We start from the raw sequence: 255,535 nt of genomic DNA on the forward strand, positions 1-255,535 counted from the left end.
AGAGAAGGGGAAGCGACGCCACCTCTCCGCCGGTGTAAGGAGAATGAGGATAAAACGAATCCACAGTTTTTTTTTTACCGGCCTGGGGCTCCTGGCTTTCATGACTCTCCCCTGCAAGTAGCCTCACGTGCCCTGAACAACCCTGAGTATCATGATCACCATTTCATCAAAAAGAAGAGAGGCCCCAGGCCGCACCGCTAATTAGTGGGCAGAAACCAGTCTACAAGTCATTTGACACTTTTCTATCAAGTGCATGAGGCGGTGGCGAGAGAGAGAGCAGGACACACATAGTGAAATTCCACACCTGCCCTGTAGATGATTCATTAGACCGGAATTAGTTCAGCACAGGGTCTGAAATACCCAAGTAGGGATCACAGAGAAATAATATATTTCAAGGCCATCTTTGTGAGGGCTTCTTAGAGAAAGTAAGTCTGGAAAAAAAATCCTAGAGACAGAGAAGGGAGGTGGAAAGGAGAAGGCAGGGCCATGAGCAGCCACCCAGCCTAGGTCTTGAGGATGGAAGTAGTTAATGTGTTCAGAAAGGATGCAGGAGGCTTGGTGGGCATTGCCAGTGCCGCGCTGGGCGAGTCTGGACTCAGGAAAGCTTTGCCTGCCAGGGGTAGAGTTGGCAGGGGGGTTGCTGCTGAGTATATTGATTCTTCTGAAAACTCAGGAGGTATGAAGAAGCTTTTGGGGGGAATAGGGAAAACAGTGAGGTCACAGGGTAGTGTCCTTCCCCAGACACACTAGCAACATCACCCTAAGGTGATGTTTCTCCCTTTCTCCAGCACTTTTCCAGAAAACCCAGAGTCATTATTGCAACTATAATACCTTGATTCAGATGACTCATCACAAGGACACCTGGACAAGCCCCCAAATGACAAACCCTCCAAAGAAGCAAATGCACCAAAGAAAGTCCACAAAGGCTCTAGAAAAGTAGCAAGGAGGCTGGGAATGTGGCTTAGTGGTACAGTGCTTGCCTGGCATGCATGAAGCCTTGGGTTCGATTCCTCAGTACCACATAAACAGAAAAAGCCAGAAGTGGCTCTGTGGCTTAAATGGTAGAGTGCTAACCTTGAGCAAAAGAAGTTCAGGGCTAGATGCCTTGGTGGCTCAAATCTGTAATTCTACTGAGGGACAGCACCCACAACAACAATAAGCAGCTCAGGGAGAGTGCCTAGGCCCTGAGTTCCAGAATTGGGAAAGAAAGGAAGGAGAGAGAGACAGAAGAGAGAGAGAGAAAGAGAGAGGACCGAATAACTGAATTCAAATGCTGATGTGTCAACTATTAGAACAGCTTGAGCAAATTCTCTTGAGCAAATTGTTTCCTCAACTGTATGTACAGCCCTTCACTTGCAGCATTGTTAGTATAGCTGGGATTAAGACATGTGAGATCTACTATCTGGTAAACACCCTGGTCCCCTGCAGTGCCCTTCCTGCAGGTATGCTAATGGATGTTAGAGGGAACTCCAGAAAGGCCTGCCTTGAACACATGCAGGAGAGACTGCTGCCACTCTTTCCAAGGCCAGACCCAGGCAGGTCTCCAGCCACTCATAAGGTCCAATCAGATTGTTCTGCTCCATGCCAGGTCACAGCCTCTCCCAGAGCCTCTGCTGAACAGCTGGAGGTGAGGTAGGAGAGAGAAGTAGGTAAGACCCCAACCTCTCTCTGCCATTACCCTTGAGACGCTAGGCCAGTTCAGGAGCCTCTACCCGTCTGCTGAGCAGCAAAGGTATCGGAGATGACCTGGTTTGAAGCCTCCTTCCCATCCCCATCCCATGTGTCTTCTATAAGCAGGGAAGGAGGCTGTGGTGGTGAACAGAACATACATTAGCAGGTAACTTGCACTGTGCTGATACACAGTCCTAGAACTCTGGCAGCTCCGATGAGGCTGATGTCAACATTCAGTGGGGCATGCGATACCCACTGCCCACTGCTCACACCTAATGCACCTGAGGAAAAGATTTAAGTTTCTATAAAGCATTATGGCTGTAGGGGAGGACCTAGCTCTTTGAAAGAGCTTCCAATCTTGGGGGGGGGGTCCGGTTGTGGAGCCTGAAATCTGGGCCTGGGCACTGTCGCTCAGCTCTTCAGCTCAAGGCTAGCGCTCTACCACTTGAGCCACAGCACCACTTCTGGATTTTTTCTTTTTGCTTATGTGGTGCTGAGGAATCGAACCCAGGGCCTCAGGCATGCAAGGCCAGCTCTCTACCACTGAGCCACCTTCCCAACCCCGAGCTTCCAGTCTTATTATCAATCTTTTGTTCCTCCTGTTTGAGAAGACTAATTTTTTTTCTTTTTTCTTTTTTCTTTTTTTTAACTGGAGTGTAAACTCCATAAGGGTAAAGGAGGGCAGAAGCCATATCCCTGGCTCTCAAAAATTCTTAAGTTTTTGTTTTTGTGTACTGGTCCACAAGCTTGAACTCAGGGCCTGGGTGCTGTCCCTAGACTTTTATGCTCAAGACTAGCACTCTACCACTTGAGCCACAGCTCCACCTCCAGCTCTTAGGTTGTTCATGGGAGATAAGAATTTAAAGGAGGAAGGGATGGTAGGGGAAAAACAAAGGAGGAGGCAACAATGCTTGATAAGAAGTGTACTCATTACCTTGCTCATGTAACTGTAACCTCTCTGTACAGTATTTTCACAATAAAAAACATTAAAAAAATAAGTTAGAGGAGGCCTATTGCCAATGGTTCATGCCTATAATCCTAGCTACTCAGGCAACTGAGATCTGAGGATTGTGGTTTGAAGCCAGTCCAAGCAAGAAAGTCTATGAGATTCTTATCTGCAAAAATTACTACCCTTCCCCGCCGCCTCCAAAAAAAGCCAAAAGTAGAGCTGTGGTTCAAGTAGTACAGTACTTGACTTGATCAAAAAAGTTCAGGGACAGCACCCAGGCCCTGAGTTCAAGCCCCAGGACAGACAGACAGAAAGACAGACAGACAGACAGACAGACAGACAGACACACACACACACACACACACACACACACACACACAGAGTCTCAAGGACTTTCCTGTCCAGGTAGGCTCCAACTATGATCCTCAGATCTCAGCCTCAAGAGTAGTTAGGATTACAGACATGAGCCACTGAATTCTTAAGTTTTGTTCATCACTTTCCCCAGGACACAGAACAGTGTTTACAGTGTTTATGGTACACAGTATGTGTTCACTAGATATGTGTTAATGGAAGAGAGAAAAGGAGAGGAGGAGGAAAGAAAAGGACCTCTGTAACTTGCCCACTTCTAAATGCAGCCCCTGAGGGGACAGGTGCAGGACTAGAGTCCAGGGAAAAGGACAATTCATCTATGATCAGGATGAGCTTGGGTAGTGAGTTCCCTAACTGTTCTTTTGGCTGATAGTCCCCTGATGAGGCCAGATGCCAAACCCTGCTCCCCCAGGATTAGGGAGTAAGAAAGTCTTTTGGGGTCCATTAGAATTCAGAAAGTGATGACCTGAATTCTGGGGGACAGCTGCAGGAAGTACAGACGTTACTGCCGATCATGAAGTGAACCCAGCTGTTGCATTTGGGAATAATAGGACTGCAGAGGCTTTGAGCCAATTAATAATGTGTCTGATGTTCTTTATTAACAGCAAGGAATTCATTAAAAAATAGAAATGCATAAGTAAAACCAACTGATCAGCAGAGTTGGTCCCAGGGGCAGAGTCTGTCCTGGGGACCCTGATCCTCCCATCTCATACACCTTCTCTGCCTCTTCCCCTTCTCCGTAGCCTCTGTTGGGACTGAGAGGCTAAAATCTTCACAGCAGACCAGAATGCCCACCAAGATGCCAGGCTAGACCTCTCCCCTGTGAGCAGGGTTGGGTTTCTTTTTTTTTCTTTTTTTTTTTTTGGGTCTGGTCGTGGGGCCTGAACTCTGGGCCTGGGTGCTGTCCCTTAGCTCTTCAGCTCAAGGCTAGCGCTCTACCACTTGAGCCACAGCGCCACTTCCGGCTTTTTTCTTTTTGCTTATGTGGTGCTGAGGAATCGAACCCAGGGCCTCGAGCATGCAAGGCAAGCGCTCTACCACTGAGCCACCTTCCCAGCCCCAGGGTTGGGTTTCTTTAGTGCATCATGAATGTCCAGCACAGTGCTACCTGTTTGAGTGAGTGAATGAATGAATGAATGAATGAATGAATGAATGAATGAATGCCTAGGGTTCCAGGCTATGACAGTCACCATTCTATCCCATAAAGTATCAGATAGTCTTTTAAGTAGAGACAGTGCTTGTTTGTCTATTGAGATGACATGTCAAGTCTTTGTCTTTTTTGGGCATCTACTATGGCAGCTATTTCTAGGGATGGGATATAAAAATGAATAGTCTAGTCCTAACCTCTGAGGGTCTAGAATTGGCATTGAGGAAAGACATGTAAATACGGTATAACAGGGCTCTAGGGAAGCAGAGAAAGAGAGAGAGGTCTTCACAAGTCAGAAGTCATTTGAGAACTGAGCCTTAGAGGGTAAGCCAAGTGGGCAACACCTGGAAAGAAATTCTGAGAATAGCATTCACAAAAGTGAATGCGTGTCTGGTAGCATGGGGAAATGGTGGTACGGAAGATAGGACGGTGATGGTAATGAGGCTGCAGGGGTAGCCATGGACCACAGATGTTAACAGATGTCTTTTATGTCTTTACTAGATACTCATCCTTCATTGTTCAGGTAAGTCAAGAATAACCATCCAAATTTTTTAAAAGTGTGATATGAGCCGGGCACTGGTAGCTCACGCCTATAATCCTAGCTACTCAGGAGGCTGAGATTTTAGGATCACGGTTCAAAGCCAGCCTGGGCAGGAAAGTTTGTGAGACTCTTATCTCCAATAAAAAACACTAGAAAACCGGAAGTGGCATTGTAGTTCAAGCAGTAGAGGGCTCGGCTTGAGCTGAAGAGCTGAGGGACAGCGCCCAGGCCCAGAGTTCAAGCCCCACAACCGACAAAAAAAAAAAAAAAGTGTGATATGATCATTATAAAGGTTAGTGAAGCTGGGCTGTGGTGGCTCACACCTGTAATCCTATCTACTAAGGAGGCTGAGATTTGAAAATCTCAATTCAAAGCCAGACCAGGCAGGAAAGTCCATGAGACTTTTTTTTTTTTTTGGGGGGGGGGTCCGGTCATGGGGCCTGAACTCTGGGCCTGGGCGCTGTCCCTCAGCTCTTCAGCTCAAGGCTAGTGCCCTACCACTTGAGCCACAGCACCACTCCCAGCTTTTTTCTGCTTATGTGGTGCTGAGGAATCAAACCCAGTACATGCGAGGAAAGCACTCTACCACTGAGCCAACTTCTCAGCCTCTTTTCTGATTTTTTTTAGGTCTGAGATTGGAATTCAAACTCAGACCTTCACTTTCACTCATTGGCTAGCGCTCTACCAACTGAGCCACACCTCTAACCCTGACCCCTTCATTTTTTTCTTTTTTGTCAATGGTCCTGGGCCTTGACCCCAGGACCTGGGCGCTGTCCTTGAGTGCTTTTGCTCAAGGATAGCACCTGGGGTTGGGTCAAGCCACAATCCTTAGATCTCAGCCTCCCTGAGTAGCTAGGATTACAGGTGTGAGCCACTGGTACCTGGCTGATCCCTCTATTTTCTGTGAAATTAGGAAGTGGAAATTAAGGGACCATTCCAAGAAATGGTATATAGTTTGGAGCACTCAGCCAGGCTGAGAATATCCATCTATAAATTTTGAAATGTAATTTGTACTCCCTTACCAGTCAAAATAATTGAACAGGAAGAAAAAGCTGTTAATGCAGGAGGCGTGTAACACCAGATCCACATTGCCTGGAAATTTACCATTTCAAAGCAATTGAGGGTTTTACAGCCAGCATTTACAGTTGTACATGTCCCTTCTCACTGAAGCCACCCTCTGAAGCCATCAAAAGGCCCATCAATCTGCCTTGGACACAAATTGTTCAGTGTCTGGAGCTGATGCCAGAGCAGAAAGGATTTTTAAAAAGCACCCTGCCATTTTATCAGTGTATAAATCTCGAAGCATTTTTGCCTCATAGGTGATGGTAAATAGATGGGCTGTCACAGTGCTCCTGAGCCAGTGGTGGCAGTGCTCTGAGGGGAGTCAGACACCTCCCCATGTCCTCCCCCTCTCTGCATCTCTGCCCTGTGTCCACACAGGTTGTCTTCTTAGCCTAAGTTGACATGTCTCTCTTCTGCCTGTCTCTGCTTCCCACCATGACAGTAGCTCAGAGGGCCACGGTCCTTCAGTCCTTCGCAGATATCACTGTGCTGTCACACCTCTGCATGGTCCCTCATCTCAGCCTGGGGTCCAGTAAAAGAGCCAGACAATAGATTTTTGCCCACTGATTGTCATAGCTGTTCTCTCCCAGTACCTCTGTGTGTGTGTGTGTGTGTGTGTGTGTGTGTGTGTGTGTGTGTGTGTGTGTGTGTGTGTGTGTGTTTATGCTGTGTGAGGTCTATACTTCAACTGGAATTTGATTTCAGGTTTTTCCTGGTATTACTCACTTCTAATGGACACATATTTATCCACTAGAGAACATTTCTCAACTGATGGCTAGTAATTTGTCTTTTCTTCCACTTCTGAGTAACATCCCTCTACCAAGGCTAATACTGAAAAATGGAAGGCTATGGAGGCAGGAAACCTGAGTTGTACTCCCAGCTGTGTCATCCCAAGCTGGTGACCCTGGAAAAGCCATCTATCTGAACCTCAGATTTTGGTGTAAACATTCTTGGAAGACTTTTACTAAGGTTAACATTTTAGGAATCTATTTACTTGTTTTATTATTATTATTTGTCAATCCTGAGGCTTGAACTCAGGGCCTGGGCACTGTCCCTGAGCTTTTTTTTTTTTTTTTTGCTCAAGGCCAGTCCTCTACCACTTGAGCCATAGCACCATTTCTGGCTTTTTCTGCTTATGTGGTATTGAGAAATCGAATCCAGGCTTTAGGCATGCTAGGCAAGCACTCTACCACTAAACTACATTCCCAGCCCTTCTTTTAATATTTTAAACCATTCTCTATCCAAGCAAGAATTACTGATAATAAACTAGAATATAATTTTATTGTTTTTCTGTCTCAGCACATTACTCATATACACAGATTTCCAAACAATTTAAGATGTTCTACCTGATGTAGAATCTGAAGCCAGGCACCAGTGGCTCACACCTAGAATCCTAGCTAATCAGAAAGCTGAGATCTAAGGATCATTGCTCAAAGCCAGCCTGGGCAGGAAGATTCATGAGACACTTATCTCTAGTGAATTACTTAGAAAAAGCTGAAAGTGGCACTGTGCTCAAGTGGTAGAGCATTAGCCTGTGCACAAAAAGGCACAGGGACAGTACCAAGACCCTCAATTCAAGCCCAGTACCAGAAAAAAATTAATCTGAGACCTTCCAGATTACAGCAACCTAAAAAGGAGAAGCTGGAAGAAAGTACTAGAAATTGGTATATCCAGGGATGACTCCCAGGAGGGCATGAGAACTGGAGCAACAGAGATATTGTCGTTGTTTATTCTTTTGAACCATTTGAATTCTAAGTCATTTATTACCTCATCTCATAAAAATAAATTATGAAGGCTGAAAAGGTAGCTCAGTGGTAGAATGCTTGCCTTGCATGCAAGAGGCCCTGGGTTCAATTCCTCAGCATCACATAAACAGAAAAAAACCAGAAGTGGCGCTGTGGCCCAAGTGGTAGAGCATTAGCCTTGAGCTGAAGAGCTGAGGGACAGTGTCAGGCCCCACAACAGACGATAGATAGATAGATAGATAGATAGATAGATAGATAGATAGATAGATAGATAGTTAGATAGATAGATGGATAGATAGATAGATAGATAGATAGATAGATAGATGATAGATAGATAGATAAAGAAAAAAGTTGCCGGGCGCCAGTGGCTCGCGCCTGTAATCCTAGCTATGCAGGAGGCTGAGATCTCAGTTCAGAGCTAGTCCGGGCAGGAAAGTCTATGAGACTCTTATCTCCAAAAAACACTCAGAAAAACCAGAAGTGTTGCTGTGGCTCAAGTGGTAGAGGACTAACCTTGAGCAAAAGAACTCAGGAATAGCACCCAGGTCCTGAGTTCAAGCCCCATGAGTGACCAAAAAATAAAAAAGGTTAGCTAAGCACTAGTGGCTCATGCCTGTAATGCTAGCTATGCAGGAGGCTGAGTTCTGAAGATCAAAGTTTAAAGCCAGCTGAGGTATGAAAGTCCATGAGACTTTTATCTCCAATTAACTACAAAAAGCCAGAAATGACCCTGTGACTCCAAGTGGCAGAGCACTAGCCTTGAGCACAAAAGCTTAAGGGACAGTGCACAAGCCCCAAGGTTCAAGCCCAGGAACAGCACGCGCGCACGCGCGCGCGCGCACACACACACACACACACACACACACGAAAAAAGATCTCTTTTTCTTCTCTCATGGATTTCTGTGCAGCTCAGTATGGGAGAGAAGCCCAGTGATGGAGCTGGGGTCACACTGAGGCTGCCTCTACCATTCCAGGCCCTGCCTAAGACAAACGCCACTCTCCACCTACGTTAGCCAACAGCCTTGCACTCCTGGCTGACAGAGGTCTGCCGTGGCTGGCTACCCATCTCCAGAAACTCTGCAGGCTGTCAAGTACACAGGGACTCCACCCAGGGTGCTCCAATAGAAGGCTCCCTTTCCTACCTCCAATAACTGGCTGGGCAGAGGCCAGAGGCCAGCAAAGGCGGAAGTACATCCAGTCTCACATTTTCCAGCCCTTGCCACTCCTTTTCAGAAACAGATGGCCCCTTTCGGATGTGTTTGTGCTGCAATGTAACACAGGTCAGGCGTGTGTGTATATATATATAAAGGAGATGAGTGGGAAAGAAGGGCCACCAAGATTCCCTTTTATCTCTTATTCCTCTCTGCAGAGCCTGGCTGCATCTCCAGCCAGGTCCCACTCCCCTTGCTTCCCTCTCTCCCCTGTAACTATTCCCCATCAGCTGTTCTCTATCACATCAAGCACCTATCTGACCACACCCCCCCCTCTCTTTGGTCAGTCATGGGCCTGGGCCCTGTCCCTGCACTCTTCAGTTCAAGGTGAGTGAGCGCTCTACCACTTGGGCCACAGTGCCACTTCTGGCTTTCTTTCCTGGTGGTTTATTGGAGAGAAGAGTCTCACAGACTTTCTTGCCTAGGCTGGCTTTGAATCATGATCCTCAGACCTCAGCCTGAGTAGCTAGGATTACAGCCTAGCTACTGACCTTTCTCTTCTGCCTCACCTCTTTTCCAACTGTAATCTTGGCTGGCACCATCACTTTCATGCCCCTTGCCACCACCACTCAGTGATTTCTGACTCCCTTTCCTTGGCTTAGTCGCTGTTTGCTGCCACCATGGATGTCTGTGTCCAGGCTGGAGCTGTTGCAGGCCCATAGCTGACCCTGTTCAAGGTAGACTGCTTCACCTTGTTCACATCCCCACACCCTGCTGCTTTCCAGAATCAACACAGCCGACTGCCCACTAGGAAATTAAAAAACATTAGCTTCCTTCCTTCACATTACTTCTTGCCAGGGACCAAAGTTAAAATATTCTGAAAATTACTTAGGTCTTATCAGTGGTCTGTGTGGCAGGGTGGGGAAAAGCCACACTGGTCTTCTGCAGTCCTAAGGCTTTATCTACTAAAAGGAACCTTTTGAACAGGGTTTGGCATGCTGCCCATGTCATCTTGGGAACCCTGGAAGTACTGGAGCACTGTGTGTGATCTCAGATTGCTGGCTCCAATGTCCCAACACTGCAGTGGGCAGTCTCGCCTACCTCCCCAACTGCACACAAGCCCAGGAGTGTCTGAGCTGTTCCCCAAAAGGCTGTGGGAGTGTGAGCCAAGAGCGCAGTTGTGAAGCCATGATAGAGTCAGACTGGCAGCAACAGACAGAGATGTGTACTTAGTAGCGTAGACAACTCCAAGAGATGAGAAGATAAAAAGCACAAGGAAAGACAGCTAGCTTCAGGGAAAGAAAAAGCAGAGAGTAAAAACCAATAAAAAGTATAACCAACACTACAGCCAGAAAGGCCTTTAAGATAAACCATGCAGAGAGCAGCAACAGACAGTTAACATTAGTGGAGTTAGGTCAGAGAGGAGGGCAGGAGGCTTTGAGGTGGCCAGCATTCAAGGCACTGAAGGCAAAAGCACTGGCGCAACATAAATCTCTCTGGAAGGGTCACTCACCTTCCAAGCTGTTGGGATCATTGGCTGCAGCAAGCAGAATCTATTTAAAACATACCAGGCATTTTGCCTCATTCTGTTTTCCTGCCCAGAAAAGACTAGAGCCAAAGGCAGAGGGAACCAGTCCAGCATTCGGACCCTGTACAGATCACAGGCTGAGATGATGAGAGATCCCTCCTCTCTTCCTGAAGGACCCCTCCTTCCATTCAACTCCAGGCCACCAGACCACCAATCTGCTAGCATACTGAACAGTCCCCAAACTCAGACTATCTTCATCTTGTCTTCAAGCTTGTCAGAAAGCAGATGCTGCTCAAGCATGGCAGCTGTTCTAAGAGGATGCTCAGAGAGGCTGCCCAACCACCAATTAGACCTCAGCAGGACAAAGGGGAAAGCAGGAAAGGGCGTCCAGGGTAAAAGGAACCCTATGGGTTTTAAAACACCACAATCCTTTCCCTGGACTGTGTATCTTTGGGAAGTTCTTCTTTTGGGGGGAGGAGGGCAGTCAGTCATGGGGCTTGAACTCTGGGCCTGGGCCCTGTCCCTGAGCTCTTCACCTCAAGGCTAGCACTCTACCACTTGAGCCACAGTGCCACTTCCTGTTTTTTTGGTTGTTTATTTTTTTGTTTTTGTTTTTGTTTTCTGGGGGTTAATTGGGGATAAAGAGTTTCACAGACTTTCCTGCCCAGGCTGGCTTTTAACAGTGATCCTCAGATCTCAGCCTCCTGAGTAGCAAGGATTATAGGTGTAAGCCACCAGCACCCAGCTTACCTCTGGGAAGTTCTAAGGACCTGATTCCTAGCTACCTGGCACAGAGCTAGAAGTAGTCACAGAAAGCCACATGTGAAAAGCTTGTTTCCCCTCCTATGTCAAGGGTTGGGATGTCAGAACCTTCTTTCCTGGGCTCTTGAGCCCATAATTTGTGTAAATACCATTCAATAAGACTAAATAAAAGTTCTCTGTCCTGCAAGAGATTTATATGCTTAAAAACATAGATTACAGCCTGGCACCAGTATCTTATGCTTGTAATCTTAGCTACTCAGGAGGCTGAGATCTGAGGATCACAGTCCAAAACCAGCCGGGGCAGGAAAGTCCATGAGACTCTTATCTCCTCCAGTTAATCACAGGAAAAGCTGGAAGTGGCACTGTGGCTCAAGTGGTAGAGCACTAGCCTTGAGCTGAAGAGCTGAGGGACAGCACCCAGACCCAGAATTCAAGCCCCACAACCGACAAAAAAAAAAGTTAATAATTGTCCCAGTTCATGTTTGTAAATATGGAATTCCAAATGTGAAGTTTGAATGGCAAGGAGGGAGTTTCTGTCTAGAGATGCACCTATAATTTGCTTTTGGATTGCAATTAAGCATCACTTCAACAACAACAAAAAAGCAGATGGTTGGGTTGCAGAAGCTACTGATAATAAGTATGAATAACCTAGCTTCAACCCATTATGAATTTGTAGCCAATCCTATGAGACATGGACTGTTTTATCTTTTTCTTTTTTGCGCAGGCCTGGGGCACTCTCTGTGCTTTTTTGCTCAAGGCTAGTGCTACCACTTAAGCCACAGCTCTACTTCTGGCTTTTTGATGGTTAATTGGAGGTAAGGGTCTCAAGGACTTTCCTGGCTCGGTTGGCTCTGATCCACAATCCTCAGATCTTAGTCTCTTAAGGAGCTATGATTACAGGCATGAGCCACCGTTCCCTGGGTAAGACATGGACTTTTAAGCCAGCTGACAGAGACAGAGGCGAACTGCTGTGTGGAATCTGAGACTGTGTGATCCAAAAAAGTTCTGCATACTGCTATAAAGTAGAGCCTAGTAAGGGTATGCAACATAGTACTGGTTAATAACCAGAGAAGAAATTTGGAATTTAAAAATCAAACCACATACAAGTTTTCTTTGAAAGATGTACAATATGCAAATAATAATTACACTGATTACTTTCAAGGAAGGAGATTTCATTATATATATATATTAATGATTCTGTAAGTATGTACACATCCAACCTCTTTTTAAAAAATCAGCTTATTAAAATCAAACTTTATGAAGCTTTACAATAAGTAACCAGGTCAGTTAGATGTGGGTCTGCCTGGTCTCAGGCCACCAAACTTACTATTTTAGAGTAATTTGCCCAGCTAAATATTCAGTCTTCCAATCCCCAGAAATCCATCATAAGAATAGGTATTTCATTTAATATAAAACCCTCATCCTTTTCTTTCTTCAGTACTTGGAATGGAACCTTAGACCTTAAGCATGTTACACAAGTTCTTTACTACTAAGCTACCAACCTATTTATATATTTTGTGCCAGTCCTAAGGTTAGAACTCAGGGCCTGGGTGCTGTTCCTGAGCTTTTTTGCAACTTGAAGCATACCTCTGCTACTTTTTGGTAGTTAATTAGTGATAAAAGTTTCATGGATCTTCCTGCCCGGGCTGGCTTTGAACCGTGATCCTCAGATCTCAGCCTCCTGAGTAGCCAGTATTATCGGCGTGAGCCACCAGTGCCAAGTGGATCTTTTTTAAAATTATTATTATTTTAAAGTTAGGGCCTTACTAAGTTGCTCAAGTTGTCATCAGTGTTGCAATCCTCCTGTCTCAGCCTCCTGAGCTGGGATTATAGGTATGAACCACCAACTCTTAGTGGCTATACAGGTGTATACATTTATCAAAATTTACCTAGCTGCCAGGTGCTGGTGGCTCATGCACTCTACCTCTTGAGCCACAGCACCAGTCCCAGCTTTTTCTGTTTATGAAGTACTGAGGAGTCAAACCCATGCATACTAAGCAAGCACTCTACCACTAAGCCACATTCCCAGCCCCTCTAGCTATCTTCTTATGCATACATGTACAATGCATTAACTATTCTGCACTTCAATAAAGGTTTTGTTTTTTTTTGTTGGTAGTGGGGCTTGAACTCTGGGCCTTGGTGCTATCCTTCAACTCTTCAAATCAAGGCTAGCGCTCTACCACTTGAGCCACAGTGCTGACATATCCGGCTTTTTCTGTTTATGTGGTGCTGAGTAATCGCACCCAGGGCCTCATGCACGTGAGGCAAGCACTCTACCACTGAGCCACCTTCCCAGCCCCTTTTTTTTGTTTGTTTGTTTGTTTTTGTTTTTCTTTTCCTTTCTCTTTTGTTGGTTGTGGGGCTTAAACTCAGGACCTGGGTACTGTCCCTGAGCTTTTTTGCTCAAGGATAGTGCTCTACCACTTTGAGCTGTAGCGCCACATTTGTTTTTTTCTGGTGATTAATTGGCAACAAGTCTCTCTTTTCTGCTCAGGATGGCTTTGAACATTGATCCTCAGATCTCAGTAGCCACCATTGGTGGCGTGAGCCACCATTGTCCAGCTTCAATTTTTTAAAAGCCCACAAATAAGCTAAAGGATTACTGTTTAAAGGTGCGCTGGGTTGGTGGTTCAGAGACAGTTATTGCTTTGAGAAAACACCATGCACACTTTTTGCAAAAACTTGCTGTTTGGAGAACACCACGACAGCATGTGCTTTCGGTTAAGCATTCCATGGCAGAAACGCAACTCTATTCTGAAATGCCGAGGAGATGAGGCAAAACCTTGGCCAAGGTCAGGCTTGGCTGATCATTTCAAGGGGGACGGCAGCCAACTCTATGCTTGTATAAAGTTTTAAAAAGAAAAACTAACCCCAAGTCATTTTCTGTCCCTTTTCCGAGCCAACTTTAGTTGTGCTCATTGTTATCCAAGAACTCAAAGGAATCCATATGTGCTAAAGCTCAAGCCTACCAGACCTCCAGGGCCAAACATTCCCACCTTGACTTCAAGGGAACTGAGTCAGTTGACTGCTCTATAGTATGTATGTCAGAACTCTAGATACAGTTACAGATGATCTAGAGACAGGGGAGAAGTGTACTTGAGCCTTTTTTTTGTTTAGCTGGCCGCGTTTTCTAGGATAAGGAAAACATCCAAAAATTAGAAGAAACTTGGAGCTGTGTCTACATCTAGGTGATTATGAAGAGCTCCAATCTTATCACATTGATACAAATCTATGTTACACAAAGAAAAGCCAGCATTTTCTCTTTGGAACTGAAAGTACACATGGACAGACAGAAGATGTATTTTCTACCAGATCACAGGGGATAGATGTTTTTTCTGTAGTTACTAAAAGGCCCCAGTCCTTACATTTTGCACGTCTGTCTAGGCGATGGCCAGGAAAGGCAAAGGTGAATAGGAAAAGTCCAAGGCTAAGCAAGGTGATACCAGACAGACTCCAGAGACTTCTCAGGCTCCCTGTAAGTTACATATAGGATTTGAAAATATAGAACAATGAAGTAAACTCTCTGGATGCCTCACATGTTCTCAGCAGTTTTAACTTTTTCTTTTTCTTGTTTTTTTTTTTTTTTGGGGGGGGGGTCAGTCCTGGGTTTGAACTCAGGGCACTGTCCTAGAGCCTCTTTATGATCAAGGCTAGCGCTCTACCACTTGAGCCACAGCGCCACTTCCAGCTTTTTTTGAGTAGTTTATTGAAGATAAGAGTCCCAAAGACTTCTGCCCAGGCTGGCTTCAAACCACAATCCTCAGATCTCAGGCTCCTGAGTAGCTAGGATCCCAGCTTGTGACAATAATAATAATAATATTTTACTTACTGGTTTTGGGTTTTTTTGGTCAGTCTTGGGACTTCAATTCAGAGCTTCTTTTGCTCAAGGTTAGCACTCTAGGGCTGGGAAGGTGGCTCAGTGGTAGAGTGCTTGCCTTGCATGCATGAGGCCCTGGGTTCGATTCCCCAGCACCACATGAGCAAAAAGAAAAAAAGCCGGAAGTGGCACTGTGGCTCAAGTGGTAGAGTGGTAGGCTTGAGCTGAAAAGCTGAGGGACAGTGCCCCGGCCCAGAGTTCAGGCCCCACAACCGGAACCAAAAAACAAAACAAAACAAAAAGGTTAGCACTCTACCATTTGAGCCATAGCGCCACTTCTGGCTTTTCCTGTTTATGTGGTACTAAGGAATTGAACCCAGGGCTTCATACATACATACCACTAAGCCACATTCCCAGCCCATGGTTTAATTTTTTAAAAAGCACCTAATTCTATGCTGGCTGTCAGTGGCTCATGTCTACAATCCTAGGTACTCAAGAAGTGTGGCTAGGTGCTGGTGGCTCGTGCCTATAATCCTAGCTACTCTGGAGGCTGAGATCTGAGGATTGAGATTCAAAGCCAGCCTGGACAGAAAAGTCTGTAAGACTTCATCTCCAATTAACCACCAGAAAAATTGGAGTTGTGGCTCAAAGTTGGAGAGTTCTAGCCTTGAGTGAAAAAAATCAGGGACAGTGGCCAGGCCCTAAGTTCAAGCCAACTACCACCACCACCAACAAAAGATAGAAGGGGAAGAGTAGCTCAAGTGGAAGAGTGCTAGCCCTAAGAGAGAGAGAGAGAGAGAGAGAGAAACAATGGTTGGGAATGTGGCTTAGTGGTAGAGTTCTTGCCTAGCCTGCATGAAGCCCTGGGTTCGATTCCTCAGTACCACATAAACAGAAAAATCTGGAAGTGGTGCCATGGCTCAAGTGATAGAGTGCTGGGGGATTTGAGCAAAAGAAACTCAGGGACAGTGCCCAGGTTCTGAGTTCAAGCCCCAGGACTGGAAAAAAGAAAAAAAAACAACAACAAAGGACAACATCTAGGTCCTGAATTCAAGGCCCATAATTCAAGCTTGCATAATAAACAAGCAAATAAAGTACCCAATTCTGTTCAATTCTCCATACACTTGATTTCTCTTATCCTTCAAATGAGAAAATCTGCCCCCTGCCCCCCGCCCCAACCCTTTCTATCTACAATGCTCAGCATGCTTGCTTCATTTCCATTCAACAATCAACACTGGCAATATGCTTTATAGCACTGGCAATATGGCTAAAGCTTTCTTTTCTCTCTTGTCTGAGCAAGGCATTTTGACCTCAGGGGTCTCCTTAGTCAAGGAGCCCAGGAGGACATGATGAGATATCTGCTTCCTTCCTTCCTTCCTCTGCCTTCCATGCAGTGTCCATTCCCAGGGTTGGAGGTGTGTGTGGGCGGGGATGAGGGGGGTTGGGGGGCAGGGGGGAGGGGAGTGGCACAGTACTCTAGGGAAAGTACAACATAAAGAAGTGCTGGGGGGCTGGGAATGTGACTTAGTGGTACAGTGCTTGCCTAGCATGCACAAAGGCTTGGGTTCAATTCCTCGGTACCATACAAACAGAAAAAGCTGGAAGTGATGCTGTGGCTCAAGTGGTAAGCAAAAGAAGCTCAGGCCCTGAGGTTCAAGCCCCAGGACTGGCAAAAAAAAAAAAAAAAAGAAGTGCTGGCTGCATGTCTGTGGTGGCACACATATATTATCCTAGAACTCAGGAACCTTAAGCAGAAGGGCAGAGTTCAAAGCCAGCCTAGGCTACAAAGCAAGCCCTTATCTAAGACCTAAGACATAAGAAATGTAATGGTATGTATTGAAGAATACTAGGCTCAGAGGGCCCCTGCAACACATCTAATTCAAATGTCCACTCTAATGGGTTTTATAGAAGAAAAAAAAAAAGTATGTGACTAGTCCAAAGACATATAGATGGTGAATAGAAGCAGAGCTGAGGTCATCAACCCCCTCCTCTCTGAACCTCCTAGACACGGTAAACTAGATACAAAAAAAAAAGTCAAATATATCTCCTTAAAAGTACCCATGCTCCACTCTCTCGTTATTCTCAGTCCTTTTATCTTATTACTAAGTTCAAATTTCTGATTCTCATCAGGACTTAGATACTTGGATGGCCTCAATAGTCAGAATCTCAACCCTGCCCTGGTGTGTTGCAACCTGAGAAGGGCTTTGAGAAGCAGAATGTAAGTAATGATACCAACTCAAGAATATTCTGGCTCTCTGGCCCTCGCTTCCAAGATGACGAAAAAAAGAAGGAACAACGGTCAAGCCAAAAAGAGCCACGGCCATGTGCAGCCTATTTGTTGCACAAACTGCACCCCATGCATGCCCAAGGACAAGGCCATTAAGAAGTTTGTCATTCAGAACATAGCATGGCCATCAGAGACATTTCTGAAGCAAGTGTCTTTGACGCTTATGTGCTTCCCAAGTGCTATGTAAAGCTCCATTACTGCCTGAGTTGTGCCATTTACAGCAGGGTGGTCAGGAATCGATCTCGTGAAGCCCAGAAAGACCAAATACCCTCACCCTGATTTAGACCTGTTGGTGCTGCTCCACGACCTCCACCAAACCCAGTGTAAGGAGCTGGATACTTCCAGACTTCAGAAAAGCTGTCTTCTAGGAAAAACAAAAATGAATAAAATAGAAATTATACTTAAAAAAAAAGAATATTCTGCACCCTGCATTCCCACAGTGCAACAACAACAACAAAACAACAACAACAAAAATAAGTTTGATTGGAAAAAGAAAGAATATTCTGAAGTCAGGTGCTGATGGCTTATGCCTATAATTCTAGCGACCTAGGAGTCTGAGATCTCAGAACTGTGATTCAGAGCCTGCCTGGGCTAAGCAGGAATACATTCCCTGTAAGAAAGTCAGCTGTTAACTCCTGAATGATGATCTATTTGGAATACAATGTCTAGAAAACTCCAACCAAAGATGGCCACTGATGAAGCTGGTTAGAAGGGACCATGGTCTAGAGGTTCCCAAAATACCCACTGGCATTTAAGGAGTGTGGTATATCCTAAGAGAGTGAGCAGAGAGAGTGAACAGCAGGTGAGTGTGGCCCATGTCAGAACAGTGGGATGCTGTCAGCATTGCTCCAGCACCAGATGCAAAATTGTCCCAGGACGGAGAAGGCAAAACCTCTGGGCTCCAACATGATGTGAAACTCGGTGGCTACCTAAAAAGTATAGGTTCATTCTGAAATGAAAGTATTTGAGAGTCTATATATTATTTTTATGTTATTCAGATCAAGAGTTAGTCAGCAGGGATCACTCTTATGACCTCCTTTTAGCTCATCCTTCCAGAGAAAACTTGATATTCACTGAATTCCTGAAGGGATTACATTCTGTAAAATGATCATCTTATAATAGAAAAGTCATTATCAGAAAAGCAGGATTTAGTTCAACTACATCACAGTTAATTACATACTTCTTTTAGAAAAAATTACCTTTCATAAGGATAAGACATAAGAAAAAAAAAGGAAAACAAATGAAAGAAAACTCTAGACATAGCAGTCAAATCTGGGATCCCAACTAAGAATGGAATAGGAAGCTGAACCAAAGCTCTTTTTGCCTACTGGGTTTCTAAGAAGTCAAGAACAAGGGATTAAAATGGCTTTATTTCAACAGAACACATTTTGTCATTTCATCTGTCCGTGACATGGATAAGAATAAGTAACTTATGGCTGCACATTTGTTGCTGCTCACAAATCCCTGAATATGTGCCTCATTCACTTTAGGATGGCACACCACTAATTGCTTATCTATTTTTTTTCCAAAGCTATGTATAGCTGGGCACCAGTGGCTCATGCCTGTAATTCTAGCTATTCAGGAGGCTGAGATCTGAGAATCATGGTTCAAAGCCAGTCAGGCAGGAAAGTCTGTGAGACTCTTTGTCTCTAGTTCGGAAATGGAGCTATGGCTCAAGTGGTAGAATGCTAGCCTTGAACAAAAGAAGCTCAGGGACAGAGCTCAGGTCCTGAGTTGAAGTCCCAGGACTAGAATAAAAAAACAAAAGAAAAAAGCTATCTGTAGCCTTTATTTTAGAAGAAAAATCTACAAATAAAAGTATTTTCTAAGCAAGGTGCCAGTGGCTTATACCTGTAATCCTAGCTACTCAGGAGGCTGAGATCTGAGGATTATGGTTCAAAGCCAGCCTGGACAGGAGAGTCTGTGAAGCTCTTATCTCCAATTAACTACCAGAAAGAAGAAGAAGAAAAAAAGCCAGAAGTGGCCCTGTGGCTCAAGTGATAGAGCTCTCACCCTGAGCTGAAGAGCTAAAGGACAGCACCCAGGCCGAGTTCAAGCCCCATGACTGATAAAAAAAAAAGTTTCCAGAAAAACATTGCAGGAAGGAACTTGGGGGAGACATGACAATAAAGAATAGATAACAGAATGTCAATAATACTAGTGACTCAGGAGCTGAGCTCCAAGGATTTTTTGCTGGTGGCAGTGGTTGTAGGGCATGAACCCAGTCCCTGGGTGGTATCCCTGAGCTTCTGTGTGCTCAAGGCTAGTGGTCTACCATTTAAGCCACAGCGCCACTTCCAGTTTTTGAATGGTTAATTGGAGATAAGAGTCTCACAGGGACTTTTTTTCCCTTCAAACCATGATCCTCACATCTCAGCCTTCTGAGTAGCTAGGATTATAGGTGGGAGTCAAGGTTTAAAGCTAGCCTAGGCAGAAAAATCTGAGACCCTTGACTATATAATCAGCAAAAACCTGGAAGTGGAGGTATGCTTCAAGTGTTATAGTGCCAATTGTGAGTGGAAAAGCTGAGAAAGAACACAAGGCCCTGAGTTAAAGCCATAGTACCACCACCACCACCACCACCAACAACAACAAAGGATGTAAGAAAGGAAGTAGAGAAGAAACTCAGAGGCCCTGCCATGATAATGTCTCACAGTGATACATATGGAAGCTTAGTCAATGCTTATGACCAAAGAGAGATATCCCTAACATGCACTCTTCTTTTTTTGGGGGGGGAGGGGGCAGTCCTGAGGCTTGAACTCAGGACCTGGGCACTGTCCCTGAGCTTCTCTGTGCTCAAGGCTAGCACTCTACCTCTTGAGCCACAGAGCCACTTCCAGCTTTTTCTGTTTATGTGGTACTGAGGAATCAAACCCAGGGCTTCATGCATGCTAGGCAAGAATTCTACCAGTAAGCCACATCCCCAGCCCCCTTAACATGTACTCTTAAAGGTGATATATCATTTGTACTCACAGTGAGAACCTCTCCTCACAGTCCAGTTGTTGGGATTTTGCCCTAAAAATTACCAGGATATAATCAAAGAGGTATACACAGAAAGTTCAACACAGTATTACTGGTAACAACAAAAGATCCAAAACAATCAAAATTCTCAAGAGTGGGAATGGATAACTAAAGGAAGGCAGAGGTACTAGAAATTATTTTCAAAATTTTAAGGACGTATTAAATTACTTATGACACTGTGAGGAAGAAAAATTAAAATATCAATCTATATATGCTTTCCCTTCAATTTTGTTTAAATTATATATACACATATATATTATACTATATATTATTTTACTATATAATAGTATAATATTCTAATTATACAGTATATCATATAACATATATGTATAATTTATATCATATAGATATATATTATATTTTTTTGGGGGGGGTCCGCTCGTGGGGCCTGAACTCTGGGCCTGGGCACTGTCCCTCAGTTCAGCTCAAGGCTAGCCCTCTACCACTTGAGCCACAGTGCCACTTCCGGCTTTTTTTCTTTTTGCTTATGGGTGCTGGGGAATCGAACCCAGGGCCTCAGGCATGCAAGGCAAGTGCTCTACCACTGAGCCACCTTCCCAGCCCCAGATTTATATTATTTAGAGAGAGAGAAAATTATTAGCTGGATGCTGGTGGCTTATACCTGTAATCCAAGATATTCAGGAGATTGAGATCTGAGAATCACAGTTCAAAATTAGAAAAGTCCATGAGACCCTTTTCTCCAGTTAACCACCAGAAAACTGGTAGTAGAGCTGTGGCTCAAATGGTAGAGAGCTAGCCTTGAGCAAAAGAGCTCAGGGGCAGCACCCAGGCTCTGAATTCAAGCTCCATGACTGACTAAAAAAAAAAAAAAAAAATGAGAAAGACAGATAAGAAAATTATCAAGCATATTAGCAAGTTTATCTCTGTTCTAGATATAAGGAAGATGATTTTTATTCTTTTTGCCTAATTCTCAAAAATGAATGTAAAAATTAATCTCTGAGTGCCATCTTGTGGCACGTCTGACAAGTACCATGCCCAAGCACTTTGCTTCCTTCTGTCTCCATGGTTCCATAGGCCCATGATAACTTCCTACATTGAGCACATTTCCTACATTTCTGAGTGGCTCGTATTGTTCTCAAGGATTTCTACTTTAAGTCTCTGAAATGCCTGTTTAAGGACAAATACAGGGTGGGTAAGGAGCAGAGGAAGTCTAGGCAATTTTTGTATGTGGTTACCAAACACAACTTGTGACCTGTTTCAAAATTTGTATGGCTGATTCTGAATCGCTTTCAGAGGCAGATTTTTCTCATCCCTCAGTCCTCATACGAAGACATGAAAAATATCTACAAGGACAACTGAAGTGTACTCGTTATTGTGCCAACCGGAAACCAGTAAAGTTCCTGCAAGGCTCAGTGAAACAGAGCAGCAGCAGAGTAGAAAAATCTAGACCGTCACCTAGGATCTCATCCTTTTCAGCAGAGAATTGCTATGTAGATTTGAATCTTGAGCAGATTTTTTCTCCCCAAGAAGGCAGGATGTGCAGATGGGTTGGGTGGCTGCAGAATCAGCAGCATACCATGTGTGTGTAGCCAGGCACACATACCGTGGCTCTGTCGCAAGGCAGGGACCTGTTGGACTAATAGCTCCTTACCTAAGAATACTTACTGCTTTTATAAAGTTACAAAGAAAGTTTCACATTTTCAATCAATGAGCCTTGTGCTTACAAGTAGTTTTATTTATTAATGTTAAATTATCACGAACTTGTGCACAATTCCAAAATAGAGTTCTTGTTGGATTCTGACCATAAAATTCATTTTTTAACTTGTTAAGATCCTGCAAAAGAAGAAAGTCTTCCTAATAGTTTAGAAAATACTAGTCACTAGTAAATTGATTTCATTGTCGAAGTAGTCGCCTAACATTTTAAAAGATAAAACATTAGCCTTTAAATGCTTAATATTAATCTTGATGTCCCAGGCTTCAGATGAAGTGACAGCCTCATACTACAACCTGTCCAACAGGCTCTGGGAGTAAATTAAGTGCTGAGAATAGTGAAAGTCTAATAGTGAAAATCTAATGGAGCATAGAACACTAAGGAGAGCTGATACTAAGTCTGAGAAAAGATAATCTTCCTCTCAGAAAATGATTATTCTGAAAAGCTTATGGTCTGGGCAGAAGTGTAATAAACAGGCAACAAATAGTATGAGAAAAAGCATGCAATGTATCAATGCTCTCCTGAGAGAGGGTGTGTGCTTCTGTCTGCCCCCTACCCCCTACACAAGGCTGAACGCTTATTTTTATAAAAGGATTTCCTCAGTGTTAGAGTGGAAGCACAATGTAGAAAGTCACTGCTTTGGTCCCATATGTGCAAAGGGGAGTATTTTCAATTACATGAAACAAATGGAAACAATCAAGGTGGGATGGAGCCAAACTAGATAAGTTATGGGAAATGAGAACTATGAGGTTGAACTGGGAAAATGAATTTGACTCCTTGGTCACTTTTTCAATATCAAGAAGAACATTTTCTCCTTCCTAACCTGACTGGACTGATAATACTGGACAGCCCCCATCAGAGATAAACCAACACAGTGAGATAAATCAACAGAAAACAATAACAAATATCTTCTCATAGTCCCAACAAGTCATTTTAAGTCTTCATTTTCCTTTTTCAGAGAGAAAACCAAAAAAGGAGAATAAAAACAAAGGCCAAGCCTTATCATCTACAAAAATAAATGAGGAAAGAGGAAAAAAAAAAAAGAATACTGATACTTCCCAGTTAAAATTCAAAACCACAAGCTGCTCTAAAATGACAGCCCTGCTCCATCAGAAGTACCCTGGGATTTGTGTAGGTTAGAACTTTTGTGTGTTACCCAGGCTTTGACCACTGATGATATGTTAAAACAGGAAGAGATGACTTTTCCACCTTGACTCCACCTTCCCTGACCTAGGCAGAAAGCCAAAATCACGACAGCTTGATGGGAAGATCCTCTCCATATTTACGGAGCAGCTTCTGATGGTTGTGGTCCACTGACCACTGCTGGGGTAGATGCTTGGGCTGCATGGAGTCCAGGAAATGCTGTCGCCAGCGGCTCTCCAATTGCATGAGGGAGCGCAGCCCACCCTGGCTGTGCTTCTGCACCACCTTCAGCCCATGAGGAACATAATTTTCATTGGAAATCCTGCCAAGACACGAAGTGCAAAGGGTCTGAGGGAGATAAATACACAGAGTCTCACAGACAGCTTCAAATACTACAGGCCACACAGAAATGGGAAGAGATGGGCTGGTAACTTTGAGGGTCTCATAACATCTTTCTTTTCTCTCTCCTTCTCCTTCGCTCTAGTTTAGACATATGGTTCACAAGCCAGCAGAAGGGGGGGAGGGCGCAATGAGTTCTGCTTATAGAAAGGCTGTGCATAATGCTCAGCCCCAGTAGCGATGCCCTACTGTCTGGCAGATGGTGGGTGAAGAATGTTGGTCATGTTGTTGTTGTTGGTTGTGGGGTTGAACGCTGGGCCCGGGCACTGTCCCTGAGCTCTTCAGCTAAAGATAGTGCTGTACCACTTAAGCCACAGCACCACTTAGGGTTTTCTGGTGGTTAATTCTAGGTAAGAGTCTCATGGACTTTCCTGCTCGGGCTGGCTTTGAACCTCAATCCTCAGAGATCTCAGCCTCTTGAGTAGCTAGGATTACAGGCATGAGCCTCGGGCGCCTGGCTAGAATGTTGATCTTGTACTTATCAAAAGTTATTCAGGAACCCTCAGGACAAAGCAACTCTGCTTATTCCATTCAATGGGCCAAGACCCTGGAGTGCAGGTGAGATAGGAAATGTGACTGCATTAGACAAAAATCTCACAAACCTGTGTACAGGGTTAGAAACACAATATGATTTGTACTCTACTTCATAAGGATCTTCAAAGGTATTGGAGTATTACTGAACTAATGATTTTTAGCTTCTGTATGGCCTTCAGGACTTTCCTCTGCATAACACACACAGGCGCAATTCCACTGCACTGAACTCTCAAGCCATGAAAAAGACTAGACCAAAAGGGTCAATAACAGATAACATACTTCACACAAGACAATTCTCTATGATAAGGAAATTCTCAAAGAGACTATTTTGTTCCACCCCTGTGGTATCTAAACTACTAGACACTGTGCTAGTAAGCAGTACATAAGTGGCAAGTGCTTGTCCCTGGCAGGCATTGTCACAAAGGGTTATTCCTCAATCCCTTCTGTGACCAGAACAGTAGGTTGTACCTTGTCTCCAAGCTGGCAGCCTCTTGAAGCATCTCCTCTGTGATGGTGTCTGTGCTATAAAATTCTCTGAGTGCTTGTAGCAGCTCTTCCTTCCGATGTGCAGGCAGGCTCTCAGCATTGAGCAGAGCCCTGGCCCCAGAACGCACCTGCCGGCGCTCAGAATCCTCCAGCAAACGTAAGCCCTCCTCAGAACCAATGGGGGCCTGGAACTCCTTGGCCAGCTGCTGCTTCAGATGGTTGTCATAGTAGTTGGAGATAGCATGGCAGGAGGTACAGAGCAGCAGCACATCATGGGAATTGTGGTCTTTCATCTCAATGGGGAAGTGCTTCCGGTACTCATGTGGAATAACATTCTTCCTGGAAGAAGCAGTGCTTATTAGCATATGGCATGCAGCACATGTGGAGCCAGAAGGCTCCTGGGAGACAGAGCTGAGCCTAAACATGACTGAAAAGCTTTGGGCACCACAATCCAAAAGAGATTCCATTAAAGTAATAGTACATATTTTTCTCTCAGCCTTAACTATGCCCTTAGATTCCTACCTATTGCTTTATTACTTGCCTGTGCTTTAGGCTCTCCTCTCCTTTAAAGTAAGTACAGACTGTCTGCTGTCAGGCTTCAATTGAGGAGGGCTGGGCATATACAGGTTAACAACAACCTTTGAAAGAAGCTGTGATTCCAGAAAGCCCCAGAAAAATGATAATACTCTCTACTGGCCTTTGAAAAACAATTCTCTTAAAAAAAAAAAAAAAAAGGCTAAGGGGCCTGAGCAAGCCAACTTTCTTCATCTGAGGAATAGCGTGTTCTGACACCATTTCCCTGCTTTACCAAGGCCTATCATTATTTTCTAGAGAGAACTAAGCTCTCAGCAAAATATTTTTGGCAGCAAGAACTATTTGTCTTGCTTTGAACGAGGAGAAAGGAAGAGAGTGAATTACTAGAGCCAAGGGTGGAAGCAGTCCTTGGACTGTGAGTATGAGGCCATTCCAGGCAACATAATGAGACACAATCTCAAAAATAAATAAAAAAAAGAAAAAGAGGGAGTAAAGGAGGAAGGGAAGGAGATAGGGAAGGAGAGAAGGAAGAAGGGAAAGGAAAGAGGGAAGAAGAACGAACTCGTGCCCAATAGGCAGCCTCACCTTCACTATATGAAGACCCTGATGTAAAAGAGAAGCCTCTGAGAAAGTTTGAAGCCTTAGGGAAGATTATAAGGACATCGTTTCTGAAGGAAGTGGTCTTCAGTTCTTATGAGCAGGAGAAAATCACTTTCTCAGTGGCTAATGGTTACTGAAAATAGTACTGTATTCCAGTGACTAAGAACTGGTCATTGGTCATTAGGGATAGAAGCTGCTGGAGAAGCTCCTGGAGAATCTAGGACACCCTAGGGTTAAGCCTTTTAGCCACAGTGTGCAGATCCAAGCAAGGCCTTTGAGGGGCTCTTGACTTGGTTACACCGGCAACTTCCACCTAAGGCAGAAAACAAGGGCAGCCACACTCACCGAATGTAGGAGTCTGTCTTGCCGCACACTACACAGAGGTTCTCCTTAACCATCAAGTAATAGTCTCCTGGGGATTCAGGTCTTCCTGCAGGTTCAAACTGTAGCCTGACCACAAAAGGGTCTTCACTCACCAGCTCTTAGGGAAAAGATAAGGCATCAGTGTTGGGCTGTTCTTCCGCCCACCAAGAAGCATCATCTTTACTACTGTCTGTGGTGTTCTAGCACAGACTAACAGAGTGGGACTGTGACTACTCAGACCCACACACTTCAGGGTCTTTCTGCCTGCTTCCTGTCTACCCACCCTCTACCTAGTCCCACTCCCACCAGTACCCATATGCACCTAATTAGAGCTAAATTATGACAGCTGAATCTCACACCTCCAATCCCTTTGTCCAGGTACCACTGAGCTTTTCTTCTATCACAAGTGCAGAGGGGCTGTCCATCAGGAGCATGAAGAAAGCAGTTATCATAAAGAGGTGATTTTCTGCAGGGAAGAGAAAGAAAAATCTCACATTGAAAATCAGATTTCTTGTGTGTCTAGAATGATACTAGTTCTAAGCCAATGTTTTTCTCTAGCCAATGAGAGTTTTCCTGTGTGACTTACTCCTCTGTCAGTACTTGGGATGGAAACCTGGACCCTGTAGCAAAATGCCTTTAGGAATTGAGCACTTTAGGACTTGACTACTGGTCAAGATACCTGTTGCCTTCTCATTCTTTCTTCTGAATGACTTGAACTATTCTCAGTGCTAGAGACAGACATACCAGATTAGAAAAATCCATGAAATAGCCAGGCGCTGGTGGCTCACGCCTGTAATCCTAGCTACTCAGGAGGCTGAGATCTGAGGATCGCGGTTCAAAGCCAGCCTGGGCAGGAGAGACCGTGAGACTCCTATCTCCAATAAACCACCAGAAAACCGGAAGTGGCGCTGTAGCTCAAGTGGTAGAGCGCTCGCCTTGAGCTGAAGAGCTGAGGGAGGGATAGCGCCCAGGCCCAGAGTTCAAGCCCCACGACCCACCAAAAAAAAAAATCCATGAAATCTTTGTCTCCAATTAGTTTACCAGAAAACTGTGGCTCAAAGTGGTAGAGCATTAGCTGAAAGTGAAAAAGAGTTCAAGCCCCTCAACTCTCTCTCTCTCTCTCTCTCTCTCTCTCTCTCACACACACACACACACACACACACACACACACACACACAAAACAAGAAAAAGAAAAAGAAAAGAAAAACCAAACAGGGTAACAAACAGCTAGGAAGCATAGAAATGAACTAGTTGATGCTGCCAATTTTTATACTTATGAACTAGAACATTAAGGAATGAGTTGGGTAGTATTTATATAACTCTGCGGTAGACACAAATAGGAACAGAGCAACAAAATAAACTTGTATCACTAGATTAAATAAAGCAAACTAAAACTTTTAAAGTTCAAGATAATGTACTGATAATGTATGGATTTACTTCTGGCTTACAAGCAATACTTCTTTCAATTTAATTATGCACTTTCTAAAGGCACCTTGCTAAAAGGATCAAACTTCCACTCCCAAGTACTTACTAGTCAGCCTCCTATAACAAACATGTAAGTTGTACAAGAAAATCCTCATTGGCTAGAGAAAAACATTGGCTTAGAGCTGAGTAGCATTCTGAATAAAAAAGAAATCTGATTTCTTCTGAAAAACATAAGGTACTTCATGTTGTTTTCATGCTATTCTGAAGCAACCAAGGAATAATAATTATACCTCTGTTTGTAAGTGAAAAAATTACAGGTCAAGAAGCAGGTGACAAAGCTAGGCTAAGCTCTCCTCACTTCCATTTCAATTGTCAAAGAGAAAAGTTAAACTGAGAAAGAAGAAAAATAGACAAAATAAAGGAGATTTCAAATGTCCCTAAAGAGCCAGGCGCTGGTGGCTCATGCCTGTAATCATAGCTACTCAGGAGACTGAGATCTGGGGATCATGGTTGAAAGCCAGGCCAGGAAGGAAAGTCCATGAGACTCTTATCTCCAATAAACCATCAGAAAACCGAAAGTGGTGCTGTGGCTCAAGTAGTAAAACACTCACCTAGAGCGGAAGAGCTCAGGGAACACACACAGGCCCAGAGTTCAAGCCCTTCCACCACCAACAAAACAAAACAAAACAAAAAATCAAATGATCTTGAAGGCAGGGAGGGGCTGGGAAGGTGGCTGAGTGATAGAGTGCTTCCTTGCATGCCTGAGGCCCTGGGTTCCTCAGCAGCACATAAAAAAAGCCGGAAGTGGCGCTGTGGCTCAAGTGGTAGAGCGCTAGCCTTGAGCTGAAGAGCTGAGGGACAGCGCCCAGGCCCAGAGTTAGGTCCCATGTCCAAAAAATCTCCCCAAACCCAAACCCAAAAAACAGATCCTAAAGGCAAGGAAAGTAAGGATAACTCCTGAGGATCTCCACTATCCAACTCAAACTGTCTCCATGAGCCATTGTAGAGCTGGGCCCCTGACTCTTCATTATCAGAGAACAAGTCAGTTACCTGGCAGAATAGCCCACTCCCAGGGGCTTTCTTTTGTGCTTTCTGGGGTCTCTCCCCTGGTGGTTTCCTGACACCATTTCATCAGTCTTAGACTTTTTATTTCTTGGCTTCTGCTGAAACTCTGTTGTTTCCCCATTAACTTCTTCTCCTAATCTGCTAAATGCTTTGCTTCGAAATGGGACGTCTACCATATTCTGGCATTTCTCCAAGACATTTTTCCAACTGATACAGTCACTGTTTCCTTCTACTGGTGAATTCCTGGAGAAAGGGTATCCAAGAAGATGGAGAAAGAGAGCCACTGAGATCTGGGCATCTCTGGCAGCATAAGTTACCTAAAAAGAAAAGTCAGAGATCAGAGGGATATGAAAGAAAAGCCAGAGATAGCAACTTCAAAAGTCAATCATAAAAATATACACAATGTTTAGGAGCATAACTAAAAATACATAATAACTGAGGTACTATGTAATTCTTTAAAAATTCCTTTTTCTCCCACAGTTTTTATTATCATCAATTGTAATTGTACAAGGGGGTTTCAGTGTGACACGTCCATATATGCATACAACATACCCTGATCAGATTAGGACTGGAAGGAACACAACTAGCAGGGTACCAGTGGCTCATGCCTATAATACCTTTCAGGAAATGAGATCTGAGAAGCTTGGTTCAGAGCCAGTCTGGACAGACAAATAGGCAAGACTCCTATCTCCAAATAACCAGAAGAAAATGAGAAGTTGAGGTATAAAAAAAAGTGCCAGCTGTAAGTGAAAAAGCTGAGCAAGCAAGCATGCAAGGCCCTGAGTTCTAGCTCTAGTACCAGCATAAAAAAGAAAAGGAGAGGGAGGAAGAAGAGGAACATACCTGAACTTAAACTGAAATAATTTCCCCTAAGGTCAGGAATATCCACTCTCTCCACTCTTGTTTAATATGGTACTAGAATTCCTAGCCTGAGCAATAAGACAGAAGAAATAAAAGGAATTCAAATAGGGAAAGACATCAAGTTATCCCTATTTGCAGATATAGACTTTTGCCAAATAACTTCTAAAACTGATCATTTCCTTTAGAAATGTAGCAGGATACAAAAATCAATACTCAAAAATTAGTAGCCTTTCTATCTACCAACAATAAACAGGTTGAGAAAGAAATCTGGGAAATAGCCGGGCGCTGGTGGCTCACGCCTGTAATCCTAGCTACTCAGGAGGCTGAGATCTGAGGATCGCGGTTCAAAGCCAGCCCGGGCAGGAGAGACCGTGAGACTCCTATCTCCAATAAACCACCAGAAAACCGGAAGTGGCGCTGTAGCTCAAGTGGTAGAGCGCTCGCCTTGAGCTGAAGAGCTGAGGGACAGCGCCCAGGCCCAGAGTTCAAGCCCCACGACCGACAAAAAAAAAAAAAAAAAAAAAAAAAAAAAAAAAAAAAAAAAAAAAAAAAAAAAAAAAAAGAAATCTGGGAAATAATCTCGTTTACAATAGCCTCAGAAACAATAAAATACCTACATATTAACTAAGAAACTGACAGACATCTACAAGAAAAACTGCAAAATCTTGAAAGAAATTGAAGAAGATAGCAGAAGATGGAAAGAATTTCCGTGTTCATGGATTGGCAGAAATGACATTGTAAAACTGAGCATACTGTCCAAGGCAATCTACAGATTCAACGCAATACCTTATCAAAATCCCATTATCATTCCTCACAGAATTAGAAAAAAATCAATCAAAAAATTCTTATGTAGGCACAAAAGATCCCAAACAGAAAAAGCAACTCTAAGTAAAAAGAGCACTGCTGAAGGGACCATAACACCACAGCCCAGAGAAACAAAAACAGCTCGGTATTTGAAGAAAAATGTAACCTAGGCAGAAAGCAACCCCAAAGAAAGTAACCCAAAAGACCACGCGGACTTAAGTCAAGTAGAAGAAAAAGATTTATTGCCAGCAGAGCTGACAAGGAAGGGAGAAAACGACGCCGTGGGGCGCCTTGGAGGGCCCTTTTATATAGTTGGGGGCCGGAAGTGGGCGGTGCCTGCCTCACCTACTGCGCAGGTGCTACCGTGGAGGATGGAGAATAGGTCTGCGAGGTGGGCGTTTCCTTACAGTACTGGCACAAAAACAAACCCGAAGGCCAATGGAACAGAGTAGAAGAACAAAACTACACAGCTACAGCCAGCTAATATTTGACAAAGGAGCCCTAAACAACCAGTGTCTAAAACAAAAGACAGCCTCTTCCACAAATGATGATAAGAAAACTGGCTATCCGCACCGCATGCAGGGCGCTGGTGACTCACGCCTGTACCTAGCTACTCAGGAGGCTAAGATCTGAGGATCATAGTTCAAAACCAGCCAGGGCTCTCCGGAAAACCACTAGAAAATCGGAAGTGGTGTTGTGGTAGAGAGCTAGCCTTGAACTGAAGAGCTGAGGGACAGACCGTGCCCAGGCCCAGAGTTCAAGCCCCACGACCGACAAAAAGAAAAGAAAATGAGGAAAAGAAAAAGAAAACTGGTTATCCACATGCAGGGGACTAAAACTGGATCCCTATCTCTCAACTCAATACAAATATCAACTCCAAATGGATCAATGAACTCAAAATAAAATCTGAAACTTTAAACCTGCTCCAGGAAAACATAGGGAAACTCTGGAAGCTATAGTCTCAGGTAAACATTTTTTTGTTTTTTTGGTCAGTTGTGGGTGCTGTCCCTGAGCTTTTTCACTCAAGGCTAGTGCTCTACCACTGTGAAGCCACAGTGCCACTTCTGGTTTTCTGATGTTTAGTTGGAGATAAGAGTCTCACAGACTTTCATGACTGGGCTGGCACTGAACTATGATCCTCAGATCTCAGTCTCCTGAGGAGCTAGGATTACAGGCATGAGCCATCAGCAGCAGGTGGCACACAAGTAAGTATTTCTGAACAGAACTACAGTTGCTCAGAGCACAGGAGCAGGAAATGGCAAGAAGGACTGTAACAAATTACAGAATTTTTGCAGGGCAAAATAAACAGTTGCCAGCCAGTGGCCCACATCTATAATCATAGCTACTCAGGAGGCTGAGATCTGAAGATCAAGATTAAAATCCACCCTTGACAGGAAAATCTGTGAGACTCTTATATATCCAATTAACCACCAGAAAACAGGAAGCAGTGCTACAGCTGGAAGTGCTCAGGTAGAACTCGAGGCTTGAGTGACAAAGCTTAGGGACAGTGCTCAGGCAAAGTTCAAGTCCCACAACCAAGTTCAAGTCCCACGACTGACCAAAAAAAAAAAAAAGAAGAAGAAGAAAAGAAAAACAGTTGCCAGAACCAAGAGACAACCTACAGAGTGTAAGAAAATCTTTGTCAGCTATTCAACAGATAAAGGATTAATATTCTGAACATACAAAGAACTCAAAAAATTAAACAGCAAGAAAATAAAAAACACAATAAGTGGGAAGCAAACTAAACAGTTATTACAAGAAGAAACACAAATGTCTAATAGATAAAAGCTGTTTATATTGTTGCTTAGCTATAAATAATGTCAATATAGTTCTGGACGCTGTCCTGATAAAAAATGATTTACCTCTATTGGGAAGATGGAGTAAAGGTACTTTAAAGAATACTAAGTCATATCTTCCAGAGTTAGAAGTCAAAAGATCTAAGAAAATCAAGGATTAGAGAATAAGCCAGAAAAATGATTACTTCTCATAAGGGTGTGTGTGTATGTGTGCACTGCCTCTGAGCTTTTTTGTTCAAAGCTATCATTCTACCACTTATAGCTTTTTTTTTTTTTTTTTTGGTGGTTAAACGGATATTAGAAGCTCACACCTGTAATCCTAGCTACTCAGGAGGCTGAAATCTGAGGATTGTGGTTCAAAGCCAGCCAGGGCAGAAAAGACCCCATGAGACTTTTAACTCCAATTAACCACTTAAAAACTGGGAGTGGAGCTATGGCTCAAAGTGACAGAGGGCTAGCCTTGAGCAAAAGAGCTCAGGGACAGCACCCAGGCCCCGAGTTCAAGCCCCACAATGAATAACAACAACAACAAAAAAGTCTCAAGGACTTTCCTGCTCAGGCTAGCTTTGAACTGTGATCCTCAGATGTCAGCCTCCTGATTAGCTAGGATTATAGGCACGAGCCACCGGTGTTTGGCTTATAATTTTTTTTTTTTTTTTTGTCAATCGTGAACTTGGCTTGAACTCTGGGCCTGAGTGCTGTCCCTCAGCTCTTCAGCTCAAGGCTAGTGCTCTACCACTTGAGCTATAGCACCACTTCCGGTTTTCTGGTCGTTTATTGGAGATGAGTTTCACGGACTTTCCTGCCGGGGCTAGCTTTAAATCTCAATTCTCAGATCTCAGCTTCCTGAGTGGCTAAGATTACAGGCGTGAGCCACCGGTGCCAAGCTTATAATAAGTTTTATAACACTATAAGGTGTTTATTTGTTTGATGGGAAGGTACCTTTTAGGTTATTTACTTGTTATCTTTAAGTAGTTGTACAAATAAGTTTCCATTTAATAAAGCAGTTTAGTAATATAATACATCTTGATCAATGTCATCCTTTTCTGGATTCTCATTCATCCTTCCCCTTCCCTCATTCTTCTTAATTTTGTAGGATGTACATTGAATTCTTGACTGCATTCTCGCCCTCTTCTCCTCATTTGGCTACCCCTTTCCTCTAGAGCCATTTTTGAGTCAGGGTCACACTATGTGGACTAAGTTAGCTTTGAACTCAAGATTCTCTTCTCCACCTCCCAAGTGCTGGGATTACAAGTGTGAAGTACCATACCCAACACTGTTTGTTTTTAACTTAAGCGTTAGTATTCATAAATAAATTCTATTTTCTGAAATGCCTGAATTGATAAATGCTCAAAATATGAAATATAAGACTCTAATCTTTATTTAAATAACATAAGCATTTTCTTGAGTATCATTAGTAAGTCTAAAGTATTTCCACCTAATACTTATATTTTAAGATCAGAATTGTTTTCTGTTCTTGTGTGGTTTTTGGCCAGTCCTGGGGCTTGAACTCAGGGCCTAGACACTGTCCCTGAGCTTCTTTTTGCTTAAGGCTAGCACTCTACTACCCTAAGCCACAGCACCACTTCCATCTTTTTCTGTTTATGTGGTACTGAGGAATTGAACCCAGGGCTTCATGCATGCTAGGCAAGCACTCTACCACTAAGCCACACTCCCAGTCCTGAAGATTAGAATTTAAAAAAAAACAATTATACTTCAGAGGCAACAACTCAATTCTTCAGCTGGTCAAATAAGAAGTACCTGCTCTTCTGTAAGACTCTCAGCATCCCAGTTGCTACAACGAAGTAGAAGGGACTTGTCAAGAGGAAAGTTCAAAATAGTCTCAGCAAGTGATTTCAGGCTAAGCCCATTACAGAGGAAATTGTTTCTACAATAAACAAAACCATGTATCAAAAATAGGCAAATGACACACACAGGAAAAAATCTGTAAATAGCCAATAAATAGAGGACAACCATAGACATCAAGGAAAATAATTTATTATCTATCAGGTTTCAAAGTTGTTTTTGTGTGTGCTGGTAATGAGGTTTGAACTCTGTGCCTCTTGATCTGAGTCTTTCACTCGCACCTGAACTCATCTGTTTGAGCCATGCCTCCAGTTCTAGCTTTTTGCTAGTTAACTGGAGATAAAGTCTCTTGGATTTGTCTGCCTGAACTGACTTCAAAACATGATTCTTGGATCTCAGCCTCCTGAAAGGTTAGGATTATAGGCATAAGCAACTGGTGTCCAGATGCAAAAGTTTTTAACAGTATCTATTGTCAATGGAACAAGAAGAATCAGCCAGTCTCATCTAAAATGTGTGAGCTGTATATTTTTATAATCTTTATAAAAAACCAGTAATAAAAAGCAAGCAAAAGCTTGAATATGAAATTTCTCTAATTCAGCAATTCTGCTCCTAGGAAGTTTATTCTAAGCACATAGGTCCATAAAAAGACCTTCAGTGGGGCTGGGAAGGTGGCTCAGTGGTAGAGCGCTTGCCTTGCTTGCATGAGGCCCTGGGTTTGATTCCTCAGCACCACATAAGCAAAAAGAAAAAAGCTGGAAGTGGCACTGTGGCTCAAGTGGTAGAGTGCTAGCCTTGAGCTGAAGAGCTGAGGGACAGTGCCCAGGCCCAGAGTTCAGGCCCTACGACCGGACCCAAAAAACAAAACAAAACAAAACAAAAGATCTTCACTGCATCACTATTTATAGTAGGAAAGACTTGTAAGCAACCTAACCATTCTTCAATAGCTCTCATGTCTTTTTAAATTTGGAAAACATTAAAGACTATTTTTGTTGTGGAGGCTAAAATACAAAAATATATGTCTTTCTGGTCTTCAAAACTTCTAATTAAAATTACTATTGGGTTGCAAAAAAGTTAGTATGTCCTGATTGGAGTCTCCAATCAAGATATAGACATGACATGAAGAATACATGAGTATGGGAAAGCAGCACCAACTTCTCACTTACCAAGGGAATCAGGAGTCACAGAGCTACAACCCTGGAGGTCCTCCTTGTCAGTGTTATAACAGTAATCCCTCAAGAAATGCAGGAACCCAAATCACTTTGATGATGAAGGAAAGGAAGTCTTGCTGGGTATCAGTGGCTCATGCTTATAATCCTAGTTACACAGGAGGCTAAGATCTGAAGAACATGGTTCAAAGCCAGCCTGGCAGGAAAGGCTATGGGACTTTTATATCTCCAATTAACTACCAGAAAGCCTGAAGTGGTGCTTCAAAGAGGTAGTATGTTAGCTTTGAGCAAAAGAGCTCAGAGATAACGTCCAAGCCCCAAGTTCAAGACTCAAGACTAAAAGAAGAAAAGACAAATTATAACTAAAATGCCTTCACAACTTGAAATATCTACTAACAAACTGAATATGCCTTTTCTCAAGCTTCTGGGTTTCTAAAGAATTTTAGGTATTTCAGTATTGATTCCCAGAAATCTACAGATTTTTTTTTTTTTTGGGTCCGCTCATGGGGCCTGAACTCTGGGCCTGGGCACTGTCCCTCAGCTCTTCAGCTCAAGGCTAGTGCTCTACCACTTGAGCCACAGCGCCACTTCCGGCTTTTTTTTTTCTTTTTGCTTATGTGGTGCTGAGGAATCGAACCCAGGGCCTCATGCATGCAAGGCAAGCGCTCTACCACTAAGCTACCTTCCCAGCCCAATCTACAGATCTTGTGAAGATGTTTACCCCACAGCTACGGGAATCCCAGCATTTATACAAACCATACCCCTGCCGTATGGCTAGATACCGGAGGTCCAGGCACCCCCTAGCCATGAGACCATAATCCTGCAGAAGTTTGCTGGCATCTTCTGAACATCCCACTCCAACTTTTAAAATGGTGCTATCTGCCAAAAGGTCCAGTAACGTTCTTGGTAGTGGTTTGCCTCCACAGATCAGTTTGGGCAAGCGAACCAGGACACAAAGGCCACTTGGGGAGGCCATTTGTAGGAGAGAGAGAGGATTGGCTTTGCCTTCCAGGTTCACCTGCAACAGAACAAGATAAATCACAATTCACAACTTTGCCTGGCAACAAGTGTAAGAGGAAACTGTGGCAAAAAAAAAAGTAGTAGTCCATCCAGCACATCCTTAGCATCCCAAAGGAAACAGCAGACTAGATTTTGAGTACTGTAACAGGATAGTGAGCCTGGACAAACCTTCCCAAGGGCCCAACTCCAGAGCTGGCAAATGTGAGCATTCCATAAATAGAGGCCAGCTGACACAGAGGAGCTCTGAGCCACACATTAGCAGTCAGATGAGATGCGCTAGTTTTTAAAGGCTAAGGAAAAAAAAGAGCTAAACAAAGTGCCAAATGGCAACACATTCTTGATTATCCAGACTGTCAAACATACATGCCAATAATTCTACTCATTTACCTCATCGGCACTGCCTCAGGAGCTGAGTGTTTTAAAGAGCTGGGAAACCCAGACCTGTAAGTAAGAAGTAGCCGCCAATACAACAAATCATGGCAGCACAATGTGCTTTCTCAGCATTTTCTAGTCACAAATAGTGCTCACAGAAGAAAATTAAGGGAGGGAAAAAAAAAGGATGTTGAACATAAGTGGGGATCTTTATATCTAAAGAGAGAAAATAATAGGCTGGGAAGGTGGCTCAGTGGTAGAGCGCTTGCCTTGCATGCATGAGGTCCTGGGTTTGATTCCTCAGCACTACATAAGCAAAAAAGAAAAAAGCCAGAAGTGGGCTGTGGCTCAAGTGGTAGAGCGCTAGCCTTGAGCTGAAGAGTTGAGGGACAGCGCCCAGGCCCAGAGTTCAGGCCCCATGACCAGACCCCCCCCCCAAAAAAGATATAAAATAACTTTATACATTAAATATATATTTAGTTCTAGGTTTACATTTTGAGTGTCATATGGGAAGAAATGCTGAAAGCTAAGGTTATCGTCCTTAAAAAAACTGACATTCAAAATTCACATACAAGTTTTAGAGATTAAAGATTCCTTAAAGCTATCCACTAATCCAGATGAAGTATCCAATAAATTCTTCCAGTCCTTCGTGAAAGGAAACTTACGGACTGTAAGGTGAAGCCATTTGATTAAGTATTGAGAGACAATGGCAAAGCTAGGACTAGGGCTACATTTTTCTCAGTCTCTACCATAGTAGTTTTCTCAACAGAGAATGATTTTGCCCCCAAGGGAAATTAGTCAATGTCTACAGAAATTTGGGGCTTGTGACAACTGAAGGAAGAAAGTACATGGGTGATAGCTAACAGGCAGAGAGGAGGATATTGATAAACATCCCACAATGTAAAAAATAGCCTCTCACAACAGACTCATCTCCCCAAAAACCTGGCTCCAGGGCAAGGTGGCTCTTGCTACTACACTACCTGTGTGCAAAACATGGTACAGGGGTCCAGCTGTGTCTCCCTGGTCTAAAAACACTAATCCTGTAGCTCCAATTAACCACCAGAAAAACAAAAGCGGTTGGGCTGGGAAGGTGGCTCAGTGGTAGAACACTTGCCTTGCGGGCATGAGACCCTGGGTTCCATTCCTCAGCACCACATAAGCAAAAAGAAAAAAGCCGGAAGTGGCGCTGTGGCTCAAGTGGTAGAGCGCTAGCCTTGAGCTGAAGAGCTGAGGGACAGCGCCCAGGCCCAGAGTTCAGGCCCCACAACTGGACCCAAAGAAAAAAACAAAACAAAAAAAAACCAGAAGTGGTGAGAAGTGGTAGAGCACTAGCCTTGAGTGAAAAAGCTCAGGGACACAGGGCTGGGAATGTGGCTTAGTGGTAGAGTGCTTGCCTAGCATGCATGAAGCCCTGGGTTCAATTCCTCAGTGCCACATAAACAGAAAAAGCCAGCAATGATGCTATGGCTCAAGTGCTAGCCTTGAGCAAAAGAAGCTCAGGGACAGTGCTCAGGCCCTGACAAGCCCCAGAACTGGCAAAAAAATAAAATAAAATAAAAAATTACACACAGTGGAAGGTAATTTTATATAATTTTTTAATACAACTGCATTTTAACTGCAGCTCATCATGTGGAATCAGGTGTGGAATTTTCTACTTGTGGCATCATGTCAGCACTGAACAAAACTCGAATTTTGGAGCATTTCACTTTTTGGATTATCAGACCAAGGGTATTCAATCTATAAATCTATAACTCTCTACTTCTACTTTTATATAGATTGTATCAACATATACTAATTTTTCAGAGGCATTTCGTGACATTTTTATATTTGCATACAAAGTACCCCACTCAAACTCATCCCTTACATGACTCTCCCTCATCCTCTTCTCCTTCTTAAATTCCAATTTCAGCAGGTTTCACCATTTTGTTTTCATACATGCATATGCAGTACTTCATCCTTCCTCTTGGACCTTCTGTCTCATACCAGTACCCACTCCCAAAAAGCCTATTAGGTTTGTTGTTGTTGTTGTTGCTTGTTTCTTTTTGTTTTGTTTTGTTTGTTGTTTCTAGTAATGGGGCTTGAACTCAGGACCTGGGAGCTGTCCCTAAGATTTTTCACTCAAGGTTAGCACTCTACCATTTTGAGCTATAGCTCCACTTCCAGTTTTTTGGTGACTAATTAGAAATGAGTCTCATAGACTTTTTTTTTTTTGCCAGAGCTGGCTTTAAACCGCCATCCTAAGATCTCAGCCTCATGAGTAGCTAAGATTACAGGCATGAGCCACCAAAGCCTGGCTCAAAAAGCCTGTATTACACTTCTGCCATTTAGTTTTTCCTTAATGTATACTAATTCCAAATGGGTTTTACCATGGTATTTCACACATTCATATATTATATTAGTCAATGTCCTCAATTGCTCTCTTTCTTTGTCCCCATACCTTCCACTGTACATCAGTTTTTAGTGAGATTCCTTATGCTATCTGTATATATAGATACAATGTGTTTTGACATTATTCATCTTCCATCATTCTCTTTCCCTATTCCCCCTAAATGGTCCAAGTTTTTATCAAACATATAAATACATACATATATGTGTGTGTTTAAGTATTGTATGTCCATGTAGATGTATATATTTTAGGTCTAGATTCCACAAATGGGTAAAAACATGGTATTTGGCTTTTTGAGTTTAGCTTTTTATCACTAAACATGATGGTCCTCCAGTTCTATCTATGTTCCTACAAATTATATAATTTCATTTTTATTTACAGCTAAGTAATATTCTTTCCTTATCCACTCATCAGCTGTCAGGTATCGTAGCTAACTCTAGTTAGGCTACTGTGACCAGTGTTGTGATGAACACAGGTGTGTAGGTATTGCTCTTGGATACTGGTTTACACTGTTATGGGTATATGCCCACAAGTGTAACTTCTAATATGCAGCACCCCTAATTTGGCACAGTACTTACTTGTAAACTCTTTTGTTGTTGTTGTTATTGTTGTTTTGGGGGGTTGTTTTGTTTTTTTGTCGGTCATGGGCTTGAACTCTAGGCTTGGGTGCTGTCCCTCAGCTCTTCAGCTCAAGGTGAGCACTCTACCACTTGAGCCACAGTACCACTTCTGGTTTTCTGGTGGTTAATTGGATATGACTTGGACTTTCTTGCCTGGGCTGGCTTTGAACCACAATCCTCAGATCTCAGCCTCCTGAGTAGCTAGGATTATAGGCATGAGCCACCAGTGCCCAGTTTTGTAAACTCTTAAGGGTGGATCCTTCTGAACATCTTTACAGTCAGGCTCTAAAATGCATTAAATAAACATACAGATAAAATGAGTTCTCCCCACTTCTAGCCTAGGGCCTCAAACATGCTATGCAAGCACCCTACCACTAAGCTATATCCCCCAGCCCATACATTGCACTTAAGATTTTTTTATTAACATATATTTGTTGTACAAGGCAGGTTTCATTGTAACATTTCTACACACACATACAGGTACCCCATCAACCTCACTCCTTCTATAGTGACTTACATCACCTAGGATTAGGTAACTATACTCATTCCATGATGCTCACACAACAACAAAATTGTCTAATGAACCATTTCTTAGAATACAGCCTGTGCTGGGAAGGTGACTCAGTAGTAGAATGCTTGTCTTGCAAGCATGAGACCCTAGGTTCAATTCCTCAGCACCACATAAGCAGAAAAAAGGTACAAGTGGTGCTGTGGATCAAGTGGTAGAGTGCTAGCCTTGAGCTAAAGAGCTGAGGGACAGTGTCCAGGCCCAGAGTTTAGGCCCCACAACCCACCAAAAAAAAAAAGAATAAAACCTCATTGCTAAGTGATACATGACTGTGTTTATGTATATTTATAAATCACATATATGCATACCTTTTGGTACTAGGAATTGAACCCAGAACACTTTACCATTGCTTCCTGCACACAAAAGTAACAATTTTAAGCGAATGATATAATCAACAATTATAGATAAAACTGCTAAGCCGGACGCCAGTGGCTCACGCCTGTAATCCTAGCTACTCAGGAGGCTGAGATCAGAGGATCATGGTTCAAAGCCAGCCCGGGCAGGAAAGTCTGTGAGACTCTTATCTCCAATAAAAACCACTAGAAAACTGGAAGTGGCATTGTAGCTCAAGTGGTAGAGCGCTCGCCTTGAGCTGAAGAGCAGAGAGACAGTGCTCAGGCCCAGAGTTCAAGCCCCACAACTGACAAAAACAAAACAAAACAAAACTTCCAACACTATTCTGCTTCAGTGATTAATTTCAAGAACACTGGGTAGGGGGCTGGGAAGGTGGCTCAGTGGTAGAGCGCTTGCCTTGCATGCCTGAGGCCCTGAGTTTGATTCCTCAGCACCACATAAGCAAAAAGAAAAAAGCCAGAAGTGGCGCTGTGGCTCAAGTGGTAGAGCACTAGCCTTGAGCTGAAGAGCTGATGGACAGCGCCCAGGCCCAGAGTTCAGACCCCACGACTGGGCCCCCAAAAAAAAAAAAAGAACACTGGGTAGTAGCCAATGGATCATTCATTTTAATTTAAGTATTCTTAAAAATTGAGAGCTGAGGGCTAAGAATGTGGCTTGGTGGTAGTGTGCTTGCCAAGTATGCATGAAGCACTGGGTTCGATTCCTCAGTACCAAATAAACAGAGAAGGCTGGAAGTGGTGCTGTAGCTCAAATGGTGGAGTGTTAACCTTGAGCAAAAGAAGTTCAGAGCATTGGAATCCAATACAGTGACAACAGGGGTTATACCATGGGGGAAGAACAAAAGAAACAAACAACAAAATCACATAGTACATTATAAGTACATGTCCTGCATCATGTATATACATTTTTCTAATTTGAGGAGGGGAAGGGAAATAATAAAATGCTAAAATAAGGATACAGGATGACCCATTGTAACAATGAGATATACAAGACACAATGTTGAAAACGAACTTTACAACTTTGCATTGGGGGGGGGGGAGAGGAGTTGGGAAGGTGGGAAGGAAAGGGATGGTAGGGGAAAAACAAAGGAGCAGGTAATAATGCTCCATAGGAAATGGACTCATTACCTTACTCCTGTAACTGTAACCCCTCTGTACAGTATCTTTACAATAAAAAATATGTATTAAAAAAAAAAAAAGCTCAGGGACAGTATCCAGGCTCTCAGCTCAAGCCCCAGGACTGGCAAAAAATAAAATAAAATTGAGAGCTGAGGACAAGATGGGTAGTGGCTTAGACCTATAATACTAGCTACCTAGGAGGATCATGGTTTGAGATCAGCCGGGGCAAAAAGTTCTCAAAACTCCATCTCAACCAATACCTGGGTGTCCTGTCATCCTATCTACATCAAAAGTGTAAATAGGAAGATTGAGGTCCAGGCTTGTCTGGGTAAAAATATAAGATCCAATTTGAAAAATAACTACAGCACAAAGGGCTAAAAGCATGGCTCAAGTGGTATAAGTGTCTGCCTAACAAGCATGAGGCCCAGAGTCAAACCCCAGTTACCAACAAGAAAACTCAAACTGGGCTGGGAAGGTGGCTCAGTGGTAGAGCACTTGCCTTGCATGCCTGAGGCCCTGGGTTCGATTCCTCAGCACTACATAAGCAAAAAGAAAAAAGCCGGAAGTGGCACTGTGGCTCAGGTGGTAGAGTGCTAGCCTTGAGCTGAAGAGCTGAGGGACAGCGCCCAGGCCCAGAGTTCAGGCCCCACAACTGGACCCCCCCCCCCCCCAAAAAAAAAAAAAAGAAAAGAAAAGAAAAATCAAACTGATACCTGATCTCTGGCATGGCCCATGATTCCTTGAACAACCCCACGATGGCAGCAGAGAGTAAAGACATGAGACCATCTTCCGGGCTGAAACAGGTTAACTAATGAACATCCTTATTCTCAGTCTGTGAAGTTTACAAATTTAACTTTTTTTTTTTTTTGCCAAGAATGAGATTTCCTGGTCAAGTGACAGAATGTATGTCCAGTGTGGTTGTAGAAATAATAAGATGGGAAAAGAATAAAGGGGACATAATCAGGGACTTAGAGAGATGTCAGTCCAAGTGTTAAGTCCTTCAGAACATATAATTATGATATCTGGATTTTATTCCAACAGTGGGAACTTTTTCTCTACCACGGGCCATTTTGATATTTTTTTCCCCCCAGGATTTTTTTTTTTTTTTTTTGTGAACATACTGTACAGAGGGGTTACAATTACATGGGCAAGATAATGAGTACATTTCTTATCAAGCATTGCAGCCTCTTCCTTTGTTTACCCTTCACATACCTTTCCAGCCTCCCCCCTACCCCCTCACCTAATCCCCCCCCATTTTGATATTTATAACATCATTCCAAGGCCATATGAAATTATCAATATAGGTAGATAGGCCACAGGCAACCAACAAAAAACATAGTTGAGCCAGGCTCTGTAATTCTAGCTTACTCAAGAGGCTGAGGTGTGAGGACTGAGGTTCAAAGCCAGCCTGAGCAGAAAAATTCGTGAAACTTATTTTCAATTAACCACCAGAAAACTAGAAGTAGAGATGTGGCTCAAAGTTGTAGAGTGCTAGCCTTGAGTGAAAGAGCTCAGGGACAGTGGTCAGGCCCTGAATTCAAGCCCCATGATGGACCAAAAACAAAGAAAGAAAAAGAAAAAACACATGTGTATCAGGCATGGGTGGCTCACACCTGTAATCCTAGCTACTCAGGATGCTGAGATCTGAGAACTGAAATTTAAAACTAGCCCAGGCAGGATATCAGGTCTACAATTTGGGGGGGGGAAGAGGAGGGCTGGTAGGAAGGAGGGGCATGACCTTCACTTAACTCAATCTTAGCCCAGGCTTATCTTGAACTCATCACCTTGTTGATTAGCAACATGTATCACTAAGACTGTTCTACTTCAATCATTATTACACCAATTATCTGTACCTGACAATAAGCATGTAGTTATGCAGATAGCCTACTAAAAAAACCACACAGGAGTCAGGCAAGTCCATAGACACTTTTTTCTTTTCAGACAGGGTCTCATTAGGGAGCCTAGGATGGTCTGGAACCCAAAATTCTCATCTCAGTCTCTTAAATACTAGAGTTACAGGTATATACCACTATGCCCAGTATCAAAAAAGTACTTAACATCTCCATCTGTGCTTCCAGAAGAGAGACAATAATGGCTCCTAAAACATGTCAGGATTCCCATTTTGTAGATGTTATTTGTCCATCACTATAATCATCACGGGTAACTCAGCGGAGACTGGAAACTCATACCTTTATCTGGCAGTATGCTATGTTATAACTACTTCTTTGAATTTATATATAGTGGACCATAAGAGAAATTTAACATAACTTCTTATGTCCTTCTGCAAAATCATTTGATACATGATGGGACACATATGCTTCTCCTTGGACACCTTTGGCTTCTCTGCCTATATTGATAATTTTGTATGGCCTGGGAACCATCTAAACCTGCTGGTTAGAAACACTAGCTTCGTTGTTTAGCAAATGACTAAAGTTTTTTTTTTTTTTTCTCTTAATGCAGGTACTGGGGCTTGAACTCAGGGTCTCTCACTCAGTTGCTAGGCTTTTTAACTCAAGGCTGACATTCTACCAATTGATCCACACCTCCATTTCCAGCTTTTTGCTGGTTAATTACAGATAAGAATCTCACACTTTTCTGCCTGACCTGGCTTTGAACCTCAACCCTCAGCCTCCTAAAAAGCTAGGATTACAGGCATGATCCACCAGCACTCAGCTTAAAACTTTTATTTTTATTTTTTTCCTATCTGTAAATCGTATTTCCCTACCAAGATATTGGGAAATTGAATGGGATGACGCAAGCAAAACAGCAGTGTCAAGTACCTTAAATAACACTTCAACTATTTGCTGTTACCTTTTACATTCTAATTTGAATAATTCCCATTTAACTAGCTTCTCCATGGCATCTTTATGAAAGGCTACGTATTTTTCTTTTGTTTTATTTTTTTGTCGGTCCTGGGGCCTGAACTCTGGGCCTGGGTTCTGTCCCTCAGCTAGCTCTTCAGCTCAAGGCCAGTGCTCTACCATTTGAGCCGCTTGTCTGGCTTTTTCTGCTTACGTGGTGCTGAGAAATCAAACCCAGGGCCTCATGCATGCAAGTCAAGCATTCTACCACTGAGCCACCTTTCCAGCCCCAAAAGGCTATTTATTTTAAGTATTAATAGGAACTCTTGTTTAGTGAGTGCTTGCTACATGTAAAATTGTGCCAAAGCCTTTATAGAGAGTCATGTGCTTGAATCCTTAGAAAGTCACTGTAGATTAGCACCATTACATTCCTATCACAAACACCCAAACTGAGACACAGAGGCTAAAAGCTGTCCAAGTTCACAGAATGAGGGGTGAAGTTGGAACTCAGTGAAGTCTAGCTGACTCCAATATGCATGGCTGTTAAGTGTTCTCTGCCCTGAAAATGGCTATGGCTTTGTCTGCTAAAATTAATTTTAAAAAGCAGAAAAGAACAAGCTAATTCTACTTGCATTTCCTTCTCTACTTGATGATCCATGGCCCCTACTCAGGAATTCTTTTTTAATCTTTACTTTTTAACTTACCCACTCACAGTCGAATCCAAGTACTGGAAAATCTTCTAATTCACTCCTAAGCAAGGGTTCAACTTGATCCCACTCTGCCTCCTGAGACACAGTCACCACCTTTGCCTGGAGGATCTTTTCCTCCCACGAGGCTCTGGAGGGTCTCTGGACACCAGGAGATAGCTGGTTCTCTCTGGGAGGGGAGTGCTCACTCCCTCCTGCCACTGGCTGTGGCTGTGGCTGTGGCTGCGGCTGTGGCTGTGGCTGGGCCACCAGGTTCACCTTACTCCTCCTGCGCTGGAGTCCTTTCCACAGGACAAACCCCCCCACTGCTATTCCCAGAAGGGTGGTCGCTGTCAAGGCTACCAAGTTCTGTCTAGACATCTTCAATTTCTGACTGCTTCAGAAAGCATTTCACTAATCCTTGGAGCTGAAAAACAAATGGCAAAAATATATTAAGGTACAGAATATAAAGCTATGTGTAAATAAGCTTTCCCTAAATACTTTCATTTATAATCTCTGAGCTCACAAACTAAAACAATTGCTGCAAATTTCCACATGAAACAAATATTTTATTGTTTTCATGTCTGTACTTTCAAATTCCATCTTCATCCCTGCCTCCCTGCCATCTAGCAGCTGTCCAGGTCTCTTAATGATATATACCCTATCAATCAAAACTGAATATGCAATCAAATCCCCAATAGATACAAAAGAGACAAACTACACATTATTCAGTAGCACCAATATTCATTTTCAACATTCAGTGTGTGTGTGTGTGTGTGTGTGTGTGTGTGTGTGTGTGTGTGTGTGTGTGTGTGTGTGTGTGAATCCTGGGGCTTGAACTCAGGGTCTGGGCGCTATCCTTAAGTTTTTGCACTCAAGTCTAGCCCTCCACCATTTGAGCCACAACTCTACTTCCAAAGTTGTTTTGTTTTTCTGATCTCTAATAAAGAGATAAGAGTCTCATGGACTCTTCTGACTGGGCTGGCTTTGAACTGTGATCCGAAGATCTCCTGAGTAGGTGGTGGCATGAGACACCAGCACCTGGCAGTACCAATATCATTATTATCATTATGATTTGTGGTACTGCAGTTGAACTCAGGGCCTTATCTATCACTTGTTAGGCAAGTGTTTACTTGAGCTCTATCTTCAGCCTTTGAGTTTTATTTTTTTAAATAAAGCCTTTACTGATACCAGTTGTGTTACACATGCTAAATCTTAACTATTACATTTTTCCCCACATTTTTTTATTCGTATCAAGTAGTTGTACAAGGGGGTTTCCTTCTGACACGTCCATGTAAGCATACAGTGTACCTTGGTTATAGTCACCACCATGAAAACATTTTCAATAGGCCAAAGGAACTTAGAGGAATGCACAAGATCTAGAATCTATCTCCACAGAGCTGAAGGTCTAGAGTATGGCCTGTCCAGCCAACAGGCCTCTGTTAAACAGGATGTTGAGGGTAACACTGAGGGAGCTGGCAGGAACTAGAAGTGGTTCGGAGGCACTTAACCCAGGTGAGGGGGAAGCACAGTCAGGTAAGAGGATAGTCATTTAATTCTTTGATTCATCATTGCTACTGCATACAGCAAGCCTGCCTTATTCACAGACATAGCATATATTTTTTTTAAGCAAGCATAGTCAGAAAGTAATGTTTAAAAATAAAAAAATTCAAAAACAAGCTGGGCACTGGTGGCTTATACCTGTAATCCTAGCTACTCAGGAGGCTGAGATCTGCAGATTGCAGTTCAAAGCCAGGCCAGGCCGGAAAGTCTGTGAAAATCTTATCTCCAGAAAATCAGAAGTGGCATTGTGGCTCAAGTGGTAGAGTACTTGCCTTGCACTGAAGAGTTGAGGGATAGTGCCCAGGCCCAGAGTTCAAGTCCCACAACTGACAAAAAAAATAAATAAAACATTTCGCTGGGCGCCAGTGGCTCATGCCTGTAATCCTAGCTACTCAGATGGATGAGATCTGAGGATCGAGGTTCAAAGCCAGTCCAGGCAGGAAAGTCCATGAGACTCTTTTCTCCAATTAACCACCAGAAAACCCGAAGTGGTGCTATGGCTCAAGTGGTAGAGCACTTGCCTTGAGCTGAAGAGCGCAGGGACAGTGCCTAAGCCCAGAGTTCAAGGCCCACAACTGACCAAAGACAAAACATTTTTTCAAAAACAAAAATGTTAAATTCCTGAACATGCTCAGTTGATGCAGATACTGTCAGTCATATTCTCAGTTGTACTTATATTCTCCCCATTTTATTAGCATCAATTAGTTGTATGTCCATATAGTTGTCTCTTGATCAGACTCACCCCTCTGTCACTCTTTCTTCTACTTCCTATCACCTCCCCTCTTCCCAAGCCAATCTCAAGCTTCATGTTCCATTTTCTATATATACATAAAGCATTTTGACCATATTCACCTTCCTCTACCCCCAACACTCACCCTCTATGCTCCCACTAGGACACCCCCCCAAGCTAAACAGGATCTGTTTTATATTCCTCTACTTCAGGAGGGTTTTGTGTGTGTGTGTGTGTGTGTGTGTGTGTGTGTGTGTGTCTGTGTGTCTGTGTGTGTGTGTGTGTGTGTGTGTGTGTGTCTGTGTGTATGCTAATTGTTCAAAGAATTTTCACTGTGGAACTTAACACATGCATATACAATGCTTTGATCAGATTGACACCCTACTGTCACTTTCTCCATCTCCTATTATTCAACAGCTTTCAGTGAGTTTTCTTTGCCATTTTAATTCATAGATGTGAATTTCCATCTTAGATTGCTGATTTATTAGTGAACTTAACAGTTGAGTCACAACGCCACTTCCAGCTTTTTGCTGTTCAACTAGGGATAAGAGTCTCACAGACTTTCTTTGCTGGGTTGGCTTTGAATTGTCGTCCTAAACTCACAGCCGCTTAAGTAACTAGGACTGAAGGCATGAATCACCAGTGCCCAGCTAGGGTACTTGCATTTTAAACCTTTCATCTCCTATCAGTCTAATAAAAGTTTTGCTTCTTGCTTTAAAAAAGATCTTGTCAGGCATTGTACAGTACACCTGTCATCCCAGTACTTGGGAGGTGGAGGCAGGAGGATCCCAAGTTAAAAACCAGTTTCTGGGCTGCATGGCAAGATACTGTCTCAAAAGCACCAAAGGTTGAGGACTGAAGGTGTAGCTTACTGGCAAAGTAATGCCTGAGTATGATCCCCAATACCATAAACAGACAGACAGACAGTCAGATATCAATCTTAACCACAAGTAAATTGGAGAGGAAATTGTTTCACTCTTCTGGAAAGTGTGGGCAGTGAAGAGTGGGGAAAATGGACTTGAATAAATAGCATCCTGTGGTCCCAGAAGCCTGTGGTTCTCCATAGAAACCAATTTAGTTACTGTAGGAGAAAGCAGGGGAGTACAGAAAAGGAAGGTGGAATGAGAAAAAGCAAAGAGGGTGGCACTCAGAGAGACCTCTAAGATGCCTGAAGCTCTAAGCTGCAAGTCACAGGGCCGGGCAATCTGCAACAGTCCTTTTAAACTACCTTAGAATGTGTGGGTCTCTCACATAACTTTTGTTACCTCCATTGAGAGTGAACAAGTGCAAATTATCATTTATGTATTAAGTCTTTAAAACAACAGCAGGAAGAGTGAAATAGTATATGTCACTTGGCCAGTGGCAGGGACAATGCCAGGAGCAGCCACTCTATACAAGATAAGCAGGCCAGGTATGGTCAGACAATGGGCATGTTCACAAGAGCTAGAAGATCTGAATTCATGAAATGTTGCTAGGTTTAAATGTTAGTAATTTAGGAGCTGGGAAGGTGGCTCAGTGGTAGAATGCTTGCCTTGCATGCCTGAGGCCCTAGGTTCGATTCCTCAGTACCACATAAGCAAAAAGAAAAAATCCAGAAGTGGCACTATGGCTCAAGCAGTAGGGCACTGGCCTTGAGCTGAAGAGCTGAGGGACAGTGCCCAGGCCCAGAGTTCAGGCCCCATGACTGGCAAAAAAAAAAAAAAAAAAAAAGTTAGCAGTTTATAGTTTCTTAAAATACTGTGCCAGTCCAACAAAAAAAACTCAAGGTGCAGGGCTTCCCATCTGTGGGCTCTGGCCTAAAATCTAGACAGCCAAAAGACAGCAATCTGCTTCTCTGCCTGAACGCCCTATCTTCTGACAGCTCAGAGGCATATACTGAATGTGTTTTGTCACATCTGAAACTTTCAACCACAAATCTGAACGATTTCACGTTTATAATGATCCTGCATTATAATCATGTACACAGTGATAGCTACTGGAGAGGAAAAATGGAAAACCAACAATTATTACCATAAAAACGACAAGCGGTGGCATCATAGCGATGTGGTTATAAAAAGGTCTGCTTTATTCTAGAAGCTGTGCTAAGTAACTCCTATGTACTTTTTCCAGCACTCTTACTGGAAGAGGAAAACAGGCATAATGAGATTAAGTAACTTGCATAAAGAGACATCTGGCTAAAACAATTTGAGAAGATATAAAAAGCCTTCTTTATTCCACTCTAAACAACATAAATTCCAGAATAAGCTGGGAGCAAAGCTCAAGGGGTAAGTGTCTACTTAGTGAAGCCTAGGATTCAAATCCTAGTACCACCAAGAGACAAAAACTAAAGATAAAAATGCAGCTGGGTATGTGGCTCTATGGTAAAGTGCTTGTCTAGCATAGGTGAGGCCCTGACTTCAAATCTAACACCACACACACAAATATATACATAAATACATACATGAATCTTAATTCAACACAAAGTTAAACTGGCAAAGAAAAGCAAAGAAATGAAATCATGGTCAGGCGTTGGTGGCTCATGCCTGTAATCCTAGCTTCTCAGGAGGCTGAGATCTGAGGATCACAATTCAAAGCCAGCCTGGGCAGGAAAGTCCATGAGACTTTTATCTCCAATTAACCACCAGAAAACTCGAAGTAGTGCTGTTGCTCAAATGGTAGAGAGCTTACCTTGAGCTGAAGAGCTCAGTGACAGCGCCCAAGCACAGAGTTCAAGGCCTACGACCACCATCACCAACAAAAAAAATGAAATCATGATTCCAGTACAATCATGAGATACTAAAAATGGAGGAAGGAACACACAGAACTCATACCAGGCATAGGACTGGGCTACATCACCAATGCAGAAACAGAAGTCTAAGCTAAGGCCCTGAACATTCTGGAACTCTCTCTATGAACAGGTACCCCAAAGTCTTCACACAGTGTCCATAAGCCACCTCCCTGAGGCAGAGAGTATGAACAGAGCCTCTTATGAGAGGAAAGACCCTCAAGTCTACAGTTGGGACAAGTACAGAGTCCAAATTTATATGATCCTCACAAAACAAGATATCAGAGTCAAGAGACTAAATTAGAAGTTATTTCAAACTGGTGAACCCTGTTGGAACCAGGCAGTTATGACAGAATTGGTACAGTGCCTGCTTAAGCAAGTATAAGACCCAAAGTTCAGTACAATATCGATAGATAGATAGATAGATAGATAGATAGGTAGATAGATAGACAGACAGACAGACAGATAGATAGATAGATAGATGGATGGACAGATAGAGAGATGGATATATATATATATAGTGTGTATATATATATATGTATATTACAGCACAGATTCTAGCACAGAGAAATATGTAAGACTTCTATAGAAGGCCAGTTCCTACAAAAAGAGTCTACAAATGAATTCAAACCAAACTAGCATAGAGAAACATGTAAGCCTTCCATAGAAGGTCAGTTCCTACAAAGAAGCCCACAAATGAATTCAAACCAAACAAAACTCTAGAAATTTCAGCAGTCAGTTGTTTGCTTGTATGGTGCTGGGGATTGTATTTAGGACCTCTCACTCGGAAGGCAGTTGCTCTACAACTCGAGCCATGCCGGTAGCTCCTAACAAAGTTCTAAAACCAGTAAAAAAAAAAAGAAAAGAAAAAAAGTTCATAAAGCCATGAAGGAAAAATAAATATACTCAAGAACTGAAAGGGCCTTTAAAGAAAGAATATTCAAACCAGGTACCAGTGGCTCATGCCTATAATCCTAGCTTGTCAGGAGGCTGAGGTCTGACAATCCAGGTTCAAAGCCACCCAGGGCAGGAAAGTCAAAAAGCCAGGGACACCCAGGCCCTGATTTCAAGCACCAGGACCAGCATTAAAAAAAGGAGGGGGGGGGGAGGGGAGGGAGGAGGGAGAGGGAAGGAGAAGGAAGAAGAGGAAGAGGAAGAAGAGGAAGAGGAGGAAGAAGAAGAAGAAGAAGAAGAAGAAGAAGAAGAAGAAGAAGAAGAAGAAGAAGAAGAAGAAGAAGAAGAAGAAGAAGAAGAAGAAGAAGAAGAAGAAGAAGAAGAAGAAGAAGAAGAAGAAGAAGAAGAAGAAGAAGAAGAAGAAGAAGAAGAAGAAGGAAGAAGAAGAAGAAGAAGGAAGAAGAAGAAGAAGAAAGAAAGAAAATTCAGACTGTGGATATAGCTCAGTGGTACAGTGCTTGCCAAGCACATTTGGGGCCCTGGGTTCGATTCCTAGAAACCCATCCTAACTACAACAACAGTAGCAGCAGCAACAATAACCAAAGAAAAAATATTCAGCTGGTATGGTAGCACATGCCTGTAATCCTAGCATTCCAGATGCCAAGACAGAAGGATCAAGAATTCTAGGCCAGTCAGAGCCTAGTTGTTCACACCAGTAATCTGAGCTATTCAGGAGGCTGAGATTGTGGTTCAAAGCATGATAGGATAGGAAATTCTTTTTTTTTTTTTTGGTCCAATCATGGGGCCTGAACTCTGGGCCTAGGCGCTGTCCCTCAGCTCTTCACCTCAAGGCTAGGGCTCTACCACTTGAGCCACAGCACCACTTCTGGCTTTTTTTTTTCTTTCTGCTTATGTGGTGCTGAGGAATGGAACCCAGGGCCTCAGGCATGCAAGGCAAGCACTCTATCACTGAGCCACCTTCCCAGCCCCCATGATACTTTTATCTCCAATTAACCACCAGAAAACCAGAAGTGGAGCTGTAGTTCAAGGTGGTAGAGTGCTAGCCTTGAGCAAAAGAGCTCAGGGGCAGTGCCCAGGCCCTGAGTTCAAGCCCCATGACTGACTAAAAACAAAACAAAACAAAACAAAAAAACAGAGCAGAGATATGGAGAATGGACTGAAAAAATATCCCAAGATTCAAGAAAGAAAGACTGGAGTATAGGAAGCGGTAAGATTTATCAAAGTTTTTGGATTCTCAACCTGGATTAACTAAATCTGTCCATAGAGAGACTTACAGAATATGCTCCTAGTGCCTGAACTCATCATAGCCAGAAACAAAACCAGCCCAGGTATGGCCCACTTCTATAATAATTCTATTCAGCACTAATAAGGAATGAATGGGTATGTATCAAATGACTTCAAGGTAAAAGAATCCAGGCACACTATTTATGCAAAATTCTACAACAGCCAAACTACTCCTTGATGGGAAAATATCGGAACAGTAGTTTCCTCTGGAGGAGGAGTGTTGCACGGCAGACACTGCAGTTGAGCGGTGTAGTAGCTGTACATACAAAACCTAGGGAAGGGCATTTCAAGAATGAGGAACTTTCTGGAATGGTGGTGAAGATCTACATCTTGATAGGTGCTTGGGTGACAAGGGAAAAGGATGCCTGTAATACCAGCACTTGGGAGGATGAAGCAGGAGGACTGCAAGTTGAAGGCCAGCCTGGACTACACAGCAAGATCCTAAGAGGTAATTTTGCTTTTCTCCTGCTTGTATGACTGATGAATGACTATGGTTTATCTCTTGTCTTTCCACAATGCAAGTCCCAAGAGCTCAGGGAACTTAATTGGCTCCTTCACTACTGTAACGCAGTGTCTGGCAATGAGGTGACAGTACTCAACAAATACTCATTATTTTTTTTTTTTTTTTGTCGGTCATGGGACTTGAACTCTGGGCCTGGGCGCTGTCCCTCAGCTCTTCAGCTCAAGACGAGCGCTCTACCACTTGAGCTACAGCGCCACTTCCGGTTTTCTGGTGGTTTTTATTGGAGATAGGAGTCTCACGGTCTCTCCTGCCCGGGCTGGCTTTGAACCGCGATCCTCAGATCTCAGCCTCCTGAGTAGCTAGGATTACAGGTGTGAGCCACCAGCTCCTGGCTAACAAATACTCATTAAATGACGAAAACTTGATTTGATCAATGTTCCTGATGCAATCATCAGGTTAAAACACTCTATTAATTCAAGTGAAACAGGATTTTTGTCCCCTTCACTGAGGCTCTAAACAGGTAGTTTAAAACAGAGTTTGAATCTTACAAAAAGGTTGCTCAGAGATTCAAACCTTTTAGTGCTTCAATATTTCCCATGACTGAAATAATTTGGGATTCTGATTAAAAAGTTTTTGGCTGGGTCTGGTGAAACATGACTGTAATTCCAGCATTTAGGGGGCGTAGGCAAGAGGATGAGTTAAAACCAGCCTTGGCTGAGTTACATAGCAAGTTTATGTCTCAAAAAAACAACAAGAAAAATGTTTTGTCAGGCATGGGTGGCTTACATATGTAACCCTAGCTACTTGGGAGGACGAGAATGGAAGGACTGTAGTATAAGATAAGCCCAGGCAAAATGTTCACAGATCCTCATCTCAACAGAAAAATCTGGGCATGGTAATTTACACCTGTCATCTCAGCTACAGCAGAAAAGTCTAATAGGAGGATCAAATTTCAGGCCAGCTTGGACAAAAAGAGACCTGTCATTTCAAAAATAACCAAGACAAAGGACCAGAGAGTGACTCAAGGGGCAGAGTATCTCTGCCTAGCAGGTGTGAGGCCGAGTTCAAATCTCAATGCTACCACCAAAAAAAATTTTTTGTATGCAACCATCATTATTATCAATTGTTAACTAAGGGTAGTAGGATTATGAACAACCTATTTTTCATTTTTTAAATTCTTTATAAGTATAAAATCTGATACCAGTATATAGTCAGAATAGTCAAATAGAAGTTTGGGGGGATTTTTTTTTTCTTTTTTCTTTTTTTTGTCGGTCATGGGTTTGAACTCTGGGCCTGGGCGCTGTCCCTCAGCTCTTCAGTTCAAGGTAAGTGCTCTACCACTTGAGCCACAGCACCACTTCCGGTTTTCTGGTGGTTTATTGGCGATAAGAGTCTCTTGGACTTTGTTGCCCAGGCTGCCTTTGAACCACGAGTCTCAGATCTCAGCCTCCTGAGTAGCTAGGATTACAGGTGTGAGCCACGGGCGCCCAACTTCAAATATAAGTTTTTTTTAGAGACAAGCAATTAAATATTCCACTTGTCAACATATAATCACATTCATGGGCTAAATCACATTTTAATAAATTAAACAATTATGTTACAAGTGTTTGCAGAATAATACAACATGTGATAACAACAAAGACCCTAAGTAAAATATTCTGGGTCCAAATCTAGCCTCTGCCACTTGCTGTGTGCAATTTACTAAACTTTTTTATACCACTTTTTTAATACCACTGTAGTTCTGCAGACCACAGAACTATTAAAGGAAAGAAAAAAGAATCAGACACTTAAAATAGTCAAGGTTAGCCCTTAAGTCCAAATAAAGGATTCTATTATATGGTAGACCATGACCTGATTTCTGCCTACATACTTGCAGGATCTTGAAAATGGAAAGGACCTTTCAGTGGAAAGGTCCTTGCATTCTATACACCTTGCTTATGTATAGCCAGGTATGGTAGCTCACCTGTAATCCTAGATACTCAGGAGGCTGAGACTGGGAAAATGGTGGCTCAAGGCTATCCCAGGCTAAAGGTTTACAAGATCCTATTTCAGCCAATACAAAACTGGTTGTGAGTGCCAGCCTTTGGGGAAGAGAGGAGACTGAGTGTGCAGCTACCATCTCAACAGCTACTTGGGAACCATTAATAGGAAGATTAAAGTCCAGGATATACATGGAAATGTCATAATGAAATCCCCCCTTATATAGCAAAGAAAAGTAGGAGAGGAAGGAAGGAAGGAAGGAGTCAGGCAGGCAGAAAGGAAGGCAGGCAAGTAAGCAAAGCAAGAGCTCAGATCAGTCCAGGGGAAAAAGTGAAGCCTTATTCAAAAAAAGGTCTGGGAATGTGGCTTTATGTTAGAGTGCTTGACTAGCATGCATGAAGCCCTGGGTTCAATTCCTCAGTACCATATGAACAGAAAAAGCCAGAAGTGGCATGTGGTTCAAGTGGTAGAGTGCTAGCCTTGAGCAAAAGAAGCTGAGGTGCAAGGCCTTGAATTCAGATCTCAGTACCATATCACACACACAAAGGCTGAAACCACCAAACCTCTAAAAGAGCTCAGATGAAATGGCAATATATACGATGCACTGTTGGTAGGCATAAGTTTGTCATCAACTGCACAAAGGCATTCATCTTTCAGAAACACTCACACAGCACACATACACATGTACAAAGTTTCTCTTGGTGCAGTGTGTCCAATACTGAAATAAACTGCAAATAACCTATGGAATTCCACATTCTATGAAAGGTTAACACACTATGGAACTTCTAGAAAAGTAGAAAGAATAGGTCAGTCTATATAAAGACAAATAACGTTTCAAGACCCATTTTTAAGCATAAAACATCAAGTTGCAGGGCTGGGAAGGTGGCTCAGTGGTAGAGTGCTTGCCTTGCATGCCTCAGGCCCTGGGTTCGATTCCTCAGCACCACATAAACAGAAAAAGCCGGAAGTGGCACTGTAGCTCAAGCGATAGAGCGCTCGCTTTGAGCTGAAGAACTGAGGGACAGCACCTAGGCCCAGAGTTCAGGTCCATGACCGGCAAAAAAAAAAAAACAAACAAAAAAAACCATCAAGTTGCAGAATATGTACCATATGGTATATTTGTAAGAAAATATGCATTTATAAAATTTAACATGAAATCTTTGCAAACACATGCACTTATACATATTTGTCAATAAATGTAAAAAGAAATAAAAAATAAAATGTAACCCAAAATTCTTTGGAGTGGAGAACCTGGTGAAGAGGATGAGATTGTGTGTGTGTGTGTGTGTGTGTGTGTGTGTGTGTGTGTGTCTCTGTGTGTGTCTGTGTGTGTCTGTGTCTGTGTGTCTATGGGTAAAGAGGATGTCTTATTTATAAAATTTACATGATTTTTACAAGATTATATAGAGATGTGTATATATAAACATATAGGTACACATAAACATATGTAAGTACATACAGGATCATATATATCTATGTACATGCATACATGTACATATAGATCTATGTATAGAGAGAAATGTATATTTCATTTTTAATTGAGAAATGTATTTTTAATTTTTAATTGTAGAAAAAAAGAATCATCATGAATGATACTGATATACACTGTATCAGTGAGTGAAGAAGGCAGAAGGAAATTCACTGAAAGTGGCTGAATAATAAAAGTAGAGATGGGGAAAGTGAGAGTGGTAAGGGGGTCAAATCTAATTAAAGTACTGTATATGCATGTATGAAATACAACAGTAAACCTCCTTTGAACAAAGAACACACACACACACACACACAAATGACAAGAAAGTAAATAGTTCCTGTCTTGAATGGAAGTATTAAGTATCACACACACACACACACACACACACACGCATACACACACACACAAGAATGACAAGAAAGTAAATAGTTCCTGTCTTGAATGGAAGTATTAAGTATCAGTATCAGTGGGGGTCAGGGGGAAGAATAGCGAGTGGAAGAGGGTGGATATGGTTAAAATATTTTATGTATGTTTGTGGAGCTTCTTGAGATTGGTTTGGGTAGGAGGGGAGATGAGGGAGAGGGAGGGGTTAAGTCCCATGAAGATACATTGTATGGTAAGTGGACATTTCAAAATGAAATTGATACTAATAAATACGGGGAAATGATTAGTTGCCTGGAGTATAACTAAAATGAACATTTTAAAATGTATTTTCAACATAAGCCCTACTTGGCCAAATTGAAGTATTTCCTCCATGTAACCTCTTTATTCCCACACTTTCTAATTTAGATAATTATAAAAATGTTGCACTTGCAATCCCTTCTATTGTAATCCAACTTTTTAAAAAGGCGTGGTCTTGTGTTTCCAAGAAGGAGGTATTTGAAAGTAAAGAAGGAAGGATACAGAAGAGTGTCGAGTCCCACAGCACATCCAAAGCTGTAAAGTCTTGGGTTTGGTTGCATTTTGACGCACAGATCTCCGCTTTGTAGCCATGTCTAGGATTCTTGTTTGACCGAAAGGGAAAGGGGTGGCTGGCAGCGAGGCCAGGGCAGCGAGGCCAAGAGCGGCGGGTGCGAGTGGCCAGGGGACCGGGGGCCCCTGAACAGCGCGGCGGGAAGGGCCGCGGCGCCCCGGGATTACCATCGCGGGTTCCCGGGTGACTGCCTGGCTGGAAAAGCCTCGAGGGGACGCTGGAGAGGACGGAGGGAGGACGAGAGGATGGACGCGCGGACAGAGGGCCAGCGGAGGGCCCTGTCGAAGCCCCACAAAGCGGGGCCGCCCGCCCAGGTGTGTGGGGGCTCGGAGGCCGCGCCCGAGGGCGGAGAGAGGGGGGACAGGACCGACTCGATGGGGAGCAGCAAGGATCCATCCACCGGCGCCCCCACCCCACGCACTGTGGTACCCCAGTATCACAACCGTTCTCCATCCGCGCTGGAAACGCCCTCGGCTCCGCGGACAGACCCAGCGAAGGCTTCTCCCACCCCGGAGCTTCACTTACCCACAGCCTCCGACCCGACCAGCGCACCTGCGGCACCTCACGCTGGAAAGCTGGAACCACCGCCACCCGCCTGCGCGCGCACACACCCGGATCCACTAGAGCCGTAACCACTTCCGGGCCAGAGGCTGCTCAGAAGGATGTCATACCCGCTGGAGTGCGGAGATGGGAGGCGCCATCTTGTACGGAAGCCCTGGGGGCGGCTGTTAATCCAGTTTATTCACTGTTGAACAAAGGGCCTATGAAAATGGAGAAGGCTGAAGGTTCCTTCAGAAAAGTGGTGTTATTATTTCTGCGATACTATTTGTGTGCTATGTTTTGGCTTTGGAGGAGGAAGCTTATAAAACCTTCAGGATTGCCATGTACAATTTTTCAATCTTTATTACCTTGGTAGTGTTTTGCTACTACAGTTCTTTTTATTTATTTCTTTATGTTTCTCCCAGTCCTGGGGCTTAAACTCAGGGCCTGCGCACTGTCCCTGAGCTTCTTTTGCTCAAGGCTAGCACTCTACCACTTGAGCCACAGCACCACTTCTGGCCTTTTCTGTGTTTGTGGTACTGAGGAATCGAACCCAGGGCTTCATGTATGCTAGGCAAGCACTCTACCACTAAGCCACATTCCCAGACCTCTACATTATTTTTCTTAACTGTAAAATGATGACAGTACATAGGAGAGACAGTGTGTTTAAATAATAATATATTCCTCATTACCAGTATATATCACGTTATAGTCATCAATAGTTTATGCCATTCTTTTATAATAATCATAATGTCACCTATTTATCTATTAAATTATTTTGCTCAGTAGTTAACAATTGTTCTATGTCAGGCAAGTAATGTGTGTTGTATGCTATTCCTTTGTCATGGAATGTGTGAATCTTGTTAATTGATTGGCTCAGGTATTTTGTTATAGTGGTTGAAAATTGTCTAACACACACACGAATGTGTACACACACACACACACACACACAGAGTTATTTCTCTTTTTTTAATTTCATATTGGCCAATCAGGAGACTTTAAAGCTTGAATTGTACTATGTTGGGCCCCAGATTTCTCGTTAAATTTATCAAACCCAACAAATCCTTACTCATGCTGCAAACTAGCTCCTCCCTCCTCTCTATGCAGCATATGTTGTACCTCTCTCCGCTTGAACCCTGTGAAATATCCTAGAATGCTGTTTCTCATTTTGTATTATTATTATTAGTTGGCAGGATTTTGCTATGTATGTAGCCCAGGCTGGCCTTGAATTTGTTATGCTCCTGCCTCAGCCTTCTGAGTGCGGAGATTACAAGCATGTGCACCTGTCATCCTTTTGCATACCATCTGAACAAAAAACTATCCTGGTTATGAAGAAATTGTTCCTCAGTTTCAAATTCCACCTCTTTGGGACTGGAACTGGATCCCTGAAGTCTACATTTTTCTTTGCTCCCTTGGTCTCTGTTAGGTTCTACCAATAGTGGGACATCAGAAGGCAGAATGAAGGTAGAAAGGATTTGCGCCTTCCTGTTTGCTTCCTGTTTCTATTGGTATCACCCAGGCAACAGCTCTCCATGCCAGCTGCAGCATGGGTTCAAGCTCTGGACTTCTCTGCACACTCAGAGCTAGCCTCATCACATTCCCTCAGAGGAGTTAGCACCTGCCAGCCACAACCTTTCTCAGAGGTATGAGGCAACACTATACGGTCCCTCTTCTGGGATACTAAGATACCAGTTTAAGCCAGGCAGCATTTTCAACTCTGAGTCTGGGCTTCAGTAATCTGAGCTTTAACCCTTTTGTTTTCCCATCTTAAGATTCCTACCGCTCTTCCTCTTCCTTCTACTTTTCCCTGTAGTTCTCCGTTATCTGTGATATCAATAATTCTTTTTTTTGGTGAGGGCAGTGTGGTAACCAGTGCGGGGTGGGAAGGGGTGGGAAGGGCCGCCCCTGCGCTGACATCATCATGCAGCAGGCTGTAGCAGGAGGGGGGAAAGACATCAAGAGACTGTTGTCACTGTTCTGGGGCCGACTGCTGGAGGGGGTGGGGCATCCAGCGGTTGGACAGTGGGAGGCTTGGGGGATGGGCCTGAGTGGCGGTTGAAACCGTTGGAGCCGTTGGAGGGAGGGGGAGGGGCGCAGTGTTTTGAGGAGCAGGGGTGGAGAGAGAGACATGGTGGGGAGAAAGACAGAAAAGGTGCCTACTGGAGCAGACCAGGGCAGGCCTAAGAGAGGCCTCTCCCGGAGCAGAGTAGAGCAATGCTCTAGCCTGTGGAGAGGCTTCTACAGGAGCAGAGCAGGACAGCCTGTGGAGAGGCATGAGGCCTGCAGAGAGGCCTGCGGAGAGGCCTGGGAAAGAAAAGGAAAACCCTTCTCTTTTGGAACTTTGGAGCTTTTGGGGGTCTGGGGTTGGCAGACCAACTAATAAAGGTAAGGGCTGCCCATTGGAGGCTTGGAGGTTTGGTGGTTGAGGTTGATCTTGGTTCTGAGTATCTAGCCCAGGAAAAGGGAGTCGCAGACCCCTTTTCTGCTGTAAATAAAATTCTTTTGTCACCTTTAACTGTGCCTGGATGGATTGTTTGGCTCTCCAGTCATAATAGGCGGGTTATTGGTTGGCGCTTGAACTCAGACCCTGGGTACTGCCCCTTGAGCTTTTTTGCTCAATGCTATCACTCTTACCACTTTGAGCCACAGGATCACTTCGTTTTCTGGTGGTTATTTGGAGATAAGAGTCTCACGGACTTTACTGTCCAGCTGACTTTGAACTGTGATCCCCAGGTCTCAGCCTCTTGAGGTGCCAGGATTACAGGCTCATGGTAATGCCCAGCAAAAACAGTTTTAGGGGTTTTCTTTTCTTTTTTTTCCCCTTTTTTTGTTTTTGTTTCTGGGTTTTATTTATTTATTTATTGGTCTGTTTTTGTCTTGTCTTTTTTAGTACTGGGACTTGTCAAACCCAGGGTGTTGTGCTTGGTAGGCAAGCACTTTACCACTGAGCTACCTCCCAGCCCTTCAATTTTTTCTTTTCCAGTCCTGGGGCTTGAACTCTGGTTCTGTGCTGTCCCTAAGCTTTTTTTTGGTCGGTCACAGGGCTTGAACTCTAGGTCTGGGTGCTGTCCCTGAGCTCTTCAGCTCTAGGCTAGCATTCTACCACTTGCACCACAGCACCACTTCCAGCTTTTTCTGTTTATGTGGTGCTGAGGAATCAAACCCAGGGCCTCATGCATGCAAGGCAAGCACTCTACTGCTGAGCCACCTTCCCAGTCCCCTCCTTGAGCTTTTTTCACTGAAGACAAAAGGCACCACTATCCTTTTGGCTCTTTGATATTTTTAATTGGAGATAAGAGTCTCACAGATTTTTCTGCCCAGGCTAGCTTCCAATCACAATCCTCAGATCTCAGCTTCCTAAGTAGCTAGGATTAGAGGTATGAGCCACCAGCACCTAGCTAAACGTGGCATTTAAAGAGAGATTAATACACTCATATTCACAGCAGCATTATTCACAATAGCTAAAATGTGGAGTAGCCCAAGTATCTATCAACAGATGAATGGCTAAGCAAAATGTAGTAACTACCACAGAATCTTTCTCATCCTTAAAAAGAAAAAAAAATCTAATGTATTAACTATGACATCTGGAATACATTTCAATAAGAGAAATAAGTCAGTTACAAAAAGACAAATATAGCAGGATGCTATTTAAAAGAGGCAATCAGAATAGTTAACATCATACAGACAAGCTGGGCATGGTACAGCAAGTCGGTAATCCCAGCATTTTGGAGGCTGAGAACATTATGAATCTAATATCCACCTGGGTTATATAGCAAAACTCTGTCTTAAAAATCCAAGGGCTTGGGCTGGGAAGGTGGCTCAGTGCATGCATGAGGCCCTGGGTTTGATTCCTCAGCACCAAATAAGCAAAAAGAAAAAAAAGCCGGAAGTGACGCTGTGGCTAGCGCTAGCCTTGAGCTGAAGAGCTGAGGGACAGCGCTCAGGCCCAGAGTTCAGGCCCCACGACTGGACCCAAAAAAAAAAAAAAAAAATCCAAGGGCTTGGGCTGAGAAGGTGGCTCAGTGGTAGAGTGCTTGCCTTGCATGCATGAGGCCCTGGGTTCGATTCCTAAGCACCACATAAGCAGAAAAAGCCAGAAGTGGCATTGTGGCTCAAGTGGTAGATTGCTAGCCTTGAGCTGAAGAGTCAGGGACAGCACCAAGGCCCAGCCAGAGTTCAGGCCTCATGACTGACAAAAAAAAAAAAAAAACAAATCCAATTGCTCAGCTGGGAATGTGGCTTAGTGTTAGAGTGCTTGCCTAGCATGCATGAAGTCCTGGTGCCTCAGTACCACATCAACAGAAAAAGCTGGAAATGGCGCTGTGGCTCAAGTGGTAGAGCACTAGCCTTGAGCAAAGAGAGGCTCATGGATAGTGCCCAGGCCCTGAGTCCAAGCTCCAGGCATGGCAAAAAAAAAAAAAAAATCCAAGGACTCAGTTGGGGATGTAGCAGCTCAGTGGCACAGCACTGAGAATGTACAAAACCCTGGGATGGATCCCCAGCACTGCAAAAAATAAAAAATAAAAATCATACAATAAAATCATAACTGTAGCCTGTAGACAAGGGGCATGAGGAATTACTGTTTAATTGGTACAGAATTTTAAGTTTTAGAAGTTGAGAAGGGTTATGAAGATAGATGGAGGCCAGGCACTTGTGGCTCATGCCTGTTATCCTAGCTATTTAGGAGGCTGAGATCTGAGTACCAGGTTTGAAGTTGGCCCAGAAAAGTCCCTGTGAGACTCTTTTTTTTTTTTTTTTTTGTCGGTCGTGAGGCTTGAACTCTGGGCCTGGGTGCTGTCCCTCAGCTCTTCAGCTCAAGGCAAGCGCTCTACCACTTGAGCTACAGCGCCACTTCCCCTGTGAGACTCTTATCTCCAATCAACCTCTCAAAAAACTGGAGGTAGAGTTGTGGCTCAATTGGTAGAGTGTTAGCCTTGAGCACAAAGAGGCTCAGGGATGGCACCCAGGCCCTGTGTTTCAAGCTCCATAACCCATTAAAAAAAAAAAAAAAGATGTTGGTGGCACAGCATTATGAATGTTTTTAATTCCACTCAACTATACATTTTAAAATAGCTAAGATGATACATTTTATGTATGTGTCTCACCACAAATTTTATTTTTTTTTTGTTTTTTTTTTTTGGGTCCGGTTGTGAGGCCTGAACTCTGGGCCTGGGCACTGTCCCTCAGCTCTTCAGCTCAAGGCTAGCGCTCTACTACTTGAGCCACAGAGCCACTTCCGGCTTTTTTCTTTTTGCTTATGAGGTGCTGAGGAATCGAACCCAGGGCCTCAGGCATGCAAGGCAAGCACTCTACCACTGAGCCATCTTCCCAGCCCCTCACCACAAATTTTAAAAAGGACAATTTGTATGGTTTCTGGGTTTTGGTTTTTTTGTTTTGTTTTCATTGACTAATAAGGAGAATTGTCCCAAGAAACAGACTTGCTTCCAGGAAATAGATTCACATAGTGTGTGTGTGTGTGTGTGTGTGTGTGTGTGTGTGTGTGTGTGTGTGTGTGTGTGTGTGTGTGTGTGTGTGTGTGTGTAGCTGGCAATGGTACATGGGGCCTTGAACATGTTAGGAGAGCACTGTACTGCTAAGTTGTATCCTCAATCCCAGCTTTGGGATTCCAGGTTGATTTACTCTTATCATTAAATTTCAGTGCACCATTGAACAATTTGTCAATGGGACACCAGATCTAGGGGCATCCAAATCATAAGTCTTTAATCTTTTGTCAGTTATGGGGCAGTGACCACACAAGCAAGTATTTTGCAGCTATATTTGGCTATTTGATAGAAAGGATGGTGGTGGCTTCATTTAAACACACTGAAAAACTTGAAATTTCAAGTAGTTCAGGTCACTTAACATTCGGTTCAAGTCACAGACAGGGAACAAAAGTTCCATGGCAGCCCTAAAAGAATCTTTTATTTGCTCTTCCTGCAGACTATTCTTTTTGAAAATGGAGCAGAATTTAATTGTGCTGGTTTTAGAATTACAACCTAAGCTGATTTCACACCCTTGCCAATCTCTCTAGAGAAAGACAGGGCATGGATTGGAATTGATATAATATCAGCATTTGGAATGAAAGTATTGAGTTGACTCAAAGTTATGATTCCACAACACCCACACCTTTCCATAAACTTCCACCCACAATGGAAGCAACTGTCCTTTCTTTTCTGGAAGGCATAATGTTAATATCATTTGCAGGATGTCTGTTTTCCTAGTTCTACTCACGTCAGTCATCCTTAGCTACCTGTAGATTGGAGTCTCTCTCCATGTTGGGCTGGATTACTTCATTGTGAAGGATGTACTTTGCCTTATAGGATAAGTAGGAGCATTTCTGACTTGATTTGGATATACTAAGTCCAGCAACCTCCTGCCATCCATGTTGTAACAACCAAACATGTTTTCAGACATTGCCAAAGATATCCTGGGAGGAAAAATCACCCTCATTTAGAAACAACAGCTCTAGATATATAATTAGGGTTAAATCTTTGTGTGGTCCACAATTCAACTGGATAGAAATAATTTATTATCATTTTTGTTGTTGTTGGTTGTGGGGCTTGAACTCAGGGTTTGGGCACTGTCCCTGAGCTCTTTTTGTCCAAGGCTAGTGCTCTACTACTTTGAGTCACAGCTTCACTTTTGGTTTTCTGGTAGTTAACTAGAGATAAGAGCCTCAAGACTTTCCTGCCTGGGCTAGCTTTAAACTGCAGTACTCATATTTCAGCCTCCTGAGTAAGCTAGGATTGTAGGAGTGAGCCACTGGTGCCCAGCCTTTTTTTTTTTTTTCCTGAGATGATGTCTTACTAAGTAGTCTAGGCTGACTTCAGACTTGTGATCTTCCTCCTCCAGCTCCAGAGTGCTAGGCTCACTGGGGTGAGCCACCACACTTGGCTTTGCTAATTTATATTTGTAGAAATGTGGAGAATATGTGAAAAAATGGAGATAGAACATTAACATTGGATTTGGTTGAATTTTCAGGTAGGGTCTTGCACTTTCACCACGTTCCAGCTCTCAACCACAATCCTTCTATCTCTTCTTCTTGAGTACTTGGGAATACAAGATGAACGACCAGGCCCAACTTTTTATTTTTGGCTAGTCCTGAGGCTTGAACTCAGGGTCTGGGCACTGTCCATGAGCTTCTCTTGTTCAAGGCTATGCTCTACCACTTGAGCCAAAGGGCCGCTTCTGGCTTTTTCTGTTTATGTGATACTGAGGAGTTGAACCCAGAGCTTCATGCATGCTAAGCAAGCACTCTACCCCTAAGCCCCATGGCCCAGCTTTTCTGAGATAGAGTCTTGATAACTTTTTCTCCCTGGCTGGCCTTGAACTGTGATGCTCCCATCTCTGCCTCCTTTGTAACTGGGATTCAATGTGTTAGCTTGTACCACTGGAAAAGGCTCTAATAATTACTTGGTTTATTGACTGAAATAGTTAACAATTGGAATTTAAAAACTTTCTAATATAATTTTGGAAGGATCTCCAGTTTTAAAAAGGTATCATCTATGAACTGAAATGTACTATATCACCTAAGAGATCCCAGAGGGGGGTTGGAGGTGTGGCTCAGTTTATAAAGCACTAGCCAGTAAGTGAAAGTGTCAGGTACCAAGTTTGAGTCCCGGTCTCAGGTCCCCCCAAAAATATTCCCAAAGGACATTCCCCTCACCATCATTGAGACATACATTAGTGGGGGGGGGTACCAGTTTGCTTGTAAACTCATGGCAGCAGTGTTCTATTCCATAGATGTGATGAAGGGAAATGTTCTGGTTCAAGCAGGTTCCCTGGCTTTGAGGGAGATGATGGAATCCTGGAGTTGCAAAGGCCAAAGACAAGATGTGGATTCCTTTCTAAAGTACAGTATGTAAAGAAGGGGAAAGAGCAGATTTACAGGATGGAGGAAACCTGACAAACACAACCTCAGTCAGTCAGGCTGAGGTGATATCACGCTGCCTATATGCACTGTGGCTTGAAGAGAATGGCATTACCACCGTCTTTTACAGGATGGGGGAGGGGCTGACAGACAGGTAAATAGCGGTGAGTGTGGTTGAAGTACTTTACACACACACACACACACACACACCAGTGGAAATGGAGAGGAAAGGCTAAGTGGTGGTGCATGCAATCCTAGCTAGTCAGGAAGCTGAGATCCGGAGGATCACAATTTAAAGCCTGTGAGAGCAGAGAACTTTGTGACACTCCACCTCCAAAATAAGCAGCAAAAACAGGGCTGGAGACATGGACCAGGTCGTAAAGCACAGGCCTGGATTTGATCCCCAGTACTGTTCCTCCCCAAATTGTTCCAGTATATTCAGATATGCCTTGACTGAATTTGAGAAGTAGCTTTGTCTATACAGGAATAGTGTGACTATAACTCAGTGGCAAGTATTCTTCTGTCTCAGGGCGTTTGTACTTCCTATTTCCTGCATAGGATGTTCTTCCCCTAGATATCTACAAGGGATTTTCTTTCACTTTCTTGAAATCTTTATTCTGATGTCTCCTTTTGCAATGATACATTCTCTGGTCATCTTATTTAAACTCCTTAGTATTTTCTGTACTTCCTGCTGCTGCATGTCATATAATAATATCCTTAAAAGAAAGAAGTATAGCCTGGCACCAGTGGCTCAGACCTGTAATCCTAGCTGCTCAGAAGGCTGAAATCTGAGGATAATAGTTCAAAGCCGGCCTGAACAGGAGAGTCTGTAAGACTCATCTCCAACTAACCACTAGAAAACCAGAAGTGACACTGTGGTCAAAGTGGAAGAGTGTTAGCCTTGAACAAAGAAACTAAGGGACAGCACCCAGGCCCTGAGTTCAAGCCCTATGATCAAAGAGAGAAGGGGGGGGGAGGGTAAGAGAGGGAGAGGGAGAGAGAGAAGGGAGTATTACCTCTTGACTGTGGAACCCTATGCTAGCAGAAATTTAAAACACTGGGTGTGCATGAGACACCATTAGGGTTTTGGAAGACAATGCTAGAGTTCTATTTATATGTTTTAATCTAAAAAAAGAGAAAGGGATTTGGCTTTGCTAATATGTAATATGCAAATAGATATTGGCATCCTTTTAAGACAGACATAGGAGTTCCACAGCACAGATGGAGTGATGGTGGTGTTCCCAGTGTTAGATGATGTCAATGTATTAATTTTTGTAGAAATAAGACTCTTCTACACCAGACCCTTTATAATACATACAGTGGTCTATGAGGAGATGGTGAACAATGATGAAGACACTTGTCTTTACATAAAGATCTGCTAGAAATTTCTTGTCAGAGTATTAAAATGGTTGTCAGAATCCTGAGCAAGGTACAGTGATTTGTGACGGTTATCACAAGTTACTTGGGAGGCTGAGATTGGGAGGATTATGGTGTCAGGCCAGCCTGAGCAGAAAAGTCTGTACGATTCCATTTCCATGGAAGGGAAGCTGGATGCAGTGGTGTATACCTGTGATTACAACAAGGGAAAATCTAAAAGTAGGTAGACTTGGTCTCAGGCACACAATCGGTGGAAATTAGACTTCATCTTATAGAAAAAAACAACACATAAACAGGGATGGGGGTGTGGATAAGCAATATCTTGCCAGCCCTCCTCATGAAGCACCAAATTCAATCCTGATACCAGGAATCAAAAAAACCCCACAACTTGGGGCTGGGAAGGTGGCTCAGTGGTAGAGTGCTTGCCTTGCATGCATGAGGCCCTGGGTTCGATTCCTCAGCACTACATAAGAAAAAAAGAAAAAAAGCTGGAAGTGGTGCTGTGGCTCAAGTGGTAGAGCGCTAGCCTTGAGCTGAAGAGCTGAGGGACAGCGCCCAGGCCCAGAGTTCAGTCCCCATGAGTGGACCCCCCCCCCAAAAAAAAACCCACAACTATAAATAGCTTGCACTTTTCTTCTTTTCTGTAGTACACAGTAGGGCACAATGGCTCATGCCTGTTACTCCTGCTCCTTTGGGTGGCAGAGACAGAAGGACTGAGGTTGGAGGAGAGCCTGGGCAGAGTCAGGGAGACCCTACCTCTTCTTTGAGGAGTTTAGGATACACTATTCCAAAATATGGCATATTATTTTAGGCTGAAGGAATTTGAGAAAATGGCCAACGGAGGAAAGTCATTCTTACTTTTCCATGAGGCAGGTCATCTGAGAAATGCCCTCCTTTACTCAGAGGAAAGGAACATCCTTATCTCAAAAGATGAAGGAACACAGAAAAGTCTGAGTAAACAGACCTTGCCAACTTCCCTCAATATATGACTTTATACTCCCTTGTTCTCATTAGATTTCTTCACTGTCCAGTTATCAAACTTAGAGTAAAAATACACAAGTATCACTGTTTCTTTGGACCATGGTTATTTCCTTATGCGTGTTTTTTTCTCGTTAAATCTAGTTATGGTGCCTCAGCCCTCACCCAGGAGGTAGGAAAAGATCTTCACCCTCCCTGCATCCACAAAACTATTCCTGCAACAGCTTCTAGTGAACCCAGCCTATTGAGACTTTCACTCCTTGACCCCTATCAGCTTTCTTTCAATTCTTATCTCCAAAATGTAGCTGATACTCTTATCAATATTCTGCCTAGACCATAAATTTCATAGGGAACAATGGTTTTCACTTTATTTTCCTTTTTGCCCCCATTTTATTTACCTGGAAAATCTCCAAACTCTAATGAGCCTAAGTATCTAACTTCTTCATAGACCTGATTATCAGTAGCGTGAATGTTATTCTAGAAAGGCATATCACAGGCAAATAGGTTCCAGAGATTCTCTAAGTGAGCCTTCAACATCACCCCAGTTAGGTCATATTACTTTCGTAATTACCATTGTTTATTCAGACTTTCCATTTTTCATCAACTTTACATCCCCACTCCTTGTCCCACATGCTCAGTGGATGGCCTTGCTCTCTTTCTCAGGAAGAAAAAAAATCATGGTCTCTCATCTACCATCTCCCATCACATACACCCATCCTGTCTACCTTCCCATCCAGTTCAGTTCCTCCTAACTACGGCCAAATAACTTCTGAGCTTTGGATGCCCTTGGTCTGTCTTCCTAGAACTCTTCCTTGTTTATTAGAGTCTGGTTTTAGCTATGTTTTCCTGGGAAGAACTTCTCTGTGTTTTTCGACTCTTTTTCCTTTTTCTGCTAAACAAACCAGCCCCCTTTCTGGCTACCCTCTTCCCTGTACTTATCTTCCCATCTCCCTTCCTTTCCTTTCCACCTACTATTTAGCTAATCTCCTCTGAGGTCCTGCCTCAAGCAGGCTTCTGAGGGAGCTGACTGAGATCACTGGTGTCTTGATCATTTCATCTTTTTTTTTTTTTTGTCATTGGTGGGTATTGAATTCTGGATCTGGGCACTGTCCCTGTACTCTTCAGCTCAAGGCGAACACTTCACCACTTGAGCCACAACACCACTTCCAGTTTTCTGGAGGTTTATCAGAGATAAGAGTCTCACGGTCTCTCCTGCCCAGGCTGGCTTTGAACCGCGATCCTCAGATCTCAGCCTTCTGAGTAGCTAGGATTACAGGCGTGAGTCACTGGAGCCCAGCTCATCTTTTTTTTTTTTTTTTTTAACAGTATTATGTACTATATTAGCCTCGGCTGGCCTTGCACTCATGCTCAGCCTCCTAAGTATGGGATTATATCAGCACACCTAGTTTGGTTCTCCCCCACCTCCTCTCTCCGCCCCCCCTCTCTCTTTCTCTCTCTCTCTCTCTTTGCCATCACATGTGTTACCAACTAATTTTTGTGTGCAGGCCAGTCTGGGGCTTGAGCTTAGGATCTGGGTGTTGTCCCTGAGCTTTTGTGCTCAAGGCTAACTCTCTACCACTTGAGCCACACAGATTCACTTCTGGCTTAAAAAATAATGTTACTGGTTAACTGGAGATGGGTCTCACAGACTTTCCTTGCCTGGGCTGGCTTCAAACTGCCATCCTCAGATCTCAGCCTCCTGATTGTAGCTGGATTATAGGAGTAAACCACTGGCACCTGGCTTATTACCAACTTTTTTTTTGGGGGGGGGTCCGGTCATGGGGCCTGAACTCTGGGCCTGGGCGCTGTCCCTCAGCTCTTCAGCTCAAGGCTAACGCTCTACCACTTGAGCCACAGTGCCACTTCTGGCTTTTTTCTTTTTTGCTTATGTGGTTGCTGAGGAATCGAACCCAGGGCCTCATGCATGCAAGGCAAGTGCTCTACCACTGAGCCACCTTCCCAGCCCCTATTACCAACTTTTGACCCCAAACTTTGGAATGGGAAAACTTTCAGAATTGAGGAACTAATAAGGAGACTAAGTGCCACTGAGTAGCAAAGGAGAATTATTCCTTGTGAAGAACAGAAAAAGCAGGAGCTAAATTCACAAAATCAACATTTCAACTATTTAGGGGTCAGGAGATTATGAATACAGGGTTTAAAAAAATGAGGGGAGCCGGGCGCTGGTGGCTCACGCCTGTAATCCTAGCTACTCAGGAGGCTGAGATCTGAGGATCGCGGTTCAAAGCCAGCCTGGGCAGGAGAGACCGTGAGACTCCTATCTCCAATAAACCACCAGAAAACCGGAAGTGGCGCTGTAGCTCAAGTGGTAGAGTGCTCGCCTTGAGCTGAAGAGCTGAGGGACAGCGCCCAGGCCCAGAGTTCAAGCCCCATGACCGACAAAAAAAAAAAAATGAGGGGAGAAGATAGGCCAGCTAAGAGAAAGGATATATATATGTATGTATTTTTTTTTCCCCCTTGTAATGAGCAGAGGTTCTCCTGGAAAACTTCTTGCCACCTCTTTTTGCTCTTTTCAGTTATCAACATGACAACTGGCCCTGGGAGGAATCAGCAGGCAGAAGGAATTATAACAAAGTTGGAGGGTATCTGGCCTCACTGGCAGCCATCTTAAATGAAAGAATTTCAGCCAGATGTCCAGAACAGGCATTGAGTCCTGAAAGATAAACAAGATTAGGTACGGTAGGGTGGAGATTCAGCTAGGTCAGCTAGGCAGTATCAGATTAGGGGAATAACACTGAGACTTTACATGACTACTAGTACTCAGGCTAGACAGCAGTCAGAAATATGACCACTTCATCTAAAATCTAAATACATTTTTTATGGTGAAGATTTGGGGAAGGAAATGTTTGGGGTTTTTTTACATTGAGTCCTACAGAGGCTGAAGACTGTAAGAAGTACTTATTTCTAAATTGGAGGGGGCCCACAGTCTGGAAAGTTTTCTAGTAAGGCACTTGGTGTGTGGCCTATCCTCTAGGGTTCAAAATCAGGGTTGGTTTTTTTGTTATTGTTCTTGGTCATGGGGCCTAAACTCTGGACCTGGGTGCTATCCCTCAGCTCTTTAGAGGAGTACCACTTAAGCCATAATACCATTTCAGGCTTTTTTCTGCTTATGTGGTGCTGAGGAATTGAACCCAGGGCCTCATGCCTGCAAGGCAAGCACTCTACCACTGAGCCACCTTCCCAGCCCCCAAAATCAAGGTTTTATCATACATTCAGGAATGGGGAACATTCTTTTGTTGATTTAGCTCACAGTAGTTAACTAATTGCACTATCTTCCTTCCTCCCATCCTTATGATTTAATTTAGGGAATCTTAGAATTATCAGTATCAACCATTCCTCTGAAAACAAGCTACCTGTTCTCATTGGGCAAACTCAATGAATATGAAACAAAATTCATGGCTTTCTCCTTCAAAACTTGGCCTTCTCAAGAGTCTAATACAAACACAGACATTGGGGCTGGGAAGACACCATATAAGCAAAAAAAAAAAAAAAAAAAAAAACCAAAAGAAAAAAGCCGGAAGTGGCGCTGTGGCTCAAGTGGTAGAGCTCTAGCCTTGAGCTGAAGAGTTGAGGGACAGCGCCCAGGCCCAGAGTTGAGGCCCCATGACTGGACAACCCTCCCCCCCCCAAAAAAAAAAAAAAAAAGCACAGACATTTCTCTGAAGGCTGCCACCCTCCCTTTCATCCATCACCAAGTTCTACTTTTTCTTTTTTTTTTGGGTCCGGTCATGGGGCCTGAACTCTGGGCCTTGGCGCTGTCCCTCAGCTCTTCAGCTCAAGGCTAGCGCTCTACCACTTGGGCCACAGTGCCACTTCCGGCTTTTTTCTTTTTGCTTATGTGGTGCTGAGGAATCGAACCCAGGGCCTCATGCATGCAAGGCAAGCGTTCTACCACTGAGCCACCTTCCCAGCCCTACTTTTTTTTTTTTTTTGGTACAAGACCAGAACTTGAACTTGGTAGCTGATGCTTCGCTCATTGGCTAGGCTAGTGCTTTACCACCTGAGCCATGCCTCTAACCTCTACTTTTTTATTGTTTGTTTTTATTTTTGTTCCTCCATCCCCTTTAGCAATACTGGAGTTTGAACTTAGGGCCTTAAGCTTGCCAGGAAAGTACTCTGACACTCAAATTATACCTCTATTCAAGCTGGTTTTGAACTTGTGATTCTCCTGCCTCAGCCTCTGGAGTGGCTGGGATTACACTACTACCATACCTGGCTGTAAATTCTGTTTTTTTTTTTTTTTTATTGGTTGTGGGGCTTGAACTCTGGGCTTGGGTGCAGTCCCTCAGCTCTTCAGCTCAAGGCAAGCCCTCTACTGGTTGAGCCACAACACCACTCCCGATTTTCTAGTGGTTTATTAGATAAGAGTTTCACAGACTTTCCTGCCTGGGCTGGCTTAGAACTGCAATCCTCAGATCTCAGCCTCCTAAGTACCTAGGATTACAGGCGTGAGTCGCCAGTGCCAGGCCCTATTTTTAAAGTCTTAAATCTATTCATTCCCCACTACACAACACTAGCCTTATCTGAGCTTCCAAATCATCTGCCCAAATCTAGTCTCAGTATTGATCTTTTCAAAGTAGTCAAAGTAATCTTATAAAACACTTGTTCAATGATGATCACAAACACCCACTTAAAACCCTTTAAAGCCTGGGGCCAGTGACTCAAGCCTGTAATCCTAGCTACTCAGGAAGCTGAAATCTGAGGATCATGGTTTAAAGCCAGCCCAGGCAGGAAAGTCCACGAGACTCTTCTCCAATTAACCTCCAGAAAACCAGAAGTGGCGCTGTGGCTCAAGTGGTAAAGCGCTAGCCTTGAGCTGAAATGCTGAGGGACAGCACCCAGGCCCAGAGTTCAAGCCCCACAACGGCCAAAAAATAAAAAATAAAAAGCAGAAATAAATGAAATAGAGTGAAAATAGAATAAACAAACCTGAGTTCATTTTTTCAAAATATCAATACACTTTTATATAAACTAAGAAAAAAAGAGATGCAGATCACTAATATCAGAAATTATATGTGATATCACTACCAACCTTACAGAAATAACAAGACTATAGGAGAAAAACTTTGTAAGATGACTTCCTTTAGTGAATTTTTCCAAGTGCTCAAAAAAATATCAATAATGCTTTAAAACTCTTGCAAAAATAAAGCAGGCTAGATTTCTCAACTCATCTTATGAGGCCAGTATCACCCTGATACCAAAACTAGACAATGATATCACAAGAAAACTGTAATCCAAAACCTCTTATGAATATAGTCACAGCAACCATCACCAGAATACAAGAAAACTTATATCTAGAAACATACAAAGTGTATTACACACCATGACCAAGTGGGCTTTATCTCAGGAATGTGAGGGAAGGTTAACAAGAAAATCAGTCAACGTAATACATCATACTAACAGAAGGTCAAACACATGATTATTTCAATAGACAAACAAAAAGCATTTGATAAAATCCAACATCTTTTCATGATAAACACATAGCTGGGCGCTGGTGGCTCATGCCTGTAATCCTAGTACTTAGGAGGCTAAGATCTGAAGATCACAGTTCAAAGACAGCCTGGGCAGGAAAGTCTGAGACTCTTATCTCTAACTTCCAGAAAACCCGGAAGTGATGCTGTGGCTCAAGTGGTAGAGCACTAGCCTTGAGCTGAAGAGCTGAGGGACAGTACCTAGGCCCAGAGTTCAAGCTCCACAACTGAACCCTCCTCCCCCCCAAAATATTTATAAACAGGAATAGAAGGGAATGTCTTCAATCTGGTGGTGTAATATTAGAGGTAACAGAATGTTTTCCCCCTAATGTTAGAAATAAGACAAGATGCCAGTTTCTGATGGTTCACACTTGTAATCCCAGCTACTAAGAAGGCTGAGATGTGAAGATCTAGGTTCAAACTCAAGCAAAAAAGACTGAGACATTCTTACCTCCAATTAACCACCAAAAAAGTGAAAGTAGAGCTGTGGCTCAAGTGGTAGTAGAGTACTGGCCTTGAATAAAAAAAGCTCAGGGACAACATCCAGGTCCTGAGTTTAAGTATCAGGACACGGACACACACACACACACACACACACACACACACACACACACACAAGGCAACAGTTGCTGGGCACCTGTGGCTCACACCTGCAATCCTAGCTACTCAGAAGGCTGAGATCTGAGGATTATGGTTAAAAGCCAGCCTTGCAGGAAAGTCTGTGAGACTGTTATCTCCAATAAACTACTCAGAAAAAGTTGGAAATGGTACAGTGGCTCAAATGGTAAGAGCTAGCCTTGAGCAAAAGGCACTCAGGGACAGCAGCAGCCAGGGCAAGTTCTAGCCCCAGGACCAGAAAAAAAAAAAAAAACTAGGCAACAGTTATATTGTCACTGAAGTCCATTACATATACAGTAACTAGGCATTTATAATAAAATTATAAATATCTGACATTAACAACTTACAATAAATGATATAAAGGGCTATATTAAATTGTTTCTTTTTTTCTGACAGAGTCTCCATATTGTAGCCCAAGCTGGCCTGGAACAAATTTTTTTTTGCCTCAGCTCCCTCCAAGTGCTCACATGATGGATGTGTACTATCTCTGGTTCGCCCTCCTCAGGAGGCTGAGATCTGAGGATCATGGTTTGAAGCCAGCCTGAACACAAAAGTTTGGCAGACTCTTATCTCCAATTAACCACCAGAAAACCAGAAGTGATGCTGTGGCTCAGTGGTAGAGCACTTGCCTTCAGCTGAAGAGCTGAGGGACAAAGGCCCAGGCCCAGAGTTCAAGTCCCATGACCAACAACAACAACAATAGATACCATGGTGGTTGATCTTTTGAAATTAGTTACATTAGGTAGGGTTGCTAGATTTAGCAAATAGAAATGCAGGACAACCAATTCCATTTGAGTTTCCTGTAAACAATGGATAATTATTTTTAGCACAAGTATATCTCAAGTATTAACATAATTGATCACTGTTTACCTGGAATTCACACTACATCAAGTGCCTCGGAAATTAATTTGATAATCTTATTTATAAAAACAGGGAAAGCTGGGGGAGGAGGGGGCCGTGGCTCTCACCTGTAATCCTAGCTACTCAGGAGGCTGAGACCTTAGGATCACGGTTCAAAGCCAGCCCGGGCAAGAAAGTCAGTGAGACTCTTATCTCCAATTAACCACCAGAAAATCAGGTGTGGCTGCGTGGTTCAAGTGGTAGAGTGTTTGCCTTGAGTTGAAGAGCTCAGAAACAGTGCCCAGAGTTCAAGCCCTTTTCTTTTCTTTGTGCTGGTAATGGGGCTTGAACTAAGGGCCTGGGCACTGTCCTGAGCTTTTTTGCTCAAGGCTAGCACTCTACCACTTGAGCCACAGCTCCACTTTTGGCTTTTTTGGTAGTTTATGAGAGACAAGAGTCTCATGGAGGGGCTGGGAAAGTGGCTTGGTCGTAGAGTGCTTGCCTTGCATGCATGAGGTCCTGGGTTCAATTCCTCTGCACCATATAAGCAGAAAAAGCTGGAAGTGGCTCTGTGCCTCGAGTGGTAGAGTGCTAGCCTTGAACTGAAGAGCTGAGGGATAGTACCCAGGCCCCCGAGTTCAGGCCCCACAACTGGCAACAAACAAACAACAACAAAGCAGAGTCTTATGAACTTTCCTGCCAACAACAAAGCAGTCTTATGGACTTTCCTGCCTGGGCTGGCTTCAAATGATGATTTTCAGATCTCAGATTCCTAAATAGCTGGGATGACAGACATGAGCCACTGGTGCCTGGCTGAAAAAGTTTTATTCACTTTCCTTACTAAAAGCCGTCCAGAGTATCAGCAGGACATAAAGACTGGTTGGTCTTTCATTTCTGCTCTGGTTGGTCTTGGAACAGTTAAGGAAGTTTCCAGCAAAGTCCTAGAATTGGTCTGTCATGTGACCAGATCCTGGACTATTTTTAGGTTGAGGTAAATGCAAGAATTTTTCCAGGGACTGGGGAAAAGAGAGTCATATAGAAAATTGTAGAGAAGAGCTATTTATTTAAGAGGGGAAAGGAAGGTATACCTAAATACATAGCCACAGTAAAGGCCACTTCAAATACATCATTATTGGATGCTGATATCTCCCCTAACTCCAGACAAAGAAGGCAAGTATAAATAACGGCTTATTAACTGGAAGGAGTCAGAAGATGCTCTGTTTTTTAATGTGTTAAGCAAAAGCTAGGAAACCAGTCTTATAATAAATGATCTCCCAAGAATGAAGGGCAGATAACCTCAAAGTCAACACATCTGAGCTGAATGTGGCTTAGTGGTAGAGTGCTTGCCTAGCATGCATGAAGCCCTGGGTTCAATTCCTTAAGTACCATTTAAGCAGAAAAAGCAGGAAGTGGCGCCGGGGCTCAAGTGTTAGAGTGCTAGTCTTGAGCAAAAGAAACTCAGGGACAGTGCCCAGGCCTTCAGTTTAAGCCCCAGCACTGGCACACACAAACACACACACAGGCAAAACTAAAATGGTAAGTTACCTTGTCCTCCAAATTTCTCCCCAGTTCTTATGTTCATTCATGCATTCAGCATGTTTCAAAGTGGTCACTGAGTTCAGTCTGTGCTGGCTTTTGACACATACTCTTAGGCAGAGGACATATAGTCCCTGCTGTATGACTGCCTATTACCAAAATAAGCAATCAAGTAAACATTATTAGATTACTATAGATCTCTAATCCAGCTGGTATGCTGTTACTGGTTTACAAGGTGATTTTTTTTTTTGTTAGTTGTGGGTCTTGAACTCTGGGCCTAGGCGCTGTCCCTGAGCTTTTCAATTTAAGGTTAACGCTCTACCACTTGAGTTGCAGGCCCATTTCCAGCTTTTTTTTGCTTATGTGGTGCTAAGGAATTGAACCCAGGGCCTCATGCATGTGAGGCAAGTGCTCTACCACTGAGCCACCTTCCCAGCCCTACATGGTGATTAGGATGAGTAAACACTTACTATGAAGTGTCCTGAGAATAAATTTTTTGTTTGTATATGTGTGTGCCAGTTCTGGGACTTGAACTCAGGGCCTGGGTGATGTCCTTGAGTTGTTTTTTTTTTTTGCTCTAGGCTAGCACTCTACCACTTGACTCATGACTCATAGTTCCACTTCTGTTCTGTTTTTGTTTTGGGGAGGTGAATTTAATTGGAGATGAGTCTTAGACTGTTCTACCCTGGCTTCAAACCCATGATCCTTAGATCTCAGCCTCCTGAGTAACTAGGATTACAGGCATGAGGCACCTATGTCTGGCAAAACATCTTAAAAGAAAGCATTACTCACAAATCTTCCAATTTAGGGGAATACTATCAATGCAACCAAAATCTAATATCTGCAACTTGGTAAATTTCAGGTAAGTTTAGCAATGTTATGGACTTTTTCAAATTAAAAACTTGCATATTTTTAATTGATGATTAATCTTATTATCAAGTAATTTTGTTCAATAGGTGGGCTTCTGCTATGTTGAGTCTATTTTTTGTTGATAATCTTGGCTCCTTTTTTAAAATTTATTTTTCTTCAGACCATCTTTTAGTGGTGGTTGTACTCACTGTTCGTGTGCTATCTCGGGTTCATAGGATGCAATTCTTGCTAAATTGAAAGGGCAAAACTGACCCATACCTGCCTGTTTCAGTAGCTAATTACCATTTAATTGACAGAAGATAGTTTCTAGGAAAAGTATTACATTATAAAGGGGACTTCTGCCAGGCCCTGGTGGCTCACCCCTGTAACTCTAGCTACCCAAGAGGTTCGAAGCCAACAGGGGGCAGGAAAGTCCATGAGACTATTATCTCTAATTAACCCCCCCCCAAAAAAAAAAAAAAAAGCTAGAAGTGGAGCTGTGGCTCAAGTGATAGAGCTCTAACCCTTGAACAAAAACACTCAGGGACAGAGCCCAAACCCTGAGTTCAAGCCCCAAGAGAGATACACACCAACAGAAAGGGGAGCGGGGAAGGACAGACAGACAAGAGGGAGGAGACAGCGAACTTTTAACTGGTATCTGGTACGCTTCCAAAACACTAACCAATTTCTTCACTTTCTTCAAGCCAGTGACTCTTTTCCTACCGAAGGGCAGCTGCTTCTGGCCCGATAGCAGCTGGTGGTTTACAGCTGTAGCCTGGGAGCTCCACGCAAGACCTTTAAAAGGAGCTCCTGACTCCCACAAAATAAGACATGGCTATGTGCGATGCTGTGCCTTGCAAATACAAATGTGGAATCAATGAACTTTCTACTTCACAGAACTCTCTCAACTTGACTCTGGCCTTTCTGGCGGTGGGAGGGTATTTTGCAGGGCTTCACAAGTATACCAAGCACTTGCCACCATAGACTCGCGGCCCCAGCCCCTTGTCACTCCTTAATCCCCCTCTCCCGCCCCAGCTAGGTACCACTCGATTTCCTACCAGACTGAACAGTTCTGCTTCCTCCACCATCCAAGGGCTGGAGGAAGAGAATTAAGAGAACTGACCAGGGGCGCGGGGGGAGGGGGGGGGCGGGAGCTGTGTTAAAATGGTTTTGGGAGAGGGGACAGGTGTCCCAGGCAACCTTCTGCGCATGTCGAATCCTAATTCTCACTTCCCTTTCCAGAGTGACCCCCTCCAGAGGGAAGACCCGCACCCCAGCCAGCACCCCCCCCGCCCCGCCCACTGCCATCTCGAGCCGCGCCCGACCCCGGTCCCCCAGGTCCCGGCGCAGGGCCTGAACCCGCCGCAGGACCTCCCGAAGCCCGGTGATTGTTAAACTCATTCAACTTCGGAGCGCGGCGCGCTGGGGTGGCAGCGAGGCCGCGGTCCAGCAGCTCCGGGGCGCGGGAAGCGCAGCCGCCGCCCGCGGTCTTCCTCCAGGCCCGCCGCCCACTGTCTTCCGGCAGCCGCCCGCTCGGGGGAGGGGCCGGGGCGCCCGCGATCTCCGTCCGGGCCGCGGCGGCCGGCGGAAGGGCCGCGCATCACGGAAGCGCGAGCGCAGCTGAGGATCAGCTGCTGGAGGGGGCGGAGACGCCGAAGGCGGAGCCTCGGGGGAGGGCGGGCGGGGGGCCGGGAGGGGAGGGGGAGAGGGAGGGGGACCGCCGGAAAGCCGCGAACGCCCGCCACGGAGCGTCTCCACACCTCTCTCTGTGTCTGCCATGGCTGGTTAAAGAACCCTCGGGATCGCAGTCGGGGAGGGGGGGGCCGGGCGGGGGGGAAGCGGCGGCCGCGCGGGAGGCCGAGGGAGGGGCGGCGACGCGAGCGGCGGCGGCGGCGGCGGCGGCGGTTCCAGCATGAAGAGGAGAGCTGGCCTGGGGGGCAGCATGAGGTCAGTGGTGGGCTTCTTGTCCCAGCGGGGCTTGCATGGGGACCCCCTGCTCACTCAGGACTTTCAGAGGAGACGCCTGCGGGGCTGCAGAAACCTCTACAAGAAGGACCTCCTGGGCCACTTCGGCTGTGTCAATGCCATTGAATTCTCCAACAATGGAGGCCAGTGGCTGGTCTCAGGTAAATCAACCCCCTTCCTTCTCCTCCCCCGCGGCCCCGGCCCCCTTCCTGACTCCCTCCCCCCACCATCCCTGGCTGCCCCTCCTCGCCTCCCCTCCTGCCGTCCGCCCCCATCCCTCCCGTCTCCCTCACCCCTTCTCCAGCCTTTGGCATTCGGTGTCAAATTCAAACCCTTGCAGGGGAAGGGAGGGCAGGGAAGGAAGGGGTTGGAGAGGATGTCTTCTGTATGTCTCTCTATAAAAAGACCTAAAATGGTTGACAGGTCCTCAAGGCGCTTCACCCCGGGTGCAAAGTGGTCCCCTCCCCTCTCTGGCCGCCCGGGAGGTGTTGAGGGGGGGGGGTCGGGGATAGGGGCGAGGTTAGGCGCCTTGACAAAGTTGCACAGCAAACTCTTCCTCCGCGTACTTGAAAAGGTGCGGGGGGCTGTGTGGGAGATTTGGAGGGGGACGAGCCCGCGGCGCGCCCGAGGCCGGGGGCGGGGGGAGCTCGAGCCCCGCGTCCCTCCCCGTGTCATGGAGCTGGGGCCTTGGCTGGTGACAGGGCCGGACGCCCAGGAGCTGGGGCCGCGACCCCGGGGCCGGCGGGCGGGTCGCTGCGAGTCGTCCTCTTCCCCCAACCCCCGTGGGGCTTTCGGGGCCCAGCTCCATCTCGGTTGGCGCTGTCGGCCTCTTCCGCGTCTTGTTTTTATTGTGGTTCCGTGAGTGGCGACGGCGCGGGGGGCTGAGGGCCACCAGCCTGAACTTGAATGCGCAACTCGCACGGCCAAGTGGGGGGAGGGCGGAAGGGCTGCGGACCCCCGGGAGACTTGTTGGCGGGAGCCCGGACGCCCGCACGCCTCTTCTACCGCTGTTGCAGGGGGGTCCGTTTTTCTCCCCACGCCCGTCCAGTTGGGCCTGGTTGCCCCCAGCCACCATCATCCCCCCCCCCCCCGCCTCCCCCTCCTCCGGTGTGGGGAAAGTGGCGAAATCGAGGCTGGGGCTCCGGCCCGGAGGTGTAGGCCTCGCTCTCCCGGGGCTCCTAGCGACAGGCGGCTGAATCGATAGCCTATTGCTCCGGGGAGGCCCGGCCGGGGCGGGCGGGCGGCGGCGACCGCTGCCCCCGAGGGCGGGGGGGGGGGCCCTGCGCCTGCCGCCGGTGGGGGCGCTCGCCGCCGCCACCCCCTCCACCCCCGCGGGTCGCGGCCGGAGGCGAGGGCGGTGGGGACGGGCGGACTCGGGGGAGGGGGCGGCTCCCCGAAACCCAGCCGGGCGGGGGATGGGGCGTGGGGAAGGGCGAAGGCTGGCGATCGCCCGCGTCCCTGGCCCTCCGCCGGGGCTCTCCCCGCAGCTGGAGGGACGGCCGGCGAGCCCAGCTCCGGACGTGGCGCCGAGCTGCTCCCAGGTGGATCCCCGTGGCCTTCTAGGCTACGTCAGTGGGCAGCTGGCCAGAAACTTCTGGGATCATGGCAGTGCCTCTGCCTTCCCTAGTAGCCGGCGGAAGTGACAGCGGGCGGACTGTCCAGTTTGGGGAGGGGAAGGTACCAGAGTTGGGACATAAACCTTCAAGGATGTCTCCAGAAACAGACCCACTTTTCCACCCAGATTGTTTTCTGATAGTCCAAGACAGACCCTTACCCACACAGCTTCCTTCTCCCACATCATCACCAAATGCAATTTTATCTAATGAATTTCAAGATCAGCAGTGGAGACTTTTTTTTAAGCTCCTAATTTCCCCCCATTGCTGTTTCTGTACTTGAATTACTGTCTTTTGAGACTGATACATTACAGTGATGTTCCCAGACAATTCACCTTTTCCTTCTGACTCAAGGAATACAGGTACTCAATGTCAGTCCAACATACTAATGAAATAATGGCTCACACACTGCCCCTTTTAGCACATTAAAACAATAGACTTATTGGCTCTGAGTTCAAATGCACTGCCACCAAAAATAAAGTTAACTGGGGCTTGAACTCAGAGCCTGGGCACTCCTTGAGCTTTTATGCTCAAGGCTGGTGCTTTAACCACTTGAGCTACAGCTCCATTTCCAGCTTTTTTGCTGGTTAATAGAAGACAAGAGGCTCATGGACTTTCCTGCCCTGGTTTGCTTTAAACCACAATCCTCAGATCTCAGCCTCCTGAGTAGCTGGGATTACAGGAATGAACCGTGAGGGCCTGACAAGTCAATGTATTTTATCCTTTTTTCCCCATGTATTTTTTATGTATGTATGTATGTATGTCGGTCGTGGGGCTTGAACTATGGGCTTGGGCGCTGTCCCTGAGCTCTTCAGCTCAAGGCAAGAGTTCTACCGCTTGAGCCACAGCACTACTTCCGGTTTTCTAGTGGTTTATTGGAGATAAGAGTCTCACAGACTTTCCTGCCTGGGCTGGCTTTGAATAGTGATCTTCAGATCTCAACCTCCTGAGTAGCTAGGATTACAGGCGTGAGTCACTGGCACTCGGCATCCATGTATTTTAAAAAGCACTAACTTTTTCCTTTTTAAAAAACCAGTTATAGGGTGTTTGTGTGGCTGGGGAGCTAACTTTAGGCCTTGTGTTCCAGTTCTTCCCCTTTGCCCCCCCATACTCTCAACCCTAATATCTTTACTCTTGTGCAAGGTCTTCCCTTATGTTGTAAATGAACCCTGTTTCCTTTTTAACTTAATTTTAACCTGTAGAAGAGAAAGGTCCTTTGCACAGGGCAGGTTTTGGTCTAGGCAGTCACTTCTTTACTTTGCTAGGAGTTACCCATTTCCACCAGTAGTTCCTGGGTTCCAGTCTCTGTCAGCCTTGAACTTTTTCCTCTACCCACCTTCCCTCTCTTTCTAGCTCAGTTCTTCCGTTTTCTTTTTATCTGCACCTGCCCTTGTTTTAGTCCTTTCAGCAGGCTTTTCTGTTGGGCCCTGCAGTGTGGCAAAGATAGACATAGTTTTTGTTATTTGTTCCCAGAATATAGAGATTTGGTTAAAAGCTTTTTAAGCTATTCATCATTATGAGAACAGCTTGTGTTAAGAGAAAGTTCCTCCCTTTAGCTTCAGATAAGGAAGATCCTTTTGGAGTTGTAATATACTTTAACTTGTTAAAGCTAATTAATTTTTTTGTGGGAAATCCTTCAATAATCTTTCCAAAACTATCTGAAGTATCATGTTTACATTTTTCCTTTTTCTTTTTGTCAGCCATGGGGTTTGAACTCAAGGCCTGGGTACTGTCCCTGAGTTCTTTTTGCTCAAGTCTAGTGCTCTACTGAGCCCAGCTTAATTTTTTCTTATTAGAGTTCCTCATTAGCAATTACTACCCAAGGGAAGCACATAATATTTTGAGACTGATACATCTGTCCCCATTGTTCATGACAGGATGGTGGGATATCAGAGTCTGGAATAGTAAATAAACATATGAATATATGTATATATATTTGATGCTAACAGTCACACATTTTTTTGTTCTTATGTCTTCTTCGAATTGGTTAAAATCCTCAGAAAAGTGATTAAAATGATAAATTGTTCATAGTTCATTGTTTTCACGTACTGTTTGGCAGGCTTACATTTCCAGCAACGTGTTAACATGTTATTTGAGAGAATTAACTTAGATCTAGGAGAAAAAAAGTATGATTCCTCTGGCCACATAAGATGCTATTAGTTAAGCACATACCACTTTTTTTTTCTTTTTTGCCAGTCCTGGAGCTTGAACTCAGGGCCTGGGCACTGCCACTGAGCTTCTTTTACTCAAGGCTACCACTCTACCACTTGAGCCACAGGCCACTTCTGGTTTTTTTCTGTTTATGTGGTACTGAGGAATTGAACCCATGTATGCTAGGTAAACACTCCACCACTAGGCCACATCACCAGCTCTCCCCTCCCCCCCTTTTTTTTTTTTAACAGCTAGTCTTTCTCAAGGACAAAGGCCTATACATACCAAGAATAAACAGAAAGTCATCACTGATTTCTGGGCATGGTAGCACCATACATTTCAATAGGCTTAGCAATGCTTTTAACTTGTGTCTAATATACCTGTTGTGTCATACAACAGTGCTACCCTTTTCTGGTCAATAACTAAGAATAAAGCACTTACTATATTAAAATTTTTTTTGTGGGGGGGGTCTGGTCGTGGGGCCTGAACTCTGGGCCTGGGCGCTGTCCCTCAGCTCTTCAGCTCAAGGCTAGCACTCTACCACTTGAGCCACAGCGCCACTTCCGGCTTTTTTCTTTTTGCTTATGTGGTGCTGAGGAATCGAACCCAGGGCCTCATGCATGCAAGGCAAGCACTCTACCACTCACCCATCTTCCCAACCCCAAAATATTTTTATGTTTTAAAGTTTCAAGTACCCATTATGCCTCACTTGTTTCAAATGTCAAGGACTAGGAATGTGGCTTAGTGGTAGAGTGCTTGCCTAGCATGCATGATGCCCTGCATTAGATTCCTCAGTACCACATAAACAGAAAAAGCCAGAAGAGGTGTTGGGGCTCAAGTGGTAGAGCATTAGCATTGAGCACAGAGAGGTTTAGTGCCCTGGCCCAGAGTTTAAGCCCTAGGATTGGCAAAACCAAAACCAAAAATCAAATGTCAAGTGGTAGGTAGCTTGCTTGACATTTGAATAGTCTTGGGTTCAAACCCCAGTACCATAAAACAAAGCAAAACAACCAGGACTAGGGAGAAGTCCTCTGTTGGAAGTGAATGATAGAAACTAGTGTGATGCTAGTTAGGTTACCTTTCTAAACCCGTTTCCTAAAGTGTACCATGAGACTACCAGTGCTTACTTTGAAGAGCTGTTGTGAGAGCTATAATAGGCATAGTATAGGATTAGCAGAAGAGTACCAGGTTTCTTAGGAAACAGTTTTTTCTTTCCTTTTTGTGTTCATAACACATCTAATAGTGTCATTCATAGCTAACAGTTGTTCATATAGTATTGGTATTGGACCTTGTGAATTGGGCAGACTGGATAGTTCTGTGACTATCCAGATGTGACTTGAAGAGGCATTGGGTTGTGGAAAATACCCATGATACCAGGCCATATAATTTTAATGGGGGGTTGTTAACAAGTTATATGATGTGAGATAAATCACTTTTTTTGTTGTCAGTCATGGGGCTTGAACTCTGGGATGGGGCACTGTTCCTGAGCTCTTCAGCTCAAGGCTAGTGATCTACCACTTGAGCCACAGTGCCACATCCGGTTTTCTGGTGTTTTATTGGAGATAAGAGTCTCACAGACTTTCCTGCCTGGGCTGGCTTTCAACTGCAATCCTCATATCTCAGCCTCCTGAGTAGCTAGGATTACAAGCATGAACCACCAGCGCCTGACATCACTTTATTCTTTATGCATAACTAGGGATAATGGATTACCCTAACTACTTGAAAGGATGATAGTGGTCAGTGAAATATTAGGTGTGAAAATGCTTTTTATTATAAATTACTTAGTTTAAGTAAACATTACTTTTTTATAAGTTCAGCTTGAACTTGATGATTACAATCTCTTAGAATATACATGAATCTAAGTTTTTTTTTTTTTTTTCCTTTGGTCATGGGGCTGTCAGTCGTGGGGCTTGAACTCTGGCCCTGGGCACTGTCTCTGAGCTCTTTAAACTTAAGGCTAGTGCTTTACCATTTGAGCCACAGTGCCACTTCTGGTTTTCTGGTGGTTCTTTGAAGATAAGAGTCTCACAGGCTTTCCTGCCTGGGCTGGCTTTGAACCATGATCCTCAGATCTCAGCCTCCTGAGTAGCTAGGATTACAGGTGTGAGCCACCAGCACCTGGCTCTAGCCTGTTTTATACTTTACTTTTGTTGAGCTGAGCTGCACCTTCAGCCTTCATTGCTTCTTAGTTTTTTTTTTCTTTTTCCTGGTTGTGGGGCCCTTTGTAGGTTCACTGGTCTTTTGTTGTGAGACTTGAACTCAGGGACTGAACACTGTTTCTGAGCTTTTCTGCTCAAGGCTAGTGTTTTACCACCCTGAGCCACAGTGCCACTTCTGGTTTTCTGGTGGTTAATTGGAGATAAGAATTTCACGGACTTTCCTGCCCAGGCTGGCTTTGAACTGTCAGATCTCAGGCTCCTGAGTAGCTAGGATTACAGGTATGAACCACCTATTTATGGTGGTTTACTGTTTTTCTTTGGGAAAATGAACTTTACCAGAAAGTAGCTTTTTGTGGATCTGACTTGGATTGTAAAGATGCCTTTTTATATCGTGTAAAAGGGTTTATGCAAACACAATCTTAGTAGTAAACAAAAGTAAAGATTTGGCACTTTGGGGATGAGTCATTATAACATTATCTCTCCTTTGAGGTTTTAGACATTGGAATTGATAGAGCTATCAGATTAATAACTGATAACTATGAGGTTTTGAATTATGGTGGGAGTTTATAATTTTTTTGTTTACACTAAATGTTAGAAAAAGTACTTTTAGAAGCTTTACAGTTAGAAGCTATTCTGCTCAGTAACCATGTTGTTTCAAATTGTTAATTAAGTAGGACTTGTGGCTGGAGAGACATTTTTTAGTTACTTGATCATAATATCTTATAAAGGGAGATAACTAGCCTATTTTTATTTCACATATGACCCTGACCTCATTGAGCATTATAGGGATTCATAGTAGAGAGATTTAAGATTGTAAACCTTGGAGTCAGACTGCCTGTGTATCTACAGTGTAGATACTTGATGACCAGGTTACCTTTGGAAAGTCACTTAACCTCTGTATCTATTTGCTATTCATGTCATGAGGACAAAACCTCATCAGGGTAGTGGTGAAGTTTATGAGAAATAAAATGAGGGGCCTAGCCTTTGTCTTACTCTGGTTGCTACTACCACTGTTGCTGTTATTATTTTTTCTGACCTCACTAAAAGCTGTTAGGCCCAGCACAGGTGGCTCTGCACAGGTGGCTTGTGCCTGTAATCTTAACTACTCGGTAGGCTGAGATCTGGTGATCAGGTTTTGGAAGCCAGTCTGGCCAGAAAAGTCCCTGTGAGACTTATCTCCAATAAACAACTCAAAAACTGGAAGAAGCAGAGCACAAAGAAGCTCAGGCTCTGAGTTCAAGCCTCAGAACAGGCAAGCAAATAGAAAAAAAGCTTTTAGGAGACTGACATCAGCATCTAACATACACTGCATATGTCATAGTACATTGTGACAAACTGAGAAAGATCTCCATGAAGTGAACTGTTAAAAATGCTTTGTGGGCCAGTTGCCAGTGGCTCATGCCTGTGATCCTAGCTACTTAGAAGGCTGAGATTTGAAGCTCCAGGTTCAAAGCCAGCTTCAGGAACGTCTATAAGCCTTTTACCTCCAGTTAACCACTAGAGAACTGGAAGTGACACTGTGGCTCAAAGTGGTAAAGTGCTAGCCTTGAGCAAAAGAGCTCAGGGGTAGTGCCCAGGGCCTGAGTACAAGCTCATGACTAACCAAAAAAAAAAAAAAAATTGTTTTATGGATAAGCTTTGTCATTGTATTATCAAAGAGGTTTTTGTGTGTGTATGTGTTATGGGGTTTGAACTCTGGGCTTGGGTGCTGTCCCTGGGCTCTTCAGCTCAAGGCCAGCACTCTACCACTTGAGCCACAGTGCCACTTCCAGTTTTCTGGTAGTTTATTGGAGATAAAATTCTCACAGACTTCCTGCCTGGGCTGGCTTTGAACCACGATCCTCAGATCTCAGCTTCCTGAGTAGCTAGGATTACAGGCATGAGCCACCGGCGCCCCGCTTATAGAATTTTCTTAAAAGGTTTTAATAGCTTAAAAATAAGGTCTTTTCTCTCTCCCTTAAAAAAAAGAAATAGACTTTTATTTTTTGTTGGCCATGAGGCCTGAACTCTGGGCCTGGACGCTGTCCCTCAGCTCTTCAGCTCAAGGCTAGCACTCTACCTCTTGAGTCATAGCACCACTTCCAGCTTTTTCTGCTTATGTGGTGTTGAGGAATTGAACCCAGGGCCTCATGCATGCAAGGCAAGCACTCTACCATTGAGCCACCTTCCTAGCCCAAAAGAAATGCTATGTAACTGTAACCTCTCCATATATCACCTTTATTTTTATTTATTTATTTATTTTGCCAGTCATGAGGCCTGAACTCTGGGTCTGGGCACTGTCCCTCAGCTCTTCAGCTCAAGGCTAGCACTCTACCACTAGAGCCACAGGGCCACTTCCGGCTTTTTCTGTTTATGTGGTGCTGAGGAATCGAACCCAGGGCCTCATGCTTGCAAGGCATGCATTCTACCGCTGAGCTACCTTCCCAGCCCCGTATATCACCTTTATAATAGCAATTAAAAATTTAGAAAAAAACATTATAGCTAATATTTGTCTTTAAGTAAAAGTTAAATAAAATTTGGCTTAAAAAAATAGGCCCATGTGTTTAATCTTGGCCCAGAACTTATCAGAAGAAATATGGCTACTGATGGGAAGACAGCTGCTTTTGAAAAGGTGATTGCCCATCCATTAATGAGGGTTGGGTTTTTATGAGCCCATCCTTCCTTCTCTTTTCTTTTGTCTTCCATCCGCTCTTGTCCTCCCCTTTCTTCTCTCGCTTGCTATGTAGATCATGCTGACCTCTACCTACTAGTAATCCATTTTGTTTTTTATATTTATATCTATTTGTAGTTCAGTAGTTTTTGAGTGGATATTACTTGTAAGACGGGAACTATGAAGACATGGATGATGAATTAAATATAAATTATGCTTTCGAGAAGCTGTCATTTTAGAAGTATTTAACTGTCATAACAGTACATGAGGGCTAGGAAGATGGCTCAATGGTAGAGTGCTTGCTTTGCATGCATGAGGCCCTGGGTTCGATTCCTCAGCACCACATAAGCAGAAAGACCCAGAAGTGGCACGATGGCTCAAGCGCGTGCCTTGAGCTGAAGAGCTCAGGGGCAGTGCCCAGGCCCAGAGTTCAGGCCCCACATCTTGCAAAAACAAAAAACAAAAGAACAGTGGATGACCTTTTTTTTTTTTGTCGGTCATGGGGCTTGAACTCTGGGCCTGGGTGCTTTCCCTGCGCTCTTCAGCTCAAAGCAAGCACTCTACCACTTGAGCCATAGCACCACTTCTGGTTTTCTAGTTGTTTATTGGAGCTAAGAGTCTCATAGAGTTTCCTGCCCAGGCTGGCTTTGAACCGTGATCCACAGATCTCAGCCTCCTAAGTAGCTAGGATTATAGGCGTGAGCCACCGGTGCCCAGCTGCATGACCCTTTTAAAATTTTCTCCTCTGCCTCATGATTCTTTGGTAGATATTTAATTTTTCTCTGGTTTGTAGTGCTTACTATAGCAAAAATTGTTCTTGCCTGTGAAGTTTGGTAGGAAAGAAAGATGGCCCATGGATATGGCCTTGGGACTTTGTTATGAAAACAGAGAGCTGTGCATCAGTGAATTTGTCTATAATCCTAGCTACTTGGGATGTTAAGATGTGAGGATGGCCTTTTGAAGCCAGATTGGACAGGACAGAGTCTGTAAGACTTTATCTCCAGTTAACCAGCAAAATTAGCTGTGACTCAAGTGGTAGTGTGCTTGCCCAAAAGCTGAGAAATTAATTACTCTTAGGGAAGCACTGTGCCTGTATGTCTCTTCATGTAATGTTTATTGAAAAAAAAAAAGGTGAGGGACATCACCCAGGTCCTGAGTTCAAACCCTAGGATTGACACACACACAAAAAGAAAATAGAGATTATGTAATAAGTATAAACTAATATGAGTATTCATACATATATATGTTATGTGACTCATTCTTCAGCCAGCTAATTAATAGCTATTACAGATTGGAAAAAAATTTAAGAATTATACAACCATGTTGTGTCACTTCTGTTTTCTTTTTTTTTTTTGGTGCCATGTTTGCCAGGCAGGCATTCTACCATGTGTGCCATGTTCCCAGCTCTTTTTGCTTTAGTTAATTTTGGAATAGAATCTTTGCATTTTTGCCTGGACTGATCTTAGATGAAAGAATTTAGGGACAGTGCCCAGGTGCTGAGTTCAAGCCCCACAACCAACAAAAAGAAAAAGAAAAAGCCAAGAAACAGCCCAAGTACCAGCATGCATGCGTGTGCATATACACACAAAGTTGTCTTTGAGTTAAGTGTTGTTCTAAGGATTATTCTTGAATTGGTTTTCCTAAGAGTATCTAATGGAAGTCTCAGTCCTAGTTCATACCTTCTTCATTCACCAAATTCATTTATGAGTTCACTTTTTGTTTATTCACTGATTATTATTATTGTTATTACTATTGTGCCAGTTTTAGGGCTTGAACTCAGGTCCTAGGTGCAGTTTCTGAGTTTTTTACTTAAGATGAGCACTCTCCCACTTTAGCCACAGTGCCACTTCCAGTTTTCTGATGGTTAAGTGAAAATTAGAGTGTCATGGACTTTTCTGCCCAGGCTGGCTTTGAACCAAGACCTTCAGATTTCAGCCTCCTGATTAGCTAGGATTACAGGAATGAGCCACCAGTGACCCACCCAGAATCTCTCTTATGCTAATCAGACTGCTTTATCACTGATAAAACCCATAGTTGTATTCACTGATTGTTGATGGATTTGGTTGTAATTTAGATTAGTGAAACCATTGACCAATAACATTTGACCCACATGTGGATACATCTCTCTGAATTCCAAGTTAAGGAATAAGTACATTTAGTACATTTATTTTTATGCATTGAGCAAAGCATATAGTTTGTGTATTTCTATTGTTTATAAACATAACATTCAATCTTTATGTTCTTGCCATATTTCCCAGGCTTGCTCAGTGTGCATGAGACCCTGGGTTTAAGGCCAACTGTGCAGAAATGATCAATACAGGGTCTAATTTGAATGTGGTATCTTACTTCTACAGGAAGCGGAATTGAGAAAGGGAGATCAGGATCAAAGGGTGACCCAGGGCAAAATTGTGAGATGGTATCTGAAAAATAGACTGAAGCAAAAAACGACTTGGGGGCTTGACTAAAGTGGCAGAGCACTTGCCTAGCAATTGTGAGGCCTTGAGCATATGGCACACACACATGCACATATACACCTGAAAACACACACTTTTTCCCCCCTGGTCGTGGGGCTTGGACTCTGGGCCTGGGAGCTGTCCCTCAGCTCTTCAGCTCAAGGCTAGCACTCTACCACTTGAGCCACCACACCACTTGTGGCTTTTTCTGCTTTTGTAGTGCTGAGGAATCAAACCCAGGGCCTCATGAATGCAAGGCAAGTACTCTACTACTGAGCCACCTTCCCAGCTCCGATAATATACTTTTAAACTCATGAGAAAAAATAACTAGCTCAGTGGTAGAACATTTGTCTAGCATGCACAAAGTCATGTTCACAGAAAAATTAGTATGAATAAAATGTTATTTCAATTTTTTTTCTGGGTGCCTGTCTTTAATGTGGTGAAATATCATGGTTAAAGAAATTTAAAGAGGGGGCTGGGAAGGTGGCTCAGTGGTAGAGCGCTTGCCTTGCATGCATGAGGCCCTGGGTTCGATTCCCCAGCACCACATAAGCAAAAAGAAAAAAAGCTGGAAGTGATGCTGTGGCTCAAGTGGTAGAGCACTAGCCTTGAGCTGAAGAGCTGAGGGACAGTGCCCAGGCCCAGAGTTCAGGCCTCACGACTGGACCCCCCTAAAAAAGAAGAAATTTAAAGAGATGTAGAGTTCTAACATTTTCACTTCTGATCTGATACTTTTGTCTTTTGCAGTCACAGAATTTCATTGCTGTAAAGGATTAGATCATGTAATTGAAATCTTTAATTTTGCAAATAAGTATCCCAAATCTAAAAGTCTGAAATTGTAAATGCTGCAAAATCCAAAATGTATGTTCTAACATGATGTTACAGCTAGAAAGTTTAACACCTGACCTCATGTGATAAGTCATAATCAATTCAGTTGTACTAAAATACTATGTTTAATTACCTGTGGGTTAATGTGTATGATGTATTTGAAATAAGTGAATTTTGTGTTTAGACTGGACATTGTATCTATCCGTCTGTCTGTACCTACCTACAGATAGATACCTATATCTGTGTATATTCTTATATAAAAGAACTAGTCATAGCCTGGTGATGTTGGAGATGAAACTCAGGGCCTATATTGTGTGTGTGTGTGTGTGTGTATATGTGTATGTGTTTGTGTGTATTATTGGGGATTGAACTCAGGCCTTATGCTTGATAGGAAAGTGTAAGTAGTCATAGAATACTATATTAAAATTAATTGCTCATAGACTACTACATTAAAATTAATTAATTAATTTGTTTTGTTATTCTGGGGCCTGAACTCAGGGTCTGGGGTCTGGGCATTGTCCCCGAGCCTTTTTGCTCAAGGCTAGCAGGTTCCATGCCTGGGCCCTTCCCAGTCCTGTGTGCACATGTGTTACACCACCCCCGCCACCTTGAGTGCTAGGGAAACCTAACACTGAGCTATATCACCAGCCAGGGTTTCTAACTCTTGACATTATATATCACTATTATATGTTTGTTTGTTAATTTTTAAATTGTTATTATAAAGGTGATATACAGAGGGGTTCCAGTTACATTAAGTAAAGAGTACATTTCTTTTTGGACAATGTCATCCCTTCTTCAGTCTATTGTGTGTGTGTGTGTGTGTGTGTGTGTGTGAGAGAGAGAGAGAGAGAGAGAGAGACAGACAGACAGACAGACAGACAGAGAGAATGTGTGTGTTCTGGGGTCTGAACTCAGAGCCTGGATAATGTCCCTGAGCTTTTTTTTTTTTCACATTTTTTCTGGCTACAAGTTTATTCAACACAAAACAATCTCCATCTTTACTGAGGTGGCTGACCACGTCCACGACCAAAGCCACCTCTAAACTGGAATTCAGTTGCTGACCCAGCCCCAGCCTCGGCTTTCTTGTCAGCACCAGCTTTTGGCCGAGGCCTTCCAGTCTCAGGTCGGCTGCGGCGCAAGGTAGCAGGCACAATCTCAGGGGGCAGGTGGAGGTAATCACGGAGATACTGGATACCCTCGTTGGTCAGGTACCAATAAAAATGCCTCCAGGCAAACTTCCTTCACGTAGCCCCGAGACTTGAGAGACTGCATGGCCTTCATGACATGAAGGTTGGGCACATTCTTGTCTGCCAGTTCTGGGTGCTTGGGCATGTGGACATCCTTCTTGGCCACCATAACCTCTTCCTTAAAAAGGAGTTCATAAATGGCAATCCGGTTTTTCTTGGGCATCAACATCATGGCGGCTTCAGGGTCCGAGGCCGAGGCTGGAAAGGCGTCCCTGAGCTTTTTGTTCACGGCTAATACTCTACCATGTGACCCACAGCCCTACTTTGGCGTTTTTTGGTAGTTAATTGGAGTTAAGAGTCTCATGGACTTTCTTGTCTAGGCTGGCTTTGAACTGCAGTCCTCAGATCTAAGCCGCCTAAGTAGCTAGTACTCTTATAGGCATGAGTCACTGGCACCTGGCTCTGTTGTATGTTTTTTTGTTTGTTTAGTTTTGTTTTTATCAGTCATGTGGCTTGAACTCTGGGCCTGGGTACTGTACCTCACCTCTTCAGCTCAAGGCTCTACCACTTGAGCAACAATGCCACATCCTGTTTCTGGTGGTTTATTAGAGATAGGAGTTTCACGGACTTTCCTGCCTGGGCTGACTTTGAACCACAATCCTTAGATCTCAGCCTCCTGAGTAGCTAGGATTAAAGGTATGAGCCACTGGTGCTCGGCTTATTGTATTTAAAAAAAATTTGTTTATTAGTATCATCACTAATCTCATCAGAAAAATCTTCAGACATTGGGAAATAAGTTCAGTGTGGCAAATGCAAATTTTTTTTTTTTTTTTGTCGGTCGTGGGGCTTGAACTCTGGGCCTGGGCGCTGTCCCTCAGCTCTTCAGCTCACAGCGAGTACTCTACCACTTGAGCCACAGCGCCACTTCCGGTTTTCTGGTGGTTTATTGGAGATAGTAGTCTCACGGTCTTTCTTGCCCGGGCTGGCTTTGAACCGCAATCCTCAGATCTCAGCCTTCTGAGTAGCTAGGATTACAGGCGTGAGCCACCAGCGCCCAGTGCAAATGCAAATTTTTTAAAAATCTAATTTTATTGTCAAGGTTATGTACTGAGGCGTTACAGTTGCATACATAAAGTAACGAGTCTATTTCTTGTCAAATATTGTTACATCCTCCCTTGTTTTTCTCCCACTTTCCCTTCCCTGTATGTAAAATTTTGAAATTTATTTTTACATAGACACTTGAAATTTATTATTAGCTGCAAATATTGTCCATTATTTCCCTTGAAGATGCAGGTTCATTTTAAGTAAAAGTTGAATAGCCAGGAAATATCCAAGTCTAAATGATCAGTTTGGGTATTTTTTTTTATTATGATTAAGTGATTACATAATTTCCCAAATTTCACAGTATTGTGGGATGATGCTCAGTTAAAGTCACAAACACATTCTAACTTTCCTGGAGCAAATTGTCTATCACAGTCTATAACATTTCTGAGTTCTATGAGCTTTGCAGTTTGGGTATTTTTTTAAGAAAAATATTTCATAAAAAATTCAGGTAACCGGTCTGTATAATAACAATAAGAAAATAAACAGTTCAGCTTATAATAACACAAACTTTAGACCTAAATTGTTTCACAAACCATCGTCTTTCAGTGTGTTGTAAATGTGTTTTATGAATTATTTCCTAAATATTAAGATATTTTCTCCAATTGAATTTTTTTTTTTTTTTTTTGCCAGTCCAGAGGCTTGAACTCAGGGCCTGGGCACTGTCCCTGAGCTTCTTTTACTCAAGGCTAGCAATCTACCACTTGAGCCACAGTGCTACTTCCGGCCTTTTCTGTTTATATGGTACTGAGGAATTGAACCCAGGGCATCATGCATGCTAGGCAAGCACTCTACCACTAAGCCACATTCCCAGCCCCTCCAGTTGAAATTTGTTAAAATTACTTTTACTGTTTCACCAAGGACTTTTGCTTATTGGCTTATATAGATATGGGAGAGTCATTTTTATATTTCCATATGTATTTATACTGTATTCCAATCAGTTTCATTTCTCTATCATACTTCCTGCCTCCCCGGAAGCAAATGCCTGTAAGTCTAGCACTTAGGAGGTTAAGATCCGAGGATTGCAGTTAGAAGCCAGCAGACAAGTCCATGAGACTCACTTCTCTAATAAACTATTAAAAAAATAATAAGCTGGAAGTGGCTCTGTGGCTTGAGTGGTAGATAGAGCACTAACCTTGAGCAAAAGAAGCTCGGGGACAGTGCCCTTATTTCAAGTCCCAGGGCTACGCGCAGCGCGCACACACACACACACACACGCGTGCACGCGCAAAAATAGCATCCTTAAACACACACATGCAAAAATAGCATCCTTAAATACACACGCACGCACGCACGCAAAAATAGCATCCTTAACGGGTTTCCTTGTTTTCACAGTCGTAAATAATCTGATAATATTCAAACTTCTTTACCTTCCTTGCCAGCAAATACCTTCCCCACCCATGTACAGAATCTTATTTCCGGGCTGGTAAGGTGGCTCAGTGGTAGAGCACTTGCATGCGTGAGGCCCTGGGTTCGATTCCTCAGCACCACATAAGCAAAAAAAAGCCGGAAGTAGCACTGTGGCTCAAAGTGGTAGAGCGCTAGCCTTGAGCTGAGGGACAGCACCCAGGCCCAGAGTCCAAGCCCCACGACTGGACCCCCCCCCCCCAAAAAAAAAAAATCTTATTTCCCTTACTTCCTATCCCCCTATTATCAGCTTGTGTTGAGTATTATATGCTGTTCTCATATATATTTACAATGTAATTTATCTTTTTCTTTTTCCATACCCCCCCTCCTCCTGAGTAGTCTCTTAGCTTGATTCATGTTCTACGTTTAACCATCTAAATAATTGTTATTTATATTTATGTACATGTTCATGAGTATGAATGTTTTTTAGATCTAGCTTCTACAAGTAAAAACATGATAGATAAATATCTCACATTTTATCCATTTACCACTTCTGAACAATGTTATGATAAACATGAATAGGCAGGTGTTTTCTGATAAATTGATTTAGTCTTCTGATATGTGCCCAGTAGTGGTGTGTCAGGGTCATAAAATCTATTTTTAGGCTTTTGAGTAATCTACATACTGATTTTCACAGAGGCTGTATTAGTTTACATTTCCACCAACAGTATATTGAGAAATCCACTTCAGCATTTTTTTTTCTTCCTAGTCCTGCGGCTTGAACTGTCCCTGAGCTTCTTTTGCTGAAGGCTTACACCCTACCGTTTGAGCCACAGCACCACTTCTGGCTTTTTCTGTATATGTGGTACTGATGAATTGAACCCAGGGCTTCATGCATGCTAGGCAAGCACTCTATCACTAAGCTACATTTCCAGCCTAGCATATGTTGTTTTTTGTTTTCCTTCTTTCGTTTTTTTTTTTTGTTGTTGTTGGTCCTGGGGCCTGAACTCTGGGCCTGGGTGCTGTCCCTTAGCTCTTCAGCTCAAGGCTAGCACTCTACCACTTGAGCCACAGTACCACTTCTGGTTTTCCGGTGGATAATTATAGGTAAAAGTCTCATGGACTTAGCTGCCTTTGAATTTTGAACTTCAGATCTCAATCTCCTGAATAGCACTGTCCCTTTGCTTTTCAGCTCCAGGCTAGCACTCTACTACTTGAGCCCCAGCACCATGTCGGGCCTTTTCTGCTTATGTGGTGCTGAGGAATCGAACCCAGGGCCTCATGCATACAAGGCAAGCAATCTACCACTGAGTCACCTTCCCAGCCTTCTTCATGTTTATATTAGCCATTTGTATTTCTTCATGTGTGAATTTGTTCAGTTCAATTGCCCATTTGTTGATAGGCTTGCCTGTTGCTGTTCTCTTGCTTTTTTTTTTTTTTTGCCAGTCCTGGGGGCTTCTTTTTGCTCAAGGCTAGCACTCTACCATCGAGCCACAGCACCTCTTTTGGCTTTTTCTGTTTATGTGGTACTGAGGAATTGAACCTTGGGCTTTATGCATGCTAGGCAAGCACTCTACCACTAAGCCAATCCTTCCCAGCCCTGTTTTTTTTTGGGGGGGGGGAATCAGTCGTGGGGCTTGAACTCTGGGTCTGGGTGCTATCCCTCAGCTCTTCAGCTCAAGGCTAGTGTTCTACCACTTGATACAGCGCCACTTCGGTTTTCTGTGTAGTTTATTGGAGATAAGAGCCTCATGGACTTTTCCTGCCTGGGTTGGCTTTGAACCGTGATCCCCAGATCTCAGCCTCTTGAATAGCTAGGATTACAGGCATGAACCACTGGCGCCTGGCTCCCAGCCGTGTGTGTGTGTGTGTGTGTGTGTGTGTGTGTGTGTGTGTGTGTGTGTGTGTGTGTGTGTGTGTGTGTGTGTGTGCGCGTGCGCGCTTGCGAATGCACGCGTGCATGTGTGTGTGTGTTTTATCGGTTGTGGGGCTTAAACTCAGCCTGGTTCAACTCAAGGTGAGTGCTCTACCACTTAAGCCACAATGCCACTTCCAGTTTTCTGGTTTATTGGAGTCAGGAGTTTCACGGACTTTCCTGCTGGGACTGGCTTTGAACTGCAATCCTCAGATCTCAGCCTACTGTGTAGCTAGGATTACAGGCATGAGCCACCAGTGCCTGGCCACTTCCGTCTTTTTGAATGGTTAATTGGAGATGAGTCTCACTTGGACTTTTTTGCTTGGCTAGCTTTGAACCTGGATCTAAATAGAGTTGATTTTTTTTTTTTTTTTTGTACAAGGATGAGCGAGAGATTCCAGTTTCAGTCTCCTGCAGGTATACTTTGTTTTCCCAGCACTGTTTGTTGAAAAGTTTGTCTTGCTTCTTTGAACATTAATTGGCTGTAGATGTGTAGTTTCATTTCTGGATTTTTTTGTCAGTCATGGGGCTTTCACTCAGGGCTAAGGTGCTGTCCTGAGTTATTTCACTCACAGTTAGTGCTCTACCACTTTGAGCCACAGTACCACTTCCAGTTTTCTGGTGGTTAATTGGAGCTAAGAGTCTTATGGGATTTTACTGCCTTGGCTGACTTCAACCTGGATCCTTAGATCTCAGCCCCCTGAGTAGCTAGGATTGCAGATGTGAACCACTGGCACCTGGCTATTTCTGAATCTTCTGTGCTTTTCCATTGGTCTTCTAGTCAGTAGCAAGCTGTTTTGTTACAGTGGCTCAATAGTCTGGTATTGTGATACCTCCAGCTCTTCTTCTTACTTAGGATTGCTTTTGCAATTTGAGATTTTTTTTTACTACCATATGAACTTTTGTTTTTTATTTTTTAATTTTTTTTATTGTGAAAATACTGTACAGAGGGGTTACAATTACACAGGCAAGATAATGAGTACATTTCTTATCAAGCATTGTAGCCTCCTCCTTTATCAAGCATTGTAGCCTTCTCCTTTGTTTCCCCTTCCCATCCCTTCCTCTTCCCCCCCCCCCCCCCCCCATATGAACTTTTGTATTGATTTCTTTGGTTTTGTGAGGAATTATTTGGGAGGGTTTTTGTTTGTTTCATTTTTGGTCTGTCATGGGCTTGAACTCTGGGTTTGGGGGCTGTCCATCAGTTCAAGGCTTATGTTCTACCACTAGAGCCACAGTGCCATTTCTGATTTTCTGGTGGTTTATTGGAGATAAGTCTCACGGACTTTCCTGCCCGGGCTGGTTTGGAACCATGATCATCAGATCTCAGCCTCCTGAGTAGCTAGGATTGCAGCCACCAGCACTCAGCAATAATGGGATTTTTAATGAGTATTGCATTGAATTTGTATATTACCTTTGATAGTATGGCCATTTTCACAATATTAATTGTATCGATCCATGAGTATAGGAAGTCTTTTCATTTTCTGATGTCTTTTTCAATTTGTTTCTTTAAGATCTTGTAGCCTGCCTGCCTGCCTGTCTGCTTGCCTGCATGCCTTCCTTTCTGCCTTCCCTCCCTCCTTTCCCTTTTCCTTTTTGTTGGTCGTAGGGCTTGAATTCAGGGCCTGGGCACTATCGCTCAGCTCTTTTTGCTCAAAGCCAGCACTCTACCACATTGAACCACAGTACCACTTCCATTTTTCTGGTGATTAATTGGAGATAAGAGACGGATTTTCCTGCCCGGGCTGGCTTTGAACAGAGATCCTTAAATCTCAACCTTCTGAGTAGCTAGGATTACAGACAGAGGTACGAGCCACCAGCACATGCTCTGTAATTTTTATTATAGAGGTCTTTCACTTGTCAAGGACATTTGTAAGTGAAAGTGAAAAGTGGCTTTTTTTTTTTAGTCAGTCATGGGGCCTGAACTCTGGGCCTGGGCAATGTCCCTCAGCTCTTTCAGCTCAAGGCTAACACTTTACCACTTGAGCCATAGCTCCACTTCCATTTTTTTCTGCTTATGTGGTGCTGAGGAATCGAACCCAGGGCCTCATGCATTCAAGGCAAGCACTCTACCACAATTTTTTTTTTATTAAAAAAAATTTTTTTTAAATGTGCTGGTCTTGGGGCTTGAATTCAAGGATTAGGCACTGTCCCTGAGCTTTTTTGCTCAAGGCTAATGTTCTACCATTTCAGCCACAGCTCCACTTTTGGCTTTTTGTTGGCTAATTGGAGATAAGAATCTCATAGAGGGGTTGGGAATGTGGCTTAGTACTTGCCTAGCATGCATGAGGCCCTGGGTTTGATTCCTCAGTACCACATAAATGGATAAATAACAACAAAAATAATAATATATATGTATGTAGAGACAGAGAGCCTCATTGACTTTCCCATCCTTAGATCTCAGCCTCCTAAGTAGCTAGGATTATAGATGTGAGCCACCAGCATCCAGCTAAAACTACAGTTATCTGTGAGGAATCTTTCTTAGAAAGCTTGGTCTTTTCTAGGATTGTAGCTCAGGGTTAGAACACTTGTTTAGCTAACACAAGGACTAGGCCCTGAGATTTATCCCCCAACACCACGAAAAAGAAATGTACTCTATCTGATTTATGTAACTGTAATCCCTCCAGTTCATCACCTTTACAATAACAATAAAAAATGCATTCCCCTCCCCCCATAACAACAGTAGAAAAACACAAAAAAACAATACCAGCCTGTTTTTTTATTGTTTCTTATCTGGCTCAGACATTGTTACCAATCTTAAGGGCAGCACTTCCTGAGATGTCCCCTGTATTCTGTCTTACATACCCTGGAGAGGTTTAACCTGGGCCCTCTCTCTTTACTGAGACTGATTGCATGAATACCCAACTGCTAGGCTTACCTTAAAGGATCATCTTATTTAGACTAGTTGCAAGTAAACGAGTATCTCTGTGTGGAACTGTTTAATAAATCTCCACCCTTTTAAACTGGCTAGGTCTGTCAAGGAAACAGAACTATACAGCTGTTTTTGCATCTGGACTGACATCTTTTTACCACCCTCCTTTGCTTTGTGAGGTCAGTGGCTTGGGGACAACTCTTCTGCTCTCTCTGCTGGTATAAATCAACCAAACATTTTCAGTTTAGGCCTCAATTTGTACCTACTGAGTGCCAACACCAGGCCTTTGCACAAGGTTCTTAATACCTTGCTTAAGAAAATGAGGGATGGGGAGAAAGAAGGTAGGGATGCACTTTATATCTTTTTATACTTCCTTGTAGGGAAAGTAAAGAGGCAGGCCCTACCTACCACAGTGATCATTTTTGCTCTACTTTTTTCAAGATGAAGATAACTTATCATTATCATAAGTATTAAGGAAACGATTTTAAATAATCACAAGGCATTCAACAATACTATATTTTGAATTAATGTTACTTGGTAAAATTAAATCATCCTGTAAATGCCTAGAAAGAACATTTAGGTAATGCCGTTTGAGTGATGGGTGAATATCTTAGGCCAAGACTTTGAGTGCCAGGGGATAGATACTCTATTTTTAATTGAATAGGTTTTTTTTTTTTTCTTAAGCTGCTCTAATTCAAGACAGATTATATTGCTTGGCAGAGGTCTTAGTGAATAAATATAGAGGTGTCCTCAATTACTATAGTTTTTGCCATAAATATCTTTGCCTGTCATTTGGAGCTTTGTTGTTTTTGTTTTGTTTTGCTTTTGTTTTTTTTTTCCTGTGATGAATACTTAAAAATTTTTAAATGTTAGCCAAGCACCAGTTGCTCATGCCTGTAATCCTAGCTATTCAAGAGGCTGAGATCTGAGGATCATGGTTCAAAGCCAGCCTAGGCAGGAGGTTTGTGAGACTCTCTTATCTCCAGTTAACCACCAAAAAGCTTGAAGTGGAACTGTGGCTCAAGTGGTGGAATGCTAGCCTTGTGCGTAAAAACTCCGGGCAGTACCCAGGCCCTGAGGTCAAGCCCCAGGACTGACACACACACACACACACACACACACACACACACACACACACACACACACACACACACACACACACACACACACTTTAAAATGTTTTATTATAGAAATTCTCAAACACAGAAGTAGAACAAAGTAGTGTTTCCATCTTAATAATGTTGTCTACATTATTAATTACTTATTGCTTTACTTTTGAAAAGAAATTCTAAATGTGTTCCATATTATCCCTCATTCAAGGGGCTTTAAATTTTTTTCTTTCTTTTTCCTTTTTTTGTTAGTTGTGGGGCTTGAACTTGTGGCCTGGGTGCTGTCTCTGAGCTTTTTTGCTTAAGGCTAGTGCTCTTCCACTTTGAACTATAGCACCACTTCTGGTTTCCTGGTGGTTAATTGGAGATAAGGGTCTCATGGACTTTCCTGCCCAGGCTGGCTTTGAATTGTGATCCTCAGCAGTAGCTAGGATTACAGATGTAAGCCATTGGCTCCTGGCCTTTTCATTTTTCTAACAAACACTGTACTACCTCAATAGGAAATATCTAAATGTAAAAAATGTAGAATGATATCAGTTGGATTTGATAATGTTAAGTCCTTAAATTTACTTTCAATGTATTTTTGTTTGCTTTGTAAGACTTTTTTAGATCAGTTTTATGTTCACAGCAAAATTAAGAGAAAGGTTCAGAGATTTCCCATATACTCATTCTCCTGAGTACTGAGATTACAGGCATGCCTCACCAATGGTAATGTTATTAATTTCAAATCTTATTTCTGCTGTTTTTGCTACAGTGAGAATGACTTTGTACTTACCTTATGTATTGCAACTTTTCTTTTTTAATTTATTTTATTTTATTTCTTAATTGTTATTATTATTATTTTTTTGAGTCAGGTCGTGGGGCCTGAACTCTGGGCCTGGGTGCTGTCCCTCAGCTCTTCAGCTCAAGGCTAGCATTCTACCACTTGAGCCACAGCGCCACTTCTGGCTTTTTTCTTTTTGCTTATGTGGTGCTGAGGAATCGAACTCAGGGCCTCATGCATGCAAGGCAAGCGCTCTACCACTGAGCCACCTTCCCAGCCCTCTTGCAACTTTTCTATAATCACCTTGGGTTTTTTTTTTTTTTTTCCCCTTCTGAGACAGTCTCACTATTGCTCAGGTTGGCTTTTTTTTTTTTGGTGCCAGTCCTAGGGCTTGAACTCAAGTCATGGGTCCTGTTTCCTTAGCTTTTGTGTTCAAGGCCAGCTTTTCTACCATGTGAGCCACAGCTCTACTTCTGGCTTAATTGGAGATAGGAATCTCAGAAGCATCTCTGTATGATCAAGCTAGGAGTCAATACACAAGCAAGAGATTTTTGTTGCTATCTTGCAGCCATTGGAAATCGTGTCATTCTTTCTGTCCTTTTCAGCTGTTTTATAATGTCAATTGATAGTTAAAGGCTGTTTAGACTAAGGCAATAGAATCTATTCAGTGTGTGGTGCTTTTCTAAATTGATGCTTTTTTCCCGGGGGTGGGGAGGGGGTTGGACATTGATTTGTGTTTATACACATTCCTTCATGGTTGTTTGTATACTTAAAGATATTTTCCTATTTAGCAGCTTCTTCATGGCCAATAAAAACATCATAAAAAGAAAGAAAATCTCACTAACTTTCCTGCCTGGTTTGTCTTCTAACTATGATCTTTAGATATCAGCCTCCTGAATGGTTGAGATTACAGGCATGAGCCCCAGTACAACCAACTTTCATGCTGGCTTTGAATTCTTGATCTTCCTGCCTCAGAGTGCTAGGATTTTAGGTGTGTGCCAACATGCCCAGTCTGTTCATATTGTTCTGAGGCTTTTTTTTTCTCCCATTAGTTTTTCAAGATTATTCATGTCTGTACATGTCTTGATTAATTTTACCTTCTGTGTTTTTCCATTGTGTTCAGATTTCATTGCATTTGTATTCTAATTGAATTTATTCATTCCTGAGTTTAGATATAAATGTTGTACAGTTCTTATATTGTAATGTTGCAGTGAATATTTCCTTGTGCCACTATATGAGATGGTTAAATTATAATGTGTTCTTCCTCAGTACCGTAGAGCTCAAGAGACTTTATAATATATTTGATATGTTTCCCTTCTGTGAGTTTTCATATTCTTTTGTTTTCCTACTAGAGTTTTTTTTTTGTTGTTGTTGTTGGTCGTGGGGCTTGAACTCTGGGCCTGGGCACTGTCCCTCAGCTCTTCAGCTCAAGGCAAGTGCTCTACCACTTGAGTCACAGTGCCACTTCCTGTTTTCTAGTGATTTATTGGAGATAAGAGTCTCACAGACTTTCCTGCCTGGGCTGGCTTTGAACCGCAATCCTCAGATCTCAGCCTCCTGAGTAGCTAGGATTACAGGCGTGAGCCACTGGCACCTGGCTAGAGTTTTTTTAATTAAATATTTTTATTGTTATTATAAAGGTGATGTACAGAGGGCTCTTTCATAAGTCAGGAAATGAGTATATTTCTTCTTGGATAATATCACCCACAAGTTATATAGCTCATTTTCAACGTAGTGTCTAGTGAGTACCACTGCTGCATTTGTTCACCCTTTGTTCCTCAATTTCTGTGCTCCCTTTACCTCTCCAAAGATGGGAATACAAACAGGACAAAAAGGAAAAAAAAACCTTTTGCTTCTGGTTCCTGGAATTCATTTAGATAAATATTATTTCCGTATGATCAGCATAGAGGCATTAAGCCTTTACAAAGAAATTATTATTATTTTTTGTCTGTCGTGGGGCTTGAACTGTGGGCCTGGCCGCTGTCCCTCAGCTCTTCAGCTCAAGGCTAGCGCTCTACCACTTGAGCCACAGTGCCACTTACAGCTTTCTTCTTTTTTCTTATGTGGTGCTGAGGAATCAAACCCAGGGCCTCATGCATGCAAGGCAAGCACTCTACCACTGAGCCATCTTCCCAGCCCCTAAAAATTTTTTTTAAAGAAAACTCTTATTACAGTTACATAAATCAGGTAAAGAGTACATTTCTTTTTGGACAATGTCACTTCTTCCCTTAATCCCAGTTTTTTTTTTTTTGTTGTTGTTGTTTTATTTTTGGTTTTTTTTTTTGGGTCTGGTCGTGGGGCCTGAACTCTGGGCCTGGGCGCTGTCCCTCAGCTCTTCAGCTCAAGGCTAGAGCTGTACCACTTGAGCCACAGTGCCACTTCCGGCTTTTTTCTTTTTGCTTATATGGTGCTAAGGAATCGAACCCAGGGCCTCGAGCATGCAAGGCAAGCGCTCTACCGCTGAGCCACCTTCCCAGCCCTGTTGTTGTTTTATTTTTGGTAGTAAAATGGAGATGAGTCTCAAAGACTTTCCTTCCCAGCTAACTTTAAATTACAATCTTCAAATCTCAGCCTTCTGAGTAGCTAGGATTATAGGCATGAGCCACTGGCACCTGGCTACTCCATTCCTTTTTTGAATTACTTATTTGAACTCAGGCCCTTGTACTGTCAGCTGGCTTGCTTGCTTAGCTGGCTGTTTACTCACTTTAGACTCATTTCCAGTTGAGCGTGAGATGGAATGGAGTCTCTTGGACTTTTCTGTTCAATACTCTACAAATTTCCATCCATGTCTCAGCCTTTTGAGTAGATAGCTGTAGGCCACTGGGGCCTGGCTTGCTTTGATTATTTTTGGGATTAGATCTTCCTTTTTTCCTAGGCCAGCCTGGAGGATTGCAATTCTTAATTACACTTCTTGCAATAGCTGGATGACTGACATGTTCTACCATGCTCAGGGTTTTTGTTTTTTGTTGCAATGTGTTCTCACAAACTTTTTGCCTGGCTGGCCTCAAACTGATCCTCCTGATCTCTGCCTTGGCAATAGTCAGGATTACAGATGTGTACCACTGGCACCCAACCTTTTTGTTTTTAGTTATTCTTTCTGTGCTGGTCCTAAGGCTTTAACTAAGAGCTTGGGCACTGTCACTGAGCTTATTTTGCTCAAGGCTAGTGTTCTACCATGTGAGCTACAGCACGACTTCTGGCTTTTTGATAATTTTATTGGAGGTAAAATTTTCATGGACTTTTCTACAGGGGCTTGTTTGAAACCACGATCCTTAGATCTCAGCCTCCTGAGTATCTAGGATTACAGGTGTGAGCCACTAGTGCTTGGCAAAAAGAAAGTTTTTTTTTTTTTGGTTGTTTAACTTTGAGACTGGAACTTGAACTCAGTATCTGATGCTTTACGCTCACTGGCAGGCACCCTACCATGTGAGCCACAAGTACACTATAGTATCTCCTCTAGGTGGTTTAGGCTAAGGTTAGTTTTGAACTTGAGATCCTCCTGCCTATACCTTCCAAGTGCTAGGATTACAGGAATGTGCCACCAATGCCCAGCTTGCTTTGCATTAGTTCTTTGTACATGCATGTGCATGTGTGTGTGTGCGTGCGTATGTGTGTGTGTGTGTATGTGTAGGGTTTTAAACTTGGTAGGAAGGTGCTTTACTGTTGAGCCACACTTCCAGCCCTTCTTTTTTGACATGGTCTCGTTCTGCCAAATGTGTGGCTGGCCATGATCTTCCACCTGTTTTTCTCTTACTGACATAGCTGGGATGACAGGTCTGTGTCCCTGTGCCAGCTTTTCTATTGTGATGGAATTTCATGGACTTTTCTGCCCAGGCTTTCCTGAAACTCTGATACTTCTGATCTCCAGCTTCTAAATACTGGGATGACAGGTGTATGCTACCATGCACACCTATTGGTTGAGAAGGGGTTTCACATGTATGAACTAGAACTGGGCTGGCCCAGAACTGAAGTCTTCTTGATCTCAGCCTCCAGGTAGCTAGGATTACAGTCATGAATAACTAGTGCTTGGGTTCTATTGGCTCGTAGATCTACTGACTGACTTCTTCATATCTTGCTTATATATGGATGTGTTATAGTTTTGTGGCTTTAAAAATGTGCTGGTTATTATACCTCATGTCTTACAGATGTTAAGCACATACTTTATCACTGAGCTATATCCTCAGTTGGAAGAGGATATTTTTGTATTTTTTTTTAATTACTTAGGATAGACAAGGTATAGAGCTTGCTATGATTTGCTGCTGTTGGAACTTAAATTTTTATTAGGAACAGACTATATCATTGGCTTGTTATAAAAAGTCAAACAGGAAGCTGGGTACTGGTGGCTCATGCCTGTAATCCTAGCTACTCAGGAGGCTGAGATCTGAGGATCGCGGTTCAAAGCCAGCCCGGGCCAGCCCGGGCAGGAAAGACCATGAGACTCCTATCTCCAATAAACCACCAGAAAACCGGAAGTGGCACTGTAGCTCAAGTGGTAGAGTGCTCGCCTTGAGCTAAAGAGCTGAGGGACAGCGCCCAGAGTTCAAGCCCCACGACCGACAAAAAAAAAAAAAAAAGTCAAACAGGAATGGGAAGTTATAGCATGTTCAGAGTGCTGGATTCAATCCCCAGCCAGTACAGCAAAAAGAAAAAATAGTCAAAACAATGCAAAATAAAAAGCCTCTTCTTCTCCTTCTCTTTTTCCTCTTCCTCTTTCTTCCTCTTCTTCCTTTTTTTTTTTTTTTTTTTTTGTTGGTCCTGGGGCTTGAAACTCAGGGCCTGGGCACTGTCCCTGATCTCTTTTTGCTCAAGGCTAGCACTCTACCACTTTGAGCCACAGCTCTATTTCTTTGTTTTCTGGTGGTTAATTGGAGATGAGTCTAATGTATTTTCCTGCCCAGGCTGCTTTGAACCATGGTCTTCAGCTCTCAGCCTCCTCAGTAGCTAGGCTTACAGGCGTGAGCCACCAGCGCCTGGCTTCAACCTTTCTCTACTTCTCTCTTCTAATCCTATTTTTTAGAAGTAATCATTAAGTCTGTTCATTGCTGTAAACATGTTTAATGCGTCTGTAAATATACTGAACATAAACATTCTTTTCTAGGCACTGGCTTATACAGTGTAATATTGCTTGTGTAATTCACACTATTTAAAGTTATACAGAGATAAGAGCTGGACTGGGTTTCATGAGACTGGATTCTGTCTAGCTCCTACTAGGGTTAGGCAATTCATTAGTTGTCATATTACTATGCTATAGTCAATGGGATCACATCAAAAGATTGCTTTGAATACTGTTCTGGTAGAACCTATCACTTCAGAGTTCAATAGCTGGGCCCCTAGAAAGACAGGAATAGGGTGGCTTGTGGGGGTGGTGGTCTTAATTTCACAGCTTACACTTTTCAATTTCAGTATTATTTGGTTTAAGATATACTTCCTGGGAGAGTGTTTATAGCTTAGAGATCATGTGTCCCATGGTTTAAGGTTTGTTTTTTTTTTGTCGGTCATGGGGCTTGAACTCTGGGCTTGGGCGCTGTCCCTCAGCTCTTCAGCTCAAGGCAAGCGCTCTACCACTTGAGCCACAGCGCCACTTCCTGTTCCATGGTTTAATGGTGAAAAGTCCTAGGTTTTTGTGTTTTATCAGAATCTTACAGTATTGGGGAGATGTAGTTCTGGAAAGAATAAGAGGTGAGGTTGGCAAAACTGTCCTGTAGAGTCAGCTGTTTTAACTCTAGATTCCTACTTCCCTCTCAAGGAGGAGATGACCGTCGGGTTCTGCTATGGCACATGGAACAAGCCATCCATTCCAGGGTGAAGCCCATACAGCTGAAAGGAGAGCACCATTCCAACATTTTTTGCCTGGCTTTCAACAGTGGGAATACCAAAGTGTTCTCTGGAGGTGAGAAGATTCTACTTTTGGAAACTGTGGCTGAAACTTTAGAGAAACAAATGCTAATATTATTTTAATAACTCTTAAAAATTTTGCCTATATTTGACACAGCTGTGGAATTACTGGTTTTCAATAGCTTGTCTTTTCTCTATTACGGCAGTTTAGATAGCTCTCCTCTCCTTCCCTTTCTTCCTCTATCCTCTTCCTTTTTCTTTGTGACAGAAAACTTTATGTTGCAGTTTGGTTCACAAACACACACATACACATGAAATAATACTTAAGCCTATTATCTGCAGTATACTCTTGATTTATTGATTGCTTGGTTGTGCTAGTCCTGGGGCTTGAACTCAGGGCCTGGGTGCTGACCCTGAGCTTCTTTTGCTCAAGGCTAGTTGCTTGCTTTACTATTTGAGCCACAGTGCCACTTCTGGCCTTTTGTGAGTAGTTTATTGAAGATAAGCGTGTCAAGGACCTTTCTGCCTGTGCTGGCTTTGAACTGTGTTCCTCAGATCTCAGCCTCCTGAGTAGATAAGATTACAGGTATGAGCCACCAGTGCCCAGCACTTGTTGACTGTGATTCAGTTTGATGTCATAACCCAGTGCCTAGGATACATCATTTTAGAATGTTGGCTGTGATTCAATTAGATGTCGTAAGCCATGGATGACTTTCAAAAAGTTCTGTTATGATACAATTGGGGTGGCTAGTGCTTGAGCCAACCTCTTGTAGTGGTTTCTATCCATCACTCCCTTTATTACTACCAACTTTCTGGGTCTGACCTCTTTGAGCTGCAGATTACTCCTCTCTACATCCACTTGTGTCCACAAGGCAATTTAACAGATTGGGCTGGGAATAATAGCCTAGTGGTAGTCCTTCAAGGCCCTGTGTCTGATCCCTAGCACTGTAACTTCTGCTACCAGTCTCTCCCTTTCAACTCATTGCTAGATTTAAAACAAAGATTTGACTATTCAAACCTTGTTATAGTGTCTACTGAATAGCCCAAACTCCAGTCTTCCTGGTTTTTAGTATCATTTCCCTTGCCACAGACATACATTGTAACCTCCTAAATTACTTTCAGGCTTAAGTGTGCTCTGAACTGTGCTACTTTATTTTACCTGTGCCTTTTGCTCAGGCTGTTCTTCCACCTTCGCTGCCCCACATGCCCCCATACATCTTCCATTAGTAAGCCTTCAGGGTTATTTCTCTCTGCAACTGCCTCGTTTTCCCATGTATTTCATTCCTGCCAAACTTATCACTACATGAAAAATCTTTTTGCTGCTATTAATTTGTGCAGTTAACTATCAGTTCCTCAGGGACTGGGCAGAATCTTACTCTGCTGTACCTAGCCTGTGCCTGACACCTGGAAGGACCTATATGAGTTTATCCATTTCATTGGCATGCAATCACAATATAATTCATCCTAGGACTGAAATTTAAGAGAGCCTGGGCTACACTTTCATTCTTACTTTTGTTTTCTTTATAAGTGACTGTTGATTGTGCATTTAAGCTTGGGATATGGGATATTTTTTACTTTCTGTCTTTTCATATTCAGGTTTTTATTTTTTATTTTTTATTATTTTTTGGGTCCAGTCGTGAGGCCTGAACTCTGGGCCTGGGCGCTGTCCCTCAGCTCTTCAGCTCAAGGCTATCGCTCTACCACTTGAGCCACAGTGCCACTTCCAGCTTTTTTCTTTTTTCTTATGTGGTGCTGAGGAATTGAACCCAGGGCCTCATGCATGCAAGGCAAGCACTCTACCACTGAGCCACCTTCCCAGCCCCCAGGTTTTTATTTTTTAGCGCTATCTACAATTTAAAGGTACTTTATAAATATAGTATTTCTATTTTAGTTTTACTTCATTTCCTAAAATTGTTATTATAAAGGTAATATACAAAGGAGTTTCAGTTACTCAAGTCAGGTAATGAGCACATTTCTGTTTGGACAATGTTCTCGCTTCCTTTACTGTCTCCTATTGTGGCCCTCCCATCCCACCCACAAGTTACATAGTTCATTTTCAACATAGTGTCTACTGTGTACCACTGCTGCATTGTTGTTTTTTTTTTTTTTGGTCGGTTGTGGGGCTTGAACTCTGGGCCTGGATACTGGCCCTGAGCTCTTAAGCTCAAGGTGAGCTCTCTTACCACTTGAGCCACAGCGCCACTTCCAGTTTTCTGGTGGTTAATGGGAGCTAAAAGTCTCAAGGACTTTCCTGCCTGGTTTGGCTTCAAACTGTGATCCTCAGATCTCAGCCTCCTGAGTACCTATTATAGGCGTGAGCCACTGGCGCCCGGCTGTACTGCTGCATTTTAAATTTAGTATTTTTAGATCCCTTGATGGAAAAAGAAGAAATGAGGAAAGGAGAAAATTGTAGCGAAAAATATTCCTATTATTTAGAATCATAGTCATCCATTTTTACTGGTCCTGGGGCTTGAACACAGGCCTGGTCCCTGTCCCTGAGCTGCTCAAGTCCTCTACCACTTGAGCCACAGCTCCACTTCTAGCTTTTTTTTTTAAATAATCTCACAGCTTTACTGCCTGGACTGGCTTCAATTCATGATCCTCAGAGTTGAGTAGTTAGGATTACAGATATGAGCCACCAGCGCATGGCAAGTCATCAAATTTTAATGCTATAAAAAAGATGGTAAGGGGCTGGGAAGATGGTTCAATGGTAGAGTGCTTACCTTGCATTCATGAGGCCCTGGGTTCCATTCCTCAGTACCACACAGGCAGAAAAAGCCGGAAGTGGTGCTGTGGCTCAAGTGGTAGAGTACTGGCCTTGAGCTGAAGAGCTGAGGGCCCAGAATTCAGGCCCCATGACTGGCAAAAAAAAAAAAAAAAAAAAGATAAGGATAGGGAAAGTAGCAAACTTTTTTTTTTGGGTCCAGTCGTGGGGCCTGAACTCTGGGCCTAGGCGCTGTCCCTCAGCTCTTCAGCCCAAGGCTAGCTTTCTACCACTTGAGCTACAGCACCACTTCCGGCTTTTTTTCTTTTTGCTTATGTGGTACTGAGGAATTGAACCCAGGGCCTTGTGCATGCAAGGCAAGCACTCTACCACTGAGCCACCTTCCCAGCCCAAAAGTAGCAAACTTTTATGGGGGGGTGGTGGTTATCAAGTGCTCAACCTTATTCTGAGTATGTTTATAGATTTATAGCCTTATAGTAGCCCTCTGAAGTAGATATAACTATTGTCCCAATTCTCAGGTAAATAGCTGAAACCTCAAAATGTTAGAGATCTCCTTCCAGGTTTCATAGTTAATGAATGTTTTGCTGGTGGAAAAGGAAATATTGGCTTGAGTAAGTGAATTTATTTGATCGTTTACTCTTGTTTAGGGGCTAATTTTTTTTCCCCTAACCCTCTGGATAATGCATGTGGGGAACTGTTATTATATTATACCTTATTGCTATTACATTTTTAATTTTTTTTCTGTAAGACTATCCTAACCTTAAGTTACTTCTATAAATCTCTTGATGAATACATCTGATTTGTATTAATTTTGACTTTGTTGATATTTTATCCCTGAAAACTTTAAAATACTACATTGTAATGTGGGCAGGGACTGACTTTCAGGAATTACCAGATGTCTGCTTTTTTCCTTCACAGGAAATGATGAGCAAGTTATCCTCCATGATGTTGAAAGGTAAATAGATTATTGGTGTATGAAGTTTTTTTTTTGGTCACTTTTGGGGCTTGAACTCAGGGCCTGCATGCTGTCATGTCACTGAGCTTTTTCACTCAGTTAGTGCTCTACCACTTTGAACCACAGAGCCACTTCTGGTGTTCTAGTGGTTAATTGAAGATAAGAGTCTCACAGACTTTCCTGATCAGGCTGACTTTGAACCGTATTAATCAGATCTCAGCCCCCTGAGTAGTTAGGATTATATGCATGAGCCACTGGCATCTGGTGAAGTTTTGTATTTTTCATATGAAGAAAGGCAAATAGTTCTTTAGATCAAAATCATCTTTTTAGCTTTTGAAGAAAACATGGAGTCAATGGTACTTTTCTGAAAAAGATTTCTGTAAGAATACTGGAGTGTGAACTCAGGACCTCAAACTTGTGCTTAGCTTTTAATGTTCACAGCCAGCATTCTGTACTTGAGCCCCCTTCTGCTTCCAGCTTTTTGCTAGTTAATTAGAGATAAGAGGCCTAGATTTGTTTGCCATGGTTGGTTTTGAACTGAGATTCTCAGATCTCAGCCTCCTGATAGCTAGGATTATAGGTATGAGTCACTGGCCACCTGCATCCTATAATAGTTTTAAGATAAAGTTTTGATTTAAAAAAAAAGTTATTGGACACAGTTGGCTCACACCTATAATCCTAGATACTCAGGAGGCTAAGATCTGAGGATTGTGGTTTGAAGCGGGCCTGGGCAAGAAAGTCTGTGAGGCTATTTTGTTTGTTTATTTATTGTGGGGCTTGAACTCTGGTCCTGGGTTCCTGTCCCTGAGCTCTTTAGCTCAAGGCAAGTGCTTTACTTCTTGAGCCACAGCACCACTTCTGGTTTTCTGGTGGTGAAATTGGAGATCAGAGTCTCATGGAAGGCCTGGGAATGTAGCTTAGTGATAGAGTGCTTGCCTTGCATGCATGAAGCCCTGGGTTCGACTCCTTACTACCACATATACAGAAAAACACTGGCACACTGGCTCAAGTGGTACAGTGCTAGCCTTGAGCAAAAAGAAGATCAAGGACAGTGTGTAGGCCCAGAAGTCAAGCATCAGGACTGGCCAAAAAAAAAACCCAAGAAGAGTCTCATGGACTTTCTTGCCTGGGCTGGCTTTGAACTTGGACTCTTAGATCCCATCCTCCTGAGTAGCTAGGGTTACAGGTATGAGCCACCAGTGTCTGGCCCCATGAGACTCTTATCTCCAATGAACTACTCAAAAGAAGCTGGAAGTGGCATTATGGCTCCAGTGGTAGAGTGCCTGCCTTGAGCCAAAGAAGTTCAGGGACAGTGCCTAGCCCCTGAGTTCAAGTCCAGCACCAGCTCAAAAAAAAGTTGACATGAAATTAGTTTTAGGTAAAAATTTAAAGAGATCAAAAGGTGAAGGGAAATAATGTTTAGTAGTAGAAATAGTAATAGGTAATATTTATTGAATTCTTACTGTATTGTACCAGACTGCATTTTTGTTGTTGTTGTTGTTGGGGGTGGGGGGGAAAAACAGTACTGTGCTTTGAATTTAGGGCCTCATGCATTCTACCTCTTGAGCTACACCTCCAGTTATTTTTCAAGATAGGGTCTTATGTTTGATCTCAGACTATAATCTTCTGTTCTTCCTACATAGCTGGACTACAAGTGTGTATTACCTCTCTTAGCTTACTGGTTGAGATGTAGTGTCTAACTTTTCTGCCTTAGCTAACCTCAAATGCAATCCTTCCAATGTCCTGTTCTTTTTTCTTCTCTTCTCTTTTTCTGTTTTCTTGCTTCCTTCCTTCCTTCCTTCCTTCCTTCCTTCCTTCCTTCCTTCCTTCCTTCCTTCCTTCCTTCCTTCCTTCCTTCCTTCCTCTTGCTTTCTTGTTTCTTTCTCTCTCTCTCTCCTCTCTCTCTCTTTCTTTCTTTTTTTCCTTCTTGTTGGTTGTGGGGCTTGAACTTAGGGCATGGGTGCTGTCCCTGAGGTTTTGATTAAGGCTAGTGCTTACCACTTTGAGCCACAGTACCACTTTTTAGGTGGATAATTGGAGACAAGAATCTCATTGTCTTTCCTGCCTGGTCTGGCTTTGAACTGTGATTCTCAGATCTCAGCCTCCTGAGTAGCTAGGATTACATGTAGCTAGGCCACCAGGGCCTGGCTCACAATGTCCTTTTCACAAATAGTTGGAATCATGGGTGTGAGCCACCACATCTGCTGAATCACTTTAAAATATTTATATTTAGTGTGAAAGTTTTGAAATATATTTAATATGCTTTTATATACATTATGCATTGTATTATATGTAGTACACACATGTGTATATATGTGTGTATATATTTTTTATTTGAAAATTGAGTACTGACTTTTTAGGAAATATAATATCCTTTTGATTTACTCCTGGGAATGAAAGTAACCGCACCCTACGTAACTTGCGCTGGGACTTTATGCTTTGTTTATATATATATCTAGATGCCTGTGTGCCTCTTTTGCTTTCTCTTTCTCAGCAGTGAGACTTTGGATGTTTTTGCTCATGAAGATGCAGTATATGGCTTGTCAGTGAGCCCAGTGAACGACAACATTTTTGCCAGCTCCTCAGACGATGGCCGGGTTCTCATTTGGGACATCCGGGAGTCTCCTCATGGAGGTAGGGACACTTTATCAAAGGTTATTGCATTAAATGTTGAGTAGTTTGATGTCAAGTTTATTGCAGATTCAGTTATTACCTGTCTGGATGTGAGAGGAAATGTAAGACATGTGGCTTAGCTCCTACCCTAAATTGTCAGAAGTGGGGCATCTTTGCTATCTCTTCTCCAACCACCTGTGAATCTCCACAAACTCTTTTTTTTTTTTTAATAATCAACAAATATTTATTGAGGTCCTTTTGTATTTAGTATATATTAAGTGTTAGGTTTTTAAAAAGAGGTAGGCAAGTAAGAACAGCAGCATGCACGTGGTATTCTGGTGAGGGGTAGGTTTATAGACCTGCTGGGACCAGGCAAGGTTGGCACTCTACGCGGCTGGGAAAGAGAGGAAAGAGCTAGAGCAGAGAGAAAGCAGAGAGAGCTAGAAAAGAGCAGCAAGAGAGATAGTCGAGTAAGAACAGCAGCACTTTCGTGGTATTCAGGTATTCAGTAGACCTGCTGGGACCAGGCAAGGTTGGCACTCCATGTGGCTGGGAAAGGCCTGGGAATGAGAGAGAGCTGGGAAAGAGAGGAAAGAGCTAGAGCAGAGAGAAAGCAGAGAGAGGTAGAAAAGAGCAGCAAGAGAGTCCACAAACTCTTTTATCTGGTGATTTGTACCCTTAGGAACAAAAGTTGTGGTGCCTCACCACAAAGACTGGCCACTAGGGGCCAGCTCTGTGTGTTACTGACACATACGAACTGATTATTTACAGAGAATGAGGATGCTGTGCACATTTTTGCAGATATAGTAGTGGTCTTGTTCTTTGTTTTTTAAAAAAAGCCCACAGAACTTCACCTTACACCTGCATAGGATTATAGAAAGATGGCAGAGCACCTTGTAAGGGGAATTGTCACTGAGCATCTCTTCCATTGTTTTCTTTCTGTCTCTTAAATGTGAAATGAAGAACTTATTTGTTGACTTTCTCTACTAATGTTCTTCAGGAAATATATCTTCTCAGCTCATTTCCTGTAGAGAAATTTCTCTCTGTAGCTCAGTCTTCAGAGGCTCTTTCCTCCAGTACCACCCTCTTGCCACCACCATTACCACCTCCAGGTTTAGTGTGGCTTCAAATAATCAGTCACACCTGTGTACACAGTTACCATCCTGCCTGTGGGATCTAAGTCTTTTGTTTTTTCCATATTTTAGGCATTTAACATTATTAGTGTTCAGAGAAGCTTGTCCTTACGTCAGGCAGGCCTGGTTGCAGCAAACAGTGCTATGGTTCTTTGTGTATACAGTAGGTTTGATTGTCCTTTGTCTGTTTGATTGCTGAGAGTTCTTCAGCTGTCAAGGTCCTGGGCAGGACTACATATGTTAATCATAGATGGAGAGGTGCTGTCTTTGACTCTAAAATGCTTCCACAGAAACATGTGCTTCTAGGTAGCAAACTGGTTTCTTCTTCATCTGGAGCCTGCTAATTTATGTAGAGGAATGTAGGAGTTCTAAGTGAAGTTTACTAGGAATTGGTTAGATGCATGTTAAGTTCCAAGTATTGAGTTTTTAAATTATTTATTTATTTAGTTGTGGGGGATGAACTCTGAGCCTGGGCACTGCCCCTCAGCTCTTCAGCTCAAGGCTAGCTCCCTACCACTTGAGCCACAGCGCCACTTCTGGCTTTTTTCTGCTTATGTGGTGCTGAGGAATTGAACCCAGGGCCTCATGCATGCAAGGCAAGCACTCTACCACTGAGCCAGCTTCCTAGCCCCGCTTTTATTTATTTCTTTTTGCCAGTCCTCGGGCTTGTATTCAGGACCTGGGCACTATGCCTGAACTTCTTTTGCTCAAGGCTTTCACTCTACCACTTGAGCCACAGCACTACTTCCGGCTTTTTCTGTTTATGTGCTACTGAGGAATCAAACCCGGGGCTTCATGCATATGAGGCAAGCACTCTACCAGGAAGCCACATTCCCAGCCCTGGTTTTAATCATAAACATTTTTTTTTGACAAAACTCAGACTATAGCCTCTAACTTATGATCCTCTTACCTTACAGCCTCTTGAGTGCTAGGATTATAGATATGTACTACCATACACAACTTAAAAAAATTCTAATAGTGAATCAAATCATAAAAATTCAACACTTAGGAATTTAGGGAGCCATTTAAGGAATAAGCCATTTAGGGAGCATTGTGAATCAGAAGAGAAAATTGCACCATTGTTTTACCTTATCTTAGTATTTTCTCTGTTTTGCTTTGTCTTCATTAAATTCATTTGCAGTATAAAACTTATAATTTTATGTAATACATTAAGGTTGAAGGTGTAATAATCTACTGGAAATGGATTGTAAATTTTTTCAGCTCCTGTGGAATTTAGTTTTACTACTGTAAAACAGCTTCCTCCTTTCAGGTGTTATATAGTTTTCTGAGTGTTATGATTTAAAATTTGGTCAAACATGTTTAAGTTACTGTTTTTAGACTTTCTACACGATAAAAATATGTGCAGGACTGGGAGGACCTTGAGGGAAGGGTGCCTGGTGGGGTGTGTTACATTGAAGTTGTGGGTTATTTTTTTCCCTCCCTCCCTCCCTCCCTCCCTCCCTCCCTCCCTGCCTGCCTTCCTTCTTTCCTTCCTTCCTTCCTTCCTTCCTTCCTTCCTTCCTTCCTTCCTCCCTGCCTGCCTTCCTTCCTTCCTTCCTTCCTTCCTTCCTTCCTTCCTTCCTTCCTTCCTTCCTTCCTTTCTTTTTTGCTGGTCCTGGGGCTTGAACTTGGGGCCTGGGCTCTGTCCCTGACCCTCTCTGTGCTCAAGGCTAGCACTCTACCACTCGAGCCACAGTACCAGTTCTGGGTTTTCTGTTTTTGTGGTATTGAGGAATGGAACTCAGGGCTTCATGCATGCTAGGAAGCACTCTACCACTAAGCCACATTCCCAACCCTATTTTTTTGTTTTTGGGGTTGTGAGTTTTTTTTTTAAATTAAAAAAAAATTTTATTTTTTATTGTGAAAATACTGTACAGAGGAGTTACAATTACATGGTCAAGATAATGAGTACATTTCTTATCAAGCATTTTAGACTCCTCCTTTGTTTTCCCTTCCAGGTTGTGGGTTATTAAAGAGTTTGCTCCTACTTGCACTCATCCTCTTTGCTCATCTTCTGCCTGCTACTGACCCAAAGGTACCTGGAATGAACTGATCATGATTTTTCTTTTTCACAGAGCCCTTCTGTCTGGCAAACTATCCATCAGCCTTTCACAGTGTCATGTTTAACCCAGTGGAACCCAGGTTGTTGGCCACAGCCAATTCAAAGGAAGGAGTTGGACTCTGGGATATTCGAAAACCTCAGAGGTGAGGCCCCTTGATTCATAAAGTGTTCAGATTTTCCTTCTCCTCATTCCTCAGGTAGTGTGATTAACCAGCAAGTGTGAGAACCTGTTTGGTAGATGATCTCAATTGGTCATCGGTTAACATGTTCTGCTTCTCTGAAGCCAGGAGAATCTTATTTCTAAGCAGAGAGAGGATGAATAATAAATAATTCATACTTCTTGTTGAGGGTGAGTCATACTTTTCAATGTGGACTCTAGATAGGGTCACTTCTAGGCAGTAGTCTGAAGTATAGAGAGAACTCTCTTTCTTGAGATCCCTCATTCCCCACATGCACAGGAGCTCTTGGAAACATTTGCCAAATTTATTCCTTCTTAGCTATAGGTTCTTAGTCCCAGACTAGAGAGGGTTCCTAAATGGGCTTCAGAAGAATTGTGAGCTCAAAATTATATGGAAATTATATATTATAGTTCAATACACTTTTTTAGAAATGAAATGTTTGCTTTTTTTCAGTTTCTCCAAAGGTTTATTGACTACAACAGTATAAGATGAAGAGTTAGTGTGCCATGGTGTTAGAGATCTAATCTGTTTTTCCTCTTTTCATTATTAAACAAGTACTACCTAAACAGGCCAATTCTGACCTGATAATGTGAAGCATCAATGGAGAACTTTGTGTCATTTTTAAGGGATTTGAGGATGGAGGCAAGAAAGAGAGGCTCTTTGTGTTCCTTAAATTCTGAAGGAATTTTTATGCTTACCTGTAGGTAAAGCTATTCTTGCTTTAAAGAGAGCTAGCTCCTCTGGAAATTCTACATGAATATAATTTACCCTTTGTAAAGCAGTGTTTCAGAAGACTGTCATGGAAAGGAAAGAAGGTTATAATTTATTTCATGGGCTTATGGGCATCAGATAAACGAAGCAGTTAAATACAGAGGATTATCTTCCTTGATTTTGTCCTATATGGTCCAATGGGCAGTCAGAGTGGCTGGAAAAGCAGACATGTGTAGCCCAACCCTGTCGAGCAGGACTCTCTGAGGCCCCACAGGGCAGCAGAGATTTTTTTCAGCCTTCTCTGTTGCATATAACACCTGGCTGTTGCATGTTGAGGCAGACCCCCTTAATGTGCCTTTACATTGTGTGCTTATGGAGGTTTGCTATCTGTGAAGATAGCTACAATCTGTAGGTTCAGCAGTAGTATTGTCTGCCTCTTCAAGCTGTTTAGGAACAACTCTTCTGACTCATCTATATCATAAAAGACAGAATTGAAGTAACTATGTTGGCCCATAGTTAGCCTAGCTAACTAGCTTTCTCCTCACTTACAGTGACAGTCAATAGCTAGCAGTTGGAGTAGGGTACTGAGCTATCCATTGCCCGAGGAAAGCTTGAGTGAAGTGTCTTGAGAAGAGATTTTAGTTCTCCCTTTTCTCCTCCAGTTTCCTTACTAGGTTCCAGCTGTGTGTTGAGGGGCCATCTTCCCCTTACCTCTTGTCTTTTCACACAACTTAGTTTCATTCTTCAAAAAATTTTAAAGCACACCACATCTTCATGTCTCCTAAGTAGTAGGGTAGGGGAAGGAGGATATTTGGGAGCAATTTCAAGTCTACATGGAGGGGTGACATGCCAAGGAAGGGGTAGAGGAGGGTGCAGGCTCCTAAATGAGAATTAGTTCTATCTTCAGATTATCTCTATTTCTTAGATGATTTTGGATGTTTGTATATCAGTCTGTTCTGCCTGAGCTCTCTGGTCACTGTTTCTAAAGATAACTACAGTGAGCAGTTTCTTACATATCTTTCTAGAACATAATTTGAGTCAGATACCAGGCTGTATATGGAACATTTAAAAATTTTACACTGAAGGAACCATGTTATAAGACCTAATGTTCTCAAGTTTATTTCCTAGTTATATCTGAGAGATCTTTTTATATCTTCATTTACTGGTTCATTTTACATGATATGCTATCATTGTGGCATTCCTAAAAGAACAGAATTCTTTTTTTTTTTTTTTTTTTTGGTCAGTTGTGGGGCTTAAACTCTGGGCCTGGGTGCTGTCCCTAAGCTCTTCAGTTAAGGCTAGTGCTCTACCACTTTATTTTGGGGGGGTGGGGTGGGGGTCCAGTTGTGGGCCTGAACTCTAGGCCTGTCCCTCAGCTCTTCAGCTCAAGGCTAGCACTCTACCACTTGAACCACAGCACCACTTATGGCTTTTTATTTTTTTCTGCTTATGTGGTGCTGAGGAATTGAACCCAGGGCCTCATGTATGCAAGGCAAGGGCTCTACCACTGAGCTACCTTCCCAGCCTGTGCTCTACCACTTGAGCCATAGCACCACTTCTGGTTTTCTGGTGGGTAGTTGGAGATAAGAGTCTCACAGATTTTCCTACCCGGGCTGGCTTTGAACCACAATCCTCAGATCTCAGCCTCCTGCATAGCTAGGATTACAGGCGTGAGCCACCAGTGTCCAGCTAGCAGAACTTTGTTTCCAGTGTTGGGCCATTATAAACAATGCTGTATTGAACTTGCTGCATACCTATTTTGGCCCACTTTTATAAAATATCTGTAGAGAATTGCTGCATCAAAGGGTATGTGTTTCAAACTTTTCTTTTTTCTGTTTTGAGACAGGGTCTTGCTACAACCAGGCTGGCCTTGAATTCTTGATTCTTCCCCCTCAGCCTCCTGAGTATTAGGATTATAGGGTGTGTGTGTGTGTGTGTGTGTGTGTGTGTGTGTGTGTGTGTGTGTGTGTGTGTGTGTGTGTGTGTGTGTGTGTGTGTGTGTGTGTGTGTGTGTGTGTGTGTGTGTGTGTGTGTGTGTGTGTGTGTGTGTGTGTGTGTGTGTGTGTGTGTGTGTGTGTGTGTGTGTTGGTACTGAGGTACAGGGCCTCTCACCTTTACTTGACTTGGTTGTTTAGTTGGCACTCTGTCTCTTGAGCCATGTCTCCAGATCAGCTTTTTCCTGGTTAATTTTCAGATGCATTCTCTCTAGGCTAGCTTCAGACCTCAATTTAAACCTGAATTTTAGCCTCCTGAGTAGCTAGGATTATAGCTGTGAGTCACGACTAGCCTGTTTTTAAATTTTTGATAAAAATTTGTCAGACTATGATCCCACTACTAAAGACATTATTAACTCACAAACCTATCAGTTATATTTGAAGCTATGTATTTCTCGAGTTTTTTGCTAGCACTTATACACTGTTGTTAGTCTTCTGGGAAAAAATTATGGCTTCTTGTCTTGATTTCTTCTTCAATTATGACTAAGATTTTGTGGCTTCTTGGGTAAACTATAGTTTTCAAAGTCCTTATGGAAGAAAAGTCATTTCATAAGGCTAATTGGCAATCTTGACATAATCTGTTTTGGAATAAATAGAGGATGAGTACAGTTCAGTGGAAACTGGGATTTTTTTTAAAAAACTTCTCATGTCTTGCAAGATGCTTTGGGGGGGGGTCACATATGAAATATTAGAACCATTTTAAATTTTATATCCACTGGAGTTTGGGGATTAAATTACAGATCTTTTCTGTTTGAATTCCCTCAGTACTAGTTGATATGGAGGAGAGCCTTTTGTCTTTCCTATGTAGGATTAATTATGTTGTTTTAGTACATAATTTGTCTCCCTAGCACAGTTGCCTAGAAACTCTAATCCAGATCTTGGGTAAGGTCTGAGTCTCTTGGGGAGACAAATCTCTTAGGAGGACAAGATCTATTTCAGGAATACTTAAACGTAGGAAGAGCTTTTAGAGGATTTATTCCCTTATAATTGCAGATAGAATTGTGTGTGCTGGGGCTGGGAAGCTGGCTCAGAGTAGAGTGTTTGCCTTGCATGCATGAGTCTCTGGGTTCAATTTCTCAGCACTACATAAGCAGAAGAAGCCAGAAATGGCGCTGTGGCTCAAGTGGTAGAGTAGTTGCCTTGAGCTGAAGAGCTGAGGGACAGTGCCCAGGCCCAGAGTTCAGGCCTAATGACTGGGGGGGGGTGGGGGTGGGGGTGGGGGAAGAATTGTGTGTGCTCATGTATCTGAGTAAATATATGTAGCAGTTTTTTTTTCCAGAGTTTTTATAGAGACCCTTGATTCCAAAAGGGTAAGAGTATTTGGTGGTCTGAAGATTCTAGGTTTAGAGCTATTTGTGATTTCCTTAAAAGGGTTATAAGTGACTTAAAGCTTATAATATGCATGGACTTCTGAATGAATTCAGAGTCTACTACTGGCCTCCTAGGAAACACTTATCTCTTTGGAGCAATGAGGGGCTTCCCACCAAACGCTTTTCTTTTTTTTAACTCAACATATAATTCAATTCTTGAGTATTTTTTTCTTCCCTATTTCAAACCTAAGCTATATTGTTGTATTTTATTTTAGCTTGGAAGCTTGTAGATTTATGAACAGCTGAGCTTCAGCTGATGAGAAGGCTGGATAGAAGAAAAATGTTAGCAGATAGGAGTTCTCTTGTCATCTGATCTAATTTCCTCATTGAACAGATTAAGAAATGAGCCTAGCAAGGTAAGGGAGGCAGATGAACTTCATGGCTTACAATGTAGGATGAGAAACTGTACAACCTAAGTATAAATCAGTAGCTATGTGATGGTGAGCAAGTTCTTTCACTTCTCATTATTAAGATAATGGCAATAATATGAGTAATTACCTTATTAAATCCTATACAGTTCTATAAAGTAAAGTTTATTAGTTTTATTTTTACTTTTTAATTTTATAGTATTTTTATTTTAATGATAAAGATACTAAGGTATAGTGAGGTGAAATAAGTTGGTTAATTCTTGCCTTTTTTCTAAATCAAATAGGGTCCCTGAATATTTTAGTTTTCTTTCACCTAGGTCTCCTCATAGAAAGAAAAGAAAAAAAAAAGAGACCTAAAGTGTATGAAATTAAAAAAGGAAAGAATTTTTCCAGAATTTTTGTCATATTTTCCCCAGTACAAACTTGTCCATCTAAATAAAGACTGCTTCCTTTATTTAGACTGTCCATCCCTAAATGTTAACACCTTTCACTGTCTCATGGTCCATTCACTGACTTCATGCTAGATTACCATTTTCTTGTTTTTCTCCCTAGAAACTCACATGTTGTATTTATATTGCTGTGAAGTTTTAGAACAGAAGTTACACACCAGTTGCCCATGAACCATATTCAACCCACAGCAGTACTTTGGTTTACATGATATAATACAGTTTAGAAAATTACACAGAAAAACTGTAATTTTATCATCTCTTGAAAAAGTCAAAAGAGGGCTGGGAGTGTGGCTCAGCGGTAGAGCGCTTGCCTTGCATGCATGAGGCCCTGGGTTCCATTCCTCAGCACCACATAAGCAAAAAGAAAAAAGCTGGAAGTGGCGCTGTGGCTCAAGTGGTAGAGTGCTAGTCTTGAGCTGAAGAGCTGAGGGACAGTGCCCAGGCCCAGAGTTCAGGCCCCATGACCGGACCCCCCCCCCCCAAAAAAAAAAAAAACCAAAACCAAAACCAAAAAAAAAGTCAAAAGATCAACCTTTTTTGTCATATGGTAACACTCAGCCAAAACTAAGTTAGAGGTTCGCCTTAAGCATTACTATGTGTTTAAGGTTCTCTTCCTCCTCCTCCTCTTCTTCCTCCTCTCATCTTCTTCCTCATCTTCCTCTTCTCCTTTTTTTTTTTGCCAGTCCTAGGGCTTGATATCAGGGCCTGGGCACTGTCCCTGAGTTTCTTTTGTTCAAGGTTAATACTCCACTACTTAAGCCACAGCAACACTTCTTGACTTTTACTGTTTATGTGGTACTGAGTGCTAGGCACGCACTCTACCACTAAGCCACATTCCCAGCCTTGGTGTCACTACTTCTTGATGTCTTTATACAGATGCAACCCTTCCTTCATATTACCTACCTGGCTCCATAGACATTAGAGTTAGAAAAGTCAGCTTTAGGGATTTTAGTGGTGAAGAGTAGGCCACGGGGAGGGAAAACTTGAGTAGAATTGACTACGAAAGAAAATTTCACATTTATAACTTTACATATGTTGCATAGTTGAACAAGGTGTCATTTATTTCATTCAGATTACTTCTCTTAAGTCTGTTTGGAATCATCCGTACGGTTGCTGCCAACATCTCTTTTGTCTTGCTTTTACTGTTGTATTGGCCTTTGAACAGTTTTTAGAACGAAGACTAATGTCTAGAGGATTCAGGAAAAAGTTTCCTCGGCTATTTCTTTTTTTTTTTTTTTTTTGGGTCCGGTCGTGGGGCCTGAACTCTGGGCCTGGGCGCTGTTCCTCAGCTCTTCAGCTCAAGGCTAGCGCTCTACCACTTGAGCCACAGCACCACTTCCCGCTTTTTTCTTATGTGGTGCTGAGGAATCGAACCCAGGGCCTCGAGCATGCAAGGCAAGTGCTATACCACTTCCCAGGCCCTTCCTCGGTTATTTCTGTCACAGTGCTTATCACATGCTTTTCCTTGACTGTTTAGGCTGTTATCTTACCCATCACCTCTCTCCTTTCTATTCTTTTTAGCTTCTGTCAGGAACTGTTAGTTCTGTGACAGGTAACAGTGTCTTGCTTTGACAAGGATATTAAAGAGTGTTGTTCTATCCACTTAATAATAAAACTAGGGCAAGCCAGGAATCTCTATAATGATTCATGTTATAAGATAGTGTTTTTAGGTGTTGTATAAATGACACATCAGAAGATGGGCAGTGAGTGTAAATTCCTTTTGTCAGAGGAAATTTCTCTGAGGACTTGGCTTTAGGGATCTCTAGATTATATGTCTGTTCTTTGATTCCTGTACCACTCCCTCCTTTGCAGAGATCAAATTAACTGTAACTTTACTTCTGAACAAGCTAGGCAGTCTCTGCCATTGAATTTGAGGGTTGTTCATTCTATTATGAGAAGTTAGAGACTAAAGTTGAACATCGAAAGCTTGAAGAGGGTAGCTCCTGGTTTGTTTAAAGAATGAGGCTTTCAGGGCTGAGAAGGTAACTCAATGATAGAGTGTTTGCCTTGTATGCATGAGTCCCTGGGTTTGATTCCTCAGAACCACATAAACAGAAAAAGCTGCAAGTGGCACTGTGGCTCAAGTGGTAGAGTGCTAGCCTTGAGCTAAAGAGCTATGAATAGTGCCCAGACCCAGAGTTCAGGCCACATTACTGATCCAAAAAAAAAAAAAAGAAAAGAGTCTCTCTTGATCTAGTCCTCCTTCCTTTCAGAATAGACAAAGGTTATCAGAGTAAATGAAGACTTCTCACACTTTTTTTTTTCTTTTTCTGGTGCCAGTCCCAAGGCTTGAACTCTGTCCTGGGCACTGTGCCTGAGCTGCTATTGCTCAAGGCTAGTGCTCTACCATTGAACCACAGCTCCACTTCTGGCTTTTTTTTTTTGTAGTTTAGTAGAGGTAAGAATTTCACAGACTCTCCTTCCTGGGCTGGTTTTGAACCATGATCTCAGCCTCCTGAGTAACTAAGATTACAAATTTGAGCCACTGGCACCCAGCTTCTTATACATCTTACACAAGATCCAGAAGCAATATACACAAAAGAAAAATACTGATGAGCCAGGTTCCAATGAAATTTTATCAAAGATACAAATAAGTGAAAAGATAAACCAGGCAGCTAATAAACTCATAATACATATATTGTACGATAATTTGTATCCAAAAGTATGAATCAGTAAAACAAAATTTAGATTTTTTTATTTAAATGCCATAACTAGGGCTTGAACTCAGGGCTTCTTGCTCTCTCTTGGCTTTTTGCTCTCTCTTGGCTTTTTGTCTCAAGGTTGAGTAAAAGTTGAGCCACAGTTCCACTACTGGCTTTTTGTTGGTTAATTAAAAATAAGAGTCTCATGTACTTTTCTGCCTATTCTGGCTTCATACCTCAGAATCTTCCTGAGTAGCTAGCATTATAGGTGTGTTCAACTAGTTACCTGATTTAAATTTAGCTTGTGTGTGTGTGTGTGTGTGTGTGTGTGCGTGTGCGTGTGCGTGTGTGTGTGTGTGACGGGATGTGTATGTATATGCTGGTACTGGGACTCAAACTCAGGGGCTGGACACTGTCCTTAAGCTTTTTTTCTTTTTTCTTTTTTTTTCTTCAAGGGTAACACTCTACCACTTGAGCCACAGCTCCACTTTTAGCTTTTTGGTAGTTAACTGGGGTAAGAGTCTCATGGACTTTATTGTCCTGGCTGGCTTTGGACCATGATCCTCAGATTTGTCTCCTGATTAGCTAGGATTACAGGTGTAAGCCACTTGCACTTGGCCAAAAGTTTGTTTTTGAATCCAGCAGAAATGTTAAACAGGTGCTTTCCAAACAATTTATCCAAGTAGCCAATGAAGAATGATAATGTTAACAAGAGTATGGACCAAATGAAACTCATATATTCAAGGCAAATCTAAATTGGTAGAAACGGTTAGGGAAAACTATTTGTCATCTACTGAAGCTAACCATATGTGACTCAGCAGTCTTACCTTTTTCTATAGAAGAGAAATGAGTACATATTTTAACCAAAGAGGACTGGAAATGTGGCTTAGTGATAGAGTGCATGCCTACCATACATGAAGCCCTGGGTTTGATTCCCCAATACCACAAAAACAAAATGATAGAGCATTAGCCTTGAGCTGAAGAGCTGAGGGATAGTGCCCAGGCCCAAAGTTCAGGCCCCACAACTGACTACCCCCCCAAAAAAAAATAGAAGACAAGAGTATTCTTGACTGCTTTATTCCTAATAGCCAAAAGCTGAAAAGAACCTAAATGTCCATTAAGGAAAAATGGGTAAACTATGGAATAACTGTACAATAAAATACTGTGCCAGCATAATAAAAGAGAACAAACTATAGATAAACACATTGACATGGATGAGTCTTACAGCTGTGAATATTGAATGACAAAAGCCAGGTACAAATATGATTCCATTTGTATATGATGTTCAAAAGCAGGCAGGTTGTAGAAATGTCAGAATACCTGTCTGAGCTTGATGTCATATCTTGATCCTGGGTAGTGGTTTCATTGGTATTTACCTACTGAAAAATTTATTGGCTATACATAATTTATTGGCTATACATAGAATAATAGTGCAGCTTACTATGTTATATATACCTTTCTATTTGTTTTGTTTGTGGAGATTGAACCAAGTGCTTCAATGTGTGCTAGTTAAGCACCCTACCACTGACCTTCACCCAGTCCTGTTACTTCTTAAAACAAGCTTCTTTTTTTTTGGTTGGTTGTGGGGCTTGAACTCAGGGCCTGGGCACTGCCCCTGAGCTGAGGTTAGTGCTCTACTCCTTTGAGCCACAGCCCCACTTCTGTTTTTTGAGTTGTTAATTGGAGATAAAAGCATCATGGGGACTTTTCTGCCAAGGTTGGCTTCAAACCACAATCCTCAGATCTCAGCCTCCTGAGTAGCTAGGATTACAGGTGTAAGCCACGGGCACAGGCTGCTTCATTTTGTTTTTAATTTTAATCTAAGGCCACTATTGCTTCAAGTGAGTACTTACCTTCTTTCCTGTGATTCCAGTGAGTGTGGTAACAGAATCAGCTCTTTAGAGAGCTGTCTTGCAGGGACAAACAGGAAAAGAAGGCTATCGGGGGAGCTAGTCTTTTAGATAGTTTTACAGACCTATAACAGAAAAGCTGGGTTTATTAGTGTCTGGTTGTCAGGATATTGAGCTTCAGTCAGAGGACATGTCTTTTAATTACCTACTCCTTTCTTTTTTTCTTCCTTAGCCTTGTCATAGACACCAATACAAGTGTTTCATATGTTGAAAGCCCTTTTCTCTCCCTAGCACTATATTCCTTTCTTAACTTCCTCCTTTGCACTCTTACTATCATCCTGGCTAAAATCTGAATCCTGTATAACTCTTCTGTCTTTCCATTCCTCTAGTGTAACCAGCCTTGTTCTATGCTAGTGCCAGGTTCATCTTTTAAATTTCATAAAGCCCCTGCTCCATTTCATAACCATTTCACTCCATAAAGAGCTTTTGGCTCCTGTTTAAACTTCCTTGTTGCTTATAGTACATATCCTTAAATATAATTTTTGCTCTTTCCCTGTCCAAGAGCTTTAGTAGCTTCTTGTTGTCTTCACTCAACGTATCTTTAGAACCTATCATATGTGATGCTCTAAGAAGATAAATGTTCTGGAATAAATATGTGACCTACTGACTGGATAAAAGAAAAACTACAGGAGAATCTCAATCTCTGTCTCTCTCTGTTTTTGTGTCTCTCTGCCTCTCTCTGTCTTTCTCTCTCTCTGACAAGGTCTTGTTTAAGGCTCTGATAATTCCTTAACCACTGTGTGTGTGTGTGTGTGTGCGCGCGCGCGTGTGTGTGTGTGTGTGTGTATGTGTGTGTGTGTGTGTGCGCATGTGTGTGCGCGCGCACGTGCATGCATGTGTGCATGTGCATGTGTGTGTGTGTGAGAGTGCGCGTGCACACATACACTAGTCTTGGGGTTTAAACTCAGGGCCTGGGTACTGTCCTTGAGCTTCTTTTGCTCAGGCTAGCACTCTACCACTTAAGCCACAGAGCCACTTCTGGCCTTTTCTATTTATGTGATACTGAGGAATTAAACCCAGCTCTTCATGCATGCAAGGCAAGCACTCTATCACTAAGTCACATTCACAGTCTAAACCAGTCTTCGTCCTTACCAATGTGCAAGGGTTGCATCTCCAAAAAGAGGCAATCTGTGATAATCTGTATTATTACTTGTGTCTTTCTGTGAACTTTTAAAATGTATTTTACTTTTGTTGTCAAGGTGATGTACAGAGGGGTTACAGTTACATGAGTAAGGTAGTGAGTACATTTCTTGTCGAGCTTGTTACCTCCTCCCTCATTTTTCTTTTCTGTGAATTTTAAAGTACTGGGCTGTGTTTCACCTTAGATCTCTAGTGCCTAACACTATGCTTGGAATTCTATGGAAGCGTAGTGAATATTGAATGTGACTACATATAGTCTGAATTTTCAAAAGCCATTTTTCTATAACATTTATGTATTTCAAATCCCTGTTTATAATGTCATGTATCAAGTTGTTATATCTGAGGAAAAAATCCTTAGAGGAGGTTGTAAGGGTTATTGCTGGGAGAAAGGTAGTTTATATAAAAGAAAGGTATGTATTCTGATTAGGTTGCTTCTAGCTTTTAGGCCACACGATGGAGCTATAGAATCAGTTTTGTCCATTAGAGGACTTCATGCCCCTGTATCCTAAGCTATAGTTATAATCAAACTTTAAGGAACTGGTTAAAGTACTCTTTAATAAAGGGTATACCCAAAGATTAGATTATTAGTTTAGATGTGTGACTTTCTGGGTTTTATACAAATACCTCAAGTGACTTAGCATCTTGGCTTACTTTATACAGTGGAAGCATGGTTTATTCGGAGAGCTTCATAATGAATTAAAACCAAATTCACTTAGAGCCGCTGTCTTTGGGCTTTAGGTTAGAGCTTTAATTGGTCATTACTTCACACCAAACATGGGAGGGGAAGGAGAATGTAGTAAATAGATGAGAGACTGAAAAACATACCCCTTCCTCTCTCTTTTTTCTTTCTTAAGCTTATTTTTTTCCCCTCTTTCCTTTGAATTACTGGGGCTAAAACTAAGGGCATCATACTTACAAGACTGGTGCAGTATCACTTAGTCACATCTCCAGCCTATTTTTCACTGATTATTTATTTATTTATTTATTTTTATGTTGGTGCTGGGGCTTGAATTCAGGGCCAAGACACTGTCCCTGAGTGTTTGTAGCTAGCCACAGCTCTACTTCCAGCTTTTTGGTTGTTAACTGGAGATGAGTTTCATGGACTTTTCTGCCAGGCTGACTTCAGACTTCAATCCTCAAGTCGAGGCCTTCTGAGTAGCTAGGATTATAGGCATAGGCCACCAGTACCTGGCTGTTTATTGATTATTTTTAGGATACAATTTTACTTTTTGCTTAAATGCACATTGATCTGTGACTCACTTACTTTTAGCCTTTCTGTCATTAGTGGGATCATGGGCATGTACTACTACATCCGGCTTTCCTCTGATGGAGATGGAGTCTTAGACTTTTCTGCCTAGGCTGGCCTGGTACCACAATTGGCCTCCCATGTAGCTTAGGATGACAGGCATGTACCACTATACCCAGCTTTGGGTTGAGAAGAACTTGGGGTCTTGTGAACTTTTTTACCTGAGCTGGCTTAAAACTGGAACCTTCCTGATTTCTACCTTCCAAATAGCTAGGATTACAAGTATAGACTACTGGTACCCAGCAGGTGCTTTTCTTTTGTTGATTTGATATTTTGGCCCTTCAAAATAGTCTCACTATGTTTCCCTAGCATCCTCAAACTCACTGCATAGTCTAAGACTGGCTGGAGCTCAAATGCTAGGATTGCAGGTATTTTTGGGAGACAGTATCTTACTAGGCTACAGCCTAGGCCAACCTTGAATTCTGTATGTCTATATTTATATCTCAGGCTAGATTTTGTTAGTAGACAAATGTCAGGAGCCATTTGACCCTTGGTAGAGCTTTTTTTTTTTTTTTTTTTTTTAAATCTACATGAATTTTATAGACTGCTGTTTATGCTCAATTTATTCATTCATTCAACAATTGTTTATTAAATGCCTGGTATGTATATGTCACTGTTTAAGCACTTGGGATGCCCAAAGAAAAGATCTAAGAGTGAATGATTTTCATGGAAAAGACAAATAAGAAATAAATGTGGGGCTGGGAATGTGGCTTAGTAGTACAGGGTTTGTCTACTATGCATGACGCCCTCGGTTCAATTCCTCAGTACTACATAAACAGAAAAAGCCGGAAGTGGTGCTGTGGCTCAAGTGATAAAGTGCTAACCTTGAGCATAGGAAGCTCAGGGACAGTTCTCAGAGGGCCCTGAGTTCATGCCCCAGGACTTGCAAACATAAATAAATAAATAAACAAATAAATAAGATGATGTTCATAGTTCAGCATTTCTCTGGCCCCTTGGTTCAGGATAAACTGAAGCATAGGGAGACTAGGTAGCAAGATCTTAATCTAGTAGGTCATGAAATCAAATTCAAGTGGTCACAAATATTTATTAAATACAAAAAAATAGAACTGAAAATGCATTGTATATAGTCAATTGTTTAGCAAATTTATGATAACTGAATGTGAATGTGCTGGGATGTAGCATAAAATCAATTACAAAGGGCTATTTTGAAAACTGTCCTTGTGGGCATTTATGTTACTGCCAACCAGAGGTGACTGGTTTCAGATGCATTCTCAATGAGTGGCTGCTTTCCTTTATTATCCAGTCTCATCACTCAGCAGTTTGAAGGATTTCTCTCTTTGGCCTTTCTCTCTTCTCATTTCTAATTTATTGCATAAGAGTTCTTACAAACTACCATATTGTGATTTTTGTTTCCTTGACTCTCGTCTGCTTAGAATTTGTTTTTCTAGACTAATCCTTTTCTCTTTTACAATTCCTCCAGCTTTGTAGCCTTGGCACCTAACCTTCAGTGTACCCGATCTCAGTTTTTCCACCAGACTCAGGGATTATCTGTATACCTGCATATCTTTCCGCCCACTCCTGTACTGTTATTGTTGCTGTAGCAACTGCCATCTTAATCACCCTCCTTCCTCCTTGTTTTTTTTTTTTTTTTTCCCAACTACTGTTCATTGAACTTTCTTTCCCCAGCTTTTTACATGGAAGTCAGAGCTGATGCTATATGAAATGAAGATTAAATGGCTACTTCCCAAACACTTCCCTGTTTTACAAAGCTGGGTCAGGATACCTGGACTTTGCATGCTAGAGAAGGACTCTACCATTGAGCTAAAATAACCTAAAGAGGGGTTGCATGAACCAGGCTATCTGATAAACTCATATGACTATATATTGAAACCTTAATCCTGTGGAAAAGTTACAAGTGTTCTAGAAAAATATGTGTTATGACACCATCTCATAGTTCATTTTGAGATGTGGGTTTATACTGTATAGCTTTGGGGATCTAGGACACCAGCTCTGGGCATGTTTCTTTTATAGAAGATAAAGATTACCATTGCCATGCCTGCTGTCTATATATTGCATGAACATGGCTTATATATGTCACTTGGCTATGTAAAGAAATGTTTCAGAATTTAGTCAGACCCTACTTCCAACCTCAGTCAAACTTAAATTTCTGGATATTCAAAAGGTATACTGAACTCAGAAATATTATTTCTGGCAGAGAAGCTTAGTGGTGAATCATGTTCAGATGACAGTAAAGTTGTTTAGTCACAGATTATATTGTGTTTTTCTCAGGTTGGTTGTCCAACAGTTCTGTTTCTTTTCAGGGAAGTTTTAATCTTGGGACTGAGGATTTTACTGTTTTAGAAAAACAAAGCTGGACACACTAGGGTGTTTCTATAGACCCAGCTACTTAGGAAGCTGAGGCATGAGTATCATGTGAGCTCAAGAGTTTGAGGTCAGCATAGGTAACATATTAGGACTTTGTCTTAAAAACAAATGAAAATAAGCTAGCAAAGGCCAGGTTTTTCAGCCCCCTTCTAGCTCAGATAAAAGAGATAGTTGCTTGATGTCTGGTTCTTGCCTATAATTCTAGCTACTCAGGATCCTAAGATCTAAGGATCAGTTGTTTGAAGCCAGCCTGGCCAAGAAAGCCTGTAAGACTCCTATCTACTTTTAACTACCAAAAAAGCCAGAAGTAGAGCTGTGGTTCAAGTGGTAGAGTGCTAGCCTTGAGTAAAAAAGCTTAGGGACAGTGCCCAGGACCTGAGTTCAAGCCCTAAGACTGGCATGCACTCACACACACATTAACACACACACACGCACGCACACACACATTAACACACACACACACACACACACACACACACACACAGGTTAAGGGATTATCAGAGCCTTAAAAATACTTGAATGGAATCCAAATGGACTATGGACTATGATCCCTGAATTTGCTGGCTTTTTAACTATTTTCTAGTATGTTCTAGAATTTGTCACATATTTAAAAAAAATTAGCTTACATTAGTTATAAGAGGAGGATTTCACTCATTTTTCTATACATATTTACAATATGCTTAATCTCATCCCCTCTGAGATCTGTCATTCTATGCGTTGTGTTACAGAGTATAAAATGGCCATGTTCCTATAAGTAATCCTGTCCTAAAGCAGAATCTAGTAAGAAATTGCCCCATCCAAAGAACTCACCTTTGCCTCTACTTTTGGTATAAACTAGTTCTAATGTCTGAGTTAGAATAGCAGTGGCTTGACTTCTTAAGGAATTTTCACATAGAAACTGAGAAAATGCATGCCACTGGGCTTTGGAAAATCTTATGTTACCACAAGGCCATCAGTATCAGATGAATTACTTAGGTATTTGTGGTAATCTAGGTTCATAGAATCTGAACTTGGAAGCATTTTCAATCCCCTGTACTGTGCTGGACATGATACTCCCAGTCACTTCCCCTGGCAACAGCTTTGGCCTGTATTGTTTCTGTTCCACGGTCTTAGCTTTGGCTAAGTACTTTAATACCACTAGAGTCATAAAGAAGTCCAAATAACATCTTTTTTTGGACCTTAGACAGACAACTACAAGCAAATAGAACACCAGAGACCATAATAGTGAGGACTATTATATTCTGAGATTGCTCTTATTTTTCCTCTCAGGTCTTCCTCACGTTTGATCTTTGAACACTGCTACCTTCATTCTTGGTTTTTTTTTTTTTTTTTTGGGTCCGGTCGTGGGGCTTGAACTCTGGGCTGGGCGCTATCCCTCAGCTCTTCAGCTCAAGGCTAGTACTCTACCACTTGAGCCACAGCGCCACTTCCGGCTTCTTTCTTTTTGCTTATGTGGTGCTGAGGAATCGAACCCAGGGCCTCATGCATGCTAGGCAAGCGCTCTACCACTGAGCCACCATCCCAGCCCTTGTTTTTGTTTTTTATTTTGGTTGGTCGTGGGGCTTGAATTCTGGGCTGGGGCACTGTCCCTGAGCTCTTCAGCCCAAGATGAGTGCTCTACCACTTGAGCCACAGCGCCACTTCCAGTTTTCTGGTGGGTTTTATTGGAGCTAAGAATCTCACAGACTTTACTTCCCAGGCTGGCTTTGAACTGTGATTCCCAGATCTCAGCCTTCTGAGTAGCTAGGATTATAGGCATGAGCCACGGGTGCTCAGCTTCATTCTTGCTGTACATACATACATACATACATACATACATTCCTACATACATACATACACACACACACACACACATTTTTTTTTTTTTTGCTGGTTCTGGGCTTGAACTCTGAGCCTGGGTGCTGTCCCTTAGCTTGTTTTGCTCAAGGTGAACATTCTATCATTTAAGCCACAGTATCATTTCTAGATTTTTTTTTGGAGTAGTTTATTGGTGGTAAGAATCTCACTGGGTTTTCTGCCTAAGCTGGTTTTGAACCACGATCCTCAGATCTCAGCTTTCTGAGTAGCTAGGATTACAGGCATGAGCCACCGCTCCCAGAATCTTGTTACATATCACAGAGAATAAATCATATGTTTTATTCTTCCTATAGGAAGTTCGTTGTTGTTGAGTTTTGTTTTTTGCTGGTCTGGGGGTTTGGGTGCTGTCCCTGAGCTTTTGTGCTCAAGGCTAGCACTCTCTACTTCTTGAGCCACAGCATTACTTCAGGCTTTTTTGGTGTTTTATTGGAGATAAGAGTCTTACAGACATTCCTGCCCAGGCTGGCTTTGAACTGTGATCCTCAGATCTCAGCCTCCTGCGTGGTGAGGACTATAGGCATGAGGAAGGTTATTGTTTGAACTCATTTCAACTTGCTTGACTACTTCTTTCAACATGTTGCTTATGTCATTTGAGATATAATGGCAGCCATTACTGTCTTCAAGACCAGCATCAAGATTGAAGGCTTTTTGTTGTATATTAGTATTGTCAGTTCTCCTGTAGAATGAGAAATTTTTTCTCCTTTGAGGGAATGTGTTGAAGACAGGGAAAAAAAAGTTACAGACGTTGTTGGTGGAATGATACTCTGATCTTTAAAGACATTCAAGTCTTCCTACTAATAGACATGAGGCTGTAAAAACTGCCACGTTGTATAGTTAGCATTTCATCGAGACTTTTCCTTAATGTTGGTTTTCCCTTTCCCCATCTCCAAATTCCAAAACAATCATGTTTCTCAAATGTTGTTTGAAAGTCACCTATTGTGTTAACTAGGGTAGTCTATTAAATTCAGATCCCTGGGCCTACTCCCTAGGTTGGGCTTGAATATCTTGGTGTAAGGTCCTGAGAACTTAAAAATTTAAAAATTCTAGATGATCTCTCCACTGCCACTAACCTGATAGGCTCTTACCATACAGCCTTAAGGTAGCTAGCTTGGGTCTAGCAATCCTTCTGCCTCAGTATCCCAAGTGCTAAGATTATAATCATATGCTACTATAATCATATGGATAGGTGATTTCTTATGTATATTAAACTTGTCCATGAACTTTAGAATCTTCACTTTTTTGGGGGGGGGTCCAGTCGTGGAGCCTGAACTCTGGGCCTGGGCGCTATCCCTCAGCTCTTCAGCTCAAGGCTAGCGCTCTACCACTTGAGCCACAGCGCCACTTCTGGCTTTTTTCTTTTTGCTTATGTGGTGCTGAGGAATCGAACCCGGGGCCTTGAGCATGCAAGGCAAGCACTCTACCACTGAGCCACCTTCCCAGCCCGTCCATGAACTTCAGAATCTTTGATATTATTGGTATACAAGTTGCTTGTCTTCCTGGTGAACTAGATTATCCTCACTAGGACTGGCCAACTTTAAACCTCCTGCTGAGAAGTAGTTACCGTGATCCTTTTTTTTGAATTTTAGATGTCATTCCATCCCTCATAAAGGAATCAAATTTTTTGCCCACAAATGAAATATTTAGTGCTGGTAGCCATTGCTCTGAACTTAGTACCCTGAGCATTTTTTAAACAAGATTCTTATGCATTTCTTTGTATGAAAGGTCACTGTTGCTGCTCTGAAGCATAGGCAGAGTTAGTGACTATCCTAGAGCCCACAAGCCACTATAGTATGGCCAGATTACAAATGGAGAGTCAGAAAGCTTGCTTAGGGATGTAGAATGAGTCCACATGACCTGTCCTGGGCCAACTTTTGTATAGGTCTGACTAGTAACATAAGGAAAGGGCATTTGCCAGAGGGCTAGATTCCTGACAGGCTACTTAGGCTGATGCAAGCACTGCTGCTATGGCTGATGGGGCTTGTATGACTGTTGAGTCTTGATTCTTCCTCCACCTTTCCTCTGTCCTACAGATGCAGGTTTATTTGCATACTCTGTGCTGATATTAGATTGAAAGCCTCTCATTGTTTTTTAGCTCAGTGTTTAGATAACACACATGTCTGAGGCTTCCAGGGCAGCCTGTAAAGGAAATGCCTGGGCTCTAATAGCTCTGTCGTTTATTCTCCATATGGGAGTGAGTATGGCTTGTATTCAGGACCATGATAAGAACATTTCTTTTCAGGGATTGATTTGGGGACTATAGGAGTACTGTGCTTTTCCTTGATGTCTAAGAGTTCTAGGGATAGTGGTTTTGTTTTTTTTTTTGTCTTTTCTCTCTCTTCTCTTTCATTCTACTCATAAGAGGATTATAAGCTGTTTTACCCAAGCCTTGTTTTTACATGTATCTGTAATACCAAACAGCATTCTTCCCTTTAGTAATAGACTGGCTTGAGAGGGTGGGAGGCACAGGGCTGACTGTGGTTGGTATTTGTATAGGCTGTTTTTGTGACCTCCCTAGGTTGGCAGCTGCACCTGTACTTCTGTGTTGGGTTTTTTTTGCCCCTCCTCCCTACCCTGTCCACCCCGCCCGGTTGTGGGGCCTGAACTCTGGGCCAGGGCGCTGTCCCTCAGCTCTTCAGCTCAAGGCTAGTGCTCTACCACTCGAGCCACAGTGCTACTTCCCGCTTTTTCTGCTTATGTGGTGCTGAGGAATCAAACCCAGGGCTTCATGCATGCAAGGCAAGCACTGAGCCACCTTTCCAAGGGATATTTCCTTCCTTGTTTCTTAATTTGTCCCATTACTTTCTTTACGGAAGGAAGTTTACAAAAAGGAAAAGAAAGAGGAAATGAAAAGAAAAATTATCTTTTCTAATAAAATGTAATTCTTTAAGCTTTTACTTGGTAACATGCGATTAAAACTTCTTCCTTGCTGAGCACTGGTAGGTTATACCTGTGATCCTAGTGACTTATGGATCTGAGATCTGAGGAACAGGGTTTGAAGCCAACTGGGGCAGGAAAGTCCCTGGGACTCTTATCTCCAGTTAACCACACAAAAAAAGAGCCACAAGTGGAGCTGTGGCTCAAGGAGTAGAACACCAGCCTTCAAAAACAGTATCTTCTAAGCTCTAATTTAGGTTTCCTGAGGACTTTTCCAGGTCTTGTGATTTCTTGAATTTATAAACTTTTTTCCTCTGGGGTCATTTCCTTTCCATGACAGCATTACCTGTGTGAGACAGTAAATGATTGGTTCTGCCAGGAACTCTTTTTTTGTAATAACCCTGACATATACAGCTAACTTCACTTTCTTTCTTACCAGTAACTTTGTGTTCCAAGAACTGAACCGAAAACGAGAGAAGTTGGTTATAGCATGGGTAGTCAGCACTCATCCTTCTATAATATAGGGTCTGGGCACTTAAGGGTCTTGACTTCGAGAAAGATAAAATGGAGACAGCTTTTAAAAAAAAATAAATGTGACTTGTGCAATTGTTTGTGGCTATCCTAGTTAACTGTCATATTGAAATTATCTTCTGTGTCATTGAAAAAAATCATTAAGGACCATATTGTGGAAACTATAGCAGAATACTAGGTGAATCAGAATGTATCACTCCCTAAGCAAATGAAATCATATGTATTCGCCAAAGTTCATTTCAAAACTAACTAAACTTGGGAATTATAGAGGTAAGCAAGTCATCTTCACTTTTCCTTATATATTTTTTGCATATTATTATTATTTTGTTGGTTGTTAGGCTTGAACTCAGGGCCTGGGTGCTGTCTCTTAGCTTTTTTACTCAAGGCTAGTGTGCTATCACTCTGAACCACAGATTCACTTCCAGTTTTCTGGTGATAAATTGGAGATGAGGGAATCATGGCTTTGAACTACAATCATCAGATCTCAGTCTTCTTAGTAGCTAGGATTATAGATGTGAGCCACCAATACCTGGCTGCATTTAATTTTTTTTTTTTTTTTTTTTTTGGAGGGGTCCAGTCGTGGGGCCTAAACTCTGGGCCTGGGCACTGTCCCTCAGCTCTTCAGCTCAAGGCTAGCGCTCTACCACTTGAGCCACAGCGCCACTTCCGGCTTTTTTTTTCTTTTTGCTTATGTGGTGCTGAGGAATCGAACCTAGGGCCTCAGGCATGCAAGGCAAGCACTCTACCACTGAGCCACCTTCCCAGCCCTGCATTTAATTTTTTTTAACTTAAATGTTTATCTTTAGTTATGGAATACAACTTTTTAAATTTTTTAAAAAATATATTTTATTATTGTAAAAATACTATACAGAGGGGTTGCAGTTACATGAGTAAGGTAATGAGTACATTTCCTGTAGAGCATTGTTACCTCCTCCTTTGTTTTTCCCCTATCATCCCTTTCCTCCCCATCTCCTCAACTCCTCCCCTCCCCCCGCAAAGTTGTAAAGTTGTTTTCAACATAGTGTCTTGTACATCTCATTGTTACAATGGTTCAACCTGTATCCTTATTTCCTCATTTTGTTATTTCCCTTCCCCTCCCCAAATTAGAAAAATGTATATACAAGATTCAGGGCACCGGAATCAAATACAGTGACAACAGAGGTTATACCATGGGAGAAGAACATACAAAAGAAACAGACAGGGGCTAGGAAGATAGCTCAGTGGTAGAGTGCTTGCCTTGCATGCATGAGGCCCTGGGTTCGATTCCTTAGCACCACATAAGCAGAAAAGCCAGACATGGCACTGTGGCTCAAGTGGTAGATTGCTAGCCTTGAGCTGAAGAGCTGAGGGACAGCGCCCAGGCCCAGATGTCAAGCCCTGTGACTGACGAAAAAAAAAAAACAAACAAAAATCACATGGTACATTATAAATACATTAAAAACACCAGCAAGAAAGATAAAAAAACACTTGTCCCTATCTTGGGGTTCATTTCACTTAGCATCATCTTATATGGTCATATGGATTACAACTTATTTTAATCAATAGATTAATAATTTTAAAAAGTGCTTGGTATATTTAAGTAATTTTGTGTGTATATGTGTGTGTTGGCTTGAACTTAGGGCTTGAACTTTGCTCAACGCTAGTGCTCTACCATTTGAGCAAGTGGCTCCTGTCTATAATCCCAGCTACTCAGCAGGCTGAGATCTGAGGATCATGGTTCAAAGCCAGCCCAGGCAGGAAAGTCCATGAGATTCTTATCTCCAATTAACCATAAAAACCCAGAGATTGAGCTATGGCTCCAGTGATAGAAGTACCCCTTCAGTAGAAACACACTAGGACAGCACCTAGGCTATGAGTTCAAGCCCCAGGACTGGCATAACAAAAAAAAATCTGAGTCTAGAATGAACAATCAAGTGTCTATTGTTCTCCCTCTGATGTTTCTATTTCTAATACAAAAAATAAGTATATTGCTTAAATGCCATCTATGATTGGCTAGTAGATGATGACTTAGAATTCTGACAAATGTCTGTAGTTATGTACTTAGCTTAAGTAACAAAGTAGCTAATGATTTTGGTTTGATTCTTTTTTCAGTGTTTTTTTTTTAAATATCCTTTTCTTGAAAATTTACTGGAAATTTACCTTTGGAGATTTTAAGGACTTCATATTTTAAATAATTTGCATTAATATAACCAAGGAACCATCCTTACCCTAATTATTATCTTCTAACAAATCTTACTGATACGTTACATACTCAGTGGGGAAAAAAGAGAAACCAGTGTCTTGCTAATGCATAGTATTCTCAGTGTGTGTGTGTGTGTGTGTGTGTGTGTGTGTGTGTGTGTGTGTGTGTGTGTGTGTGTGTGTGTGTGTGTGTGTGTGTGTGTGTGTGTGTGTGTGTGTGTGTGTGTGTGTGTGTGTGTGTGTGTGTGTGTGTGTGTGTGTGTGTCCTAGGGGCTTAAATGAACTGAGGTCCTCACATTGTTCTGCTTTTTTGTTCATGACTACAACTCTACCACTTGAGCCATATCTCCACTTCCAGCTTTTTGCTGGTTAATTTTTTTGCTGGTTAATTGGAGATAAGAATCTCTTGAATTTTTTTGCCCAGGGTTAATTTTAGCATCAATTTCAGGATCTCAGTCACCTGAGCCGCTAGGATTATAGGTGTGAACCGCCAGCACCCAGTGACGTATTCTCATTTTTAGACCCATCAACTGTGGCAAATTTTGTCTTATGATAGAAATACCCAGTTATAATGCACAAGCCTAACAGAACATCTTGGACATGTAAAGGATAGTAAATTCATTGTGTTTTGTAAATCCTTGTCTAATCTGTCCATGTTTCCTCCCTGTGCTTTTTCTACCTTCCAGTTCTCTCCTGCGCTATGGTGGCAACCTATCTCTCCAAAGTGCCATGAGTGTGCGATTCAACAGCAATGGGACCCAGCTCCTGGCCCTACGGCGGCGCCTGCCCCCTGTGCTCTATGACATCCACTCTCGCCTGCCGGTGTTCCAGTTTGACAATCAGGGTTACTTCAACTCGTGCACTATGAAAAGTTGTTGTTTTGCAGGAGATCGTGACCAGGTTAGTACTTCCTGCTCCCTAGATCCTTACATCTCTCTGTACTGGTCTTTTCAGTACCATGTCAAGTAGAAATAATTGAGGAGAAACAAGTCTTAAGACCTTCTGAACTCAGTGTTTGTTTCTTTCTCGGTCTCTGTCTTTACAGTCTCTGCCTCCCCCCACCCCCCCCCTCCCACCCCCGGTGGTCCTGGGATTTGAACTTGGCTTGATGATTGCTAGGCAGGTACTTTACTACTTGAGTCATGCTCTTAGCCCCATTGTGAGTTTCTTTGTCCAAATTGCCAGTGGGTGCATATAAGGTACTTATAAATCAAGGCTGACTACTATGTGGTTTGGTTGTTTTTGTTTTTGTTATTTTTTTACAACCCAGTGCCACTGCATTTGTGAATGGATATTTAGTATTCTATGAACATGCCATTTCCAAAGAAAGAGAGCCATGAAAATTAGCCTGCCAGTGAAAGACAGTTTGTCATTTTTCATATCAAGCATAGCAGTGAAACAGACTAAATAGCATCTAAGGAGACATGTACATAGGGGGGCTGGTTACAAGATGACATCTTTTCCTTGGAAGAAATGAGCTGAGCAGCTTTGTTTGATAGAGAGCCAGATGCTAACTCTTTTTGTTTTTACTACTAGCATCATAACTGGGACTATAGAGTTCTAGCTGTGAATTCCCAGCCTTTTCTTAGTGTCACTGGAAATGGAGATACTGAAGTTGATTTAAAGCTGGTAGTTTAAAATATACTTGGTATTCTTGAACTTGTCTTGGCCTTAAAAGTTCTAAAGTCATGGGGCCTGAACTCTGGGCCTGGGCACTGTACCTCAGCTGTTCAGCTCAAGGCTAGCACTCTACCACTTGAGCCACAGCGCCACTTCCGTCTTTTTCTGCTTATTTGGTGCTGAGGAATTGAACCCAGGGCCTCATGCATGCGAGGCAAACACTCTACCACTGAGCCACCTTCCCAGCCCAGTTCTAAAGTTTTATATCAATGGTTGGTTGAACTGGTCTTAGTAAATGATCTAAGTAAAGATAATATAGAGAAAGACTGATCAAGTAAACAAATAGATTTTTCTTTTCTTTTTAAAGATAATGAATCTTTATTTTGGGGGGGGGAGGGCTGGTCATAGGGCCTGAACTCTGGGCCTGGGCACTGTCCCTCAGCTCTTAAGCTCAAGGCTAGCCCTCTACCACTTGAGCCACAGCACTCCGGCTTTTTTTCTTTTTGCTTATGTGGTGCTGGGGAATCGAACCCAGGGCCTCATGCATGCAAGGCAAGGACTCTACCATTGAGCCACCTTCCCAGCCCCAAGATAATGAATCTTAATGCTAGTCCTTATTCCTAGTCCTTGTTTTCATCAGCAAGATGTTTTCTCACCTTTGGGCTCATCACCTATGTCAAATTTGATACGTCATTTTCATAGGCTATATAGAGTTGTTTATGGGCAAGAGACATAAAGGAAACGGTTTGAGAACTTTCCAACACTCTGCTTTTACAGTTAGAAGTTAGGATTTTTCTCCCTGAGTTGCTAGAGGTTCCCTAATATTGTAGTTTAAAGATTAGTGAATACAGTAAGTACGGAATAAATATTTGTTTAACTGATTCGCATGTTGGTAGATGAGAATTTTCTTTTTAAGATTTGCAAGATAGAAACTTCTTCTTCTTCCTTTTTTTTTTTTTTTTTGCCAGTCATGGGGCTTGAATTCTGGGCCTGAGTGCTGTCCCTCAGCTCTTCAGCTCAAGGCTAGCACTCTACCCCTTGAGCCACAGCACCACTTCTGGCTTTTTTCTGCTTATGTGGTGCTGAGAAGTCGAACCCAGGACCTCATGCATGCAAGGCAAGCACTGTACCATTGAGCCACTTCCCAGCCTCGAAACTTCCTTTTTATGGATAGAAAACAAATATCCAAATTCAAGATTCAGATTTAAGTTGGAATTCTAGGGCTTACTTAGCTGAAATCCATATTGGAGACCATTAAATGGCCTTGTTAAAGTGTCTCCCTGAGGGGGCCAAGGAGTCTGAATTACTTAGTTATTATTGACCTATTTGATTGTTTCTTGGGTGGGAAGAATCAAGTTCTAGAGAGGAGATGAACCCCCAAAAATAATTTAGTTATTAAATAGAATGGCTGCTATATCTTTTAATAGCTATGGAAATGGCAACTAAGTTGCTTTTTCCCCCTTCATTCTTCTTTATTTTGTTTGTTTGATGGTCCTGGGAATTGAACTCAAGGCCTGGGCTCTGTCCCGAGCTTCTGTTGTTCAAGGACAGTGTTCTACCACTTGAGCCACAGCTATACTTCAAGCATTTTTGGCAGTTAATTTGAGGTAAGAGTCTTACAGACTCTCCTACCCTGGCTGGCTTTAAACTTCAGTCTTCAAGATCTCAGCCTCTTGAATAGTTAGGATTGCAGGTATGAGCCACTGGCATTTGGCTATTCTTTTTTTCCCTCATCTTTTGCTAACCTGTTATGCATGTGATTCTTTTTTTTTTTTTTTTTTGGGTCCGGTCGTGGGGCCTGAACTCTGGGCCTGGGCGCTGTCCCTCAGCTCTTCAACTCAAGGCTAGCACTCTACCACTTAAGCCACAGCTCCACTTCCGGCTTTTTTCTTTCTGCTTATGTGGTGCTGAGGAATCGAACCCAGGGCCTCAGGCATACAAGGCAAGCGCTCTACCACTGAGCCACCTTCCCAGCCCCTGCATGTGATTCTTATTTTACTATTAAAGAACATTCATTAAATATAATAGGCAGAATGAAAGGTGAAAGAGATAAAGGAGAATGGATATTGATATTATATTTTCTCAGGCTATATAGTAGCAGTCAAATACTGTCTTCATGAAGTTCCTAAAATATTTAGGCAAAGGCCTATGAACAAAATGTAGAGTACATACACCATTGTTTTTCAGCCTTAGCATTGTCATTATTTTGGCTGGTGAGTTTGCTCTGTGGGATTGCCCTGTGCCTTTTAGGATGAGTAATACTATCCCTTGCCTCTACCCATGAGATTGTCATTCTTAATTGCTTTCCCGGCAACCAAAATGTTTCCAGACATTGCCAGATATCTCCTGGGATAATACTGCCCCTGGTTGAGAACCTTGGTCCAGAATAGAATTACCTGTCTTGCCTAGAAGCACTGGGGCAGATATTATCAGAGGCAGAGCTATGAAAGGAATAAATTGAAGACATAGTTGTTTTCATCTTGTAGGTTTTCTGTAATGATAAAAATATTGAGTGACGCCGGGCGCTGGTGGCTCACGCTTGTAATCCTACCTACTCAGGAGGCTGAGATCTGAGGATCGCAGTTCAAAGCCAACCCAGGCAGGAGAGACCATGAGACTCCTATCTCCAATAAACCACCAGAAAACCGGAAGTGGCGCTGTAGCTCAAGTGGTAGAGCGCTCGCCTTGAGCTGAAGAGCTGAGGGACAGCGCCCAGGCCCAGAGTTCAAGCCCCACGACCGACCAAAAAAAAAAAAAAAAATATTGAGTGACTTTTGATTTTTCTGTATTCAGAGTTTTGACTTTTGTCCTAAAGGAAGAATTTATAGGTATACTGTACTTGGATAAATGATACTGGCTTTCGGTTGCATTAAGTGGTTTTACTTAGATGATGGAGGATGCAAAAGATTATTTTTTTTTTAATTTTTATTTTTTGGGTCCGGTCCTGGGGCCTGAACTCTGGGCCTGGGCGCTGTCCCTCAGCTCTTTAGCTCAAGGCTAGCACTCTACCACTTGAGCCACAGCAACACTTTTGGCTTTTTTCTTTTTGCTTAAGTGGTGCTGAGGAATCAAACCCAGGGCCTCATGCATGCAAGGCAAGCGCTCTACCACTGAGCTACCTTCCCAGCCCACAAAAGATTATTGACTCTAGCTTTTGTACCAATCAGAATTACTCTTCAGTCTGTTCCTATCCTCCATAGAGATGATCAGATCTAATCAAGGAAATAAATAGTATAGAAATTTACATTTGGCCTTTCTGTTCACTCTATAGGGATTAAGAAATATAGCTAATTTATAGTCATCTTGCCTATAAATTCTGGTACACAGTGAAAGCAATAAATACTTGTTGATGTGAGTCTTGATTCTTTAGTTCATCTGTGTGGTGTTTAGCATTCTGGGCCTAAATCTTCTCTAACTGTAAATTAAAATTGATCAATACCACTTTTCCTATCAACTTCCAAAGGTCTTTAGGTACATAAATTGAATAATGGATTACAGTGAAACTAATTCACTGAGCTTAGAGTTCTAAGGGTTACACAAAAAGCCAGATTTACTGTCTCAGTCCTGGAACATGTTTTTTGAAAGTGATTTATGGGCTCTGATTTTCCACACTCAGGGCTACAGCAGCAGTTGCCACAGTTCAGTATGATCTATGCAATGTACATATTTTTTTATCTAGTCCAGATAGGAATTTTTTTTATTGCTTTCATATTCTAAAACCTACCCTTTCTTTATATTGATATTTACTTGTTTATTTGAAACAGCATTTCACCATGTTGCCTCAAACTTCTGTCTTCCTGTATCAGCCTGCCAAATAGTTGAGCTTACAGGCATGATCTTTCTGTTCCACCTTGTTCCTCTGTGCTCTGAGAACATCCATCGCCTGAAACTCATTCTCTGTAAATTTTCATTTAGTCATAAACTGTGTAACCATCCCAGAGGAACTGAGAATATCCATAATAGGAATAAACATGGACAAAAGAAGAAGTGATCCCTTGGGGCTGGGAAGGTGGCTCAGTGGTAGAGCGCTTGCCTTGCGTGCATGAGGCCCTGGGTTTGATTCCTCAGCACCACATAAGCAAAAAGAAAAAAGCCGGAAGTGGCGCTGTGGCTCAAGTGGTAGAGTGCTAGCCTTGAGCTGAAGAGCTGAGGGACAGCGCCCAGGCCCAGAGTTCAGGCCCCACAACTGGACCAAAAAAAAAAAAAGAAGAAGAAGTGGTCCCATCCATCTAAGATAGTCTTCTGACTTTTAATTACAAAGTGATTAGTCAGGCCACACAGATGGATCCAGATATTATGCCGGAGATCCTATACTTCTTTTTTGACTATGCTGGGTTCCTAGATAATTTGTTAGTTTCAAAATTACACGAACATTTTAAGAAATTAGAATCAGGGAATAAAGTGTGAAATATGTCCCTATGTTCACTACTATCACTGTAGATGAATTCTAGTCATAGAGCTGTTATAGGTTATTTTGTACAAACTTTTACAAATGATGAGGTTAGGTGCACAAGGTACCACACATACAAGTTTATAGCCCAGCTAGGACTAGAACTCAGATTTTATTTTATTTTTTATCTTTTTAATTTTTGCCAGCCCTGGGGCTTGAACTCTGGGCCTGGACTCTGTCCTTGAGCCTCTCTGTGCTCAAGACTCACATTCTACCACTTAAGCCACAGTACCATTTCCAGTTTTTTCTGTGATTAATTGGAGATAAGGGTCTCATAGACTTAGCTGTCCCAGCTGGCTTTGAACTGTGATCCTCAGATCTCAGCCTCCTGGAGTAGCTAGGATTATAGGTATGAGCCACCAGTGCCTGGCTAGAACTCAGATTTTTTAGCTCTTATTGTATACTCTCATTTTCACTCTTCAAATGGTTGTAACTTGATGCCATTGGAAGCAAGACTGTTTGTAAAAATGAATAGACTGGCCTGTGAGTACACAGTTAGAAAGTAGTGTAAACTGGAAAGTCCAAATTCCATCAGGGATTTTTCTACTCATCTTTTGCCTGTTGTTTTAGTAGCTTCTGTATTACCAAAACATCTATGTGCTCTGTATTCTGCAGTAGAGCTTCCAGCTTGAAACTTTGTGCTTTATTCAGCAGGTTGTTTTTTTCCCTCATGTTTAGTTCTGTGGTGTGTCACTGATTTATGGATGAGTAGAAACAAGTTCCATCCTCATTTTTTTTCTTTTTTCCCTTCTGGGGCTTGAACACAGGGCCTGGGCTCTATCCTTGAGCCTCTCTGTGTTCAAGGCTAGCACTCTACCACTTGAGCCACAGCACCACTTCTGGCTTTTTTTTTTTTTAGTAATTTCTTGGAGATAAGAGTCTCACAGACTTTCCTGCCTGGTCTGGGCTTGAGCTGCAATCCTCAGATCATAGCCTCCTGAGAAGCTAGGATTATACCAGCGCCTAGCTCCTTTCCTAGTTTTTAACTGAACATTTTTTTTTTTTTTGGGTCCGGTCATGGGGCCTGAACTCTGGGCCTGGGTGCTGTCCCTCAGCTCTTCAGCTCAAGGCTAGCGCTCTACCACTTGAGCCACAGCACCACTTCCGGCTTTTTTCTTATGTGGTGCTGAGGAATCGAACCCAGGGCCTCGAGCATGCAAGTCAAGTGTTCTACCACTGAGCCACCTTCCCAGCCCCTGAACATTTTTTTTTAAACATTCCTTCCAACATTTTTTTGTGTGTGTGTGACAATCCTGGGGCTTGAACTTGGGACCTGGGTGCTGGCCCTGAGTTTTTGTGCTCAAGGATAGTGCTCTAACACTTTGAGTCACAGCACCATTTTTGGCTTTTTAGTAGTTAGCTGGAGATAAGAGTCTCATAAACTTTCCTGCTTGGGCTGGATCTCAGCTTCCTGAGTAGCTAAGATTGCATGTATGAACCACCAGCATCAGGCCATTCCTCCCAACTTAAAAAAAAAAGACAGCAAGTGTACTAGTGTGATATCATGGTGGCTAATGACAAAAAACAGCTTGAACTAAAGACTTTTTTCTTTCTTTTTCCTTCTTTTTAACACAGGGTCTTACTATGTTGTCCAGGTTGGCTCCGGATTTCTCCACCTTTTGCGTAGTAGGGACTATAGGCATGCCACTATGTCTAACTCCTTGAACTTCTGGTCTTGTAATATAGTGTGGCATTAAAATAACATTCCTAAGCTGGGCACTGGTGGCTCATGCTTATAACCCTAGCTATTCAGGAAGCCACCAGAAAACTGGAAGTAGAGCTGGGGCTCCAAGTGGTAGAATAACTAGCCTTGAGGGGAAAAGCTCAGAGACAATACCCAGGCCCTGAGTTCAAGCCCCATAACTGACCAAAAACAAAAACAAAAAGCCATTCCTCTCTTGGAGACTGCTTAAACCCAAGGGTTTTCTTTTCTTTCATAAAATGCTTAGATTTTGTTTAGTTGTTTCGTTTTTTTTTTTTTTCCCCTTGAAGCCTGAATTGGGTACACGTTGTATTCTAATCTTCACTCTCAGTGGCTATCTATATCTTTAATGAGTAAATCTCTTAACAGAGTTTAGAAAGAATGTGTGTTCCACTCGCTAGCTTTTCTGGTGCATACTTGTAAGACTGCACTTGGCTTTTGTTCTCTTTATTTCACAGTTCCTTAAATGGCTCTTGTCCTAGATTATGAGTCCAGCTGAGCAGTTCAGGCTTCTGGGAAGTCATCTCTCACACTAGAGGTGTGTGTGCCTGGAAATGAACAGGCTGATTAGTTTAAAATCTTCTCTAATGCTAGGTCTGCTAATCCCTAGATTTTGCTGAAAGAGGAATGGGAAAATAGTTTTTTTTCTTTTTTGAAGGATTGTGCATTAGAGTGTCTGAGTATTGGAATCTCTTATACAGGCCTTCATTTTGATATTGACAAATGGCAGGCAGGACCCCTAAAATCATGATAATGAAATCATTCTACCTCAACCCCAAAAAGCTAGCTTTTACCCTGTGAATCCAACAAAATGGTCCTAAATATGTGGCCTGGTCTCAGACATTACATCACCACTTAGCTTTTCTGTGTTGATGGAGTATGGGTAGAGCAAAGGGGTAGGAATGCATCAGTAAGTCTCTCTAGGCCAGAGAAGTGCCCCGTGAACTTTATAGCTCTGCTGTTTTTATACCTCCATTCAGCCCTGATGACACTACTTGGAGGGAAGGGGTTTGGAATGCCATATGTTATCTGAAATAAAAATATACTTTCACTAGTTAAAAAAAAAACATCTTTTGGGATTCATCCTTTAATTTGTTTTGTGGCTAGCTTTTTTTTGTTTACCTCTCTTTACTTATTTTCCCACTGTTATATTTAAATCAGCTTAGACCTTTGGGTGTAATTGAACTGGGCAGGTTTTGCTCTTGCTGTGAAACTGGAGCCTAGAGTAATTTGAAATGGCTGCTGTGATCAGTGGTAGGAATAAACCAGGATTAAACTCAGTTTCTTGCTTATGATTGTGCCCTATTCCTCATAGGCATACTGTTGCTTGTGATGTTGAGATCAAGTAGTAATATGGTCTTCTACAAGCTGATGAGGAAGAGCTAGCTAAATACAGAATGTTGTAGCAGAAGAATTTCTAGTAAGATAGCATATTGTTTATGTGAGTATTTTAGGAGACTTTTTTGTTGTGGTAGTTTTTTGGTTGTGGGGCCTGAACTCTGGCCCTGGGCGCTGTCCCTCAGCTCTTCAGCTCAAGGCTGGCACTCTACCACTTGAGCCACAGTGCCACTTCCAGCTTTTTCTGCTTATGTGGTGCTGAGGAATTGAACCTAGGGCCTCATGCATTCAAGGCAAACACTCTACCACACTGAGCCACTTTCCCAGCCCAAGACTTTTTTTTAAACAAAGAAAGGGTAGATTGAAAATAACGTTGCTATGCATAGTAATACACATCTGTAATCACAGCATTTGAAAGGTTAAGGCAGCTGTATCATAAAATTTGATGTCAGTCTGGGTTATAGAATAAGATCTTACTTTAAAAAAAAAGAGAGAGAAAGAAAGAAAATAACTTGTTTATTAAATCAGCCATTTCAAAATCCTTTTGAACCCTGGATCTCTTTGAAAGTCTAAAAGCTATAAATGGTCATCTCAGAAAAATATATTATTGCAGGCATCTGTGACTCATGCCTGTAATCCTAGCTATTCAGGAGGCTGAAATCTGAGGATCATGGTTCAAAGCCAGCCCAGGCAGGAAAGTCTGTGAGACTCTTCTCTCCAATTAATCACTAGAAAACCAGAAGTGGTGCTGTGGTTCAAGTGGTAGAGCACTAGCCTTGAGCTGAAGAGCACAGGGACAGCGCCCGGGCCGAGTTCAAGCCTCATGACTGACGAAAAAAGAAAAATGTAAATCATAAGGGATTTATGAGACTCCTGAAACTTGGGTTCTCAGGTATTATCAACCCTAGAGTAAGATTTTTCCTTTTGGACAAGATTATTCTTTAGTCAATTTGCTGATAAACTTTTGTAACTTAAAAGGCATAAAAAGTATAGGCAGCTCTTTTCTGATTTATAATTGGCTGAAAAGGAATACTAGGAGACCTGGATTTCTTTTTAGGTTAGGAATAAATGGAACTAATGTGATAGCGTACATGACATAAGTTCTCCCCTGGAAAGGAGTAGGAAGTAGACATTCATGAAGTAGGACGAGTTGTTCTATCTGCCCAGCCTCCTTAGTTAGATATGACTTTCAGTAGCTCTGTCTCTTGCTTTAGTATGCAGGCTTTGGAGATAAAGGGAAACACTATTCCTTCCTCAGAATGCTTTGAGAATTTTGCTTGAAATGAAGAGTGTAAATAATCACAGACGGACTGAAGTGAGTGATGCCCCCTCACTTCTCAGTCCCCACATGCCAAAGTCAAGACTACAGAGAGCAGACTGGGTACTGAGGGCCATTTGGTTGGTGGTCCAGCAAACTAAGCCCGGGTTCCCAAAATGCAATCTGTTAAAGATTCATCTTTAAGTAATGCCAACTACTTTATTATAGCAGCTGTTTATGATTTAGAGCCATTTTTTTGTTTCTTTCCTACTGATTATTTGACTATTACTGGCTACCATTATGGAATATTTCTTTATTAATAGAACTTAGCCTACTCAGCACCAATAAAGGTTGTTTGTTTTAATGAACCAAAGGATTCCAGGAGCCTAATGGAGCTGAAATGACAAATGATCCAAAGAAGCAAGAATAATGTAACTTAACATGCAAAAATAGTATTAATCTTATGGGTATGTATATTTGCATGCTTTCATTTAGAACCGTCTTTCTTACCACAAGTAAAATAAATGTATGGCTTTACCCATTTCCAAAGAAAATTTGTTCTGATTGCTTTGGATAATATTTTTGGCAGCACATAAAATTTGGGCATAAATGATAGGGTCAGTGGTATATTTCATCCCAATTAGCAAACCTGTCTATAAATGAACTTCTAAGACTACATCACAGAATTGTTCCATTATATTTTTTTCCTCTGACAAAAAGTCATAGGGAAAATGAGTTTTGTTTTACTTAAAGGTTAAATAGCATTCTCTTCTATTACTGATCAAACTATAGAGCCATCTGGTTTTTCTGTGTTAGTCAATACATTTAATTAGACAGGCATGCTTTTTACTACAGAGTAATTAATCAATTGCTGTGGAAGGAGTTTGTGTAACTGATATATTTCCTTCTCTCTTAGATGTTTGGGAAAAGCAAATTCTGTGTAAACATGAACACCACAACATACATTTATGCACATATACAAACATACATTTTTTGTGTGTATATATATATAGTGTGTGTGTGTGTGTGTGTGTGTGTGTGTGTGTGTGTGTGTGTGTGTGTGTGTATATATACATTTGAGTTTACAACAGTAGGTCCATCATCTATCTATAAATTTATCAAGAGAGCAATGATAGTTATCAACAGGCATAGGGCCTGTTGATATAAATTCTGAATTCTTTTTTTTTTTTTTTTTTGTCGGTCGTGGGGCTTGAACTCTGGGCCTGGGCGCTGTCCTTCAGCTCTTCAGCTCAAGCCGAGCGCTCTACCACTTGAGCTACAGCGCCACTTCCGGTTTTCTGATGGTTTATTGGAGATAGTCTCACGGACTTTCCTGCCCGGGCTGGCTTTGAACCGAGATCCTCAGATCTCAGCCTCATGAGTAGCTAGGATTACAGGCGTGAGCCACCAGCGCCCGGCTATAAATTCTGAATTCTTGGAGTGTGTTGGAAGGATGGCTTCTAAATTACTTCTCTTTATTCAGATGGGGGACATTTTTTGTTCACATCCATGTTTCTGAAACATACAAAGCTTTTAAATGCTAGGAATTTCATAAATGTATCTTTCCTTTGGTTTAAATAAAGGTCTTAGAGGGGGCTGGGAATGTGGCTTAGTGGCCGAGTGCTTGCCTATATGCATGAAGCCCTTAGTTCGATTCCTCAGTACCACATAAATAGAAAAAGCTGGAAATAGCGCTGTGGCTCAAGTGGTAAAGCACTAGCCTTGAGCAAAAGAAGCTCAGGGACAGTGCCCAGGCCCTGAGTTCAAGCCCCAGAAATGGCAATATATATATTAGGGGCAATAGCTTACATTGCTTGCTATGGTACAGTTTGCTTTTTTCTCCAGGAAGGTTCTATCAGTCTCTGTCTGTCTGTTTCTCTCTCTCTCTCTCTCTTTCTCTCTCTCTCTCTCTATTATTGGAGGCCGAGTCCTAGTGGCTTATGCCTATAATCCTAGCTACTCAGGAAGCTGAAATCTGAGGATCACAGTTCAAAGAATCAGCCCAGGCAAGAAAGTCCATGAGACTCTTATCTCTAATTAACCATCATAAAGCCAAAAGTGGTGTTGTGGCTCAAGTGTTAGATCGCTCTCCTTGAACTGAAGAGCTCAGGAACAGGGCCCAGGACTAGAGTTCAAGCCCCACAACTGACAAAAATAAATCAGTGAATATTTATTTATTTTTGGTGTGGGGCTTGAATGCAGGGCCTGGGCCCTGTCCCTGAGCTCTGTTGTTCAAGGTTAGTGCTCTACCACTTTGAGACACAGCACCACCTTTGGTTTTCTGATGATTAGGAGATAAGAGTTGTGGATTTCCTGCTGGAGCTGACTTCAAACTGAGACCCTTAGATTTCAGCCTCCTGAGTAGCTAGGTATGAGCCACCAGCACCCAGCTAGGAAGCTTCTATTTAATAAGCACTTTTTTATATGGTAGGCCATATATAGATTCTGTTTTGAATTTCAGACTGCTAAAAAGTTTTTTGGTGGGTTCCATTGGGTATTTATCTAGCAAAACACCTTGCAAACAGATCTTTCTAGAGAGTGTATTATTTAAGAGACACAGAAGGGGCTGGAGTTCTTGGAGGGAATGTTGGGCATTTTAATAGTATCAGTGAGTACAGGTATTACTTGAGTGGCTGTTTTCTACAAAGTTTAATGGACTGACAATATATTATATATATATATATATATTTTTAATGAGTGTGGTTTCTTGTGATGGTTATAGTGTGTTTTTTCTTGAAGAATCAAATTAGTATTTCAATATAGATCATGAATTAAAGACCAGCATACTGTAGCCTCATGTTAACTCTACTTAAAATCTATAGACTATATGCAGATCAGTAAACCGGTTGTCCTCTTAGAAAACAAAATTAATGAACAGTGATGTGGGTCAGAGTTTAGCTAGCTACAAAGGATTGTGGACAATATGGATCTTCACACCCCATGTTCCTTTTTATATTGGAGTCATTCATCTTGCACACAAAGTCTCATTAAAATTAAATAAGTCTCCTTTATCCAAAGTACTTTATTAGTCTTCTACCTCTGCCTCAATTCAGAGTATTGGGAAAATGTGCTCAATTGTCTAACTAGAGTATTTGAAAGTCCTTCTTCTCCTCCTCCTCCTCCTCCTTCTCCTTCTTCTCTCTCTCTCTCTTTTTTTTTTTTACTGTGCTGGTTTTAGGGCTTGTACTTGAGGCCTGGGAGCTGTCCCTGAGCTATTTTGCTTAAGGCTAGTACTCACAGCTCCACTTCTGGCTTTTTGGGTGCTTAATGGAGATAAGAGTCCCATGGACTTTCCGACCCTGGCTGGCTTTGAATAAGGATCCTTAGATTTCAGCCTCCTGAGTAGCTAAGGATTTCAGATATGAGCCACTGGTACCCCAGCTCTTTCTCCTTCTTTGAAGTCCTCCTTGTTCTACCCAGTTAGGATACAAGGTAAGGATTTTTTTTTTTTGTCTGTTGTGGGGCTTGAACTCAGGGCCTGGGCGTTGTCCCTGAGCTCTTCAGCTCAAGGATAGCACTCTACCACTTGAGCTACAGGGCCACTTCTGGTTTTCTGGTGGCTTATTGGCAGTCAGAGTGTCTGGGCTGGCTTTGAACAATGATCCTCAGATCTCAGCCTCCTGAATAGCCAGGATTATAGGTGTGAACCACCAGCACCCGGCTCAAGGTAAAGATTTTTATGAAATAAGTTTTTAATTTATGGTTTTTACTCCATGCTCTTTGGAAGGAAATAAACTAAGAACTTAGAAAATGTAAACGAATTCTTCATATTCATGTCAGTTTTTAATTTTGAGAAGAGTGTTTTGGTTTTGTGAGATACAGGGTCTCTTTGTGTAGCTCAGGTTGCTCTAGAACTTGCTAAATAGCTAAGGTTGGTTTCAAACTTGCTGCCCTCCCACCTTAGCCTTCTGAATGCTAGGATTATAAGCGTGTGATAACATGCCCGGCAATATTTGTTTTTGCTAAAACTGAGTAATCTATAGGTGTTTACAAAAATTTATTTATTTTAGAAGATCTTGCTGTGTAGCCCACAATACACTAATGAGCCTAAACTCTTAATTTTACTGCCTCAGCTTCCCAAGTTGCTGGAATTAATAGACATTTGCTACCATGCCTGGCTGTGAAGCTTGATACTATGGTTAATTTGATTAATTATTGTGTTTTATAAGTTTTAATTATGTACTTTTTCTTTTTCTTTTTTTTTTGGGGGTAGGGGGGTCCGGTCGTGGGGCCTGAGCTCTGGGCCTGGGCTCTGTCCCTCAGCTCTTCAGCTCAAGGCTAGCACTCTAACACTTGAGCCACAGCGCCACTTCTGGCTTTTTTTCTTTTTGTTTATGTGGTCCTAAGGAATCAAACCCAGGGCCTCATGCATGCAAGGCAAGCGCTCTACCATTGAGCCACCTTCCCAGCCCCTGTACTTTTTCTTTTGGTAGTGATTAATGTGGAAACTCTTTCATCTTTGCTTTCTTTTTTTTTTTTTTTTTTGGTCCGGTCGTGGGGCCTGAACTCTGGGCCTGGGTGCTGTCCCTCAGCTCTTCAGCTTAAGGCTAGCGCTCTACCATTTGAGCCACAGCGCTACTTCCAGCTTCTTTCTTTTTGCTTATGTGGTGCTGAGGAATCGAACACAGGGCCTCTGGCATGCAAGGTAAGCGCTCTACCACTGATCCACCTTCCCAGCCCTTTTTTATTTTTATTTTTGTTTTTTTTTGGTCATGGGGCTTGAACTCTGGGCCTGGGCACTGTCCCTCAGCTCTTCAGCTCAAGGTGAGTGCTCTACCACTTGAGCTATAGCACTACCTCTGGTTTTCTAGTGGTTTTTATTGGAGATAAGAGTTTCACGGAGGTGCTGGGAAGGTGGCTCAGTGGTAGAGCTCTTGCCTTGCATGCATGAGGCCCTGGATTCCATTCCTCAGCACCACATAAGCAGAAAAAAAAAGCAGGAAGTGGCGCTGTGGCTCAAGTGGTAGAGCGCTAGCTTTGAGCTGAAGAGCTGAGGGACAGTGCCAGGCCCAGTTCAGGCCCACGACTGGACACCCCCTCCCCCCCAAAAAAAAGAGTTTCACAGACTTTCCTGCCAGGGCTGGCTTTGAACCATGATCCTCAGATCTCAGGCTCCTGAGTAGCTAGGATTACAGGCGTGAGCCACTGGTGCCTGGCTTTGTTTTTGCTTTCTTACTCGTTTTTTTCTTACATACCACAGAAAAATGTGAGATGGCCCTCCAAGACTTTCAAATTCCCTTTTGGTCCTCTGAACAGTAACTATTAGCAGGCTTCAGTTAGGCTGAAGGTGAATCAGCCTAAGTCCAGGAGACAGTGACTGTTTCAACATAACTAGGAGAGGAATCTGTCCACCTGCTTTGAGAATGTTAATATAGTTCCTACCTAGCCTATGTAATCATCTTTACTTTGGCATAAAAGACTTTCATGCTAGAAAGTTGGCTCAGTGGTAGAGTGCTTGCCTCGTATTCATGAGGCCCTGGGTTAGATTCCTCAGCACCACATAAACAGAAAAAGTCAGAAGTGGTGCTGTGGCTCAAGTGGTAGAGCACTAGCCTTGAGCTGAAGAGCTGAGGGACAGCGCCCAGGCTCAGTGTTCAGGACCCACGACCAACAACAACAACAAAAAGACTTTCTAATGCTCTTAGATATGCACATAACTTGCTCTGTCATTTCCTTCAAGGCTCTGATCAAAATGCTTGTTTTATCAGAAAGGCCTTCTGTGACCACTCTATATAAAAGGGAAACTAGCTACTCCCACCATTATAGTTTTTCATTTATATGTTTGTTGCTGTTAACTTCTCCCCTTTACTCACATCATATGAGTATATAATTATTTCTTCTGTTGCTCAATAAAATGTTAGCTTTGTGAGGACAGGAAAAAGATCTTTAGTTAGTTTTGTATTCCTTTTCCTGGAACACTGCCCAAAACATAGTAGACATTCAGTAAATATTTGTTTAATGAATAAAGGAATGAACTCATTTTTATTTCAGTCTGTCACAGTCAGCAGTCTCCCAGGCAGACAACTTTTTAATGCTGGCAGTGGTCCAGCAGACAACCATGAAATGCCATAAATGAATTCTTTAGGGCATTTTGTGATTCCAGTATGTTGGAAGTCATCCCAAGTTATACTCTTCTGGTAGGTGGAAGAGAAGTTCTAAGAGGAAGGGAGATCAGAACTTGCTATATCCCTATACATTGTAAGCATTTTCTACATTATTTAAGGAGCTGTCATATTAAATCCAATGACTTTAGTTGTGTGGGAGAGCTTTCTTCCTTCTAAGGCAGTCTTCTGAGTCAGCATTCTGGCTGGGCTTTCCCTCTCACCTTTTCAGAGGTTTGTCTTGAACAAATGGGAAAATACTGATCCTTCACCATGAGATAGTGAAATTTCTGATAAGCCTTACCTTGCTCTTTTTAAACATAGTTTTTGTTTAGTTTTGGAATGATGGTGAAATAAGAAGGGTAGCAAGAATTACATATGTGAAGTTTACAGTCTCAAACAATATGATGAGATGTATATCATATATACATACACTTAGTGGGCAGTTTTTTAAAATTCTGAATCCTCTTCCTTCATCCTTTGTTTGGGTTCAAGTTTCAGGTCCAACTGGTTTATTTGGAAGTGCAGTAAATAGTAGAAAAGTAGAGAACTAAGAGAGGGAAAGGTAGGAAATTTTAGTGAGCCACCTACCTACAACTGGAGTTTGATCTAGAGAAAGAAGGAAGCTGGGCTACTATTAGTCCATCCTTGTCATTGGTTGAGTGTTGCTTCAGTGCACACACTGTAGCAGTCTGTGGATACTTGAGCTTAAGAGAAAACCCTTATGTTAAGAGGTGCAGATAGCTGGAGATCTATCTGGTCAGTACATGAGTCCTGAGGGATTTGAACAGATTATCACCATGATTTCTGCTCCTTTTGAAATAGTAAATTACAGGAGAACGATCTTTGTTCTTTCTATTCTTTAGCCTTTTGTTTGTTTGTTTTTGTTTTTTGTTGGTCTTGGGGCCTGAACTCTGGGCCTAGGCGCTGTGCCTCAGCTCTTCAGTTCAAGGCTAACGCTCTACCACTTGAGCCACAGCGCCACTTCTGGCTTTTTCTGCTTATGTGGTGCAGAGGAATTGAATCCTCATGCATGCAAGGCAAACACTCTACCACTGAGCCACCTTCCCAGCCCCTAGCTTTTTGGTGTGTGTTGGTTGTAGAGCTTGAACTCAGGGCCTGGGTGTTGTTGCCGAGCTTTTTCACTCAAGGCTAGCACTCTGCCTACCACTTTGCGTCACAGCTCCACTTCTGATTTTCTGGTTTTCTGGTGGTTAATTGGAGATAAGAATCTCATGGACTTTCCTGCCTGGGCTGGCTTTGACTTTGAATCATGATCCTCAGATCTCAGCCTCCTGAGTAGCTAGGATTACAAGTGTGAACCACTGGCGCCTGGCTTAGTGTCTGGCCTTTTAAACCACATCTTTCTCTAAAGCTAGCTAAGTACTCAGATCTCATCTTGACTCTTCTGTGAATCACCAGGCCGCATGTTTCTCATAATGGCACCTACTGACTTCTGCTTCATGGAATGCTTGTTAAATACCTACATGTTTTATATTTTGCACTTTATTTGAGTTCCTTGGGAACTGTTACATCTTTGTAAGCAGCAGAGTCCTGGCATGTTTTATAATGGGTTGTTTTGCCAAATAGTCTGTGAGAAAAAACCCTGGGTTCTTGATAGTGTCAACCAGATAGTATCATAAACTTCAGGGAGTTACTGGATGGACTCTAAAAGCCAGAGCAATAATTTATTCCCCTCCTGTTTCTCTTGAAGTTAAAAAAAATTTTTTTGTATACTTAAACCAACCACCACTGCTTTTTTCCACAGCTTTTTTATCATCCTAAATATATACTCTATAACCATTAAATACTAAATCTCCAATCTCTGGCAACCACCATTCTACTTGGTCTCTGTGGTTTGATTATTCTAAGTATCCCATGTGAGTGAAATTATACGCTGTTTGCCTTTGTGACTGGTTTATTTCACTTTAGTATCATCTGTGTTAAAGCCTATATCAGAATTTCCTTTTTATTTGAGGATAAATAATAACTTTTGTATGTACATATCACATTTTGTTTATTCTTGTTGACAGCATTTGGGTTTTTCTACCACTTGGCTATTGTGAATAGTGCTGCTAGGAACACAGATTGCAGATTTCTCTTACGCAACATTCACTCTTTTTGTTTTGTTTTGTTTTGTTTTGGGTCCAGTCATGGGGCCTGAACTCTGGGCCTGGGCGCTGTCCCTCAGCTCTTCAGCTCAAGGCTAGCACTCTCCACTTGAGCCACGGCACCACTTCCGGTTTTTTTCTTTTGTGCTTATGTGGTGCTGAGGAATCGAACCCAGGGCCTCATGCATGCAAGGCAAGCGCTTTACCACTGTGCACCTTCCCAGCACTCTTTTTGAATATATACCCAGGTTTGTTGGATCTGGTGCCAGTGGCTCATGCAGGTAATCCTAGCTACTCAGGGGCCTGATCTGAGGATCATAGTTTGAAGCCAGCCTGAGCAGGAAAGTCTGTGAGATTGTCATCTCCAATTAATCACCAAGCTGGAAGTAGAGCTGTAGGTCAAGTGGTAGAGTGCCAGCCTTGAGCAAAAAGGCTCTTGGAAAGCACCCAGGCCCTGAGTACAAGCCCCAGGAATGACACCCAATAAAAATATTTTTTTGAGGAACTATTTCATTTTTTGATACCCATTATAATGTCTTTGAAGTGCTGTCTCATTTTGATTTACAGTTCTCTAACGATAGGGATGTTGAACATCTTTTTGTGTACTTATTGGCCTTTTTTTTTTGTTGGTCATGGGCTGAACTCTGGGTCTGGGCACTGTCCCTCAGCTCTCCAGCTCAAGGCTAGCACCCTACCACTTGAGCTACAGCGCCACTTCCAGCTTTTTTCTGCTTATGTGGTGCTGAGGAATTGAACCCAGGGCCTCATGCATACGAGGCAAGCCCTATACCATTGAGCCAAATTCCCAGCCCCCTTATTGGCCATTTGTATATGGCTATGATATATTTCTTCTTTGGAGAAGTATCTATTCAAATCACTTGCCTATTTTTTGCCCTTTTCTCATACTTTTCCTTTTCTTTCTCATCCCTTCTCCCTTCCTTTCCCTCTTTTTGCCAGTGTCATGGCTTAAACTCAGGGTTTCACATTCTCTGTTGGCTTACTTGTTCAGCTGGTGGTCTACCACTTGAGCCATGTCTCCAGTCTGACTTATTTTGGAGATGGAGTCAGCAGACTTTTCTGCCAAGACTGGCTTTGAATTATGATCCTCCAGATCTCAGTTTCCAGAGTACTTAGAATTACAAACATGAGTACTTAGAATTACAAAAAAAAAAGGGTAAGAAAATGGGGCCAAAACACAAGAACTAAGTTTCACTTCAGCTTAAAGTCAGTTTTGTTACTATTTGGAAATAATTGAGCTCTCAGAATTGATTACTTGAGGCTTGGTAACATTAGACAATGCTTTTTATGAATCTAAATTAGAATAGGTCTGGCAGTGGTGGCTTTTTTCATATGAAGCAAGTTGAAATTGTCTGATAAAAGTTTGCTTGTGCCTCTGGCACTAACTTCTGGCTGCCTTGGCAATAACTTCATGCTCAAGGATGTCACTGGCACCAGAGAACATCAGGATGCCTGGCCTTTCAAAAATTTCTCTGGGCTGGGAATGTGACTTATTAGTGGAGTGCTTGTCTAGTATGTATGAAGCCCTGCATTGGATTCCTCAGTACCACATAAATGGGGCAGGGTGGAGTGGGGCTGAGGGAGCTGAAAGGACCGTGGCTCAAATGGTAGAGTGCTAGCCTTGAGCAAAAAAAGAAGGTCAGGGACAGTGCCCAGGCCCTGAGTTCAAACCCCAGGACTGGCAAAAAACCCAAAACAACAACAACAAAAAAAACACAAACCTGAAAACCCCTCTGCGAATCTCTTAGCTTTTTTTCCTGCATTAATTTTTTATCAAATTGTGTTGTAAGATTTGTGTAACATGAGACTTAACAGTTAAAATATGTGGTTCAAGCTGGGCATTGTGGTACGTATGTATTCTTAGCATTTGAGTGACTGAGACAGGAGGATAGCAAGATAGTGTCTCAAAGAAAAAAGAGTACAATGCAGGAGTTGGGAATGTAGTATAGTAATAAAGAGTGTCTTTGACATATGCAAGGCTCTAGGTCCAGTCTCCAACAACAAATAATTAAACAAAAATATACAGTTCAACCAGGCACCAGTGACTTTCACCTATAATCCTTGCAACTCAGAAGGCTGAGATCTGAGGATGGCAGTTTGAAGCCCGCTGAGGCAGGAAAGCTCATGAGACTTTTCTTTCTAATCATCCATCAAAAAAAACTGGAAGTGGAGCTGTAGCTCAAATGATAGAATGCTAGCCGTGAGCAAGAAAAGCTTAGAGACAGTGCCCAGGCACTGAGTATAAGAGTATATACAGTTTATTGACGTGGCATTAAATACATTCATATTATTTTGTTAACTATTGCTGCTATCCATCTCCAGAACAAATTTGTCATCCCAAATTGAAACTGTACCTGCTACTAGGGCCTTTTTTTTTTTTTTGCCAATCCTGGGGCTTAAACTCTGGGTCTATGCACTGCCCACAAACTTATTTTTGCTCAAAGCTAGAGCTCTACCACTTGAGCCACAGCACCACTTCCAGCTTTTTCTGAGTAATTTATTGGAAATGAGAGTCTCATGGACCTTCCCGCCCAGGCTGGCTTTGAACTGCAATCCTCAGATCTGAGCCTTGTGAGTAGCTAGGATTGTAGGCATGAGCCACCAGCACCCAGCTTGCTGGGGCCTTTTGAAGCCATATTTGTTTACTGTTGGTATAAACTTTAAACTTCACTGCTCCAGTATCTCATTCAAGTATATACTTTTGTATATACTTTATGTAGAATAATATCTTCAAGCTTTATATATCTCACAGCATGTGTAAGAATTTTCTTCATTTTGAAGCTGAATAATAAATATTTCATTATATGTATTGCCAAATTCTGTAATAGACTCTTAGATCAAATTCACATTTGGCTATTTTCTTTTGTCAGTCATGGAGCTTGAACTTAGGGCCTGGGTGCTGTCCTGGAGCTCTTTTGTTCAAGGCTGGTACTCTACCACTTCGAACCATATCTCTACTTCTGATTTTTGAATGGTTAACTGGAGGTAAGAATCTCATGGGACTTTTCTGCCCAGGCTGGCTTCAAACTTCAATCCTCAGATCTCAGCCTTCTGAGTAGCTAGAATTACAGGTGTGAGCTACCAGCACCTGGCATCTACAAGTATTTTTATGAGGATATTTTCTACTTGGTGCCTTATAAATATATGCCTATTTTTCTTGCTTATTTTGTAAAAGTCTATCTTTACAAATAGTTGGATCAGAAGTCCACATATTTTGTTAGGTACATTGTATTTATTATATTTGGATAATTGTATGTCCAGTTGCAAAATAATTTAATTTTTTGTCCCAACAGTATATCCTTTCAGGCTCTGATGACTTCAACCTATACATGTGGAGAATTCCTGCAGATCCAGAAGCAGGTGAGTATATGTTAAGGATGAATCAACTGTTATGGCTGATTCTACTTGCCTTTGGCATGCAGTGACCCAAAAGGACTTATAAAGGAAGATGTTTTTCTCTTTTCTTTCCTTTTTTGTCAGTTCTAGGGCTTGAACTCAGGGCCTGGGAGCTGTCCCTGAGCCCTTCAGCTCAAGGCTGGCGCTCTACCACTAAGCCACATTCCCAGCCCCAATATTTCTCTTTTTAACTTAAGCAGTTTATAAGAAAAGTGACTAATAGAATTTTAAAATAAAATTTAGAAACTAAATTTAACTGTATCACTCATCTATAGCCTGATCTGTTATAAAAGATGCTTAGATTTTTCTCCTAAGAACCTTTCTTTACACCTCTTAAATCTCCATTATTTCCTTTCTCTCCTATTACACACTTGCTTTCACATGTATTTTCTGTATTGCCCATCTTCATATTCCTGCTCGTTGTTATTTTACAGTTGTTAAGCCTTTCCTTTCTGTTGGTCTCCCTTAAGAGAGGCTTTTCTGTTGATGGACAGGTGCATTTCCTGGGGTTTGGTAACGCAGACATCAAAGAACTATTTCTGCATTTGCTCTAGATATATTCGCAGAAAAAGCCTGTGGCCTTCCATAAATTTGTTTGTTTTGTCAGTTGTGGAGCTTGAATTCAGGGCCTGGGCACTATCCCTGAGTTCTTTTGCTCAAGGCTAGTGTTCTACCACTTTGAGCCACAGCACCACTTCTGGCTTTTGGGTGGTTAATTGAAGAGTCTCACAAGGACTTTTCTGCCCGGGGTTGGTTTGAACTGCGATCCTTAGATCTCAGCCTCCTGAGTAGCTAGGATTACAACAGGCGTGAGCCACTGTCACCTAGCAAAAAGCTTACTTTTGGGGCTGGGAAAGTGGCTCAGTGGGTAGAGTGCTTGCCTTGCATGCATGAAGCCCTGAGTTCGATTCCTCAGCACCACATAAGCAAAAAGAAAAAAGCCGGAAGTGGTGCTGTAGCTCAAGTGGTAGAGTGCTAGCCTTGAGCTGAAGAGCTGAGGGACAGTGCCCAGGCCCAGAGTTCAGGACCCACGACCGGACCCAAAAAAAAAAAAAAGCTTACTTTTAAGAAAAGTCTTTATCTCTCCTAATAACATACACATAATATTTTTGAACTTTTACTTCTGAACACTGACTTTAAATCTATTGACTTTAAATCAGTTTATTAAAGAGGAGTTTTTATTCTCTTATGTGGAGGCTAGTTACCTGGCGATTAAGTTCCAAGAGCCAAGTCAAGAAATAGAATTGTCTCATAGATCTGTGTACAATTTTTTGTTTCATCCCTCCCCTAGCTGTGTTTTATATCTACTGTAAAATCTCTTTAGGTGAACTTCAGCTGGAAACTTCCTAGACCTCAGCTTGTGTGGTTGTTAAACTCAATTTCATACATGTTTCAGCCCCTCTCTCCAATTATTGATGTCTCTTTTTTTATATTAATTAATGTCTTTATTTTTAAATGTTAACAATTAGCTCACAGTTTTAAAAACTATTTAGCAAGATTTAACAAGTCAATAAAACATGAAGGCTACTTGTGATATTTGACTTCTCACTTTGAACTAAAATTATCAGATTTTTTTTTTTTTGGCAGTCCTGGGATTTGAACTCTAGGTCTTAGAGTTCTTGCTCTTTCTAGACAGGTACTCTACCACTGCGTCACAGCTCCAGCCCATTTTTGCACTGTTTTATTAAAAATTGTTAATATAGATGTGACGTACAGTGGGTTTATAGTTTACATAGATCAGGTAAAGAGTACATTTCTTTATGAACAATGTCACCCTCCCCTTGCTCTGTCCCCACTGGTTATTTTTGGGATTTTGCTTCCTATTTATTTTTAAGGTTTTGGTTCATACCTGTACACACACCTGGGCCATGATCCTTCTATTTTTACTTCCTACTATAACTAGGATCATGAACACATAATCACTACTCCCAATTTCTTCCCCTGAGATAGAGTTCTTACAGACTTTTCTGTCCCAACTGGCCTAGGGTTAAAAGATTGACAGATGTAGACCACCATGCCCAGCTATTGATTGAGAAAGGAGTATGATGTGTATGCCTGAGTTGGCCTCAAATTGTGATTCTCCCGATCTCAGCCTTCCAGATAGGTAGGATAAAAGATTAAGACATGGGGGCCCAGCTACTGCTGCTTCTTCAACTTACATGTTATGGACCAAGGAAGGCAAACTTGTGCATTGCTCTCTCTCTCTCTCTCTCTCTCTCTCTGTCTCTCTGTCTCTCTCTCTCTCTCTCTCTGTCTCTCTCTCTCTCTCTCCTCTCTCTTTCTCTCTCTTTCTTTCTCTTCATCTCTGTCCAATATAAGATACTAAAGTAAGCAAATATGGAGAAGCTGGCTTACTGTTACATACTTTAATGTCATAATCACTATTTCATGCTGGATGACAAACATTTAGCAGCTATTGAATACCTGGCATGTGTTTCACAGGTTGTGCTAAACACTGAGAGAGTCTTGAGTGTGAGCCAAAGACAGCAACATCTTTTTCTTTTCCACTGTCCTGTTTGGAAAGACTATCAATCAGTCTTTTTTTTTAATGCTTCACAAAATTTTAGGAAATAAGATTTGTTTATCATATAAACTGTTCTGACTTAATGTATTAAATTATTCACATAGGCTTCTGAGTGGGCTGAGAGCATTTCTAGGTGTAAGACCCGTACCCACTGTGAAATGTACTGCCTGGCAAGATCGCGTCCTGTTCTTTAGTTGATGTCAAGTAATTTCAGAAATCCCCTTTAGAATGAGAGGGAGGAATAGAATTGAGAATTTTGCTATAGCAAAGAAAAGCCTATCAGAATGTTTCCTGCCTCTGAAGTAATTTAGAAGAGGTCTGTTTTTACATGGTAATTCTGAAGATAAAATAGACTTAATGTGGTATACCACTGTGGTATATTATAATGAAGGAGCATTAGTCTTGAAATCCTACATGGATTAAAGTCCAATTTTTCTACTAGAAAGAGTACTTCTAGCCGAGTGCCAGTGGCTTACGTCTGTAATCCTAGCTATTCAGGAGGCTAAGATCTGAGGATCACAGTTCAAAGCCAGCCCAGGCAGAAAAGTCCATGAAACTCTGACCTCCAATATACCACTAGAAAGCCGGAAGTGGTGCCGTGGCTCAAGAGGTAGAGCACTCGCCTTGAGCTGAAGAACGCAGGGACAGTGCTCAAACCCAGAGTTCAAGCCCCACAACCTACCTGAAAAAAAAAAAAAGGAGCACTTATAGGTGAGTTATGTAACAGCAGTTCTGAGTCTTGTTTTCTTCTGTAAAATATCTCCTGTACTTGCTTTATATTCTGAATTTTAATAATCTTAGAAACTTTCTGAAAGCTATCAAATATATGCCATCATTAATGCAGTGTAGACCTCTGATCTCCAAAGCATTTTCTCCCTAGTAACTGAGATATGGAAGTAATGGATTTGGCAAAATGTTGGGGATGTAAGTAATCCTTGAAAATATTTATATTTCCCTTCTATCTAAACTAATTATTCCTTTTTTTAAAAAAAAGCAATTTTCATAGAGTGGCTTTCTCTGAGATATGCCTCTACTCGAAGACCTTACTGTTTATGGAAAGAAGTATAATGTAATTGAGTTGATAAGACTGGTTTTAAATCCCTGCTGCATTCATCTTACAATTAAGGACTTGTGAAAAATACTTAATCTTACTAAACTCCATTTCTTCATCTGTAAATTAATGATATTAACATTACCAACAAGAAAATAATGTCAACCTTCTTAGGGTTATAGTGAGAATTCTGAGTTATTGAATGATTGTTATTTCTATTACGAAGACCAGTGACAGTAGTTGGTGTCAGTAGCTCATCCTTGTAATCCTAGTTACTTGAGAGGTTAAGAATGGAAAGATCAAGGTTTGAGGTTATTCTACGCAGAAGAGTCATTACAACTTTCATAGAAGGGAAGCTGGATATGGTAACACACATCTGTGAGATGACTGGATAATCCGCCTAAAAGTAGGAGATCCTGCTGTCTCAGTGGTGTACCTTGACAGGAAGTAAGATCCTGTAGTAAAAATAACCAATGAAAGACTAGAGGCATGGCTCAGTGGTACCTGCCCAGTCTAGCAAACAGGAGGCCCTGAGTTCAAACCTCTACTAGTTCTAGCAACAACAAAGAAGGGAAAAAAGAAGAAATAAAGATAATTTTTTTTCCCTTTTAACATTCCTTTTAAAAGCCAGGCACCAGGCTCACCTCTAATCCTAGCTATCCAGGAGGCTGAGATGTGAGAATGATGATTCAAAACCAGTGGTGGCAGGAAGTCTATGAGACTCTGATCTTTAATTAATCACAAAAAAGCTGGAAGTGGAGTTGTGGTTCAAGTAGTAGAGAGCCAACCTTCAGCAAAACATCTCAGGAACAATGCCCAGGCTTGTGTTCAAGCCCCAGGACCAGCACCTAAACAAACAAACAAACAAAAATCTCCTTAAAGGAAGAATGATGGAGGGGTTGACTGATCAAGAAGCACTTGACATTTAAATGGACATGTTAAATTAAACCACTTTGCCTAATCTTTTGAAGTTCAGAAAATTAAGAAGGGGAAAGAAACTCTTTAGAAATCAAGACAGTGTCCCTTTTGGTGCCCTTTTAGATGGCTGATAGAACTGTTCTAATATGTAATGCTGCTCTTGACTCATCAGTAGTTTAAAGGACTCCCTTATTTGACAAATTTTTCCCTGAATGGAAGTGAGAAACATGAATTTTCACTACCAAGTCACTGCAACCGCCTGCACTGGGAGTAGGCTATGGAAGGATGGAAACAGCTGTAAGTGTGTATTCATGGGCCTATGTATGTGCATATGCTGTGTCTCTCCCTTTTTGTAGGCATCCATTCACTCTCAGTTAAGTTTAGGCATCTGTTTTGTCTTCCCATGTAATTGGAAAAACAACTGTTTTTAATTGGTCATAAGTAGTTGGCTGCAAACATATGTGAAGTACACATGATGAAAGAAGCCAGTATAATTGACTCTTTTGTACATTAAGCATTACTGCCTGTGGAGGTCTTTGAGTTTTACTGACAGCACTGGCTGGTTTCTGGTTTCTCTCATCTCCTAAGAGGTTACATGGTCCCTGAGAGGCAGCCATTGCTCTCTCTATTGTTGGTATCCTTGATTATGTATCCCTTTATAGTTTAAAACTTGACAACCCTGTAACTGTTCATTTAGGCTTTTGAAAATGCTAAGAGGTTGTTTAGGCACCTCTTTTAGATATACCATGAAGAGAAACAGTTTTTTGTCCCTCACTGTAGTAAACTCTTAATTCCAGTGGAATTAACAATGAAATTGTCTCAACAGCTACTTTACCAAACCTCATTCTAGCAGCTCTAGCCTTCAAGCTTTTTTCTATAGAACCCAATGAAAGGATTTACTTCAATTTGTTTACTTACTGAGTATCCTTATATAAAACATGCGAAGTTATACAGATCATACTAGAACCATGCTGGAGATCTAATCCAGGGTCTTAGTCATTCTAAGCAAGCATTCTACCACTGACCTACCTCTCCAGCCTATGAACACTTCTTTAACTTGAAAGAATTCCAGTATATCAGGAATTAGGAAAGGGTTGTATATGCACCTGTACATGCATACACATACTCCATTTAAAGGTGAAGATCCACCAGGCACCAGTGGTGCATACATATAATCCTGACTATCAGGAAGCTGAGATCTGAGATTCTCAGCTCAAAGCCAGGCCTGGCAGACACTTCTAAGAGACTTTTATCTCCACTTAACTAGCAAAAAGCTGGAAGTAGAGATGAGGTTCAAGTATAGAGTGCCAGCTGTGAACATAAAAGCTGAGCAAGTGGACCTCATCTATCTGTTTGTGTAGTGTATATTAGTAATAAGGCTTGAACTGTTATTATACTACTGCTACTATAGTTTAAAGAAATTCTCTGCAGGGCTGGGAAGGTGGCTCAGTGGTAGAGCGCTTGCCTTGCATGCATGAGGCCCTGGGTTCGATTCCTCGCACCACATAAGCAAAAAGGAAAAAGCCGGAAGTGGCACTGTGGCTCAAGTGGTAGAGTGCTAGCCTTGAGCCGAAGAGCTGAGGGACAGCGCCCAGGCCCAGAGTTCAGGTCCCACGACTGGACCAAAAAAAAAAAAGAAAAGAAATTCTCTGTAGCCTTAAATTAGTTGTTTTCTCCCAGCTCCAGTATTCTTACGGGAATCTTTCTCCGAAAAGAACAACTGATTGCATGTTTCCTTCCAAAGCTAAAAGGGATTTCGGTCTAAAGAACTATTTGCCCTTCTTTATATGAAAACGTGAAACTTCACACACTAGAAATCTATTTACCCTCCAATATCATGGAGGATAATTTGCTTATCATTTCCTATGAATGAAAAAGCAGACATCTGGAATTTCCTGCAAGTTGGCCCCTGCCTACATTACAGTGTAGCACTTTAAAGTTTTCAGGAAATAACATCAAGATAGTCAAAATTAATACAAATCAAATACGTTAACTAGGAAAAAGGGTTATAAAACTAAGCCAGGCACCAGCAGTTCAGGCCTGTAATCCTAACTACTCAGAAGGCTGAGATCTGAGGATCACGGTTCAAAGCCAGTCTGGGCAGGAAAGTCCGGGAGACTCTTATCGCCAATTAACCACCAGAAAACTGGAAGTAGAGCTGTGGCTCAAGTGGTAGGGCTCTTGCCTTTAGCTGAAGAGCTCAGGGACAGTACCCAGGCCCCACAACTAAAGTGGGAGAAAACAACTAATTTAAGGCTGCAGAGAATTTCTTTAAAATATAGTAGCAGTAGTATAATAACAGTTCAAGCCCCATTACTAACATGCACTAGACAAACAGATAGATGAGGTCCATAATGAAAGATAATTGCTGGGGTCAGGATGGCTTTAAGAAATTATTAGAATATCCATAGAATTAATACGTTAGGTCCCTATGGGATAGGTAGGAATTAAGTTATTCTTATTTCTCTGCTCTCATAATAGTAAAAGTTCTATAAAGAAATGTGAAATTTGAAGCAAGAAGATAAACACACGACCATCACATGTTTAAAGCCCACAAATGGAGATTTTTTTTCTCTCCCATGAATGCTTGTGTTCCATAGCCTAAAATCTTGCATCTTTTCATTCATTCATCAAATAGTTATTGAAAACCTGCTAACTCATTCTAGTTTGACCCTGTTTTTACCAAAGAATCTGTCAGGGTAATGGAAGGAAGAAGCCCTTGAATTCTGATATTGGCATCTTTACTTCAGATTAATTCAGAAACCCTGGTTTATACAAATCTCTAGGACTAATGAAAAATTTCACAATAAATTACCTGTGTATAAATTGTATGTAAACTATATCATAAGGGCCAGACTCATTCATTTGAAACTCAGAAACAATACTATAGAGAACATCTTTTTTTCTTTTTCTTGGTCATAAGGTTTGAACTCAGGGCCTGGACTCTCTTCCTAAACTTTTTCAGTCAAGGCTAGTGCTCTACTACTTCTATAGCACCACTCCCAGTTTTCTGTTGGTTAATTGGAGCTAAGAGTCTCATAGACTTTCTTGCCCCAGCTGGCTCTGAACGGAGATCCTCAGATCTCAGCCTCCTGAATAGCTAGGATTACATGTGTGAGCCACCAGCGCCTTCCATAGAGAACCTCTTTCTAGCCCATTAATTGCTATGATTCTGTGAATACAATTTTGGTTACCTTAAAGATAGCAGTAGTAATTCTTCCTATGCCTAATCTCTCCATCAATTTCTTGGCTTTGTTGACTTCATCCTCTTTTACAAATTTCATAGGGACCAATGGTACTAGTTTGAGTGGGAAGGAGAAAAAAACACATTAAAACTGATGCCAAAAGCAGGTGCAGCACTGTTAGTTGGGAAACTAGGGTTAAGAGGATTTCTTGAGTCCATGAGTTTGAGACCAGCCTGACCAGTGTAGGGAGGCTCCATTTCAAGTGAAAGAAGTATTTCTGGTCACCAGCGTGGTGGTACATGCTTATAATTCTGTAGTCTGGAGGCAGAAAACAGGATGATCATGAGTTTGAGATCAGCCTGTGTTACACAGTGAGTTTTAATGCCAGGTTGAGCTACTTAACCATACCTTGTCTCAAAATAAAACATAAAAATGCTGGGAAGAGGACAAATCAGATGAAGTCACAGTACATGAAATAGCAAAAGAATCTATTTTTCCATGGTCTGAACTTTCAGACATTCATAGCCTTCAAGTATTCCTTTCTGGGGAATGGTAATAGGATTTGGATTTAGGTCTTCAAGCTTGCTAGCCTTCCAATAAGATAGAGTCTCATGGAATTTTCTTTCCAGACTGGCCTGGCACCACAGTCTTCCCACTCTCGGTTGTCTTGGGATGACATGTGTGTACTTTACCCAGCTGTGGGCTGTTGAGAAGGGGTCTCATGAACTTCTCTTTTTGTCCAGGCTAGCCGTGAACCATCATCTTCCTGATAATCAGCCTCCCCAGTAGCTACTGGCTAGGATTACACGCATGAGCCACAGGTGCCCAACTTCCTTCAATTTTCTTTTCTTGTCTTTTCTCTTCTTTTCTTTTCTTTCTTTCTTTTTTCTTTTCTTTTTTTTTTTTTTTTGGATGGTCATGGGGCTTGATCTCTGGCCTGGGTGCTGGCCCTGAGCTCTTCAGCTCAAGGCAAGCACTCTACCACTTGAGCAACACTTCCGGTTTTTTGGTGGTTGATTAGAGATAAGAGTCTCACAGATTTTCCTACCTGAGCTGGCTTGGAACCACAATCCTTATATCTCAACCTCCTGTGTAGCTAGGATTACAGGCATGAGCCACCAGCACCTGGCTTTCAAATTTTCTTTAGATGCAAAAGTTAATATAATTGAGTCTATGTGACCTTTGACAGAATGATTTGTTAATAATCTTTAATTCTGTGTAGCTGATTCTTGAACACTGGGGCCTTGTCCCCAAACACTTTGTTGTACTTACTAGGGATCTGCTGTACTTTAGGACTTGTGCCCATGTTCTAGGTTTATAAGAATAAACAGATCCGTGTCTACTTTCATTGAACATTCAGTGTTGTTAGTGTGATGAAATGTCTCCTAAGGATATCATTGGATAGAATTTTTTTCATCCCCATTTAATTTAGGACTTGAAACTCAACTGCCAAGCTAGGTGCAGATGGCTCATGCCTATAATCCTAGCTACTCAAGAGGCTAAGATCTGAAGATCACAGTTCAAAGAAAGCCCATGAGACTCGTACCTCCAATTAACCACCATAAGCTAGAAGTAGAACTATGGCTCAATTGGTAGAGTACTAGCTTTGAACAGAAAAGCTCAGGGACAGTGCCCCGGCCCAGTGTTCAAGCTCTAGGACTCTAAAAAGAAGAAAAGAAAAGAAAAAAAGAAACTCAGCTGCCAGAAAGATTTATAAATTAGCTTTATGCCTCTCATTCCAGTCCTATTTAGCCCCTCTGTCAAAGGTAAGGTTATTAGGTATTATAGCCAAACAGAGGTGATAGAATGGAACTAGGTTTAACCCAAAGTATCTTTGTTAGTGACAACTCCAATATTGGGGTAGGGTCAGGAATAAGAACTTAGACAAGTAGAATTCAGCAGAAAACCATGGATAAGAAGGATCTTGTCAATTTAACCTCATCTAGAAAAGAAATAGACCCAAGGGAACTCCTTGAAGGTGCTGAGATATCTGTATCTGTGCAACTATTGTAGGTTGCTTAAATTCCTATGGATTCCTCTTCTCTAATTCCCTCAAGTATGCCTAGGTTTTGGTTATTTACCCTCCTCCCTTCATACCCTAGGACCCCAGTGAACCCAGACTGTCTAGAGTTCCCACCACAACAGCCTACCTTATTGCTTAGCCTTTCCTTATCCTTTTTTCTTCATTAAAAACGCTCTAGTTCTATAGCCTAGTCAGTCTCTTCCTTTGTGATTTAATAGCAAACTTGATGATATTGTGCTGAAATATGGGTAGCTTTAAATGTATTGCACAACCTGGACAATTCAAATACTTATAAAAGTCAACAGGAAAATATTTAGGCAGTAGCCACCCACCAAGTAGAATAAACATCTAGAACTGAGTAAATTGGAACTACCAAGGAACAAATCAAATCAGTACAAACTGAAACTTTTTTCTTTCATTAAAAAAAAAGAGGGTTGGGAATGTGGCTTAGTGGTAGTATGTTTGCCTAGCATGCATGAAGCCCTGGGTTCAATTCCTTAGTACCACATAAACAGAAAAGGTCACAAGTGGTACTGTGGCTCAAGGGGTAGAGCACTAGCCTTGAGCACAGAGAGGTTCAGGGACAAATTCCAGGCCCTGAGTTCAAGTCCCAGGACTGGCAAAAAAAAAAAAAAAAGATATATATCCAAGATTTTAAAAAAAAGGTTTCTTCTAAGTTGCAAAAGAGTTGTGTCAAGACTTACCTCTAGAAACAGAGTATTTAGACATAAGGAGTATTGTCATTTATCCTTCAAATCCTGTGATAATGAAAAGATGTTTAGAATGATGAGTATTTGACATCTTCTATCTGTATCATAATATCCAGGCTTCTGGTACTTTCCTCATTCTCTGAAGAAAAACAGTAGCTCTGCAATGCTCTCTGTGTGTGATGGGTATATCTATAATCCCAGAACTTGGGAAACTAAGACAGGAGAAGCACAGTTCAAGGCTACCCTGGGCCACAAAGCAAGACTCCATTTCAGAAAAGAAAGAAGCTGGGCACCAGTGGTTCATGCTTTTAATCTTAGGTACTCAGGAGACTTGCGATCTGAGGATTGAGGTTCAAAACCACCCAGGCAGAAAAGTCCCTGTCAAAGTGAGCTCTTATCTCCAATAAACCACTCAGAAACCCTGGAAGTGGTGCTGTGGCTTAAATGGTAGAGCACTAGCCTTGAGCTGAAAAGCTGAGGGACAGCGCCCAGGCCCAGAGTTCAAGCCCCACAACTTACAAAAACAAAAACTGAAAATGGTACTGTGGCTCAAAGTGGTAGAGCACTAGCCTTAAGCAAAATGAAATCAGGGATAGTGCCACCCTCAGTTCAAGCCCCAGCACTGATGGAGGGAAAGAAGGAAGGAAGGAAAAAAAGGAAGGAAGAAAGAACAAGCCTCATATATATGCAGTAAGACAATGAGAGAGCAACTTTCCTGTCATTAGCCTGTTTACTTTAATCCATACATGGTATTTTCAAGGCCCATTCTGTAGTTCAAACCCTTGGGCCCTGCTTATTATAAAAGTGGCACGTCTCTCTTGTTTAAAAAATAAAAAGAGCTGAGCACTGGTGTCATACGACTGTAGTCCCAGCTACTCTGGAGACTGAGATCTAAAGATCGCAGTTTGAAGCCAGCCTATGAGACTCTTATGTCCAATTAACTACCCAAAAGTGTCTAAAGTAGAGGGTAGAGGTAGTGGAGATAGAGAGCCAACCTTGAGCAGAAGAGCTCAAGTGCCCACGTCCTGAGTTCAAGCCCCAGGGCCAAAAAATATTTTATAATATTTGGCCAGTGGGTGTAAAAATTTTAAATTATATCCTATTACCTTTTTATTTATTAGGTTACATTAGTTTTATAGAGAGGAGTTTCATTGTTATGTTTCTACACTTTTTTTTTTTTTTTTGCTGGTCCTAGGTCTTGAACTCAGGGCCTGGGCACTGTCCCTGAGCTTTTCTGTTCAACTCTAGCTCTCTACCAGTTGAGCCACTATTCTACATCCAGTTTACTGGTGGTTAATTGGAGATAAAAATCTCATGGACCTTCTTGCCCAAGCTGGCTTTGAACCTGGATCCTCAGATCTCAGCTTCCTGAGTAGTTAAGATTACAAGTATGAGACACTGGCACAGCTCCACACATATTTATTTACAATGTTTTTCATCAATCTGATCCTCTCTCTCTCTGACCCTTTCCCACTTTCCCCCTTCCCTTCTTCCGAAAACAATATCAACAGATTTCCTTGTTCAGTTTTCATAGTTGTGAGCAATTTATTTCAGTGATATTCATCCTCTTTCAACATGAAGGTTTTATTTCCCTGTCTTCATCAGAAATTGAGGGTAAAAGGATCAAAGAAGTCTTGTGTACATTTAAATCATCACATGCTTTTCTGGTCCTGTGCATGTCTCTGCTAGTTTTAGCAATTTAGTCTCAGTCTCATTTTATTCTATTAGCTTTTCTAAATCTAGGCTTCTAAATCTAGGATCAAAAACTTTAAGGAATATTTTAAGTAGATTAGGTCTCTTTTATTTTTTGATAATAGGATTGCAGTGGGTAGGCCGTGGGCAGTGCTCACAGCTAAATAAAGGTCTTTAGTAAGAGTGTATTTGCTGAGAGGTGTTTCATCCCTCTTTCCATAGCAACCTTATCTGTCAGATTAAGCATTCTGCTGGGAGTATAGTTAACCTCAGCTTCTGTTTGGAGCTATTTATCTGCCATTACTGGAATGTATTTACTCATCGCATCATTTGTTGTGTTTCTTTTTATCTTCTCAGGTGGCATTGGCAGGGTGGTCAATGGTGCCTTCATGGTGCTGAAAGGGCATCGGTCTATTGTTAACCAGGTTCGATTTAATCCCCACACCTACATGATCTGCTCTTCTGGCGTAGAAAAGATTATCAAGGTGAGACACCTCTTTCTGTCTTCTCTGAGAATGTATAGTTCGGAACTAGAGGAAACTGGAACATGGTATATAAGATCTCATATCTAAACATAGTAATTTAAAGATCTTTCAGATTTCTTGATGATTGCTAGGTATGGTGGCACATGCTGAAAAGCCCAGCACTCGGGAAGCTAAGGCAGTAGGATCATGAGTTTAAGGCCAGTCTGGCTATATAGTAAGTTAGAGGCCAGCCTAGACTGTATAGTAGGACAGTGTCTCAAAAACAAAAGAAAAAATCTCAGTAATTGTGACATATGACAACATATTAAAAAGTTGATACTTTTAAAATGAGTAAAGCTAGGCACCAACAGCTCACACTTGTATTCCTATCTATTCAGAAGGCTGAGATCTGAGGATTGTGGTTTAAAACTAGCCCTGGCAGGAAAGTATATGAGATTCTTATCTCCAGTTAACCACCCAAAAGCCAGAAATGGAGATGTGGCCCAAGTGATAGAGTGCTAGACTTGAGCACAAAATCTAAGGGACAGCATACAGGCCCTGAGTTCAAGCCCCAGTACTGCCCCTCCCCCTAAAAAACCAGTCAATCAATCAATAAAAGTGATTGAAAACCTTTTTCCAGAATTGTTTTGAATGTGTTTATTAATCAACTGATCTATTTTATATGTATTTTATTAGAAATATGTATTTATATAATTCTGTAGAAAAATGTAAATGGCTTTCTTTTGCTTGTTGGTAAAGGACTCTAGATCAATAAGTACATTTGTATACAGCTAGCTTTCTATGGTTTACATATATGTGCATATAATATAACTATTCCTTTAACATAGCGTTATGTATTGGGGGGCCATACTGGTGTTTGAACATGGAGCTGTGCTCTTGCCAGGCAGACATTCTAGCACTTGAGCCATGGTACCAGCCCCTATTTTGCTTTTAGTTTTTTGTTTTTGTTTTTGTTCCAATACTGGGACTTGAATTCTCAGGGCCTTGTGATCTTTTTTTTCAGGGCTGGCTGGCACTCTACCACTTGAGCCGCAGCTCTACATCTGGCTTTGTGCTATTTAGTTGGAAGTAACAGTCTCACAGACATTTCTGCCCAGGCTAGCTTTGAACTGTGACTCTTAGATCTCACTCTCCTGAGTTGCTAAGAATATAGTCCTGAGGCACTGGCACCCAGCAATTTTTAGAATAGCATCTCAGATTCATTCCAAGGCTGGCCTAACCCACTGTCCTCCTGTTTACACTTCTTACATATCTGGCATGACAGGCACAAACTACCATGTTGGTTAAGATGGGATCTTGATAACTTTTTGCCCAGACTAGCCACTGACTTTGATCTTTCCAAACTACCACCCACAGCCTTAGTGTGGGTATTTTTGTGGAGGTCTAAGTCTAGAATTTATGACCTTAGAGCTATTTCCAAACCTGCTAGGGCTACAGGTCCAAAGTCCCCTGTCTTCCCTATGACCTTGGACTTTAAAACTAATTTAAAACTAATCTCCAGGCTTTCAAAGAGATAGTATGTTCTAGACACTACCTGTTATGCTGTGTGATGTTTTCAATTGCCTTTCATCTCAATTATGATGAATTTTGTCAAAACCTTACGTGTAAGTTAGGAGAGCCAATATCTCTTCAATTCATCAGTGTATACTTTGCATTAATTGTTCTAATTGGCACAGATTTTCACTGATGATCAGAACCATAGCTAAGTTATGTTAGGATATGTTCTTTTTTTTTTATTGTGAAAATACTGTACAGAGAGGTTACAATTACATGGGCAAGATAATGAGTACATTTCTTATCAAGCATTGTAGCCTCCTCCTTTGTTTCCCCTTCCCATCCTTTAGGATATGTTCTTAGGACACACACACACACACACACACACACACACACACACACACACACACACACACACACACACACACACACACACACACACACACACACACACACACACACACACACACACACACACACACACACACACACACACACACACACACACACACACACACACACACACACACACACACACACACACACACACACACCCCTACTGCATGTGGTTATGATTGGGACTATTTGAATAATAAGAATCCTAAACACATCAAATGCATGAATTCACTTGCACTAAGCAGTATGTTTGTATCTGCAAAACAGAGAGAACCAGCCTGGTGAATGTCAACAGGAGGATAGCCCACTCCCCATCATTCAAATTATAGTTGGTAGTAACCCATTTTCCACATCAGAAAAAATAAGTGCTCAGTGGAGAAGGATGACACAAGGGCCTTGTGGTAGCTTGACTTTTAAGGAGTGTTGATGGTCCCTACAGATGTTTAGATTCCTCAGTTTCCTTTTTCTTAAAACCTAACATGAGTTTGAGAGAAAAAATTAAAACTTGTTAATGGTGATTTAATAATTTTCATTTTCTTTATTTTTGTTGTTTTTTTAACTCTGGAATGTGATGACAAATATAATATTGGTGTATGAGTCAACATTTTTATTTGTCCTTACTCTGACTTCTGGTTAGCCTTGGCTGCTCCCAGGGATCAAGGCTGACTTTCATGGATGTGTTTGTTGTCACAGAAGGCTAGAGTGGAATTTGTGGATCATTTAACCAAAACTTTTTCTTTTTACAGATGATGGGATGTACATTGTTAAATTAGTAATCTGAGGTCACACGGTTAATGAGTAGCAAAGCTAGGATAGAGCTAGTACTTTATGTCTCAACATTTACCATGCTAGCAGTGGAAGGCATGGGAAGCCTGATTAGAGCATCTGAGTAGCCCTTCAACTTGGGCAGTCATTGAAGTGGCCCTGCCCCTCACATTGCTTTCTCCTCCCCTTTGGCCTATGACTAATGAGTTGGCACTGTAGCATGTCCTCTCTAGGCCTGTTGACATCATTCTCTTTCTCGGAGAGCTTTCTGCTTGGGCATCTCCTTTAGAAGAGAAATTCCTGTTTGGCCATATACTCTGGGATGCTTCTGTGCTACATCCTCCCCAGTTATTGTTTAGTCAACTGAAATCCTTACCCCAAAGGTCATATGTTGGAAACTAGCCAAGTTCTCAAGAGAGAGAAGAAAATGTTTTCTCTATGAGGTTATCCAGACTGAGCTATGGAGCTTACTGCTCCCAGGTTCCCATAGGAACCAGGAGGCACATTTAGCCATTTGAAACCTTAAGTCTGCACAGATGACAATAGTGACAGGGAAAGCAAAAAGTTCTGGAGTTCTCAGCTTTGCTTCCACAGATGTCTTATATATTCACCGTCTGGTTTGGAACGGCATGGCATTAAAAGCACTGCAGGCCGGGCATGATAGTACCCCCAACACTCTGGACTGAAACGAGTTCCAGGCTAAGCCAGGCACCAGTGGTTCATGCTTATAATCCTAGCGGCTCAAGAAGCTGAGATCTGAGAACTGCAGTTCAAAGCTATCTTGAGCAGAAAAATCTAAGGCTCTTATGTGTATTATGTGTATTAAACTAGCAAAAAGCCAGAAGCGAGAGTATAGCTCAAATGGTAGACTGTCTCTCTCTCTTACACACACACACACACACACAGACAAAATAGTTTGAGGACAGCCTGAATTATATAGGCCAGTTCAAAGGCAGGAGAGGAAGTGGGAAGGAGAAGGATCACCTGGCCACTGGAATTACTACCCTTGCTTCTGCTTACATCATCCTGCAAGGCCATTGAGTCTCAATATCCTTGGGTCTGCTTCCAGCTGTAAGGGAGGACTTGCTACCCAGGGTTGCTTTGGGGATTACCTGTGTCTGACAATTGCTGTTAAAACACATGCCACTTTCCTGCTTAGTACTTCTGGGACACTTTAAAAAGTAGCTCAAAGAACATCATTTGCCATGTTCTATGCCAGCATGAGCTCTGCCTTTCTCTGTATATTCCACTTCCTCCCTGTCCTTATCCTTTACTACCACTTTTTAGCTTGGAGAAGAATCCCTTTTGTAGGACAAACCTTTTCCCCACCCATAATAGGTCTTCCATTTCCTTGAATGCCCCCATTTAGTAACTGTGTTATAAACATGGAAGAATGAGGCATTATTTCCCTCAAAGCTCAATATTTATTTACTTGCCCCATATACTTATATTTATATATTATATATATATATATATATATTTAAAACCTCTCTTCCTTCCCCTCCCCTCCCCGCCCCCCCCCCCCCCCCCCCCGCAGTGGGGCCTGAACTCGGCCTGGCGGCTGTCCCTGTGCTCTTCAGCTCAAGGCTAGTGCTCTACCACTTGAGCCACACAGCGCCACTTCCAGCTTTTTCAGCTTATGTGGTGCTCAAGAATTGAACTCAGGGCCTCATGCATGCAAAGCAAGTACTCTACCACTGAGCCACCTTCCCAGCCCCCTTGCCCCATATTTTTGATATATACCAATGTATACCATTGTGCTAGGTCCTATGTGGTACATGAAGAGTGAAAAATAGGAAACACATGAGAATACATGAAAAATGCAACATAATGAGAGATATAACGAGTTTCCAAGAGATACACATAAAGTACTGCAGGAAGGAGAGATTTTTCCTAAAAGTCACTACTTGAGGTGGGAAGAACATTCCAAATTATTTATTTCATTGAATCAAACATTTAGTCCCTATTTACTATGTGCCAGGCATTGTGCTTATAAATAAAAACGTTCAGAAACAGGAACACTTAGGACCTATTAAGAAAATAAATGATTGACACTGGGTGCTGGTGTCTCATGCCTGTAATCCTAGCTACTTGGGAGGCTGAGACCCAAGGATTGAGTTCAAAGCCACACCTGGCAGAAAAGACTGAGAATCTTATCTCTAATTAACCACCAGAAAATCAGAGTAGAACTGTGGTTCCAAGGGATAGAGCACTAGCCTTGAACAATAGAGCTCAGAGACAGTGCCCAGGCCCTGAGTTCAAGCCCTATGATTGACAGGAAGAGGAGAGGGTGGGGGAGGAGGAAAACAGAAGGAGAAGAAGACAAAAAAGGGGGAAAGGAGAGGAAATGATTGGGTAAAGTAAAGAAGCAGGCCCAGAGGGCCTTAGAAGCCTCATTAGGCAGTGTAGCCATTTAGGACCTAATATATAGCTACAGTCAGTACACAGACAAACTAAGAGAGCTGCTACATCAAGCAGGGAGTGTCCACTCAGATACTTGCTACTTAATTGGCTTTCCACTTGAATGCTCTTGGAAAAAGAATAGAACTTCATCTTTTTACTTGGCCTTTGAACAACTCTTCATAGGCTTACAGAGAAATCTTAGCCCTCTTCCTTTGCTCCAAATCTAGCTCCAATTCGGAGTCATGCTTGGTAATAGGAAGTTGGGTTTGGGTTTTTTTTTTTTTTTTTTTTTTTTTTTTTGCTTTGATGTTGATATTCAAGGTCAAAAAATGAAGTACTTCACAGTGTTTGAAATGGATGTTTTAAGGGTAAAGACCAAGATAATAGAGACAGTCTGTACTTCGGAAGCTCAAAAGCCTTTTTGAGAATTGGGCATGTTAACATGTTGCATGCCTGTAATCCCAGCTACTCAGAGGGGAGAAGTCTGGCCCTGGCAAAAGCATGAGACTTTATCACTAAAAGCAAAAAGGGCTAGCAGCTTGGCTCAAGTGGTCCCTAAGCTTAAGCCCCATTACTGCCTCCATGTCAGAAAAAGAAAATCTCTGGATGAGTCTATTGATTTCCTGCTGTGAGGTTCAAATGAAAGTGAAACGGCCTTGCCTCTTGGTGCTTGGTTATTGCTTATGTCATTTCATCATTCTCATGTCTGTGGATGAGAAACAGAGGTTTCCAAGGTTGATATCATGCTCAGAGCTGTGAGAAGCGATGGGGTTGGGTTCCCATCTGCTCCTCCCTCTCCTGGGTTCCGAACCCTACAAAGGACTGTACCGTCAGTCCTTTGAGGAGAAGACTGGGTGTTTGCTGGATGAGACCCATCTAATTTCACTGTTTAAACTGTCACCCGAGGTCACTAGGTAGCTGGGAATTGAGTGGGAACCCTTTCATTTGATTGTTTTGTTCCATTATCCCAAGCTTCAGGAGTGATCAGTCTACTTCACCTTAATAAATCCCGGAGCCCAAATAAAATCTGTCTTTTAATGTTATGGTTTTTTATTCCTAAAGAGAAAGTGGGGGCAAGGCTTGGACAGATGGGAACCATAAAGTTGGCTTGCAAAGTAGTTAGGCCAGCTTTGTACTTGTGTTAATTCTGAGATGATATGAAGGACAAGTAGACTTGTCTTCATATTGAAAAACATGGTTAGCAACATTTTACCAATTTTGAACTGGGAGATAAAAGACTGGGCTCAGAGTTTAGGATACCCCCAAAACATCCTAAGGAGTTTGCCTTTATGTTTTTATGTCCTGAGACATCTGTTTGTGGAGATTTGCATTTATAATTTGAGCCTTGTACTGGATACTATGTCTAAATGTGTATCAAATATCAATCAGTCTCACAAAGAATTTGAAAATCCATTCAGACAAACTCATTATTTTCTGCTACTTATTTAATATTGACTATATTTTTAGTATTTCTTAAAACTGGCTTTTACTCATTCCCTTGAATATTTGTTAGAAACACATACTCTTGGGCCAGGCGCTGGCAACACACACCTGTACTCAGGAGGTTGAGATATAAGGATCGCGGATCAAAGCCAAGCCAAAAAGAAATGTCTGTGAGACTTCTATCTCTAATAAACTACCCAGGAAGCCACAAATGGAGCTGTAGCTCAAGTGGTAGAATGTTAGCCTTGAGCAAAAGAAGACCAGGGAAAGTGTCCAGGCCCTGAGTTCAAACCTCAGGACTAGAAAAACAGACAAACAAAAACACAACACATAATCTTGGCACCAAACTATGTCTTACTGAGAATTTGGAACTTCAGCCAGGCTCTGGCAAATCAAATCCTTGATCTATTCAGGAGATTGAGATCTAAGGATCACAGTCCAAAACCAGCTTCATCTTAACCAGAAGAAGAAGAAAAAAAAAAAAAAAGCCAGACTGGAGGCGTAGTGGGAGAGTACCCCAGAGTGCAAGCCCTAGAATAGGCCAAAAATTAAAAATAAAAATTAAAAAAGTGGGCTCAGAGTCAACATTGTTCTGCAGGTCATTCCTGGACACTCCAAACTTAGGGAATCGCCATCTTAAAACCCCTAAGTGAGATTATGAAGCCGAAAAGGGGAGAACAGCTGAGGACAGGAACTGGGGATAGATAACAAAACTGAAGAATGAATCTGCGTTGGGGATTTGTGGGAAGATGCTGCTCTGGATTTCTTCAGGCTGTTTTGAACTCCTCTAAGAGACATTGTTTTCCAGAAATTGCTAACTAAAGCACTGGAGGAATGAGCATTATTTTCACAAGGAGGCAGATTCATCCTGAGATAGCTTTGGGGAAACAAATGTTTTTGTTTTGATGGTGCGTGGAGAATGTGAGGTTACTGTTCTCTGGGTTAGATGCCATCTAAAGATAGACAGCCTGTCAGGCAAGAAAATCACCCGGAATTCATTGAGTTGCTATAGCAACTCAGTGATGTAACAGATTTTCTGCTGCTCTATGGACCAATCTGGTGATGAGGTAGAGCTAATCCTTCTTGTTTGCTATGACAACTTAATTATGTTGAACTTTATTTTTGCAAACTTATCCAACCTATAAAGTTGAGCCTTTGAATCAGACAGACCTGAACTAGAATCCTAGTTCTGTTACCTGGTAGCTATGAGTCCATGTGTCTGACTAGAGAGTTGAGGTGTGTTAAGGGATGGGATTGTAATCACTCCTGCAGGTGAGTGTGTCTTACCTGTTCTGAAGCTAACAGATTAAGGGAGCAAACCAATAGTTCCCTGGTTAAGAGAACCCAGTTTCCTGGGTAACTGATGCCTGCATGTCCAAGTGGGAACTGCAGTGTAGGCAGTGGACTATTCTTATCAAGCTCCAATAAGCAATTCCCATTGGTTAAAATAGAAAGATTACAGTTGAGTAGAGCTGCAGTATTTCTGTTTGGAGCTATAGACTGAAACTCTCAGAGGACCAACTGCTGAGTCTGTTTTCCACTTTGGACAGTGGTATCTCTCTGCACAGTGTTAATCTTCTGAGAATCTTTTAATGCACTGACTAATCTTCACATCCCCTCTATCCGAATTTTAGATTAGGATTATAACTCCTAGTTTTCTAATAGAGGAGTGTAAAGGGGAGAGAAGTTGTGAGGCAGACAAAATGTTATCTTGGACCTAGGGACAGAGGTTAGGCCTCCAGATACAAGGTTAATTCTGTCTTGAATCATACTTTCTTGCACCTAACTCTGAAAGCCTCAATTTCCATATACAACTACATGATTCAGTCTTAGAAAGCATGTTGTTGTTGTTGTTGTTGTTAATTTTTGGTTTGTTTTGGTTTGGTTTTGGTTTTGGCAGTACTGAGGTTTGAACTTGGGGCTTCAGGCTTGCCAGGTAGGCAATTTGCACATACCTCCAGTCCTTTTTAGTCTGATTTTTGTTTATTTGTTTGGGGGGGGGGGGGTCCGGTTGTGGGGCCTGAACTCTGGGCCTGGGTGCTGTCCCTCAGCTCTTCAGCCCAAGGCTAGTGCTCTACTTCTTGAGCCACAGCGCCACCTCTGGCTTTTTTCTTTTTGCTTAGTGGTGCTGAGGAATCGAACCCAGGGCCTCATGCATGCAAGGCAAGCGCTGTGACACTGAGCCAACTTCCCAGCCCCTAGTCTGATCATTGTTAAGATAGGATCTCACTTTGGGGGCTGGCCTGTATCATGATCTTCCTACTTAAACTTCCCACTGTAGCTGGGATGGCTACTATGCACCACTCCTGTTCAATTGGAGTCTAAAAATATTTTTGTCCCGACTGGCATAGAACTTAAAATCCTCCCAATCTTAGTCTCCTGAGAAGCTGGGATGGCAAGCACACACCACTGCTCCCAGCAGTGTCTTGTGAACTTTTTTGCCTGGGCTGGCCTCAAACCATGATTTTCCTTACATTTGCCTCCTGAATAGCGAGGATCACAGGGGTGCCAGACTTGTTTTTTATTTGTTCGGTGCTGATGGTGGTGGTGTGGTGGTGGTGGTGGTGGTGGTGCTGCTGCTGCTGCTGCTGCTTCTCCTCCTCTTCCTCCTCTTCCTCCTCCTCCTCCTTCTCCTCCTCTTCCTCTTCCTCCTCCTCCTCCTTCTTCTCTTCCTCTTCCTCTTCCTCCTCCTCCTCCTCCTTCTTCTCCTCCTCTTCCTCTTCCTCCTCCTCTTCCCCCTCTTCCTCCTCCTCCTTCCTTCCTTCCTTCCTTCCTTCCTTCCTTCCTTCCTTCCCTCCTTCCCTCCTTCCTTCCCTCCTTCCTTCCTCCCTTCCTTCCTTCCTTCTTCCTTCCTTCCTTCCTTCCTTCTTTCCTTCCTTCCTTCTTTCCTTCCTTCCTTCTTTCCTTCCTTCTTTCTTCTTCTGTTTCCTCATGTCTTCCAGGCAGGCAGTCTGCTGCTGAGCTATACCTTCAGCTCCTTTTTGCACTTATTTTTGACCCTTGCTTCCCTTCTGAGCACATACCTAGACTAAGATTTCCCTATTTTAGGCTTCCCTTCATAGCTAAGATGACAGGCATGTTTGTTTCCATTGATTGGAGTCTCATACTTTTCTTCCTCAGCTGACCTGAAACTGCAGTCTTCCTGACATAAGCCTTTTACAAGCATATACCACTGTGCTCAGCTATTAAAATTGAGAAGTACCTAATTGGCCTTGATGCTTGAGACAGAGTCTCACAGTATAGCCTAGACTGGCCTTAAACTACAATGCTCCTGCCTCAGTCTCTCAAGTGCTAGGCTTATAGGCAAAGAATACATTTTTAAAGGTAGTGACTTTAAGATAACATGGAGTATTCAAAGAAGCTCTGCCTTAATGGCATTTATTGCTACCAAATATAGCCCACTTTCCAATGAGTCTTGATGGCTTTTGTTTTCCATCTTCTATGCAGATCTGGAGCCCATACAAGCAGCCAGGATGTACTGGAGACCTTGATGGCCGGATTGAAGATGATTCCCGCTGCCTCTACACCCATGAAGAATATATCAGCCTTGTGCTGAATAGTGGGAGTGGCCTGTCCCACGATTATGCCAATCAGTCGGTCCAGGAAGATCCCCGGATGATGGCCTTCTTTGACTCCCTGGTTCGCCGAGAAATTGAGGGCTGGAGCTCTGACTCAGACAGTGACCTCAGTGAAAGTACTATCCTTCAACTTCATGCAGGAGTCAGTGAGCGCTCAGGCTACACTGACTCAGAGTCCTCGGCCTCACTGCCCCGCTCCCCACCTCCCACAGTAGATGAGTCTGCTGACAATGCCTTCCACCTGGGCCCCCTTAGGGTCACCAGCACAAATGCTGTGGCACCGACCCCACCAACATCCACGTGTGAGGACGCAGCCTCTCGGCAGCAGCGCCTGTCTGCTCTGAGGCGTTACCAGGATAAACGCCTTCTGGCTCTGTCCAACGAGTCTGATTCTGAAGAGAATGCCTGTGAGGTTGAACTGGATACAGATCTCTTCCCCCGCCCACGGTCACCCAGTCCTGAAGATGAATCCAGCAGTTCCAGCAGCTCCAGCAGCTCAGAGGATGAAGAGGAACTGAATGAACGCCGAGCCTCCACCCGGCAGCGAAATGCCATGCGTCGACGACAAAAGACACCCCGAGAAGAGAGGCCTAGTGCCCCAATCAAGCCTACAAACACCTACATTGGAGAAGACAACTACGATTACCCCCAGATCAAGGTGGACGATCTTTCCTCCTCCCCTGCCTCCTCCCCTGAGCGGAGCACTTCCACCCTGGAGATCCAGCCAAACCGAGCATCACCAACTTCTGACATTGAATCTGTTGAGCGAAAGATTTATAAAGCTTACAAATGGCTCCGCTACTCTTATATCTCTTACTCAAATAACAAAGATGGAGAGCCCTCCATTGTGACTGGGGAAGCCGATGAAGGGAGAGCAGGAACTAGCCACAAAGACAACCCAGCCCCTTCTTCTAGTAAGGAAGCCTGTGTAAACACGGCGGGGGCCCAGAGGAACCAGGACCTGCCCCCTGAAGGGCTTAGCAAGGATGCTTTTAAAGAAGGGCCTTCCACTAGAAATCCTAGCAATGGCCCCGGTCATGAGCACGGCAGCCATCCCTGGGCAGAGGCATCAGAGGGCACCTCTGAGGACACTAACAATGGTGGCTCTCTAGAACACTCTTCTTGCGAAACCAAGAAGCTCAATGGAAAGGCCCTAAGCAAGGCCCTGAGCAGCCAGGCTGAGGACCCACCTTCTCTTCCAGTCCCTAAGCCATCTGGCTCTACTCTTGACGGTGGGCCTGGCAACCTCCCCAGGACCCAGTCTGATGACCGTGAGGAGAGGAGCCTTGAAACCATCTGTGCCAACCACAACAATGGACGCTTACACCCCTGGCCCCCTCACCCCCACAACAATGGGCAGAACTTTGGGGAACTAGAGACAGTGACCTTTTCTTCCCCAGGACACTCCAACACTGACCATGATAACTTGTCTGTGTCAGGGACTCTCCTACACAAAGATTGTTGTGCGTCCGAAATGGCCAGTGAGGCCACCAGTGCTGTAATGAGAGAGGACCCCATTGACCCCTCAGCCCCAGACAGCAGCCGGGCTGCTGATGGCCACAGTGGCCTCAAAAGGCACCGAGTTGAATTAGAAGATACAGATTCAGAGAATTCCTCCTCAGAGAAGAAATTGAAAACATGATAAATACAAAGGGAAAGCAAACAGCTACAAACAGTAGCCTTACAAATTTTATCTTGTTAGTGAACATGGAGGAAAGGAAAAAAGTATTAAAGGCACATAAAACCAGGGCCTAAAATTTTGTGTCTACTGCTGCTCCCTTCTATTCACTTCACCCGTGGGTTGGAATGTCTAGCTAGCCATTGGCTTGTGCTGTGTTGAGGAGCAAAGCTCCCTTCTAGTCAGCGAGAGCAAGGTTCTGGGAAAGGGAATCCGTGTTGGGACGTTTGACTTGTTCTCGCATGCATGTGTGCACCAATGCATGTGAGCATTTTGTCTCATGATACCTTTCTTTTAGCCATCAGCAAGAACCTGTGGGTCTGTAATTTTTGCCATCTCACCTGTTCACATGCCATAGGGGTTCTGGTGTTGATGGTGAATGCTCTGTTAATCAGATTGTACTGCCAGTGAGTTGTAGATTTATGCTGGGAGAATGCAAAGAAGCCTTCAGTCCATTGGCTGTGCTGGAGGGGAGAACGCTACTCCTTTCTTAAAGGAATCTTCCATGTTCTCTAAGGAATACTTCATTGAACATTTAATGTGCACATCCTAAAAACAGAGCATTTTTAATGCTAGTGAGAGGTTAGCACGTAAGATCAGATTCAAGAGCACATGTTCCCTGATAAATTCCGCTGTTTGCAAACTGAGCGTGTGGCAATGTGTACTGCAGAGGGGCCATACAATATGACTAGTCACAGATAACACAATGTAGCCAGTCAGGCACTAGGTCAAGGCATGTAGGCCAGCAGGTGCCTCCTTGAATTCATGTGATGGAGGCTTGGCGTGTTGAAAGAAGGAGAAAGCACAGCTTTCAAGAGCTCTGTGCTCAAACTACTAAAGTGGATATTAGAGGTGTGTTAATGAAGTGTAGTGAAGAACAGAATGTGCTACTTTATTCTTTTAATTCAGTTCAAAACCATTTGTCAGTGTTGGGCCTGGTGTCTTTCCTCAGGCTTACAGTAAAGAGGATATGGGGTTCTGATTGATCTTTGCAGAGCGGTAGGCATCTCAAGGTGATTTTCTTACTGAGTAGGTCTGTTAGGAGGCAGAGGGGATAGGGAGAGTGGTGTTGGTTTCACTCCTGGCTGCAGAAGAGACTCAGTTCTGTTGAGGTATGGAATGATTAAGAGGAAAAAAGACCCAGAGATTTTCAGCTTTGTAGTGGTGGTTAGCATCCCTCAATGAAAGGTTAAGACAGGAAGAACTTGGAATGATCAAGTGTTTTGTTGACAGAGAGGACACTAAAGGCGGAATACTGGCAAAACGTGAGGAAGAGAAAGAACAATAACTTCAGTGCAAAGGTGCTAGATAGCCAGGAGCCCCATTGAGATTGGTAATAGGGGGATGCTAGCACAAGGCTAGTATGGTCTCACTGTCCAGCACTCCTTTTAGACAAGGATCTGTCCCACTGGAACCTCAACCTATGGGGGCTGAAGAATGAAATCTAGTGATGGGGCTGGGTTCTGTATGAAAGGAAAGTGTTTGGTGTGAGCCAAGAGGAAGTAACCAAGTTCTGCAAGGGAAGGTGTGCCTAGAATGTGTGTGCTGTGGTTGGGTGTGAAGCACTGTGCTAGCAGGAGGCGGAGTGTGTGCGGTGGGGATGCATATGGTTCAATAACTGGACCCGTACGGGGGAAGTGGGACGATGATTCTGTAACTAATAATAGAATTACTTTGGATTTGTAATCTAAATGGTTCTATAATTTGTCTTTGACTATTCATGGATAATTGTAAATTCTGGTTTTATAAGCCCAAGTCATTTTACATTTGCTTTTCCAAAATGTATTAAATTTGAATTTTTAATCCTTTATATACAAAAAAGATATAACCACTCAGTGTGTGTTTCTCTTCCCCTTCTTAGTCAGCACACCCAATCCTTATAGTTTGTTTTGTTTTAACCTGATCAACATATAGCCTCTTCTGACTTCTCTAAAGACAGTCCTGAAGGAAAAAAAAAAAGAAAGAAATTTCCTTAGGAACTAAGGATGGTTATAGTCCCCAAATGCAGAACTTGGTCCTCGATTTAAGGAGCCTTTACCTTGTTTTGGTTGCTCAAAAGAGAAGTTCATAATGTTCATAAAGTCAGGTTTTATTTTGGTTAACTATAGAAGTCCAGGAAGACTGGGGGCATGGCTCAGGTGAAAGAGTGCCTGCCTAAAAGTCAAAGAATGTTGCCTGCCATCCTTGAGAGAGATGTGCAGCATTGCAGTTCAGCTGGCCAGGAGACAGCAGCCCCAGGATGTTCCCACTGAGCAGCTGGGAAATGGGTATTTATTTTAGTTGCCTCACATCTTTTGTGTGTGATCTTGGCCCTGACCCCCTGGCCGGAACTACTACTATAGCTCCTCTGCCTGCATCGTTGTAGAATTGAGGTCCCAACTTGAGATGCACTTAATCCCCAAATGCTCCCATGATTAAGTAATTTCCCTAGCAGGGCAGATAGCACTGATTAGATTAATGACTATTTGGCAGTGCATCTTATATTTTCCTCTACCCTCCACATTCTGTACATAAAGTTTTAAAGTGGCAGGTTCAGATAGATAAAACCTTTTCTCTACATTTTATTTCCACCTGGTTTTGTAAATGATTTTGTGGACAGCAGGTAAATGAGTTATATAAGTTGTTGGCTTGGGGCAGGTAAATGAGTTATATAAGTTGTTGGCTTGGGACAAATGAAGTTGACAACTGTGATCAATTTAATAAGCTGAGTCTCTTGTTGTCTGTCAAGGTGCCTTCCTCTGCTGGCCTTACCTCCTCACCGCCCCGGCTCTCCTCACCCAGAAGGCCGACTCTTCTCTTGTGTATATGCAAATAAACTGTTATTCACTTGTCCCGTCCTCTTCTCTTCCCAGAAGATTTGATTGCTTAAACACCCCTCCTCCTTTACTTTGTTATTTTTATTATGCTTGGAAATTTGATTCTAAGCCATGCTGAACAGTAGAGACAAATTCCACACCTATGACCACCATAATTGTCATTTCTAGGTATTGGGACAAAACACCTAACAACAAAAGTAGGGTAGGGAGGTGGTGGGTGCTTAGCCTCATTGGCCAGGCTTTGAGGGACACAAAATGAACTTGAGGAGCCTTGCAGGGAAGGGACAGAGCAACCAGCGTCACTCCCTCTCCCCTTCCATCCCTCCCCCCCCACCCCCCACCCCCCACCCCCCACCCCCAGCATGTGTTCTGGTATTTCCAAATATCAAATTGTTTTTCCTGACATGTCTCAAACATGGCTTTCAAACCCTTTTTTCTTTTAATGATGTTTTGAGACAGTCTCTTGTTATGTAGCCCAGGCTGACTCTGGACTCCAGATCCTCCTTCCTATGGCTCTCAAGTACCAGGATTATAAGTATATGTCATCACACCTGGCAAACATTGTTTTCCTGAAAAAGGGAAAAGGACAAAGTTCATGTCTTGTCTGTAAGGTTGCCTCCTACCAAAAAATCTTGTCAACTAAAACGCTTGATAGGGAAAGGACAATTCCAAAGGAAAGCTGTCATTACCCCCTCTCCTTTTTTTTTATTTTTTTTATTTTTTATTTTTTTGGGTCCGGTCGTGGGGCCTGAACTCTGGGCCTAGGCACTGTCCCTCAGCTCTTCAGCTCAAGGCTAGCGCTCTACCACTTGAGCCACAGCGCCACTTCTGGGTTTTTTTCTTTTTTGCTTATGTGGTGCTGAGGAATTGAACCCAGGGCCTCTGGCATGCAAGGCAAGCACTCTACCACTGAGCCACCTTCCCAGCCCCTCCTTTTTTTTTTTAATCATTCCTTACCCCCTCCCCTTTTTTTGTGCCAGTACTAGAGCTTGAACTTAGAGCCTAGACACTGTCCCTTAGCCTTTTGGTTCAAGGTTAGTGCTCTACTACTTAAGCACAGCTCTGCTTCTACTTTTGGGTGGTTAATTGGAGTCTCCCAGACTTTCCTGCCAAGGTTGGCATGGAACCTTGATCCTCAGATCTCAGCCTTCTGAGTAGCTAAAATTACATACAGGCATGAGCCACCAATGCCTGTCATTCTTTTTTTTTTTTTTTTTTAATAGTATTGTAAAGGTGATGTTCAGAGGGGTTACAGTTTAAGATAATGAGGCCTGAATGCTGTCCCTCAGCTTTTCAGCTCAAGGCTAGTGCTCTACCACTTGAGCTACAGTGCCACCTCTGGTTTTTTGGTTGTTAATTGGAGATAAGAGTTTCATGGACTTTCCTGCTGGGACTGGCTTTGAACTGTGATCCTCAGATCTCAGCCTCCTGAGTATCAGCTAGCCTGGCTAATTAGTACATTTCTTGTTGAACTGTGTTACCCCCTCCCTTGTTTTCTCCCACTCCCCTGACCCCTCCAGGTCATTCCCTTTTGATCTGAGCAAAGCTTTGTGCCAGTATAGAAACACCAAGGTGGAGGAAGACTTGCATTAAAGGGCTTTGTCTTTAGAGGGTTTTGTTCTATTTTTGAGACAAAGTAAAATAGCCTTGCTATCCTAGAATGGCCTCAAACTTGCCATCTCTCTGCCTTAGCCTTTTGAGTGCTGGGATTACGGGCATACACTACCACACCCAACTTCAAGATACTAGCTTTGGATAAGCTTTACAGTTTCCTGTCATGTGGAAAGTTTTTGAAGATTTTCAAAGAACCAATGTTGCTTAAGTGGAAGAGAGTATAATGAAAATGTGATCAACCTGTACTCCAGTTGTACTTCATTGTTAATACAAAGGTTAGTAAGATGCTTCTCAGGATTGAAGCGGGGGCAAAGATAAGCTTCCTGGGTCCGTATGTAATATGGTCAGGGCAAGCAGAAGAAATTACTTGATTCATAACAGGGTTTAATTGGCCTGCAGAAGGATCCTTCAGAGCTTATCACGTAAGGAAGTGGGCTATCTAGTGTTTCAAATAGCTGAAGTTGAGAAATCCTTTATTTCATGGGCCAAGTCATGATGGAGCATTCCAGCTGACCTTTATCTTCCCCAGTTAATATCCCACCACAGCTATGGAAAGACAAGAAAATACTAAGATACTCAGTGGCCCACATGGAGTCCTTGGGCTAGAGAGAAATCTCGTGATGTCGAGAAATTGGGCAGGGTGGAGGGGGCATGTGGAAAATGTGGAAGAAGAGGGTCAGGAAGACTACAGTGGGAGAAATGAAGCATTAGGTAGATTCTGCACCTTCCTGGGTCCAGAAAGCTAGCATTCACCATGGCTTGCACTGGCCCCTAGAAGAGCGTGAGGCACAATCCCAAAGCACGATGTCTAATTGATAATGGAAGTCAATAAAAATGCAGAACATTTCTCTGCAGATCTTTTCGCTAGAATGCATAAATATGAAAAAAAAAAAAAAGCAAAAGCCTTGTGACCAGAACACTGGCATATGTAATATATACCCCGAATGGGTATGTGTGTGGCTATTGGTGATTGACACGGGTTTCCATAAGATAACATCTCCCTGCTTGATTATTCCTAAGCTGGCTAGTGACCCTATATAGGGCCTGCCATTATGTTTTTATTTTACTTATTTTTATGCCTTAGAGTTGATATTTTCTAACATTTCCAGACTCCCCACCTTTAATAGGCCTATGAGTAGAAATAGCTCTGAACTAACAAGATGGGGATTTTCCACTGGTTCTTGAGTCAAGTAGCTGCCTGTCTGTGCCTTGGTAAGACACCAGTACTCTTGGTACTATGAAACAAATCTCTTCACTATAAAATGGGACTCCTTGGGGCTGGGAAGGTGGCTCAGTGGTAGAGCGCTTGCCTTGCATGCATGAGGCCCTGGGTTCACTTCCTTAGCACCACATAAGCAGAAAAGAAAAAAAGCTGGAAGTGGCACTATGACTCAAGAGGTAGAGTGCTAGCCTTGAGCTGAAGAGCTGAGGGACAGCGCCCAGGCCCAGAGTTCAGGCCCCACGACCGGATCCAAAATAAAATGGGACTCCTTCCTTTCCAGTCAGCCCTTATCTGGACTGTTTTTTGTTATCCCAGTTGTGGGGCTTGAACTCAGATCCTGTTCACTGTCCCTGAGCAATTCTGCTCTACAGCTTTGAGCCACAGTGCCACTACCAGTTTTCTGGTGGTTAATTGGAGATGAGTCTTAAGGCCTTTCCTGCCCAGGCTGGCTCTGAACCACAATCCTGAGAACTCAGTCTCACAAGTAGTTAGGGTTACAGGCCTGAGCCACCAGCACCCAGTGGGTTGTTTTTGTTGGTGGTGGTGGTTTGTTGTTTTTTCAGTGCTGGAGAGCAAACTCAAGCAAGCATTCCACCACTGAGCTATATATATATATCAGGTATTTTTTGTTGTTTGTTTGTTTTTTGAGAAAAGTGTCTCGCTATATACACCAAGCTGGCCTCAAACTCATCACCCAGCTTCCATCTCCCGAGTACTGGGCTGATAGTTGTGCACTACTGCACCTGGCTGCACTCTCATTTTTGACACATCTATAATGTCCACCAGAACATTTGGTGGACCAATGTTTTTGACAAGTGTACTCTGCTCAAAGCCTTGATATAAAGGCGAGTGCCGGTGGCTCACACCTGTAATCCTAACTACTCAGGAGGCTGAGATCCGAGGATCGTGGTTCAAAGCCAGCCCAGACAGGAATGTCTGTGAAACTCTTATCTCTGGTTAACCACCAGAAAATCGGAAGTGGCACTGTGGCTCAGGTGGTAGAGCACTAGCCTTGAGCTGAAGAAAGCAGGGACGGTGCTCAGGCCCAGAGTTCAAGACCCACAACCGAAAAAAAAAATCAACAAAGCCTCTATATACTCTAAAATGGTACGAGTCCCTGACTAGTCTACTTGTCCTAGGACTGAGTATGCATATATAGCATGTATACTCTCTCTGTCTCTCTCTCTATGTATATATATATATATATAAAACAAATGAGCTATATATGATACATATATAATAGAAATTATACACACATATAGGAAGTTTGCTGTCCTTGGCACATACTTTTGTTGTTGTTCCTGATACATCACCAATATGCACAGAGGATAGGATCTGCCAAGGAATATGTCACGTAAGTTCTTAAGAGAAAGAATTTACTGTTTATTTGCACGTCTTAATCTGAAACCACAGGAAAAGAGCAAGTTATTTCCCAATATAGATAACTTGACAGAGCTGAATTTGAGGCCTTTGGCACAACTTCTGACGTGGAGAGCCAACTCTGTCTGAGGACTGGGACCTTAATAAAAGGAAAGGCAGGCCTGGCTGCCAGAGGCCACACAGATCCTTCCTACAGGGGTTGGAATTAGTGGAAGGCTGTAGTCTTAATATGGTGGTGCTGGAGATGGCCTAGACCTCAGGAGCTGGGACCGCAAACTTATCTCTGGCCTTCAGAGCTGAAATTCTTTATCCTGGCACTGGGCCATCCCAAGAGAACCAGCAAAGGACCAAGCCATGGAAAATTCCCTGTGTGCCAAAGAAAGTGTTGACCAGAGTTTTCCATGCAGAATTGGGGTGTGTATGTAAAATGTGTGTGTGTGTGTGTGTGTGTGTGTGTACTGGTTCTTGGGTTTGAACTCAGGGTACTCTGTGTGTGTGTGTGTGTGTGTGTGTGTGTGTGTGTGTGTACTGGTTCTTGGGTTTGAACTCAGGGTGCTGTTCCTGAGCTAGTTTTGCTCAAGGCTAGTGCTCTACTACTTAAGCCACAGCTCCACTTCTGACTTTTTTACTAGTTAATTGGAGAAAGTTCCAAGGACTTTGTAGGCAGCCCAGGCTGGCTTTGAACTGTGATCCTTAGATCTCAGCCTTGTGAATAGCTAGGATTATAGGCGTGAGCCACCAGTTCCTGGTGTGAAATACTTTTTAAGATCTGAGTGAAGAAGAAGCTAAGCCAAAACAGTATGGTGGGTCACACCTGTAATCCCGGCTACTCTGGTAGCAGGAATTAGGAGACACTCCATTTCAGGCCAGCAAAAAGTGAGATCCCATCTTGACAATCTGGGTGTGATGGCAGAGACTATGATTTCAGCTATGCAGAGTTAGTAAGAATCAAGAGCAAAATGTGAGATTCTATCCAAAAATACCTAAAGCATAAAGGCCTGGGTGTGTGGCTCAACTGCTAGACTGATAAAATGCCTGTCCAGTAAGCACGAGACCCTGAGTTCAAATTCCAATATGGGGAGGGAAGGTTCATAAAAACCAGCAAGGAGGGGCGGAGAAGGTAGCTCAGTGGTAGAGTGCGTGCCTTGCATGCATGAGGCCCTGGGCTTGATTCCTCAGTGCCACATAAACAAGAGAAAGCTGGAAGTGGCACTATGGCTCAAGTGGTAGAGCGCTAGCCTTGAGCTGAAGAGCTGAGGGACAGTGCCCAGGCCAGAGTTCAAGCCCTACGACTGACCAAAAACAACCAGCAAGGAAATCTGAATAGGCCAAGGGGAAAAGAGTTAGAGTGCATTGCTGGTCCTCTTAAATCTACAAACCGGATTAGGAATGTTGGAGTCCATGTGGTATTGGGAATGGCAGAGAAATGTGACGGGAGGAATTGAGGAATTTGCATTACTTGTGGAAAAGAGGCATTGGTTTTACATTTAAGGTCAAAGCACTTTTGAGTTGGACTGAAGAGAAAAGTGCGTAGCTCCATCCGCCACTTCTGCTCCATTTCAGAGATAGCCCAACGTGAGTTAGTGGTAGGCCTGACCTCTGAGGCTAATAGCCTCCTATCCTTTGCTTCTTCCCAGACCCAGATTACTGGTCCCCACCCTTAGCAAATGTGACTCCAGCTAGGGCATTGATCACAGCAGGCCACAGTAACAAGGAGTTGCAAATAGCCTGTAAAGAGGAAGGTGGATTGAGCAGCGTTTTTACAAAAACCCTGCACACTCCTACCAACTCTGACCACTCTCCTAGCTGTTGAATGACCTTCTGGTGTTTCAGCATCTGGGAGTAAATAAATCCTTTGGATGACTTTCAGAGAACAGCAATAAATGTGCTTGGGACTGGAAGAAAAGATAAAAGGGACTAGAGGGTGGAAGCTGAATTCTTTGGGGTTCTAGGTATGTAGGGGCTTAAGAATGGGAAGACCTTTTAGTTGTAAGGGCCAGAAAAAGAAAGGACAAAGTTTTATTTTTGGTTGTTTTGTTTTTGTCAGTCCTTGGACTTGAATTCTGGGCCTGAGCACTGTCCCTCAGCTCTTCAGCTCAAGGTGAGCACTCTACCACTTGAGCCAGTGCCACTTCTGGTTTTCTGGTGGTTTATTGGAGATCAGTTTCACAGACTTTCCTGCCCAGGCTGGCTTTGAACTGCGATCCTCAGATCTCAGTCTCCTGAGTAACTAGGATTACAGGTGTGAACCACCCGAACCCTGCAATTGTTTCTTAGTGAAAAAAAGTTGATCCTCAAATCTCAGCCTCCTGAGTAGTCATCAGGATAACAGGCATGAGCCACCAGCACCTGGCCAGAAAGAACAAGTTTTAAGTGGAATATACCCAGTTGCAAATCCACACTGTCATTCTCTTCTTGGCTGCTGGGTCATGGTAAGATCTTTGTCATAAAGTAGCAGTAATAAGCAGCTTTTCTCAGCTCAGATCTGTGTGTGTGTGTTTGCGTGTGCAAGCATGCGCGCATGTGCGCGTGTACAAGCGCACGTACGCGTGCGCAAGCACATGTACATGTGTGCCAGTTCTGGAGCTTGAATTGATGACTTGGGTTTTGTTCCTTAGTTTTTTCACTCAAGGCAAGTACCCTACCACTTGAGCCACAGCTCCACTCCCAGATTTTTGCTGGAGAATTGGAGATGAGGATCTCACAAACTTTTCTTCTTAGCATGGTTTCAAAACTCAATGCTCTGATCCCAGCCTCCTGAATAGCTAGGATTACAGGTGTGAGCCGCCATCACCCAACTTCCCACTGTCTTTCTTGCTTTCCCTCTTCCAGTCCCAGAACAGCCAGCTCAGCAGCCCAGTTTGTTACCAGGCTAAGTGTAAGGAAAACGCGGGCCCAGCTCACACATCTGATCACTTACCCAGCCTGGTTACCTGAACTTTTCTTCTCAGTCCTTAGGGTAACGTTGCAGCTCAGAAAAGACTCAGCTGCCCAGTTTCTCCAGGCTGCTTCTGCTGTTCAAACTCCCCATTGAGGAAGGTGGCTGGGCACTACTCTCTGAAGGGCACTGGAATCAGAGGGTGAGACTGAAAGGGGATTTCTCTACTTTGCTCGGGTCTTATGCTCCTGCACCCCGCCCATCCACCCCCCCATACTCCTCCTCGCCATTTCTGGGCCTTGATCTTCCTGCTGCTGTCATCCCTGAGTTCCAGCAGAGAGGAACTGGCAAGCATATTCCAACTTCACAAATTGTCTCTCAGAACTCTTAACCCCTTTCTGGTTCCAAGAAATCCACCTCCCCACACACACATAGTGCTCCATGCTCTGAGTCAGAACTCAGTTGCCTTAGAAGAACAGAAGTAGTGAGTCAGAGAAAGACAAGGGAGTTGAAGGGCTGAGGAAGAGTTCTGGATAACACAATAGAAAAACAAAGTTGGCCTTTGGCCTTTTAAAACGAGAGAGGGGCTGGTGTATAACTCAGTGATAGAACATGAGATTAGTTTACACAGGACCCTGGATTCAATCCCAGCAGCAAAATAATATAATGATGATGATTAAAAATAATAAAACCAGAGAGAGAGAGAGAGAGAGACTAACTCTCTGCTTGAGACATGGGCCAAGTCATTTAACTCTTCTTTTGTTCTTGTTGTTGTTGGTGGTGGTCATGGGGCTTGAACTCTGGGCCTGGGCGCTATTCTTTAGCTCTTCAGCTCAAGGCTAGCCCTCTACCACTTGAGCCACAGGGCCACTTCTGGTTTTCTGAGTGGTTTATTGAGATAAGAGTCTCATGGACTTTAATGCCCATGCTGGCTTTGAACTGCGATCCTCAGATCTCAGCCTCCTGAGTAGCTGGAATTACAGATGCGAGCCACTGGCACCCGGCTTTTTAACTCTTCTTAATCTGAGTTTTCCACACCAAATTTAGATAAGGCTTGCTGTGAGGTATTGTGTGGCCTTGTGAGAACCTCCTGCAAAAGGTACTGGATAAAAAGTTCTGATGTTATTGTCATCTTATATAGCCCTGTCTTCTTTTAGGTGCAATTACCTGTTGACCTTTGGCCTCACTGTGCATAATACTGCTACTGAGCTAAACACTGGAGACAGATAGAGGTAGAGATCCTGGTGAGTTCTCTAAAAATATCATCTCCTCTTTCTCTGTTGCCTCTCAGCATTTCTGAGAACATATGTGGAAATGAAGCTCAACACAGAGAAATCAGGGTTCCTTTTGTGTCCTAAATACTTCTGAGTAAAGGCAGCCACAGAAGCCAATCCACAGAACTAGTCTGAAATCCAGAAACTGTGAGAGGGAACAACATGGCAGCATCTGGAGGGAGCCACTGCTTCTCCACCAGTGCCAGTGGCCTTCCCAGTGCCCGTGTGGTGACATCCAGACATCCAGCCCTGCCCTGATCACCCTCAGTGGCAGTCTAAGGAACAGGATTATGGCTTTCACTTTAAGAAAAGCCTACCATGAGAAATCCAAACTCAGGAAACCAAAATGAGGACAAAGAGATTCATATTACATACGAATGAATTCTTTGCAAAAGACTTGATGACAACCCAGAGCCAACCATGTGTACGGGCAGCGTGGGTGGAGGGTTGAAGGGTGACTCTGAGGGAAAACTTGAAGAAGCCTCTCCTCCTCAGAGGCCCCTGGTGACAAGATGGCTGATCATCCCCAAATATAGGGACTTAGCTCAGGGAAGAAATGTTTGTACATCTCTACACAGGAGGGTTTTAAGTCTCTCTGGCAGCTGTCAGAGGAAAAAGTTCCCAGAGTATCATTTCAATTCTCCCTCTCCTTCCCTTTCCCTGGAAATCCTGAGGGCAGGGAGAGTTTCAGGAACCAGTTCCTTCCGCACATTTCTCCCCAGTTACAAAATACAAAGATGGTCATCACGAGTCAGAGGTCCTTGCACCCAAGAGTTAGGGGAAGTTTTTGGGACAGATGTTTTCCCTTTAAAACTGTAACCCATGAGGGATAAAGAATAACCTCATGTAGTTATAGCTCTGTGATAGAAGCTTGCTTAGCAAGGATGAGGCCCTTGGGTTCCAGTTACACACACACACACACACACACACACACACACACACACACACACGAGTCTCACACACACACACACATACATGAGTCACACACACACACACACACACACACACACACGAGTCAGTGTGCCAGACAATTGGCAAAGTGATATGAGCTGTGAAAATAAAGAGATGGGCCAACAAGTACATCTCAGCACAGAGGTCCTGGGGCTTTGCAAGCCTGTGTAGTGACTCTGTTTTACTATTACGTCTGTGTGAGAAAATGGATGGGAAGGGCTGGGAATGTGACTTAGTGATAGAGTGCTTTCCTAGCACGCATGAAGCCCTGGGTTCCATTCCTCAGCACCACATAAACAGAAAAGGCCGGAAGTGGCACTGTGGCTCAAGTGGTAGAGTGTTAGCTTTGAGCAAAAGAAGCTCAGGGACAATGCCCAGGCCCTGAGTTCAAGGCCCAGGAGAAAGAAAGAAAGAAAGAAAGAAAGAAAGAAAGAAAGAAAGAAAGAAAGAAAGAAAGAAAGAAAGAAAGAAATAAGAAAGAAATAAAGAAAGAAAGAAAGAAAGAAAGAGAGGGAGGGAGGGAGGGAGGGAGGGAGGGAGGGAGGAAGGGAGGGAGGAAGGGAGGGAGGAAGGGAGGGAGGAAAGAAAGGGAGGAAGGGAGGGAGGAAAGAAAGGGAGAAAGGGAGAAAGAAAAAGAAAGAAAGAAAGAAGAAAGAAAGAAAGGAAAGGGATGGGAAAACAATTCTGTCCACAGTCTTTGGCCCACTTCCAGAGAAGTCTGTTTGTAAGAGTCCATGAGACTTTTACCTCCAATTAACTACTAAAAAGAAGTCAAAAGTGAAACCGTGGCTCAAATGGTAGAGTGCTAGCCTTGAACTTAAAAGCTCAGGACAACACCCAAGCTCTGATTTCAAGAACTAGCACACACACGCACAAGCACTAAAAACACAATACCCCATGTATTTATGTGAAAAATTACATGCACACAACAGAGAATATACATTTTTTTTCATAAACACAGAAAACAAAGGGTACAAAAGGTATGTAGTACTACATACACAGGAACTGTTGCCTCTGTGAGAAAAATGGGAATACATAAATCTAAAGAAGAAGGGACCATACAAACTTGTACATAGATGTTCATAGCAGAATTACTTACAATAAATACTCAGAAATCAGACAACCTAAATATCCATCAAGTGATGATTAACGATATGTGGTATAGACATTTATGCCACCATAAAATTAAATGAAGTAGGGAAGGTTCTCAAGATGGCGACGGGGCAGTAGGGAAACGCCACAGCTCTCTCCAACCAAAAAGAGAGTTCGAGTTCCAACCTTTAATCTCCCCAAGAGACCGACAACAACAAAAAGACGAACACTCAGAGAAAAACCAGAGGTGGAAAATAACAAAAAAAGAAAGAGAGGAAAAGAAGAATTTCAGAACAGAGAAGAGCGAAGACCCCTCCCCCAACCTTTACTGGCCGCGCGGCAGTGCGCCAAGCCGCCGGCCAGCCGGCCCGGCAGGGGCTGCCGGAGCCACAGAGACACAGGGGGCTGCTTGCAGATCACCAGGTACCGGATTGCAGAACAGCGGATCGCCAGGAACAGAGAAACCTACCAGCCGGGAGTCTCCAGGAGGATCCCACCCCACCCATCACTCTCCACCGGAGCGGAGAGGCTCCATCCCGCCAAAGCCGCCCGGCACCAGCAGCGCCACAAAGGGACCTGTCGCGATCGCAACGACCCGGCGGGGGGCCGCCCAACCCAGCCCGCAACCACCCCAACTGAACTCGGACTGCAACAACAACTGACGGACTGCAACAACAACTGACGACCTACAGGGTGAGTACCCATCAGGGGACAGGGAATCCATCAAGGGAGACCAGAGCTGGAGGGAATCCCCAGACCCTGACCTAGACTCCCTACCCCAACACCCGGACCACAGGACCCACTAAAACTGGGAACTGTTCGAGAGCCCCACCAGCCGGTGGAGCACACTCTGCTGGCCAGGCCAGAGCAAGAGCGCCCCGGGAAGGGAGCTTAAATGCTCAAGCCAGGAACAGTGCCCCTGGGTCAAGACTACCAACAGTAGAAGAAATTTGAACTGTGTCCTCCAGGCTGCATAACCAAGGTGGTATACACATTAGCACAGGCCTAACGAGCGCGCTCCAGGCTGGGGCCGGAACCAGGCCAGGGGACCGGCGCCTGAACAAAGCAAAAAGGGTCAGAAGTGGGGCTGTGGCTCAAATGGTAGGGTGCCAGCCCTGAGCTGAAGAGCTGAGGGACAGCACCCAAACCTAGAGTTCAAGCCCACAACCAGCCCAAAACAAACAAAAACACATCAGGAGCCCATAGCAGACTCCAGTATTTGGGAGAGTGCATCCAGAGCATCTGATCTTCCCAAGAGCACCCGCAGGAGCAAACACAAGCAGTCTAGGCTGCTCAACCCTTCCAAAGGCGGGAATTGCTACAGCAGAGAGCTGAGAATCCTAAGTGAATAGCAGCTGGAAATAGGCTCCCAACAGAATCCAGATCAGACACAGACTCTCTCTACCAATAGAGAATCAGCAACCAAGCAAAGACAGACACACCAAAACAAGATTGAAGAGCAGTCTCCTGAACCCCCATGCGAAAATCACAGAGAAAAATCACAAGGTTTACCACTACCCAGGACAGCAAGCTCACCTCAAAAGCCAGCAGCCACGCAGGGGAGAGCCCCAGTGGGAGCAAAGCAGGAATGGAAGACAAAAACTACATCCAAGGGTTGCTGGAGGCAATGACTCAAGAAATAAAGCGAGAAATGGATCAGAAATTGAAAGAGCACAAGGATGAACTATCAAAAGATATACAGGATATCAAACAAAAATTGGATGCAAAAATAGAAGCTGCACAAACCTCAGTAAGAAGTGAGATAAACGCCAAATTAGAGGTAATGCATACTGATATCACCTCATTGAGAGGTGAGATCAGTACTCTGAGAACCAACATTGAATCCATAAAGGGATCCATTTCCATCATGCAAACCACAATAGAAGCCACGGTCAACAGAGTGAATGAAATGGAAGGTAGAGTGTCAGATACAGAAGACAGAATACACCAACTGGACCAAAAAGTGACAGATATGGAAAAATCACTCAAATTAAACCAAAGGGAAATTCAAGAGCAAGCAGATAATGCTAAAAAATTTAACCTTCGCATAATCGGAGTGGACGAAGGTGAGGAATTCCAGAGCAAGGGAATGCAACACCTATTTAACAAGATAGTCAATGAAAATTTTCCCCACCTCAAAAACGACCATCTTAACTACATCACAAAAGCTTATCGAACACCCAACAAGCAAGATCCCAGGAGAAACACTTCTAGGCACATAATAGTAACAATGATGGATCTGAATAATAAGGAAACAATCCTGCATGCAGCAAAAATGAAGAAGGAGCTATACTACAACGGGAAAAAAATTAGAATCACTGCAGATCTCTCCACACAAACAATGAATGCAAGAAAAGCCTGGGAAAGCACCATACGAGCCCTGAGAGCCAATAACTGCCAACCCAGACTGATATACCCGGCAAAGCTAGCATTCACATTCGATGGAGAACTGAAAACTTTTAATAGCAAAGAAAAACTAAATGAATACATAAACATTAAGCCAGCATTACAAAGAATTCTAAGAGGGGGGACACAACCTGAAGAAAGCAACCAGGAACTGGGACCTGCCCCAAACAGGCATTACTCAAAGTCTAACTGAGCAAGCACAGGAGGAAAGGAAAGAAGAAAAACTTAGGAAAACGGAATGGCAGGGACAACAATGCATCTCTCTATACTTTCTCTTAATATAAATGGGCTGAATTCGCCAATTAAAAGAAAACGAACTGAGGACTGGATCAGAAAACAAGACCCATCCATCTGTTGCCTTCAGGAGACCCACCTCTCAGCCAAACATACAAACAAACTCAGAGTGAAGGGGTGGAAAAGGATCTACCAATCAAATTCCCCCAATAAGAAAGCAGGTGTAGCTATCCTGATATCTGACAAAATAAACTTTTCATTAAAATCAGTACAGAAAGACAAGGACGGACATTACATATTAATAAAGGGAACAATCCAAGAGGAGGATATAACCATCATCAACTTATATGCCCCAAATATCGGTGCACCCAGATATGTTAAACAAATGCTCTCAAACTTACAGAATAAAATAGATCCCAATACGATAATACTAGGAGACTTTAACACGCCACTCTCACCAAAGGACAGGTCTACCAACCAGAGGATTGGCAAAGAAGCTACCGAATTAAGTGAGGCCATACTTCAAGCGGAATTAACTGACATCTACCGAGTATTTCACCCTAAAACAACACAGTACACATTCTTCTCAGCAGCTCATGGAACTTTCTCCAAAATAGACCATATCATAGTTCATTCAAGGAACTTAAGCAAATACAAAGGGATCGACATAATCCCCTGTATCCTATCTGACCACAGTGGAATCAAGCTAACTCTCAATAACAAAGCATACCGCAGAAATTTCTCTAATACATGGAAATTGAACAGCACACTCCTTAACAAGGCCTGGGTAACAGAAGAGATCAGAGAAGAAATAAAGCATTTCCTAGAACTCAATGAAAATGAAAACACCTCACAAAGAAACTTGTGGGACACAGCAAAAGCAGTCCTGAGGGGCAAATTTATTGCCCTCAGTGCCCACATCAAGAGAATGGAGACAGACCAAGTAAATAATCTCATGTTGCAACTAAAACAGCTAGAAAAACAAGAAAAAATGGGACCTAAAGCTACTAGACGAAGCCAGATAACCAAATTGAGAGCAGAGATTAACCAATTAGAAAATCAGAAAACCATAACCAAAATAAACCAAACAAAAAGCTGGTTCTTTGAAAAAATAAACAAAATTGATGGCCCGTTGGCAAGATTAATTAAAAAAAGAAGAGAGGAAACCCATATTAATAGGATTAGGGATGCCACGGGAAACATCACAACACGTACCCAAGATATCCAAACAATTCTAACAGACTACTTTCAAAAGCTATACTCTCTAAAGGAAGAAAATCTGGCGGAAATGGATGCATTTTTAGAGAAATACAAGTTACCCAAACTGAGCAAAGAAGAAGTTAACCAATTAAATAAGCCAATATCCTATAATGAGATACAGGAAGCTATCAAAAGTCTTCCAACAAAAAAAAGCCCAGGACCAGATGGATTCACAGCAGAATTCTATAAGACCTTTAAAGAAGAACTAATACCCATACTCCTCAAGCTCTTCAGAGAAACAGAGAAGGAGGGAGCTATCCCAAACTCATTCTACGAAGCCAATATCACACTCATCCCCAAACCAGGCAAAGACCCAACCAAAAAGGAGAATTACAGGCCAATCTCCTTGATGAACACAGATGCAAAGATCCTTAACAAGATTCTAGCTAACAGAATCCAGAAACACATAAAAAAAATAATACACTATGATCAGGTAGGCTTCATCCCAGAGACACAGGGATGGTTTAACATACGTAAGTCAATAAATGTAATCCAGCATATCAACAGAGCCAAGGTCAAGAATCACATGATTATCGCCACAGATGCAGAAAAGGCCTTTGATAAAATTCAACATTCATTCATGCTAAAAGCTCTGGAGAAAATAGGAATAGAAGGAACATTTCTAAAAACAATAAAAGCCATTTATGACAGACCAATAGCCAATATTATACTTAATGGGGAAAAGCTACAACCAATCCTCCTAAAAACAGGAACAAGGCAAGGATGTCCACTGTCTCCACTCCTCTTCAACATAGTCCTAGAACCCTTAGCCAGGGCAATAAGGCAAGAAAAAGACATTAAAGGGATCCGCATAGGGAAAGAAGAAGTGAAACTATCCCTTTTTGCAGACGACATGATACTATACCTCCACGATCCCAAAAACTCCATCCCCAAACTTTTAGAAATCATAAGTCACTTCGGCAAAATAGCAGGATACAAAATAAACCCACAAAAATCAGTTGCCTTCCTATACACTGATAACGCACAGGAAGAGAGGGAAATAAAGGGAGCAACCCCATTCACAATAACCTCCCAAAAAATAAAATATTTAGGAATTAACCTAACCAAAGATGTAAAAGAACTATTTAATGAGAACTATAAAAAGTTAAAGAAAGAAATTGCAGAAGACACTAGGAAATGGAAAGACCTCCCATGCTCCTGGATAGGCCGACTTAATATAGTAAAGATGGTGATACTTCCAAAATTAATATACAAATTCAATGCAATTCCTATTAAAATCCCAATGACGTACATCACTGAAATACAGAAAACAGTCCAAAAATTTATATGGAACAACAAAAGACCTAGAATAGCCAAAACAATTCTAGGGGATAAAGACAATATGGGAGGGCTATCCATGCCGAACTTCAAACTCTACTACAGAGCTATAATCACAAAGACAGCATGGTACTGGCACAAAAACAGACCCGAAGACCAATGGAACAGAATAGAAGATCCAGATATAAATCCACAGGCCTACAGCCAGCTGATATTCGACAAAGGAGCCAAAGACATACAATGGAAGAAACACAGCCTCTTCAACCGCTGGTGCTGGGAAAACTGGGCAGCCACATGCAGAAAACTAAAAGTGGACCCCAGCCTATCACCATGCACCAACATCAACTCAAAATGGATTAAAGACCTTAACATTAAACCTGAATCTCTGAAACTACTGCAGGACAGAGTAGGAGAGACACTTGAACTAATAGGCACAGGAAGGAACTTCCTGAACAGAGTCCCAGGGTCACAACAAGTTGGAGAGAGACTCGACAAATGGGACTACCTTAAAATAAAAAGCTTCTGCACAGCTAAATCTATCGCAACTAAGCTAGAAAGACAACCAACTAATTGGGAAAAAATATTTACCAGCAATATATCAGACAAGGGGTTAACATCCTGTATATACAGGGAACTCAAGAAACTAATCCCTCCCAAACCTAACAAACCAATTACTAAATGGGCAAGGGAACTAAAGAGGGACTTCTCAAATGAAGAAATAAAAATGGCAAAGAAACACATGAGGAAATGTTCATCATCCCTGGTGGTGAAGGAAATGCAAATAAAGACAACCCTGAGATACCACCTTACCCCAGTCAGAATGTCCCACATCCACAAATCAGCCAACGACAAATGCTGGAGGGGATGTGGAGAAAGAGGAACCCTATTACACTGCTGGTGGGAATGTACACTTATACAACCACTTTGGAAAGCAGTCTGGAGGGTCCTTAGAAAGCTAAAGATTGACCTCCCTTACGACCCAGTCATACCACTTCTAGGCATCTACCCTGAACAACAGGAACCAATATACAAGGACACGTGCACCTCCATGTTTATTGCAGCACTGTTCGCAATAGCTAGGATATGGAAACAACCTAGGTGCCCCACCACAGATGAATGGATCCAAAAATTGTGGTATCTATACACAATGGAATATTATGCAGCCATTAGAAATGACAAAATAATGGCATTTGCAGGGAAATGGATGGAGCTAGAAGGAATCATGTTGAGCGAGGTAAGCCAAGAACGAAGAGACAAACGGTACATGGTCTCCCTCATAAGTGGATGCTAAATCCAAAAGGTTAGTGATACGACAAAACTAACAGGACTTAAGAAACAAAGAACTCCCGCTCATCTGGTTGAACCACTACTAAATATCCTCATGCTGCTGATCACAAATATGGTATATAACATGTGAACACTGTTATATATTACAGACTGTGGTAGACAATTTGCTCCAGGGAAGTTAGAATGAACTTGTGACTTTGAAATTATGTAATCATTTAATCACAATCAAAAAAAAAAAAAAAAAAAAAAAAGAACCTCGGGGAAGGGAGGGAGGGAGGGGATGGTAGGGGGAAAACAATGGAGGGGGTAACAATGTTCAAGAGGAAGTGTACTCATAACCTCACTCATGTAACTGTGACCCTCTGTATAGTAGCTTTACAATAAAAAAAAAAAAAAAAAAAAAAAAAAAAAAAAAAAAAATTAAATGAAGTACTGATTTATGCTACAAATGGATGGATTTTGAAAACATTATGCTAAGGGAAAGAAGCAAGTCACAAAAGACCACATAATGTATGATTCCATTTATATGAATAGGAAAATCTATAGAAACAAAAACTAAATTAGGTTTGCCTAGATTAAAAAGGTAATGGCTGGGTTGGGAATGTGGCTTAGTGATAGAGTGCTTGCCTGGCATGCATGAAGCCCTGGGTTCGATTCCTCATTACCATATAAACGGAAAAGGCCAGAAGTGGTGCTGTGGCTTAAGTGCTAGAGTGCTAGCCTTGAGCAAAAGAAGCTCAGGAACAGTGCCCAGGACCTGAGTTCAAGCCCCAGGACTGGCAAAAAAAAAAAAAGGCTAACGGATACTGTTTTGGGATGATGAAAATGTTCTAAACTTAGATGTAGTAATGGTTATACAAATCAGGAAACATACTAAGAACCATTGATTTGTATACTTTATATGGTTGTATTTTATGGTATACAAATTATATTGCAATAAAATTAAGAAAGCCAGGCACAGTGGCTTAAGCCTTTAATTCTAGTCCCTTGGAAGGCAGAGATCAAGGGATCCCAGTTCAAAGCCACCCTGAACAAAAAGAAGACTATCTTAACCAATAGCTGGGTATGGTGGCACATACCTATATCCCAGATGTGAAGGAAGCAGAATGATTCGATGCAGGGGAAAGCACCTGACATCCCCAACCACACAGGGAAGCATAAATGACCAAAGCAAAAATAACCAAAGCAGGAAAGAGCTGGATGTGTGGCTCAAGTGGTAGAAAGCCTATTTAGCAAGGCCCTGAGTTCAAACCACAGTAGCAGAGAGAGAAAGAGAGAGAGAGAAAGACAGAGAGAGAGACAGACAGAGAGAGACAGAGACAGAGAGAAAGAGAGAGAGAGACAGAGACAGAGAGAAAGAGAGAGAAAGAGGGGTTTGAGTGTAGGAAAACTGAAAGGACAAAGAAAAATGCTCACATGGGTAACCCTGGGCACTTCTAGTTTCATATAGGAACTGAAAGGTTCACTTATCTTGACCCTGCCTTCAGACCATTGCCCTCAAATGGTTCACCCTTGTGTCTGGTCCTTCAGGCTTAGAAACCTAGAACTGGCCAATAGTTCCCTAGAATGGACTCAAAGCTGATTCCAGGACAGCACTGGCTGGCTGACCCAATATCAGCTCTCAGACCACTGTTTCAGCTGCCTAATGACACTCACAGTCAGATCACAGCCTGTCTTCCTGGTTATAGCCAGACTTCATCACAGAACCTGTTACCTGACCACAACAGTACAACTAGAAGAAGACATGTTTTCTTCCTAATGTTGCCAATATTAACTGTACAACTTTAACATGACGTCTCGAAGCCTCAGTTTCTCTCTAGGAAGTAGACATAGTTACCTTGAGAAGTTTTGGCTAGTAACTGAGAAAATACATGTGACGACTCCAGTGCTGTAGATAGTATGTGGTAGATGTTTGTGGAATTTCCCCAAACCTAACCTGCTCCTCCAAACAAGCAACCAAAAATACTAACACTATTTTAAGTTTGGGGAAAGTGGTAGGAGAGTCTAGATCATAAGAAAAATCATAATTTTTTTTGAGACAGAGCCTTGCTGTGTAGCTCACACTGATCCTGAACTTACAATCCTCCTGTTCTTGTCTCCTAAGCGCCAGGATAACAGACATGCATTACTTAGACCAGCTGAAAAGTCATATTTTTGATGGAAATCCTCTATAGGCCAGAGAATGTTGAATATTGAAAACAAAGCTGAATTTCTCCCCTTGGGTGCCACTCACCCACGTGACAAAAGCCCAGTTTTTAGAAAAGGGAATGGAATGGCCCACGGAGTTGACTCGTTGACATCGCCGTCCTCACACTTCCCGTGGTTTTCAGTGGATGAGCTTCTTTTGTCCAGCCTAGAAAATTTCTCATCCCTTTCAGCTTCCTGATCAGGGTGGGAAATGAGGCAATTCTCCAAACAGATTCCTACCCTCCCTTCCTGTGGAAGCAGAGCTGGGTGCTGTGCTGTATGAGCCAGTCAAGGGGTGGTGTGAGAGAAGCCACTTTCCCATCAGAAGCCTTTGAACCCTGAAAGAAGTCTGGATTGCCCATGTAAGGATACTCATAGTGACAAGTGACATAAAAGGCAATTCAAACTGCCCAAAGCAATGACAGTGACTTACTAGCCACCAACATAACTGAAAAGCTCCTGAAGATTTCTTGGGGCCCTTGCTCTTCCTGCGTAGATCTCTAGGCTCTGCCTCCCATATATGTCTGCTTTGTCTCAGGCTGGCTTCCTCTGCAATGTCTTGAGCATTAGTCAGGGCAGTGCACTGCCTTGTTCTTTTTTTAAAAAAAAATAATTTTTTAATTGAGATTAAGTGATAACATAAATTTCACAGATTTCACAGTATTGTGAGATAGTAATACTTAGTTAAAGTCACCAACACATTTTAACCTTCACAAGGCAAATAGTCATCATTGTAGTCTATAATGTTGGTGAATTCTATGAGCTTTAACAATACAACTGTTTTTTCCACACTGGGTGATATGTACATTTCTTTCTTTTCGCTTAGTGTAAGCTGTTCCCTCTTTCCCTCTCACTCCCTTCCTCCCATCGCTGCCCTTGAGTTGCTTAGTTTGTTTTCATCAATATCCTGTGTAGCTGATGGGCACCTCTGTTGCATATTTTCCCATTTCCCTCTGATTCTGTGCCCTCTTCCTAGTTTCCCTTAGATGTGCACATATATATGTGTGTATATATATTCATATACATATATATATGCATACCATATATATGGTCAAGAACATGGAGTCGTTTAGATAGAAATGATATGACAAATTGAGTGGAGGTCCTTTGTTTCTTGAGTCCTGTTTACTTTGTCAAATTTCCTTGCATTTTGGATATAACATCCATAAATCAGGGAGACCATGTGCCATTTGTCTCTCTGCTCTTGGCTCACCTTGCTAAAATGATTTGTTCTAGTTCTATCCATTTCCCTGCAAATCACTGCCTTGTTCTTACAGGCCCTGAAAGACAGTCTGAAAGTTGCTTCTGCCTGGACCCCCTTAGCCAGGGCAAGACAGACAGATCCTGAGGTTTTGAAGGCAAGAGGCAGGTGCTAGGTCAATTAATTCTGGTAGGTCAATTAATTCTCAGAACTTGCCTTGAAATGGGAAGAGGTAAATGGATGCTGAGAACACCAACTTAATGCCCACCACTGGGGCCAGAAATCTCATTTACAGGTAAAGAGACAGGATGAAGACTTCCCAACATTGAACATCTAGTTTATGGCAAAGACAAGATCAGTCTTGGCAGCAGACCAGTCAGCTGTCTTTGAGTCAATAATGGCACAGAAGGCCTTGACAGGTAACCAACACTCTATCACCAGGGAGACTGAGCTGGGGTGATGACATTGTAGCATAAAAGGAACACCCACATTGATCTCCAAGGGAGGACCGGCCTTCTGTAATTGCACTCTGTGAGAACACCATGGAGATAAGTCCACAGATCCCAGGGTGGACCAAGCAAGGCTGGGGTGGGCCTGGCCACATTCTTGGATTTGTTATTTCCTGACAGAGACTCTGGCTTCCCCTCTGCCCTCACCTCCTCCTTGCTTTGCTCCCAGGCTGACATGGACAAGCTATGCCTGGTAATTGTGTTAGCTCAGTTTCCTCCCTGGCCCTGTTCTCTTGCTAATCTCATTTCCAAGGGAGGAGGGATGGCAAGGTTCAGGCTCAGGAAGATGTCTGCTCCCTCGTGTCCGCTGGGCCTGTTAATTGGATAGAACAACTTGTTGAGCTTCCCCAGAACCTCCATTAGGAACAAGATTTCATCTGGTTCCCACAGCCAGGGCCCTGGAGAGTTCTCCTGGTTTCAACGTACAAGGAAATTCAGCTTCTAATTCAGTTTCTGCATAACCAAGTTAAGTCTTTGTTATAATAATAGCAACCAGTGATTGAGCACCTACTATGTGTCAGATATGCGGCTGGGTATCTGCTGACTGCCCTTGAAAGATGACAAGTTCTCAGAGTAGATAGGCCTGGGATTTTTACCCTTGGATAGTTGGTCCTTTTTTTCCACAGGATTCTCCTTCTGTTTGAATGGATGTACCCGTAAGCAGGAGTTTGGCCTGCTTGGGTCTCCCCTCTCCTCTCCCCTGGGGTTGTGGAGCATGAACTCAGGGCCTGGCTGCTGTCCCTGAGCCCTTTTTGCTCAAGGCTAGTGTTCTACCACTTGCAGTTCTTTGGTGGTTAACTGGAGATGGGTCTCAGACTTTTCTTGCCTGTGCTGGCTTGATCCTCAGACCTCAGCCTTCTGAGTAGCTAGTACTAAACAGGCGTGAGACATCAGTGGCTTTGCTTGGGTTTTTCTTTTTTGGTGTTTAGCTTTCTGTTTTTATTTGATTGATGTTTGGGTTTGTTGCTGTTGGGGTTTGTGCCATTCCAAAACTTGAACTCAGGGGCTGGGAAGTTGGCTCAGTGGTAGAGCGCTTGCCTTGCATGTCTGAGGCCCTGGGTTCGATTCCTCAGCACCACATAAGCAAAAAAGAAAAAAAAAGCCGGAAGTGGCGCTGTGGCTCAAGTGGTAGAGTGCTAGCCTTGAGCTGAAGAGCTGAGGGACAGCGCTCAGGCCCAGAGTTCAGGCCCCACGACCAGACCCAAAAAAAAAAACAAAAAAACTTGAACTCATGCTCTGGTGTTTTCCTCATGGCTGACATTCTGCCACTTGAGATATATTTTCAGCCCAGTATTTTTCTGGTTAATTGATGATTGACTTTTTTACTTGGGCTGGCTTTGAACCTCAGATCTCGGAATTGTAGGCATGAACTACCAGTGAGTAACATTGTTGGGTATTTTTTTTTTTTTTTGGGTCCGGTCGTGGGGCCTGAACTCTGGGCCTGGGCGCTGTCCCTCAGCTCTTCAGCTCAAGGCTAGCACTCTACCACTTGAGCCACAACATCACTTCCGGTTTTTTTCTTTTTGCTTATATGGTGCTGAGGAATCGAACCCAGGGCCTCAGGCATGCAAGGCAAGCGCTCTACCACTGAGCCAACTTCCCAGCCATTGTTGGGTATTTTTGAGTCAGGGTCTTACTATGTAGCCTTCAATTTGTGCTCTTCTGTTTCTACCTGTGTATGCTATAGTCACAGCATATACCACCCTGTGTGACCTTGTGGCCAACACTATGTTGTTCAAGATCAAATTACTCATGTCCAACAGAATCTGGCCCTGGTGTCCTCCCCTATCTAAGGATCCCCAGGGTCTAACAACCATTCTGGAAACATTGGAGCTCTCTTCCAACATGCCACCCCATTGCCCTAACAACCACCATGACAACATTCTAAAGCTCTGCCAAGCGTCTGGAAGAGTGGAAAGAAAGAGCCAGGGTTCTGGACAGAAGCAGCTTTGCCCCTATTAGTCATGTGACCTTGGGTAAATTATCCAAATCCTAGGCTGGGGCTTCCTGATTTGGAAAATGAGGATCTACCCTGCAGGAAGCTATGAGAACTAAAACTGTGTGACAGAGCCTCTAGTCACTTTGAGGCGAGAATCATGAAGCATCCCTGCTTAAGTGTGTTCTAAGGACCTGAACCACTACTATGTCTGGCTGTTGTATGTTCCCCTTCAGTTTCCTTCCCAGGAATCCCAGAGTGCTCATGGCATTGAGGTGCTCATGGGCTAGTTTATCACAGGCAAACTGGAGCCTCCTCTTCTCCTACTTCCTCTTCCTGTTGCTGCTGCTGCTTCTCAGTACTGGAGTCAGGGTCTTTCTCTTGCTAAACAGGTACTCTACCACTTGACCCATTCCCTCCAGTCCTTCTTGGCATCTGTGTGTGTGTGTGTGTGTGTGGTCCTAGGACTTGAACTCAGGGCCAGGGTGTTCTTGAACTTTTTTGCTCAAGGCTAATGCTCTACCACTTGAGCCACACAACTCCACTTCTACTTCTGGCTTTTTGCTCATTAATTGGAGATAGAGTCTCATGGACTTTCAATGATGAAAAATTACATGTATATGTGTATGTTCAATTGAGTGTTTCAATGGTACTGACCAAACTTGTATTTCCTACTTCCCTTTGCATTTATTTCATTTTGAGGTCTACAAATAGTCCTTATTTGTTTGGTGCACACAAGTTTAGCCCTAAACTATTCGTTGAGCCCTTAGATTAAAAATAGATTGAGAGAAAGGCCCATTCATTTCTCAGAGCTGCTGCAGCAAGTCTCCTTCCTATTTACATCAAGAATGAGAACAACACAGCCCCAGTGGTAATGGTCTCATAAAATTACCAGCCCTTGAAAATAAGGGTGGAGAATGAAAATGTTATTTCAGCCATCACTGGAAAGAATTAAATGCCCAAACCCTCCATCTGGGGCCCATGGCAACAGTTCACATGTATTATTGGAAGCTAATGTTACCTGGAAAGGCTCCCCACAGCATCCAGGACCCTCAGATCCTCCTCTCTCCACTCCACACACACGTGTGTGGTTCTTAGCAAGCTGAGTCCCTAGGCTAGGAGGCAAGCTCCCTTCCTATGTAAATCTTCAACTTCATGTTTGTTAAATTCTTCATCTCAGAAAGGAGAAGGGAGACGTATTTGGAAAGTATTTGTTGGTTTGTCGTGTGTCAGTTCTAGGATTTGAACTCAGGGCCCGTACTTTCTAGGTAGTTGCTCTCCCACTTGAATCATAACAGTCCTTTTTGCCTTAGGTATTTTTCACATAGAGTCTTGCTTTTTGTCTGGGCCTTCCTGGATTATGAGCCTCCTATTTATGCTTCCCTGATAGCTGGCATGACAGGCACTTGCCACCATCTCCAGCTTTTTATTGGTTGACATCGAATCTCTAAAAAATTTTTGCCAATGCTGGCCTTAAAACTATCATCCCGGGGCTGGGAGGGTGGCTCAGTGGTAGAGCGCTTGCCTTGCATGCATGAGGCCCTGGGTTCGATTCCTCAGCACTGCATAAGCAGAAAGAAAAAAGCCTGAGGGGCTGGGAAGGTGGCTCAGTGGTAGAGCGCTTGCCTTGCATGCCAGAGGCCTTGGGTTCGATTCCTCAGCACCACATAAGCAAAAAAAAAAAAAAAAAAAAGCATTAAAAAAAGAAAAAAGCCTGAAGTGGCACTGTGGCTCAAGTGGTAGAGTGCTTGCCTTGAGCTGAAGAGCTGAGGGACAGCGCCCAGGCCCAGAGTTCAGACCCCATGACTGGACCCAAAATAAACAAACAAACAAACAAACAAACAACTATCATCCCCATGATTTCAGCTTCCTAAGTAGCTAGAATTACAGGCATGAACCACTCATGAACCAGCTCAAGAGTGGTCTTTAATAAACACAATATTTTTAAATGTTGCTCTCTTATTTTCCATTAAAACATGAGGCATAACTTGTATACAGTCTTCAGTGATGAATTCCACGGAAAATTCTAGTGATGTTTCTAACTTTACATACTTGTGACACATCCTCAAATAAAGATACAGAGTGCTCCTGCCGCCCCAAATCACTCTTAGTGCCCTTTTCTGTTCTGACCACCTCCACTCCACTACCAAGTCATGTTTCTGATTCCAAGCACTGAACATTTTACTTGGTCTGTTCTCTAACTTGATAACCTGTATGTAAACTCTCCCAGGAGAACTTGATGCTGACTTTCCTGTCTTTACACTGGCTGTACAGATAGTTGGCTAGACTAGACCATAGCCCAATGAGACCTGTTCTAGATCAGACATCCCCCAAGCTCTTTCATTGAGCCTGGCTCTCCCCATCTCCCTCCAGCACTTGCTGACCCCTGGGCACAAAAGCCTTAGAGTAAGGGTGATGGTGGAGGATGGCCCCAGTGTGATGGGATGGTGGAAGGCTGAAAGGACCTTATACCATGGTCCTTCACCAGCTACATCACCTCCTGTGGCTCCTTAGTCTCTTCATCTGTTTAATGCTTTTGTAATAAAGCCTTTCTCATCAGACAGATTATATGTAAGTGCCTTACAACCAATAAATTCCATAAATGCATAAGGAGTCATTGCCATTACCATAGCAAATCCCTGACTCCTGTAATGGCACTGCTAACGGGGGCTGGCAAGGTGGCTCAGTGGTAAGAGTGCATGCCTTTCATGCCAGAGGCCCTGGGTTCGATTCCTCAGCACCACATAAGCAAAGAGAAAAAAGCCGGAAGTTGCGCTGTGGCTCAAGTGGTAGAGCGCTAGCCTTGAGCTGAAGAGCTGAGGGACAGTGCCCAGGCCCAGAGTTCTGGTCCCATGACCGGACCTGGAAAAAAAAAAAACAAAAACAAAAGGCACTGCTAACTTAGTCTGGTTATGACAGCTTTTCTGGGCACTGACCGTTGGGACATTTCCCTCCATGTTTAAGGCTGGATCTAAAGTTTACTAGGAACCCCTAACAGGCTTTAACCTGTTTGCCAGCTTAATTACAACTACTATAAAGAGTTTTTTGTATGCCTAGTAAAGTGCTAAGAATCGCATGTGCATGCTGGCATTTACTTCTCTGAATAGAATGTGCAGGTGCTGCCACTGTTCAGTTATATGGAAATTGAAGTACATTCCTAAAGTCACATAGCAATTGATGGAGCTCAAAGTTGAACCAACAACTATGAGTCTAGAGTCTGCACACTCCTTGACTTCTTCTGTGGTACCAGGTTTGAACTAGGAGTCACATGCTTGCTAGGCAGGGACTCTATTGTTGAGCCACACCTCCAGCTAGAATTTGCACTCTTAACTTCACTCTCTGACAAGTAGGCTCTTTTGACCTTTGAGACTCTTAGATTCCTCAATATGAAAGAAAAATAATGCTGACCTTATGGTATGATTGAAATAATATATGAAAAAGGCTTGGCATATACTATGGTACATGGTCCATCAATGTTAGTTGGTCATTACATTATATGTGCACTGGGTAAATTTGTAAGGTTAGATATTTACTATTATCTATGATGTCTTCCAAGTACTGCTGGTGATCATGAACAACAGCATTACCAGACATTTGTTGGGAGAAGTAAATAAGAATGTGTGTAAGGCTGAAAATGTGGCTTACTGGTAGAGTGTTTGCCTAGCATGCATGAAGCCCTGGATTCCATTCCTCAGTACCACATAAACAGAAAAAGTCAGAAGTAGTGCTGTGGCTCAAGTGGTAGAGTGCTAGTTTTGAGTAAAAGAAGCTCAGGGATAGTACCCAGGCCCTGAGTTCAAGCCCCAGGACTGGCAAAAAAAAAAAAAAGGGGGTAAAATGCTCAACACTTTATCCAGCTTGCATATATAAGCCCTCAGTAAGTAGAGTTTGAGTAAATATCCTATAGAATAATCTAATAATAATTCCCAGTACATTAGAGGGAAGATACATTTTTTTTACCTTTCTATAACTTCTAAGTTATCTGTAACAATAATGCATTACTTTGAGGAGGATTAAACACAATTTTTTCCTTCTTTCCTCCCTCCTCCCCAATCTTTTTCTTTCTTTTTTCCTTCCTTCCTTCCTTCCTTCCTTTTTTCTTTTCTTCCTTTCTTCTTGGTAGGGATTGACCTTAGGGTATCACACATGCTAAGTATATATTCTATCATTGAGTTATCCTCCTAGCCCCTCAATACAATTTCAAGTAAGAAATCTGCCAAGCTCAAGATCATAAAAAAAATTCCTGCTATGTTTTATTCCAAAGCTTTGGAAGTTAAGATCATACTTTTATGTCTGTAATTCATTTTGGTTAATTTTTCTTTTTTATTTTATTTTCTTTATTTTTAGGTTTATTATTATTATAAAGATGGTGTATAGAGGGGTTTTCGTTGATTTTTTTGTTGTTGTTGTTGGTCATGGGGCTTGAACTCTGGGCCTGGGTGCTGTCCCTCAGCTCTTCAGCTCAAGGTTAGTGCCACAGTGCCACTTCCAGGCTTTTCTGTTTATGTGGTGCTGAGGAATCGAACCCAGGGCCTCATGCATGCGAGGCAAGTGCTCTACCATTGAACCACCTTCCCAGTCCTAGTTGATTTTTTAATATGGTTTGAGGTAAGAGTTGAAATTGTTTTTTTTTTTAGTGAATACCAAGTTTTTCCAGCACCATGTATAGAAAACATGTATCAATTTTGAGTGTACAGTGAATTTGTACATCTGTGTTACTGAGGCAGGCCAGAATAGGGACCATGAGGATCAGAGAAAGCCAAAAATCAGAAGCTAAACATTATGCTGGATAATCTTTTGTCATATTTTTTTTGCTCACTTTAAGTAGTTGTACAAAGGGGTTTCAATTCAACATGTCAGTTTATTAGTACAATGCATCTCGATCAATGTCCCCTTCCCTGTTCTTCTCCTCCCATCTGTCCCAATACCACTTCAAGGTATCTCGTTCCATTTTCACATATATACTTTGAATATGTTGGCTGTATTTGCCCACCATTTCTCTCTCCATTCATTGGTTCTACTTCCCTCCCCTTTCAAATTTCAACTTCCTGGTATTCATTTTGCTAAACTGTAAGTTAGCTTTTCAAAGGAGTTACATGACTGGAATCCTCCCCTGCGTATACTATACTATTGGATAATCTTTTAAGAGGGACACATTATGCAGAAGTGGTACTCAGTAGACAATTACATTGAAAATGAACTATACAACTTATGGGCAGAGATCGGAGGGAAAACCTGGGAAACCATGAAGGAAGGGGTGGCATTGTCCAAAAAGAAATGTACTCATTACCTGACTTATAATGGTAATCCCACTGTATATCATCTTTATAATAACATTAAAATATTTAATAAGAAAAGAAATACATAGGTGGGGCTCTGGTGGCTCACACATGTAATCAAGAGGCTGAGATCCAAGGATCACAGTTCAAAGCCAGCCTGGGCAGGAAAGTCTGTGAGACTCTTTATTTCCAAGCCATCAGAAAATCATAAGTGGTACTTACTGTGGCTCGGAGTGGTAGAGTCCTAGCCTTGAGTAAAGAGCTCAGGGACAGCACTCAGGCCTGAGTTCAAGCCCCATGACTGAACCAAAAAAAAAGAAGGAAAGAAAAGAAAGAAAAAGAAAGAAAGGAAGGAAGGAAGAAAGGAAGGAAGGAAGGAAGGGAAAGAAAAGGAAAGAAAGAGAAAGACATGTTATTGTTTGTAGCACATCTTTTCCATTGAATGCCAATGTATAGGCAAAATAATTTTTCTTACCTTGCCCTAAATGAGTAATGCACCCAAGAACTAAGACTGCCCAGCACTGTGATTCTTCTGACTTAAAAAAATGCTCATAAAAATTATAAGAAGCTAGGCACTGATGGCTCATGCCTGTAATCCTAGCTACTCAGGAGGTTGAGATCTGAGGTTCACAGTTTGAAGCCAGTCTGAGTAGGAAAACCCATAAGACTCTTACCTCCAATGAACTACTAAAAAGACAGAAAGGGAGCTGTTGCTCAAGTGGTAGATTGCTAGTCTTGAACAAAAACAGCTCAGGCCCTGAGTTCAAGCCCCAGGACCAAAACACACATAAATTACAGGAAATAGGTTTCCATGTTACAGAACACTTTGATTGATAAGAACACCAATGATAAGAAGCTAGGCAGGAAGTTAGGAAACTCAACAGCTAAAATGATGACTTAGATGTTGATGAAAAACAAAAATATCACATTCTGGCCTGATGACTTAAAGAATAACTCAACAGAGTCTTGTCCCCAAGTCCCTGCTTCAGTATACAAAAAATAATAGAGAAAACTCTGGTCTGACCAAGTCCAAGGACTCCCCTGGCCAGACATGTGAGCAGACAGATGATACATCAGTGTCCAGAAGTTGGTGACAAATTGACCTAGTTTTCCAGAGCTGATCACCCACGTGTTTGCAAATACCAATAAAATCTTGAGGGCAAGCCAGGCCTTAGGGGCTCATACCTATAATCGTAGCTACTGAGAAGACTGAGATCTGAGGACCATGATTAGAAACCAGCCTGGACAGGAAAGTTTGTGAAACTCTTTTCTCCAATTAACCATCAAAAAGCTAGAAGTGAAGCTGTGGTTCAGTGGTAGAGTGCTAGCCTCCTAGGCTTGAGTTCAAGCCCCAGTACTGGTACCAACAAAAAAAAGTTTGAGGTCTTGGAACTTCCAATGTAACACTTCTTGAGTCTGCCCAATCTTTTATGAACCTGCTTATATCACTTCCATGTCTATCCTTCAATTTTTCATTTGTTTCACATTTCAGAGGCTTCATTCCATAGTCCTTGGCTCTGTTGATAGTGGAGCATGGTAAGGCAGGATGTCCTGGTGAAGGAAGCACATAACACAGGCTACTTACCTCATGGCAGACAGGAAGTAGATAGAAGGAAAGAAGAAGGGAACGGAGAAAAGACGCCCCCCCCCCCCAGTCCCCAGTTCCCTACTTCTTCCAGCTAGCCCCCACCTTCCAAAATAACATCAACCATTGGGGACCAAACTTTCAAAAATGAGCCTGGGGTAGTGGTGTTGCTATTTCATACTCAAACTAATTTTCAGCCCCTGGGCCTCCAAGAGCTCATGGCTATCTCATAATGCATTTCATCCATCTCCATGATCTTATCCTCCATTGGGAAAGTTCATGACTAAAGTCTCTTTTAAGACTCAAGGCAAGGGGCTGGGAAGGTAGCTCAGTGGTAGAGTGCTTGCCTTGCATGCATGAGACCCTGGGTTCGATTCCTCAGCACAATATAAGCAGAAAAAGCTGGAAGTGGCACTGTGGCTAAAGTGGCAGAGCACTAGTCTTGAGCTGAAGAGCTGAGGGACAGCGCCCAGGCCCAGAGTTCAGGCCCCATGACCGACCAGAGGAAAAAAAAAAAAAAAAAGCAAGGCAAATTCCTAAGCATGAACTCCTGAGAAACTTTAAGTCCAAGTTACATATTTCTTACATAGGCTAGTACAGATAAGCATTCTCATTCAGAAGGGCATAGAAAGGAAGGGTGGAACCAATGGAAGTCCTAAATCTAGCAGGGCAAACACTAAATCCTATAGGTAGGTGTCAGTAGCTGAGTAGCCAGTGTACAGCGCATGCGGAGTTGGGATGTGAGCAACAGGTTTTGGGAAAGCCCCACCCCTACTTAGATCCTTGTCATTTACGGCCCAAGTGACCTCTGTCTACTCTCTCTAGTAGGAGATTGGGTCACTCTTGTCTGTCCTGTCCATTTAATCCATAAAATTGTTACAGCAATGTTTTGTAGTTCCCCCTGTAAAAATTACCTCATATGTGTGTGTGTGTGTGTGTGTGTGTGTGTGTATATATATATATATATATATATATATATATATATATATATATATATATACCTATATATATATATATATATATATATATATAATTAAACCAATTTTTTTGTTGGTCGTGGGGCTTAAACTCTGGGCCTGGGTACTGTCCTTGCACTCTTCAGCTCAAGGCAAGTGGTCTACCTCTTGAGCCACAGCACCACTTCTGGTTTTCTAGTGGTTTATTGGAAATAAGAGTCTCACGGATTTTCCTGCCCAGGTTGGCTTTGAACCATGATCCTCAGATCTCAGTCTCCTGAGTAGCTAGGATTACAGGTGTGAGCCACCAGCGCCCGGCTTTAATTTTTTAAAATTTATCTCTAAGAAATAGTTTCTTGCTGGGAACAAGTGGCTTATGCCTAGTTACTCAAGAGACTTGAAATCTGAAGATCCTGGTTCAAAGACAACCTGGGCAGGAAAGCTTGTGAGACCCTTAACTACCAAAAAAGCTGGAAGTGGAGCTGTGGCTCAAGCAGTAGAGCACTAGCCTTGAGCAAAAAAGCTCAGGGACAATGCCCAGGCCCTGATTTCAAGCCACAGGTCCAGCACAAAAAATAAATTATATATGCCACTTTTTTTTTTGTTTGCTCTTGAGACAAAGTCTTGCTATAGCCCAGGTTAGTCTCAAATTCATGATCCTCTTGCCTCGGTCTCCCTAGTGCAGGAACGGCAGGTGAGCACCTGTTTTCCTTTTCTATCTGTATGCTTTTCATTTCTATTATATGACTTTCTGTCTGTCTAGAATGGCTAGTAAAATACTGAAAAGAAATGGTGAAGCCAGCTAGGTGCCAGTTTTGCTCTTTCCCTAATCTTTTGGGAGAAAAACATTAAGTATTATGTTGTAGATATCCTTTATTAAGTTAAGAAATTTCCCTTATGTAGCAGTAGTGCTCACTAGACACTATGTTGGAAATGAACTATACAACTTGTGGCTAGGGTCGGGAGGAAACAACTGGGAAAGCAAGAAGGAAGGGGTGACATTATCCAAAAAGAAATGTACTCATTACATGACTGCTGAAACTGTAACATTTCTGTACATCACCTTTATAATAACAATAAAAGTATTAAAAAAAAGAAATTTCTTTTCTATTTTTAGTTTGCCGAGTGGATTTTAGAGTTATATTTTTATAACTCTAACAAGATGATTATATAGTTTTTTTAAAAAAATATTATGTTAGTATGGTAAATTACATTGATTGCTTTTCTCATGGTAAACAAACCTTTCATTCCTGGGGTAAACCTGATTTGGTCATACCTCATTTCCCTTTCTCTCTGATTGCTAGATTTGATTTGCTAAAATGTTGTTAAGTATCTATGCATCTACATTCATTAGGGATTTATTTCTTTTCTTGTAATCTTATAATCAAATCTGTTGTCTGATGTGGGTATCTGTGTAACTCTGGCCTCAAAAGTGAGCTGAAAAGTGTCATTTTTTCCCCCTTCATTTTCTGGAGGAGTTTGTGTAGAATTGATGCTATTCTTTCTTAAATTTAGGTGGGATTTCCCACTGATGCCATCTGGGCCTGGAGTTTTCTTTGTGGGAAGATTTTTTTTAAAAATCCAATTTACTTTAAACACTTTTGGTATAAATTTTACATAACATTAACATTCATCATTTTAACTATTTTAAAGTTTAACAGTTCAGAAGTTTTTACTAAACTCAAATTACAACATTGTGCAACCCTCACCATGATCTAATTCTAGAACATTTCCATCATTCCAAAAAGAAATTTTGGAGCCAAGTGCTGGTGGCTCACACCTGTAATCCTAGCTACTTAGGAAGCTGAGATCTGAGGATCGAGGTTCAAAGCCAGCCCAGGAAGAAAAGTCCGTGAAACTCTTATCTCCAATAAACCACCAGAAAACCAGGAGTGGCGCCATGGCTTAAGTGGTAGAGTGCTCGCCTTGAGCTGAAGAGCACAGGGACAGCGCCCAGGCCCAGAGTTCAAGCCCCACGACTGACAAAAAAAAGAAAGAAAAAGAAAAAAAAAATAAAAGTCTCATGGCTGGCTCAGAAGCATGATCCTCAGATCTCATTTGCATAAGTAGCCAGGATTAGAGGTATGAGCTACCAATGCCCAGCTTGTTGCTATTATTTTTGTTTGCAGTGAGAAATTTACCATACTTTTAACATTTCACGTACTCTTTCTTCTTTTAATTAAATCCAAATATCCATCTGGTGAGGAATTTCCTTTAAACAATTCTCCCAGTGTTGGTCTACAAGCAATGAATTCCTTCAACTCTTTAGGAAAAAGACAAAAAATGTAGTGATAATACTGAAGGCATGGCTTAGCAGTAACATACCAGCTGAGCAAGTGAGACATTCTGTGTTCAATTCCCCAGAACTGGAAAAAAAGATGGTATCAAGAAAATCTTAAAAATAGCCAAAGGTTGGGGCTGGGAAGGTGGCTCAGTGGTAGAGTGCTTGCCTTGCATGCCTGAGGCCCTGGGTTCGATTCCTCAGCACCCCATAAGCAAAAAGAAAAAAGCCGGAAGTGGCGCTGTGGCTCAAGTGGTAGAGTGCTAGCCTTGAACTAAAGAGCTGAGGGACAGTGCCCAGGCCCAGAGTTCAGGCTCCATGACCGGACCCAAAAAAAAAAAAAAATAGCCAAAGGTATAAAAGATATGTAGAAGCCGTGGATCACACCTGTAATTCTAGCTACTCAAGAGGCTGAGATCTAAGGATCATAGTTGGAAGTCAGCCTGGGCTTCAGCTACATGTATGCCAGATCGCTTTCCTCAGGTCACTGAGTTTCCCTCACTCATTTTGGAGAGTTCCAACTGTTCTGATCTTTTTCTGCAGGATTTCCATCTTCAGAGAATAAACATTAAACGAGATATATGGTGTATTATGTGTCTCTGGGGTGAGTGTTTTCCAGGCAGAGGGCTCAAAGGCCCTGATGCAGGAGTGCATCCCGTATTGATTGAGGTATAAGGATGCTTGCATGGCTGTAATTGAGTAAGGGAAGTGATGGAAGCTGAAATTAAGTCACTTTCCTGATTGTTCTGGGTCTTGGAGGCTACAGGAAGGATTTGGGGTTTTTCTCTGAGTGAGATAGAACCATTGGAGCCTTTGGGACAAAACAATAATATTATGTGACTGACATTTTGTATTTTTGTGGTTCCTGCTTGCTCGGCAGGAAACATCACTTGAGCCATACCTCCAGCTGTTGTGACTACATTTTAGAAGGACCAGGGCTGCTATAGGGGCAGGGTTTGAGATGGGGAAATGGCTGGCTGGAGGTCATAATGACCCCAGCTTCTAACCAAGAAGCTTATGGAGAACGAGAGCATGCTGTGTGCAGGGCTGTAGGCCCAGCTTCCTTCCCAGGAGAAAAGGAGAGCCGAGTTTTGTGATTGTGGCAGATTGGCTACTAATAGTCCTCCTCCACAGGTTTGGCTGTCAATCGTATCCCCTGCCTCTTGTGGATGCACTTGATTGCCTTGATCCTCACTGCACTGAGAGAAGCTACTCTCTTCTGCGCCCAGGCCTTCTCTCTCTCTCCTTTCATCTGTGCTACATGCCACCATTGATTAGAGAAAGCAATTTCTGGCAAACTCTCCTGAAAGGCTCTTTTTCTAGTGCCACTGTTAACAATACAAAAATGTCTTACATTTGATCTGCACTTCCTAGTTTCTATGGCTGAGAAAATGGCATCTTCTAGGAAGCTGGGAAGCATTATGGTAAAGAGGTGGTTCTGGACCCCAGAGATAAGTACTGAAATCCCAGATCCACACCTTATTAGCCCTGTGACCTTGACCTCATTAAAGAAATTATTTAAGGTTTATTGTGAGAGCTAATCTATGCACAGGTATGAAAATTCAAAAGGCATAAAAGGATATACAGTAAAAAAAAAAAAAAAAAAAAAAACTACTTACCTTCCACCTCTGTCTTCAAGGCCATCAGTTCCCATGTTAAAGTTAATGACAATGGTGAGTTTCTTACTTAACCATTGGAGTCTCAATTTTCTCTTCTGTAAATTGGGAAAATGACAGCTGGCCAATGTTCCTCAGATTCAATACTGTACATTTACACTAAAACCTAATCAGAATCCTAAATTGTATATAGAAATGCAGGTTTTGCCATGATTTAACCAACTTAATGTAATTACCTCCCTCAATTTTCTTTTTCCTTTTCCTTTTCTTTTTGTCAGTCATGGGGCTTGAACTCAGGGCCTAAGTCACTCATTTAACTTCCTTTTTTTTTTTTCTTTTTTTTTGGTCCGTTGTGGGTCCTGGGCTGTCCTTCAGCTCTTCAGCTCAAAGCTAGTGCTCTATCACTTGAGCCACAGTGCCACTTCTGACTTTTTCTGGTTATGTGGTGCTGAGGAATCGAACCCAGGGCCTCATGCATGCAAGGAGAGCACTCTACCACTGAGCCACCTTCCCAGCCCCTAACTTCCTTTTTTTTTTTTTTTTTCCTTTTTCTTCTTGTCAGTCGTGGGGCTGTCCCTGAGCTCTTTTTGTTCAATGTTAGCACTCTACCACAGCCCCACTTCCAGTTTTGATTGGTTAATTGGCGATAAGAGTCTCACAGGGACTTTTCAGGCTGGTTTTGCACCGCAATCCTCAGATCTCAGCCTCCTGAGTAGTAGGATTATGGGCGTGAGCCACAGGTACCCTGTTCCTACAACTGTCTTCTTACTTTAGCCTTATCCTAAACAATCATTGCTTTGGAGTTCTTGAGGACGTACATAAACATGTACGTGTGGGTGAGTATAAGATGCGTGCATACATGTATGTGTGTGTGTGTAGGGAGTACTTGTGGGAGTGGGTTTGATGTGCAAATGTGTGTCTGAATGTGTGAGAGGGTGTGTGTGCCTGGGTGTATGGAGTTGTGATCGTAGTGTGGGACAGGGCTAGAGGAAGACTGGACTGTCCTCCCACTGATGAGGTGTCCTTGTGGGGGTGAGCCCCTTCTGGCAATGAGCCACACTCCCCAGAAACCCAACAGGGCAGAGCAGAGGCTGCTTGCTGGCCCGTCTCCCACAGGCCTGCGAAGGAGAAAAACTCCTTGGTGGAGAGAACACCTAGTTACAGCCTGGCATCCTGGTAACCATCTCCATGGACTGGAGTTGGAGCTGCCGGCACCAGCATGCGGGGGCAGAGCCTTCGTGGCTCTATTTACAGGTCCCTGAGGAGAGGGACTGAGCTCTAAGTTTTCTTTTTTCTTTTTGGTGCTAGTCCTGGGATTTGAACTCAGAACCTCCCACACTTGAGGCAGGCACTCTTCTACCTCTTAGCCATGCCTCTAGTCCCAAGTTTTCAATGTTTATGCTCTGGGTAACCTTCTCTGAGGGAAACTGTTAAGAGATCAGAGAGGCTAAGGAAGTTGTTCAAGGTCTCTCAGCTGGGAGACTGAGCCAGAGCAGGACCCAGATCTTCTGGTTCTAAGGTCCAGAGTCAGGGCCAGACTCTAGAGAGGCTAACTACTACCTGGACAAAAAATAGGAGTGCCAAGCATACCAGTTCCCACTGGTGTGTAGCCCCTCTGGTCTTAGCTAAGTAGGTTTTGTTTTGTTTGTTGGTCGTGGGCTTGAACTCAGGGCCTGGGAGCTGAGAGTTATTTATTTATTTGTTTATTTGTTTTTGTGGTCAATTGTAGGGCTTGAACTCAGGGCCTGTGCTCTAACCTTGAGCTCTTTTATGCTCAAGGCTAGCACACTACCACTTTGAGCCACAGCACCACTTCCAGTTTTCTGTGGTTAATTGAGATAAGAGTCTCATGGAAGCCGGGCGTGGTGGCTCACGCCTGTAATCCTAGCTACTCAGGAGGCTGAGATCTGAGGATTGAGGTTCAAAGCCAGCCTGGGCAGGAAAGTCCGTGAGACTCTTATCTCCAATAAATACTAGCAAATCAGAAGTGGCGCTGTAGCTCAAGCAGTAGAGTGCTCGCCTTGAGCTGAAGAGCACAGGGCCAGCGCCCAAGCCCAGAGTTCAAGCCCCACGACAAAAACAAAAACAAAAACAAAAAAGAGTCTCATGCACTTTCCTGCCTGGGCTGGCTTTGAACCCTGATCCCCAGATCTCAGTCATCTGAGTGGGATTACAGGTATGAGATCATAGGAGCCCAGCCTAAGTGGTTTCTATGTGCTTTCCTGTGCCAGCCTGTCACACGGGAAGCAGCTGCTCTTCCTGGTCCCTAAGGCCTTTGAGCACAGTGACCTCAGGGTGGGGAGAAAAGGGGGATCCCTAGGGAGGGACAGGAGTGTCTAGAAAACCAAAGGAACTTGGTGGGGGGCTAGGACCAACTACAAAGGATGCCTTTTGATATTGAAGTCTTTCTGGCACCTTCTGACCTTATGTCAGTTTTACCTGGAGAATGCTGGCTATGTTTTCTCTCTTCTCCAAGATAGGAAATGAGAAAGTTCTTCCCTCTGTCCCCTCTGGTCCTCCTCTTCCACTGGCCTTGTGGAGTGGGACCTTTAATCGGTGGCCTGATATTAGTATTATATTAATTAGTATTCTATTAGTGAATGTTATTATATTAGCTGATAAAATTCAGCTCTCATGGGAACTCTTGGCATACTCTGCCCCCATCTTAGGCTGCTGTCTGGTGGAAGGGCCCAGAGCTTAGAGCCCAGGGCTTCAATGAAGAGAGCGAGCTCAGTCCAACAGCAAGCAGTCTTGGCCCTGGCTAAGCCTCATGGTCATCTGGAAGGCTCCATTTCCACAGAAAGACTGCCTTCCTCTCATTTATCACTTTAAAAAAATTGCCAGGGGCTGGGAAGGTGGCTCAGTGGTAGAGCGCTTGCCTTGCATGCCTGAGGCCCTGGGTTCGATTCCTCAGCACCACATAAGCAAAAAGAAAAAAAGCCAGAAGTGGTGCTGTGGCTCAAGTGGTAGAGCGCTAGCCTTGAGCTGAAGAGCTGAGGGACAGCGCCCAGGCCCAGAGTTCAGGCCCCAAGACCAGACCCCCCCCAAAACAGAAAGCAAACAACAAACACACACACACAAAACCCCTCAAAATACAAGTGGAGCTGTGGCTCAAGTGGTAGAGCTCTAGCTTTGAGCAAAAGAAGCACAAGAATAGTGCTCAGGCCCTGAGTTCAAGCCCAGGACTGGCACACAGAAAGAAAAAAGAAAGAGAGAAAGAAAAGAGGAAGGAAGGAAGGAAGGAAGGAAGGAAGGAAGGAAGGAAGGAAGGAAGGAAGGAAGGAAGGAAGGAAGGAAGGAAAAAAGGAAGAAAGGAAGGAAGAAAAGGAGGGAGGGAGGGAGGGAAGAAAAGCAGTACACTTAGCTCACAGTTCTGGGGATGATCTCAGTTGAGTCAACTTGGTGGAAAGCACAAAGGGAGGAACAATGTGTATGAGAGAGGAGGGGGAGGCTCCCCTCAGCCACCTGCTCTCAGGATAACCAGTCTAGCCTATGAGCGAGAACTTATTCCTGCAAGGACAAGGATCCATCTATTCATGAGAGAGGATCCTTCATAACTCACCCTCTTCTCCAAAGCCACACCTCTTAGCATTGGGGACCAGGCTTCTACATACGCTTCGGTGAGGACCAACCATATGCAAGCCACTGCGGAGACAAATGACAAGACTTGTCCAAGGCAGAGCTGCACATCCTCTCCATGGCAGGTACGGGACCCCACACCATCCCTATTGGGGGCAGAGGACTCCCGCCTGGCTCTGGTTCCATTCTCTGCTCAGAATTTGGAGTCCTGGGGAAGAGAGCTGGAATGACAAACCTCACTAATGTGGTGAGGAGAGAGAGAGGGGGAGGGAGAAAGTCCCCTAAAAGTCAAATTTGAGTGTTACAGTCAAAAGGAGAGCAGAACGTATGCTGGATCCAAAAATAACAGACTGGGGTTGGGAACACAGCACAGCTCTATGGCAGGGAGACCTGGGCTACTATCTAGCCCTGGACCAGGTCCTGGCTTGGAACTATGGAATCCCCCCACCCCTAGAAGCCACAGTAGACTGAGGAAAAAGCCCCCAAATTCTTTCAAAATTCATTATGATCTGCCCTTAGTCTCAGAACCTGGACCTGAGCTATTCCTGCTGACTAGGAGCTCTCTCAGCCCTCCTCGGGCAGTTAATACCTTAGCTACTACCCGGACACCTGTAAGAGAGACAGAAATGGCTTGCATAATTGTGAGGGTTGGCAAGTCCCAAATCCATAGGGCAGGCCAGCAGGCTGAAAATCCAAGCAAGAGTTGAAGTGGAGGAGTTTTTATTATTTGGTATTTTGTGGTGCTAGGGTCTGAATTTAGGGCTTCACACCCAAACCCTAAAATTTGAGCTTCAAAGACAGGAGGCTAGAAACTCAGGCAGGACTTCTCTTCTGCAGTCTTGAGGCATAATTTCTTCTGATTTGACACAAAAGCCTTCACTCTTTAACTGATAGGATGAGGCCTACCCATGTTATGGAAGATAATTTATTTAAAGCCCACTAACTGTGAATGTTAATCACACATTAAACACACACACACACATACACACACACACACCCCTCACGAAACATCAAAACTAGTATCTGACCAAACAAATATGCACCAAAACTGAGCCAAAGTGACACACAATTCCCCATTAATTAGAATATGGCTTAGTGGTAGAGTGCTTGCCTAGCACGCATGAAGCCCTGAGTTTGATTCCTCAGTACCACATAAACAGGAAAAGCTGGAAGTGGCGCTGTGGCTCAAGTGGTAAAGTGCTAGCCTTGAACTAAAGAAAGGACAGTGCCCAGGTCCTTAGTTTAAGCCCCAGGACTGGCAAAAATAATAATAATAATAGTAATATAATTAATAAAATTCCCTATCACACATCCTATCCTCACTTATACATTATTTTGTAGGGCTGCTTACCTTTCTCAATATTGTTGTATTTATCTTTGTTGATCTCGAGATTTTCCACTGGATGCTGTTAACTAAATAGAAGACGTTAACCTGAGGTGGCTTAAATGCTGTGAGTTCTTATGTGTACATATCCAAACCTAACTCAGAACACAAAGAAAACAAAGGCTGAGTACAGTGGCTCATGTCTATAATCCCAAACTATACCAGAGAAGTTCAGGTCTGCCCAGTGCAAAAATCATACAAACAAAGTAAAAAGGGCTCAAGTGGTAGAACACAGGCCTTGATTTTAATCCTAGCACCACAAAATAACAATATGATAAACTTAAACGAAAATGAGACTTCAGCTCAACCTATCACAAATGGTCATCAATAGTTGTTTTGTCTCTCACTTTCCACAGGTTGTACAAATAGGGCAATTACCTTTACCACGGCAGTAATTTCTTTTTTCCTTTTTTCTCCTGGCCACTGTCCCAGAGCTTCTTTTGCTCAAGGCTAGCACTCGACCACTTGAACCACAGCGCCATTTCTGGCTTTTTCTGTGTATGTAGTACTGAGGAATCAGCACCACAGCACTCTACCTCTAAGCCACATTCCCAGCCCCATGGCAGTTACTTCTTTGTGTAGCTTCTCTGTTCACATTGTGAAAACCTGCCCCCACAATGCTTTTCTGCTGCCTCATTCATGAGTGGATGTGTGCTTAGACGTTGATATTTTAGTGTGTTTCACAATGTATTTTAACACACTTATCCTATGATTTATTTATTGATGTGTATATGTATGTATGTATGTATGCATGCATGTATGCACATATGTATGTTTTTAATGGTACTGGGGTTTGAAATCTAGGCCTTGAGCTTGCTATGGGCCGGTCTTGGACTTTAATTCTCCTACCTCTGGCCTCCCTCATAGCTGAGACCATGTGGTGGCATGAACCACTATACCCATTTTTTTTTTTTTTTTTGCCTCAGCTGGTCCTAATCCTCACCTCCTGAACAACTAGGATTGCAGGTGTGAGCTACCATACTTGGCTTAATGGTGAATTTATTTATTCTTAGATCCCCATATGCTTATTCAGTCATAAGAGCCAAATATTCCTTACATTTTTATCACCTCCCAGTCATTATTTAAAACATTTTTTCCTCCTCCATTCTCTCCTGACTTCTCCTCTGGAAATGTTAAGCTATGTCTATTATGGTCTTCTCATTGTTTCCTCCATACCCTCAGCCATAACTGCTCCCAGAATTTTATTGGGTAACTTTCAGAGGTACCATCCAGTTTGCTAAATGACTCTTTAGCTTCATCTTGTTCTGTTATTTAACCCATCAATTTTTAACAAGTAAATTTTAACATTTTAATTTCTAGAACTTCGATCTGATTTATTTTCTATTAAGTTGTTACCCTGTTCTCTTTTTTTCTTAAATATTTTTTTCAAAAAGAAATTGAACCCAGGGTCTTGTATACGTTATTCAGCAAGTTATCCCAACCCTTCACGCACTTTTTTTTTCTTCCCATTTTCTTTTGAGACGAGGTCTCATTAAGTTGCCTATGTTGGCCTTGAACTTATTGTCCTTCTACCTTAGTTTCTCAAGTAACTGGGATTACAGGTATATGCCACCATACCCAGGGAAAATTTTTTTCTCTATAATTTAAAATAGTTGCTTTAAGTTTTTAGGTTTTGTGTTTCCACTTCTTTGGAGGGGAATTCTTCTGAAGTTAGTTGCTTGTGTTTTATTTTTACTGATGATCCCCTACAGTGATTTATTTTCCAGTGTGGTTGGAAACTCATCTTTGGTGGGTTGTTTTTGCTGGTATGTCTATGAGCCTCAGGTTGTAAAACTACCATTACCAGAGTCATTTGTCTTTTGCTTCTGTCAGAGGCTAGTGTCCTGACCTTCATGTAAACACAGGACCCTGTGTCATGGACTTTCATGTCCCAGGAGTCCTAGGACCAGAGTGACATGCCAGTGAGAAATGCCAAGGGAGCAGCTCACCTCTGCTCCCTGTGGATGCTTCACTTTTCAGAGGAACTTCTCTCCCATCTAAGTTCTGGACTGAGGTAGGGCTTTGCTTCTTCTACTGCAGGCCTAGTTGCTAGTTTGTCCAGCTTTCCTTTCTCTGACGGGGGTGTTTTTAAACCTCCATTCTCTATCCAAGTATATCAGTTCTGACTCTCTCAACTGTTAAGTGCTATAAGCCCCCTCCCAGTTTTGAAAGGACCATGGGCCTTTACCTAGGAAAGCCCCCATGAATTCCAGGCTCAGCGTCTTCTCTGTCTGGCTTGGCGGTCTTGTAGTATCTCTGGAATCTGGGGGGTTTCCTTGTATACTGCCCAACATTGCTCTACTTCATGGGAGGAGGGGTAGTCTGTAACTGCTCTGCCTAGCATGTGTACAGAAGTGTTCTGCCACACTGATCTGTGACTGTCCCAAAAGATCGGGCTCTGCTCTAGACTATAAACTTCCACAAGGCAGGGGCTCACTTTACAAAAGAGAAGCCCATGAAGGGGACACAATAAATGTTTGAGGGTAAATGAATGGAGATACTTTGAGTACATTCATACTAATGTTGAGGGCTTTCTGGGGAAATTAAGGGGCCAATGTCTGCTGTGAAAACTTAGCTACTGTAATAATTTTGTCTATTAAGGCAAGGCCTGGCCATGACAGCTTCCTTGAGTTCAGCCCCCACATCTACTGTCCTGGCCTAGGATGGAGGCAGATTCTGGTGGTGTGGCTTTCTGCCACTTCTCCAGAGTTCAAGGGCTGCCCTTCCCACCCCCGCCCCCAGGACACCTGAGATCTGCCTCTTGCTTTTGATCCGAGCCCAGTATCTGAAGATGAATTGACTACTTACTGGGGCCTAGTCCCACCTGGGATCCCTTCTACTGCTAGGATTTTTTTTTCTAGAACCCTCATGCTTGAGAACATTGTTGGGAAAAACAAAAGCATTTAGTAAGTAATAATTAATTTTTTGTTTGCATTTTAATTAGCCAGAGTCATTTAGCTGCCAGAGTTTCCAATCAGCATGAGGTAAGATAATTTTAGCCCAAACCAGGGAATATAACATTGGAATCAGGCTGTGTAGCTTTTGCTGGATGGATTCCTACCCAGGGATCTGATGATTCCTAAGAGAAAAACTTGCCCTTCCATCTAAGGGGTTCTAAGGTGGCAGCCAGCTTTGTGTCACAAGCCTTTCAATGCTAGGAAATTCATTGGCAATGGTGGGAGGCAAGGCTTACAAGAGAATTTAGATAAGCTTTGGAAAATGTCCTCATGGTGTGTGTGTGTGTGTGTGTGTGTGTGTGTGTGTGTGTGTGTGTGTGTGTGTGTGTGTGTACATGTGTGCAAGTGTTTGGGTGTGTGATAAAAACATCTACTCTCCTTGGATATGTTGCAAAGAGACTCAATCAATGAGGGACTTTCAGCTATAATGATATGCAATTAATTCCTGTTGTAGCATAAAGCTATTCTTCAAAACCCAACTAGAAGTGGGCACCATCTTCCATCTTACAAATGAGTCTTACAGGGACTGGAAAGGTGGCTCAGTGGTAGAGTGCTTGCCTTGCATGCATGAGGCCCCGGCTTCGATTCCTCAGCACCATATAAGCAGAAAAAGCTGGAAGTGGTGCTGTGGCTCAAGTTGTAGAGCACTAGCCTTGAGCTGAAGAGCTGAGGGACAGCACCCAGGCCCAGAGTTCAGGTACCATGACTGGAAAAAAAAAAAAAGTCTTACAGACTGAGTCTCAACAATCTTAAGATCAAAAATTTTGTAGGCCAAGAGCCAAATTTCTCTGATTCTCCTCTTTAGCCACCAAAGGATGGCTTGCCTGTACATTCTGAAAATCCTCCTTCCATCTCCGCTTGCTTGCTGGAATCTCCCGAAAGCTTGAAAAGTGTCTGTTCTAGGGTCTACTCCTAGGGATTATCTTTTTCTTTTCTTTTCTTTTTCTGGTACAAGGATTGGAACTCAGAGCTTTGCACTGGCTTGACTGGAGCTCTACCACTTAAACTACATCTCTGCCTGGATTTTTTTAAGTAGTTTTTTTTTTTTTTTTTAATTTTCTCCAAAATAGAATTGTCTTTACTGTTCTGCCCTGGCTGGCTTCAAACCACAATCTTGGATCTCAGCCTCCTAAGTAGCTAGGATTATAGATGTAACCCACCTGACCCCAGGAAGATCCTTTTTTTTTTGTCCTTCTGGGGTTCTTTTGGTTTAAATTTTTGTTTGTTTGTTTTTCAATTGTAAGGCTAGAACTCAAGGCCTAGGTACTATCCTTGAGCTCTTTGCTGAAAGTTAGTGCTCTGCCACTTTGAGCCACAGCCCCACTTCTGGTTTTCTGGTGGTTAACTAGTGATAATAGTCTCATGGAGCCGGGCGCTGGTGGCTCACGCCTGTAATCCTAGCTACTCAGGAGGCTGAGATCTGAGGATCGCGGTTCAAAGCCAGCCCGGGCAGGAGAGACCGTGAGACTCTTATCTCCAATAAACCACCAGAAAACCGGAAGTGGCGCTGTAGCTCAAGTGGTAGAGCGCTTGCCTTGAGCTGAAGAGCTGAGGGACAACGCCCAGGCCCAGAGTTCAAGCCCCACGACCGACAAAAAAAAAAAAAAAATAGTCTCATGGACTTTCTTGCTCAGGCTGGCTTTGAACTGTGATCCTCAGATCTTAGCCTCTTGAGTATCTAGGATTATAGGCATGAGCCATCAGCATCCAGCTTCTTTTCTTGTCTTTTTTTCTAGCTCCATGACCAGGCCTTGAACTGGGTACCCGTGGCCATTTCACTCATTGGCTAGGGGTCTACCAACTGAGCCATGCCTCCAACCACATTGGTTTAATTTTTTTAAGGCGGATTTCAGTCTGTATTCTAGGCTGGCCTCAAATTTTCCATCCTCCTGCCTCAGCCTCCCAAGAACTGAGATTATGGACACATACCATCATGCTTAGCTTTGGAGTATTAGTATTATTTTTTGGTATGAGTGCCAGTCCTGGAGCTTGAACTCAGGGCCTAAGTGCTGTCACTGAGCTTTTTTTGCTCAAGGCTGGTGCTCTACCACTTGATCCACAGCTCTACTTCCAGATTTTTTGGTACTTAATTGGAAGTAAGAATCTCACAGATTTTCTTGCCCAGGCTGGTTTCGAACTGTGTTCCCCAGATCTCAGCCTCCTGAGTAGCTAGGATTACTGGCATGAGTGTCCAGTGTCCAGAGAGTACTAGGACTTTTCAAAGCAACCCAAGTGATTTTAACATGCAACCAAGGCTGTACCATATCCCAAGTCCAAGATCTTACCATTCCCAGGACAAGGAGGGTAAGGAAGGCCAGAAGAAAGCCCAGTCTCAAAATCTGAGATCTGTAATTGGCACTAGTCGAGTCAACCTGGGAAACAGACAACAGTACTGTAAGGATGACAACAACAGAACCATCTAAGGTCATGTGGCAATGCTTCTTCTCACTTGTCCTTACAGCCAAGCTCCTGGACAGGTGTACAATTAACTTCTGTTTTGCAGATGAAAACAATGAGCTACAGGAATATTAATGAAGCAATCCAGGGTGACTCAGGCAAGCTGGGCAACCTGTGCTCTGGACCCCTGGCTTCTCTACTGCTTCTCCCATCTCAGGCCACCCTCAACTGTGCAGTCAGTCTTCTGCTGAACTCAGAGTGAGCACTGAGTGCTCACTCTGCCCTGGGGCGGCAGGAGCCAGGAGTCCACAAGGCTGAGGTGCAGCCTGCACCTCCCTCTACTGGATTTCATGATGTGGTGGGGCAAATCAGGCTATAGCCGGTGGAATGAGACACTTAGGGCTGAGTGAGGACTTAGCCACGAATGCCCTCATCAATGGGGTGATCCTGCCCTCTATGTTACAAGCTTCCAGGAGGAAAAACCCGGGACGGGGGTGGGGTGGGGGGGGGGAAGGATGGGAGGGAAGGGAGGTGATGGCAGGGGGATTCTGTTTCCGCACTGTGAGGTTCCTGGAGGGAGAACTTGTTAAGATTAGGCACACCTGTGTTCAAGGCCAGCCTCTCAAATGTGGATCTCACTTCCTCACTAATGACACCTCTCCATGCAAGCTCTGTTGGAGTGACTGGGCCAGCAGGACACAGACTGGGTCCAGAGCTGGCTGGGCCTGGGGTGGATGCCCGTCACCAGCAGTTAGTACCCACTCCCACGCTGAACTCCATCACAGCCCCCAGCCTGGCCATGAACTACTTCCCAACGCTGGCTTCTAGGGGCAGAAAACTCTGAGAGGGCCTGTCTCTGCATTTCCTCAGCAACCAGCAGAGAGGCTTGGCCAGGGCACCCAGGGAGATGCTCGCCAGACTGAATTGTTCACAGCTGGCAGTACAGAGCAATGACTCACCCATCCCAGGAAGATGCCCGAATCAACCTAGCTACTAGCACAGGTCAAGCTTGTTCCCGGAGCGCATGGTAAGTCTTGGCCCTCAATCCTGGCTACACAGCAGGACTGGGGAAGAGAAGGGAGGGGGAACATTAAAGTCCTGATGCCCAGGACACTGACAGACTAGAGGACTCAGGCACTTCTCAGACCTGCCCATCAGAATTTCCTAGGCTCTTTCAGGGACTCTGCTGTGAGAAGCCCACAGTGTGTGTTTGCTTAAAGTGCAGCCTCCGGGCCTCGACCCACACCAGATGAGTCAGGCTGGGGGAATGGATCCCAGACTTGCTCTCTAACCCTTAGCAGTAAGTCTTAGGAACCTGAACTACTTTGTTAGAATCCACCACTAACATAAACAGGCCCAGCTGCCATGAATCCCTAGTTTAGTGGGAAGGGGGGTGGGGAGGAAAGAGACTTTACCAGGCCCTGGGGGAGGTGAAGAAGACCTTAGTAGAGGAATGTTCTTTGCAGAGGGTAGGGAGGGATGGGCCCAAGGGGCTTCCTGGAGGAGATTGGGTTGCATGGCTTTCGTTCCTTAAGGGCAAATTCCTAAGGGTAGGGTTGGTGGGGCAGGGAAGGCTAGGTAGCAGATGGAGAGAGCGTTTATTTATTTGTCTTGGCACACTCCAGATGTGTTCACCCTCAGGCAGCTGAGCCTGCATGGTGGATGTGCTGGTCTGCTCAGGCTGCCATACAAAATGCCAGAAGCTGGGTCCTGTCACACAACAGAATGTTACCTCTCTTAGTCTTGGAAGCTAGCAATCTACGAGCAATCTGCCAGCAAGGTAGATTTCATTTCAGGCTTCTTCTCATCACTGTAGGGCAGTGGCCATCTTACTTTGCACTCATGTGACTTCTTCTGGGAGGGAGGGAGAGGAATAGGAAGAGAGGGAATGGGGAGAAGAAAGGAAGGGGGAAGGTTGAGGGAGGGAAAAGAAGTGGAGGGAAAGGAGGGAGACAGTGGGAGCTTGCACCTGCTCTCTCTGGTGTCTCACTAACTCTGTTGGGTCAGAGCTCCATCCTTAAAACCTGATTTAATTCTAATTACTTCCTTAAAGGCTCTACTTCCAAATACAGTCACACAAAGATTACAACACAGGAATTGGGAAGTGGGGCATAATTCAGTCGGTAGTAGTGGACTTCTCTAACTTCTTAGCCTAAGCTGAAAAGACTATGCAAGGATTCATACATCCTTCAAGGAAATTGGGCCAAGGTAGTAGAGGTAGTGCTAGTCAGTCGTCCAAGGGCACCTGCCCTAATCCACACCTGGGGGAGGTATGGAAGCCCTGGCCATCTCTAGCCCTTGGAGACCGAGGAATGAAAATGGAAAGGACCGGGCCCAATGGCCCATGGGGCAGGCTGGAGTCTCAGGGATTCTGATGAGAGAGATAGTTGTAGTTCAGGTGACTATGGAGCCATCGCTAGAACAACCTCCCTGCAACCTCTGCAGAGAGGCACAGTGGCTTCTAGGCCATCAGCCTGAGCCAGAAACCTTCTTCTGGGCCTATATCTTCAGTGTTTGAGATGTTCAGTCATTTGCTCATTGGCCATTTGCCATGCCAGGCATAGAGCTCAGCTTTGTAGTTGGCTGTTCATGAGGCAGATGAAGTCCTGCTGGTCTGGAGTTTGCATGGGGGCTGGGCAGCAGACAAGATGAGGTAAACAAGTTAATGCACAACCAAATCTAGTCTGCTGAGGGGAGTTAGGAAGAAATGTGAAGTGAGTGAGTGGAGAGTAATTGCAAGGAAGGAAGTGAGCTGTCCTAAGGTGGAGTCAGGAAGTCCTAGGATGCAGAAACACCGTGCAGAGAGGAGCCTGAGGGACTGAAGCCAGGAGGTGGGACCTGCGGATTTGGGAGAAAGGGCTTTGCAGGCAGAAGGAACAAGCAGGGAGACTCTGAGGCAGAGGGGAGGTATCTTTCAAGAAGCATAGCCAGGTGCGGAGTGGGGGTGGGGGACTCCCAGCATCCCTGAAACAAAGGTTTTTTGGTTTTCATTGAGTGAAGACAGCCCTTGCTGCAAAGAAGTCTGGGAAAGTTTTTATTATTATTTTTTTTTTTTTTTGTTAGTCCTGGGGCTTGAACTCAGGGCCTGGACACTCTCCCTGAGCTGCTTTTGCTCAAGGTTAGCACTCTTATCACTTGAGCCATAGAACCACTTCTGGCTTTTCCTGTTTAATGTGGTATTGAGGAATTGAACCCAGGGCTTCATGCATGCTGGGCAAGCACTCTACCACTAAGCCACATTCCCAGCCCCTGGCTTTTTTATTTTCTATAGTAAGAAGCACAAATAAGAGAAGGGGGTTAGAAAGGCCTACTAACTAGTCATCAGTGTATGTCATAAAGTGCACACATGAGATGTTAATACACATGGCAGTCCCAATAAGATAAATTATTACATAATTAATGCATTATTTAATGGAAGAAAAAAGTAAAGATCAGAGTCTTCTATTAATTTTCTGTTGTTAATCAGTTTGATTAATGAATTGATCATCTTTTGTGTCTAATTTGTTTATGTTGTTCAGATCAAGAATTTAAAACCTTTTCTTTAAAGTACAAGGTCCTTTAAAAACAGGAGTTTGCACTGGAATGTAAATTTTGTGCATTGTTCCTATTTCAGTGTTGAAACATTTAGTGAAAATATAAGTGAATGCTGGTTGCTGGTAGTTCATGTCTGTAATCCTAGCTACTCAGGAGGCTGAGATCTGAGGATCGCAGTTCAAAGCCAGCCTGGGCAGGAACATCCATGAGACTCTGATCTCCAGTTAACCACCAGAAAACTGAAAGTGGAGCTGTAGCTCAAATTGGTAGAGTGCTAACCTTGAGCAGAAAAGGTCAGGGACAGCACCTATCCCTGAGTTCAAGCCCCATCTCTCTCTCTCTCTCTCTCTCTCTCTCTCTCTCTCTCTCTCTCTTTCTCTCTCTCTCTCTCTCTCGGAAGTAGGTGGATTACAGCTCCTAATGTTCTTCAAACTTGCATAGAAAAACTTCTTAACACAGAAAGGCTGCCTCTGAGAATCAGTCTTCAGGAAATAACCATGTGTGAAATTCAGAAATAGTCACTGAGCTGGATGCTCATAAAAGTTGGAAACAGTCTAATTGTTGGGGGGGTTGTTGTATGGTACAATCATACATTGGAATACTACACAACCACAAATTAACAGGATTGAATAACATCCATGGCATAAGAAAAGGTTCACAATCTATTATTAGATGAGAAAAGTAACGTATAAGTTAGTAGATAGTAGAATATCACTTTTTCCTCTTTTTTTCCCCCAGAAGTTCTGGGGTTTGAATTCAGAGCCTCACACTTGCTAGGCAGATGCTCTACTGCTGAGCCATATCTCCAGTCCCTTTTTGCAGTGGTTATTTTGACATAGAACCTTGCTTTTGTCCATGCCCATACCTGGACTGAGGTTTACCCATTTTATTTAGGCTTCTTTTTATAGCTGGGACACCAGGAGCATACCATTTCACCCAGAAATTCTGTTGCGATCTCAGCTCCCATACAGCTAGGGTGACAGGTATGAGCTACTGTATCCAGATACAGGTTGAGAAGGGGTCTCAAATATATGCCCTTAAATGGCCAATTCAGCCTTCAATCCTATTCAGTCTCCCAGGTAGCTAGGATTATAGGCATGAGTCAGCAGCTCCTGACTTATAATCTCATTTTTATTTATTAAGGCCTATTTATACCAACAACTAAGGGGAGGGGGAAGAAAAAACAAAACTGCTACAAGGAGATGGTTCTGGGGGTTGAACCCAGAGCCTTACACGTGCTAGGTAAGCACTCTACCACTGAGCAACACCTGCAGTCCAACTTTTCTCTCTCTTTTTTTTGGGTCCGGTTGTGGGGCCTGAACTCTGGGCCTGGGCGCTGTCCCTCAGCTCTTCAGCTCAAGGCTAGCACTCTACCACTTGAGCCACAGCACCACTTCTGGCTTTTTTTCTTTTTTTGCTTATGTAGTGCTGAGGAATCGAACCCAGGGCCTCAAGCATGCAAGGCAAGCCCTCTATCACTGAGCCACCTTCCCAGTCCCCAACTTTTCTCTTGCTTCATATATGGTAACATGTTTTATTTTGTTATAAGGAAAACAAAGGAGAAGCCAGACATAGGTATAGTGGTGCACACTTGCAATTCCGGTGCTCAGAAGGCTGTAACAGAAGGATTGAGAGTTCCCAGTTAGCCCAGGCTATATAGCAAGGCCCTGCATTAAATACAGAGAAAGGGAGACAGGGAGGGAGAGACAGGGAGAGAAAGAGACAGAGAGACAGAGACAGAAAGACAGAGACAGAAACAGACACTGAGACAGAGACACAAAGAGAAATGTTATTGAGCGTCACTCAGCACAGATTAGAACCCAAGCTCTCTCTCTCCCACCTTTTCCTCACCCACTCCTACTCTCCACCTCCAGGCCAAGCAAGAAGTCTTTCAGACAGTATTTGCAGAGGCTGCTGGTGGCCCAGCCCACTTGGCTAAGTTCATGTTTCAGTGGAAACTCTTAATGTTTCCATTGTCTCCCTTGAAAGTCTTCAAATTACTCCTCTTAATTAAGTGTGGCTTGGATGTTATTTTGACAGCCTCTGGCCCAGCAGATTCTCTTTACCTCTTCTTTGTTTCAGAAGCCAAGAACAAAAAGGGTTTAGAGGAAGGGCAGAGTGCGGGCCTTGTGCCCACATCTGAAAGGCAGCTATTCTGCTAGAAGACGGGACAGGCTGGCCATGATGGCTGTTTGATGCCCATACAGGCCCCTTGAGCTCTTTTTTTTTGTATTCAGAAACCTTTTTTTTCTTTTTTTTGTCGGTTGTGGGGCTTGAACTCTGGGCCTGAGTGCTGTCCCTCAGCTCTTCAGCTCAAGGCGAGCGCTCTACCACTTGAGCTACAGCGCCACTTCCAGTTTTCTGGTGGTTTATTGGAGGTAAGAGTTTCACGGACTTTCCTGCCCAGACTGGCTTTGAACCGTGATCCTCAGATCTCAGCCTCCTGAGTAGGTAGGATTACAGGCGTGAGCCACCAGTGCCCAGCTTCAGAAACCTTTTCATCTGGCAGGTGTCTACTGTCATGTACTAGGAACTCCAGAAATTATGTTTAATAAGCGTCATCACTATAATATGGATATGGGTCCGGATGTGTGTGTGCGCGCTGGTCCTGGGGCTTGAATTCAATGAATGGGTACTGTTACTGAGTTTCTTTTGTTCAAGGCTAGCCTCTACCACCTAAGCCATAGCTCTACTTCTGGCTCTTTTAGTAGGTTTGTCTTTGTTTTGTTTTGTTCGCCCAGTCCTAGGGCTTGAACTCATGGCCTGGGTGCTGTCCCTGAGCTTCTTTGCTCAAGGCTAACACTTTTTTTTTTTTTTTTTTGGTCCGGTCGTGGGGCCTGAAATCTGGGCCTGGGCGCTGTCCCTCAGCTCTTCAGCTCAAGGCTAGCGCTCTACCACTTGAGCCACAACGCCACTTCCAGCTTTTTTCTTTTTGCTTATGTGGTGCTGAGGAATCGAACCCAGGGCCTCAGGCATGCAAAGCAAGCGCTCTACCACTGAACCACCTTCCCAGCCCCCGCCTTGAGCTCTTGACAGCAGCAAGAACAGTCTGGAGAAGTGGCTGCCTGAGTTCCAAGGTGAGTCAAGTAACATCTCATACCTGAGTGCCAGGTGGTGGCTTCATGAACAGACATAGACGCTCAAGCACAATATGCCTTCTTCCTGTGTGCCAGGTGCTGGGGAACAGCAGAGAACAAGGCAGGCCCCCAAGGCTCTGACTTCAAGGGACTTGGCATTTGGTGGGGCAGAGGGACAGAACAAAGGAGTGAACCACAGATGATGCCAGAGAATGGCATGTGTGAGGGAGGGTGTAACACGGGGTCAGATGAAAGGCGGGGACCATGGATAGAGCAGAAGGCATGCGTGGACCCTGGGTGCACACTTGTAGATGGTGGCATTGGAAGTGAGACCTGCGGTTTCGATGTGCTCTGAGTGTCTCCAGGTGTGCATGTGTTGAAGGCAGGATTGGGAAGTAGTGGGACCTAGCATGTAGTTCTTGATCAGTGGAGACACTGCCCCTGGAAAGGGGTTAAGATCGTTTTTTTTTTTTTCTTTCTGTACCTCCTAGGTATTATTCAAGAATAAGCTGGGGGCTGTTATTCAAGAACAAGCCTGGCCCTTCCCTCTCTCCCCTTCCTCTCTGCTTTCTGGTTCCAGATGTGACACAGGCTCTGCCATGTGATGCCTTCCACCATCCTCACTAGAAGCAGAACCCAGGAGGGTGTCTGATCTTGACCTTTGAACCCCTAAAACTGTAAGCTAAATAAACTGCTTTTCTTCATAAGTGACCTGCATTGAGTATTTCATTATAGTGATGAACAACTCTGGGGAGGGGAGGGGGTGGAGTTGCAGATGGGAAACTTCAGGAAGAAGGCATGTGTGGGAATGAACATGGTCATTTCTAGGAAAAAGAGGGAAAACTGGAGACCTTACCTGGAATACATTCCCAGGGGGGAATAATAAGTTCGCATATTATAGGGGTCTTGAACTCAGGGCCTAGGCCCTGTCCCTGAGCTTTTCTGCTCAAGACTAGCATTCTACTACTTGAGCCACAGTTCCACTTCTGGTTTTCTGGTGGTTAATTGGAGATACGAGTATCATAGATTTTCCTGCCTGGGCTGGCTTCAAACCACAATCCTCAGATCTCAGCCTCCTGAGTAGCTAGGATTACAGGTGTGAGCCACCCATACCCAACTCCTTCCTTGACACTTAACTCTCCCATTTGCCCTAATCTCCCTGTTTTTTTTTAATTCCACCTCAAATGTTCTTGAACCTAAGGCTGCATGATGGGATACTGACTGTTTAATATGCATTAATGGTAACCTCTCCCCAATTGTCATTCTCTGGAGGAAGATATAGTGGAGGCATGAAGTCTCAGGAGTAACAGTTTAGGCATTAGTGAACTGACTGGCAAGATCATTTGGGGGAAATGGAGATTACGGTATAGGAAGCTGTGTGTGCTTAGGAAGAGCTTCAAATTGGGCTTTCAAAAGACTAGGTCGGCTGGGAAGGTGGCTCAGTGGTAGAGCGCTTGCCTTGCATGCCTGAGGCCCTGGGTTCGATTCCTCAGCACCACATAAGCAAAAATAAAAAAGCCGGAAGTGGCGCTGTGGCTCAAGTGGTAGAGCGCTAGCCTTGAGCTGAAGAGCTGAGGGACAGCGCCCAGGCCCAGAGTTCAGGCCCCACAACTGGACCCCCCAAAAAAAAAAGACTAGGTCCTTGTCTGGGATTTTGGTTACTAGCTCCAAGCATGTCAATTCTTATAACTTTCCTGATTTCAGTTTCAGGAGCTATAAAATGGGACCACAAATGATTTCTGGCTGCTGCTTTGTGGTGTTTTGGAGATTTGGTCTACCAATGTATATACAAAAAAGCTTTGAAAGTAGTGAATGTTTATTTGTACAACTAGAAGGACCTAATGCTGCCACTCGATGATTCCAGGTGTGCCCAGCAGAGGTACATGTGGATGCATACACACACGGTATTGGCTGGCTGAGGCTGGAGGGAAGGGAGCCCTCTTACTAACCATGAGTGTCATGGACCAAGCTTAAGCTTTGGTTTTAGACAGATAGCATGTGCAAGTCTATGAATCTCACCTCCTTTGTCTTTGGGTGAGGCTCTGGGATTGTACTGGCTAATGAAATGACATGACAGGAAGTCCTTTGTGATTCTCTAGTCTCTCTACTACCCACCATGACAATTATAGTAGAAGAAGCCCTTTATTGACATAGGGACCAAAAGGTCAAAGCAACCAGGATGAGTGACTCATCACTTGGAAAGCAGCTGTGTGAGGGGGAAGTACACACAAATTGTGAAAAATCATGGAGGTTCTTGGGGCTGTTTGCTATTGCAGCACAACCTAATCTATCCTGTTTAACACACCTACATCTCCAGTTCCCTTTCTCTGGGATGATAGCTATTTTACATTGCTTGTGGTGAAGATGTAATGAGAGAATGTATGTTGAGCTCTTAGCTCAACGTTGGCTTCTTCTAGGAGCGGATCAAATGTTAGAACCTTGGCCTTCTCTCGCAAGATAGCACATTCCTGACAGAGGAGGGTAAGTCCACCTGACCAGTCTTTTCCATGGACTTCTGGAACATAACAATGAGCTCAGTAGTTCCTCATAAGGCAGCAGGGATTATAATTCTGTCTCTCCACACTTCCCATGTCATTTCATATAAATCCCAGGCAGTAATTTGGGGATGCTGAGAGATATGGTACTGACAGCCACTGACATTCATTTTCCATTTGTTATAAGCTGTGGAAACTCTTTTCTCCACCACTACCCAATTGGCTTTCATGCTGCTGGAGAAGTGGGCCTGGAATTCTGAGGGGGCAGCGTGATGGGATTGGGTAGTATGATGGGGGGGGAGTCCTATCCTGCCTCATTACCATGAACCATTGTCCTCTTAGTGTCAAGGAGAAAAGAGATTTGGGAGTATCCGCATTCAGGGCTTCTGAATTTCACCTAGTCCCTGTCTTGGTTCTAATAAGAACAAAATAACAAAACTGGGATGGGATTGTGGATATCTTTTTTTTGTTTGTTTAAGTTTAATAGTGCAGTGATCATGCAGAGAGAAAACCATGAAGAGGAAATCTCAATAGAGAGAAATTAAATCCCTGTGGACTACTTCCATCCCCTTGTTTGTGGCCTGGGTTTGTCTGTGATGTGGTTCTGGTTGGGAGTTTTTGCAATCAGGCTGCTCCCTCAGCTGCCTGAAGGGAGCAGGTTCTTTAATTGGACAGAGAGGGAATGTCGCAGTGTGGCAGCCCTGAGACAGCCCTGTGATGGGACACAAGAGCCCGAGAGTAGGAGACCAGGCTGGGCAACACGGTAAGACCTCATATCAACACAAATCAAACCAAAGGGTCCCTTGACAGCTAAACCAGGGCACCATCAGTCTTTTCCCAGAGCCAGCAATGAGGTCTGCTCCCCTACCGACACCCTCACATGGTTATGGGGATGAGGATGGTAGTAGCTGGAAAAAGGCATTCAGGCCCATCCTTGAAGATCACAGAAGTTCAAGTCCATTTTCAGAATGTAGCCTGGCTGTGGTAGGGTCTGCTCCAGACCCACAGAAGGCTCAGTCACAATAGGTATCAGCTATCCTAGCCAGTCCAGGAAAATGGATTTCTCTCCCACATTCTGTCTGAAGAGAAACAAATGACAGATGACTCCCTGCTCTGAGATGGTGAACGCCTCCAGAAATCCATCTTTGTCCCTTCTTTGTTCCAAAGCAAACACATCCCTGGCTTCTATTCTCACGCCCAGACAAACTCTGCAGGAGTGGAGCTCCTAATGTCTAACACCCAGACATGGACAAGATGTCAACTGAGCCTCCAAATAAAACTGTGACCACGGAGTAGAGGCTGCTTTCTAATGATGTTTTAACTAAGCACTCGAACACGGTCACCACAGTCACCTAGGTGGGCCATGCATTGATTTCCAATGATGATAACAACAACGGTATGGACATTTACAGCACATGGGCCAAACAGTAGGTTCTATGCTAAAAGCATCATGGGTATTATCCCACCAGACCTCCACAGCCCCTGGTAGCAGCCAAGGAAATTGAGGTTCGAAAGTGACATCCCAAATGAGTGAGGAAGACAGGAGTCAAACTCAGGTTAACTTCAGACCATCTATGCCAGCGATGATGGTTTCCAGAACCAGAAATGAATGTAGGTTCTTACTGTAGGAGGAGTCACTGTCTGTCAGGGTCAATGCCCCTCTCCCTCAGAGAGGCATGTGGTGGGCATCATGACCTTCTTGGGAAGGAAGCAGGAAGTTCTGAGAGATCAAGTTGCTGGTGTGTGTGGGGAGCTAGTACTGCAATAACTCTTGGAAATGGCTTGAATTCTTTTATTTTGGTGAGGTGGTGGTCATGGGGCTTGAGCTCTGGGCCTGGGCATTGTCCTTGAGCTCTTCAGCTCAAGACCAGTGCTCTACCATTTGAGCTACAGTGCCACTTCCTATTTCTGGTGGTTAATTCTGCCCAGGCTGGCTTTGAACAGCGATCCTCAGATCTCAGCCTCCTGAGCACCTAGGATTACAGGCGTGAGCCACCAGCGCCCAGCTTGGCTTTGATTTTTGGAAGCCATTGGTTGTACCATCTACTGAACTAGGGGTAAAGTCTTCCAACTTGGCACAATTAAGTATGGATTAATACAAGACTGTTCACCCTGTGTGGTTCATAGCTGGTCATAAAGGCAGTTCCAGAAGAGGCATTTCAGGGAGGGGGGAGGGATTTCTGTCCCCTTGTCATCTGCCTCTGTGTGCCTATTCAAACCCTGAGGCAAATAACTGCTCTCTTTCCTATCTTTCTCCATCCTAACAAGCCATGTCATTGGTGACTGATATGGGCAGATTAGAAGAAGCAAGCTAGAAAAGAATTCTACAATTCTACAATTCTCATGTATGTTTCCATGCCTGCATTCTACTTCTGAGAGCCTGAGACCATGGATCTTGCTTTGACTCTTGTAAGGGGTTTTGTGTGTGTGTGTGTGTAAGTTCACCAAGTGAGTCTAGCCAGGCTGAGAAACCACTGCATTCAGAGAGGTGCATTTTAGATCAGAGTGGCTGAGTATCCCCAAGTGTCACTGACAGTAAGTAGGTTACAGGTCACAGTTCACCTGACCCAGAGCAGGTGCTCAGTCTGGGCTCCCTGAATTAAGAGTAATGGAAGGACACCCTTGCTTCCTTCAGACATACCCACTCTCATAGACCTGAGTGGTGTCTCTTCAGACAGAATCCCAGCAGGTACAATAAAGTACCAGGTGTCTCAGTCACCTGCCTTGATCTGAAGGATTTCCCTGCCCCCACCCCCCATATGTGAGTGCTTTTGGCTGGTGCTTCTGCAGGGGAGGTAGACACTGGAAAGCTGAGTACAGGTATTTTTCAGGAGTAGACTCTACTTAGTCCTGGTGCAAGGGTATGGTCCTGAGGATGCAGACTTGAGCCCAGATCAAGATTATTCTCACACATTTTCTTGGTTGCATGTAGATTGTTAAAGGTAAAAAATTTGGGAACCATGGTATAAATTTTAGTAAAATACAAGGGTGACATAAAAAAATCCAGCCTTCTGATGAGATTCCACCTGCCTCTGCCAGAATTCTGAGGGCCAGTGGAGCTCGTGGAGTTTTATCACTTGCTACACACACACACACACACACACACACACACACAGGTGGTGCTGGGAATTGAACCCTGGGCCTCAAGTAGACTAGACAAACTCTCTCACTGTGCAATATCCCAGTCTCTGAGAAGAGTTTGAATCCTCATCTGCTCTTCTAATTTAATCTAACCTTGTAGGGATTCTTTGTGGATGTAGATGTATATGTGAGTGGTGTATAAATGTACATATACATGTGAATCTGTGTGCATGTGTATGAGTGTGTGTATGTGTATGTCTGTATTAGCTTCAGCACCCATAACCTTTGGCTAGGGACATAGGGGAGAGAGAGAGAGAGAGAGAGAGAGAGAGAGAGAGAGAGAGAGAGAGAGAGAGAGAGAGAGAGAGAGAGAGAGAGAGAGAGAGGGCCTACTGGCCTGGCTCTTTAGTGAATGAAGGTGATTATATAATCACAGACCTCAAAAGACCACAGCAGAGGAGGGATGGGTTGGGATGTCATGGGATGGGAGTCTATGTGGCTTCTTAGTAGGGAATCCGCCTCTTGCCAGGCCTTGCCTCACCCCTTCTCTCTGCATCCTTTTGTATCTGGGCCTCTCTAGTTGTCTTTCTCAAGTGCAGAGTTGCCCAGGTGCTGTGGCCCTGGCTCTGCTCACAGACCATTTTGTCTACTATTGCTCCCCTTCTTTTCCCTCCAAGGCTGCTGTACCCCCCTTCTCAGGCCAAGGGCACACTCCATGTTTGAGAGAGCAGAAGGGAAGTTCAGGGCAATAACAAGGTCTAGTTGAGTGATTTACCCAACCAATTACATCTAGACAGTTTACCAAGTGCTCCCACTGCATTTGGTCCATCTTCAAAATAACCTTGTACAATGGCTGATTGTATGTGTCAGCTAGACTGGACCACAGAGGTGCCCAATCTTACAGTCGGAACGTGATTCTGGGTGTGTTTAAGGGGTTTGGATAAAATTAGCCTTTGAATCGACAGCCTGAGTAAAGCTAATAGTCTTCCCTGTTGTAGGTGGGCCTCCTGCAGCCAGTCAAAGGCTAGAACAGAACAAAGAGGCTGACCTGCCCCCCAAGAAAGAAAGGATTCTTCCTGTCTGCTGGACTTAGTACTGGAACATCAGCTTTGTTCTGCTTTTGGACTTGTATGGAAGCATCATCTTTTGCTGGATCTCGAGCCTGCCAGCCTTCAGAATGGAGCCACACCAGCAGGTGTCCTGAGTCTCAGCTTGCTTACTGACCCTGCAGACCTAGGGATTTGCCATCCTCCATAAACGCATGAGCCAATTCCTTATAATACACACAGATATATATACACATGTATACACACTCTCAAAGATACTGCACATGTATAAGCATGCACACAGGTACACACACACACACACACACACACACACACACACACACACACACACACACTCTGATTCTCTGGAGAGCCCTGACTAATCCACCATGCTGCATAGCTAATATCCTCAGTTGACAGATGGGAATGTGTTTCCGAGTGCGAACCACAGATGTGTGGCTAGCTCTGAAAACTATTCTATAGTTTATTCAAGGTCAGTGTCAGTGTCATTGATGGAGTGAGGACATAAGGCAGACTTAATTCCCTTAAGTTACATAGTGTCCTTAAGGACTCCACACTGCTCTCTTTCCTCAACACGGGGGTCTCCTTGAGACCTCAACCTTAGAGGCAGGGGTGGCTGCCTCTCCTAGGCTCAAAGTCATCTATTTAACCCTGAGGACCCTGAGAAAGTTGAGTTTTTCATCTGGACTCCAGGCCCTTCCCAACCTGGTTCCACATTAAAATATGCTGATAGAGGTCATTGATAAAGGTCATTGATTCATTTCCACTCAGGTAACCCTGCCCCAGCCTCTGGCAGCACTATCTGCATTTGCTCAAACAGTTCTCTCCCATCTCTTCCTCCTTTCTCCTCAAGTCTCTGGCATTTTGCAGCTCACCTGTGCAGGTAGAGCCTTTATCAGCTCTCTTCCTCAGCTGACCTAGTTAATGGTGATATCTTCCTAAGGGAGTTGGCCCAATAGATACTGGTGAGTGAGTTAAACACAGACACTGGCCATACCTGGTTCTGCAGTTACCTCCTTTTTACCCAGCTGAAACCATCTCAGAAGCTGTGCACCAGTGGCTCATGCCTGTAATCCTAGCTACTCAGGAGGCATGAGGATCAAGGTTCAAAGCCAACCTGGGCAGAAAAGTCTGTGAAAGTCTTATCTCCAATTAACCACCGGAAAGCCAGAAGTGAAGGTGTAGTTTAAGTGATAGAGCACCAGCCTTGAGTGGAAAAAACTAAGAGACAGTACCCAGACCCTGAGTTCAAGCCCCAGTACTGACACCAAAAGAAAAACAAACTACCACATGAACAGAAAAAGCTGGAAGTGGTGCTGTGGCTCAAGTGGTAGATTGCTAGTCTTGAGCAAAATCAGCTCAGGGACAGTTCCTAGGCCCTAAGTTCAAGCCCCAGGACTGGCAAAAAACAAAACAAAAACAAAAACAAAACATCAACAACAAAAAAAACCATCTCTCCCCACAAAGAAGAACCCAACTGAGAACCTACGATATTCCATTTTGTTGTCAAACTGCAACCATCATTTTGGACAGAAGGCTCTACTGTATCTCCCCATCTCTTTTCTCAAAACCTTGAGAAATCTCCTGCCTGTAAGTTTGTTTCTAAAACATATCTGGAAAGGGGGTCTGTCTATCTTTCACATTTTGATCTGCTGTGGTTCTCAAAATGTTTTGAAGATTCTTTGGGGGACAGAGTAGATTCCTTGGTTAGAAATTGGCTTAGTTTAATGTGACAGCAAATGAATCCTGATTTATAGGTGATGGAAAGAAAGAGGGAAAGAAAGGAAGAAGGAAAGAATATATGAAGGAAACCAATAGCCTTTGGCAACCAAGTATGAATGTACATAGATGGTAAAAAAATTTTGTGAGAATGGCTTTTATTTGCAGATAAACTACAAATGGTACCTCTGGGCCACCAGGAATAGAGGGACCAGCAATTGCAGCAAGCCACATAGCAGCTATAAGATGATAGGTATCCATTGTCTTCCTTCCTTAGCATTTTAAAACATTTTAATATATTCACTGCTAACAATACTCCTGCCTGGTTTAAGTCTGAGGAGAAGCAGGCCCCTAGAGGGATTCCTCAGGAGTGTGGGCCACAGAGGGAGACAGGACCACAGCGGGAGACAGGAGGGCCTTTGAGAGCGGGCATCTTCTCCATGAGGCCTCTCCTCAGGGCAGCTCTCGGTGAGGCCTTGCAAACATAGTCCTAAGCTATGCCAAGACAGAGTTACAGGGGCTGTGGAGGAGGGCTTTCCAGAAAGCACAAAAGAGGGACATAAAAGGCCCGTGGGAGGGTGTGTTAAGCGACTATGAGGTAATGTTCCTAGAACTTCAAGCTCTCTGGTTAAAGGACCATGTATCTGTGCATTATTACCCTATTTCTTATTTGTGTCTGTAATAACAGCTGACAATGGAGACTGCAAAGGTCAACCTTGGGGCTCCTGTTGCCTAACGTGTTCAGTAAGGGTTGGAGGCAGACATGAGTTGACAAAGTTGGCTGTTGATCCAAACACATTTCAGCTGGCTGAGGTGGTAGAGGCCTAGGAAACTCCAGATGTGGTTAATCTCCTTTGGGTCCCTGGCTAGGAAGGCAGCTAAAATTTAACCTGAAGACATGTAAGGTAAGGTATACAGAACTCATCTTGGTATCTTTTAGGAGATATAAGGCTCAGGTAAAGCCCTGAAAGGCCAAGGCCAGCCATGACTAGTAAGTACTGAGCTAAGGGAATTTCAGCAAGCAGTTTGTTGATGGAGAGAGGCTGAACACTTGAGACCCTGAACAGTTAAATCTCACCTACTATTAGTCTGTAGGATACAAGCAAGAAATGTCACCTTTTTCAGGAAAAGAAAAAGAGACTTGCCCTAGGTCACTGTCACTCCATTAGATAAAGTCTGAGCCTGGATCCGAACTGGAGCTCTGAGCTCTAGTTCTAAAATCTCTACCTTGTCTGTAGCCCTTGTTCAACCTGTAGCAGGTAAACAGCAGCCTCGCAGCCCTCAGATGTGGGGAATGAAAGGACTGGGACCACCCAGTTCTCATTCCCTGCTGAGACACATGGGAGATAAAGGCACAGGGTTTGAAGTCAGGTCTTGGTTATCTCATGCTGCTGATCCTTGATTTTCCTCCTCTGGAAAATGGGTAGTATTCATTCCTGTGCCCATCCACAAAAGATGGTTGTACATGATAGAAGCAAAGATCTCTCTCATGGTCTCTCAGGGAGCAAGATTCATCAACAGCTCCACTCAGTGTGCCTGAACAAAGTGGGTAGGGACAGAGGAAGGAAGTAGATTTAAATCAGGCGTACCAATAGTTGCTTGCTACTTACCCTCTGATGACCATAAGCTAATTTCCTCAAACTCTCTAGTGAAACTGGAATTTTCTTACTGGTAAAATTGTTCAGTGTAAGTAGCACACATACATGAAGGGTATGGATTTATGAATTGGAAATAATAAATACAGAGTATGACACGGTAGGCATCAGTAAAGTAGTACCATCATTTTCAGGAGTGGAGTCAAATCACAGAAGAGGTGACATTTTACTTAGGTTTGGAGAGATGAACAGAACTTTAAAGAGAGGAAACAGACAGCAGGACACAGGCCAGGAACCACGTTATATTCAACAGAACAGCACTTGGAGCTTCAAGGGAAGGACTGTGTCAGGAGGAGAGAGAATGGGACCTGGCAGAGCTTAGCCTGGTCCCCGATGCAAAGAAATTTGGTCCTTATGTAATGAGGATCATTGGGGGATTTTGAACTTAAAATATAAATTGGCATTTATAAGATATGTTTCATTAGTGTTTCATTTTTATTCTTTGCTTTCTTCCTTTTTTTTTTTTTTTTTTTGCCGGTCATGGGGCCTGAACTCTGGACCTGGGCCCTGTCCCTCAGCTCTTCAGCTCAAGGCTACGGCTCTACCACTTGAGCCACAGTGCCACTTCCGGCTTTTTCTGCTTATATACTGCAGAGGAATCGAACCCAGGGCCTCATGCATGCAAGGCAAGCACTCTACCACAATGCCCCCTTTCCTCCTTCCTTCCTTCCTTCCTTCATTCCTTCCCTCCTCCTTCCTTCCTCTCTTTCTTTCTTTCTCTCTTTCCTTCCTTCTTTCTTTCTTCTTTCCTTCTTTCTTTCTTTTTTTTGGGGGGAATCCAGTCATGGGGCCTGAACTCTGGGTCTGGGCACTGTCCCTCAGCTCTTCAGCTCAAAGCTAGCACTCTACCTCTTGAGCCACAGCGCCACTTCTGGCTTTTTTCTTTTTGTTTATGTGGTGCTAAGGAATCGAACCCAGGGCCTCATGCATGCAAGGCAAGCACTCTACCACTGAGCCACCTTCCCAGACCTCTTTCTTTCTTTCTTTCTTTCTTTCTTTCTTTCTTTCTTTCTTTCTTTCTTTCTTTCTTTCTTTCTTTCTTTCTTTCTTTCTTTCTTTCTTTCTTTCTTTCTTTCTTTCTTTCCCACCTCTTTCTCCTCTTCCTCCTCCTCCTTCTTTTTTATACAAGTCCTCAAGGCCTAGGTACTGTCCCTGAGCTTTTGGAGGCTGAAATCTGAGGATCACAGTTCAAAGCCAGCCTGAGCAGACTGTTATCATCAGAAAACCGGAAGTGGCGCTATGGCTCAAGTGAGCTGAAGAGCTGAGGAACAGCACCCAGGCCCAGAGTTCAAGCCCTACAACTGACAAAAAAAAAAAGCCATTATAATAGCTATCACATAATAGTGATAGACTTTGAAATAACCAATCAGAACTGTATTGGTTGTAAGCAACAGAAAAGGAAATTTTTATTAGATGTGGTGGTTCTAAAAGATGTTCATAAATTCTTTGATATAATTGTCTTCAAGAGATAGACATTGATTCCCCTCCCTTGAGCATAGTCTGGGCTTGGCTACTTACAAATGGAGGTGACAATGTGTGACCTCAGAAAGGGCACTGAGATTTCCTCTTGATGTTTCTAGAATTGCTTATCAGTGCCATGTGATGAGAACATTCAACCAGCCTAAGAAGAGCCCATATGGCAAAGAACCAAAGCCTCCTGCTACAGCTGTATAGGGGGACACAATGGATCACTTCCTGCAGGCCTGGTCAAGCCTTCAGCATTCTTGCTAATATCCAGTCAAGTCACATGGGAGACTCTGAACCAGAACCATTTTGTTTCTGCTTCTCCCAAGTCCTTGACCTATAGAAGTGGTGAGATGCCTGTTCCTGGAAATGGCTAAGTTTTGGATTCGATTTTTATGCAGCACCAGCTTATTCACAGAGAGATTTAATTGCTACACACAATTGAGAAGTCAGGAGGTAGGAACAGCTTGGGTGAAAGGGATCAACAATGTCATGAAGACTTCATTTCTATTTTCTTTGATTTATACTTTTTAAAGGTACTGGCTTCCCCCACTCCCCAACTTCCTTGTAGTGACTCCCAAAAGCTGCAGGTGCATCCTTATTGCAGGGATCTCTAGGGGGAAAAGACTGCTGTCTCTCCTAGGAGAGTGCCATCAAGAGGCTCATTGTGTGTCCTTTATTTCTGATTGGGTTTCATGCTCATTCCTAACCTAGTTGCTGTGCTCTGATTGGCTAGGTCAGTTGTTTGTCCTGCCTTGGTAGTTGGGGTGGGGTCAATTCTACCTGAAGCTTTGGGACTGTGTCTCCCCAGAGAAATATCAAGGCACAGTTGCCAGGAGGGAAAAATGGTTGCTGGGCAGCAAAACAACAGGTATCTATTATCCCTGCCTTTGTATTGTACTTTTCAGCTTAGATTTCGTATGCATTATTCCCTGCTAGCCACTATGACCTGACTGCTCCTGGACTGTTCACTTCCTGGTCTCATGCATGTCTTCCAGGCCATCTGTGCAGTAAGACCTTCCCCTTTCCTGGGCTGGGAAGGTGGCCTGGGTGTTGTCCCTCAGCTCTTCAGCTCAAGGCTAGTGCCCTACCACTTGAGCCACAGCACCATTTCTGGTGTTTTTCTGCTTATGTGGTGCTGAGGAATAGAACCCAGGGCCTCATGCATGTGAGGCAAGCACTCTACCAGTGAGCCACCTTCCCAGCCCTCTAAAAAGTTTTTGATGAGAAAAGAGCAGAGGGAAATATTCCTATGGTATGTTCCCACCAAATGAAGGTTAAGTGATGCTCTGATGCAGAAATTCAGACAGAGAAACTGGTAGGAAATTTGAGGCAATGCTTGGCTCTCTGTCCTGCAGGCATCATGGACGCAGAGGAACCACCTGCTCACTCACAGTTAGACCTCAATCACTGCTGGGAGTAGCAATTTAGTTTCAGTAAATAGCAACTGTCACATTTAAATTAATGAAGCACATCTGAATCTTACTGGTTTTATAGTTTCTTTTAAAACAGAAGCTGTAAGCTTGTTTTAATTGTTGATGGTAAGCCTTAGAGAGGTTTGCACCTCCTTTTAGGTTTGTACACATTGAAGAAACATTGAAGCAAAAACTAAGCAGCTTTGTGAGTATTTGTATCCTTTGTAAAAGAGACCGTGCTCTTTAGTAGTCAAGATGGCAAGCAGGGCCTTGATATAACAGCATTTGAGAGGCAGAGGCAGGAGGCTTACAAGTCTGAGAAGTATAGAAGTATAATACTGAGTTTCAGATCAGCCTGGGCTACACAGCGAGACCCTGTCTCAACAAAAGAAAGCAAGTCAAAAAAGTGCAAAACACTTCCCAAAGTTTCAAATGCTCTTTTTTTGGTGCCAGTACTGGGTCTTAAATTCAGGGCCTGGGTGGAGGTCCCTTACCTTTTTCACTCAAAACTGGCATTCTACCACTTGAGCAGCAGCTCCACTTCTGGCTTTTGGTGATTAATTTAAGAGTCTCACAGACCAGGACCGGTGAGGGCTGGCTTCAAGCTTTGATCCTCAGATCTCAGCCTCCTCAAGCTACAATTGTAGGCATGAGCTACCAGTTCCTCTTATCTCTTGTTCAGAGATGAAGGAATTTGAGAAATTGTTAGGAGAAGGCCCAGAATTCAGAATTTCACAACCAGGAACTTAAAGAACCCCCTCCAAAGTCCAGCTTCTTGTTTTGCAGATGAGTAAACTCAGCCAGGGGACTGAGGACTCCTGACCCTAGGGTTCTTTCCACAACCCTATTCTGCTTCCCACTTAAGCTATCCTATCCCACCTCCCACCCCACAAGTGGCTTGGACAGGTCTCTAGGGATGAGCATCTGTAGAAGACTAGAGGCATCTAGTTGCTACAAGTTCCCTTGTTCCTCCTCCCCCTGCCTAGACTCTGTTAGGCATGCCCCCACCCACCCGAGATGGGAGCTGTTACTCAACAGGAATTCCCAGCCTTGATTCCAGTGTTTGCACTGGGATTTGCTAGGAACTAGAGATGGGTGAGGAGAGCTCCCAGCCCTTCCTGGAGGACTCAGCTGGGACAGTTTTCAACCATGGCTCTCTTGGCTCCCAAAATAACTGTTGAAGTTGGAGATGTCTGAGGGTACTGCTTGGGTTTTATCCCTGGAATTTGGGGGAGAAATGTAAGCATGATCTCTGGGAAAGAGGGTGCCAGCCAGGCCAGATGTTGTGGGCAGAGCGTGGGAACCAGAGAAAACTTGTCTGTCTATTCCAGGCCAGCCTTTCAGTAGAGATCCTATAAGAGGGAAACTGTCCCCACCCCCAGAAACCTAGAGGGAAGGGAGGAATGGCCTTATGGAAACAGCTCCAAGCAGACTGGTGGCTGAAGGATTGGGACTGCTGAGGCTGCCAGCTGGTGACTGGGACACATAAGGGAACAGCACTTTCCAGCACTGGTTTCTCAGGAGGCCAGAGAACTTGGGAAATGCTTATGTACACTATGACAAAATGCTGCAGCCCAAGACCTGTTACAGGTTGATAGGGAAACTGAGGCACCAAGATGGAATTAGATTAAAGCCCTATTTCACTTAACAAAGATTAAACTGGAGGTCAAATAAATCAGAGTTACAAATAGTACGCACTAGGAGTGCTGGGAACGTGAATCTTATTAGTCAGATTGCTATAGGGAAGGGCATAAAACTGGTGTATGGCTTCCTGAGCCAGAGGCCTTAAGAAACCATATAGCATATTTTCCCTACCTCTATCTAGCCTTCCATAAAAACCAGGTGAATATCACTTACCTGAAGTGCTTGGGATATGTGTGTCGGTACTAGTGTGGGGGTTGGTATCAATGTCTGAACTCAAGTGCTATCCTTTAGCTTTTTCATTCAAGGCTGGTGTTCTACTACTTGAGCCACAGCTCCACTTTTAGCTTTTTGATGGTTAATTGGAGATCAGAGTCTCCATGGACCTTTCTGCCCAGGCTGGCTTAGATCCTCAGAGCTCAGCCTCCTAATTAGCTGGAATTATAGGTGTAGGTCACTGGTGCCCAGCCTGCGATTTCAGATTTTTATCCCCCTGAATTTGGAATATTTGAATATGCATAATGCAATGTCTCAGGGCTGGGCTCTAAATCAAAATAAACAATTGCTTTATGTTTCTTATATATGCTATGCACATCTTCTGAAGGTAACTTTACAAAATATTTTTTGTGCACTTGCATTTTGCTGTAATCCACCGCATGAAGTCCAGTACAGTATTTTCCACTTATGATGTTAGGTTGGCAATCAAAAAGTTTTGCAATTGAAGCAAATGAAGTTTTGCAATTTCAAATTTTGGATGTTGAGATTCAGCTTGCTTGCTCTGTGCTCTGAGGACTTCTGTGCTCTTAGTTCTTAGAAGAGCCCATAAGGAGCAGGTTACTGTCACTATGAAGGTGAAGGAAAACCTCCTCCTGTGCTTTCAGAACTTCCAGAATCTAGTAGATTCTATTTATCTGTGTCTTCCCACAAGGCTTTGCAGGACCTTTTCAGGGCACAGAAAAGGAGGTGTTCTGCTGTCAGCCAGGCCCTGTGCTGCCACTTTGCCTTCTTCATGTCACTTCATAACAGTCCAGTTCATTTTTATCCTATCAGACTCTACGTGTTGCTAACTATCTGTTGGCTGAATTATAGGGAGGAAGCCCTTGCTAAGAGCTTGAGTTTGGGAAGGAAGAAGGCTCTTTTTGAACCTCTCAGCATGCTAAGTTCACAGCAACCATGATGCCTCCTTCTTTCCCAAGCAGAGTGGCTCATTTGCCCCAGAGCGAAGTTCTTCCACTAATAGAGCACCTGTGGCTCTCTGTGCGACTTACCTGAGCAGCTGCCCTGAGCAAGGTAATGGATGAGGCTAGAGAAGGTGCAGGTTTCTGGAGCAGCTGAAAGTCTGGTGGAAGAAGGGGCTCATTCTCTTCCTTGTGACTGACTTAAGTAAACTCTCACTTCACATCGACCACTGAGTATGTATACTGGCAAGAATACTGCCCAGAATCTCTCTTTCTTTGTCAATGAATTCAGAGAAATCTGAAAGAGGAGTGGGGAAAAAAGGTGAACTCTGGGCATCTGAGAAAAGGAGTCAGTTTATTTCCTAGAGGACACTTCCTACTTTGCCTTTTCCCTTCAAGATATTCTGTTACTCTATTTTGACTGCACTGGGGGTTCTTTTTCTTCTGTTGTATGCTGGGACCAGAATTCAGGGCCTCATTCATGCTAACTGTACCTCTACCACTGAACTACATACCAGACCCGGGGGTTTATATTTATTTATTTGGAGACAGGATCTCATTGTGTTGCTTAGCCTGGTCTCAAACTTGTAGATTCAAATGATCCTCCTGCCTCAGTTTCCAAAGTAGCTGGACTACAGATATGTGCCACCATGTCTAGTCAGGGGTAGGGACTTTTTTTTTGGTACATGTCCTATGACTTGAACTCAGGGCCTAAGTATTGTCTCTGAGTATTTTTTTGCTCAAGTCTAATGCTCTAGTCTTGGCTTTTTGGTGATTAATTGAAGATAAGTCTCTTGGACTTTACTTTCCCAAGTTGGCTTCCTCAGTTTTCAACCTCCTGGGTAGCTAAGATTACAGGCATGGCCACTAGCACCTGGTTCTTTAAGAAGTTCTTTTTTTTTTGGGGGGGGGGTCCTGGGCCTTGAACTCTGGGCCTGGGCACTGTCTCTAGGCTCCTTTTGCTCAAGGCTCTACCACTTGGGCTACAACACCACTTTCAGCTTTTTCTGTGATTATTGGAGACAAGAGTTTCACAGACTTTCCTGCCCTGGCTGGCAAACACTACAATCTTCAGATCTCAGCCTCCTGAGTAGCTAAGATTACAAGCATGGGCCACCAGCACCAGGCTCTTTAAGGAGTTCTTGTTCTTT

At 43.1% G+C, this 255,535-nt stretch overlaps 2 protein-coding genes and 2 pseudogenes across 6 annotated transcripts; 2 read left to right on the top strand and 2 right to left on the bottom strand.

Moving 5' to 3' along the window:
* The first annotated feature begins 16,996 nt into the window (after positions 1-16,996).
* LOC122118784 lies at positions 16,997-17,397 on the top strand (annotated as a pseudogene).
* A 4,330-nt stretch (positions 17,398-21,727) lies between these two features.
* On the bottom strand, positions 21,728-57,350 carry Exd2 (exonuclease 3'-5' domain containing 2). 2 transcript variants are annotated; one of them, XM_042692728.1, is made up of 9 exons: positions 57,298-57,350; positions 44,648-45,056; positions 35,466-35,722; positions 33,494-33,620; positions 28,257-28,588; positions 26,141-26,247; positions 25,764-25,899; positions 24,267-24,623; positions 21,728-23,187 (listed from the first exon to the last, which is right to left on the bottom strand). In XM_042692728.1, the coding sequence occupies exons 2-9, from the start codon at positions 45,008-45,010 to the stop codon at positions 22,971-22,973; spliced, it is 1,896 nt and encodes a 631-aa protein (XP_042548662.1). In that variant the 5' UTR covers positions 45,011-45,056; positions 57,298-57,350; the 3' UTR covers positions 21,728-22,970. The 2 variants fall into 2 exon arrangements, with proteins under 2 accessions (XP_042548662.1, XP_042548663.1); XM_042692729.1 differs by lacking the exons at positions 44,648-45,056; positions 57,298-57,350 and adding an exon at positions 41,856-41,930.
* Positions 57,351-78,731: 21,381 nt separating this feature from the next.
* Dcaf5 (DDB1 and CUL4 associated factor 5) lies at positions 78,732-187,329 on the top strand. 4 transcript variants are annotated; one of them, XR_006149425.1, is made up of 10 exons: positions 78,732-78,995; positions 106,726-106,869; positions 110,458-110,494; positions 112,989-113,128; positions 116,316-116,445; positions 138,847-139,060; positions 160,052-160,118; positions 172,615-172,742; positions 182,691-187,101; positions 187,137-187,329. XR_006149425.1 is itself a non-coding variant. In XM_042692471.1 (9 exons), the coding sequence occupies exons 1-9, from the start codon at positions 78,782-78,784 to the stop codon at positions 184,461-184,463; spliced, it is 2,847 nt and encodes a 948-aa protein (XP_042548405.1). In that variant the 5' UTR covers positions 78,732-78,781; the 3' UTR covers positions 184,464-187,329. The 4 variants fall into 4 exon arrangements, 3 of the variants coding, with proteins under 3 accessions (XP_042548405.1, XP_042548406.1, XP_042548407.1); XM_042692471.1 differs by having other exon boundaries at positions 182,691-187,329; XM_042692472.1 differs by having other exon boundaries at positions 112,992-113,128; positions 182,691-187,329.
* LOC122118634 lies at positions 91,642-92,144 on the bottom strand (annotated as a pseudogene).
* Positions 187,330-255,535: the final 68,206 nt, after the last annotated feature.

Source organism: Dipodomys spectabilis, unplaced genomic scaffold (assembly GCF_019054845.1).
Source record: "Dipodomys spectabilis isolate Male_0828 unplaced genomic scaffold, ASM1905484v1 ptg000157l, whole genome shotgun sequence".
Lineage (NCBI taxonomy): Eukaryota > Metazoa > Chordata > Mammalia > Rodentia > Heteromyidae > Dipodomys > Dipodomys spectabilis.

Coding starts and splice junctions, on each gene's coding strand:
- Dcaf5 (XM_042692471.1), top strand. CDS start 78,782: ATGAAGAGGAGAGCTGGCCTGGGGGGCAGCATGAGGTCAGTGGTGGGC. Junction 78,996..106,725: donor AGGCCAGTGGCTGGTCTCAG/GTAAATCAACCC, acceptor TTCCCTCTCAAG/GAGGAGATGACCGTCGGGTT. Junction 172,743..182,690: donor GCGTAGAAAAGATTATCAAG/GTGAGACACCTC, acceptor TCTTCTATGCAG/ATCTGGAGCCCATACAAGCA.
- Exd2 (XM_042692728.1), bottom strand. CDS start 45,010: ATGTCTAGACAGAACTTGGTAGCCTTGACAGCGACCACCCTTCTGGGA. Junction 26,248..28,256: donor GGAGTGGGCTATTCTGCCAG/GTAACTGACTTG, acceptor TCTTCCCTGCAG/AAAATCACCTCTTTATGATA. Junction 23,188..24,266: donor GCTGCCAGCTTGGAGACAAG/GTACAACCTACT, acceptor GTGTCTTGGCAG/GATTTCCAATGAAAATTATG.